This window comes from Astyanax mexicanus, chromosome 3 (assembly GCF_023375975.1).
Source record: "Astyanax mexicanus isolate ESR-SI-001 chromosome 3, AstMex3_surface, whole genome shotgun sequence".
In the NCBI taxonomy this organism is placed as follows: Eukaryota; Metazoa; Chordata; class Actinopteri; order Characiformes; family Acestrorhamphidae; genus Astyanax; species Astyanax mexicanus.
The window spans coordinates 54,773,023-54,997,430 of record NC_064410.1 but is presented as its reverse complement, the minus strand read 5'-3'; the positions used below and the strand labels follow the sequence as shown (position 1 = coordinate 54,997,430).

The following is a 224,408-nucleotide window of genomic DNA, read 5'->3' as shown; positions in this document are numbered from 1 at the left end:
ATATTTTTATTATGAGGAATAATTGAGGTCATGTCCATATATTGAATAATAACACATTCTTGTGACAGCTACAAATTCATATATATTTATATATAATAAAGGTATATATAATTTCATATAAATGCCTTTTATCAGCACATCTTATTGAGAAAAATAACTATTCCAACTGTCAGAGAAAGTCAATGTACACAGGTTTTGTTTTCTTTGTTTTCTATGGGGTCATTTTAAAATCCATGTATTGCTGTATTTAGTTTTGACAGTGACACTAATAAAATGTTTAACAATGCGTATCAATAATATATATATATATATATATATATATATATATATATATATATATATATATATATATATATATATATATATATATAATTGAAAACAATTTAATATATATTAATATATCAATATTTTGTCCCACCCCTATAGACCAGCTAAACCATCAAACTGAAACAGACCCAAGTGGCATTTCAACATTGAATAAACGTTGAATCAATGTAGATGTTATGGTTAAATCAACATTGAGTTAACAGAGTGTTAACAATAAACTTACATCACTGCAGTAAAGCTGAGTATAAAGAAAGTTACCCACAACTGCCAATCTGATTACTGAACATCTGATCTCAAAAACACTAAAACAGTAAAACTATTAGAACATGATGTTTAATTAAAAAAGCAGTTACTGCAAATAGAAGTAAAACACTGTTTCATTCCTCCATCCAACCGTTTTTAAAAAAATATATGGTGATGAAATGTAAAATGCTGATTCAAAAGGCAGACAGACGGTTGAGGACATTATGTTGATTCAACGTTAAAATTTAAACGTTTGCACAACCATTGAACATTAAATTTTGATTTAACGTTGTTTCAACATTGAAACAACAACATACATTACTGTAGTCATATTTCAACCACATTTCATCGTTGAAGGTCGGTTGTGTGCCAACTGGAGAAACACATCCTAATATGGTGTATATATATATATATATATATATATATATATATATATATATATATATATATATATATATATATATATATACACCATATAATATATAATATATGATGCTTAAACAACTGAACCAGTAGGAACTGGTCATGCTGTTTTTCTTAGCAGGGAAACTACATTATTGCATAAGATGGCTGATGAAATAGGTTGACATTATTGTTATTTAAATTCACACTATATATTATAATAGTTTACCACACAAGCAAGTCTGGTCTAGATCATTTACTTTAGAAGTAGTAGGTAATACATAACATTATAAAAAGCTCAAATGTATTTTTTCATCAATTATTTATTTATTTTCATTATTATTCACATTATAAGCAATCATATACATTACAATTATAAAAAAAAAAAAAAAACGGAACTACAGAAATGCGTATTTGTATAATTCAGGAGTTCATAGCGCTGTAAACCTGAACTCAACTGTAAAACACTGAAACAGCCTGAGAACAGTAACATCAGCTTACATTTTCAGGTTACGAGTTCTGAGCTCTGATCTGTACAGGTGTGTTTCAGGTTCACACAGAGGCTCAGAGCTACAGAGTCAGCTGAGGGCTGTTTGTGTCCAATCAATGTGTCCAATTGACGTAATGTTGTGACTTTGTCTTGTGTCTTTTATCTGCCAACTAAAGTGTCTATTGGCATATATATTATATTATATATATTATATATTATATATGTATATATATATATATATATATATATATATACATTATATAATATAGAATTGTATTTTATATATAACATACACTATGTAAAATTAGACAATTTTTCCCCTAAAATAAGCAAAATAATCTTACACTTACAATGCTTAGTAAAACAAACAAAAATTACCTGAGAAAATAATAAGATTTATTGCCTCGAAATTTAACTACCTTGATTATTTTATCTTTATTAAGTGTTTTTTTTATCTTTATTACCTTGATGTTTATCCTCCACAATCCCCTGATCTAAATCTGATTAACTGAGATGGTGATTTGGAAAAAGCAGCAGCTATGGTTCAGCACCTCCAGGAACTCCTTAAAAAATCTATGTACCCCACACGTACCCTATTCTGATCTAGTTCTAGTTTGGTCAGGATGTTCATGTTTGTAGACCACTAGGAGTGGGAATCACAGGGCGAGATTATCACTGTGATTGTGTGATACTCAATATATCAAAAGACAATTATCTGCGATACTTCATAGCATCTGTGTTACTGAAGAGGATAAAATGCTCCAAAATAAGAAAATACAATGAAATTATGGATTTGTTTAGTGTCTGTTTCACGGCGTTTAACAACCAATATTAATAATGAAGCAGTACTTGGGGGGGAGAGTCTAAGAAAGTTTAGAGCGATTATGTTTCAATAAAAATATTCATACTTGACGCTGTGTATCTATAATATATCTCAATCGAAAACAGTTTGATATATTGCAAATATCAATATATTGTCCCACCCCTATAGATCAGGTAAACCATCAAACTGAAACAGAAACATACTCTAATCTGGTGAAAATTGCTCACACAACTGAACCAGTAAGAACTGGTCATGCTGTTTTTCTTAGCAGGGAAACTACATTATGGCATAAGATGGCTGATGAAATAGGTTGACATTATTCTTATTAAAATTCACACTATATCAATAATTTATTTATTTTCATTGTTATTCACATTATAAGCAATAATATACATTACAATTATAAAAAGACAACAACAGAACTACAGAAATGTGTATTTGTAATGTGTCAGTCATCTTATTCCAGTTGTTTAGATCATTGATAACCTGTCTTAATATATGGTTGGAATTAAAATGTACAGTCTTACTGAGAGATGGGTACATTTTTATGCCAAGATATTTAAAGTGTTCCACTATACTGGTGATGGGAGATTGAGCTTTCTCATGAGTTCATTCAGTGACTTGGACTTTTTTACTTTGTTTCCAGAATATTTAATAAGTGAGGGAGAGTTTGAGGGACATCATTAACAAAAAGCGAAATATCATCTGCATACAGAGATATGTAATGCTGTGTATTAAGAATTTTACTAGGTTTAAAAGATAAAATCATATAGTTTGTTAAACTTAGTATCCTGCTTTTTCTGTTTCTATTTAGTTGGGGGAAAAGCTTCAGTCAATACTAAACAAACTAATTATATATATATTATATATATAGGTACATTTCCTGTCCCACCACTTACATTATAAGTGTACATATCCAAAATATCTAAATGACTATTTTTTTTGTGAAAAATGTACTTGTTATAAGACAAACTGTAGAATATGGTGGAAAAAGAAGCTCCTTAGATATTATTCAAAAGGCCGAATACCTTTGGACCACCTCAAAAAATGGCAGTTTTCTCTTGTCCCACACACTGGGTGACTCCTTTGGCAAATTTAACAATTAAAATAAGGTCTAAATAAATGACTTCCTCTTGTATATTGTTGATCTGCATCTCCTTTACTTATGAAAACAACTTCTTTGGTCTACATTGTTTTGCATGTTACAGTTTTTATGCTATGAAGTTGTGTCCCACAACATGCACTCAACCCTGTTACCATAAGGAATTTTACCTGGCAGAGAAAGAGTTAAAAATATTTGTCTACTGGCACAAAGGAAGTTACATCACAAGGTGTGTGTGTGTGTGTAATTACAATAAATACACTTACAGAGGACAAAAAAAGGACAATAAAGTGCTGTAATGAGCTGTGAAACGGAGCAGCAATTCCTAATCATAGCAAAACCATAAAAATATGATGAGTCATTTACACATGATTCTCATATTGTTTCATCGGTGCTGTTGTTTGTTTCTTGGTCAGCAGATTGTAGAAAATGTTAAGTGATAAGATATCACTGCAGCAGGTAAACTTAAAGCCTGGAAATGTAAGATAAATGTCTAATAAATGTTCCACTTAGCCAGCAGGCCAAGTATGATGTAAAAGTCTTGCCTTATTTAGTCATAGTATCCGCCCACTTCCTCTGTCTGCCCTGAACCTGATCCTCTCTCAGAGCTCCATATAAACATTGCCCAACAGGCTCCTCCTCAGTGTAGAGCTGCAGTATTCTGTAGAGCTGGATAATCAGCTGGAGAGCTTGTTTTCCTGGTTGAGGAGACAAAAATGGACATTTTCTCGTATGTTTCCGTGACATGGAGTCTGGTGGTGCTGGTGATCACACTCCTGTATATGTAAGTATTTACACTCACGTTAAAGTTTAACTGTAAGTGCTGCAGGTGAGCCTCAGTGTTTGTAGTTAAGCAGTGTGTGTGTGTTTGTGGTTAAGCTGTGTGTTGTGTTTGTGATCTGTAGTTATGGCGTGTGGCCGCATGGGTTTTTTAAAAAGCTGGGGATTCCGGGACCGAGACCCTGGCCTTTCTTCGGAACATTTCTTTCATATATAAAGGTGTGTAACTGCGCTGATATTACAAAGCTTATGAATACAGAAAAGTGACTAATTACTTTTCAAATGTTTTTGAAATCTGTTATAGGGATTTCAGAATTTCGATACAGAGTGTTACAAGAAATACGGGAAGGTTTGGGGGTAAGTAAAGCTAAAAACACAATATGTTATTATTGTTTTAATAACGTAATCTATATATGTATCTTTATTTAAACATTCCCTAAAGCTGAATGTATGAATAACAATAAAACCTCTGAAATATAATTACGAGGAAGATGGATAATCACAAGCCATCAAACAGAACTGAACTGCTTTCATTTTTGCACCAGCAGAATAAAGTAGAGAATGTTGCACTACAGCACTATATATGGTGACACAGTTATACAGGAAGTAGAGCTCTGTTGAGGCTATTCCTCACAGCATTCAGGGACACGTTCATAACATGTTTGGTTATTGTAATTTCACTGCTCGTACTCATTAAAGCACAGTGATAAAGCATAAGGTCACCCAAAAGCAGCGTGTAAGACTGGTGGAGAGCATGCCAAGACAGAGACCATGAAAGATATAATTAAAAATGAGTGTTATACCACCAAGTATTGATTTCTGAGTTCTCACAAATATTTATATCAATATTTATTGTTTCTAAATTAATATGAACTTGCAATATTTTGGTCTGAAAGCTTTGTTATTTTGACCACTTCTAATTTTCTGCAAATATATACTTTTAAATAACAATATGTATATTCGGAATTTAGGAGAAATCTGGTCAGTAGTTTAGAGAATAAAACTTTGAAAGTGACATTTAAACATTTGAAATATTTTTAATATGAGGTATATAAGGAATAATTGAGGTCATGTCCATATGTTGTATGATAAGACATTCTTGTCACAGCTACACACACATATGTATTTATATATAATAAAGGTATATATAATATTATATATATATGCCTTTTATTAGCACATCTTAATGAGAAAAATAACTATTCCAACTCTCAGAGAAAGTCAATGTACACAGGTTTTGTTTTCTTTGTTTTCTATTGGGTCATTGTAAAATCCATGTATTGCTGTATTTAGTTTTGACAGTGACAATATCTAAATAAGCACATTATTTAAAAACTATTTCTCTCAGCATTTATTGAGTAGTTCCAAGGATCGAAGTTTGAATGCCATCAGCAGCCAGAGTCCGAGAGAGCACAACTGGCTCTCTTGCTCTCTCATCTCTCCTAGTGTCAGCACAGCACAGGCATCTGTTAGCTGATGACTTTGTTTTAAATTAAACATAAGAAGCTTTTTAGAAAGGGTTATAAAATCTGCTTATATAACAACCCTTCCTGCTACATAGACTTTGATCAGCGGTATAAACACACAGATCACAGCTGTGCTTGATTTTGAAGCTCAGTTTGGCTGAAGTACTCTAATACGATGATTTTTTATTATTAATAAGGATCTATGATGGAAGATTGCCAATTCTAATGGTGTTGGATCATGAAATGATCAAATCCATTATGGTGAAAGACTGTTATTCCGTCTTCACAAACAGAAGGGTAAGTCAGATATTTATCATTATTATTTTATCATATTAATGTTTAGATTAATACACAAATCTTGGCAAATAACTCTAGCATTATGGATTTAATTTGTGAATCCATATGCAGTGTAAGTGTAATCTGAACTAAACAAAGTGAATTAAACAAGTTTTTTTTCCCCATATGTTTAGGAAATGAACAAGGAGTTGGTTGGACCATTTTCTGATGGGATAACTGTTGTTAAAGATGAGAAGTGGAGGCGGATCCGTGGATCGCTCTCTCCGTTCTTCACAAGTGGACGACTGAAGGAGGTGCAGCCTTACAACTTAAATTTTAGAACAGGACATAGTCTGAAACTGGGGGTTGGGAACAGGGGCAGGATTTCACCACAGTTTGCTGATTTCCCTGCTCTAACAGATACAATTTATATCTGTGCTGGATTCTGGAATTAGTTTTACTTCATCCAACAGACCTTAAATAAACGTACAGTGATATTAATACATGATACAATATAAATGCAAAATAATATTAATAAGTAACATCTTAACAGCTTTCAGCCAACATAAAGCCACACTCAAGTCACGTTAAGTCAAATCAAGAGGTTTTATTGTCATTCCATCTGAGTACAAGTATGCAGTGCAATAAAATTACATTCTGCCACAATCATGGTGCAACAAGGAGCAACAATACAATAGACAACAAAATACAAATGTGAAACTAATTTTGTAATTTTGTAAATACAGCAGATATGAGAAAATTAAACAGACAGGACAGTTTAGCTCCGTCTCTGTGTATTGAGGAGTCTGACTGCCTGGTGGAAGAAGCTGTTGCAGAGTCTGGAAGTGGAAGACACATCTATTCACAGTGTTCTTAAATCAGCACTTTTCTTCTAGGCGTCTATATACTTACCTTTATATAATGTATCTAAACTTGAGGTATTTTTTTTTTATTCTATTCTCTCCAAATTAGACTAGTTTTGTAAGTCACTCGGGATAAGGGCATCTGCTAGATGCCCTTTAATCATTAAATATACTGCTTTAAAAAAGAGCTTTTCCAGCTTGTAATTTTAGTTCACATTGTGCCTTTTCTGATTTTTGCAGATTTTCCCAATAGCTGAGAAATATGGAGATCGCTTCATTGAGAACCTGAAGAAGAGAAGCCCAGATGGTCCAGTTAAAGTTAAAGAGTAAGTCTCCATTCATTACATGAATTGATATTTTGTCAGAATTGTGATGGCAAGCATTCAACACTGAGCAGATATTGTGTAATAGGAAATCATCAGTTTGACTGTATGAACTGATGATAATTAAACTGCCACCAGACTGCAGTAATCTGAGGAGCTCATTTAATACAGTTTATACTGTTTATAGCCCCCACTTACTGTCTTACTGTTCCATATCCAAACTGAGATTATACCTATTAACTGTTAACTTTCTGTTCCTGCCCTCTATTTTAATATCTATAAAGGCATTGAATGTTTAATAAGATAAGTCTCTTTCTCTCTCTTTCTTTTATTTGCAGTGTTTTTGCTCCCTTCTCGATGGATGTGGTTGCCAGCGCCTCCTTTAGTGTGGATATTGATTCTATAAACAACCCAGATGACCCATTTGGTGCCCACATCAAGAAATTTTTCAACTTCAGCTTCTTCAGTCCTCTTTTCCTTTTCCTGGGTATGTCCTATTTGCTCCTATTAGTAAATTAATACAGCTCAGTACTAGTAAATGGATAGTAGTCAGACCCATTAACCAGTTACATTTGGCCAGACTGACTTCAACTAATAATGTTCACCCAAACTAATGACATTACTTAAAAAAAACATATATAAATTAGGCTCTATGAACAAATTGCATACACTATACTGATTATGCTGAATTAGTTTTACATACACTTCATACAGTAACATGTTACTTGCTCCTACAACCTTGAACACTGATTTCAGGCAAGCATGTTGTGTTAAAAAACACAATGCATTCATGTTTATATGTAAAATGTAATATTTGCTTTATGTAAAACCATAATGCATTCAGATCCATATTTTTGAATATGATTTAACAGTGTCACGAACACAGTCATGATTGGAATTGATCACTTAAACGGTTTACTCTTTTTGTGGTTTGGGATGAAACACAGTCTACCCCTGTTAAATGATCTCCTGTCTAAATGTCCTGATGTGTCTTTTTTCGTGTTGCAGTTCTGTTTCCTTCTGCTGCTGGGATTCTTGGTAAAATGGGATTTTCAATGTTTGCAAAGTCAGACATGGAATTCTTCTACACTTCTCTGAAGAAGCTAAAAGATCAGCATAACAACATGAATCATGTGAGTGTCAAATAATAACTAATTATTATACTGTACATCTATCAGTCACTGTGTTTAACGCGATGTTTAAAAACTCCAGCTGCTGTATCTGATTAGGACGGCAATGATTTTCCTGTGTAATCGACAACGTCAACACAAACAAACACATTTTACTCCACAATACTTTACAGTGTGTCTTTACTATAGGGGTGTAACACTACAGAAAATTCACGGTTTGGGTCATACCTCGGTGTAAACCCCACGGTATAATATGGTTGGTAGAAAAAATCCCAATTTACATGGCCAATTACTCAACCCACATATTAATACTCCCCCCATCACTAGTGATGCCCCAACACACCAGGAGGGCGAAGACTAACACATGCCTCCTCTGATACATGTGAAGCCAGCCACCGCTTCTGATGCAGGATTGCCGAGCAGCCAGCGCTCTTGGAGTAAAGCGCATCGACTTAGTTCCGATACATCAGCTCACAGATGCCCTGTGCTGCGGGCATCGCCCATCACCCTCTGAGCACCGGCAACTTGATGGCAAAGCTACATGAACGGGGGTTTGAACCTGCGACCTCCCGCTCATAGTGGCAACGCTTTAGACTGCTGGACCACTTGCGCCCTGAGGCTGGGCATTCTGTATAGAATTTCACTTTATTCAGAATATCCCCCTTATTAACTAATAAAGCTCTTTTATTAAATGCTTGAAACCAGGGTTCTCTCATAATGTCATCATGAGAGACCCCATCTTTTAGATCTTGTTGAAACAAACAATGAGCATTTCCTTAACATATTGAGAGAGAGAGAGAGAGAGAGAGAGAGAGAGAGAGAGAGAGTGAGAGAGTCTCCTATAGGCCGTACCGTGTATTCTACAAGTGTTTACGCAAACGGATCTGTGGCATTTTGCAAAGAATACCTGCACTGTTATACCCCTAGTTCTTGATATAGTTTATATAGCACACAGACAGTCATCCTGCATCAGTGAAATGTTTATTTCCTTTATTCGTGACTGTAATTTGGTGTATTTGTTATCCTTTGTTTGCTAAGCTAAGCTCCGCGGATGTACTGCACATCCTCTCCCCACACGGGGGCGTATTGCCGCGCCAAGTTCCCTCCATGATTCTTGTTGTAGTGCAAATAAAAATTGTTAGCTCAAAATAAAAAAATAGTTCACTCAAATTAAAGAAATCATGAGTACGAACTGCTATAGCATTTGCTCTATGAAATTATTATTTTTTATCCACGGCCCCTCCTGGATTTAGTAATTATAGGTACATCAAACTATCAAAATGTACTGCAAAATTGGTCTTGGGGCCAAAATGTTTAGCTGTCCTCACCAATAGGAAGTACAAATGGAGGACATGTCAAAAAATAATCGTGACTAATCGACTAACCAAACAAATAATCAGCAGATTAATCGGCTACTAAAATAGTCATGAGTTGCAGCCCTTTATCTTGTCCACCACAGCTCAGCACACACTGCTCACACTATCAGAATAATACTGAGAATAATGACTCACCTCCCAAATAATACTACCCTGCTCTATGGTCGTCCTGTTTGACCCTGACTATTGAAGAAGAGGGTAAAAAGAGGATACTTAAGTGTTCAGAGAAACAGATACAAAACTACAGTTATTAATTTTATAGTTATAGTTACTACAAAGTGTCCTATATCGCTCAGTGGAGCTGAGGGAGGGACACTGCCTGTAGAAACAAGGCGATTATAAAAAGGTGATCATAAAAATATTTCAATATGATTATGAATGCACCTTTAAATTGTATCTAAATATAAGATGTCTTGCTTTTAGAAACGAGTGGACTTTATGCAGCTCATGATCCAGGGCCAGATATCTGATCATCAGGCTGAGAGTAGCTCAGAAGAGCAACCAATCAAAGGTGAGATCTGCCACTGTATCTGGGTCACTCCCCATTCAAAGCAATAGTAGACAATAGCAGCTAGTGTAGCCTATAGTATATTGTAGCTTCTGTATTTATAGTCGTTTCCGTTTGTCTTAGATCTGATGCTCTTTTAAATGAAATTGTGTGCTTGTGTTTTTTATTCACAGGGCTGACTGATCATGAGATCCTGTCCCAGTCCTTCATTTTTATGCTTGGGGGTTATGAGACCACCAGCACCACACTCACTTTTCTGCTGTATAATCTCGCCACTAATCCCGACTGCTTAAACAAACTGATGAAAGAGATTGATGAAACGTTTCCTCATGGTGTAAGTATGAATCTTCTTACAATAACTCAACAGCAACTCTGGAAAAAAGGATTTGATTTACTTTCATTTGAAGCTGTTTAAAACTAAGAGAACTAAGATAGTTTTACGACCTACGAAAGCCAGCTATCAGTTCAGGACAAGCAGCTCAAAAGGAGCTTTCTCTATATTACAGAACCACTTATTAAAGACTTATTAAAGACCAGCCAGGCCATTCCAAGCAGACACCAGAGCGAGGATAATGAACAATGTGTCTGTGTGTGAGGGGGAAGAGTAATTAGTGCCCCCTTTTGAAGCTCTCCACTAAAAATGTGTAAAATGTTAATGGAGGTCTCTCTTGGGAGAATGGAAAAGTCCATAACTTAGTCCACTACAATGGAGATATTACAACATTATGGAATTGTTAAAAATACCATAAAAACATCAATAACTAAATCACACAATCCCACTATTTTCTCACCAGGCTCCAGTTACGTATGATGCCCTGATGAAGCTGGAGTACCTGGAAATGGTCATCAATGAGTCGATGCGTCTCTTCCCCACTGCCCCCCGTCTGGAGAGGGTGTGTAAGAAGACTGTCGAGCTAAATGGAATCACCATACCTAAAGACACGCTGGTCACAATTCCAACGTATGTCCTGCACAGGGATCCACAGCTGTGGGAATCTCCAGAAGAGTTCAGGCCTGAGAGGTAATCTGTCTCCATCTTACTGCTACAGCTGGGATGATTCTACATGATGAGCTTTAGAGCTGTATTCTACTGTAAGTCAAGTCCGGTTAACTGGGTTTATGGTGGCCTTAAAGTAGCTTTAGCCTAATGCTAGAAGTGCAAAGTAGGGATGAAGCCCGGCTACAGGGGTGGAGTGTGCCGATTCTTGTGGGGATGGAGGGGTGGAGTGTTCCAATTGTTGTTGGGATAAGGGGGAGGACTGTGCCTATTTTTGTTGGATAGAGGGGTAAAAGTGCATCAATTCTTGAAGGGATAGAGGGGTAGAGTGTGCCGATTCTTGTTGGTATAGAGGGGTAGAGTGTGCCAATTCTTGTTGGGATAGAGGGGTAGAGTGTGCCAATTCTTGTGAGGATAGAGGGGAAGAGTTTGCCGATTCTTGTTGGGATAGAGGGGTAGAGTGTGCCAATTCTTGTTGGTATAGAGGGGTAGAGTGTGCCGATTTTTGTTAGATAGATGGGTAAAAGTGCGTCAATTCTTGTATGGATAGAGGGGTACAGTGTGCTGATTCTTGTAGGGATAGAGGGGTAGAATGTGCTGATTCTTGTTGGGATAGAGGGGTAGAGTGTGCCAATTCTTGTGAGGATAGAGGGGAAGAGTGTGCCGATTCTTGTTGGGATAGAGGGGTAGAGTGTGCCTATTTTTGCTAGATAGAGAGGTAAAAGTGCGTCAATTCTTGTTGGGATAGAGGGGTAGAGTGTGCGGATTCTTGTTTGGATCGAGGGGTAGAGTGTTTAGATTCCTGTTGGGATAGAGGGGTAGAGTGTGTAGATTCCTGTTGGGATAGAGTGGTAGAGTGTCCCGATTCTTGTTGGGATCGAGGGGTAGAGTGTTTAGATTCCTGTTGGGATAGAGGGGTAGATTGTGTGGATTCTTGTTGGGATCGAGGGGCGGAGTGTGCCAATTCTTGTTGGGAAAGAAGGGCAGAGTGTGTAGATTCCTGTTGGGATAGATGGGTAGCATGTTACAATACTTGTTGGGATAGAGGGTTAGAGTGTCCATAATGTCACTAAAGGCCAGCAGTGAGGTGGCGGAACTTTACAGCTCCACTGCATCACAATAGACTGGCAGGATCGCCTTTAGAGTACCGCTAGAAGCAGCTGATGAACTAATGTTCTTTTTAAATATTAATTTTGAGAGCAGATCTTGTTCTAGAAGGGTTGTCCCTGTTTCTTAGGGGGAGGATTTCAGCCAAGTCAATTTTAAAGGGAAGGGTGACAATTGAACACAAGGTGTAGAAGTATGAATGAGTAATTGGAGTGGGCCTAACTTTTCAATACCCTTGATTTTTATAAGAAACTATACTTTTGGTCATATAGTAAATCTAACAATGTATGCATTGAATTCTCCTCTCATAGTCAGTGAGGATATATTAGGTGTTTTCTCTTATTTCTTCTGTTTATCTGTGTTTTAGGTTTAGTCCCGAGAACAACATCGACCCCTACCTGTTCATGCCGTTCGGTCTCGGGCCGCGTAACTGTGTGGGAATGAGGTTTGCTCTGATGATCATGAAGCTGGTGGTGGTGAAGCTGCTGCAGAACTTTAACGTGGAGACATGCAAAGAGACACAGGTCAGAAAACTTGATTCTCTTCTTAAAGCTAATTTAAGGGTGTTTCCAGTACTAATTACTAATTACTCATACTAACAAGTTTTTAAAATGAAATATGTAAAGAGTGGGGTGTCAATTGATTAATTTATTGTATTATTTGACTACATCACAGTAATATTCTGTGATTAATTGTGATTAATCACACTTTTACTTCTTACAACCTAAGATTCTAAAGATTCTAAGATTCTAATTTTTTGATTGGCAAAATTAAATTAAATTGATATTAGAGGTGTCAGTTACTAAAATTATATTAATCTCAATAGTAGCTGTGAATAATTACAATTAAAATCACGATTAAAATGTTAATGCCGGTATGTTGGTACCCTTTATTTTGGGAGGGAGACTGCAGAAACTCCAGCAGTTGTAAACTATTTACACGCGCATCTCTCTGATGAAGATTTACATGATGGGCGTGTACTTAGTGATTTCCAGAGTGTCCATTGGTCAATTTCACACTAAACACTGTCCAAATCTACCAATTCCCAATGAGAAGCAGATGAAGGACACACAAAATCACCAGTCAGATGCGGCAAGAGGCAAAAAAAAATATGTTAATTTATGTTTATAATTACAAGTTTCCAGATTACTCTTGTGAATTAACACAGTAACATTGACCGCATTAGAAAATAGAAAGAGTGGCACACAACTGGGACAGCCTTGTTAACATTGTTATCGTATTTTATTTTATTGCTGCTTTAGAGAGGATGCTAAACTGCATTTCACTGTTTTAACACTGTTCTTAACATTGTTTTCTCAGCAACAATAAACTATTGTATTCTATTCTATTCTATTCTATTCTTAATCTCTCTGTGGAGTGTTCTTGTTTTATTTATGGGTCTGTTTTGTTTTTTTGCCCCAGATTCCCCTTCAGCTGGATACTCTCTTCCGTCCAAAAGTTCCTGTGACTCTAACGTTTACACCAAGAGCTCACAAGGAGGAATAGCTGAAAAGTTCACTATAAAACCAGATAATTTAGAAATCATTTTATATTTTTATTAACAATATTAATAATCATTACAAACGATGTTTATTACAAAAACCTTGTACCTTAATTTTTACATGTTTTTCTTTTAACATGATGTGAATATAAAATACATTTTATATTGTATCTAAATGTAAGGATGAATGAGCCAATGGAAATGCTCCAAAATTACTTGTAATAAAACCTTTTTACAAAGTACATTTTAAATAAGTATTTATTTTTACTTTTTTTGCAAAGTTGCCATATTTTTCATAACCGTGCTACAATTATACCAATACCTACATCTACACATGCATATTAGGAAGTGAGGTGTTATCTTGTGAGTGAGGTTAAATGCAGGTCAGCAGAAAGCCGACCTGAACTATTAAATTGTAATTGAGCTCTTATGATGGGTGTCGATGAATGGGATGTTTCATTTCTGAGGTTTTGTGGACATTTAACATTCCTCGATCCACACTGTACCAGAAGGCATTGCCTCATAGAAGGCATTACCAAGCACAGTGGACAGTGCAGTGGGTGGTAATGATCGTACCCGGCGGCATCTGGCTAGAATTGTCCATGGGAACAGACAAACAACTCTGGAAGAAATCACATCCACAATAAATGTAGGAGACCCCCCACACACACATCCCACACTTCAGTACAGTGTTTTTTAGCTGTTATATGACATGGCAAAAGTCACGGGACACATGGCTCTTTTGCACGTACAACTAGCCAGGAGTTTAGTGAATAATGTTGCAGTCAACATTATTCTTTCTGGCTCTGTAAAACCACAGTCTGGAATATGAAAAACAGAGGGTCACAAGCTTTTCTTCAATCATTTTAAAATACAGAGTATATAAAATCTAAGCTGCTCAACCAGCTGAACCAGGTTGGCCAGTTTGATCTGGTCACTCTGTTTCTTCAGCAGGGAATCTACATTGTTGCATAAGATGCCTGATGACATTAGAAATAGGATTATTTCTACACAATTCAATGTGTATGTTCAAACTATCACATTGTGAATGGTGTACTGGTTTAACTACCGGTACATACCACTGGCCAGTATGTGTTTCACATATGTTCAGTCACTTTCCATAAATCATGTGATCCAAAGCTTGCTGTTTTACCTCGTCACACACTGCGGCAAGCTGTCCTACAGAAAGATTTGTTGGTAAGTAAACATTTCCTTTATTCTAGTCTTTAAAACATCGTAATAATGAAACATTGACTAATTATATATAATTATACATATACAGTAAACATACTGCATTACGTTAACTCAAACTCAGGTCTTGAAATATATAAATATTGATTTATAAATCTATGATCCTGCAGCTCATTAATAAACACACTCATTCAACACTCATAGAGCTAGTGGGAAAAGTAAGTGAACCCTTGTGTTAATAACCTCAAAAAAGCTTATTAAAGTCAAGTAAAGTGTTGCATCTTGGCAACCAACATCAATACCATAGCAACCACCTAGCTACCGCTTAGTTACATCTTAACAACCAATAGCTATGTCATAAAAACACTCTAGCAACCACCTATATAGCCTACACTTAGTAACATCTTGGCAACCAACAGCTATACCATAGAAACACCTTAGCTTCCACCTAGCAACCGCCTAGGACACTGTACCAACCACTTGGCAACACCATAGCAACCACATGGCAATATCTTAGCAACTTACAGCCATGCAAAAGCAACTACATAAGTTTTTTTTACATACGTCACCATCGTCTACCAAACGAGGCTGTGTGGTACGGAAGTAGCGGCGTACCACTGGGTGCTAGCAGTGCTGTGTTCCTTAATGCACTTCTTCAGAAAGATTTTTTTTTTATAAAGGTCAAACCTTCCATAGTTTCCCAGAAGATCCTGTACTTCACCGTAAATGAATTGACCAAATAAGAAGAGATTGCAATTTTAATTTAAGTTCTATGTTACTGTGCTAGCTAGCTAAAGCTAGCCATATTAATATGACCCAACCAGCCATTCTAGCCAGATGAACTGAACTGGTTATTTTCTCAGTTTAACATCAAAACGAGTGGAGGGGCAATGCTAGTCAAGCCATAGCTCTTTAGAGTAGCCAAAGCTTAGCTAGCTAGCTAATGTCCAACCGTGAGAAGCCTGGTACTATTGCATGCTTAGCTGGACTGTATTTGGCTGTATTTAACACTCGTGTTAACATTAATTTTATGTCTGATTTGATACAACAGATTAACATGGACACAAAAGTAAGTTCAGAACACAAAGGAGTGTTTCTTTAAGAAAGTGGTTGGAATGAAGTTGAAAAAGGATGTTGTGCCCACATCATTTGTCTGGACTGATAGTTAATTCAAATCTGCAAGGAAGACTGTAGTTACACGAACTACAAGGTATTTTTCTACACACACTAAGTTAGCTAGTAACTAACTAGCTAGCAATCTAGCTAACATTAGTTTTTAATACAGCAATTACAAAGGCAATAACCTAGCTACTTTACACATCGTGCACATAATCCTTAATCCACTTGTCGAATCTTGCATTTATTTTCTGCCTGTTTTTGGACTGCTTTCACTGTTCATTAAGGGAGCTGTGCAAGGTTAGTTGTACACACAGGCTCTGCCTTGGAATTTGCGGTTTAGGGGCATACCCCCCAGCCTCGCTTTCATTTTAACATGTCTTGTAATACACTGCTCAAAAAACTTAAACAACACAATGTAACTCAAAGTCAATCAGACTTCTGTGAATTCAACCTTTCTAGTTAGGACTCAACAATATAATGTGGCTAATGTGGTTAAGTGGAGACAGTGATATCAAGTCTCACGCTTTGAGCATGTGACACACGCACCTCAGCGAGTTCACACGCTCACACGCCACACATGGGATTTCTCACGCTTGCCAATTCAACGGCTTTATATTATAATATACTCTCGTTGAGCCAATCAGAATATAGATCGCTCTGTTGTTAGGCAGACCTAGTCAAAGAGGGTGGCGTTTCAGCCAGAGTGTCAGGCACGAAGAACTGTCCGATTCGAAAGTTCTGAAACACACGTCGGTGAACAACTGAAGGAGAACGGCAGCAACCCCAAACCACATTGGTACAACTGAAGAAGAACTGCGCGCACCCACCACCACCACAAAACACCCCCCCCCCCCCCCCCCCGCCAATCTCACTCCCACCAAACTTCAAAACTTGAGAGCCCTGAGTGGATATGTTATGTGAAGACTACATGCTGTAGGGCTGCATGCCCTATGCTCCACTGTAATTCAAATTTAACATTAGAACACTCAGTAGAACACAATGTCAGATAACTTTTTTAACAGATCAAGAGAAACTTGGAAAAATAACAAAACATGAGAATAAACAGAAATATTGATGTGAGATCTATTGTTTTTGGGCTAGTTAATGACTCTAGTTAATGACTTCTCAAAGCAGGAAAAAGGCATATTGTGGTTGATCAAATGTATTGTAAAATGTCAATTATGGAAAACCAGAACTAGGATGATGATCAATAAAGTTTTCCATTCTCCAGTGATATTGATTTAATCAAATTATGCAGGAATTGAAATGTAGAAGGACTATCGACATGAAAATTTGGACTTTTTGAATAATGATATTGTGGTTGTTGATGACCAATGCTTTAATCCAAGTCTGGGAGGAGATCCCTCAGGAGAACATCTGCCGCCTCATCAGAAGCATCTCCAGGCATTATAGAGAGGTCAAACAGACAGATGGGGGTCCCACGCACTACTAGTGAGCCTCATTTTATCTTGTCTTGAGGAATTTCCACTGACGTTCACATTAATGCTGGCAATTATTTTATAGTATCACTCTTTCCCTGCGGGGCGGCACGGTGGCGCAGTGGGTAGCACTTCCGCCTCACAGCAAGACGGCCTGGGTTCGATTCCCCGCTGGGGCGTCCCGGGTCTTTCTGTGTGGAGTTTGCACGTTCTCCCCGTGTCTGCGTGGGTTTCCTCCCGGTTCTCCGGTTTCCTCCCACAGTCCAAAGACGGCACGTTCAGGCTAATTGGAACTTGATTGAAATTGCCCCTTAGGTGTGAGTGTGTGAGTGAATGTGTCTGTGTGTCTGTGTGTCTGTCTGTGTCTGTCTGCCTTGCGATGGCTTAGATTACGATGTGTTGACGTATCTGGTTGATACGTCAAAAGGGAGAATTGAGGAGTAACGGTTTATTATATGTTGGGTTTATTGACAAATATCTTTCAATTATGATTACCTATCTTAGTATCGATAATGACAATAATCATTGTGTGAAACCTTGTATTCAATATGCATAACCAATACTCACATTGTATTTGATCATCTTTATTACTCAGTGTATTTTACACGCATTTATATAAAAGATTAATCAATAATCAATATATCCTTTACACACATAGTAAAACATTGTTTGATATGGCATGTGACTAACACAGACTCTATTATATGACAAATTAACCCACATGATACATTTACTAACACATTAACATATAACATATGAGATGTAGCTCAGGCTTGAACTATTTTTTGTTTACTGCATGACCCTAACTAACGGTCATCAATTCGACTGGTACGGGGCTAAATTGCTACAGAAGAGGCCTTAGTTCAAAGCGGCCTTGATGAGCAAGTGCCTCCCTAAAACCTCTGCTTCCAAGAGGGGGGTGACGCATACTCACACAGATAGTGCCACGATGTGCCATGATGGAAGAACACAGTCAAGGTCAAACACTAGTGGTCCAGTCAGACACGTGAAACTTCAGTACTAACACGTGCATGCTAACATGAGATGATTTTAACAACGCCTCATCAACAGGCTTACGTCATTTTGGGGTATAAACGTGGAGTCAGATCAGAAGGGGGGTCAGAACTTATGCTGGGTGGCTGTTAGACGGTCTCTCATGTGTTAGTTCTCCTGAATATTCAGTTTGTAATAAATACTTGGTTTGCTTTCAACTTCACTCCACTGTCTGACTCTCTCTATCAAACGAACACGCAGGGGAGTTGTACCCCGGACGAGAGGTGGGGGTAGCCCACCTCACATTTTCTTTTCTACAACACTACCCAACCCAACCCACTCTTTCCCTGCAGGTGCAAGAGGTATAAACCATGAGAGGCAGATACAACATAGCCACCACCAATCAAAGTATGTAGCAATATCCTATATTGCACTGCCTGATACTGAAATCCACCTTAGCAGTGCAATCATCCTGCATTTCCTTTAGTTTAGTCATGATATCTGTCCACTTCCTCTATCTGCCCAAACCTGATCCTCACTCACACCTCACTCATCTCCCAACAGGGACATCTCAGTTTACAGGTGCATTTTGAAGACCTGGACAGGTGTATAAGGCTGGGCACCTTATACAGATCCTCAGTGAGTCTGTTGTCCTGGATGAAAAGAAGATGAGCTTGTTCTCATATCTGTCCATCACTTGGAGTCTGGTGGTGCTGGCGGTCACTCTCCTGTTTCTGTAAGTATTTGAATTTATGTGTTAAAGTTTAACTGTGAGTGCTGCAGGTGGATCAGAGCCAGTGTTCATTTTAAAAAGTGATTTTAATTTAGTTTTAGTTTTTCTCTTTTGAATAAAATGCACAAAAACATAGCATGAAAAGTAAAGAAAATTTGTGTTTGGTTGATTTGGTATTTCTTTGTTTTAAAAATGCTTCTTCGCAACAAATCTGCCTGTTTTTTTAAAAGGGAAATTAACAGAAAAATCATCTTAACAGACACAGGGAAAACATTTGTCATCAAGGCTTTCTGCAAGAAAATGAGGGTTAGGAAAAAGACTAAATGTTTGGTTTATCCTGTGTGCTAGCACATAAAAAAGCTTAACTCAGCTTATGTGTATCACCCCTCAGGTTAATAGTATGTAAAACTGTTCATACCAGTCATAAGGATGTTGTGTGGAGCAGATTTCGATCACTGGACAAAAATACAATTTTTTACATTTCTTTTTTTACATGATGTTTGTCACGGTCATCAGAGTAATAAATTTCATTATAGGTCTCATTTTTCAGTACTACTTTTCATTTAAATCTCATCTTGTTTTTGTTATAAAAAAGAGGTCAATGAATATTTTTCAGCATAGTTATGGTAAATGATATTAACACTGGTCACCGCAGTGTGTGTGTGTGTTTGTAGTTAAGTAGTGTGTGTTGTGTTTGTGATCTGTAGTTATGGCGTTTGGCCGCATGGTTTTTTTAAAAAGCTGGGGATCCCGGGACCGAAGCCCTGGCCTTTCTTTGGAACATTTCTTTCATATATAAAGGTGTGTATCTGCACTGATATAACAAAGCTTTTTGATATTAGTTCTGATATTGAAGTAACTTTTTAAATGACTAATTACTATTTAAATATATAAAAATCTGTTATAGGGATTTCACAATTTCGATACAGACTGTTACAAGAAATACGGGAAGGTTTGGGGGTAAGTAAAACTAAAAACACAACCTTCCCTTTGTGTTCATTTATTGATGTGTCCCTTTATTCTAAAAATGATGTGTATGTGGCTGTGGTATAAATGGTTATTGTGAATATTGCCTATTTATGTATGCTTTTACATACAGTATATACACTGCAGTACATAAATCTAAAGTCAAGACTTAAAATCTAAGATATGAATAATAAAGCATACATTTTCAATCTTGTTCATGTTAATGGGCTCAACTTGCTTAAAAAACACAATGGGTTACATTTAGGTCAAAAAATGGTTAAGGTCATGTAGATGTATAAACTGTCTGTTGAAATCATGCAGAACAGATTTGTTTTTGAAGGTTTTTTTTAAAGAGAAAGAAAGAATATCAACACAAGATCACAAAATTCAGAATAAAGAATAAAATAAGAATTTGATTAGGTGAAACATGTATTTGGCCTACTCCTCTTTACAGAAAATCTCTAAAGCCTGACTTGGAGATAGAACTAATATGATGGTTTATTTTTATTAAGGATATATGATGGAAGATTGCCAATTCTAATGGTGTTAGATCCTGAAATGATCAAATCGATTATGGTGAAGGACTGTTATTCCGTCTTTACCAACAGGAGGGTAAGTCAGATATTGTTCTTTACATGGATGGTCAAAAAAATACACAAATCTGTGAAAAAAAAAATCAAGATTGTAATGTAATTTTACATAATTGTCTTACTTTAATCAGCTTTATGAGGATGCATCTCGTTTTTGCATTCATAATCTAGATTAAACTGACATTTGTTTCTATATGTTTAGGAAATACACACGGAGATGATTGGACCCTTTTCTGATAGGTTAACTGTTGTTAAAGATGAAAAGTGGAAGCGGATCCGTGGCTCACTCTCTCCATTCTTCACGAGTGGACGACTGAAGGAGGTGCAGCATCGCAGCTTTACAGCTTTATTTTAGAACATAACATACTTACTTACAACATTTAAATAAAACTCATCAGCTGCCCCTTCAGATTTCAATGTTCTAAACAGATACATAAATCTGTGGAAGACACTGACTGACCATAAAATAGAGCTTCATCTGTTTACAGATAAGCATTTGTGTCTTATCTGATGTTCTGCAGATTTTCCCAATAGCTGAGAAATATGGAGATCGTTTTATTGAGAACCTGAAGAAGAGAAGGCCAGATGATCCAGTTCAAATTAAAGAGTGAGTGTCCATCATCATAAATCTGCCAAAAAACGCCATGCGATCTTATACAACATGAATTGATGTTTAGTTAGAATTGCTCTGACAAGCATTCATTATTGAGCACCAATAAAACAGTCATAGAATAACTGACTGTGTGAACTGATGATAATTAAACTGCCTCCAGACTGCAGTAATCTGAGGAGCTCATTTAATTAAATGTATACTGTTTATAGACCCCAATTACTGCAAACACTGTCTTACTGTTCCATATTCAAGCTGATGAGTATTAAGTATCTGTTCCGGTGCTGTGCTGAATTCAGCACCCCCGCCGAAAAAAGCACCCACCTTTCGGGAGTGTATTTCTAAGTAAAGTTAAAACAATTATCTCCGGTGCATATGTGCTGCAGGGGGGGGGGCTCCCCGCCATTTCTCAATATTTCTTACAAGTCAGTAACTTGGGTATTTCCATTTTCTAAGTAAAGTTAAATATCCATGAAGATGATTATATATATATTTTTATATGTCCTCCCTTAAGAATAATGCATTGTTGTAGAGTGAAATAAAGTATTAGACCTCCAATAAGGTGGGGTGGTGTCGGGCAAAAAAAAAAAAAGATGATTATTAGACAGTGAATGTTTAATAAGATGAGTCTCTCAGTTTCCTTTCTTTACAGTGTTTTTGCTCCCTTCTCGATGGACGTGGTTGCCAGCGCCTCCTTTAGTGTGGATATTGATTCTATAAACAACCCTGATGAACCTTTTGCGGCCCACTTCAAGAATATTTTTAACTTCAGCTTCTTCAGTCCTCTTTTACTGATTCTCAGTATGTCCTTATCACCCATATTTTAAATTAGATTTAGTACTGTTAAGTGAATAATAGACACAATAACCAGATTGCCATATTTATTGTAATACTAATTCAGCAGTGTTACACAGGACACAGTCTGTGGCCCAATCCCACTTTTTTTTGTACCCTTCCCCTTAAAACAGGGTTACAATAGAAAGGGTGATGTCGCTTAGCACAAGGCATCTGTGAGCTGATGTATCGGAACTGAGAGGCTGCGCTTTCCTCCGAGTGCACTGTGATGCTACTAAGCAATGCTGCATCCGCAGCAGTTCGAAAAAAGGTGATGGCTGACTTCACAGGTATTGGAGGAGGCATGTGCTAGTCTTCAGCCTGCTGGTGTTGTGGCATCACTAGTGATAGGGGGAGTCCTAATGAGTGGGTTGGGTAATTGGCTGTTTAAATTTGGAGAAAATGGGATAAACAACAAAAAAAAAGTTCAGCAACCTAGCTGCTGCTGCTTAACTAGTATGTCTTCAGAAAAGGGGGCAACTGGTGCAGCAATTAACTGTTCTTAATTATTCAACAAGAATGGGACACCCTATACCTAGACGTGCACACAAAAAACAAAGGGGTAGGGCTAAATGGTAGAGCCAAGGGGTGAAATGGGATTGGGCCCAAGATTTAAATTAATCAAAAATGCAGTTTAATGTTTTGTGGGTTTTAAAGGAAAACCAGTCTAAATGTCCTGATTTTTCTTATTTTTTTTGGTGCAGCTCTGTTTCCATCAGCTGCTGGACTTTTGGGAAAAGTGGGATTTAAAACATTTTCCAAGTCAGACCTGGAGTTTTTCTACACTTCCCTGAAGAAGCTAAAAGAGCAGCATAATAACATGAATCATGTAAGCATACAAAAATATCTCTATTTAATATACACTGATGTAAAATACAACCATAACATTAACACCACATCCTGGGTTCTACATTTATTGTCCGGGCACTGTGTAGACTGGTAATATTTGAAATGTGTCTAAACCAGGGGTGTCCAAACTTTTTTTGTTGGAGGCCAGAAGGAGAAATATATTTGAAGTCACGGGCCACAGACTCTGTAATAAAACAAATAATGAAATATACCACTTTAAGTAATACATTTTTCCTGATTACTTTCATTTACACACCATTCTACTTGACATACTATATTTATCTTTGACAGTATTGTGTAAACTAAGATTTTTCAAAGTGATGTTTAATTTCATGATGTCTCTTAATATTAAACTCCTTAATTACGGCAACTTTTAGACTCTTTGCCCCATTTTTCTGTGCTAGAAATGCGCAGTCTCTACGCTTTTAGACTTTTTGCCCCGTTTTTCAGCGCTAGAAATGCGCAGTCTCTCCGCTTTTAGACTCTTTGCCCCGTTTTTCTGCGCTAGAAATGCGCAGTCTCTCCGCTTTTAGACCCTTTGCCCCGTTTTTCTGCGCTAGAAATGCGCACACTCTCTGCTTTTAGACTCTTTGCCCCGTTTTTTTTTGCGCTAGAAATGGGCAGTCTCTCCGCTTTTAGACTTTTTGCCCCGTTTTTCAGCGCTAGAAACGCGCAGTCTCTCCACTTTTAGACTCTTTGCCCTGTTTTTCAGCGCTAGAAATGCGACAGTATTGACAGTATTGTGTAAACTAAGATTTTTCAAAGTGATGTTTAATTTCATGATGTCTCTTAATATTAAACTCCTTAATTACGGCAACTTTTAGACTCTTTGACCCGTTTTTCTGCGCTAGAAATGCGCATTCTCTCCTCTTTAAGACTCTCTTGCCCCGTTTTTCTGCGCTAGAAATGCGCACTCTCTCCGCTTTTAGACTCTCTTGCCCCGTTTTTCAGCGCTAGAAATGCGCACTCTCTCCGCTTTTAGACTCTCTTGCGAGCCAACTTTTATTCTATTTCTAAAATACCTGGCAGGCCGCTCCAAAAAAGGAAATGGGCCGCAAATGACCCACGGGCTGTAGTTTGGACACCCCTGGTCTAAACCATAGACTGTGTATATCTTTTTTACAGTCTCTGGTCTAAACATAAGATATTATACTTTTAGAAACGAGTGGACTTTCTGAAGCTCATGATCCAGAGCAAGATATCTGATAATCAGACTGAGAGCGTCTCGGACGAGCAACCAGTCAAAGGTGAGAGTAGCAACAAGATTCATAAAACAGCCTGTTTATAACGATAGTGGTTAACAATATTATCTAGTCTCAGTTTGTCTAATGCTCTTTTAAATTAGATTTAAATAAAATTTAATTATGGTCTTTTTTCCTTACAGGGCTGACTGATCATGAGATCCTGTCCCAGTCCTTCATTTTTATGGTGGGGGGTTACGAGACCACCAGCACAGCCCTCACTTTTCTGCTGTATAATCTCGCCACTAATCCTGACTGCTTAAACAAACTGGTGGAGGAGATTGATGAAACGTTTCCTCATGGTGTAAGTAGGAATCTTCTCAATAATCTATACAATAACTCAACAACAACTCTGTAAAAATAGGTTTTGATGTCCTTTAATTTAAAGCTGTTTAAAACTAAAGATATCACTTTTTTAATAAAAAACAAGAATTTTGTAGAGTTTTACAAAAATTTCTACATGATTTGAACACACAAAATATATCCCCTACACCAGGGGTCACCAACATGGTGCCCGCGGGCACCAGGTAGCCCGCAAGGACCTTATGAGTAGCCCGCAGGCCTGGTCTAAAAATAGCATTTTTGTTGCTATTCTTTTTTTTTTTAAATCATAGTTGCATTGATGTAATTTTAGATTATATTACATTAATATTAGCTTAGAGATAGCCTATAGTTTATATATTATTATACAATATAATGTAATATAATATGTAATATTATATTAAAATATAATATAAAATGTAAACACTTGCAGAGATTTATAATAATAGTGTTGCCTATTGATATCTGTGTCTTCACATAGATGAATGTCATTAATTATTAATAATAACATATAATTAAAGGTAAATTGAGAAAATTTGTAATTTCACGAGTGTGTATCAAACTGGTAGCCCTTCGCATTAATTGGTACCCAAGAAGTAGCTCTCAGGTTCAAAAAGGTTGGTGACCCCTGCCCTACACTGTGTCAAAACTTCTTAATGAACAGACCAATAAAAATCTCCAAATTTATCTGAAATAAACTCTTTTTACATTGACTTTCATTAAAAGTTAGACCAAACCTGTATTCATATACATACAGCGGTATGAAAAAGTTTGGGCACCCATGATCATTTTCATGATTTTCCTTTATAAATCATTTATTGTTCGGATCAGCAATTTCAGTAAAATATATCATATAGCAGATGAGCACAGGGATATTTGAGAAGTGAAATAATTACATTTTATATAGGATTTACAGAAACTGTGCAATATATCAATAAAAAAATTAAAAAGGCAGGTGCATAAATTTGGCCCCCAACAGAAAAATTACATCAATGTTTAGTAGATCCGCCTTTTGCAGAAATAACAGCCTTTAAGATCTTCCTATAGCTTCCAATGAGAGTCTGGTTGAAGCTTCTGGTTGAAGATATTTTGGATCTTCTTTACAAAACGTCTCCAGTTTAGTCAGGTTTAATGGTTTCTGATCATGAACAGCCCACTTTAAAACACACCACAGATTTACAATAATATTCAGGTCTGGGGACTGAGATGATCTGAGATGATCATTCCAGAATGTTGTACTTGTTCCTCTGCATGATGAATGCTTTAGTAGATTTTGAGCATTTTTTAGTGTTTAGGGTCATTGTCTTGTTGAAGTATCCAGCCCTGGTGCAACTCACTGATTTTTTTACATTATGAAAATGATCAGGGATGCTCAAACTTTTATATACTATTGTATGTGCTTAAGACATAACTGCATCTATGTTTTTATTTTAATCAGTAAGTGTATATGTGTTCCTTTATAGTTGGTTTACAATGTATTAATTTGCCATGTAGAAAACAATAATATTACAGAAATTTTAACAAAACTTTTAATTAGCATTGTATTTGACAAAAAGTAAGTAAAAGATGAAAACAAAGACAGAAAAAATAATTGAAATATGCAGCAGAAATGTCACACAATCCTACTTTTTCCTCCAGGCTCCAGTTACATATGATGCCCTGATAAAGCTGGAGTACCTGGAAATGGTCATCAATGAGTCGATGCGTCTCTTTCCCATCGCTCCCCGTCTGGAGAGAGTGTGTAAGAAGACCATTGAGCTCAATGGAATCACCATACCTAAAGACACGCTGGTCGCGATCCCGGCATATGTCCTGCACAGGGATCCACAGCTGTGGGAATCTCCAGAAGAATTCAGGCCTGAGAGGTAATCATACATCCATCATCATACAAGCCCCTGTTAACTGGTTTATGGTGGCCTCTAAGTAGATTTAGCCTGGTGGAAAGTGGGAATGAAAAGCCTGGATCCATCTACCCACTCTGGAAGATTCTGGTCACCCTGGCTTATTAGTTACACTACATTGCTTTGAGGTCAATCATAGCTCTGTAAACAAAAGCTGTAAGCTCTGCCTGTGGGTGGTCCTGAGCCGAGGTGGGCAAGGCCATGAGGTCACTGGTTGACGTTGACATTTAACATCTCTCTGATCAGCTAGTTTTTCTGAGGATTTTTTTTACTAGCTACTGCAGACAAGGAAGGCTGAGAAGCAGTTTCATATGCAGCATCATATACAACTCAGAGAGATCTATAGTATTTCACAAAGAACAAGAAAAAATGGATTTAAGCAGAAGGAGATCTTTAACTGGCCTATTGGACTCAAGTGGGGCATAGTGAGTTAGTGCGTTTTCTCATATTACCTGCTCACCTTAGGCTCTTCAACGTTTACATTGGATTAAGATCAGGACTTTGACTTTAACCATTCCAAATCATTAAATTTATTCTTGTTTAAGCATTCTTTGTAGTAAGACTTGTGAGCTTAAGATTGTTGTCTTGCTGCATGATCCACCTTCTCTTTATATTCAGTTCATGGACAGAATTCCTGACATTTGCTTTTAGAATTCTCTGCTATAATTATAATCCAATTAAGGCAAGCTGTACTGGGCCAGATGCAGCAAAACAGGCCCAAAAACCAAAATGCTACCACCTCCATGTTTCACAGATGTGATAAGGTTCCTATGCTAAAATGCAGTGTTTCCTACTTAAACCATATAAACCAAGTTATATTTTGGTCTCATCCATCCACAAAACTTTCTCCCAATTACTCCAACAAAAGCAGCATAAACTCTTTTTTAATACCCTTTAATTCAGAAGATATTGTATGTTATATGCCATATATAACATATATGCATATGACATCATGTTTGCAGTTATTTTCTTCTCATAGTCAGTGAAGATTCATTTGCTAACAAGGTGGTCTTCATTATTTCCTCTGTTAACTGAAGGTTTAGTCCAGAGAACAACATCGACCGCTACCTGTTCATGCCGTTCGGTCTCGGGCCGCGTAACTGTGTGGGAATGAGGTTTGCTCAGATGATCATGAAGCTGGTGGTGGTGAAGCTGCTGCAGAACTTCAGCGTAGAGACATGCAAAGAGACACAGGTCAGAACACTCTATTATTACAGATACAGAACCAGTTTGAAGTTTGGATACACCCTCTCATTTAATGATTTTCTTTATTTCATTTACTGTCTACATTGTAGATTAATATTAAAAAGACATCAAACAAATAGGGGACATTTTATGGAGTAGATATGGAATATTATAACATATATACTGGTCATATATGCATATTCTGGTTTGTTTTACACTTTTTGTTTACAGAATAATTCTGCATGTGTCCATGTATATATTTAATATAGTATTTAATATAAAATTTACAATATAAAAAAAAATCATGAAAAGAAACAAAACACATTGAATGAGGTGTGTCCAAACCTTTGACTGGTATGTGGGGGTTTGTGATACAGCCCTAAAATAACATCGCACTATTTCAGGCTATTTTTAAGATAACAGCAATATGATGAGTCTCTTAACATATTCTGTTAATGTTAAAATTAAAAAGGTTTTATTTTGTATAAATGTAACAATTAAAATACCTAAAAGAAAGAAAAAAATCTGTTGTTTTTTCTCAAATAATCATGAATAGCTTATTAAATTCTGATTTTGAATAAAATAATAATAAATAATGTAATATAACAAATCAATCTACTATAATATAAAAAAAATAATTAGTGTATGCATATAAACTGCAAACATAAACAATTATACAAAAAATACTTTTAAAACCTCCTTAAATAACTAAACATACAAATGTGACTCCAGAATAGACTACTCTGCTCTCTAGACAGAATAAAGCTGTGCAGTGGCTTTATGAAGCTAATGTAGCCATCATGTATGATTCAATACTCTTAATTAATTGATTATAAATGTAAATTAAAAAGTATCAATGTGTACGTTAGTGTTGAGTATTATATCAGTTCTTTCGGTATACCTTTTTTAATTTCCCCATACGGTATTCATTTTTCACACACCGCCATACCACTAGAGGTGCTGCGGAGCGCCGTGTAGAACAGCATTGCAAAGAAGCATACTGGTACAGCTTGCTAGCTAGTGCTAGCCAATTAACATAACAGGCTAACACACTGGAGTAACTGTAGGTCAGCACTGTGGAGTCAAATGCTCATCTCACGTCATGCTACCTAGAGAGAAATGAGAACAGCACTTTATCTGAGGAGCTCCTGCTGCTGTTCCTCACTGTATGAGGGTTTTTATCTGAGTAAAGTATTGTGATATACCGCAAAACCATCAGCATCTTGAAAAAAAGTGATATACACATTAGACTGCCCAGCACTAATGTACATATAGTTGATGGGGTAAAGGCACATAAACCAAATATTTGGTCCATTTTTAGTTTTTTCCTCTGTGGAGTGTTCTTGTCTTAGTTGCTTGTCTGTTGTGTTGTTTCAGATTCCCATTCAGCTGGATACTCTCTTCCGTCCTACAGTTCCCGTGACTCTAAAATTTACACCAAGAGCTCACAAAGAGGAATAGCTGAATAGTTTCCTGTAAAAAAATGGATCATCTACACAGTGAGAAAGGGGACTTTTAATAATAGATAGATAGATAATTTTCCACTGTCAGATCCACTATATGAAATTTGTTTTGCATAAAAACAGTGGCGCCGTTACAAAATAGTACATTAACGATGCAACATATGACACAAACATTATAAAGAAAAGAAAAAAAAGAGAAAAATATAGAAAAAAAAAAGAAAAAGACTATAAATGTGATTGATATTTGATACAAACAGCTCCAGTCAAAAGTCTGGTCACACATTCTCATTAATATATATATATATATATATATATATATATATATATATATATATATATATATATATATATATATATATATATTTGTATTATTTACTACATTTTAGATTAATATTAAAGACTTATAAACTATGAAGATACACATATGCAGTTATTTAGTAGATACACCTGACATAAAAACCCAACTCAAGTGGTTTGGGACCAGTTGGAGCTCAGAGTGAAGGGGAAGCAGTTAACCAGAGCTCAGCACCTCTAGAACTCCTTTAATACAGCTGGAGAACCATTCCAGGTTCTACCTCATGAAGCCTGAGACTGAGAGAATCAGCCAAGACTCGCCAAAGTCAGCATCAATGCAAAAGGTACTAATCTATATAAAACATATTTTGTTGCTTCGTAATTGTATATGCGGCCCTAGGGTACTAGTGCATCTCAAAAAAAAAATAGAATACCATTGAAAAGTTACTTTATTTCAGTAACTTATTTAAAAATGTGAAACACACACAGTGGACCAACACCAGCAGATGACGTGGCTCTCCAAACCATCAGTTAATTTTGCATTTAATTTGTAAATCAAGGGAGCAGAGTCTGGAGGAAGAGTGGAGAGACACACAGTCCAAACTGCTCGAGGTCTAGTGTGAAGTTTCCACCAATCAGTGATGGTTTGGAGAGACATGTCATCTGCTGGTGTTGATCCACTGTGTTTTATTATCAAGTCTAAAGTCAGTGCAGTGCTTTCCCACAAAATCTTACAGAACTTCATGCTTCTTCCCTCTGCTGACAACGTTTATGGAGATGTGAATATATAAATATTTTATTAATATAAACGTTTTACATTTTGAAATGAATTACTGAAATTAAGTTAGTTTTTATTGATATTTTTAACTTTTTGAGATGCACTAGTATACATGAGATGATCAGCAGCAGTTATGGAACAAAATTTTATGAGGACTTAATGTTTAACTAGAATGGAACCATAATTTGAATCTATTACCTATTAATTTTATCAAACATCCTTTACCTCTACACCACCAGGAATCAAATTCAACAGTGTTTTAAGACATATGTTCTGATCAAGATCATAATCAGTCAATCCTCCTCTCTTTCTCAACCAATCCCTGCTTATCCTGCCTTCATGTGCTAGTCGTAGTACCTTACTTTACACTTGTGAAGTCAAAATTACCAGAATGTCACATTCGAATGCTGAGTTGTTGTAACTTGCTGGAGCAACAGGAAAATTGGTAGATTTCAAGTTCCTCTTCACCTTTAGCTGCAACTCCACTGATTGTACCATCCAATACTAAATGTGTCTTCTTCAAAGAGTTCATGTTAAAAGCTTACAACCTATCAAATTATCTGAAGAAGTATTAAATTATCTTCAAGTATCCAACTTTAAAGACTATAGTCTTACCTGTGTTGTCAATTATAGTGAAAAGGTGATTTTGTGTTTTGTCTGGATGAATAATGCTCTTGTAAACTTTATTATGCTGTTTTTACCAGATGTTACAGTTTAACATTGTTATAAAAAAAATCTTAATATATATATTTATTACTATCTTCGTTTACATATAGTTTTAACACACAAATAACAAAAAGTTATTTTTCTTCCAAAAGAAATTTGATAATATTGACGGTGACAAACCATGTAGACACATTTTCAAAGAGTAATAAGTAATTTTTCCAAAGAATTAAGACACATTAAAAATGGTTAAAAATGCAGATGAAAGTAAGACTATAGTCTTATGTATTTTGTCCATTTGGGTAAAAAATAAAGGTGATTTTAATGTGATATTTTGATGATTAATGATCATATGAACTCTGTTATGATGTTTTTAAACTGATTTTAGAGATATTTTAGCATTATTTTTATAAACGTACATTTTTAGATTATTTTTTTTATGACACTAAAAATAATGCTCATGAAGATTAGAGTGTATTCTTATGTATTTTGTCAATTTTGCTAAAAAAAAAAAAAAGCAAGGTGATTTTATGTGAAATTTGCATGATTAATTATTTAACTAACTTTAAAATGTTCTAAAAATGCAGGTGAAGGTAAACCTATAGTATTGTGTATTTTTTGTTTTGCTGGAGAAAATGCAAGGTATTTGGGTTATTAATGCTCATTTCTCCAGCAAAACAAATCTATTATAATATTACAGACATTTTAACATTATTTTCAGAAACATAACTTATTCCCACCACTTTACTTCGTGATGGGTATTGAAGCTGTATTAGCTCAACACACCAACAGGGGTAGACACTGCACCAAAAGTCACTTTAACCATCTTTTAATCCTGAATATTTTTTTTTAAATATATCATCAGTATCTAATTAAGAGTGCCAAATAAGGTATACATTTTACTGATGTATACTGAAGTATATGGAAGTGTATACAACTTTAAATTGTATAGAGATTCATATTTTGTTATTAATCCTCATATAGTTCAAATATACTATAATAATTCTAAAATATGTATTTTATTCACAGACAGTGTTCCAATTTGGGTTACAACTGATTTACTGATTTATTTGTGCAGTTCAGGGTAAAAGTGGGTAAAACTTTAAATTGTACAGAGATTAATATTTTATAAGGAATCCCCATATAGTTCAAATAAACTATTTATTATTTTTATTATATATTATTATTATATAAAAAAATGCAATTGTTCACAGGGGACAGTGCTTCAAATTCGGCAAAAACTCATTTACTGATTTATTTGTGCTGATTATGACAGTATTTCACAATTACACTAAAGCATTCCCTTGCAAAAGAAAAGTGAATTAAGTATATTTTTAAAAGTATACTTATTATGGAAAAGTACATAAAATATGTACTTAAATACACATTTAATGTACTATCTTGGAACAACTTATGGCAACTTAAGTATATTTCAGTTGTAATTAAGCTATATTTAAACACGGCATTAAAGCATTAAATTGTCTTTTTTTCGTACAACTTTTGCAAACTTAAGTAGATTTAAGTATGTCATCTTTTTTTAATACTTTTGAAGTATATTGTAAATGTACTACTTTGCGTATTGATGCACATATTGTGTACATCTTAATGCTACTGGAAAAAAATACACTAATGTGCACTTTAAGCAGTATTTAATGCCACTATATATATATATATATATATATATATATATATATATATATATATATATATATATATATATATATATATATATATATATATATAGTCTATCAACACACCATATAATTTAAAGCATCTTGCTTAAAATGCATTTAATGAAAAAATACAAAGAAAGTATATTTAATGTGTGTTTTCATTTTCATGTATATTAAATTGAAAATGCACTTTTAGTATTCTTTACCTAATTCTAATTTGAACATACTTTTAATGCTTTGAAGTATACTTCCTTTTCACAAGGGTTAGAAGAATAATTATACTACAAATAATTATTTATATGTTTTTTTTATATAATATGACTATCATGTACAACTAAATCTTTTTTTTTTCATTCATATGTTGACACCCAATGTGGAAGAAATGCTCACAGTCAGAAGATTAAAGGCTGTTGTCACTTCAGTACACACATTGTGTACATTTAGTTACTTACAGTACCTGCCACTTTATTAGACACGCCTACCTTGTTGAGACAGTGTCTCATCTTATCCAATACAATATTAGTGTTAGTCATCCTGCAGGCCGTCATCAGTGGTCAGTTTCACCATAGAGCCACTCTTGGCTGGACTGTTCTCAAACTAGCAGTGACAATACAGTGTGTGCAAACCCCAGTATTACTTCTGTACAGCCGAGTCTCTGAGACTATAGTGCAACGCAAATGACCAGCCTATGACCATGTCCCTGCTGTGATAAATAAGGTCCAGCTTGCAGGTCTAGTTAGGTAATAACTAGGACCCTTATCCACCCTCCAACCCAACACCAAAAAGATAAATAACACCTAATTTTTGGAATCGCCACAACTAAATCCACAGCAGTCTAGCCCAGGGCATACGTCCTCCCCGCCATGGCAAGCTTTACAACTGGGTGGACAATATAGGCAAAAAAGAGGCATTTAATTTTTAAAAAGCGTAGTTGACGTAGAATTGAAAACATATTGAATTGTTTCTGGTGACTGTTCTTGTTCTATTTCAAAGAAACATGTTCTCTAAAATTGTTTTGGTTACTGAGTTTTACCACAGGTAAATATGGAGACAATATGAAAAATATTAAATAAAATTTATTTTCCTAACTTTTGAACATTCAGCAGAAAGTGTTTTCAGTCCCTTGAAAACAAAACAGTGTGAAGGTTGTGGTGTCACTGATGACTGATGAAGGGGGTGGGGTTATCCCAAGATGACCAAGTGGATAAAGGAATTATTGGACACGTTTATATAACCTGATATTGTTTTTTTGCTTTTTTTAAAAGCTAAATGAATAATTGAAACTGTATCAGACTGTATAAAATTGAATAAAATCATAAACGTTCTCTATATTTGTAATAATGTGTTCATTCAGAATAAATCTTGATAAATGTGTTGTTACACAGTGTTTGTGTGAAATTTAAATAACTATGCGGTGGACAAAATGGTGGTACACCATATCTCACCTTGTTTGTTTGGATTCCTTTGCCAGCCTGTCTCTCAAGGCCTGCGTTGGGAAGGCAAAACAATAGAAATGTGGAAAAGCTAAAACAGACTAAAGAACAAGGTTAAACACTGCAGAAGATTTCTGTACTAAAATAGATTCACTGAATTCAAAACTATTTTATACAAAAAAGAGCATCATGACACCTTCAAAAATATCCTCATAGAATATAAGTGCCCAAACATGGGCATAGCCAGCCCTTTATGGGTTGCTAGTATTCTTACAGGTAAAAGTTAAAAGTGTTTTTTTTTTTATCAGGCATGTGTCTAGGAAACAAAACTGAAACAAATGTTCAAACCTCATAAAACAGGTAATTAAACAAAATTTTAAGAGCAAAAACACAACAGCCCCCCATCGCATGGTACACTTTCTCTTCGCTCTACCATACACTCAGCATACACACACACACACACACACATTTACTCACCATTACACAGCACTCTTTATACTTTCACTGTCTAACATTTTTATTTCATTAATGCTAATACTACTGCAGTCAGCCAGCGTCCTCTGTTTAAATTGAAGTGCGAGAAGCTAGCTTTTGGGACATTGGACAATCTGTTTTTTTTTATACAATAAATAAGAAAAGATAATGAAGAATGCAAACAAATACAGTATGTAAAAATATGTACGTGCATTTTTCTTATTATATGCTGTCACATTTGCCTAATAGCTTGTGTGTCTGATTTTAATCCATTTCTTTTGATAAGAAACACTCACTCCTACTGTAACCACAAAGAAAGTTTTTTTTTTGGTTAAAAACCCTAAAACTCTGATCCTAGAATCGCCCCTGTGCCCAACCGGTAAGACTGGTTGCTTATAGTCCTTGACAATCCCTTAAACCATACAAATATGAGCCAACAAACACAAACCTGTCCTGACTGGCAGTGAAAGTAAGACAAAGCAGTTTACCACCCGAAAGTCTGGTCTAGAGTCTTAACCCAGTTAGTTTTGGTTTCACACTGCAGTTTCGTGAGTGCACTAAAGAACTTTACTACATCCTGTCGTCATCACCTACATGGACTGGTTTGTAGAACCACTTGACAGATGTTGTGTTAAATACTGCTTGCCTGACAAAATCCGACTCAGCTTCCTGTAACAGAGGGAGTGTAACAGATTCTTCCTCTGACTACTTTAATATCAGTTTATAAATAATGATTAATCTACAGTTACAGTAGATACAGGAATCACCAGAACATTCTGTTGTAAATAAACTTTTTAAAGCTGTGTATGGAGTGGAGTATCAGTATCCAACACAATCAGTATTCACATATGCTGAGCATTTACCACAGGTTACTGTTTGCTTGTGCTAAATGGCAAAGCATGAACAAGCTAGTTAATGCTTAACTATAACTGAAGCACAACACTCACTATAAGAAAGTGTTTACATCTCCCTCATCTGCTGACTAGCCACGGACAGTAGGTACAGATCCCTCCATCAGACGAAGTCTGCTGGCTAATCATGCTTTGTACTGTCTGAGATGCTTAACCAGCAGACCAAAAAGGGCAGAACTTCAACTGATCTAGTGGGTGGGGCTCTAGTGGGAGTTGATGGGTGAGTGGTGGAGTTCAGTGTGGCTTTATGTATGTTTCCTTATTGTTATGTCACAATAAGGGAGCCATCCAAACAGCTCATAGAAGCATATGATTCCTGAATGCACAGATTCACAGAAACCAGATGTGTGGAATGTTTGGCTGCTGGGTGTGTTTATAGGGGCAGTTGAGACCCAAGTGGAAATACAAAGGCAGACATGTGAGTTCTGCATAACATGTTCTCTTAAAAGTGTGTTTTTACACTACAAACAACCGGACTATGGTTCAGTCGGTCCAGACCAACACTATGTGTTAGGGTCGGACTAGATTTTGGCCCATAAGTCCAGACCGCAGCACCTTTCACGCTTCATTTTTGTTCAGAATTCAATGATTTTATGCTTAACAGAACACATAGGAAAGGACTTCCATAGATATGCCTAAACAGCAGCTTGAATGAATGAATGAATGAATGAATGAATGAATAAATATATGGATGAATGAATAAATGGATTGATTGGTTAATAAATAAGTGAATGCATGAATGAATAAATGAATTAATTAATAAATATATGGATTGATTTGTTAATTAATGAGTGAATGAATGAATAAATTAATGAATGAAAAAAATAATGAGTGAGTGAATGGAGGAGTAAATGAAATAATAAATGGTGAATGAATGGATGGGTGAATGAGTAATTAAATGAATGAATGAATAAATGAGTAAGTGAACGGATGAGTGAATTAATGAGTGAGTGAGTGAATGGATGGGTGAATTAATGAATGAGTGAATGGAGTAAATGGATAGGTGAATTAGTAAGTGAGTGACTGTGTGAATGAATGAAGTGAGTGAGTGGAATGTGAGAGCTTTATCAGTAAATCCTGGCTAATCCGGGGTGGAAGATCCAGTCTCCGGGTTTTGGGTGTTTCTTGTTCCCTCTGTGTTTATAAACAGAGGGCGCTGGGACTGGTCAGTGCGGCGTGACGTCAGTGCTCCGCGCGCTGTAAGTGAACGGGACTCGGTGATCTGCGGCGGTTTTTAGGTGAAATTCAGTCCGGGATGTAGATTCACCGCGTGGAGCTGCAGCCGCGGTCAGACCGCGCGGATCTGACGCGCATTCGCTGCGCTGCCGCTGCCACATGTAACGCACGTGTCGTCCGGTTCCTGGAACTGCAGCCCCGTTAACCGTTTCAGTGCCGCAGAGCCCAGAGCGCAGCCGCAGAACACAGCTAATAAATATCGCACAGTTCTCCAATTCTAATGCACGGAGATAACGCTGATCTACAATATCACAATTTATTTTTTTGTGCGAATCTATTTTTTATTAATTCAAAGTTATGGTTTCATGTGTTATTTATATTAAACTTTATTTATATTAAATATGCTCATCTTTTTTTCTATTCGTATATCGTTTACTGTGCTCTTTTTAACGTTGATTCAAATGTTCAACACTTTCATCACTAACCAATTCCTAGGGTTATTTTTTTTCATTATCAGCATTAAAAGATGTAATGCAACAAAAAAAAACATGTATTCAATGTTCCTTGCTTTCAAGGCTGTGAGCTTTACTAATAGCAAAAACATTTAAGAAACCTTAATTTTTTAACACTTTTATTTTGATGATAAGGAAAGAACCTTGCATTGGTTTGTGGTGAAATTCTGACATTGAATCAACGTTCATTCAATGGCTTTGAATGGTAGTGGCTATAAATATACCCTGCACTACAATGCTTTCAGTCATATAAAAATAATAGGGGGGGGGGGGGGGGGGTCCTTTAAATAAATGTTGATTCAGAGTCAGAATTTTATCACTAACCAATGCATATTAGGCAATGGTAAATAAAGTTAGTTTAAATATTTTAAGATATTCATAATCATAATTAAAAGATGTAATGCACCCAAAAATAACATTTATTTTTTCACGTATGACTATCTGTGACCTTGTATTGTACATGTAACTTAGTGTGTTTATATTTATTTATTTATTCTTTTTTAACTTTGGGAAGGAGAGTAACGCAGTTGCAATCCTCTGTATGTCCTCTACATATTCAGTATTGACAATAAAACTGGACTTGATAATACTTTGTGAGCACAGTACAACCTATGAAGCATTAATCGCAAACAAGATATACATATTTAATATAAGTAAGTTTTATTAAAAAACAACACATATAAAACCGTAATCAATGTTTGCACAAACAAGTACATTCTGACGCTGTAGGTCAGTGTAGTTTCAGTGCATTAGTGATGTAAAAGTGAACGTTGATTGAACATTGAGCTGTATGTGTGAGACCGCAGTCCGTTCCAGTTGCGGATCCAGGATCCAGGCCGTGTATTTGCGGCCGCCCTCTCCGTGTTGTGAGGAGCACCAACAGCAACAGAGCGAAGCCTGCTCCGCCGCCGCATTCACTAACTCCCGTACAAGTTCGCAGGAAAGATGGCCGATTTCGGGGACGACACCGGGGCCAGGGCACTGCTGGCCCTCAAATCCGCGCCGTGTAGCCCGGTCAGAGTCGCCGTGCCGACCGTCTACACGCTGCCGTCGAGCGTGACCGGAGTCTCGGCCGTGGCGCTGAATCCCCCTCCGCAGGCCCTCGCCCGCCTGGAAGGCCGGGACTTCGAGTTCGTCATGCGGCAGAGGACCGTGACCGTGGGCCGCAACTCGTCCCATGGCTCCGTGGACGTCAACATGGGCCACTCCAGCTTCATCTCCAGGCGACACCTGCAGATCACCTTCGAGGAGCCCAACTTCTACCTGCGCTGCCTCGGCAAGAACGGCGTGTTCGTGGACGGCGTGTTCCAACGGAGAGGCGCCCCTCCGATTCAGCTGCCGAGGGAGTGAGTGAGCTTGTGCTGCTGGGGTTACTAACGCTGCAGCGCCCATACTGTAAACCTGCTGCTGAGAGCTAGCCAAATAGCTAAGTAAATAGCTAGCATGATTAGCAAGCTAGCTGGCTAACTAAATTAGCTAACCTAGCTCGATAGATAGTGTACAATGCTTTGAATGGGACGTGACAGCTCCCCAAGCTGATTGTGCTTATCTTTTTATAGCGAGTTTAATAGCTAGGGTGTATTTTTATATATGTAACAGTAGTTTATTTATTTAAACTAGTATTTTTGTACAGGGGAGATTTGTATCACTTTGTATACACCTAAAAATACACAGAGAACAGTAACGTTAAATTAATTAAATTTAAAACAAGCAAAATGCATAGACATTAATGCACTAGTTAATGACTAAAACATTAATCTACATAGCTGAAGAAAATTATCTAACGTTATCGTAGTAATATATGTACACAAATATATACATACAAACACACACACACACAAGGCTTCGGGACTGTGTACTGTCTATGAATGGGACATAACAGCTCTCCAGGTTGGTTGTGCTTATCTTATTATAGCTAGCTTACTAGCTAGGGTTTAGTTATTTTAGATATTTTTTATTTAAACTATTGATTGTTTTACTGTGTATACTTAAAACAAAAATAGAGAAACAATAAATAAATGTAAGCTTTAAATATGTAAAATACATAGACACATACATTTTATTTATAGAGGGGTATACACGGGTGATTGTAGCACTTTGTATAAAGCTAAAGTAAATAAATTAAAGTAAAAAATACGTGAAATGCATAGACATTAGGACAAAGCAATATATGGTGTGTGTCTAGTTAATAACCGAAAACAAACACATTCCAACATGCATTTAGTAAAAATGTAATATAAACAGTCAATGTACTTATGTGATTGTATAATTTAGTATACGCCTAAAAATTGAGAAACAGTAAATAGATTAATCAATAAATAAATAAAATGCATGGACATTAGTTAATAACAAATAAACACACAGTACACATTTATAGCTAGTTTTTATGTATTTAAACAGTAAATGTACAGTGGTGTTTGTATAATTTTGTATACATCTAATAAATAAATTAGTAGGTGCATATGTAGATAGATAAATAGATAGATGATAAACAAATTAAACTAAGAAAAATATATAAAAAAATACTCATGCATGTAGTTGGTATACTAACCTAGTAGTTAGCTAGTTTTCAAGGCTGAAAGACTGAGTACAGTTTTTGAATGGGATGTGACAGCTAGCTATTTGTTCAGTCTTGAGAAGTTTGAATAGCTAGATAATTAGTTAGTTGGTATTAGCTAACTAGCTTTTAGCTATATGAGCTATAGTTTGCTAGATTATGTCTGGAGCCTTCTAAATAAATAAATGACCAGGCAGTGTTCCAACCCTTGAATCTCACCCCCTTCAGGACTTTTATTTACGGTAACAATCTGGTGGTATCTAGCTAGCAAACAGTGTTAAAGCTGTTTTGTTTAATTTTAGAGTAAAAACAGGCAATTTTGGGTTCTTCTGGTGCAGATTAAAGGACAGGCTGAGAAACATTCAGACCGTAATGCCCTTCAGAGCTGGCTTAAAGATAGTGAGCTAGGTAACTAGTTAAGCCTCAGATGGGGCGGATTAAAGGCCGATTTGTTTAAGGTGTTGGCTAACTATGCTCCAAACAGCAGCGGTATTGGCATATTGGGAAGTGCTGAATTATTAATGTTAATAAACAATAGCAAAATTCTGTATTCCCCTAAACAAAACTAGCTAGAGTAAACAGCATGCTGAGGGGTGTGTAGAGCTCTGATTGGAGCCTGCAGTGCAGATTTGCCACAGCCTACTGTTCTTAGATGAGGCACAGGGCATGATACTGCAGTAGTAACAGGCCTAGCCACAGTGTAGGCTTCAGGAAACAACAGCAATAATGAAAACGTTATACTTGTTTCAGTTTCGGGTAGTAGTAGTAGTAGTACTCAATTAGCATTTGACACAAAACAAGAGCTGTTTGTTTACATACAGACACCTACAGAAAAAATACTTTTTTTTTTTTTTTAAAAGCGTGCACTCTGATCTAGTTTTAAATGTAGCAGCCACGTTTTAGGCTTCAGGACACAATAACAATAATGTACATTGTTATAATTGTTTGTTTCATGTATATTAGTAGTAGTTATACTCAAACTTGATGTAAAAAAGCCTTTTGTTTGCATACAAACACCTGAAAATACTGCTTTTTTTAAAAGCGTGCACTTTGATCTAGTTTTAAATGTAGCAGAATTTAAACAGTTTCACCTACAATAGCCTAAAGCCTAGCCACATTATAGGCTACAGGAAACATCAACAATACTGTAGCAGGTTATATGTTTTAGGTTTAAGTAGTAGTAGTAGTTGTTTTTATACTCAAACAACACTTAATGCAAAATAGAGCCTTTTTATTTACATACAGAGACATAAAAATACTGATTTAAAAATAGTATGCACTCTAATTTAGTGTTTAAATGTAACAGAATTTAAACTCTTTCACTAGATTTTTAAGAACCTAAGGCTGGGTGGTATAGAAAATACGAAAAAAAGTCTTGATATTGGTATATAAATGATTCTAAAAGTTTTAGTTATTCAGACCAAATAAATGTGAAAACTAATTTGTTTGCATAAAGTTGGTTGAAAGCTAGAATATAAGGCAAAAATGTGATATATTTGTTTCTATAGTTATACCGGGGTGTGTAGTCACTCTAAGTTTTAAATGTGTATTGGTAATCTTGTGTATTCATAAAATCTTGATTTTATGAAGTAATATCCAAAAAATTCCCGACGTACATATCATCTTTTGACAGTAGAAGCATTTAAACATCACTCTTGCTTAGTGAAAAAGACACTTGCTTTATGAAAATCATAAAGCTGAAATCATCAGATTATTAACTATTATAGTATAATAAATATTGTTATTATGTTCGACATGGCCCACAGGCTATCTTTAAACGCTTCAGGAAAATATAAATAGAAATAGGGGTTGTTTACATGTGTAACGCTATCTTTGCTTTTGTTAAAGATCACATAATGCCAACACTGATAATACTACACGTTTTAAATACAACTCTGATCTGGAAAGTAATGCACAGAGATTTCCAAATTCAAAGCGAGAGTAAAGAAAATGTGAAGCTAAAATAAGCACATATCATGAATTAATATTATTATTTTTATGTTAAAGGATGTTCACAGGTACATGCTACTATAGGTTTCAACACATTTATAATCTTCTGAAAGTTTATTTTTGTCACAGAGCTCATAACACACAAAAAATACACTATATAAAAAATATAAAGTTTAAATATATAATAAATTGATAAAATTTCAATATATATGTAAAATTCAAATTCTTCATAATAATGTTAGTACTATGTGTTACTATATTACTGTTAGACGAGGCCCAGAGGCTTATTACTGTATTACTGTACTGTATATTCAGCACTACTGCAGTTTGAGGCCTAGCTGCATTACAGGCTTCAGGAAACATACCAGACAAGGCTCAGTGCCAATAATGTACACGTTTTACCTGTTTTCCCTTCAGCTATTAGCAGTTGTAATCAAACCGTGCAGAGAAAATAAAGAAGGGCTTGTTCACGTGTGTAAAATATGTTTATTGTTTATTTCTTGCTAAACAGCTCACAACACAAATCTGTCTCAAAAATAATTGTGATAAACAATATTGTACATTTTATACCCTATTGTGCTACTGATATGATGATAAAATAATAGCATGATATGTCATATACACAGTAGGGCTGCACGATTCTAGGAATTCATTACAATATTTTTTTTGACGGCAATAATAATTGCAATATGAAAAAATACAGTAAATTTTCACCAGATTTGACCAGCAGTAAATTTTCCAGCATTTTATTGAATTACCGTATTTTTACAGACAGTGTCTTATGTATGAATTCTACCAGTCGTGTATTAAGGAGCCTTACTTACCCAAACAAACAGTTTTCGGGAGAGAAATCTGTGTAGATTAACATCAAGCACTCGTTTGACTTGCAGTAGAGGTTGGAAATATGGCCCTTAAATAATATCACAATATTCCAGGGTAACGTTGGGATAAGGATATTCTTGGTGATATGACAAAACATTACATTTTTACAAATTAATTAAAGAATTTAAAATGACAGCAAAATAAATATTGTGCATGATACGAAATTGCACACTACTAGAATGCACAAAAAATGAGTCATCCAATCAGAACTAAGGTAATTTACATAAACCCGTATTAAGAGTACAGTAGCAATAGGCAGTTTAATTCTGCACAATTAAAACAAGTTGGAATCTCAGTGTGGTGACACTTTTTGGTGCATAAACCCACAGAAACCAAAACAAAAAAAATGCAAAATGCTAAAGGAAATGAATGCGATGAAAGGATGTTGTCCTTTCACAAGAGCTGTAAAAAAAATGTAAATGCATTTTACTATGTAAATTTTAATGTATTTTAATGCTCCATTCAACTTTAGGAGAGTGGAAAAAATCGCAGTATTTTGTTTTGCAATACTGTATTGATTATGTTTTAACCATGCCTGCTTAAAATTTTATATAAACAGTCGCAAAATATTACTTTGCTACACCTGTTGTATCGTGCCAATACTTATCCCTACTCAACATGAGGTTTCCTTAAAGTTTCACATAATGATGTGAAGATACGTTTGCCTTGTCTGTTTAAATGGAAAATTTTGCAACCTCTCAGGGGATATTTCACAGTTTTGAAAGTAGAACTGCACTGTTCAGATGTTGGTATAGAAGTTATTTCAGTTGCACGCATTGTTTTTCTCCCTGCATTTAGATGAGACAATCTGTATGAGTTATATTAAGCTAGGGGTGCACAAGATATATCAGCATCGTCATTGCAATGTGTGCATGCAGTTTAGTTTCAGATTTCTCCTGAGCACTTCCAGCCAGTACTCTGTGTGTTCAATTCCATAAGCAGCACACTGATTTATTAAATATTATTATTATTAGAGATACATATCATATATCGGGAATATTTCTCATTTTTCCCCCAATTTACAAGGCCAGTTACCCAGCCCACTCATTAGGACTCCCCTCTATTACTGTGCCCAACACCAGGAGGGTAAAGACTAGCGCATGCCTTCTTTGACGCATATGAAGTCAGCCACCGCCTCTTTTTGAACTGCTGTTGATGCAGCATTACCAAGTATCATCGCAGCGCACTCGAAGGAAAGAGCAACGACTCTGTTCCAATACATCAGCTCACAGACGCCTCGTGCTGATCGACATCACCCTTTGGAGTGATGAGGGGAAAGAGTGCCATTTACCCACCCAGATGGTGCTCTTTCTCCAGATGGTGCTCTTGTGCTCTCTCAGGGCTCTGACAGCTGATGGCAAGCTACATAAATGGGATTCAAACCAACGTACTCCTGCTCATGGCAGCGCCCACTTCTGCCCATTATTTCTTAAAATATTGAGACGCAGTGCTTTAATCATATTGCACAGCCCTATTCCAGTATGTACAGTATCACAGAACAACAAAAATAAATATCTTGCAGCCCTACTCCCATCAGAAGATCTATGAAGATTTTTTAATGAGCACAGTGATGTAAACAGTTTAATTTTAACTATTTGTATGCATTTTAATAGTTACTGAGTAAAGAAACATGCACTGTGTAGATAATGGGCATCTAAGTAAAGGCAATGGTGCTTTAAACCTTATTTTGCTGCATGTCTGATGGCAGATAAGTAACAGTCAAAACAGTGGAGGAGGGGCTTGGTGTCAAAAGGTCAGGTGAACATGTTTGGTGTTTTGCTAGTGTGATTTTGACAAGTGCATTGACTGTTGTCAGACAGTTTCTGTTTGCAGAAATATATATGTGCTTGTCGTTGCAATCAAGCAAAATCCTTATCACATCTCCAAAACGATAATTTTACAGGAGAAGAAAAAACTTTATGGAAGTCTGTTCAATGTTCAATTTATTAACATGCTTTAATCGTTGTACAGAGTTAGATGCCAGCTTCCATCTGTAATTTACACTTTTTACAGAGCCTGCTGACGTATAAGCAGTATGTAAACACACCACCACCACTGCTGAGATCTGGTGAGATGGTAAAAAAAAAAAAAGTTTATTTATGCTGAAATATGAATTAATCTCTTTCCCACTTGTAAACTCAGTCCATTGACATCACTGAAATATACAGCTCTGGAAAAAAAAAATACTGATGAGTTTCTTTGGTTTTACCAAATTGAAAACCTCTGGAATGTAATCAAGAGGAAGATGGATGATCACAAGCCACCAAACCAAGCTGAACTGCTGTAATTTTGGCATTACGTTATCCAAAAGCAGTGTGTAAGACTGGTGGAGGAGAACATGCCAAGATGTATGAAAACTGATTTTTAAAAAAAACTGGGTTATTCCACCAAATATTGATATATGAACTGTTTCTGAAAGCTCTGCATCTTTTTTGTTATTTCAGCCATTTCTCATTTACTGAAACTAAATGCCCTGAATGACAATATTTTTATTTGTAATTTGGGAGAAATGTTGTTTGTAGTTTATAGAATAAAACAACAATGTTCCTTTTACTCAAACATGTACCTATAAATAGCAAAACCAGAGAGCTGTATATCTATTTTATGCATTGCACTTACATTTACATACATTGCACGTATATTTATATATTTGTGCATTGCACTTACTGTAATTAGGTCTTTGAGAAAGATGAGTAACAATAGATTGAAAGTGTGACAGTACAGGACAGTATGTTGGTACTGTTGCTGGCCTAAGCAGCTATTCTGACTGTACATAAACTAGAATAGATATTAGCCTGAGCTGCTGTTTGATGGACACCTTGAATAGCTTTTGGCATTTTCCATCTGCTTTATCAGTGCAGGGAACAGGTCTGTGGAGCTTGTTGTCATGGAGGTTGTGATGGCTATTCCAACAGACGGCTATGAAAACACGGTCTGACACACTCGACCGCTGTTGGGTGCGTGCCAGGTTTGCCCTTCAAAACAACTGTAGTGAGCACTCTCCAGCATTAAGCGCGGCTTCCTGCTCCAGCACTTTTCTAAATCAGCCTGCTGGAAGTGCTGCAGCAGTACCACTGTTTACGTACACAGTACTGAGGGCAGTTCTGGGGGGTGTTGTCTGTAAAGTTCAGGGTGTGAATGTGTGAGTGTGTAAGTGTTCACAATCAGGCTTGCAGCCACTGTTAGAATACTCCAGAACACTGCTGTGTTTTCCTGCCAAGTACTTTCACTTTTCGCTGCAAGATTTATTTGATAAACAGGTCATCACAAAGCCCCGAACCAAAACAGTACGAGAGGGGAAAACCCACACGTCATCTCATTTCAGCTTGAATCTGGTGGGGCTTGATGAGGGGAAAACACTAAAATGGGAACACCATGCTATTGGCAGGTCTGGGATTGTGAGCCTCTGCTTTATCGAGTGTGCGGAAGCCTGTGTCTGCAGGATCAACAGGTTTCCTGCAGAACTGAGGTGTGTGTGCATGTGCGTGTTTGTGTGTGTGTGTGTGTGCGCGAGCCGTGTGAATGCTTGTTTGGGGGTTGGGCGGCCACTCTCACATGTTTAGGAAGTAAACACACTCTTGTTCAGGAGTGCTGTGTATTAATTAAGCAATAATACACTTGAGATTCGTGCTATAACCTAGAATATTGGCACTGCTCTGCTGCGGTTGTAGATCAGTACAGCAGAGCCAATAAAACAGGTTATAGCACGAACCTCGAGTGTATTATTGTGATTATACCACAGTTCCTTTATCACTGTTTATTGAAAGATTTTGAGATAAAGAGAACAAGAAAAAACGATCTGTTTGGTTATAAACACTCTGTGAGTTTAAATAGTTGCATTGCTGCTCTGTTTATAGATGCGCTGTTTGGTTTGTAAGCGCTGCATCATTGCTAGGTTACTTGTATATGGTGGAGTAGTACATGGAGCGCTTCCGTTACAGTGCATTACCGGCTGGTAATGGTACTCATAGAATGCCTCTCAGCCAATCACATTGCAGGGTCGGAACTAACTGTGGTATAATGTACCTTTCGTGGAGCTGTGAACTGTAAACCACACTGACTATTAATACCAGATCATTACTGTACCTTGTTTCACAATTTTTGCAAATGCCCAAATATAGCTTGAATTCTATCTATCTGTTACCAAGTAATGGTAGATTTGTGGCAGGGGGGATATAAAGCCCACCAGCATTAAGCTAAAGAGCCGTGGAAAAAAACTGTGCTCTCTGGAACGATGGTGCTCCTTCCAATACTTTAAGTTACTTTTTTTTCTTTTCACATTTATGGCATTTAGCTCATGTTCTTATCCAGAAAAAAATGCAAGGTTACTTATATTACAGAGTTGGGCCAATGTAGTGCAGCATTTTCACTCAGACCGGGAATTGAACCCCAGTACCCCACATGATGTGATGGCTCACTGGCAGGTAGTGGTGTTATCCACTGCACCACACCAACCAGTTAGGGTAATTTGCAGATATGGATTTAAAGATGACTCCACTAATACTCACTAAATGCCATCAAATCCTCACAGCAATGTTCCAGAATCTAATAGTTTGTCTTTCCTGGACAGTAGAGACAGATACTCCAACAAAAGCAGAATAAACTCTTTTTATAATACCTTTGATTTAGTAAGAAGCACTGAATGAGATTGTCCCAATATTTTATCCATGTAATATAGCTTGGGGTCCACATGTTGGTGTAAAATTGAGCTGAAATCAGGGTACAAACACATCCAGCAACAAATATAAATGCTCATTTTGCCAAATCAGTGCGATTATCATGGACAGCATCCAGTTTATGAGTTTATGATCTGAAACAGATTAAATCATCTAGTGATTTTCCACACAGCAGTTTAGTCTGAAAGCTCTGTTAATTTCTTTTCTAAATAATGGAAACTTTTCTAGACTGCCCTTCTGAGAGCGTAATCTTCTGTGGATGAATGTGCACTGGAGAAGGATTAGGTTTGATGGTGCAGAATCATGGAAGAACAGGCGATATGAAAGAGAGTGTGATTCATTTATTTAGGTAACTTTATATAAACCAGAATATGCAGATTCATTGCTTTGCTTATTTGTTTCCAATTCCCAGGCAGTTGCTGGACTGTTGCTGCATGTTTTCTGTGTTGTCTAATGGGCTTTGTTTTTGTGAAGTTGTTGCTGTGGTGTTGCTAGGCAGTTGCTATGGTGTTTGTAGGCGGTTGCTGTGGTGTTGCTAGGTTCTTGGTTCTAATAAAGTACAGTATCTGTTATGATCCATAATAAATTCTACTAATTAATAGCATATTAGGTTCATCTGGGCCTGGGAAACTAGCCTAATGTGCACATATTGCATATATTTTTTGAAATGCTGTTTAATTAGGTTTATTACAGAGACCTGTGTAACATTATGATGCAGTTTACAGTCAGTTTTTTTGAGCTGAACTGTGAAAGGGAACTGATATCTCAGTTTGTTAGTGAAATTAGGGGTGTGTCATGTTGTGTAATACATATTTAATCATAAAATATATTTTTAGAAACATTAAACAAATACATGTTATGATAAAAGCCAAGTTGAAAAGCAGAAAGCGTCTTGTGTTTTGATATATTTACTACAAAGCTTTAAGCAGATGTTTGTAGTTTTTGTGCCTGCACTAACTATTTCCACTGTGGTACTGTGGTAATTTTTTGTTGTGTTTTTTTTTTGTTTCTACTGAATATATATGTATATATGAGAGATGCTGCGAAGTGGGCAGATACTGACATCCGATATTACGTGTATAAATCTGCCAATACCGATATACATTTTAAATCCTGCCGAGAGACCTGCAGGAACTCAGCATTAATTTATTAGTTAATACAATTAATTAATTAATACAATTTAATAAATAATACAAATATTTAAACATGTGAACATGTAAAAATCCTTGAATTTTAAAGCAGCATGGCGAATGTTGGCCAGTGTTGCTTGATCCTTCTCCTCTATACCAGCAGTTCTTTAGCAAGTAGCTTTCTAAAATATTGGCCTTATTGGCTGATTACAATGTTTCTTAAAAAAATATATAAAAAATATAAAAACGGTGTAGTCCCGATAATTCTGCAGCCCTAATATATAAACCGGGTGAGTCAAAAGTCTCAGCACAGCCTTTTAATTTCAGAAACAAATTATTGTGGCCATGTTCCAGACATGGCTTAAAAGATAGGCACCCTCAGCCATTACTTGATGGGTAATTTTTATTTTTGTTTATTTAACATTTTATTTTATTTTAACATTTATTTTGTATTTTGTTGCAGTATAATACTCCTAAAACCACTGAAATTGTTCAGTGTTTTGTCATATTACCAAGAATTACCAAGAATGTTGTAGACCACTCCTAACTAGAATAATTTGCAGTTTGATATTCTAATGATTTTTTTTTTTGTCTCACCCACCAGGTGCACGTTTCGCTTTCCCAGTACGATCATCAAGATTCAGTTTACTGCACTGTACCACAAGGAGGTGCTAAAGGAGGAGGCCCCCATTTCCCCAGTGAGACCCCTCTACCCACAGATTTCCCCACTGAAAATCAACATTCCTGAAACTTCAGACTTCAGAAGTATGATCAGTCCCCTGCCTTCACCCACAGGAACCATCAGGTACAGTGCATTTTGAGTTTAGGCATTAACCACAGTTAGCTTTCACACTTTCACACTGGTTTACTTATGAATCACATCACGCTTATGGAGCCTGATGTTTTTCTGAAACTACAGGCTAATCAACACCTTACAGTTTACACTGTGGGTCTGAATCTCGCACTGCAAAGCTTTCTCAATGGAGATTTATCAACATAATGTATGCTTAGGTTTAATTTCTGTCTGGGAAACTGACCCCTGTAAGTCCAAATATTAGTGCGCACCTTTTCTGCTGAGTGCATTCAGTTGCTTGTTACTATGTTGCACCATTTGCTGATACAAATGTGCAAATGCACACACACAGTTTGTCCAGTACCAGTAGGGAAGAGCTGCCAATAGAATAGGCAGGGTTCGTACGGTCATGAAATACATGGAATTTCAAATTAGTTTTGGAAAAATAAAAATAGGCAAGGCAAGGCAAGTTTATTTATATAGCACCTGTCATACACAAAAAGTGCTTTACAAATTAGAAAATGTAAAGAGAAGTCAAATTACAAATACATGTAACAATAAAAATGGAAATAAAAGAATAGATTAAGAGTAAAGGATGGATAAAACATGATTCAAACATGATTAAAACAAAGATAAGTCAAATTTAAAATACCCAGAACATTTTGGAAAAGTCCTGTAGATTTGCAATCTACAAATCTGTGTGTTTTTTTTTAATCTATCGACGAAGAAAAACTATTTTGAGCTAAGAAATACATCAGCTCAGAGTTAATTCAGTAATTTAGCCCTACACAATGGAACTCTCAGGATCTGACACACATTTTATTATAAAGATTGTGTGTAAACATTGCTTAAATTATTTACATATTTAATTTATATATATATATATATATATATATATATATATATATATATATATATATATATATATATATAAAATATTAATTTTAGCCCTACTGTAGTACATTTTTATTATAGTTTTAGTTGATTTTTGGTTTTATTATTCATGTCTGCACTCATTTTTTAAAAAATCGTATGGTCATGAAAATTTACCTTTAAAGGTATGAAAAAGTTCAGAAAATATATTGGTTAAAAAGTGTATGAACCCTGAATGGGGCTCTCTGTAGCAGATTAACTTAAACCTATTGGCACCACCACTGGATGATATTGTAAAAAAAAATATATTGTATCACAATATTTAAAGACATTTTAACAATACTCAATGCTTATCTTCTTTTGGCCTGCATACAAAATTCTTGATTTCACGTTCTGCAAGAGTCTGCTATTCAAATACCTTTAATGCATAGTACTGTGATTATTTAATATTTGCTGCACATCATCCAGTTAATCAGGATTTATACACTCCCTGTAATGAAATTTACAGCTGCATCAGATTTATTCTTCTTATTAATTTTTTTTATTTAATACATCAAAGTGTGTTGTTTTTAAATTGGTGTCGCTGCATTAGTATTCTTTCATTGTATCATAGACCTAAATCAGTTGCATACAATTGTCTTTTTTTTTTTTTTTTTTTTTTTTTACAAAAAATAGCTTATCACAATTGTTTCTTGGACAGTATATGTGTATAATCGTCCAATAAAAATGTTTATTGTGACAGTTTTGTACAGGCTGTATAGTAAGTGTATTATAAGAATTTTAGTCTAAAATGAAATTGAGTCAGTTTGTGATGTTTAAATCAGTCTTCTTACTTTATAGAAGCCATCAAACCAAGCTGAACTGCTTGAATGTTTGCACCAGTAGTGGTGTAAAGTTATCCAAAAGCAGTGTGTAAGACTGGTGGAGGAAAACATGACGAGATGCATGAAAACTGTGATTAAAAAACAGGGTTATTCAATCAAATATTGATTTCCGAACTCTTAAATTCTTGTTTTCTTAGCATTATTTGATAAGCTCTGGATCTTTTTTTTTTTTGTTATTTCAGCCATTTCTTATTTTCTGCAAATAAATGCTCTAAATGACAATATTTTTATTTGGAATTTGGGAGAAATGTTGTCTGTAGTTTATAGAATAAAACAACAATGTTCATTTTACTCAAACATAAACCTATATATAGCAAAATCAGAGAAACTGATTCTGAAACTAAAGTGATCGCTAAATTCTTTTCCAGAGCTGTATATTGTGTGCTTGTATGTAAAAATGTTTTTTTTTTGTTTGGTTGTTTTATATTTTTAGCTGTATTTGCCCTGTTGGGAAGCAGGGCTTCCATATATTATCAAATAATAGATATTAGAATAAAGGATTTGCATTTAAAACAAATCACAGCCTGTGACTGCAGGGCCTGTATTCGGGCGTTAGGCTGCACATGGTGAAGGAAGTGACTCGGCAATAAAAGCACTGTTGTTTTTCCACGTGTGCAGTGTTTAGAGTGTGTGTGGTTTCTGTGTGTATGTGTGTAAGGGGAAGTCTGCCCCCTGCGGCCCCTCACCGTGTGTGGCTGTGAATGTGAGCGGTCTGTGTGTGTGTGTGTGTGTGCGTGCCTTATATGGAGTGTGCAGAGCTCGGAGCGCTGTGATTGGTGGGATGGAAAGTGTTGTGGTTTGATGTTTTGAGTCGCGGATAGTTTCCTTTTTCTGAGGGCTCCTAGTAGCCCTACCCCCCACCCCTCCCCCTCCGCCCGCCTGACCTGCTCCTACACCCAAAACAAACTGCATGCTGCTCACTATCCTTCCTGAACTCTCCCTCCTCCACTCCCAGCTCTCAGCAGAGCGGGAGAAGCTGGGCTTTATTCAGCCTGTCCGACTCGTTCTGCGCTGCTGAGCTGAGCTTTTCACTGGGTTTTCACTGGGTTTCGCTTAGTTTTTCCTGCAGACGTGCTGGGAGAGGTCAGAAGTTGTTTGAGGGACAGAGAGGAGACGGTTTGGGACGGTTTCTGGACCTCCTTCTGCCTGCTGGACAAACAGCAGATGTGCCGAAAGCTTGGAATTCCAGGTCGCCTCACAAACAGTGTGAACAGGCTTTGAGGCGCTGCCATGTACAGTACAGCCGCTGACTAATCCCTCCTTTTGTACATATTTACTTTATGTCTCAATTTGAACCTCCTGCTTCCCGGTGGACACTGTTTGTTTCAGATCTTACTCAGTCCCTCACCATAATTACAATATCCTCTTTTTTTAGGGGTGTGCATGGGCAAGATTTCTGCTATAGCCCAGGAGTTTAAGCTCACATTTAATGTATTGCGATATATTGTGATACATCCCAATACATTACGATTGTTTTAATCTGACATTAGAACAAAAACTATTATAGTGAGAAATAGGGCTGCATCGATTAGTCGATATAATCAACAGTGTCGATTATTTGAATTTGTCGACTACAAATTTCATTGTTGACTAATCATTAATTTGTAACAGTACTGCATTACATGAAGTGATAGGCACAGAAGCACAATGGGAGGTGGGTAAATGGCTCACTCTAAAAGTGCCCAAACACTACAGATTACATAATTACTCACTAAATATCAGTTATTTTCATGTTTAAACAACATCTAGACATTTTAATTCCTCTTAAATCTAATGTTCAGCTCTGTCTATTGTTTTATCATTCTATCATATAGATGGAGATGGCAGAAATAATCGTTGACTTATCAACTAATCGAAAAAATTATCGTTAGATAACCAGTGGCAGTGTTGTGCTCTGTCTTTAGATCCCATTCAGATTTGCCAAATTTGCAGTTTACCCGAAGAATTGGGCTGCTTTGAAAATATAGTAAAATTCAAATGGGTGCAGTGTGCGATGTTTTGGGCTCCTTTTAAAAATTAAAAAAGCCGAAAAGCCTTCACTGCAAACGGTTCAAGATTATGTATAAAAACAATATAAATGACGCTTAAAGTCGAATCGAGCCGAGTGGTCCAACGGTCATCCCGTTCATGTAGCTTGCCATCTGCTGCCGAGCCCTGAGTGAGCACAATTGGCCTTGCTCTCTCTCTGGGTGGGCAGATGGTGCTCTTTTCCCTCATCACTCCTAGGGTGATGTCGATCAGCACAAGGTGTCTGTGAGCTGATATAGTAGAACCCAGTGGCTGCGCTTTCCTTTCAGCTGTGATGCTACTTTGTAATGCTACATCAGCAGCAGTTCAAAAAGAGGTTCAGTCTGACTTCACATGTGTCGGAGGAGGCATGTGCGAGTCTTCACCGTTCTTATGTTGTGGCATCAGTTCTAATGAGGGTATACAGCTGAGTAGCAGCTGATTGGGAGGGACAAATGGCCCAGCTAAATTGAAAGAAAAATGTGAGGAAATTAGAAATAAATGTATAAAAAAGTTAAAATGATCAGTGGTATCATGCAGTACATTTAAAAAGGAGTTCTAGAAGTTATTTTTCCTTTTTATCCTGTTTGTTTTTAATGTCTGTGACAACTTTACATAATCTTAGTTTAAGCCCCTAAAAGACAGGTTTTCGACAGACTTCGTGTTGGATATTTTTTTAGCTGGACCTGGCAACCTTGAACACAGCTATCTAGTGGTTCAAACTCCTCTAAATTAATCCTTCTCTGACACCAATCTGTACATCTAATCTGATCATTAAAAATCAATATCTATTTTCTTACATCCCTACTTTTTGTTCAATACATGTACATGACCTAAATAATTTTTTGCAGATTTTGTTTTAAGCAAGAAAAATGATTTACATATTATAATTATATTCCAATTACAAGGGTGTAATTTCCTTACAGTTTATAATTATTTATATAATGTTAGTATATCATTGGCATAAAATAGTCTCAAAATGACAATAATATAAATTAGTAGTGTTAGTATTTACAAATTATACAAATCTAGTTATCATGACTGGCATAGTGCTGATGTTTTTATGAATGATGGAAGATTTAAGAGTTTTATTATCATATACATAGTAAATAATGAAATTCTTACTTTGTTAATCCTCCTTTAAAACATAAGTTATCAGGATAACGTCATTTAAAATCTATAATTTTTTTCTTAACATTTATAGTTTAAAATTAAAACAATTATATTTAAGCAATAGACATAAATAGGTAGCATAGTACTGCCGATATTGGAGCAAAGGAGCACGGCCATGAATTGGAGATGATTCATTCTAAATTTGAGGTGGGCAATATTGATGATATAATATTTTGATGTTTTCTTATTATATGGATATTATACTATCAGAACTGTAAGCACTGGGTCAGTGCTCAAAGTACAGTTAGCCAACTGTGCATTTTTTTTTATTACAGAGAGCATAATTAATCCAGTTAAACTGCATGTATTGCAGAATTTTAATATGGATGTATGATATCTTTACCCGATTATTCAGCCACATACTATGGTTTATAATGTTTCTGCTCAGAAGCAAATATTTAAAGTGAATTACTGTTTTGTTTGAAGGTGATTTTTGATCACTTTGATCAGTGCAGTTAATGATTAAGCTATTGACGAGGTCTCCCCTTCTGTTAATCAATAGTTGAATTGACCTTTTGGAATTCTCTGAGGTTGTTGGACCTTACCTCATATTACCTCCTCCTGTAGCAGCATCATTAATACTGCTGTAAACATGCCTGTACGACAAGAAGACCCACAGCTTTGTGTGTGTGTGTGTGTGTGTCAGTCAGAGAGTAAATGGCTGCATGCACAGTGTGTGATTGGAGTACACAGAGGTCATATGGAGGACTTCCTCAATTGACTCAGATTCAGTGTAGTTGCCTTGGCTTATTTAAAAAGTGTTTGTTGTAGTAAATGTGTTTTTTTTTGTTTGTTTGTTTAAACCAATCAATAACTTGTATATAACATTATATAAGTGTTTTAAAACTAACAATACATTTCATGATCAACTGACTGAAATTAACCTTTAGAAAGTTCACATTTAGGCAGTTGGAAGCAATCATGAATATATATTTTTACCTATTGTATCTATAATTTTGGAAAACTACAAAAAAATAATATCCAGTTTAATATTCAGTTCCACCAGCAACTCTCTTAATTTACTCTATTTAAACTTTGAAGTTGAAATGTTTCCTCCAGAAGAACACCGAAAATTGTTCATCTAATAAATGTAAAATCACATTTTACTGTATATATTTTTCTAGTGTAGTGAGGATGCTTTAGATATTGTACGTTCAGCAGCACTGAGTGTTAATCTATTGAACTGAGGTGTTTGTTGTTTGTGTGTAGTTGTAAAGAAGTGTTTGTGTGGTGGTGGTTGTGATGTTATATGGAGGTTTGTCGTTGTGAGAAGGTGTGTAGATGTGAGGTGGTTTGTGTGATGTGTAGTTCTGAGGCTGTGTGTAGTGATGAGGAGGTGTTTTGTTGACGTGTCTAGTTATGAGGACTTGTGTAGTTGTGAGAAGGTGTTTGTGTGGTGTGTAGTTATAAGGAGGTGTATAGCTGTGAGGAGGTGTGTATATGTGGTTTGTAGTTGTGAAGAGGAGGTGTTTGTGTGTCGTGATGATGTAATGAGGAGATATTGTTATGAGGAGCTGTGAGGAGATGTTTGTGTGATGAGTAGGTGCGTAGTTATGAGGTGTTTGTGTAGTTGTTTGGAGGTGTTTGTGTGGTGAGAAGGTGTTGTAGTTATGAGGAAGTGTTTGTATGTTAGTGATGTTGTGCAGATTTCTTTTTGTAGCTGTGAGGAGGTGAGTAGTTGTGAGGAGGTGTTTGTGTAGTTTTGAGGAGGTGTTTGTGTGAGCAGGTGTGTAATGAGGTTTGTGATGGTTGTAATGTGAGGAGGTGTGTGGTGGTGAGGAGGTGTTTGTTATGCGGATGTCTGTTTGTAGCTGTGAGGTAGCGTGTAGTTGTGAGGTGTGTAGTTATGAGGAGGTGTTTGTGTGGTGGTGATACTATGAGTAGGTATTGTTATGAGGAGGTGTTTGTGTGGTGGTGATAGTGGTGGTGTTATGAGGAGGTGTTTGTGTGATGTGTAGTGGTGAGGTGGTGTTTGTGTGGTCCTGGTAGTGGTGTTGTTATGAGGAGGTGTTTGTGTGGTGGTAATACTATGAGTAGGTATTGTTATGAGGAGGTGTTTCTTTAGCTTTGAGGTGGTGTGTAGTTGGGAGGAGGTGTTTGTGTGGTGGTAGTGGTATTGTTAAGAGGAGGTGTTTTTGTAGTTGTGAGGAGGTGTTTGTGTAGTTATGAGAAGGTGTTTCTGTAGCTGTGATGAGGTGTGTAGTTGTGAGGAGGTGTTTGTGTGGTATGTAGTTGTGAGGAGGTGTTTGTGTGAGCAGGTGTGTAATGAGGAGGTGTGTGTGATGGTGGTGATGTGAGGAGGTGTGTGGTGGTGAGGAGGTGTGTAGTGCTGAGGAGGTGTTTATGTGGTGGTGATGTTATATGGATGTCTGTTGCGTGTAGTTGTGAGTTGTGTAGTTATGAGGAGGTGTTTGTGTGGTGGTGATACTATGAGTAGGTATTGTTATGAGGAGGTGTTTCTTTAGCTTTGAGGTGGTGTGTAGTTGGGAGGAGGTGTTTGTGTGTTCGTGATAGTGGTGGTGTTAAGAGGAGGTGTTTCTGTAGTTGTGAGGAGGTGTTGGTGTGATGTGTAGTGGTGAGGTGGTGGTGTTATGAGGAGGTGTGTAGTTGTGAGGAGGTGTTGGTGTGGTGTGTAGTGGTGAGGTGGTGGTGTTATGAGGAGGTTTGTAGATGTGAGGAGGTGTTGGTGTGATGTGTAGTGGTGAGCAGGTGTTTGTGTGGTCCTGGTAGTGGTGGTGTTATGAGGAGGTGTGTAGTTGTGAGGAGGTGTTGGTGTGATGTGTAGTGGTGTGGAGGTATTTGTGTGGTCCTGGTGGTGGTGGTGTTATGAGGAGGTGTGTAGTTGTGAGGAGGTGTTGGTGTGATGTGTAGTGGTGTGGAGGTATTTGTGTGGTCCTGGTAGTGGTGTTATGAGGAGGTGTGTAGTGGTGAGGAGGTGTTGGTGTGATGTGTAGTGGTGTGGAGGTATTTGTGTGGTCCTGGTAGTGGTGTTGTTATGAGGAGGTGTGTAGTGGTGAGGAGGTGTGGGTGAGTGTGTTTATTTCTGTTGGACTCTCTGAGAGGTGTTATTACAATCAGCAGCAGTTGTTATGAAAGTGCTGCCTCAGGCTGGACTTCAACCCTCCGGGCTGGCTGTGCCCTCCTCCTCTTCTTCTTCCTCCTCCTCCTCCTCCTCCTTTAGACAATGCCTTCCCCACAGAGCTCTACTCTCCACCCACAGCCAACAATGGAGTCAGCGGCACAACAACGCTGACCTCCTGCGCTCCATTACAGTCTGCTGCCCTCAGGATGCCAGCCAGAAAAATACAGCGGCGGTGTGGGGATGCTGCGTTTCTAAATCTTGCTGGTCTTTTTTTAATAACAGAGGAAGTTTATTTGAAGAATACAAAACAGTTATTGTCAAAAAGACATAAAGAATTAAAAGTTTTAGAAAAATATGGGCAACTCTTGGTTACATTTATTGAGCTACACACACACATGTAACACATGTGTAACACATGTAACATATGTGTAGTGCAACATGCCAGACGTCTCAGCATGGAGTTGAGGAGGTACCTAATAGTTTACTGATGATCAGTGATGGTTTGGAGAGACATGTCATCTGCTGGTGTTGATCCACTGTGTTTTATTATCAAGTCTAAAGTCAGTGCAGTTTTGTTTTCCCACAAAATCTTACAGCACTTCATGCTTTCCTCTGCTGACACCTTTTATGGAGATGAGGATTTCATTTTCCAGCAGGACTTGGCACACTGACGAAAGTACTAATTGTTCTTTTGCAATAGAATCGTAACATGCCTCCTTCTGGGTGCAACTATTTTTTTATTTTGACTGTATTAACAGCATGTTCTGCTCTGTTCTGTTAGGGAGTTTGGAGTTAAATAGTTTGAGTACAGATCCAGTAGCAGTGGTCAGAGGAAGGACTGGTGTAGAAGAATCACTGTCTCATGGCATACAGCAGATCTTCTTAACTGGGTCACCTCTATTTCTGAGAGTGGAGGTCTGTTCCGCTGAGGCTGGCAGCACAGTCACGCCTCCCGTACGCAGAATTTGCCAGAACACGAACGAACAGTCTGAGACAAAACGTGGCAAGCAGGCTGTGTTTATATATCTCTCTGTTCTCCTGAGCTTTGGTGAAAATGACCATTACAAGCTCTTGGAAAGTGTTGTTTTAAGGGGCCGTGTTGCCAGTTGCTTCATAAACTCCTCCTCCTCGTTGTCTTGTGATGGTTGTGGGGCCATCTACTGGAGAGCACAGCAGGTCTGAGTCTTCTAGGATGGTTTTTGCAGATATTTTGATTATATATATATTGTCAGATAGATAATTGCAATAAACAATACTATGGTAATTTTAAGTACATTTTATATGATTGATTAATGTAGTAATAATTATTAAATTAAGAACACATAACGTAACATATATTTATGTCATCTTGTTATATTAGAGAACAAATTTCTTTCTCTCTTGTAATTTATAAGTTATAATGTAAAATATGTATCTACTACATACAGCTTTGAAAAAAAATAAGAGCCCACTTCAATTTCTGAATCAGTTTCACCAATGTTGCTATTTATAGGAATATGTTTGAGTAAAATAGACATTGTTGTTTTATTCTGTAAACTACTGAAAACATTTCTCCCAAATTCTAAATAAAAATTTTGTCGTTTAGAGCATTTAATTGCAGCAAATGAGAAATGGCTGAAACAACAAAAAAGATGCAGCTATTTGAGCTTTCAGACCTCAAATAATGCAAAGAAAACAAGTTCATATTCATAAAGTTTTGAGAATTCAGAAATCAATATTTGGTGGAATAACCCTGTTTTTTTAATCACAGTTTCCATGCATCTTGGCATGTTCTCCTCCACCAGTCTTACACACTGCTTTTGAATAACTGTATGCCACTCCGGGTACATCCATCTTCCTCTTGATTATATTCCAGAGGTTTTCAATTTAATAACATTAAAGAAACTCATACTTTTTAAGTGGTCTCTTATAGGAGTGGGCGATATGGCTCTAAAATAATATCACGATATTTCAGGGTGTTTTTGCCCCCATACTTATTATTGACCCCCTGAGAGAACAACAGTTTTCTTCTTTCTCCTAACATACATCTCTCTCTTCTGTCCAGTGTGCCCAACTCCTGTCCGGCAAGTCCTCGGGCTGCCGGTTCCTCAGGGTACCGTTGTGGACGCAACATCACCTCAGACCTGCAGCTGGCTGCCGAGTACGCAGCCAAGGCCGTGTCGGAGCAGCGCACTGAACCATCCGGGGGAGACAGCCCCAAGGTGAGGCATCGATCCCTCACTCCAGGTCCACTCCTCATTCTCTCACGATCAGAACTGTGGGTCAACAGAGCACAGGGCCATCAATTTACATGACTGTTGGTTCGATACTTTGGCTTGGTAAGCTGGCATTGCAAAGACCCTTAACCCTGTGTTTTCAGTGACCTGGTGAGTTAATAGTGGAGGCCATATTTCATCTGTGCTCAGTTAAATATGGATAATATGGCTTGCTCTTTGTTTTTGCTTTAATCTGCTGCCCTTTCCTGATTGGATGTTCGGGTTCGATTACGTGGACTAAATAAATTTTTTTTTTTTTTTCTCTTCTTCTCCCTAGGATGAGTCTAAGCCGCCGTACTCGTACGCACAGCTGATTGTGCAGGCCATATCATCTGCTCAGGACCGACAGCTGACACTAAGTGGCATCTATGCCCACATCACTAAGCATTACCCCTACTACAGGACCGCAGATAAGGGCTGGCAGGTCAGTTTTACCCCTAAACACACTCTCAGAACATCTCTGTCTGTCCATTTTTCTCTCTCTTTCTATCTTTCTATCTCTCTCTATATCTCTGTTTTTGTCACAGTGACTTTAGTTTTAGACAGGATATTGTCCTTGAAATTATTGTAATAGAGTCAATGTTACTGTGATATATAGGTCATTTTAACCCTTTCAGATCTGAATTATATTCAAGTGATGGAAAAATATAAGAGAGCTGTTTTTGTTCGTAATGCTCACAAAATAAGACACTACTATCCTAGTATAAAATCAATATAAAAATAAATCAACTAAATCAACTAAATTCATATTTTTATACATAAACTACACAAAACGTGTTCTAAATCACAAAGAATTCATGTATTAATTTGCCTCATTTGTGCTGTAGTGCTGACATGCCCTAATGTCTTAAGTTTCAGATTTTTACAATTATTCTGCCTTCACTTATTTTCTGCCATGTACTGTTCAATAATATTAATTCAGTAATTCTTGTATGTTTTTTTTTTTTTTGATGTAATGTAAATCTGGCTATTGTGCTTAGTTGTTTTAAAATTTCCTGATTAATGGACCAATAGAAATGCTTGTTCAGTGCAGTAAGTCACAGTACGTTTAGTGCTTTTGTTCTCAGTCAGCACGTTGTTTTGTGGTTAGCTTCACTTAGTCAGTGCTGAGCAAGAAGTACACAGGTAATCCGGTGCTGAAGCTGTTAGTCACATTACATTTCCTGCTTTTTTTTCTCACTTCACATATTAGGTTTAGCAAGAATGCACTAACCATGAGCTAATGTTTTTTTTAAATAAGTATTACAGCACTAAAGCAGTGTGGGGGGGGAGTTGTCACAACTTTAGAAACAATAAAAACATCGGTATTGGTGTTCATGGCAGCATTCTGACTTGAAAGCCATTCTCTCTTGCATTTCAGTCTTTGTATTTATATACAGTATGTAATGTTTAAAGTTGCAGTTTATGTGCATGACCTAAAAATGCTGCACCTTTAGTATTTCATTACTTTTTTGTTACATTATTATTATTATTATTATTACTTTTTTTATTAGATTTTATATATAGATTTAGTTTGATAAACCAGTCTTTTCACACACAATTGCAGAGTTCTTTGTATAGTTGAATATGTAGAACAATAAATGCATAATATATAATTTATTTAAACAAATAATTGATTATTCAAGTTATGATTAAATCTTTGAGAGTTGCACACTTTAAGATTTGTCCTGTTAACACTCAGTCCATGTCCACATGAGTCTTCAGTTAATTTGGCCTCTATTAAAGCCATGCATGTTTTAATTTCCCACGTATCTGAACACTTCCTTACCCCTAAAAGACTGTACCTAACATAACCGCCCCTGGAAGGAAAATAGCCAATGTGCTGTCTTGGCATTAAGCTTCCATTATTAGTACTTTTTAAATTTCCCAGTAAATAGTTTTTGGACAGTTTACTACAACATAAACAATTGAAGTCTATATTTTATAGCATTACCACAGTATTGTTTGTAAGGCTTTTAACACGATACGAATACTTTTATATGAATCACTGTTGCTGTGTTGTTAATTTATTGAATCAGAGCACCACAGTAACTCCTCTGAAGCCGTTCTACTGTGCGCTTTATGATTCTGCTGTATCAGTTGACCTGTGTTGCTGTGTGATGCTTACAGAACTCCATCAGACACAATCTCTCTCTGAACCGCTACTTCATCAAAGTGCCGCGCTCGCAGGAGGAGCCGGGTAAAGGCTCGTTCTGGAGAGTTGACCCGTCATCCGAGGCCAAGCTGGTGGAGCAGGCCTTCCGTAAGCGCCGCCAGAGGGGCGTGTCCTGCTTCCGCACACCTTTCGGCCCGCTCTCCTCCAGGTACACCACCTCATCATAACCATGCACACACCTCTGTCCTACTTTCTTTCCTCACACACAGACACACACACACATTCTTTTTCAGAGAGCGACTGCTCAGTTTATTCTATTTTCTGCTTCTCTTCCTGCTCTTCCTGCTGGTCTTTTTTATCTGGCAGAACAAAGTAAGTCCCGTCTGTGTAAGCTACACATTCCCAAATGATCACAAATGTATCTTGGACATGTCATGCTGTGCAGCAGCTTCTTGTCTGCTGGTCTCCTGCAGTAGAGTATGTGTGTAAGAATGAGTGTATATGATTGTGTGTATATGTTAGAGCTGCAATAATTAGTCAACATAATTGACAATATTAATTATACAAATTTGTCGACTCTATATTTCAGTGTCACAGACATCCCACCCTGCAAAAACTGATTTCATAGAGATAAAGCCATACTATAGTAGAAAAACTATTTAAAAAAATATATAAATATATATATATATATATATATATATATATATATATATATATATATATATATATATATATATATATATATATATATATATATATATTACAAGAGCACATAAACTCCCTAAAAATGAAGAGGAAATAGACCAAAGAAAAGTTAAGTTATTAAAAAAAATAAATGTAAAACAAAATATAAAAATGTGTAAGATATAATAAAAGTCCAGGTACAAATCCTTAACAACTTTTTCAGACTTCTGCGACATAATCATGCATTATTGTTCCAAATAAATTAAGTTAAGCTATCCAGTTTATGTTACATATACAGCTCTGGAAAAAAAATATGAGACCTCTTCAGTTTCTAAATCGGTTTCTTTGATTTTGCTATTTATAGATATATGTTTAAGTAAAATGAACAGTGTTGTTTTATTCTATAAACTACAGACAAAATTTCTTCCAAATTCTAAACAAATATAATAAATAATATTATTGTCATTTAGAGTGTTTATTTGCTGAAAATGTGAAATGGCTGAAATTACAAAAAAGACCTCAAATAATGCAAAAAAGCAAGTTCATATTCAGATTTAATAGTTCAGAAATCAATACTTGGTGGAATAACCCTGGTTTTATGCATGTTCTCCTCCACCAGTCTTACACACTGCTTTTGGATAACTTTATGCCACTCCTGGTGCAAAAATTCTTTGAGGGCTTGTGATCATCCATCTTCCTCTTGATTGTATTCCAGAGGTTTTCAATTTGCTAAAATCAAAGAAACTCATCACTTTTAAGTGTTCTCTTATTTTATTTCCAGAGCTGGTGAGCAGAGCAGGTGAGGTAAAGCATGCATTATTATAGGACCTGTACCTACAGGAAGCAAAGATGGAGAAATAAAGCAGACTAATGGAAAAAATAATGGACAGAATGGTCAGCTAACAAAATAGTTATTAATTGCAGCTCGTGAGTGTGTATGTGTGTGTGTGTGTGTGTGTGTGTGCGCGCGCGAGCGAGCTTGATGGCAGGCTTGAAGCAGCATCAGCAGCAGCAGTATTGTGATTGTTGTTGTTTCAGTAAAAGCTCTTTGGGGTGTAATGGGTTGCATGTCCTGACGATTAGCAATGTCTTCAACTCTGCTCTGCCATTTTTCAGGAGTGCTCCAGCCTCGCCCACTCACTCAGGCCTCCTCTCCCCTCACTCGAGTGGCCTACAGACCCCCGAGTGCCTGTCTAGAGAGGGTTCACCCGTATCCCACGAGCACGAGTTTGGTTCCAAGTTGGCCTCTGTGCCCGAGTACAGATACACTCAGAGCGCCCCAGGTGAGTCTGAAGCTTGTAAAAAGACTTTTTCTTATTAAAAGAATGTTCTGCATTGCAGATTAATGCTAAAGTCATCCAAACTATGAATGAAAAACGAATTAAAAATTTATTAAGTTAACAAAAAAAAACTGTTAAACAAAGCAGAAAATTCAGAGTAGCACCTCTTGCTTAGATGACAGTTTTGCACATCTTGGCTGGTTTTTCTCAGTCAGCTTTATGAGGTGTAGTCACCTGGAATTTTAGGCTTTCAGTTAACAGCTGTGCTGAACTCCTCAAGATTTAATTACTTGAATTTCTTGTCTCTTAATGCTTTTGAGAGCGTCAGTTGTAAAGTTGTGAAGAGGTAGAGTTACAGGTATACAGTGAATAGCTCTATTTGAGTAATGTTCTAAGTGATACTATGGCAAAAAACTTCTCAACCAAGTAAAGAATAATTAAATAATATACTATATACTATAAGAAATGAAGGTCAGTCACTCCGAAAAATCACAAAAACCATTAAAAACATTGTGATGAAACTGGCTCTCATCAGGACCATCGGGAAAGGAAGACCAAGACTTACTTCTGTTGCACAGAAGATCACAACCCCATCTCATCCCCAACTCCCCAGCTTAGTGTATTGGATAGAGCAACATCATTTTCAATGCAGGGTGGCTTTATACCCGTCTAGTCCATACCTAGTATAAGGCGTGGTGCTTATATATATATGAAGAGTTTGGTTCCAAAACGCTATAAATCCATTTTTATCAATTTGAGTAAAAAAGGGTTTTCTTTAGCAAGAAAGTGGTGGGCTGAAAACCACCATTTTCTGTTTCAAAATATCAAATACCATACCAAGGTTAAAATAACACGAAAAAAATCAAATCAAGATTTTAATATTTAAAGATTTATTTAAAAAAAAAATATTCGTTTTTTCGCAAAACGCAATAAATCCATGCCATGTTTTTTTTTGACATCAATAGAACATTTTTTTTTTACAAAAAAATTGCAAAATGCAATAATAAATAACAGTAAATTGTACATCTGAATATAATAGATTGACCATCCTAAAAACACAAATTTCAAAACATTTCTTTCAAAAAAGTGCAAAATTTCTTTAACGAACATGACATTAAGACTATAAAATCCCCAAAATCACGTTACATTCATGTGCTATAGTGTGTATAGTGTGTGTATAGTGTGTGTATAGTGTGTGTATAGTGTGTGTATAGTGTGTGTATAGTGTGTGTATAGTGTGTGTATAGTGTGTGTATAGTGTGTGTATATTGTGTGTATTGTGTGTATTGTGTGTGTGTGTGTGTGTGTGTTTGTGAACTGCAGATGACAGCCGGCATCCCCCCCTCCTAAATGCCTCATTTTCTTTACCTTTTCACGTACATGAGACTCTTTTGATGGCTTTCTCTTTTTTCCAATAAGTGCTACACGAACAGGCTCCCCTATACCATCAAATACCAGATGTGGCGTTTTGATGAAAATTGAATATTGGCTTTTCAAGAGTGGTCACATAACACTTTGATTCTGGCTCTAACTCATTTTTTTAAAAAATGGCGTTTATCTGTTTTGGAATCAAACTCTTCATATATATATATATATATATATATATATATATATTAGGGGTGTCACGATCTCGATATTTTATCGAAATCGAATCGAAATGAGGTCACGATCTCGAGTATCGAAGTCAAAAAGAGGATCGACGATCCCTCCCGCGCGCGCTACGCAAATAGCGCGGCACCAACACAGCGCATCCTATTCATTTAAATAGAGATAGCCACTGCATGAGCGCAGTCGGCGGGAGTGTGATCACTGTTTTTATCTGTCCAACGGGGGAGGGGGGGCGGGGGTTGGGCGCGCAGGTTTTGTATCTGTATCTAACGGAGGGGTGGGTGCGCGCAGGTGAGAGCGTGTGAACTCGCTGAAATGCGTGTGTCAGTGTGACTTGAGAACACTGACTATAGATCACAGTGAGGTGGATTAAAAATCTTAAACTTATAATTGACTACACCTGTTGCTTTCCATTGAATTAAAAAAACATCTTTCTCTCAGATAAAGTAAACACAAGCGTGTTTCTGACTAAAATAAAAGCTTTTCAGGAGAGATATAAGTTATGTGTAAATATTTATAAGACAATACCCACATCACTTATCTAACCAGCCTGTACTGATTTCTGCCCCCCAATAATGCTTTCAATAACCTCTTGTAACCCCTGGGAGCCAGGGGTTACACTCTAATAGCCTTTAATAGTCTTCAGTAGCCTTTAAAAGACTTACCTGGCGGCCGTGGTGTGTCCACTAAACTCCGTAGTTATAAACATCCTGAGGTTAGCAGCGCGCTAACTGACCTGTTTATAATGTAATCCGAGCAGTGCCTCCGTGTCGGCTGTTCTAACCTGCTGCTGTTAGCTGCTTGGGCTGAAAGATGAACTGTAGTGAGCTGTATTATCCGGTTAGTGGGGTTAAAACCTTTATTTGTTTACAGAAACAGTAAAAACGGACTGGCTGAGCTCTGTAGCCCGTGGCTGGGCTGTACTGAAGTAGTGACTGAGTGAAGAGAGCGGGGCTTGTGCTGCTGCTGCTAGTGGTTGGATGAAGAACTGCAGCTTCATGTAATGAGCAGTTTCACCAGCCATCCACACACAGCTCTGATAAACTGCTTGTTTTAATAGTGCACACTGTTGCTACCAAAAAAAGTCACTAGATGGCATTATCATATATATCTTAATAAATAATAATAATAATATTTATAATAATAATAATAATAATAATAATAATAATAATAATAATAATAATAATAAATATATTATTTAAATTTTATGAGGCATAAAATAATAACAAGAAAAAAAAACAAGAAAATCGAGAATCGAATCGAATCGTGACCCTCAAATCGAAAATGAAATCGAATCGAGGATTTAGAGAATCGTGACACCCCTAATATATATATATATATATATATATATATATATATATATATATTTATCTGCATCAGGCCTCAGAAAGGCTTTTAATATTAGCAGTATTTTTCTACAGGCAGGGTTCATCCGATCATGAAAAACTTGAAAAAGTAATGGAATTTGAAAATAACAGTTTTCAGGCCTGGTTAAGTAAGTAAGTAATACCCAAAGTTTTGGTAAAGTAATGCAAATTTGCAATTCACAAATGTGTGTTTCCATTTATCACTGAGAAAAGCTATTTTGAGTTAACTAATACATAAACTTAAAACTAATTCTGTAATGTAGCACTACACAGTGGAGCTCTCAGGATCTGACACATATTTTATTATTGAAGATTGTGTCAACATTGCTTAACGATTTTTTTTTTATTATTATTATAGTTTTAGTTGATTTTTTGTTTTATTCGCCATGTCTGCATTGATGTTTTAAAGATTGTATGGTCATGAAAATTTGCCTTGAAGACATGGAAAAGTCCTGAAAAAGTCATGGAAATGAATTGGTTAAAAAGTGTATGAACCCTGAACAGGGATGTGGCAAGCATGCATGTATGTTTTTTTCCCTTACATCTCAAACTTTCATGATTAGGTTGTTTGATTCTTTATGCAAATGCTCAAGACAATCATTTATATCAGAGTGCATGATTTCTAATAGATTGTTCATGTTTTTTTTTTCTCAAGTCTATTAACCTACAGGAGATCTGAGCTGAAGCTTTGCCACAATATCACACACAGCTTCTACTTTGTGAACAGCACTACTGCCAAACACCAACCATTACTATTCATTAAATCAGTTTTTTCTTCTTTACCCAGGTGTTTAATAAAAACATCAGAGCTCTCAGTGCATTACAAAAAAACATCTGCTGTTTTCTGTGTGAAACAGAATTCACAAAGACTAAACATTAAACTATAATTAAGAGAGAAAAACACTGTTTCTGATGAGGCAGCAGCTTCACAGGGCAGATCACTGCTGAGAGTGTAAATGAAAGACTGGAGTTTAGATCACAGACTGAAGAACAGAACACACAATGCACTTAAGAACAAAAAAAAACAAATCTATAGATGCACCAATACAGAGATTCTGCTTCTGGTGATATTGTCTGATTGTCTGTCTTATTTATATATAATACTGCCACATAAACATATGATTTACAGGCATTTTTTACTGTTAAACTAAATAAAACAGTTCTTGTGAGCCACTCTGATTAACATAGCTTGGGTCCAGGTTTCTTCAGGTCCTCTTCCATCACCAGCAAACATTAATTTAACATCAATCTATGGTATTGGATGATGGATATAAAAAACACTAGAGTCCCCAATTTAAGCTCTGGAGTTAAATTAATGAAAGTAGTGATGTACAACCTCTGCTTTTTGATTAAATGCTTCTATTTTAATAAACACTTACTCCCCAGAAACGTAGCTTTTTCATTCTAATTTATACGGGTATCTAAAACCATAACATAGCACTGGGTTTATCTGGTGGTACTGATATATAAGCATCTATAAAAACATAAAAGTTAAGTCTCACTCATTTGGCTTTTCCAAGAAATGTAATATTTACGCATACAGGTGCATCTCAAAAAAATTTGAATATCATTGAAAAGTTACTTAATTTCTGCAATTCAGTTCAAAATGTGAATATATGTATTATATAGATGTATTACACAAAGAGTGATCTATTTTAAGTGTTTATTTCTTTTATTGTTGATGATTATGGTTTACAGCCTATATAGACCCAAAAAACAGTGTCTCAGAAAATTAGAATATTATATAAGATCAATTGGTATTTTTGGCAGTGTGGGCAGTGTTCCAAGTCCTGCTGGAAAATGAAATCCTCATCTCCATAAAAGTTGTCAGCAGAGGGAAGAATGAAGTGCTGTAAGATTTTGTGAGAAAACAAAACTGCACTGACTTTGAACTTGATGAAACACAGTGGACCAACACCAGCAGATGACATGCCTCTCCAAACCATCACTGGTTGTAGAAACTTCACACTAGACCTCAAGCAGCTTGGACTGTGTCTCTCCACTTTTCCTCCAGACTCTGGTTCCTTAATTATCAAATGAAATACAAAATTTACTCATGGTCGAGGATGTTTTGGAGAGACATCTGGACATGTCATCTGCTGGTGTTGATCCACTGTGTTTTAAGTCTAAAGTCAGTGCAGTGTTTTCCCACAAAATCTTTCAGCACTTCATGCTTCCATCTGCAGATGCCCCTGTATAAGGTTTTACATGTCTCTAAAAATCTTAAATTATACCTATTATTTTTATTGAATGGCTATTATAATGGGTTGAATTCTTGTATCTCTACTTGGACTCCAGGTTCTCCAGTGAGTGCCCAGCCTGTGATCATGGCTGTGCCTCCTCAGCCTTCTGCAGGGCTGGCCAAGCCTGTGGCCTACATGCCTGCCTCCATTATCACCTCCCAGCAGCCTACAGCTCAGGCTGTCCACGTGGTGCAGCAGGCCCCAGCGGTCACAATGGTGCGTGTGGTCACCACCTCTGCCAACTCCCCCAATGGCTATGTGCTGGCCAGCGCTGCTTCTGGATTGCCCGGAGACGGAGACCACAGAGGTACAGACTGCAGCCTTGATTTATCCACTCTTTACTGCTCAGTACTGGCATCTCTTCATCCTGCTTTAACTTCTCCCTCACTCTCTTTTATGAAGGTGTTCTAGAGGAGATGGGGGCTCCTACATCTATCCCTGCAGGCAGTAGAGTCATCCAGGCTGTGGGAAGCCACCTGAGCAGAGGGCAGCAGAGTTACACCATTCTGCAGCAGGGCACCTTGCCGTTGGGCCAGCACCAACTTCCAGTTCAGGCCATCACTCAGAACGGCAAGCATGCCCTTCCCACAGCCAGCGTCTCGCCCAATGCTTATGGTATGTAAACAAATGTATTTAAATAGCACTTATTTTTTCTATAGTTGGTTTTAATCATGCAATGCTATAACATGCAATGAAAGCTTATACCCATCTATAACGAGTACTAGAAGCTTAAACTCTACCTGTAGCAGTTAATGGAAGCCTATACCAAACCATTAACAAGCACTAGATACTTAAACTCTGCATATGACAGGTAATCAAAGTTTTTATCTTCAACTATACCAGATAATGTAGGATTATACCCCAACCAAAAGAGGTAATGGAAGTGCATACCTTACCTTTAACAGCTACTGGAAGCTTAAAGTCAACCTGTAACAGGTAATGGAGACTAATACCACACCTATTCAAAATATTGGAGGTGTATACCCCACGGAAAAACAAATAATAGCTTGAAACAGGTAATGGAAGCTTATATCCCATCTGTAACCAATAATCATACCTAATAATCCACCTGTAACATATAACTGAAGCTTAAATCCCATCTGTAACCAGTAATCATACATTGTACCCATCTATAACTACTAACCAAAGCCTATAACCCATTTGTTACCAGTAATCATACCTTATACCACACCTATAACAGGTAACTGAAGCTTATACCCCATCTATAACCAGTAATCATATATTATACCCCACCTATAACAGGTAACTGAAGCTTATACACCATCTATAACCAGTAATCATATCTTATACCCCACCTATAACAGGTAACTGAAGCTTATATCCCATCTATAACAGGTAATGGTGGCTTATACTCCATCTAAAACAGGTAATGGTAGCTTATACCCCATTAATAACAGGTAAATATATCTTATACCCTATCTATAACAAGTCATGGAAGCTTATACACCATCTATAACAGGTAATGGTAGCTTGTACACAGTCAATAACAGGTCAAGGTATCGTATACACCATCTATAAAAAGGTAATGGAAGTTTATACCCCATCTATAACTGGTTTTGGATGCTTATATCCCTAAGATAACACATTATGGAATCTCATACTTCACTTCTAACAGGTAATGGAAGCTTATACCACACTAATACAGGTAATAGTAGCTTATACACCATCTATAACAGGTAATGGTAGTTCATATCCCATCTATAACAGATAATGGAGGCTTTTACCCAAGCAAGATCAGGTAACTGAAGCTTATACCTCGACAGTAACATGGAAGATAAACAGACAGGTGCTATTTTTCTGTTTTCACCTTAGCTAAAAGGGTTGAGCTTGATATACGCTGTCAGTGTGATGCTCGCTTTTCGAGTACTGTGTTTTGTACTGTCTGATACACTGCAGACAGTGGCCTTAAGGTTAGCCTGGGGCTGGTCTTATTTCTGATTCAGCTTGAGCTTATATAGTGTATGCCGTTTGTAATCCTCTCCCTTGTTTTTCTTTGTTCTGCTCTCAGCTCTCACTAGCCCTCTTCAGATCCTGGCTGCCCAGGCCTCTACCTCTCCCCCAGTGGTGGTGAACAGACCCTCCAGTGTGGAAATGGAGGAGGCTGGCCCGCGGGAGCCCGAGGCCAAGCGGATCAAGATGGAGGAGGACGGCGTGGCTTCAGTCCCCCAGCCCGTCATCGTCGCGGTGAAGCCAGAACCCAGCGACTGAGTGAGTGAGTGAGTGGAGAAGCAAACGAAAGAGAGGAACCTTCAAGTGAACCCCCACAATAGTGTTAGCCCAAGGTGCCAAGCCAAGGTTATTGAGGGGAAAAGGTTTTTGATGATTTTTTTTTTCTTTTCTTTTCTTTTACAAAGAACTTTTTTTCTGTGAGAGAACAAGTCCACCACGGGTAACGTAATTGTGTCTCTATCGTGAGGAGGAGCAGGATGATGATGAGGAGGAGGAGGTGGTAAAGAAGAAGAATAAGGAGGAGGAGGAGGAAGAGAAGGAGGATCAACCGTATGTACTAAGGGCAGATGTGAGCTAAAATGCATTATCCTATAAGCCTTAAAAGCAAACGCTGACACGTTTTTTTTTTTAAATTGTCATGGGCTTCTTTTACGAGGATTGGATTGGTCCCTCAGAGAGTTCGGAGAGCATGCATGCGCCTGTGCTGCCATGTAGTTCCTCACAAGGTACAGTTGAACTAGTACTTACTTTGAGTCAGGGTGGGACCAAGAACTAAGCAGCTATATTTCTATTTGGGAGCATCGTTCTCTCAGAATTGAAGCATTATGTATTAAGCTCATTGGAAGCTGGGATTTACCCCAGCTTTCTGTGTCACTTAGCGAGGAATTATTTATCATTCTTTATCAACGTAACACCATCTCTACTGAAATTAGATCATTACTATCATAACTAAAAACATAAAAAAAATCAAAGATTTCTTAAAAAACTTAGTACATGGATTTAAACAAGCCCTCTCTTTTTCTAGCTGAAGCTTTAACATGGTAGTATAAAGTATTTTTCTATGGAGGGCTATTACCTTGCTTGCTTAGCTGTTGTTATATAGAGAAATGTCTAGCACAATGTCAGTTTTCTGAATTGGTTTGTGTATAGTGCAAGAATTAAAAAAGAAACAACTCAATGAATGTATGTACCTTTTGTTCATTTATGGATTTATGGTCTGTGGCTCCCTTGTTGGCCTAAACACCTCTTACGAAATTCGAATATGTTGGGATATTTTGTTTAAAAAAAGGAATAATGGTAATTTTGAAGTGAAATTCTGTATTTAATGTAGCTCAGACAGACAGCAGCCTATCCATCCTCTGTGTGCTTAGCCAGAATTTCAGGTATTTCAGGCTGAGATTTGCAGAACCTGATTAGATTATTTGTGTTATTCAATGATAATTCAGCCACAAGCAAATACAGAGATGTAATTGCTGGCATATTTAACTATTAAGAGGGGCTACTGACAACCAAATATGTTTATTTCTGTTTCTAAGACCCAGGAATGTAACCTTTTTAATATTCATTTATTGTCAGAGATGCTAGTGTTCCACTGTCCGCCTTCTCTGTGACCCTATGATGATGTTGATGACTATGATGATGATGATGATGATGACAGTGGGACGTACTAAATGAATGTTAAACATTTTCTAAAAGTTCTCAAGACTTTGTAATTGTTCTTTCCACAGAAGCTTATTTTGGTAACATTCAAAAAGTGTTACTCAAACTTTATATTTTTACTAACAACAACAAGAGTCGATTTCGTTGCTGTCATTCAAAAGACTTGGTCCAAGTTTTTCACTTTTTGATATAATTCAAATTTGGCATGTGTTTTTTATATCATGTCAGAGTTTTGTGAGGAATGGACCAAATAGAAATAAATGCTCCAAAATGACTTGGAATACTTAAAACTTTTTATTTTAGTTAATTTTATTTTTACATTTTTTTTACATTATATTTTATTTGAAAGTTAAAAGATTGTAATTGTCCTTCACCTGCCAAGTTGCCATATTGGAGATATTTGCAGGATTTTGGGTGACAGCAACGATGTGTAATATAAGCTGCGTCCCAAATCTAGGCTGCTGAAGGCCCCTTCATTTACAGCAGAGAGTGATTTCAAGGGCGCGACTGATGTATCCTTCATGGCTCTCAGTTACCCATAATTCTCTGCACACAGTGCATACAATGCAAAGGTTAGGAAAAATTCAACACACAAATATAGTAAAAAAAAAATAAAAAATAAACTGAACTTAAAGATCTCCAGAGTTCATTTTAAAATGTTAGTTTTTTTTTATAATTATACGTAATTTATTTTCGTAAAAAAAAAATACAATAAATAAAAGCACACAAATTTCAGGCCACATATGCAAGAGACGGGACCTTTTTGGTGATTTCACCATAAAGCCTCATCAGACTGTTCCATATGTGGGACATTTTCATATGTGGGACCCGTCCCACATGGACTGCAGCCTGGGATTTGGAACGCAGCTCTAGTGTTTGAATCCTTGAAGATTGAAGTTTTCAAGACAATCACTACCAGGGTGGTTTTGGTGACCACAGCATGGATACGAAAAAGAAGCACCTCAGATAACTTGCAATATTAACAAAGACAGATCAATGCAAAAGACCAAATGCATAATCTCCTCATTAGTGCCTTGGAGTTCCGTAGTAAAGCTTAAACCTCGATCTAGAACTTGTTACTGGGAAGTTGGAACACTGAAGTTTTTATTTCTCCCTATTCAGGCTTAGAAAGACAACAGAACACTGTTTTAATCCTTTCTATCAGGTTGAACTATGAAATCGGGTCACTCTTCGGTCGGCTTTTGGTCCGAGCCTTGTGGTGGCGGTGGCGGTGGTGAAGATGATTGATGAATTAATAAAATGACTGAGATCACACTGCCATAACCAAAAATAATAATAGTAATAATAGTGAGGCTGTAATACAGTCTTAAAGGGGCAAACTTCACGGCTACATCGAAATATCTTTGCCGACATAAAGGCACCTGCACCCACAGTAATGGGTTACATACTCCGATCAGCCATATCATTAACACCAACTCATTGTTTTTACACTTATTGTTTGTTAATATTGTTATTATAAAAGTGATTTATATGGTAACAATTACATACTGTAGTTCTGTATCTGTTTCTCTGTATACTTTATTATTATCCTCCTTCTTTCACCCTGTTCTTCAATACTCAGAACCCCACAGGAGAGAAAACCACCTCAGAGCAGCTAATATTATTATTATTACTATTATTATTATTATTATTAATATTTGTGTGGTGCGTCATTTTCACATTATCAGTACTGCAGTGATTAGCACTGATTAGCATGGTGGTGTGATTAGTATGAGTTGTTAGTGTGTGTTGTGCTGCTGGTACAGTGACTGGATCAGATGCAGCAGTGCTGCTGGAGTTTTTAAACACTGTTTATTCATCTCTCACTGTTCTCCACTTTATTACACACTACTACCTACAGCTGCTCCTCCACCTTGTAGATACATTAAAGTTAGAGATAGAAGCTCTGAAGAATCTGTTGCTGCACAGTTTACAGTGTTTGGCATTCTCCAGTCTTTCATCACAGTCTTCAGGATGCCGCACACAGGACACTGTGAAATCACTGCAGTGCTGAGAATAATGATACCTGTTATGTGGTGGTTTTCTCTCCTGTGGAGTCCTGAGTATTGAGGAACAGGGTGAAAGGAGAAGGATAATAATAAAGTATGCAGAGAAACAGATACAGAACTAAATTGTCATTGGTATAATAAGTGTAGACAATGTGACGATGAGCGTAAAAACACTGAGATGGTGTTAATGTAATGTTGTGACCGGTCGTTGTACATAGTGAAGGGGGAGTGAGTCGAGAGAGCGAGAGGAAAGTGGTAAAGAAATTTCTATAATTTCTAATGTCGTTTTTACCCTCTTCTTCTTTTTTTTTTTAGCTTTTAATGTATTGTATAAAAATGCTGCACGCTCTAGATAACTAAACTGCACCTGCATTAGAGAACAATCACACACTTGAACCACTGCAACTCCATTTTAAGTTTAGTTATTAATTTACCTCAAACTCCGATTCAGCCATCATGGAATGGCGAAGCTGGAAAGCATTAAGAGCTGTAATTTAAGTATTCGGGCTGGGAGGGGTTTTTACGCCTCTCCGTACACATGAAAGTACAAATAAATATATAAATAAATAAATGAATGGAATCTAATGAACGAATGAAACGAGCGCTTGCTTTAGAGTCGCGTTTCATTTCTCTTTAAACCTGTTTATTCAACTTTTCACTGCCTAAAACCGTTTTGCATACATTTTATCAGTCTCTGTGTCTCTATCAGCGATGTACAAGGTGAATGAATATAAAGTATTTTTGTCAACTAATCTGATGTACTCGATTTGTGTGCTTTTGGTGTTTTATGTTTTTTTTCTTTGCATATTAGCTTATGCAAGTGTTTATACACTAAAACCTTTATAATTTAAAAAAAAAATATCAAGTCTAATGAACTGATGCACGTTTTCTTTCACTTCTTCTGTTATAACTTCTGTTGTTCTGGGTTTGATCTTCACCCACTGTGTACAAAAGCAGCCTGTGTTAGCTCAGAAACTCTCTGAAACTGAAATAAAAATGTTGTCTTTATAAGCCTCTATTATAAAGATTGTCATGATCTATTTAATAATAATTGCCTGACCTTTTTTTCCATTACACAACCTCATATAAAGTGGTGCAAGAGCATGGGATGCTGGTTCCTTCATTATTTCTGGAAAAATAAAAGAAAAAAACAATTAAAGGCCCAGTAATGAATAGCTGAAACTGCCTGTTTTACGGAGATAAACTTGATTTTGTATATTTGAAGCAGTCTGATCATTTATTGAGGGCTTTGTTTCAACTGCTATTCAACTGCAACAGCTACTGCTGCTTCTACACTAAACCCACCTGCAGGGCTGTGTTCACATTACCAGGCTAAATTGTGTAAAATCAGAATCTATTTTGTTTGTTCTGCACTAGATTCAAACTGAGGGTAAAAGTTGCTGGATGCAATGTTTCATAATACCTTTTTTAAGTGTGACCTATACAGCTCTGAAAAAAATTAAGAGACCACTTCAGTTTCTGAATCAGTTTTTCTGATTTAGCTATTTATAGGTATATGTTTGAGTAAAATGAACATTTGTTGTTTTATTCTATAAACTACGGACAACATTTCTCCCAAATTCCAAATACAAATATTGTCATATAAACAATTTATTTGCAGAAAATTAGGCTGAAATAAAAAGATGCAGAGCTTTCAGACCTCAAATAATGCAAAGAAAACAAGTTTATATTCATAAAATAAAAGTTAAGAAATCAATATTTGGTGGAATAACCCTGGTTTTTAATCATAGTTTTCATGCATCTTTGCATGTTCTCCTCCACCAGTCTTACACACTGCTTTTGGATAACTTTATTCCTTCACTCCTGCTGCAAAAAAAACAGTTCAGCTTGGTTTGATGGCTTGTGATCATCCATCTTCCTCTTGATTATATTCCAGAGGTTTTTAATTTGGTAAAATCAATGAAAATCATCATTTTAAGTGGTCTCTTATTTTTTTTCCAGAGCTGTATTTGACATTTGTCTGACCAGTTCACGCTTTTAAACTGATGCTCATGCTTTAACTTTCAAATCTTCTCCAGCATCATAGGAGCTATCAAGAACTTTCTGTGACCAACAGCTGGGATTGTCACTTAAAAAGCTTTGTGGATCTGTAAAAAGGTTATGGTTTTTTATTTTGCATTCTTGTTTTCTTTACGCTTTGTTTTTAAATTATTTAATTTTCTCTGACACTGCATCAGCAGCTCCCTCCTGTGGCCATCCATGTTCATACATTAGGTTAGAATATATTTCATACAAAGGTTGGTTGCCACACAAGTGTTGGAATAGAGAAAGAAGTCCAAATATTTTAGCTCTTTTAACTTACTATCCCACCATTAAACTCACTCACTCAGTGCTGTTGTCCAGTTTTTCTTACTCTTAACATAACATAAGTCACATGAGTATATAAGTCGCATTGCTGCGAATGAATGATGCTTGTAATGTGAACGCAGCCACATCATGTTGCAACGTCTTGAAAAAAATGTCTTATTGGCCTCCACTGAACCCGAATCTGATTCAATACAGATTGGCTGCTTTGAAAAGGGCTTTCTCTCCTTCAGCTGCTGTCTGTCCTGGTGTTGATTTATTTTCCACACTGATGTAATTTCATTTGAAAGGTTAATCTTCTACAATCCTACCTGTCTGTATTGTTTGCCTAGCATTGTGTCTGTTCTATAGCTGTTCTAAGTTCAGTTTATTGCCTCATCCTGATTACATTAAAGCTGTTTTAATGTATTCTGTTTCTCTGTGCACATGTGCAGCACTCTCTGTCCCCTCACTGCCTTGTGGAAAGCTGAAAATGTGACGACAGCCTATTAAAAGGTTTAAGCTGTCAACTGCACCCTGTTGGTTCATCATTTCTGTAGGCCAGAGTGCACTGAATGAATCTGTAGACAGTTTTTTTTTTTTAGAAAAATTAAAATCGTTTTTGCTAAAGTAGACTCCTTAATAGCTTAACCATGTAATGTTTTAGGATTGTTAGTGAGCCATGTCCAACTGCTTTATTTTTAGTGTAAAATAAAATATTTAAATGCTTAAATTTTATATATACAGTATATACAATACCAATCAAAAGTTTGAACATCTCATTTAATATTTTTCTTTTCTTCATAGTAAATAAATATTTTTAGTCATCCAGACTATGAAGGAACATATGAGGAATAATTATGTAGTAACTTGATTGTGTTAAACAAACCAAAATGTGGTTTCTGAGGCTGGTAACTCTAATGAACCTATCCTGTACAACAAAGGTAACTCTTGCTTCTCCTTTGTTGGGACGGTCCTGATGAGAGCCAGTTTCGTCATGACGTTTTTGATCAGTGATTTGAACAGTCTTTGCGGTGGTTGCACTTGAGGATACTTTTAAAGTTCTTGAAATGTCTCAGATTGAGTGACCTTAATTTCTCAAAAGTATTTTTTCTTTACTAAGTTAATTAGTTCTTGCCATAATATGTATTAGAATTAATAATCACAATTCACTCTACTTCTTCACAACTTTACAACTGATGCTCTTAAACACATTAAGAGTCAAGATATTCATGAATTAACTCTTGACAAGTTCAGCATCGCTGTGAAAAAAGAAAGTGGCTAAAGATAATTATATATTTATTTGATATATTTTTATTATTAGATTGATTATTACACTAAAAATTAAAATAGCATTTAGACTTTTTCTGTTAGATTAGTAAGCTAATTTACGTTACTTACAACACACAATTCATTTTCATTTGTCAATTAATTATTTTTTATAAAATTTTATATTTTACCAGTGTGCTTTTATTTTGACGGGAAGTGGGTTTCCTCCTCCGCGTGACTGAACAGTCCTGACGAGAGTTTCTGTCAAAATAAAAGTCCCCCTAAAAAGTATACAATTTTGAGTCTGTAAATGAAATACGATGAAATTGTTTAGAAATATATACAGTTTAAAACTAATTAAAAGCTTATTGAAACTGATAAACACATTAAATAAATTACATGATAAAATAAAAGGTAAGAAGTTGTTCTAAAACTAGTGTTGCTGGAAAATACAGTTTTGTGCTGAACATTTTATCAAATATATTTTGACTCAGGAGATATAACTAACCCTAAACAAAAGTAAAAATAACATTATAAAGAAAAATATATTTATTTCAGCCAATGGCCGCATGTTTTATACTGGGTCAAAATCAGTGGATTTTAGAGATTTGACTTTAATATCTACGCAAAAACTATAGTGTTACTGGAAAATACAGTTTGTGTGCTGTAACTTTAACAATGAATTCTGATCCAGGACTTCTTAATAAAGAGCATGGGTAAAGATACTTTAAATTGCTAACCTTTTTTATTATTACACTGAGTTTTATGTCAATGCTGTAATATCAGAGGATTTATTTCTGTTAAGAGGTTTTCTGTTAAATGAGCAATCTAATAAATTTTAGGTAAATTAAACACGTGTGAAACTGGAATTGAGGCTTTCTTGACATTCTCGTCGTCATGCTGCTATAATCATTTGAAAAAAAAGGGAAAACATTTCTGTTTAAATATATTATTTTATAAGCGGACTTTTATTTTGACGGGGAAGTCACATGACTTTCCCACAACTGTGGCTTCTTTCCCGGAGTTGGATGAAAACAGAGCAGAAGGAGGAGGAGAAGAGAGGAAATGTGGAGCTAAAACAGCTCTTATATATTAATATTATTAATCTGTGCGGGTTTAACAGCGCCCTCTCCTCAGCATGTTCACTCCGGCTACTGAGAGCTTCATTAAACAGGCCAGGTACGCGGTTTATTCAGCAGCACTGCTGATATTACATTACACTAACCAGGATTAACCTAGACTAACTTCACTACACAGATTAAATCATCTGTTCATTTATATTCTGTTAAAAGTGTGAGGATATCTGACTTCTTTAACGAGATACACTGTATTAACATTGGTTACCTGGGGCTGGCTGAGTAAATGAAAAGGTAACCAGACAAATAAATCTATCTAGTTTTTAATCACTATAAGCTTTATAAAATGTAATGTAATCTATGGTGAACACTTTTTATACAGGTAATTACATTTTATATTTATTTTTATATTATATTTATATTATTATATATTTATGTGAAGCTAGCTGAAGTACACCAGGGCTGAGCGATGTTGTAAAATAATAATAGCAATATTTATCAAATATATATGCACGATTATCTATAAGATATTTAGTTCTTACACAAATAATAAGTTCTTTTTTGTTTTTTAAACAAACAGCACATTTTAAAAGTGGTGAGCAAGCTATCGTTTTCTTTTTTTTTTTATTTATTTATTTAATTAATTTGTTTATTTTTTACAAATAGTAATATTAACACTGTGCAATCAAAATATCCTTGTATTTCAGTTTAGGAAAAGTGTAGAATATGAAAATCACTGTTCTTTAGGTTTTTGACAGAAAAACAAACTATCTAATGAATTTCTTTATATAAAGATGTACAATCTCGATTATCCCATTTTGAAAATTAAATTAAAACAGTAATTTGATTAATCAGATTAATTTAATGAGCTTCCCAGCCTTAGTGTCCACTCATCTGCTCTGATACTGTAGTATCACTGTACGCATTTCATGTTGTGTATAAGGGGTGGGCGATATGGCTCTAAAATAATATCAGGATATTTCAGGGTATTTTTGCGATAACGATATACTTGGCGATATAGGAAAACAGAAAAATAATTAATTCATTTCAGGAATATAGTATAATAGTATAACAGTATAATCATAACGTGGCAAAATAAATAATATAGCATAAAATAATATCATGCAGCAAATTATATTGCAGAATATTTTCAAACTAAAACAATTATACAATAAATACACTTAAAGCTTCACAGTAAATAATAGACTACTTTTAAGACAAACCATCCCTATTATCACAATATGGATTTTTAATATCATGATATTTCTGTGTCACAAAATATTGTATACGATATAATATTGCCCACCCCTATTGTGTATGTCACGTTTTTTTTTTTTTTTGCAGAGAAATACAGGAAGATGAGCTGCAGAGGTTTTACGGGCGCGTGTCTAAACATCTCCTCCAATCACCTAAAGAAGGTGGAGAAGTAGTGGATTCTCTTCAGAGGCTGCATTTGATCGTTTCTGCCACAAAATATGTTCGAACGTAAGTTTAAGCCATTTACAACAAAGAGTTGTAAAGAGTTTTCTGTTCATGAGAAGATGAGCATGGTTTTGAAAAGGTAAGATAATCCTGTATTAATCCCACTACATTACAGCAGCACAGCACAGGACAGAGCAGAAGAAGTGTCAGGGAATATACAAAGAATATAAAATCTTAATTCAGTATATTGCCCAACTCAGGATCCAACAAGTTCCATGGCCACAGGTGTATAAAAGCAACAACTAGACAGCAGACAGCTTTTACAAACATTAGTGAGAGAATGGGTGGCTCTCAGGAGCTCAGTGAACTCCAGCACTGTGGTACAGTGATGGGATGCAGCACTTTTAAAACAAGTCCAGTCGTGAAATTTCACTAATTACTACTAAAAATTCCACAGCCAACTATCAGTGATGTTATAACACAGTGGAATGACAGCAACTCGCTCTGTTAGTGAAAAATAACAGAAACATCTAAAATATAATTCAGAAAAATCTAAAATATAAAACATATTCTGGTCTGTTTAACACTTTTTTTGTTTACTAAATAATTCCATATGTTTTTCTTCATAGTTAAATGAAGCATTTTAAAATAATGAAAAACCACTAAATATAATGTGTGTCCAACATTTGACGTTTACTGTATATTGTTACCATTTAATTATGGGTGTTTTGTGTAGAGGACCACAATGGAAATAAGCCTTAGTGCTTTTTTTGTTTTAACCCTTAACAATTTGAAGTGCATAATGTTTTTTTTCTGTGTATGTACTTCCTGAATAATTAAATAAATTCAGTATACTAATACTATTAACATTATTCTTTTTAAACAGTCTGCTGTGGTCTGTAATTACTGTCATTTGTACATTTGTTTCTAGATAAAGTAAATTAATTAAAAATAAAATATATGAATTAAGGTATTCATATTGATATCCCAATTGATTTTTACCTTTTTGTGTTCACTATGTTTGGTCTTTTGGTCTGGACCTTCTGAGACATGTGATCTGATGTTCACCACCAATAGGCTTCCTCCAGACTTCAGTAAGAAGCTCCAGACCCTGCTCTGCTCCCCGTCATGTCCTGAGCAGTTTCAGATCCTGTCCTCTGCCATCCTGAGGGAGAGTCTTCCTCTGAGTTTACACAGCCTCTCCTCAGAGCTCAGCCAGGACAGCAGGACACTCAGTTACATGGCCAGTGTAATACTGTCCCAGGTATTGTCCCAGGTACCGTCCTTCTCACATGTCCTGTGTGTTGATGGGCACCTGGATTAAACTGTGGCTCTTTTCTGGTTCTTCAGGCTGGAAGCAAGGAGGATCTGCTTCCTCTCTGTCAGCATTTACTGAAGAGTCTGGATTCAAGGCAGCCTGAGGCTCAGGTTATCAAACACACACTTCCTATTCTCTCCAAGATCTTCAGCTTCTCTCCGCAGATCCTCAGTGAAGGTGAGTCAGCTCATACTGGCAGAAGCTGGCAAACGCACAGCACCCAGCTTTCATACTGCTTTGAATACACTAATCAAATAAATACAGGAAAGTTATGCTGTAATGAATAATGAATGCTTTGAACCCAGATCAGGTGAATCTGGTCAGTCGGAAGTTGGCTGATTGGCTGAGATATGCCAGTGTTCACCAGGGAGCCTCCATGTCCTCGGGGGGATTTTTCACCAGTCCCAGAACACGTCAGGTAAAGAACAAGCACACCTGATCTCTCACTTTAAACACTAGAACACTGTAACCTGTCAAATGAGGTACTTCATTTCAAATTATGCTATATTTAGACTGCATACTTGTATTAGGGGTGTACCATATCTTATCATACACAATGATATCACCAGCATTTTTGAATATCATGATTAAAATTATACCCTGAAATATTGTGGCATATCACCCACCCCTAATTATCACATCATGGTACTATGTTTTAGCTGTTTTAGCAACAACAACAAAATTATATATTAGATATTATATATCTACTAGAGACAGATTATATCTGTCCAGTATACTTTATTTTACTTCAGTCCTGGATATATATGGAGTACATTTATTAGTATCCTGATAGACATTCTTTTGTTACAAATCTGATAAAACTCTTGTATTTTTTAATATCTCAGTTAGGGTTGTGCCATATCCTATCGTATGCAATAATATAGTTGCATTCAACATTTCTTACATTCATTATTTTATTTACAACCGCAGTTAATCACAGAATATTGTTGTGATTAATCTGATTACATTTTGTAATAAATTGACACCACTAATAAATAATCATTTTAGCCACCAGTAAAGGGCATGCACGGCTTTGGAAATGGGAGGTCCCATCCATCAGGCCTAGCACCTTGAAATAATAAGTACTGTGCAGCAATACAATGTAACTCACAGTTTTAGTTGTGAACTGTGCATGTAAGTAAAGTGGTACTCTTGGATTTTTTTTTTTTGATTGTGTCTGTATGCGAAATAAACTAATGGCATATAAGGACAGAAAAAATCTGATTTTGTTTGTCTTCTTAGATCTTAATTAAAAGATGGTAGGTCAGCATTTGTATTTTTAAATGTAATGGGCACCTACAATGTAGATAATGCAGTAGTGACTTAACTTTATACTTGGACTGAACTTCATATGAAGATTATAGAACAAAACCAGTTGAGTATCACAGTTTGTTTATTTGATTCCTCTTTCCTCCAGCCGGCTCTAATGATTGAAGTGGATGGAGCCGTGGCTGGAGACTTCTTCACTGTGCTGTGTGTGGGGCAGAGCTACACTGAAGACCAGTGGATGAACATGTACACTTTTTCTATGATCAGGAAGTGGCTGCTCACCTATGATGCAGAAGGAACGTCTAATACAGAATCAGGTATTAATGAAAATCAACTTGCCTACCTTCATACCCAGCATAGTATTTGATTGCTGTTCCTGATACATCCTCCAACTAGGTTGAATCTGATATACAGTACCAGTCTAAAGTTCAGACACACCTTCTCATTCAGTGTTTTTCTTTGTTTCTTTAGTTAATTTATTTTCTACATTGTAGATCAATATTAAAGACACAAAAACATATAGAATTACATATTAAACAGTAAAAAAGTGTTTGTCCTCCACAATCCCCTGATCTAAACCTGATCAACTGAGATGAAGGTAAAGCAGCAACTAAAAACACGAAAACACAGAGATTAAAATACCAAGTGTGTGCAGATCTATCCTCAAAGATAAATGTGCTACTTAGAAGAATCTGAAGTATAAAAAATATTCTGATTTGTTTGACACTTTTTTGTTACTAAATAATTCAGCATGTGTTCCTGTATAGCTTTAATATAGTTTTCAATGTTAAAACTACAATGTAAAAAATATATAGAAAGAAAGAAAACACATGTGAAGAGGTGTGTCCAAACTTTTAAATGGTATTGTACAAGTTATTAACAGAAAACCTACATTGCTAGTTTTCAGTGCCCTTTATGGCATGTAAATAACTGAGGATTGGATTTTCACTTTTGCTAGCTCAGCTAAAAAGAACACAAGTCATTCAAACGCCACACCAAGGTAAGCTGCAAGCTGCAAGTTTGGTTCGACTGACTAAAACCCACAACATGAATTTCTTTCTGTCCACATCTTGGCTGCCCAATCCTGCTCCTGCAGAGTTTAGTTCCAGTCCTAAACTGATACACCTGATCCAACTAATCAGGGTCTTATAGGCTCTTAACCAGTGTTTTAAAGGAGCATTGGACAATTTCTCTGACTTTTCTGACCAATTGAAAACTGACAAGTTTGTAGAACATTAAACATCTCCTCTGTGCCCCTATTCTTTCACATTATCTACTCAACTCCCCAATCCTCCACTCCCTCTTCTTAACACCCTATTACTCCACCCCAGTCCCACCTTCTGTTCCCTGAAACAATGTTGTGTTAAGCGAAGTTTATTAGTTAACTTTACCTAGCACTCAGTGCTATATCTTTATAACTAAGGCTGTATCTCTGAAAACATTTAGTCCTTTGAGTTTTAGAGCTGCAAAAATGACTGTGGGGGAAGGCAGGTAGGCGTTCTCTGCTGCAGTGCTGTTAGCCAATCAGAGGCAATATATTTGCATGTATGAATATTTATGAGCAAGAGCTGAAAACCTGTCCTTCTTCAGAGACCACTAATTTAGTGAACTAAAGCAGGGTTATACAGAAACACCAGAGCACTTTTTTTCTCACATGGCATTCATTCTTACTAGAGACCACAACTAGACTGTTTAAAATGAATTAAAAAAAAGATGGAATGAGACTTTTATATGAAAATTTAAAAAGGACAGAGACTTGTAAATCATTGACTCGTGTTCCTTTAAGACATGGTGTGTTAGATTATGACTGCAGCTATAAACTCTGGTAGTTAATTCTGGTAGTTGGCGCAGGATTGGGCATCCATATTCTACTCACATTCAGTCCTTGTCTGTGCTGTATGATTAACCCTTGGTTTTCCTCCAGTAAATCAAGCAAGCACCACAATCAGCGAATTACTAAGGGCTGCACTTCATCCATTTAAATCCAGTGTCTTGTGATCTCAGGGCATGGCAAATTGACTCTACTGCTAATTCTATTCTGTTCTGTTCTAGTCTAGCTGTGGATCTTCCTGTGTGATTATGGTAAGAACAGTGTTAGTGGTTATAAGCAGTGATGTATTGGGTTGTACTCTGCTGTTGGTCCAGATGACAGGTCTGAAGTGGACAGCTCGGTGATGTCCATGGTTTCGGCCACCTCCTCGTCCAGCCGTCTCCTTCCCCCAAAGGAGCGTCTCAGAGAGAAAGCCTTTGAGTACTGCCACCGTCTGATCGAGCAGAGCGACCGGAGTGAGTTAAACAACCTCTCTCATCACACAGCTCATCCTGTAGTTATGCCAGAGTCTGATCTGTGAAATTACACTGTGATGAATGATGTGATGTTTGATTACAGAGGCCCTGAAGAGAACCGATGCAGAGCTGCAGAAAGCAGTAAGCAACACCACAGCACCAGGCTTTCACTTTTTAGTATATATATATATATATAGTTGAGGACGATATTATTAGCCCCCCTATGAAATTTTAAGTCTCCTCAAGATTCTGGCAAGATCCTTTTTAGCAGAGCAAGGCAGTTCTAACAGAGCATTTCTGAACATACAATTTTTCATTAGAAGGACCAAAATATTTATATTTGTGCACCAAAATATTATTATGTAAGAATAAGCTAAAATGACCAGGGACATTATTATTAGCCCCCTTTAAGAAATTAACATTTATTAAGTCATCACACAAGCCACTTTTGTGCAGTGATGTGCTTTACCTTCTCAGGTGATGTGCATAAAGGTGATCAGGTGAAACAGATGACTGCACTCAATTAAGTTAAGTTAATTAACTCATTTAAGTTAAAACATGGTATAAAGCCTCATTATGGAGCTGGCAGTTGAGGAAGCAACATGCCAAAAACAAAGGAAATCAGTTTGGACCTGAGAAAAAGAATTATTGATGCACACAAAGCAGGAGAGGGATATACAAAGATATCCAAGCGTTTCCAAGTGTCAAGAACTGGAGTGAGAGGCATCATTCAGAGATTCAAAGACAGCAACACAGTGCAGAACAAGCCTGGCAGAGGTAGAAAGAGAAAGATTTCAGAGAGACTGGAAAGAATACTAGTGAGAAATGTGTCTAGAGACCCCAGATTAACTTCCAAGGCACTGGCAAATGACTTGGCCACATCAGGAATCATAGTCTCTAAGAAGACCATCACTAGAGCTCTGCACAGGAATGACCTGCGAGCGTGCAGACCAAGAAAAACTCCACTTTTGAGGAAGCGGCACCTTCAAGCAAGACTTAAGTATGCTCGGGACAACCTGGAGAAAAATTATTCATACTGGAAGCGTGTCTTATGGTCTGATGAGACTAAACTAGAGCTCTTTGGCCACAGGGACACTGCTTATGTTTGGAGAAAAAAAGGACAGGCATTCAACCCAAAGAACACCATCCCCACAGTGAAGCATGGTGGTGGGAGTATTATGCTATGGGGATGCTTCAGTGCATCTGGAACTGGAAATCTTGTCAAGGTGGATGGAATCATGAATAAAGAAAAATATGTGACTATTTTGAAAGAGAACCTTAAGCAGTCAGCTGTGAAACTGGGTCTGAGACGTCACTTCATTTTCCAACATGACAATGATCCTAAACACACATCCCTCCTGGTGAAGAACTATCTCCAGATGACCAAAGTGAATGTCATTGAATGGCCTGCACAAAGCCCTGACTTAAATCCAATAGAAAATCTGTGGGGTGACCTAAAGAAAAATGTTCATGCAAGACAACCATCGAATCTAGAGGAACTTGAGAGATTTGCCAAAGAAGAATGGGCCAGGATTCCTCAAATGAAGTGTGAGAGACTTGTTGTAAACTACAACAAACGTCTGCAGGCAGTAATCCAGCAAAAATGATACACAATTAACTATTAGGATGTGGGGGGCTAATAATTTTGACCCTGATAGTTTTTGTGTTTTGTGGAATATCTTCATTTCTGAGTGGAATACAATATAGTGTAAGCATCCAAAATAAAACTACGATGTCTAAAAAAAGCTGTGTTTAGTTTATTTTGCTCTGGTTAATATCACTTGGAAAATCCTTAGAAAACAAGGACTATTTTGTAAGGGGGCTAATAATATCGTCCTCAACTGTATATATATATATATATACATATATATATATATATACATATAAATAGCAGGGCACTATAATAGTAATATTCATTTATAATTTTAACACTTTAAAGTGTCTTCAGTGTGCAAGATGATTTGTAATGTTTAGAAAATACTTTATTTTAAAGTAAAGCCTCATTATATGATTAAAAATACATTTTTAATTCACTATGCAGTAAGCTTAAAGAGGGCGGGTCATACAAAACTAATTTATGCATGCTTTTGTATTACCACATGGGTCTCAACTGACCCTTTTAAACACTCCAAGCATGAAAAAATCCACCCATCCATCCGTTTTCTATAAATTAGCTGTAAGAGTTTGGTGTCAGAAAGCATATGCTACTTTGAACTGCTTGGATGTGCCCTTTGACATCACAATAAGGAAACCTGCATTGAACACCCTGGCACCACCCCTCACCAGAGCCCCACCCACTAGATCAGTTGAAGAAATGCTTTTTCGGTCTGCTGGTTGAGAAACTCAGACTGTTCTCAGCTGGAATAGCCAGCAGACTTCTTCTGAAGGAGGAATCTGTGGTGAGTCAGCAGATGAGGGAGCTGTAAAAACGTTTAAAATAATAAGTTTTGCGCTTCTGCATGAACTAGTTTAATAGCAAAGTGCTGATGTGCAACATAAATCTAGAACACTTAAATAAATAAAATAAATACAGAAGACAGTTGTATGATTAATTGTTTGGTTACTTATACTATGTGTAAACAGTGTTGTTGTTTTCTTTGTGCAGTGCCTTGTGGAGTCAGTGGCCATAATGGACATTATCTGTACTGAGGATGCCTCCTATGTGTACCGTGCCTTCCCCTGTATTAAAGCCCTGTACGGCAGGCTGAGTGCTGATCTGGGCTCTGCACGAGCCCTGCTGCCCATCGCTCAGTTCTACCTCAACCACAGTGAGTGTCCTACAGCCTTCCTAAAACAAATGAACACAGGCTTAGCATAAGGAAACAATTACCATAATTAATGTTTTAAAGTTCACAGTATTTTGGTAACCCTTTAATCCATTTTAGTAATTATTTCTTCCTAAAGAAAGTGTAGAACTAAAGCCGTCTCTAATGTTCTGCAGTTACTGTATTTTTCACACTAAAATGCACTTAAAATCCTATAATTTTCACCAAAATCGTCAGTGGGCCTTATAATCTGGTGCGTTTTATGTATAAATTTTATCGTTAGGTTGTAAGGAGCAGTAAAGCCACTCGTTATACAGGAGTTTGGGTTTACTACTCCAGCAGTATTAGCGTTAGCCTCTAAGCATTTAGTCGCTATTGCTGCAGCTTTAGTGTAAATCTGGAAATCTAAGCTTACTGTAAATAAACAGAAGGGCTTTACTCACCCAAATAAACATTTTTCAGCAAAGAAATCTGTGTAGATTAACATCCAGTGGGGAAACATGCTAAATTGGAAAAGAAAATATGACGACATCCTGGTTCCTTACTAGTGTCGCATAATGTGCCTTATAATAGAGTGCGCCTTATAGTGGGAAAGTACAGTATATTGGTAAAAAAAAAAAACACATTAGAAGTCTGAAGAGTAGTTTGTCCTTTTAGTTCTCATCTGTAAATCACTATACACTGCGACTGTTTTTGGTAAAAAAATTTTTATATTAAGCATGTTAAATTATTAAACATTTGAAAGAGAGATATAAAACTGGGTTCTTAAATATTGGCCCTTACTTACTAACTTACAAACTTACTGGGTTTTTTTTTGTGAGCTCTTTTTAAATAATTAATGCAACTAAAACATTGATCGTGTATGTTTTTTTTCGCCAATATTTAGGTGAGATGGCTGCTGTTGATTCCGAGGCCGTTTTCTGCCATCTCTTCAGCCGCTTCCCAGCCGAGCTCTTTAACGAGCCGATGCTGGCCTTCGAGTTTGTTCAGTTCTGCCTCCGAAACGTGACGGTCCTGCAGGAGAAAGTAGCCATTTATAGACACAGCTTCCCCAACCTGCTCAAGGTGAGCTTTTTTCTCTATTAAAACAGAGATATCTCAGACTGTTAGAGTGGAGTGTTGTTCACGGCTTTACTTTCCTCATTGTTGTTCCTCCACCAGTTCCTGGCCTGGAACAGCCCGGGTCTGATTTCTGAGTATGTAGAGCTCCTGCCCTCTCTTTTGGCTCCTGAGACTGCGATCGAGCTTCTCCACACGCTGCTGGATCTGCCGTGCCTGGCTGCTGCACTGGATCTCCAGCACAGGTTGGTTAGTTTAATAGGTAACTTAATACTATATTAAGTTACTAAGATTTGCTATAGTGATAGTGGCTCTTTTTCTATTCCTCATGATGTGACGGCAACACCTATGATTATGTCCAAAAGTGTTTGCACTCCTGAAATTGTTCCAGAAGATAAAGTATTTCTCCCATTTTTTTTTTTTTTTCTTCCATTTTTCTCCCCAATTTATGTGGCCAATTGTCCCACAAATTCAGCTGCTACTCAGCAGCTGTATATGCCACATCAGTAGTGATGCAACAACACAATGAGAGTAAACACTAGCACATGTGAAGTCAGCCACCACATCTTAGCAGACTGCATCTCACTTTTAACCATCAGAAAAAACTTTTAAAGGGTTACAAATATGAAATATGAAAGAACTGAAAGAACAGCTGAAATACTTAATTTTCTGGAAGTCCTTCATATGAAGAAACTGATTTAAGTCTGTGATGATCAAGTCACGTACATTGTCGATGCCATAAAATAGCTGATATGTTGCTGATATGGCACAAAACACAAACAAACAAACTTTTTGCTGATGCAGCATTGTCGACTAGCATCACACTTGAAACAGTACGCTTAGAGGAAAGCACAGCGACTTGGTTCCGATACATCAGCTCACAGACGCCTTGTGCTGATCGACATCACCCTAGGAGTGATGAGGGGAGAGACTGCCATCTACCCACCCAGAGAGAGCAAGGCCAGTTGTGCTCTCTCAGCTGATGGCAAGCTGCATCACTGGGATTCGAACCAGCGATCTCCCAATCATAGAGGCATAGTGGCTTTACCACTCGGCGTTGAGGTTAACCAAAGCATGTGTGTGTTCCTGCTGCAGGTCTGCATGTTACCCAGTTCAGGATCGTGCTGTGTGGGATCAGCAGGGCTCCAAGATCACTGCTTCTTTAGACGCCTTCCGCCAACCTTCTTACAGAGGGCTCTTCCTCTACATCCTCAGACCTGAGTCTGGCACTGGAGACACTATTGACAGGTGATGACTGCTCGGTTAAGAAATTACTCCTCAAACTGAATGTAAAATGCAAAATATGTCTACTAAATGTAAGTATTTAAAATAGGGTCATCCAAAATCATGATTTAGGTCATAATAACAGTTTATTGGTTGAGCTCAGAAGGAACATGCGCAGGCTCAGGTAGGGTTGGGCTGGATTTTTTGGGTCTGATCTATGCTCTACTGCACGCTGACTGCTTGGTGCTGTTTTTTATAGGTTGAATACCCTACACAAGGCTCTGGAGGGCATGGTGGAGAGTCCACGAGTGGTGCACTGTGCCCAGATTGTTCCAGTGCTGTTACACGTCTACTTTAACACAGTCACAAAGGTAATAACCTCAGCAGTGACCTCACATTAGTTTCTTTCCTGTGACGTTTCACCCTTTCTGATCTCTGACTGTGTATTTTTGTTATATGTGATTTCAGATGGCTGATGAGAAACTTATAAGCCAGTTTTTGATGGTCTTGCTGGAGAGAAGCAGCCTTCTTTACAACATAAAGAACTTCAGCACTGAAGTGCAGAGGTTGGTTTATATGCTTTTTAGAACACCCCTGTTTTTTGTTGTATTATATTATCATTTTACCAATTACTTTATTACATCACTTCTCCTGTCAGACCTCTAATTCTTCCCTCCTCTATCCCACTTTTTCCCTTTGGCCTCATTTAGGCCCTGTCTAAAATGTTTTATTACCTTGAACTTCTATTTATTTTATTACAAAATGTACATCAAGTCGCTTTGGACAAAAGCATCTGCCTAATGTAATGTAATAAAACTGAGACGTAGTGCAGTGTTAAGCTGAGCTAAAGACTAAAGCTGTTTCCATGTGGGTCAGCCAGACATCTTCCTGTAGCAGTTTTCTCCAGTTTCCTAAAGTCTTTTGAAGGTGTAGGAAACAGTACTCACTGCTCTCTGGCTTCATCTGTAATTTCTCTTAGAAAAGACATTTAATAGTTACAAAGTTTTCTGTGTCTTTTTCTAGTTATTTTGGTGAAAGTGTGAATGTGCTTTGTGTAAGTGTGAAATGGAAATGCTGCAGTAACCAAAGGCTTTAGAATTTTACAATTTTTAAAATCTATTTCCAAAGAACAATTTATTTTCATTGTTATTTACCAGCTATAAAACTCTTATCAAATAAATTGTTTGCTAAAATTACCCCTTTTTTTAAACAACATATAAAATACATATACAGCTCTAGAAAAATTAAGAGACAGTTTCTGAATCAGTTTCTCTGAATTTGCTATTTATAGGTATTTGTTTGAGTAAAATGAACATTTTTATTGTTTATTCTATAAACTATGGACACAATTTCTCCCAAATTCCAAAAGAAATATTGTCATTTAGAGCATTTACTTGCAGAAAATGAGAAATAAGCCAAATGACCAAATAGATGCAAACAAGTATATATTCGTAAAGTTTTAAGAGTGTAGAAATCAGTATTTGGTAAAAATAACCCTGGTTTTCATGCATATTGGCATGTTCTCCTCCATCAGTCTTACACACTGCTTTTGGATAACTTTATGCCACTTCTGCCACTCCTGATGGCTTGTGATCATCCATCTTCCTCTTGATTATATTTCAGTGGTTTTTAATTTTGTAAAATCAAAGAAACATTTTAAATGGTCTCTTATTTTTTTCCAGAGCTGTATGTTTTTTAAGGTTTTATTTTCCAATATTCTAATAGTTTTTTTTTTTCTTCCTTTTTTTTGGCTAAAATTCAGCTTTTAGTTAATTTGTTTTCCTTAAAGGAAAGGACTGTTTACTGGAAAAAAATTGTGTGCACTAAATTTCCGGTCATTAACTAGACCTGAAGGGCTTAAATGGCAAAAAAATAAAGGGAAAAACGGGAGTGTTCTAAACCTTTTGACTGCTACTGATTTGTGACATGCTCAGTTTTTTTGGTTCTCTAAGTGCTGAATATTCTCTGCAGAGTGTTCAGCATGCACCTGCAGACCCTGTGTAAGCTGCACCCTCCGCTGATTGTGGATCAGTACAAGGAGCTGCTGGACTTTGCCAGCACCACGACCAGCATCTACAGTAAAGAGCACTTCTACACGCATGTGGTGAGTGCTGACTCCAGATCTGCTCAACAGTCCTGCAGGTTAACCGTTCTCTGGTGTTTGATGGTGTGTACTGTGTGTGTGTGTGTACTGTGTAAATGCAGGTGTGGGTAATAGGAGAGTATCTGTCGGTGGCGTTCGATCCTCGCTGTACCGTGGAGCTGATCACCTCCTTTTTTGAGGGTCTGGAGGCGGTGCTGTTTGAGATCACGCAAGTGCGTCAGTCTGCCAACCCCCCAACCTACTCTCCACATCTCCTCACCGTGCTGATGACCGCACTGGCCAAACTGGCCTCCCGCAGTCAGGACCTCATCCCTCGGTAAAGCTGCTTTAACCCTTTATTTGTTACTCACACCTACTTAAAGGAGAACTCTGGTGTAAAATGTACTTTTGTTGTAGTAAAACATGATAAAAAGTACTTACCTTTGTTGAATAGCACACCTCCGTTCTCCCACAGCGTTCCGAGATCTTGAAATTTTAACAGTTTGTCCAAACTCCCTTCAAACTGGGTGACACGGGGCATAATTTGCCCTGATAAATTGTTTTTTCACCGTTATCCAGCTCAAAGTAGCTCCACACCTCCTTGCTAGAATCCGCAAAGTCCTGACATTTAAAATGAGGCATTAATAACTTAAAAGTGCACAAGAAGCTTATTAAAAAACACTGTTTACATCCCATAATGCTAGCTTCAGCTCCGAGCGCCGCCATCATTGTACTGATAATGACAGACATGTGAGGTACTTTGTGAGCTACTTTGAGTTGGATAACGGTGTAAAAAGCGATTTATTGGGGCAAATTATGCCCCGTGTCACCCAGTTTGAAGGGAGTTTGGACAAACTGTTAAAATTTCTGGATCTCAGAACGCTGTGGGAAAACGGAGGTGAGCTATTCATCAAAGGTAAGTACTTTTTATCATGTTTTACTATAACAAAGGTCCACTTTACACCGGCGTTCTCCTTTAACACAAGTGTTTTATTGATTTTTATTAACTGACTGTCACACCTTGCTTACGGGTGAGGGTAGTTGTGCCTCAAAAAGGTAGTGGGTTATAGAAAAAGTGATGGCAAACTGCAGTAGCACACATATAAACTAACAAACCATAAATCAAATACACAGAGAATTGAAAAAAAAAAAAATAATAAAAAAATTCAAATTAGTTATTGTACACACCGTAGGCCACAACCCCATAAAATAAACATAGACAAAAGAAAAGAGAAGAATAATTAAAACCTAATGAATCCCAAAGAACTCCATTCTAAATGCCATGGCCCAAAACAGGGCCTACTGAGCATGCCCTATTTTGCTCAGGCACTATTTAAGGTAAGCCAAAACAGAGATTGGACCCTTTGCCTGAACAAGAAGAGAACACAGGAGCACAGGTGAGCATGTCAGTGTAATCATTGTACCTGCAGGTATTAAAAAAGACCCAGTAGCATACTTAAACTGTAAAAGCTGACACTAGTGTTTTAATCTTCGATTTTGTATATTTAAGAATCAAATAAAATTAATTCTATCATATTCTAATGATGTAATTAAAAATATATAAATATAATTTTTTTCCAATGCCTTTTTTGTGTTGAGATTGTGCAATCGGCTGTTGAAAAAACACAATTTAAAATAAGCTAATTTAGTTATGTTTAATAATCCCTACATTTCACCATCTCACAAATAAAAGAAAATGCATCGTTAAAATGCCAATGTATTAACTACGATCTAAAATATTTCAAGGTGATCAAAAAGAAAAAAAAGGTACATTTGTCAGATCAAAATTCAGCTTCTAAGCTCCGTAAGTTACCACATGATCTCTCTCTCTATATAAATATATATATTTTTTTATAATATTTGATATTGTGCTGATATTTTCTCTTTTAACAAAATACTGTGAAGAAAATGCTCTGCAATTGTGATTGATATTGTCTGACAAACATTTTAATGAATGTTTAATAATAGTTTGGTAATAATTTAGCAATTGGTATTTATTATTGGTATTAATAAAATGGAAATCATAACATTTCAAATTTAAAAATACATTTTTCATCATATTTAAAAACTTCCCCTCCATAATTTATATAGTATTTGTTATTGATTTCAGCAATTGGAAATACCAGATACATATGGAATAATACTAAATCACACTGTCAGTCAGGAGTTCCATATCTCAGATCATCATCAGTCTAACCCCAGAATCCTCTCTCTCTCTCTCTCTCTCTCTCTCTCTCTTTCTCTCTTTGTTTCTCAGAGCTTCTCTCCTGCTGTCTAAGATGCGCTCGTTTGCCCGCAGTGGACCCGTAACCGCGTGCTTCAGCGAGGAGGACAGTGAGGAGATCATCACCCGAGCCCACGAGCTCATCAACCTGCTCAAACTCCCCAACGTCGCTCAGTTTGTGCTGGCCCCCTCTGCACGGGGCGAGAGCCCCCGCTGGCACAGGGACACGAACACTGGCCTGCCCCAGCGCATGAGGGCCATCAGTGGCCTGCTGCACAACCAGTCCAGCTTCCTGCCTGCATAGACTCATCACACTCGTCTCAGAACTCACTCAGCCTCGTGCTGACCGGAGCTGGACCGGGCCAGAGACTCCACAGCAGACATGCTGATTGTAGTGAGTAACTATGAATGCAATCAAACTCAATCATGATCACAGTAAAACTTTACACTGCAGGATGAGTGAGTGTGCCTGAGTTTATTGAGTTTTTAACTGCACTGTACATTTAAAAAGTTAATTACTGTATTTTACGGACTATGAGGTGCTCCGTATTATAAGGCGCACTATCAATGAACGTTTATTTTTTGGTCTATTTTTATACATAAGAAAAGACAATAGAAAAGAACAAGGGTGTCGCCATGTTTCCCTTCTAATTTAGCAGGTTTCGCCACTTTGGGGGTCCCTAGTAAAAAAAAAAATAATAATAAAAAAAAAAAATGTAATTCTACTTTCTTTTAAAGTCAAACGAGTGTTGAATGTTAATCTACACAGATTTCTCTCCTTGAGTAAAGCACTTTCATTTATTTACAATAAGCTTAGGTTTCCAGTATTTTAGCAAGGTTAGCAGCAGCGCTAGCCGCGGTTAGAAGTGGTTAGCGCTAGTAAATGCCGCCCGATAGTGCTACATTGAGGATACCTAAGTGTTCCGCTAACCCAGGGCACTATCAGCTAGTAGTTTGTGCCAGACAGTGTTGGGAAGGTTACTTTTAAAATGTAATCCCTTACAGATTACTGATTACATCACTCAAAATGTAATTTGTAACGTAATCAGTTACATTACTTCAAGTGAGTAACGTAATCTCATTACCGTATTTTTCGGATTATAAGGCGCACCGTATTATAAGGCGCACGATGAGTGAACGGTCTATTTTTAGTGTTAGTCCATACACAAGGCGCACTGGATTATAAGGCGCACTAAATGAAACTTTATTTATATCAGTAACAATAACTCTGAGCAATAAATCCTTCACAATATCTGTGAAAAATAACAACATCTCTGAGCAATAAATCAACAAGCACAGCAAGTAACTTACGTATTACTCCGCGACGCTCCTGACAACGGTAGCCGCAACGCTCCGACAGACCATAATATTATGTTGAAGCACAGCAAGTACGTATTACTCCGCGAGGCTCCTGACAACGGTAGCCGCAACGCTCCGACAGACCATAATATTATGTTGAAGCACAGCAAGTACGTATTACTCCGCGACGCTCCTGACAACGGTAGCCGCAACGCTCCGACAGACCATAATATTATGTTGAAGCACAGCAAGTACGTATTACTCCGCGAGGCTCCTGACAACGGTAGCCGCAACGCTCCGACAGACCATAATATTATGTTGAAGCACAGCAAGTACGTATTACTCCGCGAGGCTCCTGACAACGGTAGCCGCAACGCTCCGACAGACCATAATATTATGTTGAAGCACAGCAAGTACGTATTACTCCGCGACGCTCCTGACAACGGTAGCCGCAACGCTCCGACAGACCATAATATTATGTTGAAGCACAGCAAGTACGTATTACTCCGCGAGGCTCCTGACAACGGTAGCCGCAACGCTCCGACAGACCATAATATTATGTTGAAGCACAGCAAGTACGTATTACTCCGCGAGGCTCCTGACAACGGTAGCCGCAACGCTCCGACAGACCATAATATTATGTTGAAGCACAGCAAGTACGTATTACTCCGCGACGCTCCTGACAACGGTAGCCGCAACGCTCCGACAGACCATAATATTATGTTGAAGCACAGCAAGTACGTATTACTCCGCGAGGCTCCTGACAACGGTAGCCGCAACGCTCCGACAGACCATAATACTACTTGAAGCACAGCAAGTACCGTATTACTCCGCGAGGCTTCTGACTATAATAGCGTGTTGTGCCGAATTCTGTGAATAAAACGGTTTTAAAACAGAGATAAAGATTGGATAAGTTTCATTTCTGGATGAAGTGATTTCCAGCGCTGTTTGGATATAACTGTGGATTACAGGAGACCGGATTGATGGATTCTCTTTAGTCTGGACGCGTTTTGAAGGTAGGACCTGTGGCTGAGCGCGGGTGTGTGTTCGGGGGGTGGCGGCAGTGACCGGAGGTTACCCCAGGACAAAAGGAGAGCCTTTTATTACTGGAAACATGCGCTCTGACGCAGCTCTAATTCATGAAACATACATCCTACAGTAAAAGCACAGTTCTGGAATCCGGAGAGCCAGACGGTTCGAATGGTGTATGACATGACCGCATTCGATGAAATATGGACGAACCATAAACGCAAATATGAGAGTTATGAATTATTAAAATCATAACCAAGGCATATTTCGCCCTAAATGTTTATTTTCTGAAAGGATATTCCGCTAAATAGGCTAAATAGCTCAAAAGCAGAGATTCTAAGCTTTAAAATGGTATATTGGATGTCTATATTGAACCTGTAACTGTTCATAACTATTCAGAAACACAGCCAGTTATGAAATATTAAATATTTCTGGCCCGCCGGTGGGCCAGCGCGTGTTAAGAGGTTAACTTTACTTAGAAGTGGGCGCTAAAAAGAAACAGTTTGTGCTATTACCCCAGAACGGGTGGAAAGGAAAGTTTACCGGCACCTTGTTCTGGCCACGGAGCTACAGTGGAAACTAGCTACCCTGAACCACAGCCGAGAGGCAGTACGGCAGTCAAAGGTAACCGCGCGCTAGCCCAAGAGGGGGATCTTTTTCTGGCGTGGGTGAGGAATTCTGCACAACAGAGCGCCGTGTACCACATAAAAATCGAGGTCAGTAAACACAAGCAAAATCCATACACAAGGCGCACTGCATTATAAGGCGCAATGACGATTTTTGGGAAAAAATAAGTATTTTAAGTGCGCCTTATAGCCCGAAAAATACGGTACTTCGGATTACTTAAAATATTGTCATTTTTTTAAGCCTGAATGAATGTAGCAACCACATATTGCATATTATTCTTTTATTTTTCTTTCCAGTCAACAAATAGATAAACAATTAAAAAAGCCTTTTCAATCACTTCATAAAAATACTTATGAAAACATTATCAAACAATTTTATGAAACACTTCTATAAATTGATGATAAAACCATTTAAAACCAAACAATGTAACAACAACTGTAAGCTATCTACTTGCAGGTTTGCCACCAGTGTTAATTTTGACAACAATTTTTGATTTAGTCTTAGTCATAGTCTTGTGACGAAAATAGCATTTAGTTTTAGTCACAATTTAGTCATCTGAAATGTTTAGGCAACTTAATGTCATAAGAATATAGTCGACTAAAATTACAGTAAATTTAGTCGACTAAAATGTAAAGGGTGTAAATGTAAATGCTTTTTCATCAGTTCCCTTGAATTATTAACTCTACACGTATAAGAAATGAAACGTTTAATAACCACTTGAGTAATATTGTTAATGTTTGAAAGTGAAATATATTTATATATGATTTAATGTATATTATTATTATTATTATTGTAGGTGTGTGACTATACATATTTCACATTTAAAATTTTGCTCTAGAAATCAGGTCATATTATAGTTTAAACAGAGCTGTAGATGCAAAAACAGATTTTAAATGATCTAGTTTTATCTACTGGAGCTACAGTCTATAAATGAGCTCATAAACACACATTCACACACTGTCCTGTAGAGATGCTCTCAGGATGTACTGAGAGACTTCATGAGTTAAAGTGAGAAACTTATGAGAAAGTGCTGTGTAAGGAACTTTACACAGACTTTTGGGTTCATAGATTCACTTATTTTATTGTTTTATTTTGGTTATATTATTGAGTTTCTTTCTGACCTGCTGCTGCTTTAACACTAGCTATATCTTTCCCACTGTGAGACTAAACAGATGATCTGATCTTAATGAGTGAGTTCTGTATCAGTTCTGTGTTTTAGTGCACTGCCGAGTTAAACACCCCATCAGCTCATGAAATAACATCAACATTAAAACGCGGATCTCTGCATGGAGGAGATCTGTGGGACTCTGGTCTGCAGAAGCTGAAAGATTAGTGGTGTTTTTACCGGAGATGAAGTCGCTCAACGCGGTTTACACGTTATCTTGTTTTTTGCGACGTCAAAGGAGAAATATGTCAAATCTCTCTCTCTCTCTCTCTCTCTCTCTCTCTCTCTCTCTCTCTCTCTCTCTCTCTCCCTACTGAACACTGTCGAGTTAACTTCCAGTCGAGCTCCGTAAGTAACGACAGGTTAATTCCCGGGTTTGTAACTGAGCGCGCGGCGCCTCCGCTAAAGTAGCAGTGATTGGATCTCTTCCTAACTGGTCCCTACCTTTCACAGAACTAAATCGGTCTGATTGGATTTCGTCCCTGCCAAACATTTTCGTCTCGTTTTTATTCGTTGACACAAATGTCAGTTAATTTCGTCTCGTTGTGTGTGCGGAGCCGCTGTCTGCCCCTCCTCCCTGTGTGTGTGTGTGTGCAGCGAGACGGGAGGAGGGGCAGACAGTTCCCTGTCATATCAGAGCGATTTCACCCCAAAATGTTATTTGCGTTTTGCCAGTGTTGGATTGGAAGAGCAAAAATAGGAAAGTACCGCAATGTAATCCTTTTATTTTAGCAGAGTAACTGTAATCTGATTACCACTTATTGAAGCAGTAACTGTAACGGATTACAGTTACTTATAATTTGTAATCTGATTACGTAACGCCGTTACATGTAATCCGTTACTTCCCAACACTGGTGCCAGAAAGCTTGTTTTACCATAGTAAACACGCAGACTAGAGCACAAAAGAGCTAGCGCTGCTGTTAGCGGATAATGCTAATACTGCTCCAGCCTCCGTGCTGGAGAAAGTCACTAAAACTCCTGTATAACGCTGCACTTCAGTAGGGTGGCTTTACTGCTCCTTACAACCTGGCGGATAGAATTCATTCATAAGGCTCTGTGTCGATTTTCAGGAAATTTAAAGGATTTTAAGTGCACTTTATAGAGTGAAAAATACGATATGTGAAAACAGTGATTGTTTTTACATACACTTTATAATCTGATTAATACAGAACATCAGAGTTTGCCACTAATCAGATTAATGCTTTCACATGAAATTGGGTAATCAGAAAATGGGAAAACTCAGCCAATAAACTCACAGAAGATATTAAGTAGTCATCATGTTAATCCCAAGCTTTACAGCTGCAATATTAATATGCATCAGCTAGAAGATGATTATTTAAATCCTTCACTATTAGAGATATTTTGTTCCACTAGTGAATTTTCTTGTATGAAATCAAACAGGAAAAAAAAGAAAAAAGGGAAAACAGTAAAAAGCAAATTCACACCAGAGAAATGTTCTACAGCTGTAAAAACACACTTATACTTTACTCAGATCTAAAAAACTGAAGTATGTTGTTTATGTGACAACTTAACTGCAACGTCAGATTATGGACAGATTTCTGTAAACGTAAAGATTCATCTATAACCTAACTCAAAACATATTCAGTACAACTGTGTGCACCTTTGTATACTCTTACCATTACACCCTCACAAACTCAAAAATAAATATAGCCGCAAGCGGCAATCATCGGGTTCAAGCACCAACTTGCACAATGGTGCCTACTGGAGCATTGAATGGTGATGTGTAAGAAGGTCTAATATGATTGGAGATGCCCTGTCACATTTAGAAACTATCAAGTTTTTCACCTGTTATTAATGTTGAGCAGAGGCCTTTCAACCTGATCAGTGCTTAAATTCACATGTAAATCTAGTGAACTTTGTAGGATATTCATTAAGTGAGTTAGAACTAGTCAAAAGGTGTCTACATGTTATTGGTATTGATCAGGTGGCTTCAACCAGAATGTTCACAAAGTGGTATTCAGATTGACCTTTGAACCTTTGCAGAACAAGCTGAAATGTTTGACCAAACAAGTTTAAATTAACACAAAGGAGTGAATGTTCTGATATGACATGTAATTACGAAGTTATTATAAATCTAGTTCTGAATTAAATGGCGCTTCATCAAGCACCAACTAGCACAATGGTGCCTACTAGAGCATAGGATGGTGATGTGTAAGAAGGTCTAACACAATTGGAGACATTCTGTCACATTTAAAATGATCAAAAGTCTTTCACCTGTTATTAATGTTGAGAAGAGGCACAAAGGAGTGAATGTTCTGATATGACATGTAATGTCAAGTTATTCTTAATCTAGTTCTGTATTAAATGGCGCTTCATCAGAGTGATATTGTACAGAGGTCTTTAACATTGTGAGATTACAGCAAATACTGCAGAGTTACAGCAATTTAGGTTAGAAATTCCAAGGACGCACAGATTGCTTGATGCCTGGAGAGTATTGTATGTGAAATTTTCACAAATGTTTTTAATGAACATTTACCTAGAGACTCTACAGTGTGCAGCAAGACTGAAATGGAGGTGATAGGCCAAATATCCAGAGAGTAGTTTCAATATAGCTATTTTCAAACAATTAGCAATTATGAATGAACAAAGCACTTTTTAAACATAGTTGTATTGAGAAATTTGTCAGAGCCACTGTACTAAATATGGCAAAAACAATTAGATGTCAAAATAGTACAGCATGATTGACATATACTCGTTTTTTTGGAACAGCGCCCCCCAGTGGGCGGATTGTTTCAGCACTTTGCAGGTCACTACAGTGTCTCCACCTGAACATAACTGCCAAATATCATCCAGATTGGGCAACATTCAGCCTGCCAAAATGTCTGCTGAATGCTGATTGGCTGATGGTGTTCAGCCATGTTGATTGATTAAGTTGCCCTTTGAACATCCTTTAGAGGCTGTATGATAGATTCTGCATGCAAAGTTTCAACTTGCTAGGTTGCACGGTTGCTGAGAAACAGTGCTCCAAATTTACCTCTTGAAGTGAATGGGGCATATATCCGGAAGGACTAATTTGCATATGGCGGCCATATTGTTTACATATTTCAACTTTTTCTTAATGAATATTGAAGCGCATGCTCTCACGAGTGTTTTGATACCAAACATGCCAGGATTGGTCAAAATTCCTAGGACTAGTTTGCAAAAGTAGATTTTGCATATTATGCAAATTAGCACAAAATCTATATGGACGGAAGTGCATGGTCCAAATTGGAAAGTTGTTGGTATTGACCCAAGGAATCCATCAAAAAAAGAATTTTGAATGTAGGTCTTATGGTTTTTGAGTTATTGAGAAAATTGTGAAAAATGAATTTCCTTGTTTATAGCGTCACCACTTGACCAATCGGTGCCATTTTTGTTGTCCACCGAGATGCACTGATCCTACATCTACCTACTAAGTTTCATTTCTCTATGACTTACGGTTTAGGCTGCACAACTGTTTTTACAGGAGAAAAAGAATAATAATAATAATAATAATAATAATAATAATAATAATAATAATAATAATAAGAAAAATCTTAGCAAAAACAATAGGGTTCTACGCACCTTCGGTGCTTGAACCCTAAATACTGGCTCAGAGAAAACAAGCCAGCTTACTCAACAGCTCCTACACACAAGAACAAATCAATAGAGCCACGTCTGACACAGTGAAATTTGTTGTATTTATTTATTGTCTGTTGTAGGGATACAAAGAACAAAATGAACTGTTTGTACATTCAGGACCATAATCTTGAAAAATTACAAAATGACAAATCATACATTTTGTATTACATTTTATACTGTATAAAGGTCAACACTCTTTTTTAAAAATGTCTTTTTTTAAAGTGACAATCGTTACAGGTTTTTAAGAGTACAGGCATTCAGAGTATGATCATTAATACTCCCTTTACATACAAAAATTAATATTCGTTTCAACCTGTATGGTTCCTCTTATGGAGCTTAAAAGCTGACATAGGTATTTTAATCTGCATTTTGTCTATCTGAAACCAGTTTGACTTTTGATAAACTTTTAATATTTAATGGTTAATACATCAATTTGAATATTAACCATGTGTTTTGTGTTTTGCACTTGCTGTTAAAGTTGCAAATCTCAAATTTATGAATATGATTTAATGATTTCAGATCTTTTTACCTTATGTGGTTTATCTTTGGCCTAAAATCATGAATTTGTATGAATCTGAATTCTTTAGTCTAAAAATGTTTTACTTTACAATGCATTTTTTTAACAGCAAAAATAGTTAAAATTAAAAGATTATGTATTACATTAATTATTTTATCAAAAGTAAAATAAATTAAATTCCAATATACAAGGTGCTAATTTAAATACTTCTCAGTTGTCAAGCTCCATACCCACTTACCAATTTGTCTCAACTCATCCTATTCAGTTCAATGGAGTTTAAATCTATGCAGATGAGAATGTCCACTAATTTCTAGCCAATTCTGGTATTCTGGTGCATCTTAGTATTGCCCAATTATTTCCAGCAGTACTCACCTATCCATCATGATTTCAGTATGTGCACAAGTATGGACGTATAAACACAGAAAGAAGTATGGAAAGAAGGCTTTGTCCAGATCTGTATTTATTTATTTAAAGTTACGCATAAATGAGCTTTAAAAATGCCTGCAGTAAGCTGAACACTGCACTGATTTTACATTTAAAATACACTACATTTGCTCAAGGGCACACTAAGCCTTTTGGTCCCATTCAACATCTTTAACATTAATGCCACAGCTGCCCCCCTGCTGACTCCTACTGGCACAGCATAATGGTGCTGTTGGACCAGGAATCACAAAACACTTTGTGGGTAGAGATGTTAGTCTGTCTACTTTGCCAACCCTTACAAAACAGCTGTTAATACGCAACATCAGCGGATCTAGCCAGTAGTGAAGCCAAAATATTACACTTACTGGACAAGTTGGGTAAACAGTGGGGTATACAGCTGCTGCAAACTCAATGAAGGCAGTCTGAGACACACTCTTGAGAATAGGGCATGTTACTAAATGAGTAGGCCAGGTCTAGTTGTAAATTTGACATCATTGTGCACAGTTATGGCTTAATTTCTATAGAACAAAATGGAATGAAATCATGGTCAAGACTGGTGTTTGGGAATTAACCTGTTTTACAGCAGTTTTTGCTTATACTGGAGAATACAACAGTGCATGAGGTCAACTCTCATATACAAGTAGATCAAGGTAAATACAGTTTCCATAGTAGGGCACCTTTAAATCATTTTAAGACACAAGTAGTGCAAAAGGATAAAGAAATTCCACATAAAATATTCATGTGATTTCAATAAATTAAAGAAATGTAAAGCACAATTACAACCTGACTGATTTAAGAACAGTTATGTTCATGTAGTGCTTTAAAGTAAGGAATGGAATCAGATTTACAAAAAGTTGGCAGTGCTGTCATTTTACTATTGTAAACTCTGACCTCTTGGAAAATTTCTACGTAAAAAAAATCTAAAAACATGAATAAAACCTGAGTTTTACTAATGCAGTTTTAAAAAGTTGTACATAATCCCGTTGAATTGGATTAAAGGCAACTTGTGATCAGATATAATGCAGTTTTTGTACATGAAATTACTGGCTGGAAGTTAACAACTAGTTCTGAATACTCTGTATGACAGTCAGTGTGAGGACGAGCTGAAGATCATCCCCAGAGTCCCCGTGTGTTACCTGGATGTCTTGATGGAGCCGCTCCCTGTTGCGTACAGGTACCTCCAGATGGCGTAGTAGTGTATTCCAGCCCCTACAGCCACAAAGACGTGCCAGATAGCGTGAGCGAAGGGGATGAGTCCATCACTCTTGAAGAAGACCACTCCAAGACAGTAGAAGATTCCACCCATGGACAGCTCCAGGACACCCTCTCTGTTAGGCTGAAGATAAGAGAAATGCAGAAAGTGTTTAAATTTACTATAATAAAACCAAATAAAGGTGCTACATAAGGTTCTTTAAAACTGATGTCTGTAAGTTTTAGGATTTAGGGCGAGATTGGGTAATTGCACCGAGCATGCGGATAATTCATTTTAAACTGGGTGGGGGTCTTTTAGAGTGGATGAAGCCGATTTCAGGTTATGTTTAGTCTGAGAGAGAGAGCGCACTCAGTAAGAAACTTTCATTTCTTTGTTTTAACCATGAGGGAATGAGATACTGAGCTCTGAGTTTCCTCTTCTGAAGTCTCCATTGCTCCACCAGCCGCTCGCTTTCAGTAAAACTAAGCTGGATCCTCTTTTAGAGGCTGTACTTGAGACGAAAGTACGTAAAGACGCGTGACGTAGCCAGAAGGACTCCCCCCAAAAAAGTGACCCGACACCCCAGTTTTTGGAATGAATATACAGTAATAGGCTTAGCAGGGATGGTTGTTCCAGCACACTGGTACCATTAAACACAATATTTTGTCCCTTCTCCACTCAAAAATGCTTCTGCTTTCAGTTTAGAAACAAAATAATACAGACTGACACGTTAAGGTTTGTTTTGTTATAGAGATGTGTAAATGTGAAGAAACTATACATTTAAAGATTAAGAAGGCTTTAAATGGTTCAACTGTCAAAAAAAGAAACATGATGTTCTGAAATGTATCTTTACAAGCAGTGCTTGAAATGCTGACAGTACATACTGGCCAAGACATCATACGTGAGAAAACCAGTTACTTAATGAAAAACTGCATGAAGGAATGCCACCCTTTAACAAAAAGAGCCAATTAGTTTGCATGGGGTGGGTAATATACTATCACAATATTTCAGGGTATTTTTGTATGTAAAATTGTATGTATATGTCATGCATCAGGAAAAATATATCAGTGTAGGACATATTGTGTGCACATGTTAACAGTTCTCTTATTAAATAAACAGTATGTTATTTATTCTGCATGCAGAACATACTCTCACACTCACTCTTACCATGGACAGAAGAACAAGTGCAGGTATGGCTCCCATCAGTGTATAGCAAAGCAGGTCCAGTATCTTGTTCCTAAAAGTAAAGTAACTTAATTAGAAACGTTTTATTTGGATTAGGGTGGCTCTATACAGCCCTCTCGTATCTGTGGTGATTAAACTAAACTACTTAATAAATAATCTAAAATCCTTAAAATGTGTCCTCAAGTGCTTTAGAAGTTCTTTTATAAACTAACACATTTTAAAAATTCCTATTCAACATGATTGTGTGATGCTCATATGGGCATGGGCTCTGAGTGGCTTTTTACATGTGTTTCCCAAATGGCCCCCTCATCACAGCCCACCTTCATCTTATACGGGTCCAATCTATGACCATGTAAAGTGTACAACCCAGATGGAGCCCATGTTTAACACCTCCTCGTCCAATCACAGTCCCACAATCATCCATATGACCAACCAATGAACAAAACTTTCTGGTTCCTGGTTGGGCTAAACAACACAGACCCCATAACGACACGTATAAGAAATGTCAGAAAATGCTTATTCCCATTTTAAAAAGGAAAGATAAAGTAATTTTAGCTAAAGTTTAATAAACCTCCCCTACTTTAAGTATCATTACACTTTCTGCAGGTTATGGATCATGAAATTATCTGTATATTTATGTATAAACAATTAAGTGTACACATACTTTTCATGGAAGAAGAAGACATAAGCAGATCCCACACAGGCCATGATCCACACCAGCCAGCGCATGTGTGCTGCCCAAGGACCCAGCTCCCTGAGGTTCAACCTAAAACACACACACAACGATTACATCCTGACAATAAACACACCTCCATTAGCTTTAGAGGACATGCACAATGCCCTGTTACCCATTCTTCCATTTAAAAGATCAAAGCACCTGTATAGCTGTGTGTGTATATATATATATATATATATATTACATTACATTACATTTCATTTGGCAGACGCTTTTGTCCAAAGCGACTTACAATAATGAAGTACGAAAGTAATAGGAATTTAGATAACCCATTTTTAGATAGGGCTTAAAGGAGGTCGAAGGGAAATAAAGGGATAGAGAAGTGAAGGAGGGGAAGAAGGAAATGGGGTTACAAGTAGTTAGTTAGTTAGAGGTGTTAGGAGAGTAAGTGCACTTTGAAGAGCTCTGTCTTCAGGAGTTCATTAAAGATACTGAGAGATTCTCCTGATCTGGTAGTAGAAGGTAGTTAGTTAGAGGTGTTAGGAGAGTAAGTGCTCTTTGAAGAGCTCTGTCTTCAGGAGTTTATTAAAGATAGTGAGAGATTCTCCTGATCTGGTAGTAGAAGGTAGTTAGTTAGAGGTGTTATGAGAGTAAGTGCACTTTGAAGAGCTCTGTCTTCAGGAGTTTATTAAAGATAGCGAGAGATTCTCCTGATCTGGTAGTGGAAGGTAGTTTGTTCCACCATTGGGGAACTCTGTATGAGAACAGTCTGAATTGCTTTGTGTGAGTGTTTGGCAAAGCGAGGCGACGTTCATTGGAGGAGCGCAGCGGCCGGGAGGTAGCGTAAGCCTTCAGGAGTGAGTGCAGGTAGGAAGGAGCTGTTCTGTCATCACCTTGTAGGCGATTGTAAGAGTTTTGAATTTGATGCGAGCATCAACTGGTAGCCAATGGAGCTCAATGAGCAGCGGGGTGACATGTGCCCGTTTTGGCTGGTTGAAGACCAGACGTGCTGCTGCATTCTGGATCATTTGGAGTGGTTTTACTACGCAGGCCGGGAGGCCAGTTAGCAGGGCATTGCAGTAGTCGAGGTGTGAGATGACGACTGCTTGTACCAGGAGTTGAGTGGCCTGTTGTGTCAGAAACTGTCTAATTTTCCTGATGTTATATATATATATATATATATATATATATATATATATATATATATATATATATATATATATATACACTGCTCAAAAAATAAAGGGAACACTCAAATAACACAATATAACTCCAAGTAAATCAAACTTCTGTGAAATTAAACTGTCCACTTAGGAAGCAACACTGATTGACAATCAATTTCACCTGCTGTTGTGCAAATGGAATAGACAACTGGTGGAAATTATTGGCAATTAGCAAGACACACTCAATAAAGGAGTGGTTCTGCAGGTGGGGACCACAGACCACGTCTCAGAACCTATGCTGTCTGGCTGATGTTTTGGTCAGTTTTGAATGTTGGTGGTTCTTTCACACTCGTGGTAGCATGAGACGGACTCTACAACCCACACAAGTGGCTCAGGTAGTGCAGCTCATCCAGGATGGCACATCAATGCGAGCTGTGGCAAGAAGGTTTGCTGTGTCTGTCAGCGTAGTGTCTAGAGGCTGGAGGCGCTACCAGGAGACAGGCCAGTACACCAGGAGACGTGGAGGAGGCCGTAGGAGGGCAACAACCGAGCAGCAGGACCGCTACCTCCGCCTTTGTGCAAGAAGGAACAGGAGGAGCACTGCCAGAGCCCTGCAAAATGACCTCCAGCAGGCCACAAATGTGCATGTGTCTGCACAAACGGTTAGAAACCGACTCCATGAGGATGGTATGAGGGCCCGACGTCCACAGATGGGGCTTGTGCTCACAGCCCAACACCGTGCAGGACGCTTGGCATTTGCCAGAGAACACCAGGATTGGCAAATTCGCCACTGGCGCCTTGTGCTCTTCACAGATGAAAGCAGGTTCATACTGAGCACATGAGTGACGTGACAGAGTCTGGAGACGCCGTGGAGAGCGGTCTGCTGCCTGCAACATCCTTCAGCATGACCGGTTTGGCAGTGGGTCAGTAATGGTGTGGGGTGGCATTTCTTTGGAGGGCCGCACAGCCCTCCATGTGCTCACCAGAGGTAGCCTGACTGCCATTAGGTACCGAGATGAGATCCTCAGACCCCTTGTGAGACCATATGCTGGTGCGGTTGGCCCTGGGTTCCTCCTAATGCAGGACAATGCTAGACCTCATGTGGCTGGAGTGTGTCAGCAGTTCCTGCAAGATGAAGGCATTGAAGCTATGGACTGGCCCGCCCGTTCCCCAGACCTGAATCTGATTGAGCACATCTGGGACATCATGTCTCGCTCCATCCACCAACGTCACGTTGCACCACAGACTGTCCAGAAGTTGGCGGATGCTTTAGTCCAGGTCTGGGAGGAGATCCCTCAGGAGACCATCCGCCACCTCATCAGGAGCATGCCCAGGCGTTGTAGGGAGGTCATACAGGCACGTGGAGGCCACACACAATACTGAGCCTCATTTTGACTTGTTTTAAGGACATTACATTAAAGTTGGATCAGCCTGTAGTGTGTTTTTTCACTTTAATTTTGTGTGTGGCTCCAAATCCAGGCCTCCATTGGTTAATAAATTTGATTTCCATTGATGATTTTTGTGTGATTTTGTTGTCAGCACATTCAACTTTGTACAGAACAAAGTATTCAATGAGAATATTTCATTCATTCAGATCTAGGATGTGTTATTTGAGTGTTCCCTTTATTTTTTTGAGCAGTGTATATATATATATATATATAGCTCTGGAAAAAAAGAGACCACTTCAGTTTCTGAATCAGTTTCTCTGATTTTGCTATTTATATGTATTTGAGTAAAATGAACATTGTTTCATTCTATAAACTACAAACAACATTTCTCCCAAATTCCAAATAAAAATATTGCCATTTAGAGCATTTATTTACAGAAAAGAAGAAATGCCTGAAATAACAAAAAAGATGCATAGCTTTTAGTCCTCAAATAATGCAAAGAAAACAAATTCATATTCATTCAAGTTATAAGAAATCAATATTTGGTGGAATAATCCTGGTTTTTAATCACAGTTTTCTTGCATCATGGCATGTTCTTCTCCACCAGTCTTACACACTGCTTTTGGATAACTTTATGCCACTCCTAGTGCAGAAATTCAAGCAGTTCAGCAAGAGAGATCCCATTTTTTTGCTTATACACAGTAAGCTAGACGTGTAATCCATACATGTACATGTTGTCAAATCTTTTCCCAGTTGTTCTTCACTTGTTGTGTGGAGCTTGCCAGTCTGTATGTTAGTATTATGGTAAGTTGTTAGATTATTGTTTCTGGTTAATACAGTATTTTGTCCTACTGAGAATCTTACAACAGGAGCACCAATCTTCAATTTCAAGAGAACTACAATGTTTACTACCTTTTTATCTATTACCTGTAGTGCAGAAACTGTAGTGTACTGTTGGGGACTGTTGGTTGATATATCAGATCTTGTGGTGTTCCACAGGGTTTTACTCTAGGACCAATGAAACTGATGATTGAAATAATTATATAACTGTAGTTCTGAGAGTAAAAGACTGAAGTGTAGCTTATATACGGGTTCTAACAGGTAAAGCACTAAACACTAATGTAATGGAATATTAGATAGAACATTACAGGTGGAAACTTTTTTGATTTTAGTCCTTAATATATTAATGCAAGCAGATTTTAAGTGTACCACCTTGGGATGCTTCCAATACCACCAGTGGTACCCATCCATACTTTAGTTAAGGCATCAACAGGTTGCTTTGCAACAATACTGAAGCAATGTTAAAACTTCTAGAGGTGCTCACAACTCTTGTACTCACCAGGGGGCGTAAGAAGCAGCTATGAAGAAATAAATCACCATCCGGTCGCACATGTGGAAACGCTGTTCAACCCTCCTGCCAACAGAAAACACAAAGGGAGGATTTCAGTTATGGCCTCGCTGGCAGGAGCACGGCCTTCACCGGGCTTCCACATCTGCCCTGTTCACATCTGTACTGATTAAACCATCAGAAATCCAGGGCCCGCTCCGTCACCACAGGCTGAACAGTAGTACAAACCACACAATCATAAAAAGCCCTAAAGCCCTGGCTGAACCCAGAAACATTACACCGCATAAAGCGCAAAGCAGACCAGCACCGCGTCTCTGGATTCCTCTGTTTCTCTTGGCAGACAGACAAGCTAAACAGCGGGTTACAGAGCAGCAGACGGTTATTTTCACACACATGCCAGAGACTGCAGATATGATCTGCATGAGGAACACATCTCAGACGCCCAACATGATCTGACAGGCCCTGTGAGTCAGTCACTCTGCATGGTAAACGGAGAATCAGGGGAACCTTCCCGTGTGCCCACTCTGATACAGCCTGACATATACAGCTTCCCACGGCTTTCCCAGTTAATGCCCATCTCCATCTCCATCACAAATACATCACTGGGAGAGAGGCCCGTCACAACAATCACGTTATTGACTTATAATAGAATATATGGTCTTAACCTCAATCATTTTGCTGACCTCAAGAATTGCCCATTTACAGGTGCATCTCAAAAAAATAGATTTTTATTGAAAAGTTAACTTTATTTTAGTAATTCTGTTCAAATTCGAAAATCATTTATTATATAGATGTATTACACACGGAGTCATCTGTCATATTTTAAGCGTTTATGTCTTTTATTTGTTGATGATTATGGCTTACAACCAATGAAAACCCAAAAGCACTGTCTCAGAAAGAATATTATATAAGACTAGTTGGTACTTTTGGCAGTGTGGGCAGTGTGCCAAGTCCTGCTGGAAAATGAAATCCGCATCTCCATAAAAGTTGTCCGCAAAGGAAAGCATATAGTGCTGTGAAATATTGCTTATCACAATTATTTCTTGGACAAAATATCGCCCCCAAAAATAGGCTTATAATCTTACAGAGACATAAATCTACAATTTCCTGCTAAGATTCCCAATACATAATACCATACAGCTGGGCTATGTATTGGCAAGACCTTACGTTATACGTGATAATTTACATATTATGGGACAGGGATTACAATACAATATATTGCAATACTGTAAATGAGGAGATACTTTGCAATTCTTTAAAACAAATTTAAGAAAAACTGTCCTAGCCTAAAAACATACAAATTTATTGATTAAATCTGAGTAAAAAAAAAAAAACTTAGATTTTTATCCAATCAGAACAGTGGGATCTGATGACAAAACTGCTATTGGGCTTGTTTAAACCAACACAAAATTAACCACTGTCTACCACCAATCTTTACATATGAACTATTAATGAAAAGTGTATACTGTTTTTGAAAATCAATACAGTATTGCAAAACATATCACAATACTTTGATATATTATTATATACACCCCTAGTAAGAAAGAGGTTTCATTATGTTGGCATAAGCATGTTTAGTGCAAAAATCAGTCTGATTGAGACATGCTACTCTGCATAAATTGTAATTATTTGCACATTTTCCCCATTGTGGAACAAATAAAAGATCATTTTTATCTCATATGTTATGCAAATAAAATCAATAAAAGTAAGAAAAAAAGCAATAAAACATCTATTGCTGCTGATTAGTCAATAGTAAATAATTATTGTTAATAGAAGATTAGCAATCATAAGGATAAAACTGTATGTTACTATTAAAATGCCAGCAAACTATGTTTTAAGGAACCCGTAGGTCCAAAAAAACACAGTGCTGAGTCTGTAAGAAGGCATTAACAATAATTCTGCTTTCGGTCTCTCTGCTCTTCCTGCAGTGGGCGTTCAAATGAAAGCTGTAAACCACATAATGGAAGAGGATAATTGGCACTGTAATGAGTAATTTTCTAAGAACCTCTTCAGAAATTACTAAGAAATAAGTGCTCAGTAGACCATAAATCCAGAATAAACACATTCAGTGTATAGGAAATCATATAAAGAAGGTGTTTTATTGTGTAATTGGAACATTTTTTATCTAAACGTATAGATACTTCTATGTTAAATTACAATACAGTAAACGTCATTGCTGTAGCCATTGCTGAAACAGATGTGCTAATGCACACACAGCTTGTCTATTCCCTGTAGATAAATACTGCCAAAAGAATAGGAATATCTGGAGCAGATACCAAACATGAACCTGTTATAACTCTGCCTAATGCCAGGTGTGGATAAGTAGAGGGGTATAAATAACTAACTGTCTTCTCTGGAATGATGGAGCTCCATACATTACTTTTGGGATGTATTGTGGAGTTGTGGATGAGGTGGGTTTGTGAATGCAATCAAATCCAACCAGCAATCTTTCATCAAATCTAGTACAAATAATTTCTTTGGATAGTAGAGCAAAAGCAGGATAAACTGGGATAAAATATTGTTTAATACCCTTGATTTCAGAAAAAAATGAAAATAAAATTACTTTTCTCCATATAGTATAAGTTGGAGGATAGATGTTGAACTACCTATGCTAATAGTGACTATATTATTCTGGAACATAGAGTATCTGTATCAGACGTTCTCTGGAGCTGGAGGCGCAGATACTGCTATAGGTACTTGTCCGTATAGTGTTTCAGTGTGCAGGTATTTACGGTATTGTATTTCTCAGCATATACGGTTGTCAGCTTCACAATAGAGAGAGTGATAAGCCATCTCCTTAGCAGTCTGCCTGACAACAAACTGTCTAACCACACAAAGTAAAACAGCAGTTATTAAGAGATAAAACACACATGATTACTGCGCTAAGCTACTTCTAAGATCAGCTAGTTTCTGTTAATCTCACAGCGTTTTTTTGTCTTTGTCCAAGAACTCTTTATTTATCTTGACAATGAAGCACAGCCAAATATATAAATACCCTCACAGCGATCTCCTCGCCCGTATCACATGACGTCTTTGTGTTAAGTACACACATTCGTAAAGTTGTCAAACATGCTGGGTAGAAACACTGGGGGCTACTTCCATTATATGGGAGTACTGAGTAGTAGCATAGGGTATAGGGTACTATAGCATACTATAGCGTGGTATAGGGAAGTATAGGGTAGTATATGGTAATATAGGGTAGTATAAGGTAGTATATGTTAGTATAGAGAGTGTTGTGTAGTATATGGGAGTACTGAGTAGTAGCATAGGGTATAGGGTACTATAGCCTACTATAACGTGGTATAGGGAAGTATAGGGTAGTATATGGTAATATAGGGTAGTATAAGGTAGTATATGTTAGTATAGGGAGTATAGAGTAGTATAGGGTAGTACAGGATAGTATAGAAAGTGAAGGGAAGTATATGGTAGTATAGAGTATAGGGTAGTATAGAGAGTGTTGTGTAGTATATGGGAGTATTGAGTAGTAGCATAGGGTATAGGGTGCTATAGGGTAGTATATGGTAATATAGGGTAGTATAAGGTAGTATATGTTAGTATAGGGAGTATAGAGTAGTATAGGGTAGTACAGGATAGTATAGAAAGTGAAGGGAAGAATATGATAGTATAGGGAGAACAGAGTAGTATAGGGTAGTATAGAAAGTGAAGGGAAGTATATGGTAGTATAGGGAATATAGAGTAGTGAAGGGTAGTATATGGTAGTATAAGGAGTATAGGGTAGTGAAGGGTAGTAGATGGTAGTATAGGGAGGATAGGGTAGTGTAGGGTAATATACGGGAGTATAGAATAGTATATGGAGTACAGAGTAGTATAGAGTAGTATAAAAAGTGAAGGGAAGTATATGGTAGTATAGGGAGTATAGAATAGTGAAGGGTAGTAGATGGTAGTATAGGGAGGATAGGGTAGTGTAGGGTAATATACGGGAGTATAGAGTAGTATATGGAGTACAGAGTAGTATAGAGTAGTATAGAAAGTGAATGGAAGTATATGGTAGTATAGGGAGTATAGAGTAGTGAAGGGTAGTAGATGGTAGTATAGGGAGGATAGGGTAGTGTAGGGTAATATACGGGAGTATAGAGTAGTACCGTATATGGAGTACAGAGTAGTATAAAGTAGTATAGAAAGTGAAGGGAAGTATATGGTAGTATAGGGAGTATAGAGTAGTGAAGGGTATTAGATGGTAGTATAGGGAGTATAGAGTAGTGAAGGGTAGTAGATGGTAGTATAGGGAGGATACGGTAGTGTAGGGTAATATACGGGAGTATAGAGTAGTATATGGAGTACAGAGTAGTATAAAGTAGTATAGAAAGTGAATGGAAGTATATGGTAGTATAGGGAGTATAGAGTAGTGAAGGGTATTAGATGGTAGTATAGGGAGTATAGAGTAGTGAAGGGTAGTAGATGGTAGTATAGGGAGTATAGAGTAGTGAAGGGTAGTAGATGGTAGTATAGGGAGGATACGGTAGTGTAGGGTAATATACGGGAGTATAGAGTAGTATATGGAGTACAGAGTAGTATAAAGTAGTATAGAAAGTGAATGGAAGTATATGGTAGTATAGGGAGTATAGAGTAGTGAAGGGTAGTAGATGGTAGTATAGGGAGTATAGGGTAGTAAAGAGAGTGTAGGGTAATATACGGGAGTACAGTGTAGTATAGGGTAGTATAGAGCAATATAGGGTAGTATAGGCTAGCATCAGGGAGTGTAGAGTTTTGAAGGTAGTATGGGGCAGTATAGGGCATATGGTGGTATAATTTATTAGATGGGGTATTGTGTAGTATAGGGTATTATATAGAGTACAGGGTGATAAAGAGGAGTATAGGGTATTATAGGTAGTACAGGGTAGTTAAGAGTAGTATAGGGAGTATTAGAGTAGTATTGGGTAATATAGGGGGAGTATATATGCTGTTGTGCACTCAGCTTCTCAACAAATGCATGTTTACAGATCTCCACAAGGAGTGTGTTCAATCCTTTTCCAGGATCAAAGAATAAAAAATACCTTATTAAAAATGACCTAATACTGCTTTAAGGCACCTACTTACATGTCAGTGATTGCAAGTATTGTGTGGTCCAACTGTACAAGCCAAATTTAACATTTGTTGTGGCATTTAACTCTCACACAGATGGAAGCTGGCATTCTAATTTAGGGCTAAAACTGTCTGAAGATAAAGTCATTACTGTCCTCCATGACAGCATGTGGGCCGGATGCAAGTGTATAAGTAAAGGCCAGAACTGGGCCATGACTCACTTGCAAACACATAATTACATCATTAAGATGTAAACAAAGTCACTCAGAGTGGCTTGATGGGAAATGCCGAGTTCTAGAGAAGCTTGTTAAAGTTAAAAAACTTTTAAAGGGAAGATATTATGCAAAACTTAGTATCTGTGTGCTTTTGCATTTCCTTGGGTCTCGACTGCCTCTATAAACACTCCAAACGCAATAATAAAAATAATCCATCCATCCATCTGTTTTCTGTGAATCAGCTGAAAAATTTTGGTGTCAGGAAACGTATGCTACTATGAGCTATTTGGATGCTCCTTTATGGTGATGTCACAATAAGATAAAATACATAGAAACACCCTTGCACCACCCATCAACCCCCACCAGAGCCCCACCCATTAGATCAGTTGAACAGTACACATTAGGACTCATCAACAGACTTCGTCTGAGGGATGGATCTGTACTTGCTGTCCGTGGCAAGTCAGCAGATGAGGGAGACTGTTTTGTGCTTCTGTCGCAGTTAAGCTGTTTAGTACAGGCTAACACTAACATGTGGTAAACATAAATGGGGCGTGGCCAGCAGCTTATTTGCATAAAGTGTCAAAGCCCTTAAATGGCTCATTGTGAATGGGACTGAAAATTGCAAGAATAGAGCTGATCTCTTTATATGAGAGTGATTTTGTGCAAAAAAACTTCATGTACATGTTTTGTATAGCCAATAGACCTAAAATGAAGTATAATATGTTCTCTTTAAAAACTTTCTAAATACACCCTCACAGAAAGATACTGCATTAAATGGTTACAAATATTTAACCATTATATTTAAGCATATTTAAGCATCACCACCTGATGCTTCAGACACAGATTTCTGCTAAAACTAGGGCTGTAACGATTTTCAAAATTGTATAATATTACTTAATATATTACTGTGGATTGTTGATTTAATGTATTTTTATACAGAGTATTTGTTAATATATTAATGTTATAATTTTAGTTTATTAGAACATTAAACATCATTAAATGTCTTATGCCTTACAAAAACACTGACCAAAAAAGGGACAATTTGAACATATACATGAAAAGGGCAGGGCACAGAACAGTGGCAGTTTGTGCCTGAATAAAGGCATTAACTATTATACTGAAGATCCACTGCCTTCCTGCTGTGGGCGTTTGAATGAAGGCAGTTAACCACGTAATGGAGGAGAAAGAATGGGGACCGTGATGAGTAATTTTTCAGGAACCCTGTAGCCACAACCCAGCCATAACATTCCACTTACCAAGTAATATGTTACCACATGCAAACACACCAACAGTAGACTAACATGATATTCAAGATTTAACAATACTGAAGCTGAAATGTATTTTGAACTCATGGTGCAGGGATACAGTGTTGAAGTGTTAAAGAGCAATGTAGGACCATTTTTTAATCATTAGTATGACTTATGTACGGAGCCCGGGAGGGCCGTGGAAAAAAATAATAATTTAATTGAGTGAACGATATAGCAGTTCGTACACACGTTTTCTTTAATTCCAGTGAACGGTTTCTTTAATTCGTGCTAAATGATTTCTGTAATTCGAGTAAATGATTTCTTTAATTTAAGCAAACAATTTTTATGCACACTAAGACAAGAAGCTCGGAAGGAAAAGAGTATTTTTCGCTCTTAACCTGCTACAGGGCTGCTGTGATTATGCTCCTTTCTTTCCGAGCTACTTGTCTTAGTGAGCATAAAAATCGTTTGTTCGAATTAAAGAAATCGTGTGTTCGGATTCCAGAAATTGTGAGCACAATTGAAAAAAAATGTGAGCACGAACTGCTGTACCGTTCACTTGATGTAATTTTTTTTTTTTTAATCCACGGCCCTTCTCGGGCTTTGTACTTATGTAACAATGTATAACACATTTATCATTATTTCCCGGCCATTGAGCGCACCTGAATGTAAGTCGCATCCACTAATTTCTATTAAATAGGAAAAGGAATTTGTTCATATACAGGCCACACCTAATTATAAGCGGCAGTTGTCCAGGTTGTATAACAAGATATATTTACAGAAACTTTTAATAAAATAGGCTACATACACAAATAACATTATGTACACCGAACAGTGCTGTGACGTGGCTGGTTTAAAAAATACAGTCTGCCAGGAATAGTTGTGTCAGGAGAGTGTGTGCTGCTTCGAAATGGTTGTGCTATTTCTTAATCACGCAGCAGTCCAGCCTTTCAAAACCCGGTGCCATTCATCTGGCACCCACTATCAATACCTATAACTCACGCTACCTTGCCATGAGCACACTGGCCAGTGTTCAGCCTCGCTCATGATGATGCTTCTTTATGCTTTCAATAAATAACTTCTAAAGAACACAAACTGACACAAGAAAGCTAATTAGTCCAGCTCTCCTTCATGTCCGAAGGCTGTTTATAATGAATGTGTGTTTGCTTTACAGTGCGTGCATGCGTGTGTATGTGTGGGTGTGCACAGAACCCGTTAGACAGATGTACAAACAGGCCACACTCCTTCTGTTCTCAGAGTATTAAATTAGATCCTAGTGTCAAAACTTGCAAGCTGGACTGTGTTTCTGAGCACTGTAGAAAACAGTGAGACTCTGCACACTGGACAAAAGTATTGGGACACCTGGTTATTCATGGTTTCTTCTGAAATCAAGCATATAAGAGTTTAATCTGCTTTTGTCAGAGTAACTGTATATGTATATACATACAAATCTGAAAAAAATAAGAGACCACTTCACTTTCTGAATCAGTTTCTCTAATTTTGCTATTTATAGGTATATATCTGAGTAAAATGAACATTGTTGTTTTATTCTATAAACTACGGACAACATTCCTCCCAAATTCCAAATAAAAGGCATTTATTAGCAGTAAATGAGATTTCAGACAAAAAAAAAATCATATTTATAAAGTTTTAAGAGTGCAGAAATCAATATTTGGTGGAATAACCCTGGTTTTTAATCACAGTTTTCATGCATCTTGGCATGTTCTTCTCGACCAGTCTTACACACTGCTTTTGGATAACTTTATGCCACTCCTGGTGCAAAAATTTAAGCAGTTTAGCTTGGTTTTATGGCTTGTGATCATCCATTTAAGGAGAGTTACTAGCTGCAGAAATACTCACTGCAGGTGACTCTTCTTCCAGCTCACGGTGTGGAACATAGTGGACATGATGAACAAACCAGATAGTCCGCTGCCGTACAGCCACGCTGTGATGCTCTCCCATTGGTCATCGGACAGGACGTACAGCAGTGAGCCACCCAGGATACTGGGAATGATCCAGAGCTGATGGGGGGAAAAAGCCTCGTCAGTTTTTTTCAATCCACAGAACCACAAAGCCTAATATTATTTGAAAAGAATTTCCAAGCGGTGTTCCTCATTTCAGCACAATAGTATAACTATTAGGGCTGTATCAGACGTTGGACTAATCAGTTGGACTGATTAGAAACATCCTTGTGTTAAATTTCCAGCAGGAACCACTGCTCATGTTTGCTCATTCATAAACTTACATTACATTATCTGTTTACCATGCTTTGCTTATTTGCATGAGCAGGTCATAAAAGTACACCATCGTATTAAAACACACATGAATGAGTCTGAAAGACCAGTAAGATAAGATACACTCACTGACAAAAAATTAAACACAAAGCACCAAGACGTTCATTGTTGGAATTGAATGAAACTTTATATGTGTAAATTTCATGATGATACATAGCACCAGTCTAAGTCAATGTTTTTCTTTATTTTTTTATTTAATTTATTTACTACATTGTATTGTAATATTAAAGAATTAAAATAATTAAGGGACAAATAAGTAAGTAAAAAAAAGAGTGTTTGTCTTCCACAAACTCTATTCGGGTGTGTTTAACACTTTATTTCCAGAATAGTTCCTGTATAGATTTGATGTCTTCAATAATACACTTACAATGTAAAAAATATAAAAACACCGGTACCATATGTAAGTGAGTACTGGTAAGTGAGGTCTGATAGTGGGTGCCAGAGAGATGGGGCATTCCCTTTATAAAGCTGTGAAGGTATTTAACATTTCTCGATCCTCAGTGTAAGGAATTATTATGGCGTCACATCAATGTCAAAAGTCGGGGGCGCAAAAATACCAGGTGAAAAAAAATTACCAGCGTGTTTTAACATTTTGTGTGTGTAAATAAACTATTTGCGAGCGCAAATTTGAAGCTCACAAGCAAAAAAAGGGGAATTGTGTGCACTGAACAGAATATCTCTCTCGAGCTTCATTTTTCTCCTCTGGGGTTTTTAATTGTGCGAATTACCTGCGGTTTTTGTTTTTGCTCGAGCGACGCTTTTGCGTTCAAGTTTTGAAAGGGGTGGTTTTGACAGTTTGGGGGCGGGGTCAGGGTCGCCTCCCTCAGCGAATTCTATTGGCTGATATCTCCAGAGTTTGTGACGGACCACCTACTAACAACAGCCGGAGGAGGGCAGAGAAAGAAGGACGGCAGGAGAGTTAGTTAGCTGGCTATGCTAACATCCAAACAGCCCACTTTCCGGCACTGTTAGCCTGGTAAACGGGCTGTTTGGATGTTAGCATAGCCAGCTATCTAACTCTCCTGCTGTCCTAGGCGGTCCGTCACAATCCCTGGAGATATCAGCCAATAGCGTTCGCTGAGGGAGGCGACCCTGACCCCGCCCCCAAACTGTCAAAACCACCCCCTTCAAAACTCGAGCGCAAAAGCCTTGCTCGAACAAAAACAAAAGCCGCAGGTAATTTGCACAGCGCGCGAGGAGAACTGTGAATTGGAGGGGAAAATAAAACAAAAGAGAGGAGAAAAATGAAGCTCGAGAGAGATATTCTGTTTAGCGCGCACACAGTTCCCCTTTTTTTGCTTGTGAACTTCACGTTTGCGCTTGCGAGAAGTTAATTTACACACGCAAAATGTTAAAACACGCTGGTTAATTTTTTTCACCTGATATTTTTTGTCTGAATGTCAGATCTCTAATACACTCCAACACACTACGAACCCACCATCTGAATCATTCTCTTTGATGTCAGATGAGTAAAGTAGAATCAGAAACTCTAAATCGTGGCGTATTCTGAGCTCAGAGAGGATTTGCTGTGTGGTCAGTGAGTGCAGAGCGCCGGCTACGCCAGATGTGCGGCAGTAACGTGCTGAGAGGATTAGAGAGCAGGATGTTATCCAAATGGCAGCACTGCACCATAACCACAAGAACACACCCATAAACACGACTCACCAGGCCACAGCACAGGAGCTGGAGGAGTCAGGAGCAAATAAAACACTGACTTTACACAGTTTATTACAATCTACATCGTAATCATTACACATAGCTATACGATTCTGTATTTTGAGAATGAGCAGGCGATTAAAGATTGATTTGACACTAATCACAGAGACTCTTATGGCAGAATTGGACCCCATGACCTTTTAATCCATGCCTACACTACTAGAACTACTAGAAATCCCAGCAAGCCCACCCACCTCACTCTTAATAGGGCAAAATCCATTAGGAACTTTTGGAGGTAAAGTGATTTTCGGGCTATAAAGTGCACCAGATTATAAGGCACACTATCAATGGATGTTAATCTGCACAGATTTCTCTCCTGAAAACCGTTTATTTGGGTGAGTAAAGTGCTTCCGTTTATTTACAGTAAGCTTAGATTTCCAATATTTTGTCTACAGGTGAGTTTTAGTAAAGTTTCTCCAGCAGTAAGGCTAGGTGCAGCAGCATTAGTATTAGTTGATAACCGCAGCGCTAGCTGGACGTAAATGCTGCCTGATAGCTTCTAGACTAAGGAACCCTGAGTGTTCCAGAAACCCAGGCCACTATCAGCATAGTGGTTCATCCCACATAGCTTGTCTTAACATGGTAAACACACAGACTACAGTCCAATATACTCTCCTTTGAACATCGAAAGAGCTAGTGCTGTGGTTAGCAGCTAATGCTAATGCTGCTGCACCCAGCCTTAGTGCTGGAGAAACTTCACTGAAAACACTCCCTTATAATGCTGTACTTCAGTGGAGCAGCTTTACTGCTCCTTAATACCTGCCTGGTAGAATTTATACATACGGCGCACCAGATTATAAGGTGCACCTATTTCAAATTAAGAGTGTTTTCACATCTAACTTGTTTGGTCCAAGCTAAAACAGCAGGTGTGAAAGGTGCTGCGACCCAAGGTCCAGACCAAAGAACCAAACTTTGGTCCAACCAAAAGAGGTGCTTGGGTCACCTGAATCATGGTTCTGTTTGTATAGTTCAGATTTTTAGACCAATTACTATCATCCATTAAATGACGGATAAAAAAAGGATAGGTGTTGTGCCAAAATCCGATCTCTCTTTGAGTACAAAAAATTAAGCTGGTGATTCCTGTATCTACTGTACCTGTAGATTAACCATTATTTTTGAACAGAAATACAAGAAACACCTAAAAAAAGCTCAAGAAATAGACTTCATCCTACCAACCAATCATTGTGACGTATATGGAGATACAGCCCATGTAGGTGACAACATATACATTTTTTTCCAGCCATTCTTACAAACATATACAATGTAAAAACTTTGGTCTGGATTTTTAGGTGTGGAAACACCTTTTAAAAAACCTTCAAGACAAGGTTCTTAGAAGAACCTATTTTTAAGGATTTACAAAAGCCCCAAGAATTGAAGTTTATTTCAGTGATATAAATAAAATAAAAAAGATCCCTATAGGACATAGGATGCAAATACAGTAGTCTAAAGACCCTGTAGGAAACTTACTTTAAATGCATTCTTGGAAGAACTAAGTTTCATACTGATGAATCCCACGAATCCCAAATGCATCATTGAGGAACGTTTGAGTTCTTAGAGGAACCTAGAGGTTCTTCAAGGAACTATTGATTTTTAGAGTGAATCAGTTACAGAGACGATAAGAGAGAGGTTACTCACTCCATGAGTGGCACAGTTGGCCGCATGCTCATACTCGGTTGGCTGATACCTTTGGCTGGACGGGACACGGGTGTTCATGAATCTGCAATAAAAAAAAAATCATGAGAAAAGCATTAACATTGTAAAAGAAAATCTATAGTTCTAACTATTCAATAAGCGAACTAAATAATAAACTGTACTGTGAAGATGACATGGCTCTCTAAACCATCACTGATAATCAATAAATTTTAAAGTTACATTTCATTTGTAAATCAAGGGAGCAGAGTCTGGAGGAAGAGTGGAGTCACACAGTCCAAACTGCTTGAGGTCTAGTGTGAAGTTTCTACAATCAGAGATGATTTGGAGAGACATGTCATCTGCTGGTGTTGATCCACTGTGTTTTATTATTAAGTCTAAAGTCAGTGCAGTTTTGTTTTCCCACAAAATCTTACAGCACTTCATGCTTCTTCCCTCTGCTGACAACTTTTATGGAGATGTGGATTTCATTTTCCAGCAGGACTTGGCACACTGCCCACACTGTCAAAAGAACCAATTGGCGTTATATTATATTCTAATTTTCTGAGACACTGATTTTTGGGTTTTCGTTGGCTGTAAGCCATAATCATCAACAATAAAAGAAATAAACAGATGAAATAGATCACTTTGTGTGTAATACATCTGTATAACATATGAGTTTCACATTTTAAACTGAATAAAAAAAATGAATATGCACTAGTTTATTGAGTTTGGCACTGAAGGGAAGCTAAAGTATAAGGCTAAGCCTAATCCCTGTACAGTAGCTGGCCCTAAATGTCAAAAGGTTTTATGAGAATGGGTGTCCAAAAACACCCATTTGCAAAAAAAGTAGTATTAGTGTTATTTGTTTATTCATTTGGAAACTGGAGTACCTGGAGAAAACCCACACAGACACAGCAAGAACACTGTCCCCACCTAATATCTAATAATATTCTCTTAGTGGTTGCTAGGGTGTTGCTTGGCGTTATTATGGTACCCCAGACAGTTGCTTTGGTGCATTAGTTGGTTGCCAAGTGGTTGCTGTGTTATCCAAGGTGGTTGGTTATGGGATACCTAGCCTGCCATAGGTCTTAGGTCTCAGTACACATTAAATGAATAAAATGATGCTACATAATGCAGTTATCTGCCCCCACACATTCCAACATCACAGAATGATAATCTCATTTATAAACCAGTCATACCACTTCAGTGCCAAACTAAACAGGAACGCTGTGTCTGTCGACAACCTGTGGAACAGTGTGAATGTTTGCAGTGGCAACATCACACAGCACACGGAAAATAATCAGACTGACAAAAAGCAGCACAAGTATCAGAGCAGCAGCAGGAGCTATTCAGTATCAATACAATGTGCCTTCTGTGTTTCATACAAACACTATGTAACAGCACATGTTTCAAGATTCACTCTGAATGAACACATTATTACAAATATAGAGGAATGTTCACCTTCAATTTATATACAGTTTTTTCTGACTTGGGGTGCTTAACCCTCCTATTATGTTCATTTGTCAGGAACAGCAATTGTTTTCCGGGGTTAATTTGACCCGGGTCATGTTTAATTAATCAAAAGATGTCTGAAACCCAAAAAAATCCTTACAAGCAGTGTAAACATTTTATTACTAACTCCATTAATAATTATTCTATCAATATTTAGTGCAATGGTGTTCCTTTGTAATGTTTCACTACTTTATTACTCTTAAAAGACCAACATATAAACCAATAGTTTTACATAATATTGAAACATAACATTGCAATTTTGTTTTAGTTTTAGTTTTTGCAGGGGGTGGTTGCAAATATGTGAAATTAACTACTTTCATATTACATGCTGATTACACTAATTACGGCAAGCAGAAGAAGTTTCATACTGTTTCATACTATTTTTCCTAGATCTTCAAACTTTAAAACGGGTCAAATTGACCTGAAACATAACAGGAGGGTAAATCTGAATGATTATTTTAAGAGGTTAAATATTTTTTTTTTAGAATTTAGATTCTTTATTTAACTATTATTTACCATTTTAGGATAACCCCTCTACTTACTTTGACATGAATGTCATCACAATCTTCACACTGTTTTCTTTCTAAGGGACTGAAGACACTTGCTTGCATGTTTAGTAGTTAATAATATTAATTCCTCTTATTTATTCGTTTTTCATGCTCCTCTTTCAGGCTGTTTTATTTGGGTGAAGGATACATGTGCGGGAAAAATGACAGGATTATTATTATTTTTTTAAATAATTTATTTCTGATTTTTCCTATTTTTTCATCCAATTTGGCTATTCAATTGTCCCAACCCTTTGTGCGTCCCCATCACCAGTGGTGCCTGCGACCCTAGGAAGGTGTGGACAAGCACACGCCTCCTCCGACACATGTGAAGTCTATGCAACCCGGAGGGAGCAAGGCCAATTTTGCTCCCTCTGGGTGCCGGCTGCCTATTGCAAGCTGCATAAATGGGATTCGAACCTGCGACCTCCCGTTCATAGTGGAAGCGCTTTAGACTGCTGGACCACTCTGCACCTTTCACTAATTTTCTGTCTGTTTTCTTTTATTGGCTAAGGCAGGCAATTGAGTTAAAAGAACAGCTTCACATGCAGCATGAACATGCAACTCGAAATGACCCAAAGTATTTAAAAAAAGAGCAAATACTAACTGTTTAAAGGGAAATTACACCTTTAAAGTTATTTTTTGAGACCCCAATAACTTATGAGACGCCAAAAAGCACAGTATTCTGATAATGATCCAGCAGTGCAGGTTTTTTAACAACAAAACTTCAGATCTCTGAAAGGCCTGGAATGGCTGGATTTTTCTGCACACCGGGGATTATGCAGCACTGCAGCTGGGGGGAGTCACTGTTCTCAGGTGGTGTGAGAATATCTGATTATAGACCTGTAAAGGCAGCCCCCCCGGTGTGCTCTAATGAGTCAAGCTAACCCCCCCTGAATCATTGATTTAATGTCTCATTACAATTACATGAGTGACTGCAGATTAATGCACACTGCAGTGCGCTGTTTCATCTTAAAGGGTACGGCCACCAGTTATCACCAGCTACAGCTCTGTAAAAAATAAGAGACCCCTTCAGTTTCTGAATCAGTTTCTCTGATTATTCTCTGAATAACGTTGTTTTTTAATTACAGTTTTCATGCATATTGGCATTTTCTCCTCCACCAGTCTTACACACTGCTTTGGATAACTTTATGCCACTCATGGAACAACAATTCAAGCAGTATAGCTTGGTTTAATGGATTGTGATCATCCATATTCCTCTTTTTTATATTCCAGAGGTTTTCAATTTAGTAAAATCAAAGAAACTCATCATTTTTAAGTGGTCTCATTTTTTTCCAGAGCTGTATTATGGTTATTCTATGGTTATGCCAGTTATAATATTTAATATATAATATACATTCTTATCAGAGTTATTTTTGCCTAGCAACACCACAGCAACCACATAGCAACAACATGGCTAACAGCTAACTCCACCACAGAAACTACAAGGAATACCACAGCAACCACAAAGGGAAAGCTTAACAACTGCCTGGAGGCATGAAATAAGATTTATTTTATGAGAATAAAAGAGGCATAAAGAAATAAATGATTACAAGTCTCTGCATGAGGCCATTAGAAAACATTACTCTAATCCACATCATGTTACAGGAATATTTTTCTTCCTTTTTGCTTCACGGTTGCCTAGCAGCCGCGTCAACCGGTAACAGCGGTCCTAATCCTGCCTGGAATCCGTGCTCTTTCATGCCAATCAAATCGAGTCACTGATGTACTGAGCTGTGATGTCATGGTCTCCATGCCAACCAGGGGCTTGGAGATTTTCTTTGTTTCTGCCAAAACGCCTCATTTATCAGCATGATTTAATTACTACGCTCCGAACGGGATTGTGAAACGAGGTGAGCGGGTCCAGATGAGATTTACACAAAATAAGAACTCTTTTAGACTCTTTTCTTTCAGAATGAAAGTAGTTTTTGATGGAGAGACGTCTGGAGCTGTTCGCCGTGGCCAGATTGTTTAGTCTCTGATGCAACAAATCTGTTTCTTTTTCCCACAAAAGCAGGATTACATAAAGAGCCAGTGTATATCTGGGGCTGTTATGAAACAGGCTTTCATAACGTCTGTCAGTCACTTCTGTACCTGTGTTTAAAAGATGGCTCGGGAACGGGCATCGCTGCCCAGGAACATCTGCTCCTAAAGGGAGCGTAATGGAAAAAAAGATGCAGACAACAAAGGCAGAGATGATCCAGGTGTGTGGGGTGAAGTGAATGTGAATAATTGAATCATGCTTACTGATTGGACCTGAGAGCAGAATTTCACACACAGAAAGGTAAAGAGTGTAATTACATGCCAGATTTCCATGAATATATACTGTTTTACACCAGGTGCTTCTCTATATTGCATGATCATAGTGTTTTCAATGTCAGAACATTAATTAGTTCATATAAATACTAGTAGGTCTTATACAAGATAAAAGATTTCTTTGGATGAAACACTGTCCCAAATATTATTGTAGTAAACAATATCATTGTCATTTTAAAACCATATTTTGCTGCTAATATAACAATAATGAAATTGTATAAACAATACAAGGTCAGTCCATGCGAGTACAGGTACACAGTGCAACAAAATTACATTCCTCTGGAACCATGGGGCAACATAGAACAAACAATACAAAAAAAGACAATAAAGTGAAAATGTGCACCAAACTGTGCGACATAGAACTAGAACAATACAATAAACACAGCAAACAGGACAGTACAGTACCAACACAATACAACCAAGAGTCTAATCTTTAAATTAATAAGAATATAAGCATATGGAATTAGGAAATACATCTTTTTTTAAATATCCTAAAATAATTAAACACAAATACACTTAAAACACTGTTTTACATAACCAGCAAACCAACACACCATATGAGGAATTACTTAATATATACAGGGCAATGTATGAGCAAATGTTCATTTGTAGCAATTTTAGTTCATGCACCATAATGTAACAACTATACCTTAAAACAACAGATAATCCTAATAATCAGAAGCATGACATGACCATGTGTATACCAGGGTCTTAGAAAGCCCAAACATTTGCACAGGCCATATGGATGATGGTACAGCTGCACAATATATCGTTTGAGCATCGTCATCACAATGTGCACAAGTAAATTAGTTACACTGTAGTATATGCAATATACAGTAGGGCCCTTTGAATTTTGCAACACAAACAGAATCACGAAATTGAGGCCTAAAATGTATTTGAGCTATAAAGACAAAAATATTGTCAAAAAATAAAAACCCGGACTGGAATAAAGAAATCATGGAAAATAAATACATTTGATTTTATAAATCCCTGGAAATGTCACATAAAGCAAATTAATCCATACATATCATGCCACAACCTGGTTAATCTAAAAGGTAATTTTGAACAATTTAAGACAGATTATATTTGATTTTTCCAACCTTTGCCACACAGAGTGCATTATTAATATTATGATTATTATTTTTATTTTTTTTTTTACCAGATGTCAATGATTTAACATATCACAATATATGTTGCTGAATAAAAAAAATGTCTTTTTTTCTTTTTTTTTACCAAAATCGTGCAGCCCTAGATGGTGGACAGTTACAGGAATTGGGAACATTAGAGCTAAAATCAGTTTTACTCTTATTTGGCAATGGGTTTTCACTTTCAGTTGTGTTACTGAAGTTCAGTGATCGGATGTATCTGTTATTAATGTTTCTTGGGTGCATTTACTCTTGCATTTTTATGCGGCTTAGCCTTTTCCAGATATACTGGAAACCCAAATACTCAAGAAGCATGATGTAAACAGGAAGCCCACATTTTGCACAGGCAACATGGATGATGTTTTTATGTGATAACAGACAGATAAACTGTGCCTTGGTATTTGTCTTAGGTTTGATTAAATTAAGTGTTGGAACCATTTTAAAATTAAAATAAAAACACTGTCAGTGTCATTTGGCCAAGAGTGCCCAAACTGTAGAAGTATGTGTAGTGCACTGATATCCGCTGGGCTTGTTTGTAAGAACGCAGCAGTGTGATGAACACAGTATGAGCAGTGTCAGGTTCAGCTGGGCCTGTGTCAATATGATCCACACAGTGAGCGCTGAACTGGATCAGTAGTGGCTAGTGATGCAGAACAATCTGGCTGTTTGTGTCTCCATAGATGATTAATAGAGCTGGCCTGGAGTCAGAGCCAAACGGCTCCTTCAGCAAAAGCCCAGCTGAGTTACCTAATCACACATAATCAGTGCCACTGAAATCACGGCGCACAGTTACGGGAATTAGGAACATATCAGACCTACATTCAGTTTCACTCTTACTTGGCAAAGAGGTTTTCACTTTCAGTTGTGTAACTGTGGGGCAGTTATTCAGCACAGTGCAAAATATTTAGAGCACCTGTGGAAACTCAAATTAAAAAGCTATGTTAACTATGTTAATAGAACGAATACACCTAACATTTATACACAAAACAGTAGTTTTAAATAGGCGTGTGGCTTTTTATATAATATAATATGCAATAATATCACCAACATTTTTAAATAACATATTTATTATACCCGAAACATCGTGCCATATCACCCACCCCTAATCATCACATCAGGGTACTACTTTTTATGCCGTTTCTATCAAAATAAAAAGTCACACTGTTCTCATTTCCCATTATATATCTATTAGAGACAGAAAATATCTGTCCAGTATCATTTATTTTACTTTAATCCTGGATATATGGAGATATATGGAGTGCATTATAATTAGGATCATAACATTCTGGAGCATTGACTTCTGTAACAAATCTTATAAAATTCTTGTATTTTTTTATATCTCAGTTAGAGGTGTGTCATATCATATCGTATGCAATTATAAAATCTATTTTTCATTTGTGTATTCTTAAAATATTTTTTGATTCAGTTTTGAATCAAAAAATCCTGACCTCACTAATGGTTAGGTTGCTGAATGCAATTAGATCCTCACAGCAAGCGTCTAAATTATAGCAGAAAGCTTTCCCTGGACAGTAGAGACAGTTACTCCAGCAAAAGCTGGATAAACTCTTTTTTAATGGGGTCATATACCATAAATATTGAGTGGCAACCCCCGTCCTTCTGCCAGGACATTAATTAAATGGGTTGTGACTGGGTCTTCCAGCACGACAATGACCCAAAACAGCCAAGGCAATGAAGGAGCGGTTTAAAAATAAGCACCTTGAGGCTGTGAAGAGGCCTAGCCAGTCTCCAGACCTTAATCCCATAGAAAACTTATGGAGGGAGCTGAAGCTCAGAGTTACCAAGCGACAGCATCAAAATCTTAATGATTTAGAAATGATCTGCAAAGAGGAGTGAACCAAAATTCCTCCTGACATGTGATCACACCTCATCATCAACTAAAAAAAATATGTGACTGCTGTGCATGTATTAAGTCTTGTTTGCCAGAGGGATCAAATACTTATTTTTTCTCTGCAAAATGCTAATTAATTTGTATAATTTATACAATGTGATATTCTGAGTTTTATTTTTGATATCTCTCACTGTTAAAATTAACCTATACTTAAAATGATATACTGTTCATGTCTTTGCCAGTGGGAAACTTACAAAATCAGCAAGGGATCAAATATTTTTTTGATTTTTTTGTACAATATCGGCCAGCACTAGTTTAAATGGGATGTGCTTAGGTGCATATAAACTATATCTCGTATCATGTTCCTCCACAGTATGGTAGCAGGAGTTAAGTAAAGCTGGAAGACCCCCTGATCCTGGGCCTCCTGGAGAAACATTCCCACCCTCACATCCTGTTCTGTTACTGAACCCGGCTCCAGACCCGCAGGCCCAGCCACATTACTTAATTAGTTTAATCAGACTTGATGAGGACCAGGCCATCCTGACCAGCGTGAGCAGGACTGTGTGTTCTAAGCTGGGCACAATGGCAGCGTCTGCACTCGCCAGCTTACTAATGAGCTACAATACCACACACGATGAGACGGTGCTTACAAATGAGGTGAGGAGTCTAGTGTAGGTCTGTCACGATAATTAAAGGTAGGGATGCACTAAACATTCAGCAGCCAAAACTAGTCAGCAATTAATGATACAAATTTATACAAAATAATAACTATTTTTTTCTCTTTTTGATTAAATTTGATTGATTTAGAATAATTAATCACAGAGCATGTGAATTTTTTTATTGCCTGACAGCACTGCTAAAACATTTAAAATATGAAATTAAACATATTAAACAAATTAAACAGATTAAACAAAAAAATGTATAAAATGGAATTCAAAGGGCTCTACCTTTTCATGACATATATACTGAAATCAGATTAAATCTGCCCAGTATTACTAATTGAACCTCACTTTTTGATGGACAGGCATCAATATACATATCATAATTTTTTATAAAGTTTTTAAGTTTGGTGAGATCTGATGAAATTTAGTTCGGGAAGAAGGTACCGCAGCATCCGGTCCAGCACGACCAGATTCTGCAACAGCTTCTACCCCCAAGCCATCAGCCTCCTTAACTGCAGAGACTGAACTGATGGTTTTTCTGTACATGCACACACACTCTTACCCCACTTACCCCAGAAAATGGAAAGCACTAAAAACCCTACTACCTCACTGGACTCTATTGCACACTGTGTAATAGAGTAATTACTACCTCACCTGGTCTTTTTTGCACACTGCAAAATTTGCACACTGTCTTGTTATTTATTATTCTTTGTCTGTATTGTGTTGTATTGTCTGTCTGCACTTTTGTACTGTTGCACTATTGTTCTGTCTACACTGTGTTTATGTGCACCATGGTCCTTGGAGGAACGTTGTTTCGTTTCACTGTGTACTCTGTATATAGCTGAAATGACAATAAAAACCACTTTGACTTTGACTTTGACTTTGAGGTTAGAAGTAGTTAGTTCTTTTTTTTCATTTCTCATTTCTATCTGGTCTTGTTGTTGCTATTCTTGCTACTTCTGTTGTGCTGTAAAGAAAAATACTTTCCCCCTGGGATTAATAAAGTAATCTATCTATCTAAATCATTTTAGTGTGACTGGGGTCAGTTTCCCAGACCAGATTAGACTCAAACAGATTTTCACTGGTGATTTATCAGTGGAACGGCCATGCCAGCTTAATCCATGGCTGGGAAAGCAGCTGTAGGTTTTATAAGGCACTGAAAACATGTACAGGCAAATGTACACACACATATAAACACACACATACAAGGTCAAAGGTCTATGCAGAGTAACAGGAAAGGAAAAGGCCATAAAGGACTCTGTTTATCCACTAGTTTCTAGTGAGATTTATACAGGTAGTGTAAAATCAGCTTATCTAAAAAAACAGAAGCTACTGAACTAAACAGGCAGGGTGCAATAACATGACAATAACCTGGCCTTTTGAGGCATTTATCCAAACATACTGATTCATAGAAACTCCAGAAACTCCAAGCCAATCTGTTTCACAGATAAAACAAAATGTTCAATTTCAGACTGAAAGAGACAGCTATTGAGTTATATTTGTGGAATTCCCCAATAATCTGGAATGCATACATTTGAAAAAAAAAAAAAAAATGCAGTGGAGCTACAAAAAAAAAATCCTTAATTAATAGGTCTGTATGCTTCTGGTTGGCTTTAAAGCTCTAAAACAGAACTGAACCAAAAAAAGAAATACAGTTTTCAAACTTGTCTTGGCCAACTGATTACACTGACATGCCAAAAGTCATGGCATAGCAGTATATAAACTTAACATGAAGTGTTACCTTAGATGGGCAGCTATATAGGGAATCCCTATACCTAATGCCTATGCATTAGGGATGTGCTATATCGTATCATACATAATAATATCACCAACATTTTCGAATATCATGAACATGCATATTATACCCTGAAACATCGTGCCATATCACCCACCCCTAAATGATTAAATCAGGGTACTACTTTAATAATTTTTTTACTGTTTTTAGCAAAAGAAAAATTCACACGGTTCTCATTTCCCATGATATATCTACTAGAGACAGATTATATCTGTCTAGTATCATTTATTTTACTTTAATTCTGGAGATATGGAGATATTTGAAGGGCATTATTATTAGTATCATGACATTCTGGAGTATCATTGACTTCTGTTACAAATCTGATCAAATTCTTGTATTTTATAATATCTCAGTTTGGGGGTGCCATATCATATCGTATACAATAATAAAATGTATTTTTTATTTTGTTGCAGTAATGTATTTTTTAAATATTTTTTTTTAATTCAGTGTTTTGTCATATCGCCAAGAGTATCGTTATCACAAAAATACCATAAAATATTGTGATATTACTTTAGGGCCATATCGCCCACCCCTAATATATAAATGTATAGAGTAAAGTCTGATTTCTGGGGGATGTGTTAATTAATGATCTCACTAAAGGTCTTGTGCCTGAATGCAATCAAATCTTTACAGCAATTCTCCAAAAACTAATAGAAAGCATGCCTTGAAAGTAGAGGCAGGTACTTCAACAGAATTAGGCTTAAATCTCTTTAATACCCCTGACTTTAGAAAAAAAAACACTAAATGAGGCAAATTTCAAAACTTTTGTCCATACAGTGTATTATTTAAAGGTATAGAAAAAAAGGGAATGCAGCAAAGAGTTAAAATGGTAACAGATCCAAACTAAATGACGTACAGAGATCACATCCTGGCTATTTTTGAAAGAAAATGTTTTAATAGCCTCAGCCTATTGTTAAACACTGAGGGAAACTGCCTCTGAAGGACAAAAATAAAGCTTCTCCTGTCCTGAAGGAAGCATTACCCATCCTGTCAACATCTAACAATGACCTCCAGCAATGTAAATCCACTCACCAGCAGCCAGAAAAAAATCTGCTTTGCTAAAATACTTTAAACGTTTTACATTTAAACTAATATTAATATCAACCTTTAACCTTTAACCTTAAAGAGGTTGACATGAGGTGATGAGAGGTGATGATGGTGCACCTTTTGTCGCTTACTGTTTAATGTTAAATGATGTAAATACATAGTAGTTATATTTCAGTATGTGCAGAAATGTGTTTCTGTAGTGGATGTAAACATATTCCATTTTTTTTACAGTTTTAACATAGTTAAACTTAGAACTTAAACAGGGGTTTCATAAGATTGATACAATTATTGTCTGTTTATAAAAGTTTGACCAAAAACACCTGGTTTACTCCTCAGCCTTTGTCTATGTGAAATACGAGCTCTCCTCAGTTTTAGAGCAGATTCTTCACATTTTTTACTGAATGACTAAATGTGCTGTTGGGAGTTTTCCACTCCTGGAAACAGTCTGAAAGCAGTAAACCTGTCTAAGTGATGTTATAATTACAGAATAAGCTGGTAGGATTGTGAATAACCCCACTGAGGTGTTGGTGTAAGATCTTCTGGGGAACTTTTTTTACTAGATATGTTAGGAAAACATCTAGAAAGCAGACAGCTACAGACTTCCACAAAAAAATACAGCTAGCCATAAACATGGGATTTGTTTGACTGATATTATAGCAAAAGAAGGAAATTCAGATGTCTGTGGCAAGCGTTAAATTTTTACAGATCTATTCTGACTTGTTAATAGGCATGCACAATGTGGGAATTATGGCTAATATCACACATATATATCTACCAATGTCGATGCCAATACAGATATACATATTTATAACACACAAAGAGACTAGACACCCTGGTATAACTTTATAGCTAATGAAAAATAACTTAAAATTATCTTAAATTAATGGATTTTAAGCAGCATGGTCAGAATGTACCAATTGTAGAAGCGTGGTCAGTGTTTTTTTTGTGTTTTTACATCATATAAAAAATCAAAAAGTCAGCAAAATCAGCCAATGTTTTTTTTTTTTAAAGCAATTATCATCCGATACCAATACAATTCTGATATCATTGTGCATCCCTACTAGTTATACTGTCAGGACAACATATGTTTAATGTACTCTGGAAGCTCCAAATTTTAGGTGATGGAAACTATATGAAAATATTAAAAATAACTTAAATCTTTAAAATTAACTTAATAAAAAATGTACCAATCACATTCTGACATATGTCACATGTTACCATTGATTCATATAAAATCTATATCTATAATTATATTTCTACTAATAAAAACTCCAGTTACAGATATATATATAATTACTTTTTAAGTTCTAAATCCAGGTATCTATTTATCTATCTGTCTCTGACTAAGATAGCTTTAAAATAGTTTTGACTAATAGTAATGTGATTTTAGGGTATTTGCTGACTATAATTTCATATATCTACAATTTGTGTTACTGTGTAAATATTTAAAAACCTTTACTAGTAAAAATAATTATAGACATCTGTAACTATGCCAAGTATTTTACCTTAAAGGGACATCAGTTTCATCAATTTCTAACTTAAATTACAGGTCTCACAGGGAGTGCAGGTAGTGGAAATACCTGTGGCTGCAAATTCTAGTAGTAAATACTGTTCTAAACATTTGTAACTAGTAAATTTTTAATTTAAGATAATACAAAATAAAATGCAATGTACATTAATGATACAAATAACAGCATTATGTAAATGTGGCTGTGTTAATATGTCTAGATATCTGAAATTAAAGTTTCACTAGCAAAACTGCATTACAGGGCTCTATCTATTTGTCTCTGACTGGCAAAAATCTGTGTTTTAATATAGTTTTAAAATAGTTTTGACTAATAGTAATGTTATTTTAGGGTATGTGCCTTTTAGATCTCTATAATATAATTTCATATATCTACAATTTGTGTTCCTGTGTAAATATTTAAAATGAAATAATAAAAAAACATTTTACTAATAAAAATAATTATTTGTAACTATGCCAAGTATTTTACCTTAAAGGGACATCAGTTACTCAAATTCTAACTTACATTACAGGCCTCACAGGTAGTGCAGGTTGTGGAAATATCTGGGGCTGCAAATTCTATAAGTACAAATATTCAAAATAAATCTTAAAATGTCATTTAAGATAAGGCAAAGTAAAATGCAATGTAAATCAATAACAGCAAATAACAACATTAAGTAAATGTGGGTCTGTTAGTATGTCTAGATAATTTAAAAAGGGGGTTTTCACTAGCAAAACTGCATTACAGAGCTCTATTTATATGTCTCTGACAAATCTGTGTTTTAAGATAGCTTTTAAGTAATTTGACTACTAGTAATGTTATTTTAGGGTATGTGCAATTTAGATCTCTATAGTATCATTTTTATATATCTACTTAATTTGTGTTACTGTGTAAATATTTAAAAACATTTACTAATACATGTTTACTAATAAAAATAAGTATAGATTTTTTGTAACTATGCCAAGTATTTTACCTTAAAGGAATATCAGTTCCTCAATTTCTAACTTAAATTACTATTCTAGTAGAAAAAAAACATATTCTGAATATTTGAAAGTTGATTTTGTAATTTAAGATAAGAAAAGGTGAAATGCAATGTAAATTAATGATGCAAATAAAAACATTAAGTAAATATGAGTCTGTTAATATGTCTAGATAACTGAAATAAGAGTTTTCACTAGTAAAACTACTTTTCAGAGCCCTGTAATTTAATTTTACTAGTAAGCACTGAGTTAGAGTTTGTATCACTGGAGTGATCTCAGGCTGTAGGTGTTTGCACAGTGTTTAGAGCAGTTTACCTTCCATACTTGGTCTTCTTAAAGTCCATACTGTGTGCCTGTGAGCATGGTAGCTGTGTGTGGACTCTGCTGCTCCTGCTGGCTCGGTCTGGGACGGCGCTCCGGATGTTCCTCGGTCCAGGCGCGGTTTACGGAGCGCTACCGCGCGTTTACGGCACTTTCTCCCGCCGCAAACTGCTCACAAGTCCCGGGGAGCTGCTGGAGAGAAGCGCCGGCATCCTGCAGCCATATCACCCGCTCCATTCCCCCAGTCCCCCTCATAGATAAGGCTGTGGCGAGGCGCCTCCCCGCCCCTCCGCTTCCCCCAGGTCACACACCGAGTCCTCCTCTCCATCAGCAGCACACACACACACACACACACACACACACACACACACACACACATACTATATACATACACACACACACACACACACATTGAGTCCTCTTATTTCTGTTTTCTAACTACTTAAATTATTTATTTATTTGTTTTCGGTATAAGTTATTCCAATATGCAGTTTTTAATTACTGTATGTACTGTATGTTTTTCTGTATACTTTATTACATTGTAAATTATGAAATTGTTGTCTATACCCTATTGATTTATTGTTTGTATTTATTTTCTGTGAAATTAATTACATAATAAATTGTTTATATGTTGTATTTACCTTGTTTGTTTATTTTATTTATATATAAATTATTTATTTATTGAATATAAATTATTCAGTTATCGTCTGTCTCTTTTTTATTTATTTACTTTATATTTACTTTTTTATTTATTATACTTTATATTTATTTATATGTTTATATTTATTTATATATTTATATATTATTTATATATAATTATTAAACATTGTGCTATTATTCACATAATATAATAGACTTTATTTGTTATTGGGCTTGCTATTTTATTTCCAGGATATATTATAGTTTCTAGCCTATTTTTGCATTATAACATTTTGAAAATTATAATATTTGCTTTTTTATTCTAAGTTTAGTCCTGTTTTAAATCTTCAGGGATAAACTTTGAGAATACATCAATGCAGTAATTCTTGCCTTTTTCATTTTTTGAGTGTTTCAGTGGCAGAGCTGGGTAGTCGTTATTAGAACTATACAGTTTTAATATTATTAAATAAATTGAACCTGTTGAATTAGACTGTACTGTATGTATACTTATCATAGCAAGCGCGCCCTCTGCTGGCCAGATACAAACAACGACCTGAAAATTAAGTTCTTCTGTTTTTGCATTAAAAGATAATATATTATTCATAAATTGTTTATATGCCAATAACAGTATAATTACGTTATTACAGTTAAGTCATACACCCTGCTACATTAAAAATTAAGAAATAAATTGGAATATTAACCCTGAACCCCAAATTACTTTTGTTATCTGGGACAGTTTTTTTTATAATTTTGCCTCTTTACACCACACAAAGTATTTGACATTTAAAAACTATATCTACCAAATTTTTGTTGGAATCAGGTGAAAATTTGCCTCCAGCACATCTGCATAGTGAAAACACATACAGAACACACTATTGAGAATACATTGAAGAGCACACAAGGATTAAAGGCTTGCTCAAGGGCCCAAAAGTGGCAGCTTAGCAAACCTAGGGCTTCAAATGAAGCAATTACGATACAATAGAAGTGTACACATTCAGTTTTAAATCAAGAAGTAAATGCAATAGTGAAAAAAACTAGTGCATTATTTATTTTTATAAATAAATAATATAAATTATTTTTATTATTTATAGTTTTTACAGACTCCAAAATAGTTGGACAAAGGCTATTGTTTGGGTGTGTTTGGGAGCTTCAGTTTGGTCTTTAGTAAGTGAAAAGCCTCTCAGTTGGACTGGTGCCTTGTCCAGGGGTATCTCTGCCCTGCACCCAGTGACTCCAGGTACACTTTGGACCCAAACTGAAAAAGATGTACTGTATGCATATACATTTAAAATGACAGATGTTTATGAAATTTATGTTAGAATATAATTATTATACAGAAATTATGGTCCTGTTATATTGGCATAGGCTCAGTCTTTGCTGGTTTAGCTGCCAAAAAGTTTATTGAACTGAAGATTAAGTTCACTGAACTGAGCTGTAAGGAGGATTTTATAGTCTGAACAGCTGAGTGGTTTCCTCATAAATCTTCTTAGAGTGAGCTTGCTGATCTGGGTTCAGATACACTAGAATATGTTTTATACTTTAGATTCTTCTAAGGCACACTCTTATCTTTGAGGACAGATCTGCACACTCTTGGTATTTTAATCTCAGGGTCTTCATGAGGGAGAGTCACCTGGGATAGTTTTCTCAGCATCTTGAAGGAGTTCCTGAAGATGCTGGACAGTGTTTAAGGTCTCTGAAAAAAATGTTGACATTAGTTTTATGATTATTTTTTTGTCATATTTATTCTTAATTTGATGATGAAACTAAAATATTTCAAACATTTCAGTTTTAATGAATATATTAAATATATGCATAAAATATAGGAAATATTAATATTAAGTTTGTGTGGTAATTACGTTGAGGCACCATGACATTCAGTTGTATAATAAATGTCCCTTCACTTTAGGCCTTCACTTTACAACACAATACTTATAGTACTTATATAGACATATATAATATAACACTGATAATTCATCAAATAAATATAAAGTAACTGTCGAATAAAATTTGCTAACATGTTTATTTAAGTTTTATTATAACTATTTTTGGAAGTTTAAATTGCTGGGGTCATATTGATCCAGAGGATAAAGAGTATTAATAAATTAATAATTATAATAATGTTAATAATGAGGATACTAGTTGGGTTAATATTAAACTAAATTGTAGAAAATAAGTTAAATAAAGAAATTAAGGAAAACATTGAATGATAAGGTGTGTGTGTGTTTAATCCTCCTATTATGTTCATTTTTCAGGAACATCAATGGTGTTCCAGGGTCCTTTTAAACCGGGTCATGTTTAAATATCCAATATACGTCTGAAACCCAAAAAAATCCTTACAAGCTGTGTAAATATTTTTCTTACTAACCCCATTACTATGTATTTTATCATTATCTAGTGCAATGGTGTTCCTTGCCTCTAACAGGTAGTAGTTCAATTAGGATAATTCACTAACTTTTCAAAACGGACATGCACTACACATCCCATCCCATATTGTCTCCTGTCTTATGTATGTCTATTTGTGTCCTTATTGTATTGTACATATAGTGTCTCCTATTCTTTATATTGTATATCTTTTTTTTTTACCCCACCACTATTGCATTATTGTCTTCTGTCTCACGTATGTCTACTGTCCTTGTTGTATTGCGCATATAGTGTCTCCCATTCTTTTATATTATATATCTATTTTCTGTACTTGCTGCAATTTTTGGGAATGAGGGTAACGTAATCTCAATTCTCTGTATGTACATATGCAGTGTTGACAATAAAACTACTTGACTTGACTTGACTACACTTGATTAAGACAAGCAGAAGAGGTTTTACACTGAAAAATACTTTTAACTACTTTTCCTAGATCTTTACAACTTTACGGGTCAAATTGACCAGGAACAGAACAGGAGGGTTAAACTTTAGACTGGTAGCTACTGTACTGTATGTAACGTAACTGTGTGAATCGTCTGTATGTGTCTGCAGCTCTGTGCAGCTTTCTCTTTAAATCTGTAAGAGCTGCTGCAGGCTGGAGGGACTGCGCCTGCGCCTGCAGAGGGAGCAGGACAGAGGGAGAAAAACAACAACATTGCCTGTAGAAGCAGCAGGGTGGACCTTCAGGACTCGGAGAAGCGATCGGGGGGTTTGGACGCGCCGTCACGCTTATTTACGGCCAACTCCATTTCCACTTGACTTGTAGATGGTGCCGTGCTCATGAACCTGGCCAGTCAGAGCGGGGAGGCCGGCTGCAGCCAGCTCCTCTTCGCCAACTTTAACCAGGATAACACGTAAGGGGGCCGGGAGGGAGGCGACGTGGGGATCGGGGATCCGGGGCCTTCCCCTCGGCTCACTGACCACCAGCTGCTGGCTGGGCTTTGGATAAGATAGCTAGCTAGCTAGCTAGCTAGCCAGCTGCGTTCCACTATCAATTTGCAGCTCTAACGTTAATAAACAGCGATTTTATTAGAGTTTAATCGTTAAATAATCCCAGTTTAACCTATAATTAGAGCACGCAACCTTAAAAACGAGGTTTTGTCCGATTAGACAACTCTAAAAAGTTGGCAACAGGCTGGCTTGATAGATAGGTAAGCTAACTAGATAGCTTGTTAGCTTAGCTATTAGCACACGCATTATATTTGCATTAGCTCAGCAAAACATTCAAAGGCCTACATTTATTCACTTTATTAGCATCTAACAGCTTAATTATTCCTAAACACGTCTAATATATGCATCAAATGAGGCTGTTAAATAACAAAACGTAATAAAATATGCTATTTTATCATGTAACGCACAAGCTAGCTACCCAGCTAGGTAGCTAGCTGTCATCTTCGATAGATAACCTAACCTAGGCTAGGCTAAGTTAGCTAATGGCTAACTAGCTTTCTGGTTAGTGAGCTGATTTGCCCATATGTCAGATAGATAATCTACAGAGACAGACCAGAGCAGATGCACCTGACCGTCTCCGCAAGTTACACAATATAGTTATTAAATTGTGCTCGTTTATGATCTCTCTCTGTTAGCACAGTTAGTTAATTAGCTCAAGTCCACGTTTATAAACATGTGGGCCGTGTTTCAGTGCCCTCCAGATCAATATCCTCCTACAAACCTGTGTGAAACCAGGCTAAATATAGCTAATAAATATGAAGCCTCAGATATGCCAAGGTAGTTAATAGCTAGAATAGTTAACTAAACGTACAGGCTTAAGTCGTTCCCTTGATTTAGATCATTTAGCTAAGAAATCGTTCCCCCAGTTTAGAGTGGGCGCTTTAGCTCTCTAAAGTTTAAGTTTTTATTAAGTTGAAGGAACAAATGAACTGATAAACTGAAGGAAATTAAACCTGAGGGATAATATGTATAATTGAGGGGAATTGGGAGAACTAAGACAAATATTTATTAAGAAGTATTGTTTGGTTAATCTAAAGGAACAAATTAAAGAGCTAAATAAAATATAAATTAATTTCATGGAACAATTTATAGAAGTGAGTGAATTGAGGACAAGATTTATTAAAATTAAGGAATGTTAAATAAATCGAGGGATCTAATTAATAAACTAAAGGGAATATTATTGTAAACATAAGGGACCATTTTTTAAATTGTCTTAACTGAGGGAATGATTTGTAGTTGATGGGACTGTTTATTAAACAGATGTTACAGATGGAACAAAATTAGCTAAGGAAGCACTTATGTTGCAGAAAAAATATTTAAATTAAAATATTTTATCTTGGTTGTGTAAATAATAATGTAGCCTGTGTACTATATACTAATATTAATAATGCATGTTTGGTAGATTATTACACAGAAACTGAACTTCTAATATAGTAACCAGTATTGTACTAACAGAAAGTGGTAAAGCGAACGTACATTACTACATATATTAAGTTCTCCTGATGCCCATACTTTTTTAAAAGGTTCTTCAGACCAGAGTATCTCTCTTTAGGTTTTGCATTGCATTGTCCATAGTAAACACACTCGAAAAATTACTTGTTTTAGGTCTATATTGGACACACTTTTATAATTACAACTTTGTACTCAATATCTATTTATTATTAGTAATCAGTATACAACTGGGATGTATCCTCTAGAGGTTATTTTTCTATATAATACTTAATAAACTATACAATTTTGCTAGCAAAAACAGACTATATCTTCTGAAGTTATATAACATTTGAAATCAGCCACGCCCTTGATTTAACAATGTTTGACTTTTGTTTAACCTATTGTTTGCTCATTTTCACTAAATGGAATAGGAAGAGAGATGTTTATATCTCTAAATTTAATGTCTTTGTGCTAAATTTAAAAGCATCACAATTAGAACCTAAACTGTTCTGTAAATAGTAGTGTGTAATAAGTCAGCAATTATGTACAAATTAACCTTAAATAGCCAACTTGTCATAAATAATGACTCCAGATGGCTTCAGAATAGATTCACATTTACATGTTCATGCAGTGTTACTCACCTCTTTTTAAAGTTCAGACTTCAGGCATTGTGTAAGACTGATTGCAAAACCCCTCACTGTCATTTTACACGTTCTGTGTCAACAGCCCACCACAGTGGTTTATTTGAGCTCCTAACATATCCTCTTTTATCTTCTAGATCCCTAGCAGTTGGTACTAAATCTGGATACAAGTTTTTCTCTTTGTCATCGGTTGACAAATTGGAGCAGATTTATGAATGTAGTAAGTATCTCTCCTGTTCATCTGCTGTTTGTCTGTTGTACGTAGATATGCAGGCTGCTTTTGAGCTCTAGATTTGCAGGGTTTATAACTGTATTTGTTTCCATTTTATTGCTCATAACTGTCAGTTAGTGCACGTGGTGATTACTACTCAAAGTCAGCAGTACACAGTTTGGGTGTGCAGCATTCTCAGAATTACACTCCTGTAGACCTTTCACCCCAATCCCACTGCTTTTAAACATAGCACTGGTGTGTTCTCATGTTTTGCAGTGTCTGATGCACTTTCATGTGACCCCTTGTCTTGTTTTCCCTAGCCGACACTGAAGATGTGTGCATCGTGGAACGACTGTTCTCCAGTAGCCTTGTTGCTATTGTTAGCCTTAAGGCGCCTAGAAAGCTCAAAGTGTGTCACTTCAAGAAAGGGACAGAGATATGTAACTACAGCTACTCAAACACTATACTGGCTGTAAAACTCAACAGACAGGTAAATACTGATACTTTATTTTTTGTAAAGGTGTTTGTTTTGCCAATATGTGCTTTTTCTTAGTTTATATGTTTAATATTTCTGTAATATGGAGACCATGCAAATGTTTTGGGCATCTCTGGTGAAATCCAAAGTGAGTAGAAAAAGTAATTAAAGTTAAAGATAAAATATTATTGGAAAAATTTGTATGCAAAAGTATTTTTAAATATTTAATATATATTAATAGTGTTGACAAACAATACAAAAATAACCAGATTAATCACAATTTTTTTTAAATAAATTATGTAAAATTAGTGAATTATGGGGAAAGGGGGGCACCAGACTTGGTGACATGAATAAGCTGCATACAAAAAAATAAAACTTTTCGATTAATCGCACATGTTAAAACGTTAATCTTGACAGAACTAATATTTATTTCTTGCAGTTTTAGCAGCATGCAAAAGATCTACACATATATAAGCAAGCTTGATGGATTTCTGTGGTCTAGCTGCAATGGCGAAGAGTCAAGAGTATTTTTGGTGGAAAAAAATATGGTACATAATTTTTGAACATGGTACAGAATGATCCTGAACACACACAAAAAAGAAAACTTCTAAAACACAGTCTAAAGGTTTTCTTCTGTCCTAAACATCACTTAAACTCTGTGGATGGACCTTAAAAGGGAAGATCAGCCTGACATCAGACTAATTTCACATTAAAAAATAATTTTGTAGGAAATAATGGGTGAAAATTCCCCAACAAAAAGGAACTGAAAGAGTCTTAGCTACAACAAAAATAGATTAAAAGCTGTGATACTCACCAAAGGGAAGGGATGCTACCAAGTACAGACTGTATTGGGTAGCCAAATATTTGCTCCAGGTTGTTTCTTGTTATTTTAAAACTATAAGACTTAAATTATTGAAGAAATGTATATTTTTTTTGTTTACAGAGATTGATAGTATGTCTGGAAGAATCACTGTATATCCACAACATCAGGGATATGAAAGTACTACATACCATTCGAGAAACTCCTCCAAATCCATCAGGTGTGTAAGATGATGTTAAAACTGTTAAACTAGTTTTAGTTGCACAGCTGGCTTTTTGTCCAGGAGATGGTGCTGTAGTTTCAGGCCTTTGCATTTTCATAAGTGTTGCTAACTGTAGGACGAGAGGCCATTTTCTGGCCAATGAATGTGCTTCATGCACTGGCTTGATACCGGGACTTGTTACTGTCACACATAAATGGCTTCTAAACTTTCAGTGGAAGTAAATTTAAAAGTCAAAAAGTAATTTTGTAGCATTTCTATTGGTCCATTTGCTGCAATGCAAAGAACAACCGCCAGTATGTTGATATGTCAAAAGTAGGGGGGAGGGGGACATAAATATGAATGCAGAGCCATGTTTGCAGCAGTGGCCTTTTCTCTTGATGAGCAAATACTATGTTGGGCAGCTTTACGTATTATATTTCCCCTCTGCCTTCTCACATTTACACACACTCTCAGTTCTTGTTTCACAAGAGAAGAGTAGAGTGAGCTTTTTTATTTTGATACTGATGCTTAATGAAGTGAAACTGACTTTCTGACTGACCACAAGCGACCTAAATATGGTGCGGCAGATGTTTAATCGTATTTTTACCCAGAATTGTGTGTGCATGTTTTTGTGTAATTTATGTTAATGGAAAAATTATAAAAATACACATTTCTAATCCCATTCCAGGATTATGTGCACTTTCAATCAGCAATGACAACTGCTATTTGGCATATCCAGGAAGTGCAACAATAGGGGAAGTGCAAGTTTTTGACACTGTTAATTTGGTAAGTTTCAATAAAACATGATAAACAGACTGTAACAACTTTAAATGTTCTCAGATAAAGTGAAACATTGGTTTTTATTCTTTGCAGAGGGCTGCTAACATGATTCCTGCTCATGACAGCCCACTAGCAGCACTGGCATTTGATGCAAGTGGTACAAAACTAGCCACAGCCTCGGAGAAGGTATTAACTTTTGCCTGTTTATTAGTCAATACTGTTAATTGAGTGCATAAATTGGCTTTTTAAAAGTTTATTTTTGTTTATTGTATGGAATATGTTGTTTATGTACGTTTATTTATTTTTTTCAATTTGTTGTTTTAGGGCACCGTCATCAGAGTATTCTCCATTCCAGAGGGCCAGAAACTCTTTGAGTTTAGGAGGGGAGTCAAGAGGTAGATAACACAGGACCTTCTTCTTGTATTTTACTTTTTTTTTTTTTTCCCGCCCCAGGCAGCTCTGACCAGTAAGCAGAAAGAATGCTCTCACATGACTTTCTGTGTGTTAAAACAAACCAAACCAACAGGAAAATGCTCCAGTTTTACAGACAAATTAACTCCTTTCTGATGAGCAAACCACTTTTTCACTCCGGCCACTCTGGTCACTACATGGACACACCCCCATCTCAGCAGACACACTCTCAGAGATGCCCTTTTACATTAAATTATTTTGCACTAGTAGATTTGCACTGCAAATTGAAATTATTATATAACTGTGTATCTGCACTTTTTGTATGGCTGGCATCATATACCCTCCTAATATGCACATCAACTGGTGTTCATTGTCTACTGTGTTCAACTGCACTACATCTATCCATCTATCCATCTATCTAGGGTGTGAAAACGTTCATAGTTTTCACCATAAGAAAAAAAATGTATATGAATTTGAATATCTGTGTTGTTAAACTATTTATAATTATTTATCATTTTTCAGATGTGTAAGCATCTGCTCCCTGGCCTTTAGTATGGATGGACTTTATCTGTCTGCCTCCAGCAACACTGAGACAGTTCATATCTTTAAGCTGGAGACACAGAGAGAAAAGTAAGTCTTAAAACTTGATTTGAAATGTTTACTAGTAATTGTTCTTTATTCTTTTTTCATATTGTTTCTAATTTTCATCACCGTCAACATATTGCTTCTATAGTAAACAAGAGTAGTTCTATTTTGCATTTTGACATGTATGTTCTACCACATAATACTTAATTTATTGAAGAAAGTACATATTGTTATGCTATTAGTGTGATGAGGGCTCTTTTTGTAAATAATTGTATTATTTAATTCACAGGCCACAGGAGGAGCCCACGACCTGGACAGGGTACTTTGGGAAAGTACTGATGGCCTCCACCACATATCTGCCTGCACAGGTGTCTGAAATGTTCACACAAGGAAGGGCCTTCGCCACAGTCAGACTGCCATTTTCAGGACACAAGAACATCTGTGCTCTTGCTATGTAAGATATGTGCTATTTATTTATATGTTTCATTATGTGCGTGTTAGTGTGTGTATATATAAATATGTTTTATTCACACCCCCGTACTTTTTAGTAGTATAATTAGGTTCTTTTTTATGTACTTTTTTCAGAATACAGAAGATTCCACGGCTTCTGGTGGCAGCAGCAGATGGATACCTTTACCTGTACAACCTGGACCCACAGGAAGGGGGAGAGTGCACACTAATGAAACAGCACAAGTAATAATACCCTGCTATTCAACACCTTGTTATATCACAGAGTAAATCATCACTAATGTACAAAAACTTTGCATCTTTACTTTTAAACATAATGTGAATCTGGCAGTACTTTGATATACTGTAGGTTTATTATGATTGGACCAATATAAATGCTTCAAAAATATTTAGAATATAATAATTTTTAAGTAGTTTTTTCCTTCTCTTGTAAATTTGCTGTTTTAGCAAAAAAAACAGTGTTGTACAAAAAACACTTTTTTTTTTGTTGCTAAAACAGCAAATTGTGCAGATAGTGACGATAGTGACATCATCTTGCACTGAGCTTGCTTTTGCACTTAAACTGGGATGAATGCTTTGTCCTGTTTGTTACAAATAGATCAGTTTCTCCAAAGCTACGTTCACATTAATCAGTTGATCCATTTAGATTTTTTGCTCAGATTGTATTCAGATATCTTTGCGGTTCACATTTATAATTGTAAGTAACCAGTATATGTCTGCAATGTGAACAAATTAGTTCCTAAAACATATTTATACACATTAATACATTTATGCACACCACCTCCAAAAGGGCACAAAGAACCAATCATCTTGCTTATGGGCAAGCCCCTCCCCCCAGTATCAATGTGATCTTTTTGAGTATCAAGAAAAAGGTGCAAAAATCTCTTCTTCTTTTTTTTTGCATTTTGTAATCCAAAAGGTACAACTATTCATGAGAAGTTTTATCAGTTATTTAATTTTGTTTTTGAAGAGGTAGTTTGATCGTCTGTTTCGAGCAGTTTGGTCTCTCACTGTTCTTACAGATCAGAGTCTGGTTTAGCGTGACTGGAAATGATTGCCAGCATTTCAAAGATAGTTTCACTAAACAAACTTTAGTTTTAGTCATAAACAGAATTGATGCTGAACTCTAACCAGTTGGATATGTATATGTGAATATATTTCTATATAAAAGTGACTCAAATCTGACTTTATCCAAACAGTTACTAAGTTATACTTTATATATTAGTTAGGGGAGTGGCAAGACACAATATTGGGTTCATAAGAACGAGACAAGATTTTACCAATATATATTTTTTCATTTCAAAGTTTATGATTGAAAATATATGACCAGTATTTTATTTGTCTAAAACACTCATTCATCTACTCTGATTATTTATTATGTGAATTATGCGAGTACTGTTTCTTCTCTCCTGTATGATCCCACACAAGCCTCTTCATTAGGACTTCCTTGGGACTATTGTCAGAATCTCCTCTGTGAGGGTTCTGTGTTCAACTGGCAATCCCCCTTTAGGGTTCTATACAGACCTGGCAATCTATGACCGAATCTCTATGGTTAACACTTCTGCATTGTTTCAACACCTTGCCTGAGTTTGTGTCCACTTCTCTCTGAAGTTTACATACATTTTAATCTTGTGATATCTTGTGGCACAAGATTTTTTTCACACCCCTAATATTAGTTATATAGTAAACATGTTTGGTGCAGTATATGACATTCTGTAAAGAAGCATATTTAGCTGTTTGTTTTAACCATAACTGTTGATTTCATGCAGGTTAGATGGAAGTGCTGAACCTGCGAATGAAATTTTAGATCAGACGGCTCACGAACGCCCACTTGTGGCACAGACCTACAGTGCTGCTGTTGCCAAAGGTAAGATCTCTGTTTTATTCAACACCTTCAACTTTCACATCTCACATCTCCTCCAAGCCTTTCTTAACATTTGAACATTGTGATTCTGTGCTGATTTGATAGGTTACTCTGAGGATCAGGGTGCAGTAGGCGGGGCTGGAGTGGAGGACGATATGAACGCCCTGCATCTGGATGAAGAAAACGAGCAGCCCCCCTTAATCCTTGAGACGGACTGAGTGCGAGAGAGAGAGAACCCTGCACCCTGCTCCTTCACGCCACGGGGCAGGAGACGGACGACGGAGTGACATTTCAGAGGGGGCGCCTTTCCTCCTCCTCTGGTGCTGCTATGAACATGTGACCTGGTGAAGAAGGGATTAAAAGAGAGGGCATTTTTAAAGCAAGCCTAGCTGTAGCCTCATTCTGTCTGTTGTTACATATAGATGTTTCTCTTTCTTTCCCCTTTTTGTGGCTTCTTTTTTTTGTTGTTTTTTGTTTTTAAATCTGGTGAATTTCGATGCCCAGATGTACCTTTATTATAATACTAACTAAGAAATCCGAGCTACAGCCGTCATGTCTGGTAGCTTTGCATGTACATGTGCCAAGTATAGGAGTGCTACAAAACATTTGCTCTCATGTCGATGGTTCTGATGTGTTCTGTGGACGTTCTCCTCTTGAGCCTTGACAGATGCTTAATGTGTGTGCGTGTGTTTCTTTCTTAAACTATCTGAGTAACTGGCTTGATTCGCCTGCCATGCCACTGCATACTGTTCAATTCTCTCTTTCCGTTGTGTCGGAAAACGTGGGGTGTTTTCTGTCCCATCCGAGTCTGTGGCTGTTCTAGCGCCGAGATGTGAATATCGTCCTCTGTCAGCGATGTTTCGACGCCTCCGTGTTGCTTCACAGGCCTGGTTGCAGAGGAAAAAAAAAATCTTGAGATGACCTCGTCAGTCCGAGCAGTGTTCCCAGGCTGTGCTTTTCTGAGGGTCAATTTTGTAGTCTCGCCCTGAATTATACACAAATAAGCACTTCTTCTTTTTTTTTTTTTTTTTTTTAGACCAATATCCACACTACCTTATGGACCATTGGGTTATCTATCCAATTTGGCACAAAGAGATTACAGCACCCCAGTGTCTTCCCCTGCTCTCCCTTCTGAGGTAATTCAATGGAACAATTTTATGAGACTCAAGGCTTGGAAAAATGAAATATCATTCTTATTATTTGGAATTGAAATGAAGAAATTGAATTGATTTGCTTATTTGGGCGAATGTTTAGCCCTGTGATACGTAATATACAAAAAAAAAGGCTCAATGAGCTTAATAAATGAGTTGTATTTAACCCATCCTCCCATATCTAGTCTCAGAAGTGTTTGTACAAGCCTGACTAATGTACTTAGCTTCAGCTAACTGCACCCAGGAAAAACTGGACGTCGAGTCAAATCCTCAGTGCGGCTCACGGTTTCCAAACAGATGTGGAAAAAATTGCAGAATAGATGGTAGATAAGTCCAAGTTTGTGGCACGTTCCCATGGACGTCCCTCCGGAACGCCGTCTTTCTAACAAACACAGCCCAAGCCTAGGTCACATGGTCTGGCAGCAGAGACAGATCAGGTCAAATGTGCTGCGTAGTCTCAAGAGTGTCCCAAGAAAAGTTCTCATGAGAAATAAAGAGGAGAAAAATGCTCATGAATGTTACTACGATGGGTTCTAGGTACACCATGTTCTGTATCCAGTACGTCCATTAAGCACAAAGTGTATCAAAACAAAGTGATGTACTGCCAAGACATGAGTAGATGTTGCCCCACCCCATCCAAACAAGCCTCAATTCTCCAACAGAGCTCTCCAAAGGCTCACAAATGACAAATCTTGTAATCGAGTCATTTCTATGCATGATTGTCACATGAGCATGATCTGATGACTTACACCAGAACAAGTAATATCGTTAACTGATTGTAGACTTTCTTCATCAGCCAATGAGCTCAGACAACCCTAGGCCACTATAATTTTTTTAAATGATTTTTGTATAAAATGTGAATTGTTCCATATAAAGATAAAATAAAATCTCCACTTGAAAAGAACAGAGTTGGTTCAGAGTGATATTCAAAAATGACATTTTTCAGTCTTATAGGGGTGAGCAGTATAATTGTCGTGTCATGATAAATTTATGCTATATACACTTTTTTGACCATGTTCTGGATATTTTTTGGTACCACTTTAACATAAGACTACCTTTATTAAGGGGATATGAATGGTTTATAAAGGTTATTAATTAGGCTGCAAATACTTTAAAACTTATAAGAAGTTAATAAATAAATAACAACATATATAGAAATGACAACAGTGAGTTAAAAAAATGGCAAAGGAGTGATTCCACACTCATTTTTACTGTCAAACCTCAGATATCTCTAGATACTGATCTTACCTTGTGTTTTCCATCAATCAGCATTAAACTTCTCATATTAATATATTTGTATGTTTAACTATTTACTTTAAATTAAATGACTAAACAAACAGCAGATCACTGTTGCCTTTTCAATTAATGTGTTAACTGCTTATCAATGGTTTTAAGGCATTTACAACCTTATCAACAATACTCTAAATCAATAATCTAAATTATAAACCATTTATAAGGGTAGTCTTATTTTAAAGTGGTACCTATTTTTTAGTAATTTGAGAAAACCTAACAATGTCATAGATAATAAGTTGTACTATTTTATAACAAATGTCATTTATAGTGTTTTTAACGTGGTCAAACTTAAAGTGGCTCTAGAACAGAAAACTTAAACTTGCCACACTGTAGTAAAATCAAAACATCATAACCGAAAGCTGTAGCATTGCTAATTCCCAAACACCAATAATGGCTTGGAGAGGCATGTCATCTGCTGGTGTTGATCCACTGTGTTTTATTATCAAGTCTAAAGTCAGTGCAGTGTTTCCCGGAAAATCTTAACAGCACTTTCATGCTTCCCTCTGCTGACAACTTTTATGGAGATGCGGATTTCATTTTCCAGCAGGACTTGGCCCCCTTGCGAAAGTACCAATTGGTCTTATATAATATTAAAATGTACTGAGATACTGACTTTCTCTGTTTTCATTATCTGTAAGCCATAATCATCAACAGACCTCCAACAAGCACTGAATGAAGCTTGAAGCTGAATTTATCAGCAAACTATCTCCTACCTACAATAAGTACACAAATGCAGCATTAGTCACAATACATTGTTATTTAAAATGTTATTTATTGTATTTTAATGTTATTACAGTACCCTGACCCCGAGTTTAAAAGGTTTATATCAAAAATAAAGTCAAATGTTCAGGCGCTCATAAGACACTGTTTATTAGAAATCAGAGCAAAAACAGTAATACAAGCACGCTATGACCAGCATATCTGAAAATGTAATACAGCATCAAATAACAAGTGCTTAGTTCATCCCATTATCTCCCACTGATTAGCATAACTGCTGTTTAAACTACACTGAGGAACAATTTTCAATGATTTTCAATGATCTGAAATGTATTGCGGCATATTTGCATATAAGCAGCAGGGTGTTGATATCTCAATCAACCCTTTTTCCTGTAGAACAGCCTGAAGTTCTCTCAGCTTAGACGATCTTCAGGTCTTTCATGGCAGATTCGATGGACTGTTAAAGACAGAAACAAAAAGTGAAGAAAGAAGAAAAGATTTTAATAATTTTGGCATTTTATTTGGAATAATTGTAGCCCAAGAAAACTGTACAAAACAAAAAATATATATAATTAACTTCACCTTTACGTCCCAAATGGCCATGCCTCCATCCATTCCAGTGGTGCAGAATTTGGTACACTTAGCTTTCCCACCATCCAGGAGTGAGATTTGGCTGTGGGCAGTGAATTTAATACACTTATGAGAATTATTTCAAAGCTTTGACTTTTGACGGTTTATAACAATAACAATACTGCTATACTATACTGCATCATTTTCATTAAAATAAACAAATTTTTTGCATTTTGCATATGTACATTAATACAGTATGAATGTTTTAATTGTTATCACTGGTGTGACTTTCATCATTCGTATCGATATGTGAAAAAATTAAATACAAAGAGATTAAATAACATTTTAGCAGCTACATCATGATTGACAAGATAAACTTTAACCCTTTCAGACCTGAATTACATTTCAGTTATGAAAAAAAAAATGAAGGCCGTTTTTGTCTGTAATGCACATGACAGTCCTAATATTAAATCTATATTAAAATAAATCCAATTAACATTTGTTTTAATTCCTAAACATGAAAAATATAATCACAGCTGAAACCTACAGCTGAGGTAAAGCAAAGTGTACCTGATGCTGTTTTTGTGCAGGGACTCCAGCACCGCCTCTTTGGTGTCAGAAGTGGCTTTCTTGTCCAGGTTCTGGAAGCGCTCTCTGGCCGTCATGCCCTTCTGAGCGCTCTGCTTGGGGACATCCAGCTTCCCTCCAAAAGTAATAGCCCCTTTACCAGCATCGTAGACAAACAGCGCAGGGTAGCAGTCATGGCCCTGAAACAGGATTATGAAGATGACAATTAGCCAACAGCTTTTATGGCCTACAAAAAAATAACTATATGTGCCGGTTCACTAATACTTACTGCAGCCACTAAGCTGTTCTCAGTGATGAACGTCACACAAAGCAGAGGAAGAGTCTCTGAGGTCAGACTAGTGACTCTGGTGTGATGAGAAGAAAGATTTAAGTTAAAAAAACACATAACAAAATGCTATCCCATTCTAACTGATCAGAGAGAGCTGGACACGGTATTGATATTCTGATTATTAGTTTAGAGGTAAAGATGACTGAGAGCTGTGGCTGTGACCAAAATGGCTCCCTATTTACTAATTAGGCCACTATTGAGTACATTGGCCATTTTTCTTTGAGCGTCCAAATTGTAGAGTGGAATTGTAATGTAAGTTTGAGGCATTACAAACTCCCATAATGCATCATGATTTATAGTAAACACCGCTGCATACTACACAAACTAAAGGTTTCCCAACACACATTGTGAGTCTCACTACTAAGTAACAGACAGCCCAACAAATGGAGCGGACAGAAAGCCACCAGGGTTGCCAAATTTTTAGATTGGCATCCCGATTAAACCAAATCACTGGGTGAAACGTGTTTCAAATCCACCAAAATGCAGAAAAAAAAACACCTAAAAAACAAAACAGCTGATGTTCAGCATATCGACAGTATTACAGTGTTTATTCCAACAATATCTTAAATAAAGTATCTTAATATCTTGTGTCCTTGTATGATAGGACACAAGAACCAATGCTAAAAGAAAAGTCATTATAGTACATAAAAATAAACTTGCAAGCAATGACTACATACACACATTATAACCAACACAAACGCAGCTTGTTAAATTCCCATCAGCAGGACTAGCCCTGTCTCTGCTAGGTTTGAGTTAAATTTCCAGAGTTTTAACACTTGGTAGTTTTGGTAGAATGAAACTACCCAATCTGGCAACATTATGAGTCACTATATGCTGTTAATTTCAAATGTTTCTCCATGTAGTTGATTAATGTGAGGATTATGTATCTAAATAGCGTAAAATAATAATAATAATAATAAAATTAATTAATAATAATATTAAGCATGTTTAAGCGGGTGCATGTTAATGATGTGGGCGTGTCCGAATTCACTCGTGTTTCAACGCTACTAAGTGAACTAATGAGGGAGTAGGGAGCAATTTCGGTAACAGCCATATTGTTCCATTTAGTGTTGTGTTTAAACCAGCAATACAGCATATCGCCTTGCTTATAGTATTGCAATTATTCCTCCCACTTTTTACATTTAAAAAAGGAACATGTTTTCAATCTCTACATTACCAATGACAGCAATGTAGGCATTTTTCCTACAGATTACGGTGATTTTAACTCTTTAAATATATTATATTAAAGAGATGTTGTGGGATGCATGGCCTTGGAGCTCCAGTGCAGAACTTGCCATGACTAAAAAATCCATAATTAAAGTAACAGAAGTGGAAATCTCATTGGTACCTTGTTATTTCTGTCACTTACCAACAGCTAAGTTAATAACTGTTAGATGTTAAACTTTACCATCAATTCACACTGCAATAAAACGTGTTATAAATCATAACTCACACAGCACTCTTGCCTCCCTCAGCCACAGCTACAGTGCTGTCATGGCTGGCCCAGGCCACACGGTTTCCACTGTCAGAGAAGCAGACCCCGTGTACCCAGCCTGCAGTTCCAGTGGACTCAAACATCACCTCCCCGAATGGCATCTTAGAGCCCCACGGGGTCGGAGCGGGCTTCTCCTCCACCTCTTTAATATAGGCCGAGAAAATCCTGCAGAGAAACACCATTTTAAATACAATCCAAATTTCTATAACAAAGCATGGAACAGTGTCAAACAGCAGCTTATTGTTATCGTATTCATAAGTCAAGTACTGAATATAGTAAAATATGTTGCAGAAAACTGCAAAATAATAGAAAATAAACATATTTCTAGATAGATACTAGATAAATAGACATATAGACATAACATTAGTATTGTTAATTATGTTTTTTCTAGACAAGGAAAGCTTATTAACAAGAATTAACTAGTCAATAATTGTTTTTATTAATTTCCTTTTTTAAATATACAGCTCTGGAAAAAAAAATGATAAACTACAGACAACATTTCTCCCAAATTCTAAATAGAAATGTAGTCATTTAGAGCATTTATTTGCAGATAATGAGAAATAAATAAAGATGCAGAGCTTTCAGACCTCAAATAATGCAAAGAAAACAAGTTCAAATTCATAAAGTTTTAAGGGTTCACAAATCAATATTTGGTGAAATAACCCTGATTTTTAATCACAGTTTTCATATATTTTGGCATGTTCTCTCCACCAGTCTTACACACTGCTTTTGAATAACTTTATGCCACTCCTGGTGCAACAATTCAAGCAGTTCAGCTTGGTTTGATGGCTTGTGATTTTTAAGTAGTTTCTTATTTTTTTCAAAGCAGTATAAAGAAAGAAATATATTTATACATTCCAATATCACAGTAAAGAAAATGAAAGGATATAATAAAATAATTATTTAATTATATTATAATTTTATCAGTGGCATAAAATTGGTCTTATATATTATAACAATATATTCTCCAATCAAATATAGTTATCATGACTGGCTATCATATTGCGTAAAAAAAAACAAATGGCAAAATTGAAATACTTTAAATATTTTATAAGCTGCATTCCAACCTGCATTTGAAGTCACAGGATCCAGCAGCCAGCAGGATGTTGTTGGGGTGCCAGTCCAGGCAGAGGATGGTGGAGCGGATAGGCTTCTTGATGTGTTTACACACCCACCTAGAAGAGTGATAGAAAACTTCAGCTATTACTGGGGCTGGGCAATTAATACAAAATGCATCTAAATTGAAATTGAAACTCCAATTAATTGAAATCATGCTCATATCAGTAGCATAGTTTTTGTATTTTTTTATATATGTTATTTTCTTACTGTGTTGTTTATGTACTTTCCCCTTACAAATGATCAGATTGTTATACTCCTGCAATTAGGAATCTGTTAGTGGGTTCGGTTTGCACACTACACAACTAATAAGTGACACAGGTTCATGAGTCTTTCACCAGGAGGAACATCTCTCCCTGAAGAAAAGGCCAGTTTTAGATCACGGATTATTCAAATTATATGCTTGACCTGTTGTATACCCTGCTAAAGCAGTAACTGCAAAAATTTATATGAAAGAAAGAAGAAAAAAGCTTTTTGGCAGCAGGTAAGCCAGAAAAATATATATATAAAACACATTGTGCTTTGATTTAGGGAAAATTAAATAATAATAAAATAATAAATACTAAAAATGTTTGATTGTGGCATTTCAAAAATAAGCAAATATTTGTTTTTCCAGTAAGTAGATTAATCCTAGATTAATGAGCTTCTATCTAATGGAGAACTGTTAAACATTGGTTACCTTTTTTAAATATTATTTTAATTTGTTTCATTTTAAGTAAATCACAATGATCCCCTGCCCCACTGTAGCATCACTGTTTCATTAGACTGAGCAATTTTAAAATGCCAGAGAGCCCATCTGCCTCTTAAGCAGATTAACTGATATTAAAGCTGCTGTGGCAGATGATGCCCACTGTCCTCCTCATCTGCCACAGGACCTCCGGAGCTGCTCACCAGTCATTCTCCTGCTCGAAGTAGCAGACGGAGATGAGGCGGGAGCCGCTGCCAACGGCAAACTTGTTCTCTTTGGGCGACCACTTCACACAGCGGGCAGCACGGTTAATCCTGAGAATAACCAGAGTGGGCTTCCACACGTCCCCCTTCAGGGTCCACACGTAGGCGTTGCGGTCAGTGCCACAGGTGACGATGCGGTTGCTCTCCGGGGCCCAGTCGATACCTGCCCGGCAGAGGAGAAGTGAAGATGATGCTGTGTGATAATGGACTTTGATGTTCTTTATTGGTAAATAATGGTTTAGACTGACAGTAATACTCACCAGTCACCTGCCCATTGTGCTCCTTTAGCTCATGAGTTTTAGTCCAGCTATTCCCAGCCTTTTTGTAGATATGGACGTCATGGTTATTGGGACACAGTGCAATTTCTGAAGGAAACAAAAGCAGCAATTAATACCTGAATACTATAGAGCCCCTAAGGTGACATCATATATAAAAAAAAAATGCATAGCCACAGATCCTAAAATATGGCCACGACTTATTAGGTATGGGAACGAGAACCTAATGTGTGGGAACGAGAAGTTTTAAGGTGTGGGAAGGAGATCCTAATGATAATTAAGGCATGGGAATGAGAAAATTAAGGCAGTGCCACAAGGCATGGAAACAAGTTAATTAGGACATTTTAGCATACAATTGATATTATGAAAATCTAAGTAATGTAAATAAACGTTGATATTATTCATATAATATGAATAATAATTGACTGTTTTATACGATAATTATAAAATTAGGAGACCACATCAGTTCCTGAATCAGGTTCTCTGATTTTGTTATTTATTGGTTTATGTTTGAGTAAAATTAACATTATTGTTTTATTCTATAAACTACAGACAACATTTCTCTCAAATTCCAAATAAAAATATTGTCATTTAGAGCATTTATTTGCAGAAAATGAAAAAAGGCTGGAAAAAAAAAAAAAAAAGATGCAGAGCTCTCAGACCTCAAATAATGCAAAGAAAACAAGTTCATATTCATAAAGGTTTAAGAGTTTAGAAATCAATATTTGGTTGAATAATCTTGGTTTTTAATCACAGTTTTCAGAATACAACGGAGCCCCTAAGGTGACATCATATTAAAAAAAAAAAAAAAGCGTAGCCACAGATCCTAAGGCATGGCCACGACTTATTAAGGCGTGGGAACGAGAACCTAATGTGTAGGAATTGGATTTTTAAGGTGTGGAAAGGAGATACTAATGTGTGGGAACGAGATAATTAAGCCATAGGAATCAGAAAATTAAGGTGTTTTTTTGTTGAGAAGTGGAAATGAGATCTTAAGGCATGGCCACAAAATTCTAATGCATGGGAACGAAGTAATTAAGTAACAAAGCTGTATGTTTTTTTAGCTGGGAAACAAAAGGACCTTGTGGCCACGCCTTATTGGGTACTCTTTAATTAACTTTTTTCCCATGCCTTAATAAGTCGTGACCATGTATTTTTCTTAAACATGATGTCACTTTTGGGGCTCAATAGAATACAAACGTTAGCGTAGGTTAACTTATACAAAATGCAAGAAGTGCAGCAACTAACCACCTTATTAATAACACACCTCCTTGTTTCTACACTTATTATCCATTTTTCAGCTCCACTTATCATATAGAAGTACTTTGTAGTTCAATAATTACAGACTGTAGTCCTGTATCTGTTTCTCTGTATACTTTATTATTATCATCCTTTCACCCTGTTCTCAGAACCCCACAGGAGAGAAAACCACCACAGAGCAGTTATTTTTTGGGTGATGGGTAATTTTTTTCAGCAGTGCTGCTGGAGTTTTTAAACACCTCAGTGTCACTGATGGACTGAGAATAGTCCTCCAACAGTGTCCTGTGGGCAACATCTTGTAGGCACTGATGAAGGATGATGACTAGAGTCTAGGCTAGTTTTTATTTTGTATTTTTTGGTAATTAAAGTTTTTATTACACACTTCCTACATATACTTTACAACAGACACAGGGCAAATCCACAGGTACATTTTAAGAAAACTACAATCAGGATTCAAGGGCATAAGTTTATTTGTCAGCATATCCATAAGGAGCTACATAATAGCAATAATAATAATAATAAATAAGTAAATCAAATGAGTCAGAATGAGATTGGGCAGAAGAAGGGGTGTGGTCTGCTTGTATTACACTTGTAGTTTAGATTTTTTTGACAGTATGTGGGAATTAGGCCTATCATGATCAGTACATTATGGACAATATAAGGACACACACCCTTAATAATTTGACAGCTAGCAGATTTCTCAAATATTAAATCAAAAATTAAATTCTCAGTTTTGATTCTTTCAGCTCAGATGTATCTCATGTCTCATTTTTGTCTAATGCCGTTACCCCTAAGCAATTTTAGGAGACACATCTGTGGCATTGTTGATCTCTAAATGAAACATAAGTGAGAATCCTCACTTTACAAATACGTCTCCTGAGACATAAAAGATCATCATTTGGTCAATAAGAGAAGCTCAAATCTGACATCATCTAGTAAAGTATGAAGCAAGAACATTGTGTAAGAACCTGACAGAACTCCCATGTTCTGCTTTAGCAGATGTGCTCCATCATTTATATCCTTGTCAGCCTGAGCGAGCTCAGGAGCGTGGTGCTGTTTCCACAGGGCCGCTGCAGGCGAGTGTGCAGACGAGCTGATTCGCTGTTCAGACCCAGCGGCCTGCTTAAGACTTCCCACATCAGCAACAGAGCACCATTCATGGTAAAACAGGAAGTGGGGGGATTAGTCATCACTGCTTCTCTCATCAGAGCCGGGCAGAAAAAATGAGCAGGGTGGCGACTGAGAGAGAGAGAGAGAGAGAGAGACACCACGCTGCCCTTTTCTCCATTTCTCATCAGTTTCTGCTCAACTAAAAACAAAGGGGCGACTGTTCCAGACCCCGTTCTCTCGGCCTGATGGTGGTTTAAACCCAGTCTTCGCTCCGTCCCAGCTGCTGGATTCTGGCTGTGCTGGGCAGAGTTTGAAAGCACAGGAAGGAGATTAAAAAAACAGCCTGATCTGAGTTTAAAAGTTGCGTGCTTGGCAGGGCAGTGGACTGTGGTTTCCCTGAGAGTGGCAGACTCAGCAGAACGGTGTATTAAACCAACACACGGGCTCTCAGGGCTTGAATGGTGGTTTGCTTAAGAGCACTCACCCCATACTCAAGATTGTGATGATGCAGCATTTCCTGTGTGATGTGCATTTTCTTTTCCTTTCTTTTATTAATTTATTTATCCCATTTTCTCCCCAATTTACAAGGACAATTACCCCACTCACTCATTAGGACCCCCCCTACCACTAGTAATACCCCAACACCAGCAGGGTGAAGACTAGCACATGCCTCCATTGATGCATGTGAAGTCAGCCACCACCTCTTTTTGAACTGCTGTTGATTTTTGAGCATTTCCAAGAAGCATCACAGCGCGCTTGGAGGAAAGCACAGCGACTCTTTTCTGATACATCAGCTCACAGATGCCTCATGCTGTGGACATCATCTTCAAGTGATGAGTGGAAAAAGAGCGCCATCTACCCACTCAGAGAGAGCAAGGCCAATTGTGCTCTCTCGGGGCTCCGGCAGCCGATGGCAAGCTATATGAATGGGATTCCTTTATTTCCATGATAGGGATTAAATTTTGTTATTTTAAAATGGAGATTTTCCACTGAAAGGAAAATATATTCTATGACTAGGTTTAGGCCCAATCCTATTTCACCCCTTGGCTCTACCACTTAGCTCTACCCCTTTGTTTTGTGTGTGAACGTCTAGGGGTAGGGGTGTCCTGATTTTTGTTAGGCTGGAGGGGTAGGGTGAAGAGTTATAGCTAAATGGGCCTTCAAACAAAGATTTTTTTAGATGCACTCTTAAAACAGAGTTCTATGAGAATTACTGGCAAGATTTAGTGGCTAGCTAGCTTTCTAACTATCCTGCTCCTACTTTTTAGCAAAGAAAAGGTACTTTTACTTAATTACATTTTTTCAGTACTTTTTCCACCTCTGGTAGAAGGTGGATAAGAGCTCTGCAATTTTTATAAGAAAACTGCTGCTTTTTTACTGGCCACTCATGCTTTAATCTTATTTTAATATATTTTGCTCAATATGACTATGGTCTGGCCTTTTTACTCCAATCTTGGTGACGCTACAACATAATTGTTATTAGAAGCCAACCGATAACATTTATGCTTATCTTTCAAGCTATTGTAAGTATTGAAAATACTGGTGACATTCTTTCTTACATAAACAAACATGCAAAAAAACACAATGGCCAATATGGATGTTATCAATGATCCTAGACTTGAAACAGGGAATTAAATATGAACTAATTTAATCTGAACATCAGGGGAGAAAATACCCATTCTTCTCCCTGTTTACTGAGCCACTCAAATGCATTCAGGAACCTTCAGAGAAAAAAAAACACCAAAAATGTTCTTTCTGAGCGTGTGATCTCCAAAAAGTAGTAGAAAAAAAAAACACACCAACAAACCCGTCCTTGTTCTTCTGCAGAGCCAAAACAAGGACAGCCAGCCTAGTGTCTGTTTGTCTGTTTGGAGCGACTACATACATCTACATTACAAATGTGAACATTCCCAGTGAACATTAAGCTTTAAAGAGTGAGTCCATAAATCAGAGAAGCTTATGAAAACCCAGCAGCCGCCTCCTGCTGCGAGTCCTGCGGAAATACCTGCAGATACCTGGCCTGGGACCAGACGCTCCAGCCTAATGTAGCAACCACATGTTCCAGCATCTGCACCAACACAGGCCTGCCTATAATCCATGTTCTGTGCAGGAGTGTGCCATATTTCCATCGGCTGTTATACATTATTATTATATAATTAGTGCTACAATATTATCTGCTGTCATACATTATTATTAAAAAAATATTTAGCTAAATTTTCACCTTCTGTCATTCATTATTATTATTACAGATTGTAATAATATTTATAATTATAATAATTACAACATTATAACAGATTTAAAAAAATATTATCTGCTGTTCAACATTATTATTATTACAGATTAAAAAAAAATATTATGTGCTGATACAAATTATTACAGGTTTTTAAAAATATTATCTGCTTTTAAATATTATTATTACAGATTTAAAAAAAAAATATTATCTGCTGTTAAACGTTATTACAGGTTTTTTGTTACATTATTGTCTGCTGTTATACATTATTATTACAGATTTTAAAACATATCTGCTGTTAAACATTATTATTACAGATTTTTTGTTATTATTTGCTGTTATACATTTTTATTTATTAAAAAATATAACCTTCTGTTATATATTATTACTAAAAAAATACCTACTGTTAAACAATACAGATTTTTACAAATATTATCTGCTGTTAAACATTATTATTACATTTAAAATATATATATATATATATATCTGCTGTTAAACATTATTACATGTTTGTTTGTTACTTATTATCTGCTGTTAAATATTATTATTACAGTATTATCATGCTGTATCTGATAAAAAAAATGACAAAAATGTAATGTTTTTGTTTTATACTGAATCTATGAAACTTTTATATTAATACTCAATGAAACCACCATTATTTTGTTGCAGTAAAATATTTTTTAAATTAATAAAATATGTTTTTAGTCCCATCACCAAGAATATCTTATTACAACATTGAAACACTGAAATATTGTGATAGTATTTCAGTATAGTATAGCCCCCCTCTCATGCTAGGGTGGACATCTTTGTGATTTTGAGATGTTTAAAGGCCTTCAGAACTCTGGAAGATGCTCTACACAAGAGCAGCAGAACTCACGGGTTCGGTCCTTGTTCCAGGCGTGGCAGCTGATGGGTTCCAGTAGAAAGCTGTGGTAAGCCATGGTTCAGGTCTCTGCAGATCAGATACAGCAGCAGATAAGAACAAACTGAACACCTTCAAACCTTTAGCATCTGCTCAAATGTTTAAAAGAGCACATCCAAGTAACCATATCTAAATACTTTTTTATTTATTATCTATAATTCAGTCCACACATGGATTTTGGGAGAACTTTTCAGCATATTATAGCTTTTAGAGGTTTTGATGGATGGAAGCATGTGTCATCTAAAGTCTCAAATTCTTCATACATTTGAACATTTCTGGTATATTTTTATTGCACAAAAAAAACATCTACTTTGATCTTGGTGAGAACACCTGCTAATTAGTTATATCTGTGTTAAATTTACAAAAAGAAAAAAAAAATCAAAAAGTGAGGCCACGCTTCTTCACTTCCGCAGAAATGAGAACAAGAAGCAGCGGCTCTAAAAGGAGAACTTTCTGAACTTCCTTATGTAGTCAACTCCATTGTGTTTGATCTACATGTGAACTAGGGGTGTGCCATATTGTATTACACAGTATAAAATGTTATAATTTATTTAATTTATGATTAAATTAGTTAATAAAAAAGAACAGTATATAATGATTAAAGCAATATTTGATCTTGTAATCAGTATGGTTTTTTTTGTATTTACAGTGGAGCTTTAAGCTTTTTACTTTTTAAGAGTATAATTGTGTTTGTTTGCAGTTAATATGCATGCACTAAAAATTCGGCACAGATTTACAGATTTTTTTCTGTTTCTACTGATTGTTTGAAACTTGTCTTTATACAATAAAAACAGCAAAAAGTTTATTGCCAAGAATATCGTTAATGCAAAAATAGCCCTGAAATATCATGATATTATTTTGGGGCCATATCGCCCACCCCTAATAAAATAAACACATTCTTTCATGTCTAGCTCAAATTTAGATTTAGTCTAAAACGCTCCCAGCCGGCCTTTGGAACTAAACTTCCTCTTTTTCCCCTCTTTCTCTCTCTCTTTTGCAGTAAATTAAAAGCAGAGCAGAAAGGAATGTGACGTGAGGTCAGACAGCCGGATGACAACTGCAGGAGAAAAACACATTCAACACCTTTTCATCTCAGACTTTCCATTCAGAGCTCCCTCCCTGCTCTAAAGAGCCTCTTACGCCTTCTAAAGTCTTCTCAACAGTTCATAAGAAACAACAGTTTCCTCCTCAAAACCTCTATTTATAGCTGTATATCTGGGAACAGTTATGACATTGTTATGCAAAGGCGTAATAGTAGTAATAACATGTTAGTACATGTTAGTTTCGCAACACTTGAAGCTCTGCATACACACACACACACACACACACACACACACACATATATATATATATATATATACATATATAGAGCAGAACACGCCCTGCAGCAGCTAGCTGAAAGCCTGCACTACGCTTCACATAAACAGAAAAATCTGTTCATCTACTCACCCTGGAAATGGTTAAACGGGAAGTTTCCCTGAGATCTAGCAGATAGGAAGAGGTGGAACAGAAGCAGCCTGAGTTCGTGGACTCTGAGCAGTCAACACAAACGCTGGCTCGGCTCTCAATGAACTCAACTATTTCCTTAGACCTTTTATATACGTAAAAAAAAAAGAAAAAAAAAAAAGAAAAAGAAGTGTTCTTCCCCCTTCCTGTTTGAGACACTTAACCACTTCCTCGTGTGGGCGGCTGTCTGCAAACGGGGCCAGCCTTCTCTGTTCAACTCCTTTCAACATCCTGCTCAGAGGCATGTATAACATAAGCTACTCTCGCGATCCTTCATCTGCCGGTGTGTGTGTGCTGCCTGTACAAACACAGTGAGTCCAGAATGTGCAATGTGAACACTAAACCAACTAGCAAACCTTCTATTCGCTGTGGATGGGTGAGTGTTTGGCATGAATTGAGGCTGCAGTTAATCAAATATCCCAAAAAGTTGTGCAACATTCAACAGCAATACCAAACATCCCGAACGCGAGCATTAAATGCATTCATTAAATTAATAATAACAACAAGTCACACAGAACGAGACAAGACACTACATTCCCAAATGGTGTGTAGTATACTTCATTTATTTCTAGCAGACCATTTACATAAAATTCTCCTTTAATTTAACGCCTCTCTGGTTCCCCAGAACACCAAGATCAAATGTCAGACTGCTGGAGCACCAGCTTTGGCATAGAATTAAAAAAAAAAAAAAAAAAAAAAAAAAAAGCCCCCAAAAAAACAAAACAAAAAAAAAGACCCTAACCCCCTTTTCCATTAGTGTTTTTCCATTTTTTTTTTTCATTTGTTTCTTTTTAAGAGTGTCACGTCAGCTCACACCACTGTTCAGTGCTTTTTTTTTTCTCAGTTAAAAACTTTCAGAAGTGTTATCAGAAATCTCCTTGTTAGTCTTCAAGCTGCATTGCCTGCGCTGCGTCGTGCTAGTTCAGAGTGAGGTCTTTCACATGATCCGTAGGCCTTGAATAGAGGACTCTAAAGTCTGAGGAGACAAAAAAAAGAAGAAGAAGAAGAAGAAAAATGAGAAGAAGATCAAATACAGTGAGCTGTTGAGCTCAGAGCATGTTTCTTACGCAAGATTGAGAAATGACTGCAAGGAAAACAAAGATTGTTCTATTCTAAAAAAACAAACGAGCAAACAAACAACAAAAAAAAAGAGATGCCAACAAAAGCACAACAAACAAAAAGGCAAACCTTAAAGTCCCATATGGTCATTGCTCCATCGATTCCTGTAGTGCAGAATTTGCGACAATCTCTTTTGTCTCCTTCATATATAGACACTTGGCTGCAGAGGAAAGGCAAAGGAGATTACTTACAGATCAGAACAAATTTATATCAAAACACTGAGAAAAATAATGTAAACCCCTCCATGAATTTAAACATAACCAACTTATTTGTTATCTTATCCTCAGTCAAATAAAATCAAATGCCAACTGCCACAACATCTGAAGTGGAGTTGTACATGTGATATATATATTTTTTTCAGCATGTGATGTTTGAGTAGTAGTCACACAGCAGGATGTTCAAGATCACTTAAGTAGAAATGTAACAGTACACAAAATTCCACAATTTGGTGCGATTCTGCTACGAAAAGTAGAGGCAAAAATAAACAGTAATTGTGCAACTTCCAGTATGCTCCAGGTACTTTTATATATTTCCCTTGAGGTATCGAATTTTTTGCACTATAAGGTGCACCCAAAATCCTTTAATTTTTCCAAAAATAGTCAGTGCGTCATATAATCTGGTGCACCTTATGTATGAATTTTAGTACAGCGTTATACAGGAGTTTCAGTTTAGTTCTCCAGCACCGAAACTGGAGCAGTATTAGCATTAGCCCCTAACCGTAATAAGTGCTATCTTTTTTACTGTTCAGAGGGGAGTATTATCGGCCTGTAGCTTACTGCTAACCCCGACTAGCACTGCTGGAGCAGCATTAGCCGCGGCTTACCAGAACACTCAGGATTCCTCAGTGTAGCGCTGTCGGCAGCATTTACTAGCGCTAACTGCGGCTAACCTAGTGGAAATCTGCAAATCTAAGCCTACTGTAAATAAATGGAAGTGCATTTCTTGCCTAGTTTTCAGAAGATAAATCTGTGTAGATTAACATCCTTTTTTATTTTTAAGAATTACAGTTGTGTTTACTTTGCTTTGCTCTACTTAACTTAGTTAACTACCCCCACCTGCAGTGAGACCTGCTGAATTAGAACCCATGATCCTTACTAGTGCTGCATAAAGCGCTTTATAATCCAAAAATACACCAGAAAATAGACGTTCACTGATAGTGCGCCTTAAAGTCTGAAAAATATGGTGAGCAATACAGTCTATACTGCATTTAAACAGCGAAATGTAAACAGTCACAGTGGTCGTATTCTTATCTAACCTGAAATACACATTTTATGTTTACTGTTATAAAATACAAAATTGAATACAATATAAAACGTTTTGCAATGAGAGGAGTGTTATAATTTAATATAATTTATATTTAAACAAAACTTAAGTTCAAAGTTTAAAGAATTTTGTCAGTACAAATCAGCTAAAGTTTTCTCGTGCAAATAACTCACTGTGTTCATTGGTTATCACACATTGGTATAAACGGTGTGTACAGTGTATTCTCCTCTGCAACTGCACAAACCATGACCCCTCTACTGATAATTCATAAAGAACACATGTAACCATTATACCCCTACACATTAGGCAAAGGCAAACACACCACACTACAACCTTTTTGGCAGTTGGTATAAAATGGAAATATCCAGGCCATATCTACTATAGGTTGATTATACATTGGCATGCTAGAAGTCATGGGAGAGCAGTACACTGGAAAGGCAACGTAAAACATCAGTTTGAGTGAGATCGGCAGTGAGTGCCAGATGGATGGGACATTATATTTCTAAATTGTGCAGACATTTACCAATTCTAGGAAAACTCCACAGGTTAGAGCTGCTTCCTTTAGCTTACATGGCTACACAAAGTGCATTACCAATAGGGCTGGTTATCGTTTAAAAATGTTCAGTACTGATACTGATACAATACTTTAAATCTGGTACAGATACCCAAACAATACTTTTTTCGATATCTTTTTTTAATTGTAACTAAAAAAAATATATACAAAAAGCGATAATTATTCTCACAAAACATGTTTAAACTATCACTGTGAGAGACTACCATAATTTTGGATCTTGTTGGTTGTTTGTGGCGCTTTATTAAGAACCAAAACAACAGCGTTACTACAAATATTTTCACTAAGCATAATACTGGATGCATTTCAGTTCTTTTAAAAAAATATCTGCATTAGATTGGCAAAACTAAATTATTTTTATTAGAGTGGTGTCAATCACTTAAAAATTAAATATCAAGTTTCATGCTAGTTCCCTGTATTATTGTGAGGGAACAGCTAAAATAGTGTAGTGTGGTTTAGGTTTGGCAGACTAGATCATTTTTTATTGTATTATAATATCTCAGGGTAGAGGGGAGGACTGCGTGAGAGACAAAGCGAATGAAAATGAGAGAGAGACAACGTGAATGAGCTAGAGAGAAAGAGAGACGGCGCACAAGAGGTCAAGCAAGAGACTGTGTTTCTGTGCGCGTTTATGCAGGTTTAATGCAAAGTATCGAAAACAGGCACCAAATTTTTTTGGACCTTTTGGTACTCTGTAGTACCGAGACATTTTGGACCACTGTGTCTTTATGGTATCAAATTTCGATATCCAGTCCTAATTACCAATTTCATGACATGTTGGATCTGTGACTGCAGTGATTGCAGTGGAAAAACTGTTAGTTCTGTCAATATTCTACAGGCCTAATCTGAAGCCAGTGTCCAAACACTATTCAGGACCACGACCAGGGCATGAGACTTACGTGATGCTGTTCTGGTGAAGGGTTTCCAGAGTGCTATTGCGGTCCTCAGTGGTGGCTCTCTTGTCCATGTTGCGGAAGCGCTCCATGGCAGAGATGTTGCGCTGGATGCTCTGCTTTGGAATGTCCAACTTGGATATGAAGGTCAAGGTTCCACCATCATCAAAGCTGAACAGCATTGGGCAGCAGTCATGACCCTTCAGAGGAAAAACACCACTTTAAAACTGAATCCTGAGACAAAAATGACAATAAAACCTGAACCTGTGCTGTAAACTGTAACCTGCCCTTACCGCTGCCACAATGTTGTTCTCAGAAACGAAGGTGACGCTCAGAAGAGCAAGGAATTCTGTTTTCAGTGGGCTTGGCCTGCAAACAAAAGGAAGCAGTCTTTCAGAAAAAAGGGCCAACAAAACAAATCTGAAAACACACAATGTTTTCTGAAAACATAAAAAAATGCAATCATATTAAGATTCTCACGTTGAGCTTTTTGTGGGGTCCACCACAGTCACAGTGCTGTCATGGCTGACCCAGGCCAGTCTGTTCCCACTGGCAGAGAAACAGACACTGTGGACCCATCCTCCACTGCCTGCCCCACCAAACTCTGCCATCACCTGCCCAAACGGCATCTTGGACCCCCATGGAGTTGGAGCTGGCTTTTCATCCACCTCCTTGATGTATGCAGAAAATACCCTGCGAAAGAGATAGATGTCACATGACTATAAGGACACAGACAAAAGTCCATCACTGTTCTGAAAAGCAACAGCAGCCTGTTCAAATAAACATGGCATTGTCTGAAATAGATGCCAAAGATCTTTCATGGTTTTGTTCGAAATCAAAAGGTATTAAAAGACTTTATGCAGTTTTTGATGAAGTAACTGTCTCTAATTTTCTGGGGATGTTTCTCTTAGATTATAGGACGATGGATGATCACCACCTGATTGGATAACCTTTAGTCCATGTGTGGCATTTGACATGGTACCAATAGCTTTGTGTTTATTTGCTCCAGACAGTCTTATTCTGTTGGCTTCTCTACAGGGACTAAACACACAGTGTGCATTTGTACATCTGTATCAGCAATTGGTGTAACTAACATTTTTTAAAGGAGTGTCCACAACCATTTGGAAATATAGAGTAAAACAAATATTGTTATTGTCACTGTAACAAATCAAAATCAAATTTATTTGTATAGCACATTTTACAACTGATGTCATAAAGCAGCTTTACAGGACAAAGAATCAGAAAACACTGAACCCTCAGTGAGCGCTGGGGCAACACAAAAACCTTGTATCTCTGATTATGCCACTTTTTTATTATTTGACATACTCTAAAACTTCTTAAAAAGTTGTTATAAAAATGTCAGTTCACTTGGCCGGGCACTTATGTCTGTTTGAATGGGGGGACGGGACAGGGGCTTTCCTACCAGCATGCTGACACTCCTACAGTCTACACACAAGAAGCAGCTGATTGGCTCTTTTTGTTAAGGGCAAGACTTTTTCCATAAACAGGAGCAATTTTTAGCATTACAAGAAATCCCATTCATACATCCTCACTAATAAGGTCTCTGCTTATAATACTTTTTTTTTTCTTTTTTTTCTGTGAAGCTATAAGGAGAACCTAGACTTTACACAGGAGTGATATGATTGCGAGTAGTCACGTGCCCATAACGGGAATAGCGGACTCTCAATGAAAATTCCAGGTAACCGTGAGACTCAAACTTACCTGCATTTAAAGTCACATGACCCAGCTGCCAGAAGTACATTGTTTGGATGCCAGTCAAGACTGAGGACAGTGGAGCGGATAGGCTTCTTGATGTGTTTGCTAACCCACCTTTTTAAAAAACATAGAAAGCATATTTATGCACAGAACAGCTGCAATGTGATCTGTTTTAAACTGAAGGCTCCTAAAACGTTCACTAGAAGCTCCAATTCAGACTCACCAGTCATTTTCAGACTCAAAGTAGCAAACAGATATGAGGCGAGCTCCACTGCCCACTGCAAACTTATTCTCCAGTGGAGACCACTTCACAAACGTGGCAGCACGGTTGATCCTGAGGATGACAAGAGTGGGCTTCCAAACGCCGTCCTTCTGGCTCCACACGTAAGCATTGCGATCCGCTCCGCAGGTTACAATCCGATCGCTTTTAGGAGCCCAGTCAATGCCTAAAACAGTTGTGCAACAATGATGAGCTCACATCAAGTCTAGGGTCATGTTTTGTCAAATGTAATGATGGGACACACTACAGTGCTGTAAAAAAAAAAATATCACCTTCCTAATTTCTTCTATTTTTGCATATTTGCTACATTTAAATGTTTCAGATCAAACTGCTTATTTTAATAAAATATAAATATAAACAAAAGCTAAAAGCTTTACTGAGCTTTCTGATGTTTTATTCCCACCTGGATTAAACTTGTCTTGTTTGAGGAAAGGACAGGATGTGTTAATACCTACTTTTTTTTGCACTAATCTCAGTGACTATCTAATTATTTTAGTCCCATTCAGATTCATATCATTGTATTTCCAGGCAGATGTTGCTTCACATAATTCTTTGGACAAAGGTTTTTGGCCACTATTATCTGCCATATTTAGTCTCAGAGTGCATGTATGTGCTAAACACCTTAAATTAATCAAGCTTGGTACCTGGTACTTGGTTCCTTTTTAGTACCTGCCTGCAAGTGGTTCCAAGTGAGCAGAGTAAGACGTGAGATGAAACTGTCTGCATTGTGCACTGTGTTGAACCAATCGTTTACTGCTGTTGTGAATGTGATTATATGCCAATGTGAACTAAATACAATAAATTAGCTCAAACTTTGGTGACTAATTACTGTCAGGATGCAAGTTTGATCAAAAATGAGAATGTACAAAACAAATGAAATAGATAGCCTTATTTGGATTGAAAAAAAACTAAAACAATCCAAATAAAGCTAACCATACACTAGATGAATTAAAAAGACTTTTAATAGATTAAAGTCTGACACCCTCTCACACCTAAAGACAAATCACAGACTTTTTAGTCAGAGACTAAGATTTTGCAAAGAATGGGGATCTTGCAGGGACATTATTTTGCAAGACTGCAACTAGATTCTTTCTGAGATTATTTTACATTTATTAATGTATACTTTTCCACTTTGTCTTGGTATAAATGGGAAGACAAGTCAAAGAGACACTCTTGCTCACTCCACAGCTCCACCAGTTTCTCCTCCTTTCTGTACACTCCAGAAGAACTTAGGTTTCCAAAACCTCGCTGGAGTCTTATCTATGTCCAGTTCTGAAAAACGCTCCTGCGTTTACCTTGCGGCTTCTCTTAGCTCTGCTATTGGATGTTGACATTTTTTTTTTTGACAACTGTCTTTCTTACTAAGGATTCAATTCGTTTTCACATCACTGCAAGAAAGCCTAATCAGAGAGGCGCTTACCTGTGATGTGCCCATTGTGTTCTTTTAACTCGTGAGCTTTCACCCACTGATTTCCACTCTTCTTGTATATATGAACCTCGTGATTGTTTGGACTGATAGCAATTTCTGAGAAAGACAAGCAGAATGAATAATTTCTCAACATTACAGTGTAAATGCCAGGCCATGTTCAACACTCTGGGAGATGATTAATGAGTTGGCTACTTACGAGTCCTGTCCCGGTTCCATGCATGGCATGTGATGGGTTCCAAGAGAAACTGGTGGAGTGACATTTTCTTGTATTTCTTTTTTTTTGCAGCCCTGAATAAAGAAACATGCCTTAGTTACATACCATAGTGTTAACAGAATGAAATTCTTTAGTGCATTACCTCATAGCCATAATTAAATAGGAAGCCAACTAGGGCTTCTCAATATAGGGTTTTAGGACTGGAGGCAAATTCAGTCAAACCTTTCTTAGTACACCTTTTTTGCTGCTTGAGTCATTCAGTGTTTTATTTTTTCGATGACATACCAAACTGTACATACACATTACATTTTATTTTATTACATACATGCACATATAGCTACTGATTTATGTATAAAGTGTTTAATCATGTCTTTACTTTTAATGATGTCTCTAGTCTTTAGCTTATGTTGTACAGTTTCCATCTATAACCTGAATGTTAATGAAGGACTAGCACTGTAAGAATGTAAAGTTTCTTCTTCTAATTACTGCTATTATAAGTATTATTTCCACCAGTACCCATCAATAATTTCAGTATTCCTACCATCACTACTATGCCTATAGCTTCAGCATAGCAAAAAATGGTATGAGGTGGTACAAAGACTTTTATCAAAAATGTACAAGCAGTTATAAATTTGTCTTGATTCCTCCCAAATTTTCTTCCTTCTCATTACTGTGACTGTCAAATCTGACTTGCTTATTATTTGTTCTTACTTTTGGATATCTGTAAAGCCACTTTGCAATAATATTAATAGCATGACATGTTGGATCATTAACCTGCCTGTCTTTTAATATCTCAATATATACGGCAGAAAATCAATTTTATAATATTATTTTGGCACCAAAATAAACCAGAGAGTAAATGGGGTCAGTTTAATGCTTATCAGTTAACTTTAATGATCATTTATGACTAAATTCAATATAAATTATGATTATATATTGAAGAGGAAATTGGATTTCTTGTTACAACTGTATTTATAATTGTACCAAATGATGACAAAAATAAAATAACCATCAAACCATGCGAAAATTAAAAATGTTATTGTTTATAATATAATTGTATATATTAACAATAGCACTAAAACGGTTAGAAACTTGAACCGACAGCTACATGTTTTACATATTATTACATATATATATTATTTTTCATTTTCAATTTCTGACCCTAACAATCAAAATTTCAGGGAAAAAATATGATGGTATAATCTGATAGTATAATCCAACCCACTTTTGTTAAAAACACAAAAACGGAGCAATCAGATAATTGATTTTTTCCCCCATTTTTTCCCCATTGTGACTGGCTGAAAAAAAAACTATAAAATATTTTTTATTATTCCACAGGGTAAAACAAAATAATAATATATATATATATATTTTTTTTTTATATAATTTTTCATTTTCAATTTCCGCCCTTTACAATTTAAATTCTTATTTACTTATTTTTTTACCTTGCAACAAAAGTAGGATGAATTATATCATCAGATTTTTGTTACAAGATGCAGGAATCAGATAATCAATTAAAGGCTTACTATATGTTACACTGACCCATTTTTGTAACCCCTCACAATTTGAGATTCACTTTACTAAAATTATGCCATCAGGTTTTCATATTATACCATCAAGATGCAAAAATGGATCAAAAATCAGAAAATCATGTAATTTAGATTGTGAGGGCGGAAATAATGATAAAAAATACTAGAACAACACTTCAAAAAATGATGGAAACCCATTTCTTCTTTAATATACTAAATGGAAAATCTGACATAACCTTTTTTAATAATATATATTTACAAATTTATCCTCAAACAGTCAGAAAACCAAACTGCAGTCCAACCAACCTACATATCTAGTTATACAGGTAGCTAGTTAGCAAGCTTAGGTTAGTTAGATAGCATTAATGGCAGCAAAAGGAACAGCAGAGTCAGTCACTGAGGGCCTAAATCGCTTTCAGTCCCTCACCAGAGCTTCTCAATACTCAACTGGATGTTTTTAGACGAAGCTAAGGTTTCTCACAAAACCTGCAGAACCAGAATAACTTCAGTAAATGTCCACTTCTTGGTTTCAGGGCGTGGATCAATATCAGCTTCTACTGCTGGAGCTAAGCTAACGTAGTATCTAGCTAAGCTAGCTATGCGGCTAATTGTTACAAGCAGGGCTATATCTAGAAGTGTTGACTCCAGGTCCGGAAGGTAAAACTCCCCTCCCAGGATTTCGTTCCAACTGTCAGGGCGCCTCAGCTGCAGCTGTGCCGCCCTGGCAGTTGGAACAAATCCTGGGGTTGGATTTTTACGTTCCGGACCTGGAGTGAAGATTTCCATCAGTACCAAGCCAGTATCAATGCTCTAGATATGGAAACCCACAGCTAAACCTCATTAGAATCGTTAAAATAGGACAAAGTAAACATTTGTCTTGAATAAAACCTCCTTAATCGTGTTTTAAGCGAAATAACACCCATTTCCCGGCGCTAATTTTCACCATAAAGATGGGTGGGCCTCGCTCTGTGGTCAGCAGACCGGTGTTCTGTCGAGTTGTGCTACCCGTTAATATATGTAACGTCAACGTTCTGCACATGCGCAGACCGAGAACTGTAAACGTTTTAACGTGTTTCTTGATCATAGATGGATGTTTCTTTAATAATCTAAAGATTATGTTTTATTTAAGAATAATCAGAAAATTAGCGAGGCGTTACAAATAAGCACAGTACACCACGGTAGCCCGTTTCGACACGGTTGCACAAATTGACAGTACACCGGCCAAACCCCTCCGATATGCCGGCTCATCCCCGCTCACTCCTGCCTGCTCCCGCACACCCACAGCCGGGCCCGAGGCCTGCGCCGCTCCGCCACAGAAAACCGACAGCAGCTAGATACCCCCGATACCTGGATGGTTGTTGCGGAGGTGAGATATCCGCAGACGCCGCGCCGCTGCTTCGCCTTTTCGGACGGACTTGAATTCGCGGACTCTGGCCAGTCGACACGAATCCACTCCGGCTGCTCCGCTTGAACTCGGCCTGCCCAGGAATCCGGGAAATGGCAACGACACTCTGGACAGACGCGCCGCACTGCGCATGCGTACGCACAGCAAACGCCGGGGACGAGCGAAAGGGAGGGAAAAGCAGTGCCATTCAATATAGTGGAAAATCTGGACTAGGCTTTTATTCAGTGTTTGATATAAAAAAAAACGTTAAAATGTAGTTTAATAAAATAGCTATTTGTCCACTGACACGTACCATCATTACACTTTTGGCACGAGTTTCCACAGAGATCCACAGCAGCCGTTTACACAGAGAAACACAGCAGCGAGTGGAAATGGAGGAGCTACTGAACAGTTTTATCACTGAGTAGAAGTGTGAAATATTTTTCACAGATGTCCCCCGGGAAACTAATCACATCTGGGTAGGGCTTAGGGCTAGGTTCACATTACACAGATGTCTACATCATATTAATACTCCCTGATGCCCGCAAGGGAAATATTACAGGTTAGAGAGAGTCAGAGATGTATGGTAATAAAGTAGAACCATTTCACTACTGTACTTAAAAAAAAAAAAAACATAGCACAAACATAAAAAAAAATGTGTTTTGGTAGATTATTTTTGCTTAGTAATAAATCGTATACCATGAGAAAGCCTTGATAAAATCCTTTGAACCTATGGTACCCCAGGTGCCTCCTGATTGCGACCTGATTGGCAGCACCAGTGAGCATAGGTTCTGCTACAGTGGTCAATAGGTGTCGGCTCCAGGAATCAGCATCATGCCACGTTTAACTGATCTGGAAAGAGCCTGTGCGATAGGGCAATTTCAAGCTGTTGTCCCACAAATCCAAGTTTCTGTATTATTTGTAGTCAGCCCTAGTACCATTTCCGAATTAAAGGCCAAGTTCCATATAACAGGGGATATCAAAGACAGGCCACGAAGTGGGCGTCCCAAGAAGATTGTGCTTGATAATAAAAAAAAAATCGCACTGAAATGTGGCAAAGCCTGCAGTTTTTTCTTTTGTAAATTCTGTAAAATAAGTAAAAACATTCTCACACCCAACATATCCAGTCCCTGTAGAGAAGTACTGACAAAAGAAAATGACTTAAGCCTATTGGTACCATGTCTAATGCTAGGCCAGGGCTAGAGGGGTATAATCCCACTAGTATTGACCTGTGGAACAGTGGAACTGTGTTCTCTGGAAGGATGGAGCTCCATCTAATATTAATGGGATGAGGTGGGGTGATAAATCAACATCCTGACTTCTTTAATGATTTTGTCACTCAATTAAATCAAATCCTTACAGCAACCTCAAGCAGAAAGCACAAACATAAACCAAAAATGTGTTTGGTAGATTATTTCTGCTTGGTAATAAATCTTATACCATAAGAAAGCCTGCTACTTCTTTATAAACTTTCTTTCAGCTTATGGTCTGTAGAGGACTACTGCCAAAAGAAAAGGAATCTACATGAGACTATTGGTACCATGTCTAATGCTAGGCCAGGGCTAGAGGGGTATAATCCCACTAGGATTGAGCTGTGGAGCAGTGGAACTGTGTTCTCTGGAATGATGGAGCTCTAATGTTAATGGGATGAGGTGGGGTGATAATTCAACATCCTGACCTAACTAATGCTTTTGTCACTGCATGCAATCAAATCTTCACAGCAACCTCAAGCAGAAAGCACCCCTGGATAGTAGAGACAGTTACTCCAACAAAAGCATGATAAACTCTTTTTAAGACCCCTGATTTTAGAACAATCAAGCAGAATTAAGCAGATGTTCCAGAAACTGTGCCCTTGTTGGTGACCATATTAGGTTTCTAAAAAGAGAACACTGGAATTATCCACTGAAGTTAAGATGTTGTGGCTATGGGGCTTTAGGTTGTAGGATTGTGGCATAATGTACATCATTAAAAATACAATTATTTTAAAAACATTTACAATATTTAACTTTTGCTCTTTATATTTTATATTTGTTCCCTATTACTTCATTATACATATTAGTATTTTTTATGTATGTAGCAAATTAACTTTTAGCTAATAAATAGCCTTAGTATTACTAAACATATGGCTAAACAATCTTCTTTCATTTCAGCTTACAAAATAATAATAAATCATACATAAATAAAATAATGTCAGATCACATACAGCAGTGCTGCTGGAGTTTTTTAAACCACTTAAAGTCACAGCTGGACTGAGAATAGTCCACCAACCAGAAATGAAAAAAGGGATATACTGTATAACACAAATACTTTCGATTTCTTAATAACTGAAGAACACACAGTAATCCTTGCTTAAAGTTTATTTTGATAATTTTTTCTCATGACAGGAGAGTGACAAACACAGGTGTACCCTCTATCGTTGACATGAGAGTGCAGCTTCCCCCAATCAGACCCCATTACTGAAGACCATTTCTACACAGCTTCAGATCAAACCCATCACATTCATCTAACACACAGTACAACACACACACACACACACGCACACACACACTAGTTAAGACTTTTCAGTTTAGCTTTAAGACTTCGGTGAATCTCTCTAATCTCGTCCGCTGTGTAGAAGGTCTTCCAGTGGGGAATGAGTGCTGGTCTGTCCGTCACTCTGAGGAGAGAAAAAGCATAAATGAGTGTTATATCACAAAGTGTCAAAACTACTTAAATCTAGACAGTTCAAAACAGCTGATTTAATTTGGACCTTTGTAAAAATGTATATTTAATAGTCTAATAATAGTCTTATTTATACAGGGTTATTATTATTTTGTTATTTACACTTTTTAGTTATTTTATTTACCCTTAATATTAAATTATTATAGATTTTTACTGTTTTATAGATTTACTTCTATGTATATTTTTATGTCTTGTTTTATTTTCCCTGCTATACATTTAAATCTTGAATTCATTCTTACTATTATAAATCCTTCCTGCTGTACAATGCTCAGCAACATTGTAAATGGGAGTCACCCTCAATGTATTGAAAGTGAGAACAAATTGATTGATCAACATTAAATGATGCGCAGAATTATATTTATTTTTTATTTTTAAACTTTACCCTTGAAAAATTAGGCTTTATTCGTCTAACCTAATTTGGTACTAGTTATAGTTAGATATATTTATGTACTTAAATTAGCTATTTTTTAATCAATTTTCGTTTCATGGTTTTTATGTCAGTGTCAATAAATAATATTACAAATATTTGCAAGAATATGACTCATACATATTAGTTTATAAGTTGTACTTCACTAAAAATGCATTTAAGTGCCCTAAAGTGAAGTATATACTCAAAGTATATACTTTACTATACTAAAACAAGACATGTAAAAGTTCAGAATAATTGCATAAATATCGTAATTATATTCCAATATTTCACATCATAATATATTAAGTATGCTATTAATGAGCACAGTATTTGCTGTAAAATAATGTTTTATGTACACTTTTAAAGTATATTTATTGTTCATTTGGGCAGATAAACAAAAAAATAGTTAAAATGTATTATAAGTGGTTAAAATAACATATGACCAGTGTATTCACATATATGTATGTATATACGTATATATTAAGAACTTAACATCATTTTAATTACATATTGGAAGTGATTTACTATAAATTAGCAGTTCCAAAACTATTTCAGCACAATGTGAGAGTACATTTTTACAAGCAGAGGAAAATAAAATAGAAATAAACTCTATTATCACTGATGCTAACCTCCTGCATGGGTCAGAACTCTTACTCCTCTGAGGAACTCTTGGAGGTTTTAGAGATCTGCACGATCTCTACGTTAGTAAAGCCCTTGGTCACTGAAGCACGATTCCTGGTTCGGAGTTTGTTCAGAGCCATCTCAGCATTGCCCGCTCTCTCCTCAGCATCATCCAGCTCATGCACGGTCTTCCTGTACTTAGACAGACTTGTGTTGGCTTGCTCCTCCTGCAACCAGGCAAAAAATACAATTTACAGCAGGAGGATTTTTACAAAACCTCTTTTTAGTGGTAAAAAGAGAGAAGTATCGAGAGAAGTATCGACTCTCTGTCAATTTAGCAGCATTTGTTCCAGATGTAAAAAGCTCCCTTTTCAAACTGACTTTTGGTACTTGTGAGGTAAATTCATAATGAGAATTGCACTGCTGACAAATTCATGATTAAAGTAGCTCTGCTGAGGTAAATTTATGAGTTAAATATCACTGTTGGGGCAAATTAATAATTTGAACAGCTCTGCAGTGGTAAATTCATGATTTTAATAGCACTGATGAGGTAACTTATTGAAAAGAATAGCACTGCTGAATTAAATTCATGATTTGAATAACACTGCCAAGGTAAATCAATGAATAGAACACCACTGCTGTGGTAAATTCATGATAAGAGTAGGGCTGCTAAGGTATATGCATGATTAGAATAGCACTGCTGAGGTAAATGCATGATTAGAATAGCATTGCAGAGGTAAATTCATGATTTAAATACCACTGCCGATGTAAATTCAAAATTAGAGTAGCACAATTCATGATAAGAACAGCTCTGCTGAGGTAAATTAATGAATAGAAAAGCACTGCAGAGGTAAATTCATGATTAGAAACTCTGCTAGGGTAAATTCATGATTAGAAAAGCTCTGCTGAGTTAAATTCATGATTAGAAAAGCTCTGCTGAGGTAAATTCATGATTAGAGTAGCACTGCTATTGCACAACCAGGACCTTCCTGGTATTTACATTTACATTTCAGTACAGTACAACACATATTTATGTTCACATGTTCCACATCTGCATGTATGATACATGTACACTAAAGCGCAAAACACAGGTATGCACTCACAGCTTCCTCTATCTGCCTCTTGTAGGACTTGAGTTTGTTCTGCAGTTTCTCCACCAGTTCCTGCATGCGCTGGTTGGTTTTGTGGTCTTCTTCAGTCTGGAAGATCAGCTCCTTCAGGCGGCGCTCGTTCTTACGCAGGACCTTCACCGTCTCCACATGTCTCTTCTGCTCCACATCCAGCTCACTCTCCAACTCCCTGACCTGCTCACAGCAAAAAGGGGTTAAGCTGTGGGGGTTTGAAATATTATGCACCAAAGACCATTAAGGAATTCATATTAAACTAAACTGTATTTTCCAGACAGGAATTAACCATAACCTAACCTACACTAAATGTTCCTTTCAATGGGAAATGCAAAAAGCTGTGTAGCCCAAGACTAGGCTTAATCACTGTTTAGGAAACTGACCCTTAGTTTTTATCCATACTGCTAATCAACTGCAACACAAAGCTAAACGTTCAAGTTTAAAATAAGTCTACATTAATAAAAGCTAATTAATTAAAGTCAAATCAGTCTAAAATGCAGCAGTGAAAGCTGTAAAAAAAATTAAAAGCAGTAATAAACATTTTTATTGGTTGTCTCAACATATTTTCTCAAATAATTATTAATTGACATTAGTTAAGACATTATTATACATTACACATTTTTGGAAAAGACCACTTAAGTTCTGAATCAGTTTCTCTGGTTTTGCTATTTATAGGTATATATTTGAGTAAAATGAACATTGTTGATTTATTCTATAAACTACGACAACATTTCTCCCAAATTTCAAATACAAATATTCTCATTTAGAGCATTTATTTGCAGAAAATAAGAAATGGCTGAAATAACAAAAAAGATGCAGAGCTTTCAGACCTCAAATAATGCAAAGAAAACAAGTTCATATTCATAAAGTGAATATGGTTTGGTTGAATAACCCTGTTTTTAATCACAGTTTTTTTTATGCATCTTGGCATGTTCTTCTCCACCAGTCTTACACACTGCTTTTGGATAACTTTATGCCACTCCTGGTGCAAAAGTTCAAGCAGTTCAGTTTTGTTTGATGGTTTGTGGCCATCCATCTTCCTCTTGATTATATTCCAGAGGTTTTCAATTTGGTAAAATCAAAGAAACTTATTTTTTTTATAACTTATTTTTTTAAAACATTTAGAATTGTATAATCATGTTTCAACTAATGTCAATTAATAATTAGTTGAGCCAGTATGTAATCATTTAACAATGTTTATTACTGATGTTTTTTATTTTTTAAAGCTTTCACTGATGCATTTTAGGCTGATTTGGTTTTATAGGCACTTTATAGACAAAGGCATTAATTGGTCCAGTATTGGAACTCTTGCTCATTCAAAAACTGTTAGATGTTTGGGGACAGCTGTTTATTTAGTGTTGGATTCAGCTGGATTAGAGCAAAAAGAAAGGCTCAGTTTGTGTTAGAAATAATTATTGGATGCAGTCAGACGTGTACATTTCCACTCTGAACCATATGTTTCTCTAAACTAGACTTTTTGGTTGATGAAGATAGAGTTTGTTAATTCCAGAGGTTCTGCTGGGTAGGTTGAAGCACAATGAGCAACGACTGTTTTTTAAATTAGCTCTGAAAAAATCTCTGTACCAATCACAAAAACCCATATTGCTGTGCAAGGAGAAGATATTTGCGTGCTTATTTCTGATTGGCTCTTTGAGTCATATAAAATCAGCAAACTGTTGGAGAAGTTCATTCAAAAAAGATGTTCTGGTTCAGTATGAAAGGTCCTGTAGTGTGAACATAAGAGGCAGGGATATATATGGGCGAATTAAACACTTCTTCCAGTTTAAACTGACTTCCACAAGGTAATGTTTTGTAAACTGTGGTGATTGGTTGCTCAGTGTTACTGATATGTAACCCTTTTGTTGCTTAACTTGTAGTATTAGCAGCTAGCTGTTAGGCAAGCTACTAACTTGGTTAGTAGCAGCTAATCGCTAATCTCTCCTAACACAGACTTAACCTTGATACCCCTCTGCATGTATTTTGTGTTTCATTCAATAAATATACATTATGGGAAATCTTATATTGTGTTGTTTTCTGTTGAAGATGCATGCTAAATTTGTATTACTTTACTAAATACATCAATTTAGCCAGTATCATTAGCACTGGATTTAAAAATATGATTATCAACATGCCCACCCATTATATTCTACTGCCCCCCAAGCAATGCAGTCTAGAACTGGGGCTGTTGGTGGGGGTAGTTTTATGGAAATCATAAAACACTGTAAGGATGTTTTTTTTTTTTTTTTTAATGCAGAGTTTTCTAAAAAATATTATTTCTGATCGTCTCCTTTTTGAAAAGTAGGGGGCGCTGTAGAACCGGCCCTAAGCCTCCAATACTTTATATTTCCCTCTGTGTGTGTGTTTAAGTCACTGTAAGTCAGTATGAGTCAGTGTATGTATAAAACAAACTGATAAGCAGAAACAGGTGTTATCTAGGACTCACCCTGACTTCTAATTTTTGGATGGTACGTTTGCCTGACTTTAAGGCTAGCTCCTCTGCCTCTTCCACTTTCAGCTGCAGATCTTTGATCATCAGCTCATTGTTCTTCTTTATCTTCTCCAGATGGATGCAGTGGTCCTGCTCCTGCCGCAGTTCCTCCGCCATACGGGTTGCCTGGAGAAGAGATGAAAGAGCCATTAGAGAATTTGTAAGGATCTGTTTCCTGCGTATTTAAAGGAACGTGGAGAAGTTCTCAGACTGAGTCCAGTACTCACATCTGTGATGGCCTTCTTGGCTCTTTCATCAGCAGAGCGGAACTCGCTGATCAGCTCCTCGTTCTCGTTTGAGACTTGAGTCAAGTCTGCTTCCATTTTGCGCTTGATAATAATTAAGCTCTGGTTCTGTGGGAGAGAATGTGAAATATGTACAGTAAGAAGTGTCAATAAGTGTGGTTTTTTGTTATTATTTATTATTATTATTATTATTATTATTTATTTTAGTTCCATTTTTTAGTTACTTTTTTATAATTGTGGTTATTTTAGTCCTTTATTTCTTTAACTGTGCTTATGATTTATTATTCTACGTATTTTTCTATTTTTCTCTTTGTTTCTGTTTGCATTTCCTTTTATTTTTAATTATTTTATTCTTTCTTAATTAAATCTTAAATTATTTTCTTGTTTTTATAATTCAAACTTCATTTTCAATCCCTTTTATGTAAACGTGGCTACATTGACAATGAGGGTTACCCTCATTGAAAATAAAGGTTGTCCATGCTAGAAGACAAGCATCTCTTGCAGAAATTACATCCATATTCAGAGCATAAGACCCCACAAACACTGTAAACACTATTAATTTAAATCTAATTGAGGTAATTTGTTGCCTCAAATGTATTAAGTTTTCAAAAAGCCAGTACTTGACACCTTTTTAAGTTAAAGTAACTATTGCACTACTGGTTTATCTTACTTGTTTAAGTTTATTGCAATCATTATATTAAGTTATTTTCACTTAATATATGCACATTGTAGTTGTTTTTATAGCCAGAATTATTATAGCCTAAATTAAAGGGGTGCCACAAAAAATCAAAATAAACACTGACATAAAAGTTAAATTAACATAGACTCACTCATAGACTTTTCTCAAAATCATTAATTCACATAAATAGAGCAATAGAGTAAACAGTATTGAGAGAACAGCCAACACAGAGTTGTGTCTGCAGCTCAGAAAATGATGCTTGTTCTTATAGCCTACAACACAGAGACCAGTCTGTTAACCATAATGTATGATCTTCAAGTTTACCTAAGGTAGCCCAGCAGGAATTACTACACACTAATGATGAGAGTTACTCAGAAAATGGGGGACACACCCAGTATGCCTAAACTCAATTATAAGTTGGTTCCATTCAAAAATCTCCATTTGAATCCACAGCTCCGGAAAAAAAAGAAAGCACTTAAAAATGATGAGTTTCTTTGATTTTACCAAATTGAAAACCTATATATAATCATATAGGAAGATGGATGATCACAAGCCATCAAATCAAGCTGAACTGCTTGAATTTTTGCACCAGGAGTAAAGGCATAAAATGATCTAAAACCTGTGTGTAAGACTGGTGGAGGAGAACATGCCAAGATGCATGAAAACTGTGATTTAACCAGGGTTATTTAATCAAATATTGATTTCTGAATATGAACTTGTTTACTTTGCATTATTTGAGGTCTGAATTTGAGCCATTTCTCATTTTCTGCAAAGAAATGCTCTTAATGACAATATTTTTATTTGAAATTTGGGAGAAATGTTGTCCGTAGTTTATAGAATAAAACATCAATATTCATTTTACTCAAACATATACCTATAAATAGCAAAATCAGAGAAACTGATTCAGAAACTGAAGTGTTTTTTTTTTCAACAGTTGTATATGTGACCACAAATGTTCACTTAACTCAAAATAGTTGAGTAATGTTTAGAAACATCTAATTTTATGTAAAACAGACTTAATTCATTTGAGTTTAACAACTTATGGGTTTACAGTATACACATCCCATGGGTCACTGCTGCATTCTTTAGCTTTGGTACTACTTCCTGTCCCACTTTAACTTTAGGATTGCAGTGTATATACTGTACAGTCAAAAGTTACCTTTTTTCTGCATTGTAGATTAATATGCAGTGTATATTTTGTATTGTATGTTAAGCCATTAAGATGTGTTTAATCAGTGAATAGTGTGCTGCTGTAGTTTGTGTTGTATACCTGGGAATAGAGCTCATTATGGCGCTCAGTAACGTCCACCAGTTCCTGCTCCATCAGCTTCCTGGAGCGCTCTGAAGCTTCCAGGCCGCTGCGCAGCTCCTCTATCTCTGTCTGCAGCAGGCAGACTCTGCGCTCCTGCAGGCTGTAGTGCTCTCTTAGCTCCTCGTGCACTCGTGCATCTTCATCCATCTGCATCTGCATATCCTGCCAGAGAACCAGAACATCTGCTGAGACTCCAGCTCCATTATACAGAACTGCAATCCAACCAGTACACTATATTATGTGCTATAATATAAATATGTGTATTATATGCTACAGTACAAATAGACTGACCATAGGATATATTATAACTGTATTACATGAAAAGCACATCTATATTATATATTATAATTTAAATATGTATAATATATGCTACAGTACAAATAGACTATAGGATAAATCAAACTGTATTATATGCAATAGTATATCTACAGTATATTGTATGATTTATTATAGAACTACATTATATTCAATAGCATTTCCATAATATACGCTATAGTATAACTATAACTAAAATGCTAAAGCATATCTATAACATATGGTATAGAATGCTTTAAATTATGCTATATATCACAGCATTATATGCTATTGTGTTCCTAGGGCTACATAATGTTATAACTATATTATATGTTGTATTATAACTTTAGTATACAGTACAATATATCTACAGTATATTATATAATGTAGTATAACTGTAGTATACAGTATATTATAACTATATTATATGGTATACTACAACTATTTTTTTAAATAACTCAATTTTGTGATATATACTGCATATATAATATTATGTGCTGTTTTCTATATTAAAAGTATAGCATATTCCATAATATATTTCATGTACTGGAGTATAATTATATTTTATGTTATAATAATGATATTTTATGTTATCATATAACTCAAGATATGCCATAATTGTGTGCTATAGTGTAACTATAAAAAAATATATAGTATATATACACATTATATGCTGTAGTGTATAATCTTTTTATACAGTATAGTATAACTATGTTTTATTGTGTAACTGCATTATATACAAAATTATAAGAACAGCTTATATATTAGGGTGAATATACAGGGGTTGGACAATGAAACTGAAACACCTGGTTTTAGACCACAATAATTTATTGTGGTGACGGACAGTTCTGGTGGAAACAGGAGAGTTGAGGTGCACATTGAATTCTGCCGTGATTTGATCAGCCGTGGTTTTATGTTTTTTGGATACAATCTGGGTTAGCACCCGAACATCCCTTTCAGACAGCTTCCTCTTACAGCGTCCACAGTTAATCCTGTTGGATGTGTGTACGTCCTTTTTGGTGGTAACATGCTGACATTACCCTGGATACCGTGGCTCTTGATACATCACAAAGACTTGCTGTCTTGGTCACAGATGCTCCAGCAAGACGTGCACCAACAATTTGTCCTCTTTTGAACTCTGGTATGTCACCCATAATGTTCTGTGCATTGCAATAATTTGAGTAAAACTGTTTCTCTTACCCTGCTAATTGAACCTTCACACTCTGCTCTTACTGGTGCAATGTGTAATTAATGAAGATTGGACACCAGGCTGCTCCAATTTAGCCATGAAACCTCCCACACTAAAATGGCAGGTGTTTCAGTTTCATTTTCCAACCCCTGTTTTATGTTCTATAGTATAACTATTTTTAGTTTCATAGTGTAACTATGTTATATATTTTTTAATGCAACTACATTATTTTCTATATTCTATAGTTTAACTATTATATTTTAGAATATGACACCATGCTCTATAGTATTACTACCTTATATTATATCACAAAACTACATTCTGTAGTAAATTCTGTAGTATATTTGCATTAGTTTTTATAGTATACCTACATTACATACTACAACCTGTAAACTGTATTTTATGAGTAATGCTGTCTCTTCAGAATCCTTATCTAACTGTTGTGGTGTCAGTGGAGTAATGGTAAATATTTATCATGTTGTCTTTAGTTTAAGATAATGATAAGCTCACATGCAGCATACTTTGATTTGCTGCTGCAGTCTCTTCAGGGTTTTGACCAGCTCGCTGTTGTTCTTGTTGGCATGTTCCAGCTGGATCTCCATCTCGTTCAGATCACACTCCATTTTCTTCTTCATCCTCAGAGCCTCGGCGCGACCTTTAGCCTCCGCCTCCAGGCTGGCCTGCAGTGACTCGATGGCACGCTGGTGGTTTTTCCTGGAGAGAGACGTGATCAGGAGGTCAGGAGGTGAGAGAAAGGGTTTTAGAGAGATTGTTAAATGTCATTCTTATTCCAGTAAAAGTCGTGTGGAGTGGGATGCTGGATTTTATTAACCTGGTGATTTCAAACTCTTCTTCTTTCTCGTGAATTCTGCGATCAATGTCTGCTTTCACTTGAGCCAATTCCAACTGGACTCGGACCACCTTACCTTCCTCCACCTTCAGGAACACACACGTCAGAGTAGGTATACATGTACACAAAAGGCAGAAGGTTTTAAAAAGGATTGATTTATAAAAAATACAATAGTGTGCATTTGATTTTTGGTTAAATAGTTACATTATAAGTTAAATTATCGTTGAAAAGTTTCTTTATTTCAGTAACTCACTTTAAATGTGGAACTCATATATTATATAGATGGATTAAACACAGAGGGATCTATTTTAAGCCTTTATTTATTTTATTATTGATCGTTATGGCTTACAGCCAATGGAAACCCAAAAGTCATTATCTCAGAAAATTTGAGTATTATATAAGACCAGTTGGTATTTTTGGCAGTGTTTGTGGGCACTGTGCCAAGTCCTGCTGGAAAATGAAATCTGCATCTTCATAAAAGTTGTCAGTAGCAGAGGGAAGCATGAAGTGCTGTAAGGTTATGTGGTAAAACAAAACTGCACTGACTTTAGACTTGATAATAAAAACACAGTGGATCAACACCAGCAGATGACATGTCTCTCCAAACCATCACTGATTGTAGAAATTTCACACTAGACCTCGAGCAGTTTGGACTGTGTGTCTCTCCACTCTTCCTCCAGACTCTGGTCCCTTGATTTAGAAATGAAATGTAAAATTTACTGATGATCAGTGATGGTTTGGAGAGTCATGTCATCTGCTGGTGTTGGTCCACTGTGTTTTATTATCAAGTCTAAAGTGCAGTTTTGTTTTACCACATAACCTTACAGCACTTCATGCTTCCCTCTGCAGCTGACAACTTTTATGAAGATGCGGATTTTATTTTCCAGCAGGACTTGGCACACTGCCCACCCTGCCAAAAGTACCAATTGGTCTTATATAATATTTTAATTTTCTGAGACACTGATTCTTGCGTTTTCATTGGCTGTAAGCCATAATCATCAACAATAAAAGAAATAAACGCTTAAAATGTATCACTCTGTGTGTAAAACATTTATATAATATATGCGTTTAACATGTTGAACTGAATTACTGATATAAAGTAACTTTTCAAGCTTTTGGTATTCCATTTTTTGGTATGCATCTGTATATACAATAACTTTTGCATACTGGCTATTTTCAGTAGAATGTAAGCATAGCATACATCATATACATCACTGAAAGTTAGTTTTTTATTGCTTTACCTCCAGAGAGGTCTCTGCCTCCTCTAGGGCTATCTGCAGCTCGTCCCTCTCAACCTCCAGCTTCCTCTTGGCTTTCTGCAGCTCATGGACACTTTTCCCACCCTCACCCAGCTGCTCCATGAGATCTCGGATCTCGTCTAAAGGTCAGAGCATTCAGATTGTTCAAATGTAAAGTGGACGACATGTGTAGTTTTAATATGGATAACAATTACTGAAAGTAGTGGGAAATTTCAGTATTACCATAATTATTCCATAATGCTAACTCCTTCCAGCTTTCATTTATTACAGGCATTGGCAGTGCTGGTATTTTGCAGTAAATTAACCCTTTATGTCATCTTCATAGTAAACAAATAGAATAATTTCTATATCCTGCTGAAAAAAATATATATATATACTAAATTGTACCTAAAACAAATTGAGAAATGTCTAAGTATGCTATAAATAAACAGCATTTATGTACTTACCTAAAATATATTAAAAGTACATTAATATCATGCTTTCATCAAATGTTTGAAAGTAAACTTTAATCAAACCTTAATCAAAAATACAATATAGTGTATTTAAAAAAATTGATTGCTATGAAGTACACTTTTAGTTTAATGTAATTCAATATACTTCTAAAATATTTATTTCCAAATACACTTTTTGGCATTTTAGCAAAGTGTGTTAAAAACAACTGTTACAGTAGTTTACTTAAAGTACAATGTATCATGTAACTATTTAGAACGTAATTTAAATTACTACATTTATAAAATCTAAAGTAAATTTGTAAAACACTAAAAATTGTAGTACAGTATTTTAAAATAGATTTTTATACCCAACAAATGATTCTAGAAGTGTGTTAATTATTTTCTTTAAATTTTTTAATTTATTTTATTTCTAATTTTTCCCATTTTCTCCCCAATTTTACACGGCCAATTACCCAACCCACTCATTAGGACTCCCCCATCACTAGTGATGCCCAAACACACCAGGAGGGTGAAGACTAACACATGCTTCCTCAGATACATGTGAAGTCAGCCACCGCTTCTTTTCGAGGTGCTGCTGATGCAGCATTGCCGAGTAGCATCACAGCATGCTCGGAGGAAAGCACAGCGGCTCGGCTCCGGTACATCAGCTCACAGATGCCCTGTGCTGCAGACATCACCCTAGGAGTGATGTGGGGAGAGAGCGCCATCTACCCACCCAGAGGGAGCAGGGCCAATTTTGCTCCCTCTAACGCCGGCAGCTTGATGGCAAAGCTGCATGAGCTGGGGTTCGAACCTGCGACCTCCTGCTCATAGTGGCAGCGCTTTAGACCACTGGAGCACTCGGCGCCTCTGTGTGTAAGTCATTTTAACATCAATTTTTAGTACATTTCTAATATACTCTGTGTATAATAGTAATACAGTTGTATTATAATTTTAGTGTAAGCATATTTAAAATATGGGGTTACATACATGAAGTAGTATGTTTGAATGTTACTTATATAGATATTATATACTTTTATACTTACGTATATTTAAAATACTTTTTTTCACTTGTTAATAACATAACAAGGCTTATCTTGCTTTACAGGATTGTATCTCATTAGCATGTCTTACCAGAGAGGGTCTTGTTGTCTTTCTTGACAGTCTCCAGATGGTCGAGTGATTCCTCGTAAGACGTCTTAAGTTTGTACACCTCCGTCATGTAGGTGCGGCATTCCTTTTGGGAGTTCTCCAGCTCAAGCTGCATCTCCTCACACTTCTGACTCCACTCCGCAGTCATCTTGTCAAAGCTGCGCTGCTTCTTGTCCAGAGCAGCAGCGGCAGCATTAGACTAGTGAACGGAGAAAAAAAATCCCTACATTTTAATTCACTTTTTTAATCAGAAATGCACAGGGTATGGGGGGTGGAGACTCAAGAGCTCTTAGTGGAGCTCAAAGCATGCTCAGCAGCTGTGTTTGGTTTTGTTGTGGCAGCTCTATTGGTGGAGACCCTTATTCTACCTCTTGATGTTGGGTTTAATGGTGAATAAGGGTCTCCACTGGTGAGCCATTTCTTGAAAGAAACTAGTTGATGGTAACTATTGCTCTTTACTGTTTTACATTTAATAAATACGTTTCTAAACTGCACTATGGCCTGGGCTGTTTGTAATATGTTATTGCAATTTAGTTTAAGACATTAGTGTATCAATTAGTATATTGATCTGTTTCAAAGAGTCCTATTCTATCGTCAATGTCCAATGAAAAACAAGTATTTCCATTTTTGTCGATTTTTAGATTACTCCATAATTTAAACACACAAACTGTTCCATATACTTTGCCAAATTTTCTTGATGAACAGACCAATAGAAATACTTGAAAATCAGCTGAAATAAACTCTTTTTCCATGGACTTTCATTGAAAGTTTAGAAGTTTTTTTCTCTCTCCTGTAAATTCTATCCTGCTGTTTGGAGATACTTGTTTTTCATTGGACAGCGACGATATTCATAATACCTCTGCACAGGGACCAGACAAGCTGTATGTGTGCATTTACAAATCTGTGTTAGCAATGAGTGCAACTTAAAGTAGATGAGTGTACTAATTAGCTGTAGTGTCCACAAACATTTGGACATGCAGTGTTCATGGACTGTATGGACTGAGCAGTTTTGAAACTGGAGACCAATAAGTCCATTATAATGGTCTATGAGTAAGCAGTAAGTATCCGAGGTAGGTTTTAACCTTCTCCAGGTCGATAGTCAGATCCTCCACTTCTCCCTGAAGCCTTTGTTTGACCTTCTCCAGACTCGCTGCACGAGCCTGAGCTGCTTCTGTAGCTTCTTCTGCCTCCTGGAGCCGGACAGTCAGCTTACGCCTGAGCAGAAACAAGCTCTGTTTAATATCAGGTTTAAACTGGACAGTATATCAAATTTTCACAAACAGAGAACAGTTTTACTACTGCATACTTTCTTTTGAGCTAAATCAAAATGAATGAAGCAACATGTACAATTCTTTCCCTCAATTTGGGATGTCATCTACCAATACCCCTGCTAACAATTTAAGGTTAGTAGAATGTTTTCTGAATGTTACAGTTAACGTTTCTAGGACGTTCACTCTGTATAGTTTTCTGGATCCTCTTGTAACGTTTATATTTAACATTTTAATGTTGTGTTGGCTGCAACATCACTTGTGTCAATGTTCTATTTTTTCTTCTTGGGAATGTTACTTTTAACGTTTCCATAATGTTAGTTTTTATCTGACCTTTGTCACACATTTTCAGAATGTTCCTGGAAAATAAGTTCTAATATCAGATGCCAAAATTGATACAATACCAATTTGTATTGATTGCCAATACAAAGCCAATCCCATCATCTGCCAACACCAGAACTGATAAAACACATGTTTCTACTATGATTATCTGCCCAAATCTGTCAGGTTTTTGGTAAAGCAAGGGCGAGAGAACGCAAAGGCGATCATAAAAGCGAAGTATTTATTAACAACAAGATAAACAAGAAAACAAACTAAGAACCAGAAATAAATTAAAACCAACAACCTAACAGATCTAACAACATACAAGAACCGACAGGGAGAATGGAAAAACAAGGACTATAAATACAAACGGACCAAAACATGAAACGGGAAACACCTGGGACAGGTTAACAAGGGGGCGGAGCTACAAATGAACAGGTAAGAAGACACAGACGAGAGCACAAGAAAGAAGACGTGACTGGGGCGGAGCCACAAATAAACACAGAGAGGGAAAAGGTAAATAAACAAAAAGAAACATGAGCGCAGTAGGGAGACGACAGGGAACAGGGCACAGACATGACTAAATCGATTATATTCCAATGTCATGTCTCAATACTAATACTGACCAAAATCTGATTAGTACTATTGAATCTATATTAGTATTATTAGTATTATAGTGAGTTTTCTATAATGTGGAGAAAGATCTGTGAGCAATAGTTTGTGAGTCTATATGCAGTGTTAATTTTACAGTAACAGTGTTGGGTGAAGGTACTGTATGAGTCTGCTTACTTGGTCTCCTCCAGTTCCTCAGTTTTGTGGATGGCATCCGTCTCGTACTTGGTTCTCCAGGTGGTCACCTCTGCGTTGAGTTTGGAGATGAGGCGCTGCATCTCCGATTTGCCCTCCTGCTCCTCATCCAGCTGCTCCTTCATCAGGTCCAGGTCATGCTGAGCATTAGCCAGGCCGATGACAGCTGCACTTCGAGCCTGAAATGGGATAAATCCAGTGTTTTTTTCTCCACACACGTGTTCTAAAGTTCTGCCAGTTGAGATTCTGTGTGCTGTGTTGGTTCGTGTAGAGTTTATTTTAGTTTATTATTTGTTATTAAATACAGTGACACAGGAGCTCAAGCCGAGAGAAATTATTCACCTTTGACTCTTCGTCCACCTGTCTTTTCAGCTCATCGTTCTGGGTGGTCAGTGAAGCTTTGATCCGTGTAATCTGGTTGAGCTTACTCTGTGCCTCCCCCAGTTCACGGCTGAGATCGCTGTTCTCGGCTGAGGGGAGATCATAGAGATATTTCTTTCATATGAGTAATTCACAGCGTGAATAATGCCAGTAATCTGAGCTGCAGGCAGGGATGAGCTGTCTCTACCTGTCAGATGGATTTTGATGGTATTGAGCTCAGTCTGGGATCTCTCCATCTCTGCCAGTCTGGAATTAGCCTCGGCCAGGCTGTCCTCTAACTTACGGACGTGGGCCTCAGCGTTCAGCTGTGTATAAAATATGAGTGTAAGAAAATATCTATACAATTGAGTATCATTATATTACGTTTTGCAAAACTGTAACTATGGTGCCCTATGTGGTTTCTAGGGTGTTGCTAAGTGGTTGCTGTAATTTGGTGTCACATTAATTTAAATGAGTATAAGGTGACTTAAGAGGTGATCCAGCAGACTAAGGCCACTGCCACTATGATCGGGAGATTGCCGATTCGAATCCTGTTTATGTAGCTTGCCATCGGCTATCAGAGCCCTGAGAGAGAGCACATTTGGCCTTGCTCTCTCTCTGGGTGGGTACAGTAGATGGTGCTCTCACCCCTCATCACTCCTAGGGTGATGACGATCAGCACAAGGCATCTGTGAGCTGATGTATAGGAACTGAGCCGCTGCGCTTTCCTCCGAGCGCACTGTGATGCTACTCGGCAAAGAGGCGGTGACTGATTTCACATGTATCGGAGGAGGCGTGTGCTAGTCTTCACCCTTCTGGTGTTGGGACATGACTAGTGATAGGGGTAAAGAGTCCTAATGAGTGGGTTGGGTAATTGGCTGTGTAAATTGGGGAGAATATTGGAAAAATATATAAATAAAATTATATAAAAATGAGTTTGAGAAAGACTGATTTAAAAACATTTAACATTAACATTAATCCATGCATCTTCCCAATTGGTTCCTGGCATCCCTTGCACCATATTCATTTGCATAATGCGCTTGTCCCCCACCCCTACATTAGTAATCAAATTAACATTTACTGTAAAAAAGTAAGTAACATGACTAAGTAATTAATTGTTGACATGATATTTTTTATTAGCCTCTCTATATATTTATCCACTGCTTATTCAGGGACGCTTAGCTTGTGTTTCTGTTTCTTAATACTAGATAAATGGCCCTGCTTCCCTTCTGACAGCCTATTAAACCTTTACATCAAAAAGCATTCCCAGCACAGAGTTATTCATTGCAAATCTCAGTCAGCATGAAGTCTCACTGGCAGTAAAGGAAATGGTAGCTTGCTCTCAAGACCTACAACACTGGGGCCAGATAGTCCAACATTATATAAAAGGTAGAGGGCTAGTGGGCAGGACTACACACAGATGGTGAAATAGGGGTTGGATGAAAGGTCCATTATGCAAATAAATGCTGCCAGAAAAGGACATTAATTAAAGTGATACTACATTATTTAAGTAAAATCTACTATATAGCACCAAAAATCTAATTCAGTTTACTTCTCTTTCCCAATTTTACCAATGTTGTTGCTTAATCAGTTATTTTGTATAAATGTTACACAAGTAATTGCAATGTGACTGTACCTGAATCCCATGTGAATGTGGGATCTGGGTTGGAATATATTGAGGTGAAAAATAATAAAAATAAATTCCCAAATAATTATTGATTACATGTAAAGATTGGTGTGAGGCAGTGGTTCATCTCTGCAGTATCGCAATATATCACAATACATAACTGATATATTGTATACTGTGTATACTGTGATATATCATAAGCCCTGTATTGTGATAAATATTGTATAATATCACCAGGTTCATGCCAATATACAGCCTCAGTTTGAAAGACTAAGAGTCAAGCTCCTGAACTGACCTATGGTGCATTGATCTTCAGCTACAATGATGGACTAATGACTGATGTCCTATTAAAAGGAATGATTGGAGGGGTAAGTACAGTAGGTACTGAGTAATTACCCTACAGGTAATAGGCTGTTGGTGATTAACTCTCACCTTGGATTTCTGCACTGCCTCTACCGTGGCGTTCAGGTCGTCAATCTCCGCCTTCATGACCTGCTTGTCCTTCTCCAGTTTGATCCGGACTCTCTGTAGATTCTCTACCTGCTCGCCCAGCTCCGCCATGGCGTCCGAGTGCTTCTTCCTCAGGGCGGAGGCAGTGGCCTCGGACTGCAGAGCCGCCTCCTCCAGCTCTCTGCGGAGCTTCATCAGCTCAGCTTCACGTTTCTTATTCTGCTCGATCTGAACACAGAGACATGCACTGTTTTTAAAAAACGATCAATTTCTAACAGCAGGGTTACCTGAAAATATCTGCAAAAAGTAGTACAGTTTTAGCAACCTGCAACAAGAAAGTTACTTTACTTTTAACTAATATTTAACTAATATACGTTATCTTATCAAAAATCATGGAATATAAAAGACCTTCACTGTGTTTTTGGCAAACAAACCTTTGTGCAGCAGTGCAATTTTTTTTTTTTACAGTCATACCACATAACAAAAGTAAGTTCATTAAAAACAAAAAATGACTATTCATTCTCTTACTTCTGTATGGTTAGTAGGGGTGTGCCATATCGTGTCGCACATGATAATATCGTCACATTTTTTAAATATCGTGAACGATATAATGTTCTAAAATATCGCCATATCACCCATCCCATTTCCCATTATATATCTACTAGAGACAGATTATATCTGACCAGTATCATTTATTTTACTTTAATCCTGGATATATGGAGATATTTAGAGTGCATTATTATTACTATGATGACATTCTGGATCATCGACTTCTGTTACAGATCTGATAAAAAATCTTGTATTTTTTAAATATTTTTTTTTACATTGTCATATCGCCAAGAGTATCGTAATTAGGCTGTTGAAAATACTTTAATTATTTAATGTGGAATGCTTTTTTACCATGCATATGCTGTACATTACTGTGCCTGTGCAAAGTTAGTGGTTGCTATGGTATACAAGGTGGTTTGCTATTGGGCATCCCAAATACTTGCTATGTTTTTGGGAAAAGAAGTGATTTACTCTAGAGAACAAAATACTCTAGAGTATTTTAAATGTGAGGTACAAATGAAGTTATACTTATAATGTGTATATTGTGTATATCTCTAAAACAGCAACTTTACAGGAGAGAACAAAAAACCTTGTAAACTTTCAATGGAAGTCAATATAAAAAAAGTTTATTTCAGGTAATTTTGAAGAGTTTCTATTTGTTCATTCATTAAGAAATTTTGGCACAGTGTAAGGGATAATTTGTCTTTTCAAATTATGTAGTAAACTAAAAATCAACAAAAATGGAGATAAATGTTTTTCGTAGGACAGCGACGATATGCATTTTAATGGTGTGTGCTTGCCTGAGCAAAAGTGGCACCCCCTGCCTCCTCCAGTCTGTCCCCAAGATCCTCAAGATCCCGGGACAGATCTGCTCTCTGCTTTTCAACCTGAGAATAAGAGGAATAAGAAGAAGAGAAAGCCTTTGTTACACTAATGACTGGAAAACAGAGAGTGAGAGAATGCAGTGAGATGAAGTGAGATGAAGAGAATTATATACCTTAGCTCTTACTGCCCTCTCCGCCTCCAGCTCCTCCTCCAGCTCCTCGATGCGGGCCTGCGTGACAGCAGAATATGTCAGTGGAATTGCGAGGGAATGACAGTCATTTGTTTTCTTGGCATAACAGTCAGTGTTAGGAAGAGAAAGCGGCATAAATGAAGATTAAGGCTTTTGGGGAAAAAGGGAAACCTGGTGCTCTTTGAGCTTCCTGTGCAGAGTGGAGCTGAGAGACTGCTCATCCTCCAGTTTAGCGTTCAGATGGTTAATTTCCATGTCCCTCCTGAAATTAGAGAGCATTGTTAATGATATTCAGTATATAGACAACATTATTAAGATACTTGCTCATTAATGGTTTCTCCTGAAATATGTATCTGGTCATGTGCTCTAGTGTGTGCTGTGGTTAGGCTCTGTCCCTCACCTGAGGTCCATCATGACAAGACACAGCTGCAGCTCATTCAAGGACCTAATGCAGATTATTTTTAGCAGCTAACTGTGTTTCGTAGGTTGCGAAGTTGCTGTGTTATTTGTCTAAACGCTTAACACAGTTTCTTTCTTGATTCCCTGTGTTTTAACCTATGGCTTGTTTTTCAACCTTTATTATAGATCTGCCTGTGGTATACCTGCCTAACTATTTCCTGACTTGCTGTCCAGGCTCTAGAATGCCAATATAATGCTCATTGGTTTCAAACAACACAATCTTCAGATGCATGTAGCCTATTATGAAGATGATCCGTGCAGAGACTCACGAGAACTCGAGAGAAATGTCCAACTGAGCTTCTTTAATACATTTACATTGTACTAAAATAAAAGTAGATCAAATTTATCAACATTAACATTTAATTTAACATGTTCCCCTTAAATTACATTTACTTTTATACTTTAGGAAGTTTTGAAACCAGTACTTTTACACTTTTACTTAAAGAGTAAAAAACTTGAGTTGATACTTTAACTTCTACAGAAGTATTTTAAACAATAGTATCTATACTTGAAAATGAATGTCAATACTTTTCACACCTTTGTGTATCTGTATTTAGAACTGCATTTAGTTTAAAACCGAAGCTCTTCCGTTTTGACTGAGCACTCTCTAAATATTCGTCTGAACGAAGTATAAATATAGCTAAAATATGTCACTAGATGACGTAATGTGTCCATTTTCAAATTTGTGATGTTATCACACTGTTTTTACATGCTGCCTTTTACAGTATTTTATTCTTTGTTTGGGCGATTCTCTCCTGTGGGGCATGGGGATGTTTGTACAATAGGACACTTCATTTGTAGCTGCTTGCATTGTCTTAAAAAACTTACTCGAGGGGTCTGAATAAGCTTTAACTGCCCTGACGATGAGGTTGTACAAAGCCCCAAGAAACTCTCTTAGCACTTGCATTTTGCGTTACTTATCTATGGTGACATGAAAAAAGGAAGTAAGGGCTGATAGTGGGCGCCAGATAGATGGAACATTCCATTTCTGAAGTTGAGCAGGCATTTATCTGCTAAGGGAAAGTGTTATAGAAAGTATTACCACCCACAGTAGACAGGATAGTGGATGGTAATGATTGTGGCTGGCAGCATCTGGCTAGAATTGTCAACTCTGGAATATAATATAATAATACCCACGCTGGGTGCTAATGTTGGTGTGGATAGTTGGTTGCAGTCATGTTGCTGCTATGGATGTGATGGTGTTATTGGATGTTTTTTTTTATAGTGTTGTTGGGTGGTTCATATGCTGTTTAATTATGTAGTTTCTTAGTCGGGGGCTGGCCGATTGCTGTGATAGCTCAACTGGCTGCTATGATGAATTAGGTGGTTGCTGGCATTTTTAGTGGCAGAATATTCAAAATATGATGTTTGTTCTATTATTTAAGATAATTGTTGGAGTACAGTCCAGAGAAGGCTTTCTATTAGATTGGCATTTCTGGCATTAGCTATGGTGCCAATAATATGTTCATATTTATCTTCTTCAAAAGGTTCTATACTGTTTGCAATACTTATGCTCTACAGGGACTAGATAAGCAGTGTATGTGTATGCATTTGCACATCTGTGTCAGCAATGGGTGCAATTAAACCTAAAGAACAGTATTGTGCAAATGTTTTAGGCACCGGTGGGAATTTAAGTAAAGAATAAGTGTCTTATCTGTGCAGTAAGTGTTTATTAACGAATGAAACACATTACAGCATTACAATAAATACAAACAGAAATTTTACACAAAGCAGAGATTTTACAGCCCTGTTTTCCTTAAAACAGCTCCTTATCTCTCCTCCTCATCTGAGTTTAATAGAGTTATTATTTCTAGTTCTCATCATATTAATCAACACCTGGTTTGGTAAATTGGTAAATTTGGTAAATCAGGTGAGCTGCTGACGGAACTGAACACATGCTATACACATGCTGGCTGAGGAGCATCCAGGAGAAATCTGGAATCTCTACATTTTGTTCTTCAGCTCGGCTCACAGGATATAACATACTTGGTTAAAAATGGGAATTCCTTGTTAAGTTTTACTGTATTTATGTTTATTTGCATCTGTTTAAATCATATGTGGTGCTTTTTTCCAGGTAAAAACACTCGTATTACTGAGATAAATGGATTAGTGTCATTTGCTTTGGTGCCTAAAACTTTTGCACAGTACTGTACGTCCACACATATCTGGACATATATTTTACATACTGTGTAGTATGTTAAAACAGTTCTGTACATACTTTTTGACAACCTCCTCCAGGTCTATTTTAGCTCTCTCCATCTCGTTGAGGTTATCGATGGTCATCTTCAGATCTGCCTCGGCTTTGCGTCTGGCCTTCTCCACCTCTCCTCGGATTTTCTTCTCCTGCTCCCAGTTATCTTCCAGCTACACACACCAAACAGGATTTCCTTTGTTACAAAGTGATTTATGATTTGGTTTTCCAGTCATGGAAAGGTCTGGAATCTCAGAGCTTACCTCATGCACTTGAGAGGTGAGCTTGCTGTTGGTTTTGGTGAGATGATTCACTTTATCCTCCTCAGCTTGAAGGTCGTCCAGAGTTTTCTGGAGGTAGAAACTTGCATTAACCTTTCTTTATAAGGAAATGAGGGTGGGATATAGGGTGAATGAGAAACCATGTGGCAGGGTTTAACCTGTTGCAGTTCCTCCAGAGCCTTTCTTTCCTTCTGGGACCTGGTAATGGTATCGTCCCTCTGACCAAGTTCGGCTGTCAAAGAGCGCACTTTGCTGTCCAGGCCCTGAAATGCCAATATAATGATCTCTGATGTCAAACAACACAATTTTCATTTTTTTCCCATATTTAGGATCACACTCTATATATTTTTTTTTGTTAAATATTTATTAATAATAAGGTGGTTATCTATATATTTCACTGGGATATTTTTTTATTTATGCCTTTTTGCTTCTACTCCTTACATTTTCACACACTTACATTACTCCTGTTTCATTTCAGCTTGTTTTAATTCCGGCTTGTCATTGTTTAATAAAAACACTATCCAGATAAATCTCTCCATCCAGATAGAGTGAATCTGATTGTGATTGGATGTAGAGAAGTATAAACATATACCATTCCGACTCCCTATTGGTTTATACTGTGATCCATCACACCTGCACACGTCACGAGACTCAAGAGAACTCCAGTCCAACTAAGCTTCTTTAATATATTTACTTTCTACTAAAATACATTCATTTTCTGTGGGCATATATGCAGCTGAAACAGGAAACAGCCTAGTGCATCCCAAATTTATCAACACTAAGATTTAAATATAAAATTATACAGTCATTATGGCTTTAAAAAAAAATGTTTTGGGGAGGAAGGGTAGTGCACTATAGGCTCATGTGGGGTGACCTAAGCTTTTGATCTTAATGGCATTTGTTTTATTTACCCTTACATTACTTTTTCTTTTATACTTTAAGTAGTTTTGAAAGCAGTACTTTTGCACTTTTACTTAAGGAGTGAAAAGCTTGCGTTGATACTTTTTTTAAACACTATTGTCTAGACTTATACCTACAGAGCAATGAATGTGAGTATTTATGACAACTTTATGTATCTGCATTTAGATGATTTAAAACTAAAAGTCAGACATGTTGTTCTCTGAAGACGTTTTGACCGAGCGCTCTCTGAGCACTTGTCTGCAGTGCATGCAAGTTCATTTTCTTAAAAACTCATTAAAGGGGTCTAAAAAAGCTCTAAATCTACTAAAAAATGATAAACTGGTAACCCTGTTCCTCTGAATTAAATTAAACTTGCAATGATAAGATTTACACAAATCATGTTTTAAAAGCACCATTCCACATGCTCAAAGCAAGTACATATTCCCACCAGAGAGGGCTTCAGATCCACAAATCTACAGACTGTTGCTTTAAAGTGCATCTCTGTTAGTTCTCTACATCTATCCCACATCTGTATTATACTCTCCTGGAATTTTCTCTCTGACTTTCACCTGTTTTTCCTTCTCTGACTTTGCCAGAGTGGACTCCAGGCCTTCCAGATCTCTCTTCAGGTCCATAAGCTCTCCTTCCAGCTTGCGCTTCTGAGCACTTAATGCCATAGCACTGCCCTCCTCCTCCTCCAGCCTCTCCTTCATATCCTGGATCTGCTCCTCCATGTTCATCTTCTGTTTCATCAGCTGGCTGCAGCGCTCTTCAGCGTCGGCTATGCTGTCTTGCTCCTAGTAATACAGGCACATGAATTTCAATTAAATTCTCTTTATGCTCTGCATGCATTTTAACAGGGTGACGATTATACCCGTATCTCACACTTACAGCTGCCAGGGCTAAGGCCAAGTCACTCTTCTCTTTAGACAGAGTGACGAGTTTTTCATCCAGCTCTTTGATCTTTTCCGTCATTTCTGCCGTTTTCTCGAGGGCAACCCGTAACTCTTCCTCTTTAGCCTTCAGCTCATCCTCCTGACGAGCGACGTGCAGCAAAGGCTTGACCTGAAAAAATGAAAGAATGATTTAAATTAAAAAGAGAACAAAGAAAGACACAGAATGTGGTTTATATTATTACAGACTCACCTTTGTGTATAGTTTCCACCATCCCCAGTATCTGAGCTGAAGGAACTTCCTCACGTTTCTCTGAAGAGCAATGAGAGCAATTCTGCAGTAACAGAGAAGATAAGCAGGGTCAGGGTGCATACTCATAATACAGAAAGATGATTCATAAAGAAGAAATGTCGTATCCAGAACACGGTTACTATTTACACGTACAAAATCATGGGATAGGAGTTTGTATATTGATCATTTAGTGTTATATCATGCGATGGCTTGGGAATGCCCACACCTGGGTGTGTGTGGTGTTAACTCATGAGTGAGGCTGAACACTGGCCAGTGTGCTCATGGCAAGGCAAAGTGAATTATGGGAGTGGACAGTAACAAAGTGGGTGGTAATGACAAACGGATAAGCTACTCTGACAGAAATCAGATCAACCTTCAATGCAGGAGACACCCCCCCCTATACACATCCTACAGGTCATTTCTGCATTCCTGTCCCATAACCTTTGGCATGTCAGTGTACATTTTCAGTTACTTTAAATAAAACAACAATACAATGAGAAGCATATAAGAACTACCATTAAAACAGCTTATTAACTATCTTAAACTTATTTCTAATAACTGTAAGATGTATGACTGTGTTTATGACTTTATGTGTTTATGAGTATGATTTTAAGGTAGTTTATCATAAAGTGGTACCTGTTGCCTTAATGTAATATAGTAAGTAACTAAACACACTAGCCATCACTATACATAGACAAAATAAGTGTATACCATGTTCTGAAAATTTCCAATGTTTGCCAGCACTGCAGGGGGCACTAAAACCATGCACATTTTGATGAACTACATATTCTCATAAGCTGAATGTAAGAGTGAAATTTTTACTACCTAGTGCACTTGTTTGGATCTTTGTTGTATTTTGTTGTGGTGTCCAAACACATAGCACAGGAATGTAAGTGGCACAATAAATAGTGTACATTCAATGTACACTAATATATATCCTATGTGCCCATTACTCATTATGTTGTTGGGTAATATGCACACAGATTCTCTTAGAAATACTAATGCTCAGTTCAAAATGTTTATGCGACATAAAGCTTAAAAACTAGTGATTTAAGCAGATGTGTTTTTACAAATTTTGTCACACTTTGTCACACAAAAAATATGCAAGTTAACATTGTGATGTCAGAAAAAGTGTTGTTTTTGTCCATTTGCACACAAACTGAAAATTGGCCAGCCTCTATTTTCAATGTTCTAAAAGGCAAAATGCAGAGAAAATCTAACAGATACATGGATACATGTGCAGAAATATATGATAAATGTGCATGGGCGCTTAGTTCAAATAATGAAAAAGATGATTTGGCCATACTTTTATATCTATATCTATATTTATATACTGTAAATATATGTAAAATGAGTTCTGACTGACCTTCTCTCAAGCATCTTCTTGAACTCTACTCTCATGAGTGTGCCCCTCAGACGCCCCTGCAGCATGGTCATGATTTTAGCCAGCCGCTCATCCCGCATGTCCTCCAGCTTAGCCAGGACTCCAGCTCGGAAGAACACCTGCAATATTGAAATGTTTATTTGAGATGGACTTCATGACATTTGTTACTCTGGTGTCTGCTTTTTTATTATGCTTCTTTGATCATACCTTGGTGTGTCCTATCCTGTACTCCATATCGTCCAACCCAATCGAACCTAGAATCAACTCAGAGGCCTTTTTGTTGTCCACAAATCCCTTTGGGATCACATTGGGGTTGAGGATGTAATACCTGTAAACAGCATTAAGAGAGTAAGTGTATATTTACAGCTGAAATGTCCTAATGCTGAGTAATTACTGTTGCATAAGGCCGTGTATGAGGGAGAATACCTCTGCTTAAACTCAGGGTACTGCAATCTATTGGGAAAGCCTTTCCTGCAAATGCGGATTCCCTCCAGGACACCATTACAGGCCAGCTGGTGCAGGATTAAATTTGCATCACAAACACCTGGACAAACACAGAGACTTACATAAGTGCTATAAAAGCAAAGGAATGGTACTTTTGTGTGTTTATATAAATGTGTTTTCTGCTTGTGTTACATACAGGATCTCCCTTAGGTATGCTGGGAATTGCAGTAATGTGTCTTAGGTCTAAGCGAAAGCCTTTTCTGACATTTTATATTTACCAGACTGCTTGAATTCATTGGGTACAATGCAGCGTACAAAGTGGGGAGCCGTGCTTCGCAGGGTGCTCATCAGTTTGTTCAGCTGCTCCTGTCAAATGAAAGATGAAAGCAAGCAGAGTAAGGAACAGGACTGAAAATTGTACAATCAGTGACAAAAATGATGCACCCTGGATTGCTTCAGAATTCGACATGCAGTAATGTCTTAGATTACTGTAGATACTGTATATAAATGATTAGACGCTGGATCTTGCTACAAATATCGTAAAAAGGTGCCCCTCCTCTGCTGCCAGATATTTACCAAGTCATTATGTGGCGAGTAAAATGAAGTGTAATGGGATGGAGTGCTACAATCTAGTAGCTCTCCAGCCCAGAGGGTTGTTGAACCCAACTGCAGAACAGTTGATCTCAAAGCAGGTAAATCCAAAGAGAAAGGAAAAAAAATGAATTAAGCACTACACCTGGGCCATCAGGGTCATGGTCCAATACACAATCACTGCCCCGGCTAGTGAATTGGGATGCGGCCAGAAAAAAAACACACTTATAAAGAGATAGGGAGCCCAAGAATGGGCGGAAAAACAAAACGCCGAGCGCAACAGACAGACAGGGGGGGAATGAAAACAAAAGCTCGCCAGAGAAGCATTTTATTTATTTTTTTTTGTTCACCTCCACCAGTCTTACACACTGCTTTTGGATAACTTTGTGCTGCAGATTGCTGCAAAAATTTAAGCAGTTCAACTTGGTTTGATGGCTTGTCATCATCTTCCGATTGATTATTTTCCAAAGATTTTCAATTTAGTAAAATCAAATATATTCATAATTTTTAGGTGGTCTTTTATTTTTTTTTCCCAGACCCGTTGTTTATTAGTAAAATGTGGAGCTGTTATTTTCACCAGTGTAGTGTAGTGTATTGTAGTACCCTGTAGAAAGCAGATACGGTCTGGAAGGAAGAGCCCTTTTTCTGTTTTTTGACACCAGCAGCAGCTTCCTCTTCTTTGAAGAGATGAGCTAGAAGAGACATGGAGGACTTCTGGTACAAGCCCACCACTGTTTCATTCAGAGGGTCTTTATTCTTCTCCAACCAGCCTGCAATGTTGTACCCGACCTGAATGTTTGGATTTAATAAACCACATTGAGTAAATCACAGACTGAGAAACTGGAACTCTAGATTTTTAATATAAACAGGTGTGTATGTGTATTAAAGTAGACTCACAGTGCCGGCATAGTGAATCAGCTCAAAGTGAACCTCCGGCCCTTTCTTACCACCTTTCGGTTTCTGAAAGTTGGCAGACTTGCCCAGATGATTGTCATACAAGGCCGTCTTAAAAGTGACATCCGTGGCCTTGGGGAACACACACTGCTCCTCAAGGATGGAAAAGATCCCCATTGGCTGAAAGACAGAGGAAAATTCGGAGGTAAGGAACTGCTGATGTGAGTTATTTTTGGCGCTCATACCTCATAACTACACCGGACTGTAATGGGATTCAGTTTAAGGTGAGAAAAGCTGGCTAACCTTCTCCAGCAGCTCAATGCAGGCCTGCAGGTCGAGTCCGAAGTCTATGAAGACCCAGTCTATCCCCTCTTTCTTATATTCCTCCTGTTCCAGGACGAACATGTGGTGGTTGAAAAACTGTTGCAGTTTTTCATTGGTGAAGTTGATGCACAGCTGCTCGAAGCTATTAAACTGTGAAAGAAATGCCAGGAAATTACAACAACGGATTAGATTACTCACAGTAGAGATATTGTATTGGAACGGTATTGATATTGTATTGGTTTCGGCAGTTTATGCTTTCCTGTGGGGTACAAAAAGAAAAATAATGGAAATACAAATGGCTTTCTTGATGCTGTAGAAAAGAGGTCACTAATAGATGGACCCCAGGACACCTATCTTTAATCAAACTGAATTATTAATCAAACCTTTCTTGATAAAGTGTTTATTGTAACTGGCATAACTTTTCCAGCCTTTAAAGTACAGGTTTAGCAATGCTGGAATCTTACAGACTCTATTCAGCCAATCAGATAAATACTAACTATTACTTCTAATAACTACTTTTGGGACAGCTGAAGGACAATTGTTGTCTACAATCTGGCAGGAACTTATGAGACCCTTGTGAGCAGTATAGTTCATGTATTTTATTATCAAACCATTTACATTTCCACCAAATATTTGTTTAATCTAATTTTATTAGGTCAAATTGGCCATTTTATGCTAACATCAGCCAGCAGAGGAGAGAAGTGGTCCTGTGGTGGCTTCACTTAATTGTTTAATTACTGTTCATATCAGATATATTTCAGTTTTTCTCAATTGCTAAGACACATTTCTTGAAACCATCCATCCATGTCTCTAAACTGTAAAAACTCAATTTTTAAACTACATTCACAAAAATGTTTAACTTTTCCTGCAAAACCAAACTATTGCCTCATAACAGAACCCGAGTCAAGCAAAATGAAAAGCACTACTAAATAGTCATTACACACAACATAGAAAAAAGGAAAGCACAACAATCAGATCATAAAGTCTTTAAAAATAATATTTAGTGTTACAAACAAATCTGTTTAGCAATTGTAGTACAAATATATAAAATTCTACAAAAAGAACAATTCTACAAAAAGGACATGCAGTTACAAAAAATACATGAATCTGCTCAGGTTGGGCTGAACTCAAAGTCCTGCTTCCTTCAGTGTCAAACCGTGGACTAGAACATGGTCTATGACAGTTGCCCGTCTGATTGTTTCTGTCCATAGTGAAACCTCAGCGAACAGGGCTCCTTGTAATGGATTATATTGGTTACTTCACATCATTAACCATGTGTGGGATCAATTTTAGGTGGCTGTGTTTAAGTTGAGACACCTGTGCTTTCACTGAGTTTCACTTTTGCTGCCTGTGTTACCATTATTCTACCCAAGTGCATCACAATGCAAAATGTGTTTAAGTGGGTGAAAATATGTTTGCAAGTTGTGTCTAACTAGGAGAAAAGTGCTTAAGGTTCTGCCAAAAGGGTAATAAATGGGTTCAGGGCACTGAGCATTTGGTTCAGACAACAGGGTTCAGTGTTTTAGCAATTGGGAAAAACTGTATTAAAATTGGTTATATACTTGGGATTTCAGTGTCATTCTTGGTACCACACTGTAAGTTATAAAACTCAATAGTTACCTCAAAGATTTCAAAGCCAGCAATATCCAAAACTCCAATGAAGAACTGGCGCTGCATCTTTGTGTCCAGAGTTTTATTGATCCTGTTCACCATCCACTTGAACATTCTGTCGTAGATGGCTTTAGCCAGAGCTCCAATGGAGTAGACGCATTGGTCCTGGTTCTGACCTTTGGTCACAAACTCATTTCCAACTTTAACTCGAGGCCTGGTGATCCCCTTCTGCAGATCCCCAGAGTTGATCCCCATGAGGTGGGCAACTTTGTCAGCCACTAAAGAACACGTGCATTATACAATAATAAATGAATAACAGTAGAAAATATAATGAATAATATAGTATCCGTATCATAAAACACATTTTTGCAGTCTAGTATAATACAGTGTGCTCACCCTCAGTTGTATCAACATCAGCTTGCTCCTCTCTTGCTTTCTGTTTGAACTTCATGTTACCGAAGTGCATTATGCCCCCGGTCAGCTTGTAGATGCTCATTTTCTCCTCAGCAGTGAAGCCGAGCACATCAAACGCCATCTTTCAATAGAACAGTAACCAATCCCTTTAGATTATGTAATAATGAGCATTATAAAGTGCTGGGTGTCGCTGAGTTTACACTTACATCAGTCAGCATCAGCTCCTCTTTATCATCCATGTTATCCACCACCGTGACTCCCTGACAGATCCAAACATACTGTTTTGGGTCCGCGACCAGAAGGAGAGCCTCTGTAAAGAGTGAAAGGAAAAATGAATGTCTGTAGGGATTTTTTTGTGCAGCCTATGACTGAATGGACAGAAAACTGTAGACTCTTCTTCCTCCAGAATACAGAGTCTGAAATAATTAGGAGATTAAGGGTGCCCTCTTGTAAAAAGAAAGTGTAGAAAACGTCTAGAGTTGACTTGATGGGCCGGTTTCCAAGGGTGATTAAGTGTAGTTATTAATTATATTTTGCTGTCAGTGGAGAATCTCTATTCAGAATGCTGTGGAGTAACAGACCATAGTATGGGGAAATAGGTTGGGTCTAGTAAACTTAGTGGAAGAAAACTTAGTAGAAGAAACTTATACATTTACCTACTTCATACTATCAATAACCACATCTAGGGTGAAGCAAAGACAAAAGAAAAGATCAAAGAAGAGAGGAGAAGAGAGGAAAAGAGAAGAGAAGTGTAGACAGAAGAAGAGAAAAGAGGAGGAGTGAAGAGAAAAAAACAGTAAAGTAGAGTAGAGTAGAGCAGAAAAGAGAAGAGAAGAGTAGATAAGAGAAAAAAAGAGTAGAGTAGAGTAGAGTACAGTAGAAAAGCGAAGATAAGAGTAAAGTAGAGAAGAGTAGAGAAGAGAAGTGCAAACAGGAGAAGAGAAGATTAGAGAAGAGAAGATAAGATAAGATTAGAGATAAAAAGAAAAGAGAAAAGTACGGTAAAGAAGAGAAGAGTAGAAAAGAGAAGAGTAGAGTAGAGAAGAAAGTAGAAGAGTAGAGAAGAAAGTAGAAGAGTAGAGAAGAAAAGAGAAGAGTAGCGTAGAGAAAAGAAGACTAGAGAAGAGAAGAAAGAGAAGAGTTGAGTAGACTAGACTAGAGAAGAGGAGTGTAGAGAAGAAAAGAGAAGACTAAAGAAGAGAAGAGTTAAGTAGAGAAGAGAAGACTAGAGAAGAGGAGTGTAGAGAAGAAAAGAGAAGACTAAAGAAGAGAAGAGTAGAGTAGAGAAGAGAAGACTAGAGAAGAGAAGAGTAGAGTACAGTAGAGAAGAGAAGGCAAAACAAAGGAAGACCAGAGTAGAAAAGACAATACAAGAGAAGTGAAAACAAGAGGAGACAAGACAATACAAAATATAAGAAGAAAAAAGGAGAAAAGAGAAGAGACAAGACAAGTAAAGACAAAAAGACAAGATGAGAAGAAGAAAAGAAGAAGAGAAGTGAAGAGAAGAAGAGAAAATAAAACAAAAGAAGACAAGAAAATAAAAGACAAGTGAATTGAATACAAAAGAAGACACAATAAGAAGAAGAGAAGACGGCAAGAGAAGGGAACACAAGACATGAAATAAGTAGACAAATCAAGAGAAGTGAAGATCAGACAAGACACTACTAGAGTAGACAAGACAAGTTAAGAAAAAAAAGACAAGTTATGCGATGTCTGGTGATGTCTGTGGATTACAGACTTCAGGGAGTCCCTGATGTGAACAATAGACCTAATTACTGTATACTGTATGTATATATTTTCATTTCATATCTGATCAACAGTAATTGGGAAATTATTTACAGTATATAAAAAAATACTATAATATAGTAATGGCGACTCCATTTGGACATTAGTTGTTTGTTTCTTTTAGTGTGTGAGCTTACATCCAGTTTTTAACAGATCATTACAGACTACATCATCAAATTAAATCAGAAATGTGTTTTAGAATTCTGTTCACACTCACCCAGCAGCTCTGGTTTCTTCCCAGACAGGAGCTGGTAGAAGATGTGATAGCTGCGTTCCGCTGCTTGTTGGGAGATCACACGGGATTTCTCCAGTAGATCTGCAAGCAATAAAAAAAGAATGTTGATTTATTACAAATTGTTATAGAAAAATGTATAAAATTCCATTTTAGAGACTTACAACTTTCTATGTCTGCACCAGCCAGCTTAGCTGTTGGTCCAAAGTGGATTCGGATAAATTTCCCCTGAAAAAACAACAAAGTTCTTCAGATATGAAAGGCACAAACTCTAGTTTGCTATCTACAATAAATTAACATGAGATTTTAGCAAGTTGAGCAAAAGGCATCCTTACAAATCTAGAGGAATTGTTGTTCCTGGTGGTTTTGGCGTTACCAAACGCCTCCAGGACTGGGTTAGCCTGGATGATTTGATCCTCCAGGGAGCCCTGCAAAACAATATATACACCACCATCATTACTAACATGTACAGAGCTTAAGCAAGGTCATGAACTCTGAGCTAATGAGGTTTTAAGATCAATGGAATATCATGTTCCATACAAGGAGATCAAACTGCTCTACTCGCCTTGGAATCTGAAGATGGTTTTCCTCCAGTGGCGCCAACATTGGCGAAGTACTGGATGACCTTCTTGGTGTTTTCAGTCTTGCCAGCACCGGATTCTCCACTAGGAACAGGGATGTTTAAAAAAATAATTTGAGGAATGATATTTGAATAGTTTACCCATCTTGTTAATGTTTGGTCGTGTATAACTATGGTCAGCATGTTTCCCTTTGAGGTATGCTTAAAAAAAGTCGGACTCTCAGTGTGATGTTAAGTCAACTTAAAGCTCCACTAGATATGATTGAGATTTTGTGCTCGTGGGCTCCCTCTAAAGTTGCAGAGTGTAATAAATGTTTCCGGCCGATTAGTTTCTCTTTCTTGTTTTCTGGCTTTCACAGACATATTCTTTTTCCAGCCAGAGTGTCTGTATGTTAGTTTGTAAAGAATGAACTAGAAGTCCTTGTAGAACTGTTAGAACTAAAGGTCGGAAAGCAGGTCACAGTTCTCGCGAGCGTTGGTCGTGGCCGCTTCGGAAAACTTACAGAGTCTGGTTTGAGCTATTCCTCCTCAATGCAGCGCTTCAGTGAGTTTCAAGCTGTAATTTTACTTCTTTAAAAGATCAAAAATAAAGGAAATCCTACCTAGTGAGGCTTTAACATTAAGACCAGACAGGCTACACACACAAACAGGAAGGTGGCCTGGGGTAAAGACTACATTTAGACAGTGAGTTAAGGGGGTACAGTATTTGATTATGCAAAAAAACAATAGGAAAAGTGTGAGTTTTACTCATGTTACCCTGACCAAACATGAGCCACACCCTAAAGCCCTATTTATTCTTCTGCATTAAACCTACTCTGTAGCCTATGCAAATCCATCAAAAGTGTGCATAGGAGTGTGTTTATACTTCTGTATGCGCATATCAGTGGCATATCAGTATCACTCTGTTAGTTACATTTCCAGAGAGGTGCATGTCAAGCTACAGCATAGACTGCGGTGTAGGGTATGCAGTGACGTGTAGGCTATGGCTTAGATCCAACTCAGAAGTATAAGTTGGCCTTAAAGGGCACCTTACTTAACCAGTTTAACACAACTGAATAAAATAAAGAGAACACAATGTTCATCTCACACAATTATATAGTTTAGTTAGTTTTATTTAATCAGTTTAAGTGATCCCTATATGCCTATAGAATTCAATTAATCATAACTATAATGGTGCAGTCAGATTTGACACTGCATTGTTACAGTTGAAACTTACGTGATCAGCATTGACTGGTTCTCGTGCTCTAAAAGTGGAGAAGATAAATACAGTTAATTGCCATGAAAAAATAATCAAATTGTTATTTTCTAGTAATTTTTACATAATGTGTATTGTTTACTTAAAACACAGTTTTATTTACTCAATTCAGTTGAGTTTTACTTACTTGAAATAAAATAGTAACATTAACATTAGGGACCCTATTTTAGTGATTTATCGTGCACCAGTCAATTGTGTATAATGCAGCTGGATTTAGGGAATATCGTGTGTCTTGTATGGCAAGGGTGCAAAAAATAGGCATGTACTAATTCTCTTAATTAATCTTGGGTGTGTTTTGGGTGTAACATGAAATAAACCAATAAACCATTTTTTGCACAGCATATTGTCTAAAGGAAAACTGTTGGAATCTGTCTGTAACGTGTTGTGTCTGTTTTGGACCATTATCCTTTAGACTCAATTCACAACTGATCACTTCATGGGAAAAGTACCTGGATTGTATCCTGATAAGATATATGAAATATGAAAATTGCTTGTTTCACAGTAACTATTACTGTAATTAGTACAGTTATTAATATTTTGGTTGTTAAAAGTGTCATGAAAGACAGATGTATTACACATTTATAACATGTTGATCGAATGAGTCTGTGTTCACCTCCTGTATTGGTTTCAGTGATTGGATTTGCTTTAGTTTTAAATGAGTCTCTGGTGAGTTTACACTTGCTTTTTTATGTGGTTCGTTCTTATGCAGATGTAATCCAGATACTTAATATGCAAAAAGTGACCAGGAGTGAACAGGAACTTTGTCACTTACCCATCATCATGTCATGGTATGCATTGTCTGAGATGGAGAAGAGATGAGGGGGAACTTCACTGCGTTTCTTCCCCTTATACAGCTGAGCGACCTTCACCCCGTAAATAGGAAGCCATTTGTAGGGGTTTACAGTCACACAGAAAAGGCCGGAGTAGGTCTGCAGGGTTGGGGAATTGAGAAAATTGCAAATAAATACACAAGGAAGGTAAAGAACACCTGGGACTGGTAAATAGGGAGGCGGGGTTACAAACAAGACACAAACTGACAACACTAATGGCTAGGGTGGGGCTGAGGCAGAGATAGGACAATAACTCAGGACATGTGCTCTAACAGCACATGGGGAAAAAAACAATGTTATCTGCATTTGTTATCTGTCCCCACTCTCTATAACTATAAACTTTAACTTTAATAAAATAAAATTATTATTATTATATTTTTGCATTGTTGTGTGACTCCAAATCCCATCTATGCTTATAAAAAAATCATAATAAATCCATAATATTTCAGTTAAATTTATATTTTAGCTGTGTCCCTGAGTTTTACTCAGTCCTGTTACCATAACACATTACCCCATCTGTAACATCTGGAACATTCTACAAAAGTCACATCTACAACAGGTTCAAGTGACATCAGTTGTTTTTTCTCAAGATCATGTAAATACCAAAATTTGGTTTCCTCATTTTTTTTTATGTATATGGTCGCTGTCCAATGAAAAACAAGTATTTCAATTTTTGTTGATTTTTAGTTTACTATATAATTTACTTTACACTGTGCCAATTTCTTGATGAATGGACCAATAGAAATGTTTCAAAATGACCTGAAATTTCAAGTTTTTTTCTCCCTCCTGTAAAGCTGCTGTTTTGGAGATACTTGTTTTTCATTGGACAGCGACTTGTTTGATCCTATTGTAACTATGACTGAGGAGGTTAATCTCAACACTCTGTCCTTTTACCTAAACTAATTCTTATAGCTTATTTGTTTAATTTGGTTGTTAATTTAGTAGTAGTACAATTACTCTAACCAAAGCAGAATAAACTCTCCTTAATGCCATTGATTTCAGAAGAAACACATAGTATAGCATATATGTACTATGTGTACTTACGTAGATCCTCATATAGACGTAGCGAGAGCGAAGGTTCTCCAGCACGCTGGCCTCGTTCAGAAAGGTCAGGTTAGCCATGTCACTGGCCTGATAAAACTTGGGAGGATTCATCTGCTGAATGTCATCCTTCTTTATAGTGACTGTCTGTTGTAATAAAGACAACAACCAATCAAAATCTGCAGGCTGCACAAACTGGTACAGTGATGCTCCTGTATATTAAAAACCCTAAAAGACAAACCGCGTTTTTGACCGTCTTCACAGTGACTTTATCACCGTCGTCAGACTGGATCTCTCCTGCGATGAAGCCTTCCTTCTCGTGCTTCACCCAGCAGGACTTCTTGATGTCATAGGGCCTGTTCATGGCCTCCAGTCTCTCCTTTTCCGGGGGAGCCAGGAAAGGCATGGGGTCCACATCGTCCCCACACTCACCTTTGTAGGCGCCCGGCATGGTGGCTTAAATCCTCCACACCCTCACCAGTCAGATAAAGATGGGGTTCACCACCACAGGCAGCTGCATCAGAAATGTTCAATAAGACAACCATAAACACTGTTGGTGTTGGATTGAACCCATTCATAGAGCTTTTTTTTATATATTTCTTCATATATTTGACCTATAAATTCATCAACTTTGACGTAAAAATTAATTAACTAATAATATTACGGATGTTCTCACTGAATGTTGTAACTGCAGTAATTTAGTTCATTAAGTTTATGAATGTTTTTTTTCTTCCTCTCTCTTTATTTCTCTCTTCCAATGCAATGTTACTTGTGTGTTGTATGTTTCTGCACAGTCCTAAACGTTTGACAAGAAGAACCATAAAAACAAGACTAAAATATTAAACTTGCTTATTTATGAATTGAGGAAAATTATCTCATATTACATATATGTGAGTGGCCAAAGTATGTTAACTTTGCTTTCAGTCTCTATTGTGAGTCAATCATGCAGCAATAACTGTATCTGAACATTTTCTATTATTCTTGATAGGTCTTGAACGTCAGATTGAAGGAATTTTAGACATTTCTTCCATACAAAACAGTTCCAGTTCTGTTATGTTTGTACGTTTCCTCATTAACTGCTGCTTGAGCTCCTTCCATTTCATTTCTACTGTACTTGACTTAGAACATTAACTTTATTTTTCTTTAACCATTCAGTTGTTATTTTTCTGTGGTAGAACAGCTTAGGGTCGTTGCCTTGTTGCATGACCCATGTTCTCATTAAAGATGTCCTGACATTTCCCTTCAGAATCTGCTGGTATAATTCAGAATTCAATTTAAATTTATGTATATAGTGCTTTTTACATCAAAGGTTTTTACAAAACTGCTTTACAGAGATATTGGTCCACACCTTTTGAGTAAGCACAAAGACGGCAGCTGCAAGGAAAAGCTCCTTTAGACTGAGAGGAAGAAATCAGAGGAAAAACCAAGATTTAGTAAGAGGAACCTGCTCCTCCTTTGGGCTGGACAGTGAGATAATGGACAGTTAAGGCTAATGTAAGAGCAGAGCATTAATTATAAGAATGTGAGTAGCTGTTGGACACAAATCAGATGCTAAAATCATTTTTGCATGCAGCAAAATAGGTCAGAACCGTGATACTATGATTTTGGTATGAAACTTAAACAACTATGCAGCGGACATAAAAAAAAACATGTTATATTGAAAATGACCCATATGCTTGTTAACTGGATCAGGTACACTGTAAAAAAGTTCACTGTAAGTTACCAGTAAAATATTAGCAGCAGAGACGCCAGCATTTTACTATTATTTTACAGTGCATCTACTGTAATTCAATGTACAGTACAATACTGTTAAAATAAATTACAGTAGATGCACAATAAAATAACAGTAAAATGCTGACATCTCTGCTGCCAGTATTTTACTGTTAATTTACAGTGATTTTTTTTTACAGTGTAAGAGCAGGACAAACAACTAAATATGAGGCACAGTAGGACTGTAAACCTTGCATCTAAAAGACTCACATATTATACAAACATACATAGTTTAACCTGTTTAAACATGTAGAAACAGATCAGGTCATTTAATAATCAGTGCTGAATGCTGGATGTAGACTTACCAGAGCAGGAGACAAAGAGAGAGGGAGCGAGAGCTTGCTGATGTGGGCGCCAGTCTTGGAGAGGTGGTTATATAGGAGAGGTGGATCTCCAGATTTGGTCAGAACTATTAAGAAAGTCATTACCCGTGTGCTGGACCTGTTCTATCAGGGGAAAATCAGTTGATTGCCTTGAGTTAGGGAATTCCACACCCTGACCTTTTAGGGTATGCAAGACACAAAATACATCCTCGTCCTCAGAGACATATTTTATTATTAATTAAAAGAAGCTAGACTCTTATTCATGACTTCTTTTTATATCCTAAGAGCTAAATACCATATTGGCTAATTTTAACATACATACAAATTCACATAAGGCCGTCCTGTGTCTACACCTAACACCAAGGAGCCTCAAGACTTTCTGAACCTAATCCTAGTCTAGTACATAATACATACACTACTGCTCAAAAGTTTAGGATCACTTTTAAGAAAAGCACATTTTCATGCAATTTACAAACAATGTTGTCCATTTCATGAATAATTTAAGTGTATTAGATGACTTTAAAAAAATAAAAATGTAAGTAATAAAGCCTTTTTTTATAAAGGCTCATTTTGCACATTAAAATTAACATTAAAAGTTAATAGCTACAATGCCTAGAATCTGCCAGGCTGTAATTGCTGCAAAAAGGTGGCTTCTTTGATGTAGGCAAAATTTGAAGCACACAGTCATTATTTTCATTCAGATCAATTTTTCTTACTACGACAATGTTTATTTGCTTTATTTCATAATCTTAAGTGTGTTTCCATTGAAAACAAGACAATTTCAATGTGATCCCAAACTTTTGAACGATACTGTATACCATTTGTGCTAAGAGGAAATCTTATCTCAGACAAAGAAAAATAAATTAATTAAAAAATTGAGTCAGGTTGGTGGGATTCCTTATTTTCCAGGTCAAACTGACTCTTGTTAATATTAAAAATACTGGAAAAAATATTTGCAATATTTTGTAAGAACATTTGTTTTGGATTAAAAAACTTTAACATTACGCTTACCTGGGCCTTGACAGTATAATGATCATGCACATATAATATTACTTATTAAATGTCTCTTATTATATGTTTAGTTTAGACACAATGGGACACGATTTTAGCGATCTATTGGCGAGCCAGTCAGTGTTTCGCTGCTAATGTAAGAACAGGAACAGTAAACCATGCATGACTCGAAATGCGCAAAAAAAAAAATTGCCGTAATGTGCAATTAACCAATTAACATGTCACTTGCCATTCCCCTTAAGAGCCAGGTGCGCTCTGATTTGGTGGATTGCTATTTTAATGACACAGGTCATTTAGGAGAGAATTGTGTGCAAAATTTTGTGTGCAACAAGCACACGTGTGGTGCACCTGCATGAACACACATAATTTCCAGACCACCACTCTCATCTGCTATTTGCTATTTAAACGAGGCAGGCACGAGGCATTATAAATAGACTGTTCACAGGGTGTAAGATAGCAATGAGCATCATGATTAGCCTTGTGTATGGTGTAGTAGTGCTCAGTGTTGGGGTTTGACAGACCATCTAAGAATCATCTTTGTGCTAAGAAGCTTTTGGGAAACTTACTCCTGGTCAGTCTGCGCCAATAGTAGCAATAATAGCATCAAAGAGTAAAACATAAGACTAAACTGAGAGTTAAATTTAAATTTTATTGTATTTATTTATATTTAATTTTATTTTTATTAAATAAATAATAAATATTGAGTGAATGAAGTGTGATTACATTCATATTCATTTTGCTACTTTTGGATGGTTAAACATGCTTAAACATGGGTTACTTTGACCTTGTGGGAACTTTCCTGCTGTTCTTCACAGTTGAAGATAACACTAGGGTAAAAGTAAGATAAAATCCAGCCAAAAACCATTAGTGTTTGGTGATCACCAGTCAGAGGCTGGTGATACTGTAGCTGTACTGCAGCTGTCTTCTGTAAACTGACAGAAATATTTGCCTTTGATATCCAGCTTGTAATAGCAGCATGTCGTGTTAATCCAGTACACTCCAGCAGAATGCAGCTACACTCTCGCCCCCCGGGCATGTGTGGACACAAGTGGGGATCATTAAGCCCCGTAACCCAGAGCTGTGAACACACATGCTGTTCCCTGCCTACACACAGCATATTCTCCACAAGTTCATGCATCATTGAGGCATCCGCGTTTGGGAGAGCACTGCGGTGAGGTTATATTTGACTTCTTAATACGAGAAGAAGGGTAAGGGCTGAAATCTTCTGGGACAAAGCCCGGGATAATTTTACGGCTGCCACTTGCCAAGTGCTGAGTGAAATGAATATACACTGCAAACAATTAGAGGCAGCCACTGATGGAGCTTAAGCCTCTGTATATCATTAATGGATTATCACCGGGGGAATGGTCTTAATGCTGGAATTTTCCATGTAAGATTATATGGCAGCTTTTTCTTCTGCACTTCTGTAGCAACAAGGAACGGTGGTCTAATGTCCAAAGTCAGGAAGAGAGGTTTAGTGTAGTTTGTTGGGAAATATTTTGGCATTATAGCTTATCTTCAATATGCCAAGACTCATTCCAATTTTACTGCAGCTTCTGCAAGTATAGATGCTGATGTGAGATTGGTTTGCGTGTTTTCTCATTCAATGTTTTTCTTTATTTCTTTATTTAATTCATTTTCTACATTGTAGATTAATATTAAAGACATAAAAACAATTAAGAGACACATATGGAATTATAGTAAACAGTAAAAAATTGTTAGTTCTCCACATTAATCCCCTGATCTAAACCTGATGAACTGAGATGGTGATTTGAGGGGATTTGGGATGAGCTGGAACTGTTGTTTAGCACCTCCAGAAACTCCTTCCTTCAAGATGGTGAGAAAACTATTACAGGGGACTCTCCCTCATAAAGACACTGAAAATAAATATAGAAACATTAAAACTGATGGGTGGTAATGGCTACTGTGACCATCAAAAACATTATGATGGAATTGGCTCTCATCAGGACTGCCCAGGAAAGGAAGACCCAGAGTTTCCTCTGTAGTGCAGGATAAGTTAATCAGAGTTACCAACCTCAAAAAACGCAAGTTAACATCATATAAGCAGCAGATAAGAGCACCTAAATGCTTCACAGAGTTTTTTGGTTTAACACTTTTAAGTTACTACATGATTCTGCATGTGTTCCTTCATATTCTGGATGGCTTCAGCATTTATTTACAATGTAAATAAATAAATATAAATAAATATATAAATAAAAACATTGAATTAGAAGGTGTGTCCAACTTTTGACTGGCACTGTATATTAATTTACATTTAAGCATATTTAGCAATACATTATATAATAAATCAAATCACAGGAGATCGCCAGTTCGAATCCTGTTCATGTAGCTTGCCATCAGCTGCCGGAGCCCTGAGAGAGCGCAATTAGTCTTGCTTTCTCTGAGTGGGTAGATGGCACTCTTTCCCCTCATCAGTGCAAAGGGTGATGTTGATCAGCACAAGCCATCTGTGAGCTGATGTATCAGAACCGAGTCGCTGTGCTTTCCTCCAAGCGCGCTGTGATGCTACTCAGCAATGCTGCATCAACAGCATTTTGAAAAGAGGCGGTAATAGGGGGAGTCCTAATGAGTGGGTTGGGTAATTGGCCGTGTAAATTAGGGAGAAAATGGGAAAAAGAATAAATATAAACATTATTTGAAAAAATCAAATCACAATTTAACATATTTAGCATTACATTATATATTAAATTAAATCACACAATATACGTAGCAATACATTTGACAGTCTGCTTAAAGTACCTAAAGTTTGTTTTTATGCTCCAAAGAAATGGAACAGCTTACCAGTTGAGATCAGACAAGCAGCATCAGTAAACAGTTTCAAAAAGCATCAATTTTATGTATAAATTAACATTTTTATGCTACTTTTTGTTTAAATTGATTTATTTTAGCTAATCATAGTCCCAACCTTTTGTAAATTTACCTGATGTTATTAATTTTTTATTTGCCCTTTTTACAGTTTTACAATTTGTATTAGTTTATGTTATTTTATTTATGTCTTATCTTCATTGTCTAAATTTACTTAACTTTACTTTACTTTACTTTACTTTTCCTTTTCTATTTTCCTTTTCATTTATGTTCTGATTACCTCTCTGTATATACAGCACTTTGAGTTGCATTGTATTGTATGAAAGGTGCTATGTAAATAAAGTTATTATTATTATTATTATTATTATTATTATTATTATTATTATTATTATTATTATTATTATTATTATTATTATTATTAATAGTAATATGTTTAGTGCATCATACTCAGTCATCCTATGTTGAATGTGGCTGGTGTTTTTTGTCTGTGTGCTGAGATATCCTCCAGATTGTATCTGTAATGTATTAAGTCTTCTTTCATTCATCAGTAAATTCATTCATGAGTCCATTCACTAAATACTAGAGTTTTATCCCCTGCCCCCCCTCAGTAATACAATCCATTAATGCTTCATTACCAGTAGGTGGCGGAGTTGAGCCATGTCGAGATTTTAATTAATTAAAACTATTTAACAGATTCATTTGATACACAGAAACAGTTTTCTGATATCAGTTTAAAGTGTTCTTCAGTCTGGCTGTGTGAAATGCCCTGCAAGCAACACATTAACCGCCTCGCCAAGACCTGTATCAACCAGCCAGAGACATTTCCCTCATAATCAGCCCTGCAGACTCATAAAAAAGAAAAAAGCACTTTCCTCCTAAAAACACAAACTCTGAACGCAAGAACAAACAACCCAATGACACGGAGAACAACACTATCCGGCTCCAAATGAGTCAGCGAGGTTTTATCGTCTCAGTTTGGCCTCCTGCGGCGTGTGACGGGGACTTGCCAAATGAAGCATTTAAATGATGCTATCTTTGAGAATCAGAGTGTGTGTATATATGCAGTAACACTGATGTGACTAAAAGCAGCTTTATGAACCCCTGACTGCAGCTTTAACACTTCATTAAACACAGAATAATGTGGAAGAGATACATTTGCAGGAATTTCCCTCAAATTCAGTCTGGCTTCAGGCCTCATCTGTGAGGCTCTCAGAAGACTAGGCCTCACTTTGCCTGAGTAAAGCAAGTTGATTTAGCTTTAATTCCACTAAAAGTACAAGTTCTAACTTAGTGATTAATAATAAAACTCTAATTAAAGATCTCTGTCAAAGATATTTTTACTGGTATTTTTTTTTAAGATTTCAACTATGAAAGTTTTACCACTAATAATATCAGACCTACTGATCTGTAAAATAATTCCCACAGCAAGTTATTAATTATGTATTTTTCACTAGATGCTATATGAAAATTCCTTTATCTTATAGCATGATATTTGTATTTGTTGAAAATAAAAATCAGAACCACTGTTTCAGCATGACTACCTAGAATAATCAAATTGCATGGTGTTGCCTTGAAGCAACAAATGACAAAGAAAAACTGTTTTAGGAGGTAAAACAAAAAAAACAAACATCCAAAATAGGCTTTAAAATAGGCTTTCCAAATATACGTATTTAGATATTAAAACAATTTGGGTGCCATTGTAATAATCAAAAAACTGGTTTGTTCCCTGAAGGCACCACCATGACATAGGGGGTAATGAAAAAAAACTCTATTTACTAGAAAAAAAATAGAATTAATAAATAATCTGTGGAATAGGGGTGTGCCATGTCATATCATATTCAACATTTTTGAAAATCGTGAATGACATAATACCCTGAAATAACGTGCCATATTACCCACCCCTAATTATCACATCAGGGTAATTCTTTTTTGCTGTTTTTTTTCTAAAGAAAAATTCACACTGTTCTTATTTCCCATTATATATCTACTAGAGACGGATTATATCTGTCCAATCCTGCATACGTATATGGAGATTTGAAGTGCATTATTAGTATCATAGCATTCTGGATCATTGCCTTCTGTTACAAATCTGATAAAATTCTTGTATTTTTTAATATCTCAGTAAGGGATGTGCCATATCATATTGTGTGCAATAACAGAATGTATTTTTTATTTTGTTGCAGTAGTGTGTTCTTAAGCTATTTTTTTTCAATGTTTTTTTTTTTATTATTGATTTGTCATATCGCCAAGAGTATTGTTATCATAAAAATACCATGAAATATCATGATATTATTTTAGGGTCATATCGCTTATGCCTACTGTGATAATTCCTTCTAATAAACTTTAATTTGTACCCGTTGATAACACAGATGACCACATATAACTGCACACACAGTACACAGCTTGACTGTTCATTGTAGAAAAGTCTTGCCAATAGAATAGGACTCATGAACCCATTTGCATCATGCATAATGACAGCTGTGGGCTAAAGGGGTCTAATGCCCCTCAGCATTGAGCTGTGGAGTAGTGGAATTATTTTCCCTGTAGTGATAGTGCTCCATCTACCACATAAATTACAAATAAAAAATTACAATATGAACCAGGGCCGAACTTGACATTTAATTTGTTTGGTTTATGTTCAGTGATTACCGATGATCAATCTTGGGGATTTATCATTTTAAAGGAAATAAACTAAACTAAACTTGTTGCTGTCAAGGAAGACAACCATTACAACCATAAAATATGACAGAATCGTCCAGTTATTTCAGTTTAACCTAAAAATATACCATATTTAACATCCCCAGCTCATATTTTACTGCTGTAAGTGCCTCTCCACAGTAACCACAAACCAATTTGGACAGCCACCACCCGTAGCACAGAAAAACACCTATAAAACAACCACTATATCTGACTGACATTTGCTAACTCAAAAACCCCACAGTTTATTGTTTTACATGAGCGTGCTCAACCTTTGGTAGCTAAAACACACACAAATGTTAAATGTCACATCGTCCTAAATATTAAGACATACACATTATACAGCTCTGGAAAAAAATTAGAGACCACTTAAAATGATGAGTTTCTTTGATTTTACAAAAATGAAAACCTCTAGAATATAATCAAGATAAAGATGGATGACCACAAGCCATCAAAACCAAGCTGAACTGCTTGAATTTTTGCACCAGAAGTGGCATAAAGTTATTCAAAAGCAGTGTGTAAGACTGGTGGAGGAGAAAATGCTGAGATACATGAAAACTGTTAATTAAATCCAGAGTTATTCCACCAAATATTGATTTCTGAACTCCTAAAACTTTATCAATATGAACTTGTTTTCTTTGCATTATTTGAGGTCTGAAAGCTCTGCATCTTTCTTTGTTATTTCAGCTGTTTCTCATTTCTCATTTTCTGCAAATAAATGCTCTAAATGATAATAGTTTTATTTGGAATTTGGGAGAAATGTTGTCCGTAGTTTCTAGAACAAAACAACAATGTTCATTTTACTCAAACATAAACCTATAAATAGCTAAATCAGAGAAACTGATTCAGCACATTTGATTGTTTTTATCAATATAAAAGTATTGATTCAAGTATAAAATTATCACACTTGATTGTTCTGATCTATATATTCAGTATTTAAGTAGTGTACTTAGGACATGTTACTGCTACAAGTACCACAGCTTGTATAATTGCTTTATTTGACCCTTGTGTTGGATATAGTGGATGGATAGTATTTAAGTCATGTAATATCAGTATATAATCGCTGATATAATTTCTTCATAAACACCAAGTTCCAAATTATTATGCAACTGATGATTTTCTTAGATTTTCCTAAATGGTAAATGCAAACGACGGTCAGTGTTTTTTCAAGTCATGACTCCTTAAGTATAAATCCAATTTTATTGAACAAACCTCCCAATGATAATAGGACTCCATCCATCTGAACCATCCAGGGTTGCATGGCATTCATCTGTGAAAATTAATCTTCTAGTATGTCCAGGCCCACTGCAACCACTGCACCTGCTTGTGAGCTCTGCTTAGGGGTGGCCGAATCGTAGGTTTATGCACAACTGCATGCCTCTGGAGGATCCTACACCTTGAGGTTCACGAGACTCCAGCTGCACCAGCAGCTTCAAATAGCTGTTTGCTGGTTTGTAATTGCATTTTAGCAGCTGCTCTCTTAATCCGATTAATTTGTCTGGCAGAAATCTTCCTCATTTTAGCTGTCTGTGCTCTAAATCAGCCACAAATCTCTTCAAAGTACGGTGATCATGCTTCAGTTTTTATGAAATATCTAATGGCCTCATACCTTGTCCGAGGCACCTCACTTTTTACCGCTTTTCAGCAGCAGTGAGATCTTTTTTCTTTTCCATATTGCTTGAAACCTGTGGCCTGTTTCATAATGTGGAACAGTGCATTTTGAGTTTTTTTATTTTAAAAAAAGAAATACACTTATCTTGGGAGGTTTGTTCAATAAAATTGAATTTATACTTAATGAGTCATTTGCATGGAACATTAGGGAAAATCTATGAAAAATATCACTTTTTATTCCCATGGTGGGCTTACTTCTTGACCCCCCTACCTCTTACCTATTCATGGCTCAGGTGTTGAGTGTTACTGACTCTATGCTGATGGGAAATAAGACCAAACTACTTATGTGTTCATCATTTACACACCAAACTCAAGTCACTGTGAACTCCAAGCAAACTGATAAGCCCAGACTCAGGCCATGACTGCTGCTTCTGTTCGCCTGTTTAGTTTCATTGAGTGGTTAAATGTCGCAATCAATCTGTTAATCCAAATCTTACGATCACAGAAGTTCCTAAAAGCTTACAGATGAACTGGCGTTCCGCGGCCCACTAATCCGGTTCCTGTGAATGTTTAAGCATTTAGCACACACACACAAACACACACACACTGCAGACTTAGTGTGTAGTAACATGGCACTGAGTGTTTCCCTGTGTACAGTCGCACTGCCAAGACATTTCCATCCCAGCCAAAACTGTACGATAAGATGAGTTAAGCACCCAGAAGAGCCCATGTTTAATACTGATCTAACATTCAGTGCCACTCTACAGAACAGCAACAGGGTGTTTCAGTGTTTGGTGGTACAATAGTACAGTAATTGTGCTCTAGGCTTGTCACAATACTTAAATTTCCAATGTATTGTACAATATATGACTAATTATTTTGCAGTTTTTCTTTAAAAAGACTAGAAATACTCATTTTATAAAGAAAACACAGGATGATTATGCAGCTAAAATGGATTGAGGATGAGAAAAGGACAAACAGATGAGTGCAGGTTAGTTTGGGTCACTATGGCTGTGGATTAGAGCTTGGTTACCTGCTTTGTTGGAGTTCAAGAGGTTTGGTGGCTGCAGGGACACTACAACCATATGGCTTGTGTGGGAAAAATGAATAGCAGCAGAATTAGAATAAGGAGGGATGAAAAAAATAAAAATAGACAAGTGCAGGTCTATTTGTGCAGCACTGAAATGAACTGAACTGTGTATCTATTGTGCAAAAATACTGTAGATATTCATGTATTTTTGCACCCTATTTCTTCTAAATGAACAGATTTAGTGCTAAGAAAATGGAATAATAAGAAGCATGTAAATTGCACAACAAATAGTCCAGATTAATTTAGCTAGCTATCTCAAATAATCCCTGCCTTCATAACCCTTGAATGTGAAAATGATTAAAAATGCCCGTTCCCACTATGCTAGTAGTGATGAAAAATTATCCAGCTATGGTTAGCGAACCTTACAGAAGCTCAGTGATTACCTGTTTAGGAGAGAAAAATAGCCCGGCACACAGAACACCCATTTACAAGCCTGCAGTCCACAGTTTGCCTGCTATTGTGTTCTATAGCTGACAACCCAGTGTGTGGAAATGGGACGGGGGGTGGTGGTGGGCAGGTACGGTGGCTTTCCTAACAATACATAAACTTAACATGTTTCCTTAATAAAAGATGGTACTGATCATTCTAATCATATGAGTTACTACATGCATTACTACAGAAAATATCATCCTTAATGGTCCTTTAAAATGATTATTTTTTTATTATTTCAGGTACATTTTATAAACAAAAGCAGGAATCCTGACTCTGTAGGAACTGTGCTCCGTAGTAAAATCCTCACTACATTTGGTGGCTTGTGTCTGAGGTGTCTGAGGCAGTGTGAGTGTCCTCAGCTGACCCAACAACGTCTGTGAATTTGCTTCTTGGGAACAGCATTACAGAGCTCTTGTGCTTCCAGATCATTCAGTAATTCCCTTCCCTTCAGCTCATTTCTCTAAGCGTACATTCATTATCTTGAATTTAGTTGTTAAAAACTGATTGAATCTAAAGGTCTCTGATATTTTCCTCTTTGATCTGAACACAGATTAACATTATATCATCCCATTACATTTACTAATGGCAGGTGTAGGCAAGCAGAAAACAGGGCCGTTCAAGCCAAGGTACAAACTATATATGTAAATGTTCTTTCAGAGGTACAACAATGTCCTTAAGGTACAAACTGTAATCCTTAATCGAGTTAAGAAGGTACAATGTATTTATTTTCCCTATGGAAAGGAGTGTAAATTAAATCACAAAAACAAAAGCCTGGCAGAAAAACAGGGCACCTTAAAGGATTTGTAATGGAATTATATTATCCAGCTTACCTGGACTGATTGGGCACAGTGCAGCAGGGACATCCCTGTACAGGGTGCCAGTCCATCACAGCATGGCCTGTTTACCTACCACATTGTCACGTTATTTTAAATCAATTGTTACCAGTCAAGATATAAGATTCTGATAATGTGATTTTTTTTTTTCTTAAAAAAAAAAACTATTTGTTTGGTGAGAGAGACCGTTTAATTTTGTGAGTATGAAATTTCCATTATACAGCTCTGGAACAACCACTTCAGTTTCTGAATCAATTTCTCTAATTTTGCTATTTATAGATATATCTTTGAGTAAAATGAACATTGTTGTTTTATTCTATACACTACTGACAACATTTCCAAATAAAAAATACTGTAATTTAGTGCATATATTTGCACAAACTGAAAAATGGCTGAAATAGCAAAAAAAAGAGGCAGAACTTTCAGACTTTAAATAATGC

At 36.9% G+C, this 224,408-nt stretch overlaps 8 protein-coding genes across 11 annotated transcripts; 4 read left to right on the top strand and 4 right to left on the bottom strand.

The window, feature by feature from the left end:
- The first annotated feature begins 4,006 nt into the window (after nucleotides 1–4,006).
- On the top strand, nucleotides 4,007–29,427 carry LOC103030124 (cytochrome P450 3A40). Of its 3 annotated transcripts, none has more exons than XM_022683376.2 (13): nucleotides 4,012–4,171; nucleotides 4,293–4,386; nucleotides 4,472–4,524; nucleotides 5,831–5,930; nucleotides 6,104–6,223; nucleotides 7,013–7,098; nucleotides 7,434–7,582; nucleotides 8,104–8,228; nucleotides 10,025–10,112; nucleotides 10,283–10,443; nucleotides 10,904–11,130; nucleotides 12,581–12,737; nucleotides 13,636–13,956. In XM_022683376.2, the coding sequence occupies exons 1-13, from the start codon at nucleotides 4,104–4,106 to the stop codon at nucleotides 13,717–13,719; spliced, it is 1,512 nt and encodes a 503-aa protein (XP_022539097.2). In that variant the 5' UTR covers nucleotides 4,012–4,103; the 3' UTR covers nucleotides 13,720–13,956. The 3 variants fall into 3 exon arrangements, with proteins under 3 accessions (XP_049331457.1, XP_022539097.2, XP_049331458.1); XM_049475501.1 differs by lacking the exons at nucleotides 4,012–4,171; nucleotides 4,293–4,386; nucleotides 4,472–4,524; ... (8 more) ...; nucleotides 12,581–12,737; nucleotides 13,636–13,956 and adding exons at nucleotides 17,897–19,192; nucleotides 19,897–19,990; nucleotides 20,097–20,149; ... (8 more) ...; nucleotides 27,539–27,695; nucleotides 29,064–29,427; XM_049475500.1 differs by lacking the exons at nucleotides 10,904–11,130; nucleotides 12,581–12,737; nucleotides 13,636–13,956 and adding an exon at nucleotides 26,239–26,469 and having other exon boundaries at nucleotides 4,007–4,171.
- Nucleotides 29,428–37,928: 8,501 nt separating this feature from the next.
- foxk1 (forkhead box K1) lies at nucleotides 37,929–77,075 on the top strand. Its single transcript, XM_007247819.4, has 9 exons — nucleotides 37,929–38,409; nucleotides 48,863–49,063; nucleotides 59,115–59,271; nucleotides 59,603–59,749; nucleotides 61,435–61,628; nucleotides 63,221–63,387; nucleotides 68,658–68,909; nucleotides 69,005–69,217; nucleotides 70,632–77,075. The coding sequence occupies exons 1-9, from the start codon at nucleotides 38,009–38,011 to the stop codon at nucleotides 70,829–70,831; spliced, it is 1,932 nt and encodes a 643-aa protein (XP_007247881.3). The 5' UTR covers nucleotides 37,929–38,008; the 3' UTR covers nucleotides 70,832–77,075.
- Nucleotides 77,076–78,807: 1,732 nt separating this feature from the next.
- On the top strand, nucleotides 78,808–94,996 carry ap5z1 (adaptor related protein complex 5 subunit zeta 1). 2 transcript variants are annotated; one of them, XM_049475499.1, is made up of 18 exons: nucleotides 78,808–78,993; nucleotides 80,235–80,375; nucleotides 81,390–81,576; nucleotides 81,663–81,807; nucleotides 81,936–82,048; nucleotides 83,048–83,216; nucleotides 83,858–83,899; nucleotides 85,045–85,185; nucleotides 85,289–85,326; nucleotides 87,791–87,953; nucleotides 88,837–89,015; nucleotides 89,112–89,254; nucleotides 90,105–90,257; nucleotides 90,493–90,604; nucleotides 90,702–90,799; nucleotides 92,205–92,337; nucleotides 92,439–92,653; nucleotides 94,574–94,996. In XM_049475499.1, the coding sequence occupies exons 1-18, from the start codon at nucleotides 78,953–78,955 to the stop codon at nucleotides 94,842–94,844; spliced, it is 2,484 nt and encodes an 827-aa protein (XP_049331456.1). In that variant the 5' UTR covers nucleotides 78,808–78,952; the 3' UTR covers nucleotides 94,845–94,996. The 2 variants fall into 2 exon arrangements, with proteins under 2 accessions (XP_049331456.1, XP_007247877.3); XM_007247815.4 differs by lacking the exon at nucleotides 83,858–83,899.
- Nucleotides 94,997–102,331: 7,335 nt separating this feature from the next.
- On the bottom strand, nucleotides 102,332–136,287 carry mmd2a (monocyte to macrophage differentiation-associated 2a). Its single transcript, XM_007247814.4, has 7 exons — nucleotides 135,992–136,287; nucleotides 122,324–122,405; nucleotides 118,539–118,699; nucleotides 110,165–110,239; nucleotides 106,263–106,364; nucleotides 105,581–105,650; nucleotides 102,332–104,557 (listed from the first exon to the last, which is right to left on the bottom strand). Exons 1-7 carry the CDS (start codon nucleotides 136,018–136,020, stop codon nucleotides 104,354–104,356), a joined length of 723 nt encoding a protein of 240 aa, XP_007247876.2. The 5' UTR covers nucleotides 136,021–136,287; the 3' UTR covers nucleotides 102,332–104,353.
- Nucleotides 136,288–139,651: 3,364 nt separating this feature from the next.
- Nucleotides 139,652–149,948, top strand: wipi2 (WD repeat domain, phosphoinositide interacting 2). Its single transcript, XM_007247813.4, has 12 exons — nucleotides 139,652–139,908; nucleotides 142,215–142,297; nucleotides 142,609–142,778; nucleotides 143,707–143,803; nucleotides 144,474–144,571; nucleotides 144,659–144,751; nucleotides 144,890–144,960; nucleotides 145,499–145,606; nucleotides 145,851–146,015; nucleotides 146,147–146,254; nucleotides 147,799–147,896; nucleotides 147,999–149,948. The coding sequence occupies exons 1-12, from the start codon at nucleotides 139,835–139,837 to the stop codon at nucleotides 148,109–148,111; spliced, it is 1,278 nt and encodes a 425-aa protein (XP_007247875.1). The 5' UTR covers nucleotides 139,652–139,834; the 3' UTR covers nucleotides 148,112–149,948.
- A 1,234-nt stretch (nucleotides 149,949–151,182) lies between these two features.
- On the bottom strand, nucleotides 151,183–163,503 carry arpc1b (actin related protein 2/3 complex, subunit 1B). The gene is made up of 10 exons (XM_007247812.4): nucleotides 163,349–163,503; nucleotides 161,855–161,929; nucleotides 156,363–156,467; nucleotides 156,043–156,265; nucleotides 155,103–155,210; nucleotides 153,994–154,200; nucleotides 152,481–152,556; nucleotides 152,195–152,391; nucleotides 151,637–151,727; nucleotides 151,183–151,511 (listed from the first exon to the last, which is right to left on the bottom strand). Exons 2-10 carry the CDS (start codon nucleotides 161,916–161,918, stop codon nucleotides 151,473–151,475), a joined length of 1,110 nt encoding a protein of 369 aa, XP_007247874.1. The 5' UTR covers nucleotides 161,919–161,929; nucleotides 163,349–163,503; the 3' UTR covers nucleotides 151,183–151,472.
- A 444-nt stretch (nucleotides 163,504–163,947) lies between these two features.
- Nucleotides 163,948–173,937, bottom strand: arpc1a (actin related protein 2/3 complex, subunit 1A). Its single transcript, XM_007247811.4, has 10 exons — nucleotides 173,767–173,937; nucleotides 170,873–170,964; nucleotides 170,668–170,772; nucleotides 169,191–169,413; nucleotides 168,974–169,081; nucleotides 167,732–167,944; nucleotides 167,545–167,620; nucleotides 167,258–167,451; nucleotides 164,594–164,684; nucleotides 163,948–164,381 (listed from the first exon to the last, which is right to left on the bottom strand). The coding sequence occupies exons 2-10, from the start codon at nucleotides 170,934–170,936 to the stop codon at nucleotides 164,343–164,345; spliced, it is 1,113 nt and encodes a 370-aa protein (XP_007247873.2). The 5' UTR covers nucleotides 170,937–170,964; nucleotides 173,767–173,937; the 3' UTR covers nucleotides 163,948–164,342.
- Nucleotides 173,938–176,145: 2,208 nt separating this feature from the next.
- Nucleotides 176,146–211,883, bottom strand: LOC103025280 (myosin-16-like). Its single transcript, XM_022683374.2, has 42 exons — nucleotides 211,617–211,883; nucleotides 211,379–211,522; nucleotides 210,277–210,433; nucleotides 209,466–209,493; nucleotides 208,235–208,334; nucleotides 208,005–208,097; nucleotides 207,834–207,897; nucleotides 207,655–207,753; nucleotides 205,859–205,962; nucleotides 205,635–205,773; nucleotides 205,248–205,516; nucleotides 203,607–203,777; nucleotides 203,307–203,483; nucleotides 203,013–203,198; nucleotides 202,097–202,184; nucleotides 201,801–201,918; nucleotides 201,582–201,702; nucleotides 201,357–201,493; nucleotides 199,952–200,033; nucleotides 199,697–199,870; nucleotides 199,375–199,602; nucleotides 198,064–198,168; nucleotides 197,888–197,974; nucleotides 197,652–197,797; nucleotides 195,146–195,236; nucleotides 194,957–195,013; nucleotides 194,760–194,846; nucleotides 193,393–193,638; nucleotides 191,542–191,659; nucleotides 191,316–191,443; nucleotides 190,956–191,152; nucleotides 189,660–189,792; nucleotides 188,560–188,776; nucleotides 186,977–187,113; nucleotides 185,718–185,821; nucleotides 185,407–185,599; nucleotides 183,361–183,564; nucleotides 181,394–181,519; nucleotides 181,122–181,292; nucleotides 178,658–178,858; nucleotides 177,563–177,781; nucleotides 176,146–176,459 (listed from the first exon to the last, which is right to left on the bottom strand). The coding sequence occupies exons 1-41, from the start codon at nucleotides 211,824–211,826 to the stop codon at nucleotides 177,584–177,586; spliced, it is 5,835 nt and encodes a 1,944-aa protein (XP_022539095.2). The 5' UTR covers nucleotides 211,827–211,883; the 3' UTR covers nucleotides 176,146–176,459; nucleotides 177,563–177,583.
- Nucleotides 211,884–224,408: the final 12,525 nt, after the last annotated feature.

Excerpts from the sequence above, each read along its gene's own strand:
- LOC103030124 (XM_049475501.1), top strand. The coding sequence starts at position 19,125 with ATGAGCTTGTTCTCATATCTGTCCATCACTTGGAGTCTGGTGGTGCTG. Across the intron at positions 20,150-20,667 it reads AAATACGGGAAGGTTTGGGG|GATATATGATGGAAGATTGC; the intron begins GTAAGTAAAACT and ends ATTTTTATTAAG. Across the intron at positions 21,353-22,007 it reads GATCCAGTTCAAATTAAAGA|TGTTTTTGCTCCCTTCTCGA; the intron begins GTGAGTGTCCAT and ends CTTTCTTTACAG.
- foxk1 (XM_007247819.4), top strand. The coding sequence starts at position 38,009 with ATGGCCGATTTCGGGGACGACACCGGGGCCAGGGCACTGCTGGCCCTC. Across the intron at positions 63,388-68,657 it reads ATACACTCAGAGCGCCCCAG|GTTCTCCAGTGAGTGCCCAG; the intron begins GTGAGTCTGAAG and ends CTTGGACTCCAG. Across the intron at positions 69,218-70,631 it reads CGTCTCGCCCAATGCTTATG|CTCTCACTAGCCCTCTTCAG; the intron begins GTATGTAAACAA and ends TTCTGCTCTCAG.
- ap5z1 (XM_049475499.1), top strand. The coding sequence starts at position 78,953 with ATGTTCACTCCGGCTACTGAGAGCTTCATTAAACAGGCCAG. Across the intron at positions 83,900-85,044 it reads CATTCAAACGCCACACCAAG|ATGACAGGTCTGAAGTGGAC; the intron begins GTAAGCTGCAAG and ends CTGTTGGTCCAG. Across the intron at positions 87,954-88,836 it reads TCAGTTCTACCTCAACCACA|GTGAGATGGCTGCTGTTGAT; the intron begins GTGAGTGTCCTA and ends GCCAATATTTAG.
- mmd2a (XM_007247814.4), bottom strand. The coding sequence starts at position 136,020 with ATGGACTTTAAGAAGACCAAGTATGGAAG. Across the intron at positions 122,406-135,991 it reads AAGAAGACCAAGTATGGAAG|ATTCATGAACACCCGTGTCC; the intron begins GTAAACTGCTCT and ends TTTTTATTGCAG. Across the intron at positions 104,558-105,580 it reads CACTTGTTCTTCTGTCCATG|CCTAACAGAGAGGGTGTCCT; the intron begins GTAAGAGTGAGT and ends TCTTATCTTCAG.
- wipi2 (XM_007247813.4), top strand. The coding sequence starts at position 139,835 with ATGAACCTGGCCAGTCAGAGCGGGGAGGCCGGCTGCAGCCAGCTCCTC. Across the intron at positions 139,909-142,214 it reads AACTTTAACCAGGATAACAC|ATCCCTAGCAGTTGGTACTA; the intron begins GTAAGGGGGCCG and ends TTTATCTTCTAG. Across the intron at positions 144,961-145,498 it reads TTTAGGAGGGGAGTCAAGAG|ATGTGTAAGCATCTGCTCCC; the intron begins GTAGATAACACA and ends ATCATTTTTCAG.
- arpc1b (XM_007247812.4), bottom strand. The coding sequence starts at position 161,918 with ATGGCTTACCACAGCTTTCTACTGGAACCCATCAGCTGCCACGCCTGG. Across the intron at positions 154,201-155,102 it reads TCCTGTGACTTCAAATGCAG|GATTTTCTCGGCCTATATTA; the intron begins GTTGGAATGCAG and ends GTTTCTCTGCAG. Across the intron at positions 152,392-152,480 it reads AGAACAGCTTAGTGGCTGCA|GGCCATGACTGCTACCCTGC; the intron begins GTAAGTATTAGT and ends ATCCTGTTTCAG.
- arpc1a (XM_007247811.4), bottom strand. The coding sequence starts at position 170,936 with ATGTCACTCCACCAGTTTCTCTTGGAACCCATCACATGCCATGCATGG. Across the intron at positions 169,082-169,190 it reads TTTGAGTCTGAAAATGACTG|GTGGGTTAGCAAACACATCA; the intron begins GTGAGTCTGAAT and ends TTTTTTAAAAAG. Across the intron at positions 167,452-167,544 it reads AGAACAACATTGTGGCAGCG|GGTCATGACTGCTGCCCAAT; the intron begins GTAAGGGCAGGT and ends TTTCCTCTGAAG.
- LOC103025280 (XM_022683374.2), bottom strand. The coding sequence starts at position 211,826 with ATGCCGGGCGCCTACAAAGGTGAGTGTGGGGACGATGTGGACCCCATG. Across the intron at positions 209,494-210,276 it reads ATACCATGACATGATGATGG|AGCACGAGAACCAGTCAATG; the intron begins GTAAGTGACAAA and ends CTCCACTTTTAG. Across the intron at positions 195,237-197,651 it reads CTGGAGGAGGTTGTCAAAAA|GAGGGACATGGAAATTAACC; the intron begins GTATGTACAGAA and ends CTCTAATTTCAG.